The 288,358-nt window shown below is 38.7% G+C and overlaps 1 protein-coding gene and 1 non-coding gene across 8 annotated transcripts; one reads left to right on the top strand and one right to left on the bottom strand.

Annotated features, from left to right (window-relative positions):
* The first annotated feature begins 92,784 nt into the window (after positions 1-92,784).
* CCDC85A (coiled-coil domain containing 85A) lies at positions 92,785-268,560 on the top strand. Of its 7 annotated transcripts, none has more exons than XM_019753165.3 (7): positions 92,785-93,917; positions 101,407-102,364; positions 230,813-230,889; positions 255,176-255,310; positions 258,403-258,522; positions 262,306-262,404; positions 266,763-268,560. In XM_019753165.3, the coding sequence occupies exons 1-7, from the start codon at positions 93,651-93,653 to the stop codon at positions 266,850-266,852; spliced, it is 1,746 nt and encodes a 581-aa protein (XP_019608724.1). In that variant the 5' UTR covers positions 92,785-93,650; the 3' UTR covers positions 266,853-268,560. The 7 variants fall into 7 exon arrangements, with proteins under 7 accessions (XP_019608724.1, XP_074188103.1, XP_019608727.1 ...); XM_074332002.2 differs by lacking the exon at positions 266,763-268,560 and adding an exon at positions 263,548-266,756; XM_019753168.3 differs by lacking the exon at positions 255,176-255,310.
* Positions 181,534-181,635, bottom strand: LOC141571942 (U6 spliceosomal RNA). Its single transcript, XR_012496984.2, has one exon. It is a non-coding gene; the product is annotated as a U6 spliceosomal RNA (small nuclear RNA).
* Positions 268,561-288,358: the final 19,798 nt, after the last annotated feature.

Raw genomic sequence — 288,358 nt, 5'->3', positions numbered from 1 at the left:
TGGTAGTTTTGATTCATAGATTATAAACTTTTTTTATAAGCTCTTTGTTCCATTGGTCTAAAATATAGAATCTGAGCAGTTAGGGGTCATCTTAAACTCAGATCGATAGAATGTAAACATTGAAAGGGATTTTGGTATCATCTAGTTCTCCTCACCTGTGAATGGCAGCTCATGATAGGGGGCAAGAGTGCAGATGCTGGAAATAGATTGTGTCTAAATCGTGATACTAGTTACATGACTTTGGGCAAGACTATTTTAACCTCTCTGTGTTTCAGTTTCTTTATTTGTAAAGAGGGGATGCAAAATGCTTTCTATCTCCTCTAGCTCATAGAGTTGTTGTGAGGATTAAGTGGATACATATGTGTAGAGCCCTGGGAATCTGCACATAGTGCTGTAAGCACTGTTATGGCTTGTTCCACTGCCTCATTGTTCAGATGAGGAAACTGAGGTCTAGAGAAGTACAGTGACTTGCTCATGGCATGTATTCACTATGTGGCAGGGCCAGGCTTAGAACATGTTTGTGTGACCCTAGTTCAGTGTCTCTCTACTTACACTGTCCTCGGTTTATTCAGTATTTGCTTTTGACGACAATTTTAAAATGAAGAAAAATCTGCCAGAATCTTTCAGATATCTTCAAGGGGAAAAATAGTCATGTATCTTCAGGGAGAAGGAAAAGCCCTTCAGAAAGAACTGTGTAAAATCTGTTTTACACATAGGTTAACACTGCGTACATTCCCCGAGAGCCCATCACACTGAATCTCCTCTCTATGGCTGCATTTTCTTGTCCCCCTGAGGCACGTACATCACACCTGCTGATCTGGGTCTCTGGTATATTGAATGAGAATGACACAAGGTTCTCCCTGTGCTATTGGATGAAACAAATTACAGACTTTGCCTTAAGAGTAGTCTGTGTTTCTTCATACTTATATTCTAGACACCTAGCTCGGCATCTGATAGAGACTCAGTAAATGCCCACAGAATTGACGTGGAACAAAATAATATTCAGTGACACTGCAGAAAAGTTGTGCTCATCCGGGCTCATGGTTACCTCCCCAAGACAGTCATTTTATATTGTTTTTAGCCTGTCCTGGGACCCAAACAGGATGTAGTGAAGAACTCATTCTTGGGCCCCTGGGGAGTGCCTCTTGACCTCTTCGGGACCTTGATTTATGTATCCATGAAAGGAGAATAATAACATGCATAGCAAATTGCACATAAATGAGCATCTCTCTGCAAAATGCTTAACCAATAGAGATGAGACATGCTGGGAGGCACGGGAGATGTTGGGAAACAGTAGAAGAGCAGGAAAGCACCACCTGGCGGCCTGCACCTGTTTGGATAAGGAAGTCAGCCTCAGGGAGGAGGCTGCACAACTGCAGAGAAGAAGGGCTTCAACCCTTCTACTCCTTAGAGGCTCAGGAAAGGCAGGTGGCCAAGAGGTCCGGGACCTGGAAGTGGCATATCCCTGTCCTGCTTGCCTATGCCAAGGAACAGGCACATGACGAAGAGTCAGTTGTGACTGTGAAGCTTCCTCTATGTTCTACCATTTAGTACCACCTTTTCTACAAAATGAAAACAAGAGAACCCAATGGCTCTGTGTTTCAAGAGAAAAGAGCTTTAAGAAATAGTAAGAAGCTAAGGACAAGTGCTTGAATTTCTTGTCTAAAGAGGAAGAACGTTCATGTCAATTTGGAAATGAATGAAAGTATGTGACCTGTTGTGTTGCCAGAAGCTTTGACTTAATACATCTCAGGCACTTTGCTTTCGATTTGTTACTGGCCCGGAAAGCACTAAAGAGTGATCTGGCAGGAAGGTGATGCTTCTATTATCTCCCTCAGCCAAATCCAAAACGCCTGCAATGCCATCATTAGAAATGCATTGTTTATGACTTTTATTTAGGTATCTTTCTTAACAGATCTGGGGAAAATATGATTTATTGACGTTAAAGCTCCCGTGTGAGATAAGACTCTGAGGAGCTGGCGCATCTGGTGATGATGGGGAAGGAATCAGAAAAGGGAGAAATTGTGCAGAAAGGAAAAAAAGAATAACAGGAAATTTCCTACGGTTTACTTCGTGTGAAGCCATCACTCTCCGTAATGCTTCTTAAGCCCCAGCTAATCAGGTTAGAACCAGCTTTAGGAGTTGACAGTCCTGCTTTCATGAAATTTCTTTCTAACCAGAGAATACAATTGATCCTTTTGACTGTAGTCTATAGTTGAGGAAAGGGTAATTTTTTTTTTTTTTTTTTTACCATTGAGGGTCGCTGCTGTCAACCAGCTGTGTGGAAGATTTACCAATAAGCTCATGAGCAGAAAGATGACTCAATATGAAGAGTGTGAGGGAAGAAGGGCTGGAGAGGCAGTGAGGTCAGTGCTGTCAAGGGAGACAGAGGACTGGAGGTAAATATGGTATCTGGTTGCTTTAAGATCACATATGAGTGAATCTGAGAAATGGGCAGAAATGCGCCACCTCTCTCTCGGGGTAGGGATCAGGGGTCTACTCTCAGTTCTGCTTATGATCATCAAAGTAACTTGGACAAAGATGTTGAGACTCAGGGGGATGGTTCCCATTGGCTAATAAACTGCCAATGAGTCACGTGGCACTTTCAGATGATCTTAGCCCCTCCCCCAGAAGGGGCTCAGGCTCACTTCTGTGCACATGTTGAGATGAACCACCAAGCAAAACCATCGTGTCCAGGGAGCTGAAAGTCTCTTTGACTATTGGTAGAACAATGGCAAATGCGTCCGTCGGGCTGATGGCTGGCTCCATTTTTGGAGCCCATAACAATAGTGTTTTTTTTTTAATTCCAGATTGAAATAAAGAGCTGAAATCTCGAAGTGGCTCTTCAAATGAGGGGGCAAAGTGTTTTCATTGTGTAGTTTCAAAACATCTCTGCTCTCTCAAATTATTTTAGAATCTGCCTTTCTTTAAGAACAGAAGTAAAGGGAAGAAACTAATTTTAATCTGACTTAACTCTTAGTTTAGAGGGACAAGGCCACAGTTGGTGTTTGAAGGGGAAAAATTAGAGCTCCAGAGACTTCATGGAGCCAGGAGCCAGAAAAGCTTCCATTTTCTTCTCAGTCTTAAAGAACACACTCTCAAAAAAAAAAAAAAAAAAAAAAAATGATTGAAACCTGGGAAATTATGAATATTAGATGAACTGAATAAGAAAACCACTGAACAGCTACAATTTTCTGCCATTTTTTTTTCTATTTAAGGGATAGGAAATGTTTTATGCATTGGGTTTTCCAGTTGGTTCCAAGAGTATATTATGCTAATAGATAGTAGCTTTACAAAATAAAAGACATTTGGCTTTCTAGTCTGAATTTCAGGCATGGGGATGCATTGCCACTATTATATCATACTTATTTGCTCTGATGAAAGAAAAGAAGATTGAACATTAAAAGCTGAAGGTCATCCATACAGTTGTCCCAATAGCAATCTGTGTACCTTTAACCCTGTGGAGAAAAAGTAATTACCCTTTGGCTTCTGGTGACCTCAACTAACCTTTGTTGAAGGGCCAGAGAAAATAAAGGCTGACCATCAGCCTGCCCTGGCTGCCCTGGGCTTAACCTGCTGTGTGAATGAAGAACAACCCAACAATAGGATGAGAGGATGTTGCCATGGAAATAGCCTTGGACGAAGGAGCAAAAATCAGAAATTTATCACAATTAATTGTTTTATTAAGAACCTCCCATCTTTTGGATTATTCCCAGGGGAGAGGGGAAGATGTGCTCTCATTTAGATTTTATGAGAGAAAAAATCTGCTCAAATAAACGAAGCAGCCCATTCAGCAAAACCATCAAAGTTGTGGCTATAACTAGGCAGCTTTTGGAGAGATGAAAGGATCTATATCTCCATGTAATCTATAAAGATGCAAATACAAACAGCTAGGACAAGGGCCTAGAAACCTCATGCTACCAGGCGAGTCATTTAAGGTTCAGGTTTGGACATCTATCTTTTAATATTTTCAGTGGACTGTTGCCTGTGTTTCTGCGCTTTGGTAAGGTCTAGAAAGTACAGGGAATCACATTAGATAGTGTATCAATAAACAGAAATGCAATGTCACATTTTGTTGTCCTTATTTAACATTTCTGTTAAATAGAATCCAAGTCCTATGCGTTTTTAAGGTGAGCTCATTTAGATTAGAAAATAGAAACTTGCCATCCAATTATGATAAAATTAAACTACACTAACCTAAGGTGCTCTGACTGCTGCAGACTAGTTGAAGGAAAAATAAAGTGAGTGAGAAACAGTTCTTTTATGGAGAGCCTAAAAGAGCTCTCTTAGGTATAAACAGACTTATTTAGACGTAATATTTATTTTAACAGTACAATGTTTTCATTTATATTTATTTTAGTTTCCATTTTTATTTTATTTCCATGCAAGGATGAAACTGGACTTTAGGAAGTAAAAGTCTGGATGTTTTTGTTATTCTCTCATTTATTTTTATTAAGTGGATTAATGAGTTGTTAAGTAAATGAGAACCTTTTCTTTCTTTCTTTTTTTTGAAGGATGCTAGAATAGCAATGGAAACGCTCATTTGTTGTATTTCCTAAATAGTGAGTTATTTATGTTAATCAGTTTTCAAAATAATTTGAGGTACTAAAACAAAGCAGGCGGTTAAGCTCAGATATTGATTTTCTTTTTAATGGGTATTTCATCAGTGAAATTGTAAGCACTGATGGAAAAGAATAAACCATAGCAGGTGTTCTCTGAAGACCTTTTTTCCAATGCGAAGAGTTGCTTTTTTGTCACAGTGTAAGATGCCCGCATGAGGGTCATTTATGTGTTTTAACTTCAGATGTTTATAGGAAATTTATCTTATATTAGGGAGAAGGACTGTTCAGCTTTTGTTAGAACTTGGAAAGTTATGTTTAACAGACGTAAACTTTTGAAACAAAAAGATGCTGTTGGCACTCGTTCACTAACAATGAAATCCAGTTCTTGGGCTTCTTGTTTACCCACCTCCTGCCTGCAGTTAGTGTCTCTCTCATTTTGTGTGCCTCTCCTATTGTTAGGGCCAGGATTCTGTTTGCTAAAAACGCCAGGTACCTGTAGCCATAAAACCTTTCTCAAATAATATAATAGACGGCTAGACTCATTAAACACTCTCTGTGGCCTTTGGCAGGCTTTTAATCTTTTTCTCTGCTACAGATAACAGTTTTTCTTAAGTGGCAGCAACACATCTCTAAAAATAAACCTGCATCAAGGTCCAGCTTGTGCTTACCTTGTAGTTCAGGAGAACCTTGCCTGTGCTCATGCTTCTTCATTGCCACGTGCTTTAGTTTTTTGGTGAGCCCATACCTGCTTGTAAGATGCTAAGAACATTCCTTCCGGCTGAGGGGCCTGCAGCGTGGACCTTGGTCTTCAGGGTCCTCACTCTATTTGGACCATCTCCAGGTTTTCTGTGTTTTTAACACTCAGCTGGGCAGCTTTACTGAGGTAGCAGAACCAAAAGTGAAGGCGATAAGGGGTTTCTGTTGTTTTACCTGTTTCGGCAAATAGAAGAGTGAGAGGGAGAATGATAATCAAAACCTTAATGTGAAAAATAAGGCTCATCCATCCTTATGTGGAGGCAGCATATATCTACTTGGTTTTCCTATTCAAAATGATTATGCATAGTTTCTACTGCTTTTGGTTCAGCTCTATATTACAATTACTGAAAGATATTTCACTACGTATAGTTTACTTGTGGAGTGCATGTTTATTACTCTAATTTTGTTTAGAAAAAAGACATCATATTTATTTATTTAGTTTACACAGAAATCTTTCCAAAACAATTTTGTGAAGAACAAGGTAGATCAAATTTCTGAATGACTAAATATTTAAATTAAGACATGAGAGTATTTATGATTTATAGCTAATAGTGCTTCAACTTAACTGCTTTTCAATAACACCCATAAAATATGGTATTAAAGTATGAAGAGTCATTTAAAAAATGAGAACTACTGAGAATAGTGCTTTATATTTTTCTAGTTACCTACTCTTCTAATCGTTAATCCTATGTATGCACACTTAACTATGAAATAAACGTGCAAACTATGCAAGGTAGATGAGGAACTAAATACAATATGCCAGAAATTGGAAAGATAATTATGTACTAGATGAAAGAAAAAAAAAATAGTAAATACATAATGTGGAAAAATGCTAGAAATTACCATCCAGTACACTTTCAGTATATGTATTTAAAACCCAACATGGACTTTTGTTAAGAGAGTTTAAGATGATTTTTATAGGGTTAACATAGATATTTAAAAACAACATGGCATGTTGTCAACAGAGGTGAACACACTTTGTATAGGGTAAATGCACATTTTGAAAATAACATGGCATTTTAACAGGCGAGTTTACAATGTGGAGTTGAACGGATACTTTGAACTGAAGGGGGAAGAAAATGCTATTTTCCTAGCTTATGAGTGCTAACACTGCCACTTCCAATTTTAAACAGACATTAATAGTATGGTATTATTTTGCCACACTCAGGATTTAAAATACTTTTTTATGCATTATGTACAGTGTAATGAATCATGTAGAATACAGGATATTTTATGGGAACACCTAACTGTGACACTAACGCTGTGGCTGGGTTAAAGGATACAAACACATAAAAAATTACATGGTATCAGTGTTCTTCAGAAAAGGACAAAATTCAGTCTTCTTCAACAGACTGATGGAAATATAATGCTGCCAAACTTCCTCTAGTTTCAAGCACAATGTAGCAAGAAGGTAACTTATAATAATAAATTTAGATCTGGTTAAACACATCAAAAAGCAAAAATATTCAAAAGAAATTATCAAATTTGCCTTTTACGAGTCGACCACAGTTCACCTGACTTGAAACAGGGAGTAGGAAAATTTGCATTTAAACATTTATATCATGTGATCTTAAAGCAAATGATTAGCTTAATTTAAAGTCACAACTACCAGAATTCAATATACAACAGTAGCATATATCCAGCCGTGAAGTAGCTGGGTTTGGTGCTATTTGCATCTTCACACCACAGCACAAGACTACTTAATATCGAAGCTCTGAGCAAGAGTTATCAGCAACCCTAAAGTTACCTTTAGAATTAAATACCTTTAAATGCTGCAGCGTCCTGGATTTCCAGTTAACCAAACTACATTTCCAGCAGAAACTCCTGAGGCATAGAGTAGTTCTCATCTGTAAGCCCTTCTCCGCTGGTCTTCTTATGAAGCGGTGCTGGAACGTGTTTTTTTTTAATCCTGTTGATAATTTGACTCTCTGTCAACTAGTGCTAGTCGACCCATTACTAGCCTTTCTTAGGGTGGAGAAGACTGGATGGTTGAAGGACTGCAGGCCATACATCATTCTCTCCTTCTCAGTGTACCTTCATGTGAACATGGCATCATGACTCTGAGAAAAGGAGGGAGAGCTGAGCCATCATATATTCCACAAATTGCAGGCTTTCCCTGGGTCCTGCAGTGCTGGAGAAGGGGATTATTACTGCAGAAAAAGAAATCTGGCCACACTGTAAAAATTATCTCTGCAGTTCAGCTTGCCCCCCACCTCCCCCAGCCTCTCTCTCTCTTTCGCTGTCTCTCCCTCTCTCTTTCTCACTCTCTGTGCGAGTCCCCAGCTGATTCAGGCTGTATCCATCCATACATAAATCATTCCCCTTATTCTATTGGTTACATGGTACATGGCAAGTATTGATTTTTTTTTCCCATTGCCTCATTGCTGGAGAACACTTGGTTTTTGTGAGACAGAACAAGAAAAAAAAAACAACAACAAAAAAACCCACAAAAACCCTAAGCCACACAAAAATATGTTTCTCAGAGTTTTGTCTAGGTAAAATATAATCAAGTAGATTTGTACCATGTTACAGATAAGCATGTTCTAAAAAAAGCATACTTTTGGGAGGCCCTTTACTCTCTCGTAGTATATCCTGTCTCCAAACAAAAAAGAATTGTTACCAGGGTTCAGGAAGTAGGAATGATATACAGTGAGGGAGAAGCTCTCTAATTGTGCAGGGCAAGGGGACATTTAATTGATCACTGTTAACTCAAGAAAAAAAAGAAAGTTTAGTTTAAAACACAACTCACTCAAAACACAAGAATAAAGATGCAAAAATAATGCCTCATGGCCAAATAACATGTACAGGACAGAAAGAAAGAGATATTTATCTAGGTTTATTTTGTGTGGTGATAAAATGTGCAAGTGTGCCTTGTTTGCGTGAAGTATAAAGATAGCACATGCTTCAGCTGTCAAAATATTGTGTCTTTTAATACTCAGAGAAAGGACATAGCAAAAAAGTCAATGTCTTAGTTTGGGGTTCTGACATTTGAGTATGAGAGATAGAGTGCTCTTCAGAACCTAAGTTAAAATACACAGGAATCTTAATATCTGACTTGTCACAAAGACCAATTTGTTTTAAAGTGGTAGTGTTTCTTGGACTGTATCCAGGGGGTTTTATTCCTGAAATAGCAAATTACTTCTTTATAAGGTAATACAATCCAAAGGATTGTCCCACTATACAAGGAGACTGTCAGAAAAAGGAAATTGTTATAAGATGGTTATAGTGCAAATATAAGGCATGAAAAGACTATAAAAATCTCATTTTTAAATTTTGTAACCCTATGTGACAGTTGATTATCAATCTAACAAAGGGTGAAGTTTAGGAACAAAAGCAAGTCAGCCTGTTAAACAGGTGACAGGATATTTTGTTTTGGATTCCACTTAGAGCCATCAACTAACAAATTTACTATGCACAAATTGCAGATGAGAAGTTTGATGGCTTCTTTAACCTATTTTATGGCGAAAGAATTCCTTTTAGCCCAAAACATTTACTCTGTACATAAATAGAGTCTATTAAGTTAAACTGTCACCAACCTTAAAAGTCAGAGCAGGATTTCTCCTCTTTTGCCTCACAAAAGCTGTGCGGGAAATTTTTTCTGTCTTTTTTCCTTGTCACTTTACATTGTGGTCCCTGTTCCTTGGTTCACGTTAGTCTCCACGTTAGTGGAGGGGAGCTGCAAGGGGCATGTCTGCGTGATGCTGTGGCCACCCATCTGGGTGTTGGGCCCTTCTGTGCGCAGAGAAATACATCTCTCTCTTCTTATTGTTGAGATCCTTTTATTGAAAGATTCTGAGCATCTCTTTTTGCATAAAGTACTGGTTTATCTAACTTGCCATTTCAAGGGAAACTGTGAAGATGTGAAAAAAGGCCCTCATGGAATTTTGCCCAAATTAATGTTTTGATGTTTTGTTTTGTTTATGTGGTTGTTAGAGTTTGGGGCTCCAGTCCAGTTGCATGTTGTCTCAATCATCTCACATCCATGTAAGATGCCTCTCTACCCTACCCATGTCGTGAGAGTCCATAAAGGACTTGGAGCAGTTTAGATTTAAAAGGGAAATAGACAAGAAAACAAGGTAAATAGACAACAAACGTTGTCAGAAACCCTTTGAACCCAATCACTTCCTTTTCTTTGCTTTATCCTTCCTTGACTCAACAACTTCAGCAAATGTTTATTGACCCCTTACTCGGGGCTGGTGATTTCCTGGGGCGAGGGGCAGTTGCCAAGCCCAGTGCTGAGGCCATCTCCCAGCACACGGAACTCCTGGGCAAACACAGGTATGCAAGCTGCTGTCCAAGCACAGGAGTTTCACTGACATGAGAAGCTTCTGTGCTGCTCCTTCGTGCTCTCTACAGGTTCTCTAGTAAAATCGTATAGTTACATCACATCCCGAACACCCCAAGAGGTCTTTGTTTTAATGGTTTATCTTCATTAACTCTAGCAAGATTTTAAATGACCAGCACAGAACCTTGCATGCAGTTGCACACGCAACAGGCATTTGTTAACGTTAGTTTGAGACAATGTGGGCCCCAAAGGAGAGGTTTATAATCAAAGCTGATAATTATTATGTGGTGAGGGAGAGAGGTGTATTATTTTATGTAATTCTCACAACTCTGTTTTTAAGTACAGAATTGTATTTTTATGCTCATTTTAAAGATGAAGAAATTGAGGTGGGGAGAGGTCAAGTAACTTGTCCAAGGCTGTCCAGTTAATAAATGGGGGATTGGGGTTTCGGACTCTTATTGCTCTTAACCATTACCCAATGTGGAGTAGCAGTGGTGGAGGCCCTTTAGTTTCAGCTGGGATCCTTGAGAGAGGGCATCACCGTGGAAATGGCTTCTGTATTAGCCCTGAGGTATGTTGCATCCCATAATTTTTGTTCCCTCAGAGTATAGTTTAGTGCATTATGAAGAGAAAAAAAAAAAAGAACCATAATTTAAATCTACTAGTGGAAATTGCTATTGGAAGGAATTTGTTTGTGAACCTTTTAGATATGGGTATCACTTTTGGGAAAGAAAATATTTACCTATTAAGTGATCTGTTAGGATAGCTCTGGATATTCGTGAATGGGTTTACTTAAGGTGAGGCTCTCAGTAGAAGTGATAGTGACAGGCCCCAGGAAGTGGGAATCCCAGGCAGGATCCAAATACTGTCTTTGAGGACAAGTGACTTGCACAGCAAGTGGCGAGTACACTCAGTTGAATTCATAGTTGTTGTTTTTTTAAAATTAAATTTATTGAGATTACATTGGTTAATAATACTACATAAATTTCAGGTGTACAACATTATAATTCGGTATCTGTATACTCTATTGCAAGTTCACCATCAAAAGTCTGCTTTCCGTCTGTTACCACATATTTGACCCCTTTTACGCAATTCACACTCTTCCAAGACCCCTACCCCTCTCTTAACCACCATTCTGTTGGTCTGTATTTATGACTTTGTTCTTATTTTGTTAGTTCATTAATTTTTTGTTTTATATGCCGCATATGAGTGAAACCAAATGGTATTTGTCCTTTTTCATCTAACTTATTTCACTTAGCATGATACCCTCAAATTCAGAGGTATTTAAGGGAACCAAAACACTACTCTTTCTTACTTCTCTTCTGCTCAAGCACTGCCACGTGAGACAATAAAAACAGTGAGTGGAATTTACCTGAGATATTCACCTGTAACATTATTTCTTGACCTCAAAATGTTTGAGGTGGGAAGAAATATAGTTGTGGAGCAGGTTGATTACCTTGTTTGCAATCAACCTCTTAGAAGCAGAAGAAGGGACTGAAGTGAGATTTTCCTGCCTGTATCCCCTCCTTCTCAGGGTCTTCACTGATAAACAAACAAACAAACAAACCATTTATATACGTATTAAGGGCAAGAAGGTAATTTAAAATGTAGCAAATAATAATAATGAAATAACAACAAAAGAGTGGATGCATCATCAGGCATGCATTTTCCTTCCTTTCCATTAAATTTCTGTCATTGTTTTCAATCTTTTTTAGTGTCCATCTGACTGACATAGTGGCCAATCACAAAACTGAGATTTGTACCTTATGACAATGGCAACCTGTGAGCACACCCAAATTAACGCTGCTCCCAGCCATTTGCCTGCTCCCCAGCCTGCACGAAGCAGGAGACTTGTCCCAGCCAACAAAGGCTGTCCAAGTCATCAGCACTCATTTCATGGCCTGGGTGGTGTGGGCGGCTGGTGGGGGAGACCACCCAACCTATACACTGTGCTTTAAAACTGGACCTATAGGAACTAGGGAAAGGTTATTTTACCTGAATTTACTGTTTAGCAACAAAGACTTTACCTCCAGAGAATGCTATTCTATGGGTTACCAAGTAACTGGCTGTGACAATTACCAAACAGCTGGCCAACTAATTTACATACCCTTTAACCCCAGCCAGCTGAACAAGGAACCGTGGACAGCTCTCAAACAATAGGCATACATCTAATATTTTATTTAAGAGCTAACAGAAGCCACAGCTGTATGAGTCCTGCAGACACGTGGATTTAACTACTGTGTTTCCCTGAAAATAAGACCTAGCTGGACCATCAGAGCTAATGCATCTTTTGGAGCAAAAATTAATATAAGACCCGGTCTTATTTTACTATAAGACTGGGTATAATATAATATAATATAATATAATATAATATAATATATAATATAACATAATACCGGGTCTTATATTAATTTTTGCTCCAAAAGACGCATGAGAGCTGATTGTCCAGCTAGGTCTTATTTTTGGGGAAACACGGTGTGATAATTTGGACATCCAGCTCTCCAGGATCTGCAGCACTTGAGGGGTTGTTGAAGCAGTGGAGACACAAAAAATAATTTCTACCAGAAGGCTACCTTGTGGAGCTTTTGGGGAAAATGCTTCTTACAAGTGAACACAAAGTGTAAGGTTTTGTTAGAAATGAAGAACCTGTAAGACAGTCATTTAGAGAAAGGCAAAACAAAATCTGGTGCTTCCCAGTTTCGTATTGATAAATGCTGAGTTGGCCTGGCTATAGAAGTTACCACATGTACAATAGATTAGAACCTTCCAGCACTGTTAAATGTAGATAAGTATTTAGCACCATTAGGATTGGATTTAGATAATCTTTTTCTAAACGGCCCTATTATAAACCAGGATTACCTACTAAGTAATTTCTATTCTGGCCTCTGCAGGGAAAAGAAAATGAAAAACAACAAGCTCTATTTGTTTGTATATATTATTCACATACACGGGTTTAGGAGTTTTACTTACATCTGAAAATACTTTCCCCTGTATCTGTGAACCCCCAAAATGTCTAAATTTTAACTTGCAGTCCTAAATGTTTTCCACACACGAACAGCTGTAGAAGAAGAGCGTATTGGAATGTCGAGAATAATTTAGAGGAGGCCCCCCCAACCCTCCCCACACCTTCCACAAGACCTGCTGTAGGCACCTGAGAGAACCTATTTCTAGAAAGTGAAATCATGAAAGGCTGAAATCTGTCCTTGAAACACAAACATGCCGGAATCTCCACATCAAAGCCATGAGTGGCGATTTTTGAAAGCGTTGCTTCTATTTCAGTTGTGCTGCTATGATGTAAGACATCTTTGGAACTCTTCATAATCAGTTTATTATCACATAATAGATCCCATCATCTTAATTTATAGTCACATTTCATTTTGGACCAATCAGATCATCGAGCACCTAGAATGGTGTCTGGCACAGTCAACCTCAATACGTAACTTTGGAATGAAGGAGTTGATGAATCCAGCCTCATCCACCCATCTGATTAACCAGAAGCTCTAAGTGACTTTGGCTGATTCAAAAACTCAAAATCACATCCACTAGATGACGATTTGCCATTTTTGAGATTTTTTCCAGAGGAATCTAATGTTCCTAAGAAAGCACTTCATTCTTTTATTCATTGAACGAATGTTTATAAGCTGTCTTCTATGAGCAGGTAATATCCCAGGCCTTGGATGACAATGGTGAACTAGACAGAAGTACTCATGGCTTTCAGCAAGGGGAGACAGGAAATAAACAAATATATAATAAAGTTTCAAGTAGTAAAATATATCGTGGGGTACATAAAACCAAGAGGAGGAGGAGAGAGGGAAGGATGGAAGGACAAGTGTCTCTACGGAGGTGTCATTTGAGATGAGGGAGCAGGACATGTGAAATCTGGGAGAAGTCTTTAAGGGAAAGGAAGGGCAAATGCAAAGATCCCAAAGAGGGGAGTTATGTAACTATGACAATAAAACACGATTAACATAGGCAACTTAAAGTCTAGCATTTTGGGAGTAATTGCAGAGCCCCTACATGTATCTATTTTGTACCAGAAAGGTATTTACTGCATGCATATATTTCAGGAAGCATTTCTTGTAAAATCTTCTTAATCCAATCCTAGACCACTATGATTATTATTAAATAACTTCTCAGTAAGCATTCCGAAACTTTTTTCTTATAAGATAATCTTTGAGATGCTGAGTCCTTTGAAACCATGTAATACTTGCAGGGTGCTTAAGACATATGTGCTGTGACACGTATCCTGCATGGCGCGATGCTGGAGTTGTTTGTGAGTTTGTCATGCTTGCCCAGTAGAGTGGAAACTCCCAAGGGGCATAGACCCCATCTTCACCTTTGTATCCTGCCCACTACCCAGTGTGGAGTCTTCCACACAATACGTGCTCAATATATATGTGTTTAAAAAGTGCACAAATATAGTGAAACACAAAATATTTAGCACACAACCAAGCTGACTCCATGTCTTATTCATAGATTCCCACCCTAGTGCACCCACAGCAAATGCTGTGCTGTTTCCTTGAAACCATGATTTTGGGAAGATTCCATTTGATCCAAAACAGTGTTGTTTTTTGTTGTTTTTTATTAAGTATCTCTCTTCAGTACATCTTACTCCAGGCTGGGGGATGAATATCTCTGCCTTTGATGGCTTGTTCCTTTCTCTAGAGCGTTCTTATTGATAAGTAGTCATTTTTGTTTTGTATTGGCCACAGCTAACAAAAAAGGAAAAATCGGATGCCACTTACCAGAATAGTGCAGTAGCAGAATTTGACAACCTGAGGTTTGTTTAAAATAATGTGTTTTAATAGATCAATGGCTTCTCATCTGTAAAAGATTGTCTGAAATGGTGTGTTGAGTGCTAAAATTTGACCAGACAGCCCTAGTAAGTACTAATGTCTCTAGGATTTCACATAATTTGTTCAGACTTGTCCATTCTAAAGATACTAGCTTTTTTTTTTTAGATTTATAAATATACTGGTTACTTTTAGTGATAAAATTCCTTTTAACAAGTTTTGAAAAATAGTTCAAATATTATGTATTTTCCATTAGTACACAAATCTCTGGGTGTTGCCTACCTATTTCCTCATCAAGTTAATAACCCCAATATTAATAATAGCTGCCATTTATTAAACCCCTACTGTGTGCCAGCCACTTTATTTATTTCACCTTTATTTCTTAAGCCAACTGCGTGAAAGATGGTCACCCATATTTTAAAGATGTGGAAACTGAGGCTCAGAAAAACTTAATAATTTATTCAACTAGTGAGTAACATAGCTGGGATTCAAAAGCTGTCTGCTGGGGTCTGAAGCCCATGTTTTTTTTCCAGTACGTCACAAACATCTTATTCTTTTTCTTCATAAAAAGTGTTTTGGTATGAGAACAGTTTGAAGTCTCTAACCACCGCCCCCACCCCCACACACACACAAAGAAAGAATTCTTTGAATTTTCAACATTTATTCAGCAAAACATATCTTGAGAACCTACCCTTCCATATGTCCCATGGCTGCTGATGAAACAGCATTAATCACATAGAATATCTCCCTAAAAGGAATTGCAAGTGTAGTTGGGAGGACAGAGGCATATACAGCCAATGAAAACACACTTGGGATGAGGATTATAGTAGAGCTACAAATTCGGGGCTAAAAGACACAGGTGAGGAGTTTTGTTGGGACAATGGGAGTTGAGGAAGGCTGACTGTTTAATTCATGCCTTTGAGGGATGAGGAGCAGCCACTGGGCAGAGAAAGCCTGGAAGGATATTCTAGTCAATGTGACCACAAGAATGGCAGAGTGGAAGAATGTGGTGGGATTGAAAGTTGGGTCATGTCACAAGAAGTGACCTGAGAACTCAACCTAAACAGACTACTTGGAGATTAGTTTCCAACACTTTTGGTGTTTCTTTGATCTTTTACTTTCTTTCTTTCCTGATTACTAGAACTATGTATGTTTGTTATGGAAACTTTGGAAAATATAAACTAGAATAATACATCAGAAAAACAAAGTATCACCCTTGTCTAATATCGCTAATATAGCTGTGATTTTTTTCTTCACATATTGGAGATGATTTTGACCACAAAACTTTGCAGTAGGTTTTCTTGCTTCACTTGTGATTATGAACCTCCATGTTAATATCACAATACCATCAAATGTATATAGATGTATCTTTGGTGCCTGCCCATCCCCTGTCCCTATCTGTGGAGTTGCCTTGTACCTGGACCTACAGAGTAATAGGTAGGCCTCACCAGTTATATGTCTGAGAGACACCCTTTTGCCCAGGGCCATAGCTGGCTGGACCAGGTGTAGACACTCGACCCGAGTTGGGCCTATTATATCTTCTTCCCAGAAGTTTGAGACTAAGGCACTAAAAGACTGAATTAGTATTGTGGTAATGAGTTCTCAAACCTGACTTGGCACCGAGGCCAGTTAAAGCCACATGTGAACTGAAATTATAGAGGAAGAGTAGGCACAGTTTACTTCAGAAGAGAGAGTGGAGGAGGTGTACAGAAAAGAGACCATGTGGACAGAGAGAGATGGAGATGAAGAGCTGCCTAATCATTTTCCTAGTCCCATGAAATCCAGCCATACTTCCTGTACTTCATTTCAGTTAGATTCCCCAAGTTTTCCTGGCAATCGTTTGAATACATACCCATTCCTCTAAACCAAAACATTCTTAACTAGAGCAATTTATTTAACTATTTTTTAAATCTTTAGGTTGGTTTCTTTTTTTTATTTATTTTTACTTTTGGTGTTTTGAAAAAATATACATGTTTTAGAATTTTTGATAGTTCTATATTTGATCTCTTTTTTTATATAAATGTCTAACTATTACATTGTCTTGTGCACCTGAAACTAATAAAAAAAATATTTGATCTTTTCCTTTGTCATTACTTCCTTTGAATTTCAACTTAGATATTCTTTCCCTAATCAGAGGTCAGGTAAAAATTCACCTATTTTTTGTAGGTTTTTAAAAAATGATAAAACCTTTCACATTTAAATCGAATTGTGGGAAGTTAAGTTTGGTATATGTGTGAGATGAGGATCTAACTGAAAGATTTAAAAAATGCTAATAGCTAATTACCATGTTTCCCCGAAAATAAGACCTAACTGGACAATCAGCTCTAATGCGTCTTTTGGAGCAAAAATTAATATAAGACCTGGTATTATTTTACTATAATACAAGACCTGGTCTTATATGATAAGATATGATATGATATGATATGATATGATATGATATGATATGATATGATATGATACAATACCATACAATATCATATAAGACTGGGTCTTATATTAATTTTTGCTCTAAAAGATGCATTAGAGCTGATTGTCCGGCTAGGTCTTATTTTGAGGGAAACAAGGTAGTTTCCCTCAAAATTGGACAACTACCTTGTCCCAGAATCATCCATTTCTTTCTCATTGACTTGTGATATCTCCTTGATCGTGTATGTTGTTTATATATATTTCACATGGGTCTATTACTAGGCAATGCATTCTGTTTATTCAAAAGAAAATGTTTTAAAAAATAAAGAAAATATTTCTAGCCTATGGACACTAATAATCCCTAGAGAAATCAACTGGATTTAGAGAAAGATGGTATTAAGTTAGAGGATTTAAGTTACCAAGTCATCTGATTCCTTTGACTTTACCTTTCAGGACTCTGAATGACAAGTTGATATTTATATTGGAATACTTCCATCTTCTTCCTGGGGCAGCATGGATAACTGACAATTTTGGTAATTCCTGAAGACTCAGTATAGATTTTATATTATAGAATTTCAACTTATAAAATTGTGTTTTATTAAAAAAAACAAAAACATGAAACTATTCAGCATTTTAAAAAGTGCTAGTTTTGAGCACCTGACAGAGATGACAAGCTCATACTGTCATTTTCTCTTTTTGCTTCCGTAGGAAATATGATAATTGTTAGGGACTTTCTTACCACTGCACTTGGGGCATTAGTATTCTTAACACTGTGCTCCACGCAGCTACTATTACCAATTGGTACTACCTAGTAAAATGTAATCTATTTTCAGGTTAATTCTAGCAAGTAATATGAATTCCCAAGTTTAAAGTAAAATAGAGAAGCTACATTGTGGAAGTGGTTGGTGTACATTTAGGGCACTATTCTTATTTATTTATGTATTTATTTATTTGTTATTTTTTACCGCTTTCCATTTCCATAATAATGAAGACATTTTACATTTACATTTAGCCGTGTAAAGAGAAAAACAATTGGATTAAAAGATTGATGCATTTTAGGAAAAATATGTTTTATGCTAATGCTGTAACACTGGAATGAAAATTGGTTAGCCTTTTTAAAAAATACTTTTTATTCAGAAATAAATCACTCGGGTGTTTAACGTTCTCAGAGATTGGTATAATCAGATGGAATGATTTTTGTCCCTATCTTTTCGTGATTTATCTGAAGGGAAAAATCCACATTTTTATTTCCTTGAACTTAAGTAACCCCTTAAAGCTTAGAATAAACCTCAGTAGAAATTTGCCAATATGTAAAAAAAAAACTTTGTACCATCATCAATTTTCAGGTCAGGAAATACTCATTAAATTTGTGGTAGATTTATAGGTTTGAGGATTATCATCTCCCATTATGCCTAATCATTATTAGTTGAGAAAAAAATTCTGGGCTATAATCTAGTATTTGCAAATTGCGTGACTGTACCCAACTTATTTAACTTTCTAATTTGAAGTTCTACAATAGGTTTGTATTACTTAAAAATCTACGCACTTTTTAAAAACTATGCCGAACTTGAATGCCTATTCTTTTAAGAAATTTTGATAATTTGAGTTACAGTTTTCATTTTTTTCTTTTCTCAGTATTATATCATGTGTTCAACCAAATAAGATGAAGTGATGTTAAGACATATTAAACCAAGCAAAGCGAAGTGATGTTAGGGGGTCTGTTAAACCAAGCAAGGTCTAGTGAGGTTAGGGTTATGCTCAGAGGCTGGACAAAGATGGAGAGTGGAGGAAAAATATGGCAACCTGTCATCTGAAGCAGATTGCACAGTGTTACATTGTATCCTCTAGTTCTTTAGCATTTGGCTTTGGCATCTAAAGTGGGCAGAGGGAATATTTGTAGAATTTAACAACCATTTTTTCCCATCCTTATTAGGATCCAGAAATTTCTAAGAGTGCCCCAGAGGTATTATCAATTCCCTCTGCTAGAGCTCCAAGTTGAGATGTCTTATTGTCAGGATGTCAGTCTGGCAGCTTTTTCTTTTCTGGTAGTTCAAAAGTGAGAAACTCCTAGACTTAACCAGCACTCCTTATTAAAGAGGACTACTGAGAGATTTATGATGCTTGGTTGTAAGATAAGCTGATATCCATAGAAAAGTGGTGATGCTGGCAAGAAAAATAAACGGACAATTGGAGATAGTTCAGAAGTATCTGCTTCTACAGCCAAAAAGGTAATATATGCCAGACTTGGAGAGTTCCAGTGAGGTGGCTACTGACCTTAGGGTTGAAGACCATGGAAATTTGACCTGCTGTCAAGTTTTGGTCATTGTGTGAACTCATTGCCTCATTGGTTGAGGATTAGAAAGTTGAAATTATAGAGAACTAAGGGTGTTATATAATTCAGCATGTGAATGAGAATCTTAAAAGTACATGCTCATGGGAATAAAATTTTGATCAACGATAAGGGTGCCAAATAAAAAAATATGTCTCTTTCCATTAACGATAGACCTATTCCCAGAGGCCACCAGCCATGATATTTTCTGTTTTTAGCCCTTTCAGTGGTTATTATTATGATTCTAAATATCTATTTCATAGAACTTTACATATCTATTTCTTTGCTTATAAGTTCAAACTTGTCTTTTAAGTTCTTGCTGTAAAAAATAACTAGAATGATCATTTCAGCTCGCATCTACCACCCCTCTTCCTTTCTACCCTGTACCTTCTCCACCCCCCGTTTTTTGCATTTGTGTCTTCTATTGGTTGTACTTCTTGTGTCATCAGATATACTGAGGAACTACTCATGGTGTAAGATGTGGTGGAGTTGATCAATCACTCCTACATTCTCTCCCATCTCTTCCCCTCCTCTAACACCTGCTGTTAGTCAGTTCTACCATTATGTTTGCATTGCCAAAGTTTAAAAAGCATGTACATTCTGAATGGTAGCTTTAATTGTTTTATGATTTGTCTATATATTGATTCTGAAAACCAAAAAATAATCACGATCATTGATAATATTATGATATTGCTCAATATTATTCACTGCAGAACCAGATGTGACTATAGAGGCTATGTATTTTATGATCTTAAATCAAGGCTGCTTGAAGTAGAATATTTCAAGTTCCAAGTTCAAGATTTTCTTTCCATAAATTCCATAAATTTCTTATAATCATGCTTCATATTTTTGTCATGAATTCTTGTGCAGTGTTATATTTTTCCTGGAATTTCTAGCTTCCTGTCATTTTTCTTGTTGACATCAGAAGCATAAACCTTCTTCATTATGTACTACCTAAAAGCCGGCCCGCAGATGCTTCAGTTGGCTGTATTAGTGTCTGTTCCCTTCCAGGTCCCTAATTTCAGGTGTTTTTTTATGGAGTAACAGCTCCCACCTTCACTGTAGCTTCTCTTGTACTCTAAGTAGTGCCTTTTCCTCTTTTCTGTTTAGAGTAATCTCATATACCATTCATCTTCAAGAAAATTTTCCAAATATTTGACTTACTTATACCCTATCTTCCAATTCTTAGAACTTTTATGATTTTTATTCTTTTTGTGCAATTGTCATTGCAATGGGTTTGAGAAAGAAAGGGAGGTAAAATATTTTCAAGGTCCAATGTATTGAATTGAAGGCCGCCAATTTTTGATTTACTGGCAGACATTGATATCAAAAGGGAAAATCCACATCTAAAATTTCAAAGCTTCTCCCCAAATCTTAACTTAGAGAGGAAGCATTTACTCTTGTGTGCATGAAAGTTCTGTTTTAAATTTGGAGTATCCTTTCCATGTATTTGATCTCATAACTGACTTGGAATTAAGATGCTACCTGAAATTAACGGAGCTATACAAATTGCTGGTGTTGCATTGGCCCTACGCAGGTATCACATCCTAAGAACTCAGAATAGGACCTCGTAACATCATCAAAAAAAATTCAATGTCAACACCTTCAGAGTTGTCTGGGAACAGAGTACAGTTCTTGATAGGGACTTTAAATGCAACATGTTTGGATTCTAGAAACCACGAGAGAGGGCCAAGGAGTTTGGCTTTTCTCAAACAGGGATCTTTACTGGAAAAAGAGCATGTGTTGCAGCTGGCAGTTTCTAGGGGTTTCAAGCTATTGAGGAGTTTGTTTCCTCCACCTTCAAGTATGAAAATTGTGTCCTAAAAGAAACAATGTGGACATTATTTTGTAAAGTTAAGAGTCTAGAAGAAAGGTGATGGCTGTGGGCTTGTTATATATGGCCTGTATTGTGTTGAGGTGCATTCCTTCTGTACCCATTTTTTGAGACTTTATCATGAAGCGGTGCCCAAAAAATGCATACACATTTTAAGAAAGGAAAAAACTGTATTAAAATTGTAATACTCAATGTATACCGGTAACAAAAAATGAATATAAGTCACGTTTGACTTCTGCAATTACAAGAGGTGCTCTAAGTGGTTATCATCAGTGTTATTTTAATGCAGCTTTTCCTTTTCTTAAAATGTGTATACATTTTTTGGCAACCTCTGTGTGTGTGTGTGTGTGTGTGTGTGTGTGTGTGTGTGTGTATACTCATGTATACCAGGAGTCAATGATGATAGGTGTGTGTGTGTATATATCTGTATATATATACACACACACATACACATGTATATGTACATATACATGTATACATATCCATGTATATGTACATATACATATTCATGCATATATACATGTATATGTACATATATATATATATATATGTATCTCATCATTGACTCTTGGTATATACTTCCCACCTTTGGTTAAAAGTTATATTTATATTGGGCTGACAACAAGGTTAGTAACTGTGTTGGTTATAATACCACTATCAAGGAAGACAGAGGAATGTTCTTAAACAAAAGAGCCTATCAGTTGTGATTAACAGTATTATGTTTGCTCTGGGTTGAACATTTTACAGTTTGAAAATTTAAATATTTTTTATTTTTATTTTCGTGTATTAATAATTACTCAAGAAACATTTACTTTTCCTAGGTACAGCTCATAGTTAATGAGAGGCTCATAAGAGACAACAGACATAGTTTTATATAAACAGATTATGCAAAGAATAGGTATTAGTTCTTTCTGAGAACAGTTGAACATTTTGTTCTTTAAAATTAAAGCTTAATTTATCCTCTTTTCTAATTCTAATGAAATAGTTTTAGGAATAGTGACACGAATTCAGTTTAATTATTAATAGGTAACATACATAAGGTATCAAAGAATCTCTTTACGGTGCCTCCATCAAATGTCACTCTCTTACTGGCTTGGTGAGAAACGGTGATTTTGACTGTCATGCTGACTTCTTGGGAAGTCTGTGCTGTGATGCAGTTTGCCCAGACTTTAGCTTTCCCACAGACTCTGACATTTGTATGTTTTGTTTTCCTTGATCCTTTCCCATTCCTGACCAGTGCTCTCTGTTTGCTGAATGGAGCCGATACTGCAGATTTTAAGTGGGCCGAAGTGGGATAAAAGTGCATCTGAAGCAGTGGGTCTCAGACCTGACTGCGCATTAGAATCGTCTGAGGAGCTTTAAACACATGCTGATGGCCAGGCCCATCCCAGAGATTCTGACTTTTTAGTCTAGGGTAAGCCAGCTATTATTAGTTAACAAAATCTCCCCCACTGATTCTAAGGCACAGGCACTACAGGAAACCACTGTCACATTGGTCCTCAAATTTTGGAGTGTACCAGAATCAGCTGGAGAGCACAAGGAAAGGCAAGCTCTGAGGCCTCACTCCCAGAGACACTCAATCTAGAGCCGTGGGATGGGCCCATGCATTTGCTTTTAAATATATCTGACTAATTTTGACTCAGGTGATCTGGTGACCACACTTTGTGAAACACTGTTTTTAATAAAAACTTAGAAACAGCTAGTATCAATAGAGTAGTAGCCATGTGGGTACCACTTCATTACATGGATTACAGAGGCCATCAGCAAGACACAGTTTTCAATACTCGGGAATTTATTTTTATTTCATTCAGAACAGTGTCTCTAACACCTCTCAGTTCAAGGCACTGCGTTGGGGCTGCAGGGGACACAAAGGATTCATCAAACACAGATGCTATTCACTAAGTACCTATCGGCAGATGGTACTGAACATAAAATTCTAATTCATAGATTGCATAAAACTTTACTTCTGAAGTTGGTTTATAAAGGTGAAAATCATAACTAGTCACACTGCTAAAGAGGGCAACACTTTGGAGATCAATATATTGTCTTCAGTATACTCAGCACAGGTCATGTTCCTCCAACTTTGGGACAGAATGCTGCTTCTACAGTTGAGTCTCACATGTGGCTGGCTTGCATTTAGGGATAATGTCTGAGAAAAATATTAGGTTGGTACAAAAGTAATTGCGATTTTTGCAATTATTTTTAATCTTTTACATTGCAATTACTTTTGCAACAACCTAATATGTCTTTAAATACTGGAATCATATTCAGAGCATGGAACATGGCAAATTCAAAGCTCCTGACTGAGGCTCATTCAAGCGTGTGTTCCTTGGATGGGATGGAGTTGGGGGTGGTGTGTGTGTTGGGGTATTGCCTGCACTATTTAACTAGGGTTCCTTTCTCACTCATGCTGTCACTTTCTTCATCTTTTGTTTGTTTATCTAAATTTTCTTAATGTCTGGGGGTGTCTGATAATACGAGTATAAGGCCCTGTTCTATGAAGTGAAAGGTGATGAAGGCATGAAGGCAGAAACAGGCAGCTCTATGTCAATTAAGAGAAATTTTAGCCAACTTCAAAATAACTGTGTAAAACTTGCTAAAGAGAGAAAGTTTACTAGGCTTTAATAATGTCAATTTATGAGGAATAAGATACAATCTAAGAGAAAGGTTGTTTGGGGAGATTAACTGGAAAAGTCAAGAAACATACCAAAAGATTCACAAAAGGCAAAGAAAGAGTAAGACATTGCGAATGGAAGATTAATGCATTTCTCTCCAAGGGCTCTAAAATGAAAACTAAAAATAGAATAATTGTGTTTCACCATAGCCTTGCTGACACACTGCGATGAAACAGACCCACAGAAACCATCCCATTATGGGCAAGCAGGGAATTTCTAGGGCTCATCACCTTCAAGTCCCAGTACAATTAGGACATGGGAACTACTGCCAAGGCCTCTAAACCTGAAAATCCCTTCATTTTTGCATCCTTTGTACTTTATGTCACATAAACATAGATACAAACTACTTCCATCCACATACAGCAGTCTTCCCAGGAACACTTGGCAAAGCTCAATCAGTCTTTCTCTGATACTGGCTCCACGGACGATAACACTCAGTGTCCACGGACTTATGTGCCTATGAGGTTCCACCTGACACTGAGAGTATTAAAGAAAAAGAGCCCTGACTTCAAGAAAAGGGAAGAGGCTTATTTTCCTACATACCTTGTTGTCTTACTTTGTAGCTCAATTATTTTATGTTAACTTTGGGTGACTCATACAACTGGCCACCCCTTACATTTCAGCACTTGCGATGAGGGGAAAAATGGAGGCTCACAAACCATATGTCTACACACATAAAGGTTTTAAATCAAGCTAACAAACTGTTACATATATTCTTTCTTTCTACTTTGACAGATATACCTTCGTAACGACTAAATAGAAATAATGTGGGTGAAGCCATGGTTTTTACATAATAGAAAGTTGGCACCATGTTAAAAATGACTAAATTTAATTATTGTGCATGTTTTAGTATTCTATTATTGGCCAGTGATGTCTGAATGAATAAAATATATACAGATTTCATCAGTTATTCTACATTTATTCCGTAAGATAGATTTTTCTCTTTAGTTTAGCAAACTCACTAATTATGTTGTTATATTTAATATCTTTTATAATTTAAGTGCTATTTATAGAAATGAGCTAAAGTTTTAGAAATAAAATGTATTTATACTCAAAAGTATATAATTTCGTTATATTTTGGCAAAAATATCAATTAGAATAAATGTAAAGATAAAAAAATATTTATCATATATGTTTTAAAAGTTACATTTATACAAAAATTCAAAACTTATTAAAAGAAGTAAAAACAAATTATAATTAATGAGTATAACAAATTTTAAGTAAAGTTGGCATTTAAAATTTATTTTAAAACTTTGGCTATTTTTATAAATATAAAACTTCACAATTCTAATATTGAATGTTCTTCTGGTTGCCAATATAAAGAATTTGTAATATACTTCACACATAATTCAAAATAATTTGTATTATGTCCATATCTACGTAACGTAAATTTAAGAATAATAAGAAGTACTTAACATTGTGAAATATTCTTTAACTTCGGTCTGTGACTATTGTAAATATAAGTGCTAGTTGTACCTCCAGAATCAAAATTTGGCACCTGAAGAGAAGCAGTAACTCTTAGATACGTGAGAATCTATTGCATGTATTCTGAGAGGGAAAGTTTGATAAGGGAATTAATTTATCCTTTCTCTTGCCTAAGCATTTTTGCTGCTCAAATACTCTGCTCTGAAGCAGTGTCCATTTTGACCTTTGCAGAGGCACAATCCATAAATCTTTACAGCATCTGTATACAGTTGCCTTTTGTTTTGAGGAAGTAGGACAAGAGACACGGAGAAGCCTAACCAGTGTTAGTCATGAAACAGCAAGTTCAGAGTTCAGGGTGTAATTACTGAGTATCAAATCCTGAGTTGTGAAACAATCTCACGTGTCTTTAATACATTTAGTGTGTGTGTGTGTGAATGTGTGTGTCTGTGTGTGTGTCGTATACCAGGCCCTCTAAAGAGTCCTTGCTGGGGATTTCACAGACAGTGAGCACCCTGAAAGCAGGGAGAGATTTTGTTTAATTAATCTTTGTAGCCACAGTCCCAAGCTTCTTGCCTGGCATTTAGTACATGCTCAGTGGACATTTGGTGAGTTAAGGGATGATGCACTGTCTGGGGAAAGCTTCGGGAAGTGTTGCCTTCTCCTTTTTCCTAAGGTCATGTGATATTCACATTCTACGTCTATCTCGAGGACACAGATTCAGACCAGGGCAGGTGCAAATGTTCTATTCTGGAGCTCAGTTGCTGCAGAAGATCTAACCTGGGGACAGCCCATCTTGATCCTTGGTTATAAATCTGAAACGGCCCTAAAGGGCCTCCTTATATCTCCTCAGCTGTATGTTATATAGCTTTCCTTCATTTCTTCTCTTTCTTATTCCTTGCACTAAGCTTTTTGGCCAGGGTTTATACTTCTGGGAAGAAAAAAAAATAAAGCAGCTGGTAGATTGTCTGCCTCTTTCTGAATCCAGCTCAACTGCTAGTGCCTTCCCCAAACCTCTTCATGAGCCTCAGAGGTGAAACCTCAATCAGCTGCATCTAGACTATGGATGGTAATCCAAGCACTGGGCAAAGAGCAGGAAGGCTTGGATTCTATCCTTTCTCTGCCATTCACCAGCTGTATCACCTTGGCTTAACTTCTTGGGACTTCAGAATCCTCATCTGTGAAATTAAGGGATTTATACAAGATCTCTAAGGTCATAGCTGTGCAAAAATTATGTGTTTTTATTTTAATAGAATAATTAAGCAAAATATCTTCTAGATTTTGCATATAATGATGAACAAGGGCAAGGACCTTTTAGGACTATTAGGTGGGTAGACAGTGAGTTGAACATATACCTCTGATGTTTCTATGGCTCGTGGGCTCTGGCTAAGTGATTTTTGTTCATTGACTTATTGCGAAAAAGAAAATCTACCTGAAAATCATCCCTGTGAGATGAAGAAACCAGAGTGCCTGTTCGCAAGGGGCATGCAGATCCTTTCAGTAGAGTGTGATGATTGGTGTTACTGCGAGTTTTTCTAAGTGCAGAGAGAGGCACAAAGAACAAAGGGGTTTCTGCTGAGGAAAAGGGGTGAGAGTGATGTCCGGGAAGGCCCCCAGGTGAGGAGATCCTTGAGAGCAGTACTAGGCTTATTTTCATCTCTAAGCTCCCCAGTAGCGCAAAAGCTATTTGGCGCAAAAGCTTTTGATGAGTCTGCTCTTTTTTTTTTAGTAAACCCATATGACATCAGAGATTGGAATTGCTACAGAGGTTGACCAGTGAGTGTCAGACTTTGTTGTGGGCATTTGATTCATTTCCTTTTCTATGGCAGCGGATGGTTCAGATTTCAAATGGTGCATGTTTTCCTGCAGTGGGCCCAGGGGAGGACATACTGTTGAGCAGAGCCTTAGAGGTAGATTTACTGGCACATTGTTCAAGCTCTTAGATTGCTTGTCTCATTAGCAGTGGTGGGAATGGCTAGGGGTGGAGGCAGGAAGAGGCCAGAGATGCTTGGTATGCAAATGATTTCATAGTCATAGGCTCAGAGCTCTTCGAGGAAAAAAGTTCCCATGCCTGCTTATGGATCATTTCAGCCATAGAATTTAGTGGTGAATTTGCATCTATTTTCAAGAAATATTCTGTGAATCCATAATTACTTAATGCCTACTATGTAACAAAGACTGTTGTAGGCACTTAATAAATATTTGTGGAATAAATTAATTTCATGTAACTAATAAAATGCCAAAGAACAACCGAATAACTTAGTGAGCATTTGGTTGCTATGAAATAGATATGAAAAATTGATTAACCTCTAACCACACATTATACAAATGCATTCCTTCCTGAATATGTAGCCTACCAATGCCATCCAAGGGAACGATAACTTTTGTTTTTGTCAAATATTTACTTGTTAAGTTAAAAGAGGAAATCAAGAGATTTGTTTGGCTTTGCATCTCTACTGGGTACTCTACTTTTAGTGACATTTTCCTATGGTTTATCTCTTATATCAGACATACATATTTGGAACCACCTATGCAATACTGCAGAACTGGGGACTAAAAATTAACATTTTAAATAGATTAAAGGTAATAGAACCTCCTTTCCATATTTATGCTGTGTGTGTTGGGGGGGCGGAGATAGTGGTGGTTATAAACCAGGTAGACTTTCAAATAATTTTAGGACTATAAGAGGGCAAAAACAAACATGAAAATCTTTTCTTGTATTTGGAAGATTGGATAAGGAAGAAGAGACATAAAAAGGTCTGATGCATTGTTCATTTCTTAATTTTTTTATTATAAGGATATAATATTATTAGTAAATGACATTTGCAAACTGAAGTTTTCTATTATGAGTACTTTACTTTTTTTTGTCACAGAGTAACGAATTTATCAGCTCTAGTTTTTAGCCACCTAATGTACAATTGCATTTGAAAATCCAGTTAAGGCAAAAAAGTTCTATTTGTTGTATTAGAGAAAATTGTCTCCTCAGACATCACCTAGACCAAAATATCACAAATATGGGTCCAAGATCTCCAGATCAATCCAAACTCTACCTTTTGAACCAGCTATTTTTCTTTCAAAGCACTCATAGAAAATTTGGATAGGACCCAGTGGAACAACATTCCCTATCTGAAAATGGCCAAAGCAATTCTCAGAAATATATTGGACAAAGATAAGTGTTACCTAGAAAATGAGAAATGGAGGTAAGGAAACCTATTTAGGTCATAGTTACTTCAACCAACTTGTGCTTTTATGGGCATGGAGAAAAGCTGATTGGAATGGATTTTTAAGGAGCTAGTCTCATGTTTAGGTCAATTTACTGATGATGCTAATTCAGTAAACTGAGCGTACGGGCTACATCTGGACCCCAAATTCCTCAACTTTCTTTGACTTTTGTCTTATCCTTCCTCACTTTTCTGAATTAAAAATTTCCTCATCCTCTCTGAGTTCTGTTTTCATCACCACTTGCAACTGGCCTTTCCTTACCCATTGGGCATTAAAAAAAACAAAAAAACACTCCCAATGTTTACAGGTATTTCTGGCTGAAAAATGAGGCCACGAAATAGAAACAAAGTAGGGAAAGGTAGAGGGAAGGACACGACAATAAGTAAAACAGTCTTTACTGATTGGATTCTTAAAATCAGATGTTTGGAAGATAATAAATAAGCTTCTAAAATTATGCAATTTAAATTAGTTGTGTCATGGTGGTGGAGGTGCTAAGGTCAAAGGTAATTTGTTCACCTGGGATCCAACTAGAAATTAAACAACGGGCATTTAATTTCTTAAAAGAATTTATTTCTAACGAGTCTAACCTAATCTAAGCTAGGCTTTTATCTACAAAAGCCATGGTATGAGTTAGGCTTGGTATTGTAGTTTTAGGATCTATTCTTTTGTACATAAAAACCCCTAAGGGGGGAATAAAAACCTGTTCCCAGTGCCCTTTGCCCTGAATATAAACCTTTATAGTATTTCTCACTTGTGGGTTCCAGGGTCCCCCGAAGAGAATGCAGTACATAATTTGGTGTGGGGAAGAGGACTGTTAACTGGTGGTGTCAACTGAGGGAAAAATGGGGCATGCTTGGAGGAAGATCGAAAGCAGCACTTCTGCATCAGAACTACCTGGAGGGCCCCTTAAAACATACGTATTGCCGGGCCCTGTCTCCAGCGTTTCTGATTCAATGGGTCTGAGATAAGACCCAGGAATTCACATTTCTAATAAGTTTCCAGGAGAGACTGACACTGCAGGTCTGGGGAACCACTGAGAACCATTTCTCTACGGTTTAGGGAGATATGAAAAGGTGAAAGAGAGGAGTGGGCTGTCTGTAACAACAGAATGAGTAAGGTCCATTCATGTTGTGTGCCAGCATTTTAGTATCAATAAAATTTCCCTAGTTTTCTATTCTTAAGTCCTTTGTCTTAAGATGAAGATGGTTCCCTTTGACAATCAGGTGCACTGTGCCTTCTTGATGTTCCTCTTCTAGGAAAAGTTAAGTCTATTTGCTTTCAGGCTGCCTGTGCTCGTAAGTCCACAATATACCATCAGTGGGGGTCTCTGATAACTTGGACACAACAAAGCTAAGGACACTGGTACCCGACAAGGGGTCTGGAAGATTGACAGACCATCTTTTTTGTGTCCCTGTACCTTTAAGAAAGCATGGACTTTGTTTAAACAATTTTGTCTAATTTTGGAATTCTCCTTTGAAGCTCAGAATGAGTTGGTGAGATAAACTATGTGGGGGATAATTTGTAAAAGGTGTCTGACAATATAGGAGAGAAAAAAGAGCTACTAGTGTGAGAAAACTAAGGGGAGATGATAAATGTGTGCTCTGCCTTAGAGATGATGTGAAAGCATTGTGGCTTGAGGGGTTTGGTTTAGGGTGATAACGTCTGTAACATCAGAGAAAGACTGAGTTGGGGCAGCAGAAAAAGTCTATTTGAAGAAAAAATATAAAATGTGAAATTGAGTGTCCTCTCTCTCTTTGTGTGTGTGTGTGTGTGTGTGTGTGTGTGTGTGTGTGTAGAGACTGAGCAGTTCTTACTGTTATATCATAGTTGGAATGTCAGTACTATGTTTGTTTCACCAACTCAAGGCTGTGATCTTCTTTGAATTCTTTCGGATACCCAGAGATCTAAGCCAACTGTATGAGGGCCTCTTTCCAAGGTGTATAGTTTATCAGTTAGCCTCCCAGGCACCTGAAATACTTGAATTTCTCAGTGTGTTTAGAGGTTTGAAGTTCACGTGTATCAAACCATGAGAAATTCCTCACCGCCCTCCCCCCTCCCACCCCAGATGGTTAGACCACCTGGGCCTTAGGTTGCAGTTCCCAAGCCTGAAGTGGCACTGTCATCCCCTTTTTTAGCTGACCTTGGCAATGACCTAGGGAACTGGAATATTAAAAAGAAGACGTTATTTTTCCTAGAGGATTTGTGATTAGAAGAGTCACTGCACCTAGACTGGGAGGGAACTTCGCTAAGTCCGATGACCCATATTCTGTCCATTGGAGTCACTTGAGTGAATAAGTGCATCTTTTGAATATAAATATACATTGGGATATTTTGGGCTATTGCCAGTCATCTGTTTGCTTCAATCAGATCAATGCTTAGCTTAGTCCATTAGGACATGGAAGTTTTAAATTAGATTAAGAGAAGGAAGGAAAAAGAAGAGAAATGCACAACCTTTTGAAATTAGTCACATTTTAGGTCTTCCACTGCAAAACCTAATAAAAAACAAAACAATTAATATGCTTGCTCCCATGGATAGATTTTATTTCCTTTAGTTCTTTGGAAGGGATATTTGAATGTGGTTCGAGTTTGACACTCATCTTCAAATACTATCAGTATTCAAGTATATCATGATTTATTTTGTTTTACAATCTCTCTTTATAAAGTACAAACATTATATTTTATCTCTAATTTAAATGCCTTCAAACCCACAAAATCTGAGGCACACACACAAAAAAACAGCCCTCAAAATTCCAGTTACTTTGTTTTTTCCAGAAAGTGAAATTGTGATGCTCATTCAAAATATCAGAAATGGATCCAATTCCCTTAAAACACAGAAGGGCATTCCAAAAACATACTAGTTAGTAGACACAAATAAAATCTCAGTAATAAATTCCTGGGGAAAATACAGAAGGTAAAGTGTTTATATCAGTTGTTATTTATTGCAATCTAAACTTTTATTGAGAGAGAGAGAGAGAGAGAGAGAGAGAGAGAGAGAGAGAGAGAGAGAGACTGACTCATTTTTTACTTCCCTGCGTTTCTACCAGACCCAGCAATACCACTTTCTCTCCCTAAGAGGCCAATATTGGAATATCGGGAGGGAAACGTCTGTCCTCTCCTCACTCCACATCTGACTAGTGGATTTGGGAGGAGGATAGGAGCACTGAGACCTCCCTCTGTCTTATTTTCAGAACCACCTACCTGAGGAATGTATACGGTCTCCTTTTCGGCAATGTGTAGCAGCCTGCCCTGGATGGGGATCTGTCAGACGATTTTGTCTCTATTTGGACCAATTAATTAGTTACAAAATTTGGCCAAGATCCAACCTCATTTTTCACCCAGCCTTATCAGTTTATGACTGATATTGTATTTTGACTATTTGACTTTTGTGTCTTACTTCTCTTAATGGGTTCCAAATTCAGAGCAGATTTAGGGTGGTGAGGAGTCATTCCTCTAAAATTCCTCCATGAGACAGTACTGCTGAGATTCCCCAAAGAAAGTTATTTTAAGAATTTCCCTTTATAACAAGGCTTTGATTTTATTCCTATTCCTTAGCTGTGTCCATGAGTAGAGAGCAGAAGGGGTGTGAGAAGCTCATGTTTTGTTTACTCCTATTTCACCTTGTCCTCATGCCTGCCCCACGCCAGTTACTTAGATACAAACGGCCTCTCCAGCTCTGTCTTCCTTTCTCCACACTACCCGGTACTTTCTTTTTCACTGTCTTGCCCTTTTCTTAATTTATTTCCCTCTTAACCTATACAAATCTCCTGGCTCACAAGACCTTGCTTTGAGCTAAGTGTCATGATTTATACCCCTCAAATGGGATTTATCCAATAGTGCTTTTGCATAATTGCCTATGTTGGATTGTCTTTTGTGTTGTCTTATAACATTCTATTGTTATATAATACAGCCTGAAAACTCGTTGAGGGCAGGCTCAAAATGCTTTGCATGAGTTTTTTTTGTGTGTCTATGAGTTTTTGTTTCTCATTTGTTTGTCTTGTTCTTTTGTTGTTTTTGGTTTATATACCACGTATCAGTGACACAGACAATAGTTTAGTGGTTCCCAGAGGGTAAGGGGGTGGAGGGTGGGAGATGAGGGTAAAGGGGATCAAATATATGGTGATGGAAGGAGAACTGTCTCTGGGTGGTGAACAATCAATGGGATTTATAGATAATGTAATACAGAATTGTACACCTGAAATCTATGTAATTTCACTAACAATTGTCACCCCAATAAATTAAAAAGTAAATAAAAATAAATAAAAATGAAAAAAATGCTTTGCAAATGTTACGTGCTTCATAAATATTACTTGGCCAATTTACCTTCTGGAGAGTCTTTGTAGTGTCGTTTTTGGGTAAATATTGAAATGTGTCACTAGAAAAATAGGATCTCTGACAGGTAATTGATTAATTTCAGTCAATGGTTTTAAAATTTGCAAACACTTATTAGATATACTCTCAATAAGTTGCTAATGGGGGTTGACAGAAAGGAGTAGTTTCTTTTGTTTTGGCTTAATATGAATAATAGTGACATTCCTGAGCCACTGCAATATAGTAGTCATCAATCTAAGCATATTTTAGATATTATCTCATTTAATAATTACAAATATGATGCTGATGCTCATTATCCTTGTTTCACTAGAAAAGCTGAGGCTCCAATACATCACCTACTTGTAGGTGCCAGAGCTGGGATTTGAACTTGAGGCCTCTATACTCCAAAGCTCAAGCTTTTAGGCACAATGCCATGCTGCTATGTATAAAGTTTTCCCAAACTCATTCTTAAAAGGTATTTGGCCATTCAGCAGGTGTTTTGTGCTCTTCAGCTGTGGTGCTAACCAGAGGGAGTGTTAGGATGATAGTCTAGTGGTTGAGAATATTGCTTTGGAATCAGCTGCACCAGGGCTTGAATTTCATTCTCGACACATAAAAGCTGTGCAATCAGGACTGAGTTCCTTAACTTTTCTGATCCTCAATTCTATCATCTAAAATATGAAGATATTAATTCCAAGACATGAGATGATACAAACAAAACAAAATATCTAGCACAGCACCTGTAAGTACTCAAGAAATGTGAGCTATAATTATTACAATTACAATCCTGCTTCAAACTACCAAAGAGTGCATCAGTGAAGGTTAACGAGGAAATTAGCCACTAGAATCTGGTGTAAAAGAGATTCTTGGAAAGACTGACAGAACTGCAGTCTCTCCAGGGGCTTAGAAATATATTAGCACATCAGTATTTTCTAAAAATTTTACTATTTTCTTTAGATGTAAGAGTATTTCCATGACACCTACCAGTGAGTCTGAGGAGGCTGCAAGCAGATCAATTAAGTCATATACATGTGGATGTGAGATGATATGGGGAATGAAGTACTCATGAGCAAGTTAATGTGTGACTCACACAGCCTCCCCAGACACTATTTCACTTCCTCCTTATAGGCCTCTGGCTGAGCCTTGTGCACTGCGTGTGGAGAGCTCAGAGGCATTTGGATGGAATGCTGTCCACAGAGAAGAAGGAACAGCGCAGTCAGGACTAAGCTTTCACTATGTGGGACTGGGGAATTTTGAGGGGTTTTTTTGACACTTTTTTTGTGTGTGTTTCTTCAGGTTCTCTGCTTTGTTCATTTGCTAAATGAGTTTAGGGCTATGATGACTTTATATTTGAAAGACTCACACAAGAAATAGCATCATCATCTTCGGGGTAAGCAGGTCTGGCTTGGAATCCTTACTCTCCCCCTCACCAACCTCATGACCTTGGGGAAATCCCTGACTGGGCAGAGCCCCTGCCATCTGTAAAGTGAGGACCATAATGATGCCACTTCTCCTGAACTCTCAGGGTTGCCATGAGGGTAAAGAAAGGTACATGTGTGAAATCCTGAGCTACGCAAATATTTTACTGAAAGAGCCATCACACAGCTGCTTTGCTCCTTTGTTCCTCCCTAGATTCTCTCTTCTCTGCACACTAATGAACTTATGAAATATACTCTCTTGCTTCCTGTATTATCTCCTCCCCATCTTACCCCCACCTAAGTCTGTGAAAAAGAATAGGAAAGTTTCACGATTGACAAATCTAACCAACATGTTTGTGCTGTTGGCTTTTATCAGCCAAGTTGAGCATCTTGGTTCAGCTACAAACCTGCTACCCCCCTCTACCCACAATCCTTCTGGAGCTTCATTCTGTGGCTGGCTGGGAATGCAGCCTGACTGAGAATACTTAGTTCTGTTTCGTGCACCCCACTTCCAACCCAAGTGTCTTTTCAGGGTAATTTACTGAAGTGTTCTTATCAGGCAGGAGATAATGTGTTATAGATGAGACACAAGGCCTGGAAAAAGAAGTTACTAACCTGAGGATAAATGAGGAAGTAGGATACCAACCTTTTCATTATTACACCATGTTGTGTTTCCGTAAGTCCACTGAAAAAGGGAAGAACAGGAGTGAGCCACGGCCTGAAGAGAGGGGAAAGTTAGAGGGGTAGACATTAAATGAGAAATAGGAGTGGCTACTTATTTCCTTTTCCAGTTGTAAAAACATTTATACAAACATACATACATCTTATAATATGTGCGTGATAAAGTGTACAAATAGCTACACAAGTTCCTCAGCTGCTCAAGACAAATTCTTAAAGACTTACCTAAAATTAGAAATATCTGAGAAAAATTCTTATCAGATATCTCTGCTCCACCTCTAACTCTTGCTTTAATTTAATTTTTTTTGAAATTAAAAAAAAAATAACGGAAAAGAGCAAAGATGAAATTATAATAATCTCTATTTCCATTACTTCAAATGAACCATTGTTAATATCTTGGCATGTCTGCTTCTAGTCTTTTTAAAAATAAGAGTAGTTCATCATTATGTATATAAAATTATAAATGCTATTTTGAAATAAAAATTACTAAATTTAATGTTACTTGAATGTATAGAAGTAAGACTAGAGGAACCATTGAACTTCAAATACATATTTCCTCATCTCAAGAAATATTATTTGATAAAAGGGCTTTCTAAAGTGAAGAAAACATGAAAAATATTGATGTTGTAATCAAAGTATTTTAAAGTCACGTATTTTAATTTTGAACACTTTCAATTTACTCCCTGCTATGAAAGAATAGGGGAATAGTACTATCACACATTTTCACATTTTCTCCTTTACCTTTAATTTTTGTGTTTTATTATTATTTTTATGTTGTTTCAGTTTATGACATTGCATTTTATTCTGTAACCTCAATTTACATATATTTGGTGGATAACATTTAAGTGGATTGAATTCTGACCATTAGTCTTTTTTTTTTTTTTTTTAATCATATATTGTCTATTTCTGAGTTTCTAGTTTTCTCTAAAAATGAACTGGCAGGTTTTCATTGCCTAGTTCTTTTTCAGACAGGCTCATGGGTAGTACGCTCCCTGAGTCCTTTCACAACTCATAGTGCTTTTACACTTGATTGCCATCTTGGGTATAACATTATTGGGTCATGTTATTTTCACCTCGGAACAATTGTTCCATTGTCTTACAGCTTTCACTGATCAAAGGCAGCCTGATTTGAATCCCTTGTAGGTTATTTGCTTTTTCTGTTCAGATGCCTGAAATTGTTTTATTCCTAAAATTCAGGAGCTTAACTAGAATCTTTCTTGGCAAAGAGAATCCTGCATTATATTTTCTCAGAACACATGTTCTTTCCAATTATAGATAATTTTAACTTTTTTTCCTTCAACTCAGATAAATTTTCTTGTATTATATTTTGAACATATAACTATTCTATATATTAGGCTTTTTCAGGAATATCAGTTATTCTGCGTCTTTTTGTCATTGCTTTCATTTATCTGTTTAAATATGCATGTACACTAATTATCTCTAGCCTTTATTCTATGCTAGTAATTTGATTATCAGTGGTATTTTTTCAGCTCTTTGCTTTTTTTTTTTTTTTAATTTTATTAAATTTATTGGGGTGACAATTGTTAGTAAAATTACATAGATTTCAGGTGTACAATTCTGTATTACATCGTCTATAAATCCCATTGTGTGTTCATCACCCAGAGTCAGTTCTTCTTCCATCACCATATATTCGATCCCCCTTACCCTCATCTCCCACCCCCCACCAGCTCTTTGCTTTTCTAATTCATTTATTTCTTTAATTATATTGCTTTGGTTTTCCTATTTGTTTCCATAGGTCTTCAGTTTCCTTTTTCATAACACTCTTTTTTTTTTTTTTTTTTTTAAGATTTTATTGGGGAAAAGGAACAGAACTTTATTGGGGAACAGTGTGTACTTCCAGGACTTTTTTCCAAGTCAAGTTGTTGTCCTTTCAGTTTTAGTTGTGGAGGGCGCAGCTCAGCACCAGGTCCAGCTGCCATTGCTAGTGGCAGGGGGCGCAGCCCACCATCCCCTGCGGGAGTCAAACCAGCAACCTTGTGGTTGAGAGGACGCACGCCAACCAACTGAGCCATCCGGAGCTTAGATCAAGGTGCCATGTTCAATCTTAGTTGCAGGGGGCGCTGTCCACCATCCCTTGTGGGACTCGAGGAATTGAACTGGCAACCTTGTGGCTGAGAGCCCACTGGCCCATGTGGGAATCGAACCAGCAGCCTTCGGAGTTTGGAGCACAGAGCTCCAACCACCTGAGCCACTGGGCCGGCCCCTTTTCATAACACTCTTGTTTCATCATTTTGTCTTTGACCCAACATTGAATTGATATTCTTGTTAAGATGTTTTGTGTCAAGAAGCATTTGTGAGAAAAGTTCCTTGAGACATGTTTCTTATAAGATGTTTATTTTTGTTTTGCCTTTGGATGTTTTGGATAGTATGCTTCCTTCTTCTCAAAAAAAAAATAAAAAAAAATATATATATATTTATATATTCTCCCCTAATTGAATTGAAATAAAAAGCCCACAATTATGTTGAGACACCTGCATGTTTTGATTGTTACTTCCTAACCAAAATCTCAGATAGAAACCAGGAGAGCAGAAGGGATTTGTACATAACCAAGGTGAACACTAGCATCTACACAAAAAGCTGACACCAACTCATTAAGTGTTTTCTCATCATGGCTTGTTAGTATTCTATTTCCACTCTGTTCCACACCCAGATATCTGGTAACTTTTGTTCATGCTGAATTAACCCAGACTGACAAGAGCTATGACCTTCACAAAAGGGGATGGATGGTGGATCTTCCCTGGCCTTCACCTACAACAACTCCTGTCACCCAGGCCTCATGTGATGGCCTTTTATGACACTGTCATTTGTAAAATTGTCCAAATCTCTTAGATATTCATTCCCATTCATTTAGAGATCCTCCTTAGATTACCTCTCAATTAATGAGTGTCAAACATTTATTGTTCTAAAATCACTTCCCTGAAATATCAAAGGCAGCCTCCCCAGCCCAGTGTTTGGGGATTTGGCAACCAAACTGCATTTTCCTTTTGACTCATAATTTTATAGATTCTGCCCATGTCTTAGCTCAGTGTATCTTTATGCCACAGCCTTGTCTGCTTCACATCATTTTTTCATTCATTCATTTGTTCATTCAACAAACATTTATTTGGCTCCCTCAAAGTGCTGCTGCTAAGGGCAGGACCACAAGGGTGGTCCCTTTCCTCATAGTCATTACATACTAGCAGGCAAACACAGACAAGAAATAGGTAAACAAGGAAATAAATAAAATACTTCCAGTGTAATGAAGTATGAATAAGTGTAATGAAGAAAACAAACAGGAGGCTGAGATGGAGACCACTAGAGAGAAAGTTGTCCACATTAAGGAAGAGGTCCTCAGCTGGGAAAGACCTCAGAAGGAAACTGAAATATAACTTGGGTGGCTACAGACTAATGAGATTAAGGGAGAAAGGCAGGGCATGTGGGGGGTGAAGGGATGGGCTGGGGCCAGATCAGGAAGAGTTTTGGAGCCCATCAAAGGAATTCGAACTTTATGTTAAACTTGTTAAGAAGTTGTTGAAAGGTTTTACTCATGGCAGTAACATAATCTAACCTGTTTTGAAAGATTAGCTTTGCCGTCAAGTGGAACATGGGTTAGATTTGGAAGAATTTAAATTGTCACATGCTAGAAATCTTCTTATAGAGTAAGCAACTTACCACATCCAACAATACTTTTGGCATCAGAAGCTAAAATATATCTAATTGACTGAGATTAGGTGCCCAGAAATAAATGCAGAGTTAAACCTTCCTAAGGGAAACAGTAACATATTCATAGGGAAATACAAAGACTTAAGACTTCTATGGTATTTAAACTGTAATCAAGTAATATTGATAGCAAGATAATGAAATTAACCACCTTCATTTCTGAGAACTCAATTCATCACAATACCCAGTGTTCTTATAGTTTCTCCTCAATGCTCTCACAGTTAGGAGACAATCCATTTTCATTACATGTGTTAAATTTTGTGCTCTTCTGAAATGATACTCACTAATGGGCTGTTTCAGCAAATATAATCAAATTGTTTCACTTACTTAGCATGCAAATTCAAGCTCCGTAGTGCAGTTTTAAACAGAAAAAAAAAAAAAAAATTGCTGACTTGGCATATGCTGAGGGCTTTGCTTGACTCTCCTTAGACTGAAAGCAGGTAAAGAGTTTGCAAATAATTTTTGTAATTTTATATGGAAAATATTACAACAGCATGCAAAATGTTTAGTAGTATAGTGATTTTTGCTTAAAGTACATGTTCACCAGAATCTCCTTTATGACTTACTACCCTTTGGAAACATTTAAGAAAGTACAAAATTGAAATGTTGTGAAAGCTTGCCTTGGAGAAAATTCTATGTACATTAGAAGGGGAAAACAATCCAACTTTCCCTTAGTTGTTAAAATGGGAGAAATGTAAAAGCTAGAATAAACTACCGTGTTTCCCCGAAAATAAGACCAGGTCTTATATTAATTTTTGCTCCAAAAAACTCATTAGGGCTTATGCTCAGGGAATATCATCCTGAAAAATCATGCTAGGGCTTATTTTCTGGTTAGGTTTTATTTTTGGGGAAACATGGTAGATGCATGAATCATGTTTCTTCTCTGGTAGCTCATCATTCATGGATCCCCTCACTTAGAATTATTGTGGAAATCTAGGCCCTCCAGGGATGTACGCAGAGGATAAAAAATGCCCCAGTCTCTTTTCTTGCCCTTTTTTGTGCTTTTCAAATTTTGTATTTCTTTTCATTTGGTGTCATAGCCACATGCATATGTAATGCCTGAAGTATGTTGGTCTCAAAAAGCCAGGAATAATGGAAAGTAAATTTAATCGCCCAAAAGGATATGATATCAGTCAGAGTAAGAGGGTTTTACAAACAGAAGTGGTCATTTACCTCCACTTTCAAAACCAGAACAAATATTTGCTTGAGTACCTGTTGAGCTGGCCATTTTGCCAAATGGTACGTATAAGAACATTTGCAATGAGCCCTGAAGGAAAAGCAACCCCTTCCAGAACGATAGCAGTCAATGAGCAAAGCTCCTTAGAACTTAGTGAGAGGGTGTGTTCCATAGGAAATAGCAGTGCCTACTGCTTCTCTGGGTTTTTGTTTTCCTGGACTCCTTGTTAGACCTGGAAATCTGTGGGCCCAGCCCTGGTGGTTTTTAATAAATAGAATAGCACTGGATTGTATCTCCAGGAGAGGAACTAGAGTGTTTGGCAGGAGGGAGGTGAGCGGATGGCCCCCTGTGGATTATTAGGTTATCTTTATGCTATGACTTCCAAATTCATGTCTGATCAGGTTTATGAGCTCCTGGCTCACATATCCATCCACCATATTGACACATCACACCTGACAGACATCACAAAATTAATGTGTGTCTAAAAAAGGACATTTGATTCTGTACCCCCTGCTTTGTATCTTCCTTATCTCATTAATGACACCTTCATACATCCACCCAGTGACTCCACAGAGAAATTCAGGAACCATCCTTGATAATTCTTTCCCTCATCCTGCTGCCTCCTTGATAATTTTTTTCCCCTCATCTTATTTGCTTGGTGCCCTCCTATCAGCAAATCCTGTCAATTCTCTCCTCTAATTTGGAAATGTGGCTGGAAGCTATCTACTTTTTTCCACTGGTCCTGGCCACCATCATCTCTCATTTAGACTAAGGCAACAGCCTCCAAATTTTCAGTATGTTTGCTTCTTTCCAAATCTAACCCATGTTCCACTTGATAGTAAAACTAATCTTTCAAAATACACATCAAGTTATGTTACTGCCATGAGTAACCTTTCAACAACTTCTCAACAGGTTTAACATAAAGTTCAAATTCCTTTGGTGGGCTCCAAAGCTTTTCGTGATCTGACCCCAGCCTATCCCTTCACCCCCCACACTGCCTGCCCTTCCCCCTCAAGATCATTATGCTGTAAGGCGGGAGAGGGGTGGTACATGAGGGTAAAGGGGATCAAATATATGGCGATGGAAGGAGAATTGACTCTGGGTGGTGAACACACAATGGGATTTATAGATGATGTAATACAGAATTGTACACCTGAAATCTATGTAACTTTACTAACAATTGTCACCCCAATAAACTTTAATTAAAAACAAAAAAAATCACTAGGCTGTAGCCACCCAAGTTATACTTCAGTGTTTCAGAGTCTCCTTCTGAGCCCTTTCCCACCTAAGGACCTCTTCCTTAATGTGGACAACTTTCTCCCTAGTGGTCTCCATCTCAGCCTCCTATTTGTTTTTTTCATTACACATATTTATACTTCATTACACTGGAAGTATTTTATTTATTTCCTTGTTTACCTCTTTCTTGTCTGTGTTTGCCTGCTAATATGTAATGACTATGAGGAAAGGGACCACGCTTGTGGTCTTGCCCTTTGCAGCAGCACTTTGAGGGAGCCAAATAAATGTTTGTTGAATGAACAAATGAATGAATGAATGAATGATGTGAAGCAGACAAGGCTGTGGCATAAAGATAAACTGGGCTAAGACATGGGCAGAATCTATAAAATTATGAGTCAAAAGGAAAATGCAGTTTGGTCGCCAAATCCCCAAACACTGGGCTGGGGAGGCTGCCTTTGATATTTCAGGGAGGTGATTTTAGAACAATAAATGTGTGAGACTCATTAATTAAGAGGTAATCTAAGGAGGATCTCTAAATGAATGGGAATGAATATCTAAGAGATTTGGACAATTTTACAAATGACAGTGTCATAAAAGGCCATCACATGAGGCCTGGGTGACAGGAGTTGTTGTAGGTGAAGGCCAGGGAAGATCCACCATCCATCCCCTTTTGTGAAGGTCATAGCTCTTGTCAGTCGGGTTAATTCAATATGAACAAAAGCAGCCACCATGTTTTGTTTTGTTTTGTTTTAAACCGAGAGCTGTACTAAGTGCTTTATCCTCCCAACTCTATTTGGTGGACTCTCCCTTTATCCCGGTTAGGGGTTAGGGAGCAAAGACTTGAGAGGTTAAGTAACCTGCTGTAGGTCACATTAAATGAGGAAATGAGCTGGGGAATGAAAGCAGTACCATCACCAGCACCCTGCTCCTACCTTCTGTCCTGATTCTAATTAAAATTCAGCATTCCAAGCCCTAGGGAAAATGGCAAGAAAGAAACATTTGCCTTTAGCTTCTAATTCTCCATCCTTTACCCTTTTAAGTCGTCCTACCGAGCACCCTCATTTAGCAGGAATAAGAGCTTATAAGTCATTAACACGTTAGCGTGAATTAGCCAGTGACCTTACAGGAAAAACCACTGACCTTTGTGAGGTAAAAATATTTTGACCAGAGGCCTCTTGCTTCCCCTGAATCCCAGAATCAGAGCTGCTCCTCTTGGGTCCACGCTGGCTAATGAGTATGTGCAGGCAGAGGAGCTCAATAAAGACTGACTGATTTATTGATCAGCGGGAGCGAGGCCCAGCTTAATCTTCCCTTGCAGCTGCTCCTTTCCTTCCCTGTCTCGGGAGAACTGTGTTTGGCCCCAGCCAACATTCACACACATTGTGCACCCCACTCTTTGAACTGGGCTTAATGGGAGTTGGGTGAGAAACATCAGAGACCCCAAAGAGGAGGGGCCAAACCTGTAGCCCCAGTGCTGAGCACCTGGCAAGGCAGGAATCTCCATATCACACAAGGGGAAAGCTGGTCAAGGGCTTTCCCACTGCCAGAGGGGGGAAGGGGGAGCAACCTTCATCGCCCAGAGAAAGGACCCATCGAGGCAGCTCCAGATTCCCCGCATCTGTGTATGAAGACATGAAGGAGCTAGAAAGGGCTCACAGACCCTGGTATGTGAGAGGAGAGGTGGCACTGGCACTTCTGGCCCTTCTTGCATATGGGCTGAAAGAGAGAGATGCCAATATCAGGGTGACATGCCAGCTGGTTGGTGGAGAGTGCCTGGCATCTGGCTTGGAGGTGGGCATGCAGGGCCTCATCTGGATTGAAGGCTTCCTGCCACCAGGTATAGTGTGGCTGTGGCAAAAATGGCAGTGATGGTGAGGTTGCTCATCATCAGGAATATTTGTCTTCAAGGCCACACTGCACATTTTATGTTTAATTCTGGGGGCTGCACTTTGCAAAGGACCCATAACAACTAATACATACACATACCATAGTATGGAGATGGGGTTTCACACTCTGTCATATGAGCAACCATGGAAAAACTGGGGCTGTTTATGCTTGGCCCAAATGGGACCTAGAGAGTACCTGACAGCCAACTTCAAATACCGGTAGAATTGTCACACAGAAGGTGGTTTTGACTTGTTCTCTCCCCGGTGGTTGGCATTAGGACCAATAAAGAGAAGGTGGAGAGAAGAAGGATGAAATTCTAAAGGTGGCGTTTTCTTACGACCAAAGCCATATGAAAGTGGAGTGGGCATTCCCATGGGTGTTGAGCTGCTCATCTCTGGGGGCATTCAAGAAGAGGCTGAGGGATAGCATGTATAAGGTGCTCAGCATCTGATAGGAGATTAGGTTAGTCCACTGAGGGCTTCAGCAATGCTCAGGTGTGGTGTTCCAGGAAGACAGCATGGTAGCAGCATCTGTTTGTCTGGCAAGATCAGGATATTGAAGCTGAGAATCCACAGAACTCTCTACCTGTGCACGTCCTTGTCTGTTCTGTGGGAAAAGACCAGCATTGAAACTCAAAAATAGCCTTTCAGCATTGGGGTTAAAAGGTGATTTCAGAGTTCATTTCCAAATATCTCTAAACTCCAAGGCAAGGAAAGACAGTCTCAGCGAAAGGAACTTACCTTTACTGAATATTTATCATGTTTTACACCTATGCTGCCCCATATTGTAGCCCCTATCCATAAGCACTTGGCATGGGGCTAGTCCACACTGAGATGTATAAAAAACATATAAGATTTCAAAAAATTTATTACAACAAAAAGAATTTAAAGATATCTCATATGTATTATATTTTATATCGATGTTGTTTTGTCATGATCGTATTTTGTAATATAAGTAAAATTAAGTTCACTTGTGTCTTTTCTTTTTTTTTTAAAAAAAATGAAGCCACTAGAAAGTTTCTCAGGCTCTATCATATGTGGCTCACGTTATATATCTGTTGGGCAGTGCGGCTCTAAATCCAGGATATTTCTGTTTGTTATCTTATTTAATCCTCACGATGATTCCGTGAGTTGAGCACTGTTATCACCTCCATTTTATTCATGAAGATGCTGGGAGTTAGGGCGGTTGACTAACTCCCCCAAGGCCATACAACTAATAGTTGCTGACTTGGGATTTGAACCCAGGTCCTCCAGACTCTGTGACCATGCTCTCCTTCTGCTTTATGCTGTTATATTGACATTCTCTTTAGGGAATTGCTGCTATGTTGTAAAATGCTGAAGGAGGGAGCATGAGAAATGATTGTGGAAATGCTGACAGAGGCTAAACTACATGATTAAAAATGCAACAAGGCCTCTGAAGTGTGCGCCGTAAGGCCAGGAATGGACAGTGAATCTGGCTCTAAGTTCCACTGCAAAATCATGTTCTCAGAAAAGGGAAACTGCAAACCCAGAAGCCTAGAAATGCACATCACTCAGGGAATTTTAAAGTTTCAGAGAGGGAGCGGCATTCCAATGATAGAGGTTGCCCAGGTCTGAGCTCTGGGGGCTGGATTCAAGCTGAGGCAGGAACCCCTCCTGCCTCATGAAGAGCCTTAGTATGAAGCCTTTTGTGGTGTTGTTTCACCAAACAACCTGATGGAGCAGGGGGTGTCCTGGGGAGAATTTAAACAGCCCCCTCAATTCTGTCTCAACAGTACTCCCTCTCATAAGTGACCATCCTGTATTTGGAACTGCTTTACCTAATTCAAGAAGGCATTTTCTTTCTTTCTTTTTTTTCTTTCTAGTTAGTGTAGTGAGGGATATTTGAACCTGTGTGGAAGGGTTCTTCACATTTCTCAGTACCCATAAATCCTTCCCTCTTAAGGAGAAAGAGACTTGCTTCCTCTGGCCTTGTTATACCCCAGGGCGTCTCCAAGCCAGGCTGTGGTGAGCTGAAAGCTGCATTTGGGGGGACCCTCCAGGGCTGTGCCTCAGGAAACTTTCTTCCTGGGGATGTCTGCCCAGCACTCACACTTAGGAGAACGCCCTAGGCTGTGGAGGGCAGGGAAATCGATGACAGATAGGCCTTCTACCATTCTGAGTTAAATAAATAAGTATACCCCCAACTCCCCAAATAATATTCAGTTGTGAAGATTCATGAGACATGAGTCAAATGGCCTGTGCAAATGTCTGACTGAGGGGAGAAAGGAGCCAAGGTAATGATTTCACCTGCCCAAAGGGAAGAGGAACTGGTGTTGGAAGTGATTGAGTTATAATTACACTGACTGGGGACCCTGGGGTTGTGATCACAGAAAATTACTCAAATTTGCATAGCCCTGGAGCAGCAACGAAACCCCTAAAGCCCAAGACTCTGAAGCAAGTTGGCTACAGTCACCTCTGGGTCTCAGGAGGACGTGGGGCATGTGGAGGGGGCAGTGGGATGCTGGCTGGCCCGAGAGGTTCAGGGCAAAGTGGCATTTGGGATTGTTTTAGGGACCTAATCACCCAAGACCATGGAAGGAGGTGTGGGAGGCAGGAGATAAGTCAGAGGGAACATTTTTTCAAGCATGAGCCATAAAGAAAACTTGAGGGTCTCATCCTCCCAGCTCTCGGACTCTGGAATTGTATGGTGGGGCCCGGCAGATAGAGCAGATGAGTGAATGACCCTTAGCTCTGAGCCACAGTTCCTTCAGCTTTGCACTGTGGTCTGTGAGAGACATCTAGATGGAACTTGTGGGAGTGTAGCTCTTCTCCTTGATGACCTCAGAAGGTTGGGGCTGCACCTGCAGACATGCCCTAACAGACCTGCCTGCTAGAAATTTATCCAACCATTTTGGAACCCACTTTTATTTCTAGTGCATTTCCACTAGTAATATTGTTAGCAATCATGGCTTTACCAATTAGGGGTCAGAGCAGGATGGGGTCAATCCAGAAAGGCATCTTTTGGCCAAAGGTTGCTGTACTAGATGTCCCCTATCATCTGTGCCTCTGTTTCAGGGGCATGGGGAGAACAAGGCTCGTATACCTCTGAAGATAATTCCCAACTCCCATTAGCCCCAGAAATTCCATCAAACTTTTTACCAGAGACCTAAAGAAGAAGGTAAATTAATAAACTTGACTTTTTAGCCTGTGTATTTTCCCAGCCCACACAGTAAGTAGTTAATGCAAGTGGAAAAATATCTGAAAGATGTAAATGATGGCTTTGCAGTTATGGTTTTCAAGGACCATTCATTGTATTTCCTCTGAAACAGGCAGGCAGTGGTAAGAGAGACTTATTGAGCTCAGTGCTTAGCAGATGCTCCTGCTTCATTCAGATTTGTTCCCTTCTTGGCATCACTAGGGAAACATCCATTGAGTTATGTCAATTCAGCCAGAAAATACACAAGGCCCCCTTTTCTAATAAAGGGGGCACATTATTTTAGGCTGCGTAGATGAGGCTTCTAGAGTTCCAGACAGAGGCTGAGCGAAGCTTGTCGTTTGACCACAGCTCCAGTAAAAGAGCTGAAATAATAGCAATGCTTTGAAAGCCCAATGTGAGATGCCCAAATGGCATCTGGAATTCAAAAGGCCTTAGAAGTTAAAACTAGCTCATCATTCCTGCTCCCCCGCCCCCCCCACCTCACCTCTTACTCAGAACTGTATGGAAAGTAAAACCCCCACGTATCCAGCTCTGCCACACAGTGTTAGCAAGAAATGTGCGGAGCAGGTCACAGTATTTCTAATTCAGATGAATGACCCCATTCAGCCCTGTCTCCTTAGCAGGAAATTAGAAAGTGTAGGAAGGAGCAAATAGTGATTTATAATGTGTGACTCTGGTTATTGGCAGTTGTGCTCGTTAAAAGCTAAAATATTGTTTTGATATAAAAGAGTTGAGCTTGACTTATTTATGGGATAAAGTATTCTGCATAATGGGGGATCCCTTTTACAAAGCCAGCGGGTTATAGACCCATAAGCTTGAGGAACAGGAGAAATGACTTGTGCCCATTTTGTGCTTGCTGCAGCTCTGTCAGAAACAGTAATTTGGGGGTAACAGGCTGGTGGGGTGTTGCAGTTTTCCTGTACTCTGCTGTTGATTCCATATCTCTACTTCCTTCCCTGGTCATTTCTCCCTACTGGGTTTAGGTCTGGCCTTTCCTTCTCCACGTTTACTTCTTCAGGGTACATATTTAATTTGGGGGCTTCATTTGTCACCGACTTGTGTACAGCCATGACCCTTTTTCCAAGTCTCATTGTCTCCCCTAGTCCCCCAAATACACACACACACACACACACACACACACACACACACACACACGCTTCCGTTTGATTCACATAGACCTACGGGTAAATTCAGACTCATTGCTGTCTCCATGTGAATTCCATACCTTCTCTTAATCCTCATTCATAGCCATGCATATCCATTCTTTCCCTCCTTTGTATTCCATGTCTTTTCACTGCTCCTTAATCTTTGGATTCAGCCCCTTTCCTCCATTTTCACACTCAGTATATAAGGTGGCTCAAGCTCTTATTTAAGAGAGAGAAATAATTTTTCTGATTAAAAAATCATGCAAAGCTTAGTCCCTGGGCATGCCCAGTAAGCCTTACCGACGAGGGTGCATTTTTTGTTTCATGCTCCAGAGGTGTGTCTACATTCAGATTAGATACCAAAATAGTGTGGCTGAGAATTGAGAAAAGTTGAATGAGCTTTAGAAATATGCACATCTGAGAAGTCATTTCCAAACCTGGATGTGTATTAGAATCTCCTGGGGAGCTTTTTAAAAATGCCGAGTCCTATTAAATCTGAATCTCATCCACCACCCTCCCTCTTGCACACCCACCTGTACCACTACTCTTGCTTTTTTTTTAACTCACTGAGTACATTCTGCCTCAGGGCCTTTGTACTTCCTCTTTGGAACGCTCTTCACCTAGATATCCACGTTAGCAAAATAGAATCCTTCCAGCTGCCTACTTTTATTTATTTATTTTTTTATCTTTCTTTGGCTCTCTTCTTACATTACAGATTTATTGTTTCTGGTCGGTTTTCCCTCCTATGTACTCAGCTCTGAGGGCAGAGATTTTGTTTGGGTGACAGCTTAATCCTCTGAGCTAGAAAGAAGATTCACACATAACAGGCATTCCATTAATGTCTCCTAAATCAATGAATAAAGATGGATCAGAATCCAGGAAGCTTGTTCTAGAAGAGGGGTGTCCAAACTTTTTTCAACGTTTTTCACCAAGGGCCATATTCGGTAAAATACACAAACAGCCGGGCCACTCACTCGAGGTGAAGTACGTATTGCCTCACCTGGTTTATTTAAGTAAACTAAATATATTTTTGGAATTTGCCGCGGGCCAATAAAAAATGGATTGCGCAGTTGGCCCGCGGGGTGCAGTTTGGACACACCTGTTCTAGAACAATGGTACTTAAAGTGTGGTTCCTGGAATAGCAGCTTTAGAATCACTTGAGACATTGTTAGAAATACACATTTTTGGGCTTCACACCCCTCCTGGTAAATCAGAAACTGGGAGGCAGCCATGTGCATTTCAACAAGCCCTTCAGGTGACTGATGCTGGATAAAGATTTGAGAACCACTGCTTGAATAGACTGTTTGCATACCACATTATCTTTTGCACTTGCTACTATTTGTCAAGCCAAAAAAAGGAAAACTTTGCAATACTCATATTTGACATATACACTTATCTTAGACTCTTCCCTAATTGTTTCAAGTGCTTTGGTTCAAGAAGCTGGCTTGTCCTGTGGCCCTCAAGCATCTAGGAAGAACTCAGTACACATTTGTTGGCTGGTTTTTGTAGTATTCCTTGGGTATTCCTATTTTTGGCTCTAAGTGACAGAAGGAAAAAAGAAAGTTTAGACTCTTCCACTTAGAGTGAGTACAAGTATATCTTCTATTGGGATATAGGAAAGACATTGATTAAAAATACTTGTAGGTTGGTTAATTTTGACTCATGTCTTGTTATTTGTTAAAAGAGTATTCAAGTAGTGAAGACCATGAGTTTAGGAGTGAGATTTGGGCTGGATCAGGCCTTAATTGGTAAAATGGATGGTAATATCTGCCCCGGAGGATTAATAACATTGGCACATAGTTGGTACTCAAAGTAGCTATTATTAATAATAATAATAATGATAATAATAATAATGTTGATAGACATTTTATAACACAACATATAACATTTATTAGGCTGGTGTGTGTGTGTGTGTGTGTGTGTGTGCTTGTAATTATTAAGGCAGAAAGAAGACAGTGGAAATTATAGTTTAGAACAGTGATTTTTACACAGTGGTCCTAAGACCACCAGAAGCAGCACCACCGAGGAATTATTAGAAAAGCAAATTTCTGGGCTGTACCCAGATCTACTGAAACAGCTCTAATAGTTGGCCCAGCAATGTTTTAACAAGACTTCCAGGTGACTCTGATGCATGCTCAATTTTGGGAGCCCTGCTTTAAAATGACACACACACACACACACACACACACACACACACACACACTATGGTATGTCTCTTCTGGGAAACAATATATTAACACATAAAAGGACCATGGTAGCCAATAACTAGAGAATTCCTGCTAAGGGACAAGTCAATAGGGTCCGAGTCATTTGAATTTGGGAAACAGACCAAATTCCGATATCAAACCCATTCAGTGGACTAGCTATCTGACAGGCCTTTGAAAAATGAGGTCCCCAGTAACAGCCCTGTCTCCCTCAACTGCTTCCCTGCCTTGCAGCAATTAAACCGCAAGCAGGAAACTGGACCTGATGTCCTGTTAACCCTTTGTCAGCTAAAGCACAGAGGAAATTTGTCTTGTTGGAGAAATTTTCTTCTCAACTTCTTTCCCTCCCACCACACTGCAAAGGATAACTGTCTCCTAAAACATCTTGTCGCGCTTCCAGCTTCTGTGTCTGTGTGATTGAAACAGCTGGGTCAGAGATCAACAGAGGTGAAAGGTCCTTACACACTAAATGCAGCCGCTGAATCTCCTTCTGCTTCTCCTTGGTGTCATGAAGACAAATAGCATTAAAAAAAAAAAAAATTCTCCCAATGAAGCAGTTCTCATTTTCCTCACCCTCCAAGCATCTCTTAATGAACTACAGCTCAATCATCTATGAGCCTGATGGTTTTAAATCCTAGCATGGCCTAGCTAGAAACAATCAGAACTGAGTCGATTAAGGCAGCTGTCTCTGTGCCTTTGTCCTTGTGTTATTCACTTTGGGCTTCCACCACAGTCCAAATCCTCATTGCTACCATTTATGACAGCGTCAAACAGACATGTAGTGATGTCAAGCCAGGCCTTCGGGGGAAGGCAGGACTGAGACTCTGGACAGACACTTCCTGATTGTCGATAATTGTGGTATCTTTGTCTTTTACAAACATTCATTGCTTTTTATTATGCACATGTGCTTTATAGATTTTTCTCTGTGAATTTTGAATTATAGACCAGTATCTCCCACTCGGAGATTCCTCAGGGCACACAAGCTAATTTGAATATGAGCTTAAGCGAAAGGCAATTGGGATCATAATCTTATTTAAGCCACATTTGTTAGAACCCAGTAACTCTTTATTAAGGAAAGACAACCCTGCTTTGCTGTTCCTCAGTTTCTCAAGTTGAGAAGAGTTTTGAATTTGGAAAACAGAACAGGGGCCAACCAAAAGTATCCAAATGATTACCTCCTTAATGATGATAATCCCTATATTCAACCCAAGCTAATTTTTAATGAGGTCTGTATGGTCCTCAGCATAGTGCTTTGCTCACAGTAGATGCTTAACACCTTTTTATAATTCAGTATTGTTTACAAATGTGGGTTTTAGCCACAGAAAATATAAAAACCGGAGTGGAGCTATAAAAGATGGCGATACCTGATTTTACAGTAACATTTAGTAATCAAATTTGTGTTTCTACTCTGTTGGTGCAGATGATGAAAGAAGGATTTGGATTTCTGCTTTTAAATGAGAATATGTAGGTAACGTAGCTAATATAGATCCACTCCTATCACATAAGTGCTTGATGAACGTGACTTTCCTTCTCCTCTCCCTCTCATGTGGGTGATGGCCCATCTATATGCCAAGTGACAACCCTGCTAAAGGGTGGGCAGGAACCAAAACTGTGGTCAGTGGTTCCCCAGCGTGGCCTGTGAACCTCTGTAGGCAGGCATGATTGCAAGAGGGGTGGATGAAAGGTTTGCAGAGTTATCTACACAACACTTTAAATCTATATGTGCACTGAGCATTGCAGATAGACATACTAAACACTGTCTCTCACACAGAGTTCCTACTCTTTCTCAAATATTTATATATACACTATTGTGGTAAATACAACACATATTTAACTGTAATCATTACAAAATGAATTACAGTTCTTTTGCCATCCTGTGTTTTCTCAACTGCTATCAAATGATGTCTGAGAAATGTTTTGAGTAGAAGAGGTAGTCTCTGATTGAAAAATAGCTTGCCAGGCATGATCTAAGACCTCATCGCCTCTGTGTAAAGAGCAGATTGCCCAGCTCCATCCCTAACAGTCTGGATTAGAATCTCCCTGGCAAGGAACTGCAAATCTGCTTTTTAAATAAAATTCCTAATGCCAATTTCCCCGTGCCTTGAAGTTTGAGAACCATGGGCTTAAGGGAACTGGAAAATACCTTCACACAATCAGGAGTCAGCTTCAGAAAGTTAAAGCTTTGTTTTTTTAAGTTTTACCCAAAGATGGACTATTTCTTTCCTTTTTAAATCCTTGCATACTGTCCAGAAACTTGCTAGATTATCTATCAATCATGTCAGATAGTCCACTGTCAATTTTTAAACACAGTATTCCTGCTGGAACTATAAAACCAAAGAAAAATGCTTTGGGAACATCTGTGGATTTGGTTCACAACTATTTGCCTTTGTTGGTGTACACTGAAATACCACGCGAATTAAATGACAGTGAGCAGGGGAGCTGGACTACAGATCTGAAATCATTAGCAACTCCTGGGAGCATTCACCTGATTTGTGTGTATTTAAATATAATCTTCAATAAAATTAGGAAACCTTTACCACCATCTGTGTTGCCATAGCAAAGTGCAGGGGCAGCAAATATCTGGTCTCTGTTTTGATACCCCCTCTCTGTTTGCATGGCAGCTAGACATTTCTAATCAATTCCAGCAATCTTTCCCCTCAAGCCAGGATATTTATGCCTCAGAACCCTGTGGCCCAGACAGCTGTTAGCGGATGGGATGACGGGATAACAAAACCTATTTGCTATGTCTTGGGTGGTGAAGGGCATATGTTCTGCAGTCAAATGGGCTTAGCAGGTTCAAGTCCCAGTTTTGCCACTTTGAGGTTGTGAGACATAGAGCCAGGTACTTACGATATTTAGGGTTGTTGTGAAGGTAACAGAAAGAAGGCATGCAAATCTCTTCATATTTTAAACATATAGCGGGTACCTGATAACTTTTAGGTGTTGTTATTTTTAATACAGTTTGAAAGGATGTGGTGATGAGGACACGGAGGAGAAAAGGCCCCATTTTGAGGGACCACTTGAGTTCTATAAAGCAAGTGTGGAGGTTTCTATAGCACAGTGCATCCTTATTGCAGCCACCGTATCGAATTATGGCTTAGTTGGTCCGATTTATTGAGGGCTTAATAAATTCCAGAAAAAATATGTTGCAAGCACTTTATGAGGAGTAACTACTGTGTTTCCCCAAAAATAAGATCTAGCCAGACCATCAGCTCGGAATGCATCCTTTGGAGCAAAAATTAATCTATGACCTAGTATTATATTATATTAAGACTGGTCTTATATTAAAATAAGACTGGGTCTTATATTAATTTTTGCTCCAAAAGACGCATTAGAGCTGATGGTCTGGCTAGGTTTTATTTTTGGGGAAACACGGTAATTTAATCCTCACAAGAATCCTATCAGGGAGATGTTCTAATCCCCAATTTATAGATGAGACACCTGAGGCATAACGAGGTTAAATGACTCGAGCGGTGGAGTTAGACCAGCGCTATTCAAAACGAGGACCCTGCCAGCAACAGCAGCACTGAAACTTGTGATAAGTGCAGATTCTCAGGCCTCACCCCTGATCCCCTGAGTCAGAAACTCTGTGGGTGGACCTGGAAATTGTTGTTTTAACATGCCTTCCAGGTGATTCTGAGGCACAGTATACTTTCAGAACCACAAGCCGGAAGGCAAAGGAGATTTGCAGGACGAGGAGGGTAGGAGTGAGATTGTGACCCAGTGGAGAGCAGACTTGATGACATTAGAGAAGGCTGGTTCTCATTAAGGAAGGGTAAGTACCTGCCCATTCAGAAATTTTTTTTGATTCCTAGATGTATTTCTTCCAGTATCCATCCTGGAATTCTGTGTGTATTTTTTCCTGTTAATGAAGAAATTGGTTGATTTGGGCTACTGCTTTTTTTTTTTTTTTTTTTCACTTTGTGTTACAGGTTCCAAGAAAACAAATAAGAAACCCCTTCTCTCTCTGAATTATTTATAAGCTAGAGTGAAAGGCACCCAAGTCTTTTAAATCCATGCTACCTTTAATTTATACCGTAAATGTGAGTTCTTGCATGTCGCCTCTCACTCTTTTCATAGTCCTTCAATTCATTTCAATAACTTCTGAGTCAACTAGAAAGGTTTTGAGCTCTATTTGCTACATGAATATGAAAGGGCCTTGTTGGAGGCCTGCAGCATATAATAAAAATTACAAGAAAAACTTAAATGTATATGAAGCCCACTGCCAAGGACCAGTCGTTTCTTCATTGAATCTTTGTAATGATCTTAATGCGGCCAACACTGTCATGATCATCCCCAACAGAAATGGAAACACTTACAAACTCTTAGCTTTGAACGGGACTTAACTGGCCCAGTGTGTGAGCAGCAGGGCCAGGATCCAACCCCAGGTCTGTCTGTCAGCAAAGCCTATTCTCTTGGCTAAATGTTTTATGTGACAGAGGAGGAAGGGATGACTAGATTCCATCTGACTACTGTTTAGCTTTCAAAAAGAGAAAATCCATTTCCTTGTAAGAGGTTCTGCTGTTTCAAGGACGGTGGGAAGAGACTTAGCACTCGCTGACTTACAAAGAAGAATGCAAGTCCCAGTGCTCTTGTGTGACATCTGGGTGCTCATGAGCCTATGGTGTAGTTTGAGGATGAAGATGAACTATCCCAAAAGACTGTGTGTATTTCCCCAGTGACCTACAGTGTAACTTGTTCTTTTGAGGAGGAGGAAAATAGAAAGCAATTTTTTCGACCTGTGTCTGTTGCTTTTCTGTCACCTTTCCAACAGATTTGTTCTGCTCCTGAAAACATAAGCTAGTAATACATAAATACCTGGTCAGAACAAGTTAAAAAAGACAAACAAAATCCAGCCAGGTGTTGCCTTGTATCTCTAGAATTTAGCCAGACTTTCTCTCGCTTTGGCCATGTAGCCCTTCCATAGCTTGCTTTTTGTTTCTCCAACTCCAACTCCCTTATGACTGCATTTTAGCTTCTTATATTTATCCCAGACTTCCTTTTTCTAACAAACAATTTTGGACCGTCATCTCTAAGTGTCATTCTTGGCACCCTTTGGGCATGCTTATGAGATTTGCCTCGTGCCTATGCACATCTGTGGTAGGGAACGTCGCTGAGCTGTAGTACCATGTCAGAGGAATAAACAATCCTCACCAGAGGGAGGGGATCAAGTGCCTGAAATGGTAGAAATTTCCCAGCTCTCAAGATCTGGGCAGGGGTTCTGAAATTTCAGAACCATCTGGGGCCTTTTTTAAAATAGATGTCCTCAGGTTCTACTCTCCCCTAATTCACATTCAATACTTCTGAAGTGGAGCCCAGGAGTCTGCATTTAAAAGTACCTGGGTTGTCCATATGTCTCACGTTGAGAAACAGAAATGCGGTGGTGTTATTGTGGTGTTAGACCATGTCACATCCAGCCTTTGGATGGCAGAAGAGTTGTGGGGGGCACTACACTGATGCCCAAACTGGGACAGTCAGACAGTAGTTCAGGAGCCAGTAGGAACAAGACAGCAATCTACATTCTCACACTTTTCCTTCCTTTTCTGTCCTTTTCCTACTTCCACAACCCACCTGATCGTAGTAAAGGGTTTGGGATGATAAAAGATTAAGGTAGGCAAGTCAGAACTGACCTGGGATTTTTTATTGGAATTTTTGGGGATCCCTATCTGTAAGAATGAGATAAATCTAAAGCTTCTGGTAGTCCTCTTGGCCTTACATAGGGAGACAGTGCCTTAAAGTGAAGCCCGGACCAAAAGGAGAGAGAACATAGAAATAGCAAGGGATTTCAGAAGACATTGTCTAAACCTCGGGGCCTGTATTCCTGGAGTTAGTTTGCCCTTGAACTTCCTATCTATGTAAATTCCCTTGATGTTTTAAGTGTGAGCTGAGTTTCTGTCTCTTGAAGCTGAGAGTCACAGCTCGATCACTACATGATTCTTGCTAATGGATGTTCTGAGAAGGGTTATTGGGGAAAGAGAAAAGAATAGGGCCCTTCATAGGGAAGGAACCAACATTGAGATGGGCTGCAGAGTTGTGAGGGCAGTTGGAAGGCACTCGACACCTGACAGGGCTCAGGAGGGTAGAACATGGGAGAGGAGTGAGGTGAGATGAACACTGTTTCTCTTTGTTGCCCTGAGATGTGAATACCTGTCCTTTGAATTCTTCACTCGTGGGTATATAAGCCTTGGAGTCATTTTGCTTCCATTTCCATGCACATCACCAAAGACCCAGCTAACATGTTATCTGAAAAGCCTTGTGAGAGTCAGTGTTTGAAGCTGTGAGCAACAGCTTGGGTGGGAAGTAGAGAGAGGTGTGTTCTCAGGGCTATTCTGAGGAGCTGGAGAGTTGTCTGTACAGAGGGTGCTCTGTCAGTGTTACCTGGGGCAGGCCTGATGGCATAAGAGCAATAGAGCTGGGAGGAGATTGCAAATGGGAAAGTGGTGATACTATTTCTGGATCCATGAGAAACAACTTCCAGGGGCAGCAGAGGATCCAAAGAAGCAATGTCAAAAAAAGTCAGAAGTCTCTTAGCATTGTTATCCATGCCAGTCTTACAGATCTGGTGAGTTGATTAAACTATCCCTGTGATAAAACAGGCAAATACATAGTCACCAGAATTCAGCATTTAAGTATTATTGGTATTTCTAAAGCCTATAGATTGAGGTGTGTCGGTTCTAACTTGTGCACCCTGCGTATGTTAAAACAATTAAAAATCAGTTTCATCTTCCCTCTCCATCACCCCCCACCCCATTTTTCCCCACAAGGGCAATATTATAAACCTAGTTTGCAGTCCCAAGTGAGAGCATGGTAATCAGATTATGGGCAGGAAATGAGTTTCCTTTGTGAGTAGCCAGAATATTTCTGAGTTGCTGTTTGGGAGAGGGGGGCGGGGCTGGAGCATACGTCATCTGAACGTGGGCTGGGCTTGGCAGCGGGTTCTTTACTGAGGCTATCGCTTATTGCCATGGTTCCCAGTGGCAGCTTCAATAAGATCTCAGGGAAGGATAACTGGGAATGGAATAAATGCTGCAGCTGAAATAAATGCAAATAAAAATCTGCAGGATCACCTGCCCAGGAGCAGGGGTTGAAAGCAAAGATGGAAACTTGATGCATTTAGTTAACAGACAGGCTAGTTGTAGGAGGGTAATTCCTTTGTTAGACATTACCTATCATCACCCTCCTGAGACAGTAACAACTTTTTTTTAATTCCCTCTGAAGCTGGATATATGAGACCAAAAATATCCTTAGCATAAATCATTCCTTTTTCGGCATTGGACAGCCAGTGTTTCAAACTCAGTTAGTCATCGAGCACAAGGAAAGTGGAGACCACCACAGATTTACATGTGTTTAATGGATAAAGCAAAAGTGGGGACAGATTTCCTCTGTTTAATCTCTGCTGTTCAGGGTTCATTAGTAGATCATGTGGCTATTGAAAGAAATAGGCAGTGGAAGTTTTTTGGGGGCAGGGTTAAGCAGATGTGTTTTATTTAAAAAAGACGGAATGAATTTTATCCCAGAGAAATATAAGGGAGGCAGAGCAAATGAAAAGGGCACTGGAGGATATAAAAGGTGTTTAATCAGAAAGCTTGTCTCATTGCTTGCATGAGGACCCTTCCCACCAGGAAGTGTATTTCTGAACCTGGGGATTAGAGCACTGGTAAAAAAAAAAAAAGCCAGACATCGAGGGTACCAAAAGGCTGACTCAGATACTTCTGGAGAAAGTACTGAGCAAGAGACTTGGTTCCATTGATACTAGAAAGCTGGAATTGCCTAGATCATTTCTATTAATCCCGTTTAGCAATTTTCTAGGCAGTGATGTCTCCTACCTGTGTCTTCTCTCTTGGAGTGATAATAATGGTCATAACTTTATTATATCAAATGGGGTTTGTCGGAGCTTTCCAAATAGCATGCTGCTGATTGGTCCGAGGCTGGAGGTATGAATACAAATAAGTCTGGGAATCAGTTTTATAGTAACTTTCTTTCTAAGAATTCAAAGTATTTACTTAAACCTTCTAATCATTTTGCTTGTCTAGGTCAGCATTGTCTGTTTTTCTTTTAGAAGTTGGAAATCATGGGGCCTATTTTAAAACACAGTCAAGGGCAGTGTTATGTAGAAAGAGGTTCTTATGATCATAACTGTCTTCCTCATGGTTTTATAAACTTGTTCTCAGGAGTCCTAATACCCTAAGAGGTGGGCAGGGATTACTCCCATTTTAATCTGGAAATACTGAGGCCATGGGGTTGAACAGTTAGTACCAGATTTTAGATGACTTGAGTTTCAGTCCTGAGTCACTGTAGGAGAGGTGGACATTACCCAGCTAAGTAACTGGGGAGTGGATGAGGTTTTAAGGGGCTCAGGGTGAGGGCTGTGATTTCCTATCATTGCCCCTGCAGGACTCTAGGAACCCAAAGGACAAGCCAGACAAAGTGTGCACTTAAACTCTTGACAATGGAAGATGTTTAAACATCATGCCTACAGCGGCTAAAGGCTGGGACTAAACACAGAGTTCAGAGCCCAATGTCTCCCTTTGGGCTCTGTAGCTCCTGCAACAAGACCTGCCTGGGCCATTGTCATAAGCCTAATGACTCTTTATGGACTCAGCAGCTCATTTGATTCACAGACTTGTGTAGATGAAATCTGAGAGATGAATATTTGTTGTTCTCTTTGGTTTGTAGCATATGAGGTGGCGTATGGCAATCTTTTCTTCTAAAAAGTGGGGATAATAATCGTATCAATCCTATAGGGATGTTTTAAGAATTAAAAATGTTAATACAAGAAAAGTGCTTAGAACAAGAGAACGAGGATCAGCACATAGTAAATATCAGTAAATATTAGGAAAAAGAAAAACTTAAATATTACTTTAGGCTGTTGATAGAATTGTTGTCATCCTAGTTTGCCAGTTCCCATGGCAGAGTATTGTCAGGCTGTGGAGAAAACATATTGAAGGTTAAAATAAAAGTTATCCTGAGTCGGTGAGGGCTTGCCCAAGGAACCGTAACCTGGTAGCCAGATGGCATAGTTTCTCCACCACTTACCTGAAAGCTATGTTGTCATACCCTTAGTAGTTCCTATATAACATGCTGTGGCCATCAACCAGCAAAGTTTCTGAGCCCCTAATTTGTATAGTGGCCTGTGGGTGAGGCTTCCACCACCAGAGGGAGCTGAAAGAACAAGTCACAGAAAACCCAACTCAAAGTGGATTAAGCAACTAAGAAACTTAACTGTTCATAGAAATAGAAGTCTAGCAGATCATGCAACTTGCTGATCTCCGGAGTTAACACAGCCCAGTGGTTTTAGAGTATAATCCAAAATTCAGGGCTTCCCTTCCAGCAGGGGAAGAGGAAAGCATTCAAGGTAAGGATTGTTTCTAGTTCCAAAGGTATCAGGTAGCCAGTCCTGTCCCAGGCCCTGCATCTGGGCTCAGGGCAGCAAAATCAATCCTGACGAGACCTATATGGGTAAGACTAGGGTTCCTAATTGACTGCCAGGCTTAAAGCAGGGCCTGGTTCTTTATAACCTGAGTCTGGTGAGAACTTTGCTCACCTTCTTACTTTTGCCAGATGGTAAATTCAGATTTGTAAGGGCTCATGTTTTCCAATGCTAGAGGCCTTTCCCGTCTTATTTATTACTGGTTCTTTTGTTTGCTAGTATACCAAACCTGGGCCATGCTCTACACACCATGCTCTACACACCATGGCAAAAGCAACCAGCTGGGAGACAGAACACATAAGCTGAAAGTAAGTAATATGTCTTTGAGTTCTATTCTTTCCAAAACAATTAAAAGTGGATGGTCAAATTTCATTGAGTGTGGGATATTTGGAAATAGCCTTTCCAAATCGGGGGGACCCGCATACAACTATTGAATGTGAGGATTATCCAGGAAGTGGAAGCTGTTGGGGAAGGATTGTCGAAAAAGAGACACTGTTGTTTCTCTCATGTAGCCTAGAAACCAATCCTGGGAGTATTTTCCAGAAAATGATTTTCCAAATGGTTCCCCCCCCCCCCCTTCTTCCGCTTCCCACCCGCCCCACTCTGGTTCAAGCTGTTGTTTTTCAGTCTAGTTGTGTAGGACACAGCTCTCCCTGATTTCAGGGAGAGCTGTTGTTCACAATCTTAGCTGTAGAGGACGCAGCTCACTGGCCCACATGGGTATCGAACCGGGGACCTCAGAGGCGTTAAGAACACAGTGCTCCAAACACATGAGCCACTGGGCTGACCCTCCAAATGTTATTTTTTTGTTTGTTTGTTTGTTTTTTTAAATAGCAGTGTAGCAGCATCATTTGGATCAACCATAATCTCAACATTTCATCATTTTGAAGGGTAGCACTTAATTTTAACATACAACAGTCCGACATGTCTGTATCAAAACATTTGAATTATGACTTTACATGTAGAACCTAATTGTTTAAAATTTAGACAAATCAATTAATATTTTAGGTGTGTGCTTCCTATAAAGTTCCTCTTATTTATCTGTGTTTGATAAACAAATGCTTCCCACGTTGTCTTTGTTTATTTTCTGCACTTCATAGGCAGAAGGTAGTAATTGAAAGTTGTAATGGGGTGCCACCTACTGGGGAAATAAAACAATAGCTAAAAAACAGATGATGGGGTCTCACCGCAAAGGAATGATTACAGTACTTAGAAAAGGCGAGCTTGATGAATATGTGAAAGAAAAAGGAAACATGGAAAGAGATGGAAAGTTTACGTTTTGCTTAATACTGAAAAATTTTATTTGAGTTCTAATATACTTCTTTGACCTAATATTTATTTAAATATGAGATACTAGGAGAAACCCCCTCAGCCTATGCTTAAAATCCCAAAGATTCATGTAGATGAGAGCTTTGAGATCACCCATTCAATACCCTCATGTCATAGATGAGAAACGGGCTCAGAGAGGAGACGGGATTTATTCATGCTCACCAGTGAGGTAATGGCAGAGGACTTGTGTCCTCTCATCGCCAAGAGGTCTTGACTCAAGATGACATGGCTATTTGGACAAACACTATGATTTAAAGGATGCCAAGAGGTTCTCCAGGGCCCAATCCATCATCTCTCTTGCTGGCTAGATAAACTGGTAGAAAATCGCATCATTAGAGTTGCTTCTTTGAGTGGAAACCAGTGCTCATTTGTTTGCCCTCTAAGTCCCCATGATCTCCTTCACACAAATAGGGTTTATCTGATTGGCTGTTATTTCTTTGCTTATTTAAAAAGTAACCATTTGTCTTGTTGATGACAGCCATTCTAACTGGGGTGAGGTGATATCTCATTGTGATTTTTATTTACATTTCTCTGATGATTAGTGATGTTGAGCATTTTTGCATATGTTTATTTGCCATTTGTATATCCTCTTTGGAGAAATGTCTCTTCAGGTCCTCTGCCCATTTGTGGTATATATACACAATGGAATACTATTCAGAGGTAAGATAAGATGAAATAGGATCATTTGTGACAACATGGATGGATCTTGAGATTATAATGCTAAGTGAAACAAGTAAGACAGAAAAAGCAGAGAACCATATGATTTCTCTGATTTGTGGTATATGAACCAAAAACAACAAAAGAACAAGACAAACAAATGAGAAACAAAAACTCATAGACACAGACAATAGTGGTTACCAGAGGGTAAGGGGGGAAGAGGGGTGGTAGATGAGGGTAAAGGGGATCAAATATATGGTGATGGAAGGAGAACTGACTCTGGATGGTGAACACACAATGGGATTTATAGATGATGCAACACAGAATTGTACACCTGAAATCTATGTAACTTGACTAACAATTGTCACCCCAATGAACTTGAAGTAAAAAAAAAAAAAAAAAAAAAGTAACCAGCAGAATGGCTGTTTCAGATCTAATTCTAACCAAGAGAGGATGATGAGGAGTGAGAAGAACCTTGTGAGAAGTGACCATGGCACCCTGAGGCAGTGAGAACCGGGGAGGAAAACGGGGCCTGGTGAGGCACAGATCCGGGGCTCCAGAGTTCAGACAAAAGTAGGTTCTTGGAGAGAAGGCCACACAGGGGGATGGGGAGCTCTCAAAACCCTGGTGCTCTGACTGTGGACATGCAAATACACCCAATGAGGGGTAGTTATATGGGTGCTTAGGGACACCTGAGTGGCTAGCAGGAGCTCTCTGATGAGTTCTGATTTCAAAAGAACACTTGCAAAGCATCAGAATGAGTGCTTGGAGCCAGAGGTGAGAGGCAAGACCTCTGAGAGCAGTATTATGCAGGCTTTAATTCCTATAAGCTTGTAAGAAAAGCTCAGGGCAACAAAACCCACAGAATTATGTTCAGAGTAAGTCCCACAAGGAATGGGGTTGTTATTGGAATGATTCTCATGTGCCAACAAATAACACAAAATATCAAATCTCCTCCACCTCCATTCACCTTCATTTTTTGGCAACAAAGACTGAAAGAATGATCTTTGGGTTGAAAGCACGGAACAAATATTGATGAAAGTGAAACAGAAGTCCTGACTGGAGGGAACTCATGTCAGTGACACATTTGAATGCTTCCTGAATTCAGTGTTTCACCTGTATCATCTCATGTGTTTATACAATAACTCTATGGTTTTAGGTATTATTTTATTTAGATATTAGGACTCTTAAACTCAGGGAGCTCACGCTATTTAAGTTTCATGTAATTAGGCGAAGAGAAAAGGCACAGTTGATACACTGGTCCTCTAATCTGCAGCCTGAAAGCTAGCTGGGCTGCTCAATTACCACCCTCCAGAGCTGCTAAGGGAGGTCAGGTCTCCTGGTGCAGACACAATAACACCTCAGCTTCTGAGAGAGCTTGCAAATGGGTAATGTTGACCGTGATGAGCACCTGGAGATCCAAGGATGGGAAAACAGGTTTTCTGTTTTCAAACTTTTTTGTTGTTGCTGACAACAACAACAACAACAAAACTATAATAGATTCTACAAACTGCAAAGATGTGATTCTGGATAAAATTCTAAAATAGATTACTAAAGGGTTATTATAAACACCTTGGAAAGGAAGCAACCAATCCAAGTACCCAAAAATGGTTGTTAACCAAGACAATGACATTTAGAAAACACTGGGGTCCCACTCTGTGCCTGTTGCTTGCTGGGCGTCCTGATAAATAGAAGCCAACCCTCCCCTCAAGTAGTCATGACCAGTGGTGGGAAGACAGGGCCATGGATGATTGTGAGGGGTGGAAATATCAGGTCGGTACAAGTGCATCAGCACAGGTACAAGGAGGCCCAGGGAGGCATGCAAACTAGATTAGAGAGAAAGGGAGAGAAAGTTCCCTGGAGACTGCATTCCTTTCCCTTTCGTTAAAAAGATGTTTAAAATTAAATTTCTGTTAAAAGTTTAGGTTGAACCACATGAATATATGGAACTGACACATTTTTCTAGCCCATAAATTGTCAAATATTGACAAGTTTATACAATCCAACCTAACCCAAAGTCTGAAAAGTCCAACTGGAGCGCACGCGTACACACACACACACACACACCTTAATATAGAAAGGGCAGGAGTTCTCTGCTTTGTACCTCCCCACCCCAGATTTTTCTCCCCAAGTCTGCAACGTTCAACTCTCAGAGCTACTTTTAGCTATTTTGTTGGTTACTTATTGCCACATAATATGTTTAACTGTCATTTCTTGACTTTCCATTTTAACACTGTGTATTGAATTTCTGTTATGAGGATGGGATTTAGCTCTCTTCCGCCACCATCATAAATACCTGTATTTCCTGCTCCTTCTTATATTGCTCTATTATAATTTCTGATGAAATCACTCTTTGCACTGGCATTGTTAAGTCGAGAGGATAGCCTGTTCGAGCTCCTGATGTTTTCTTCCATGAGGTGGGATTTCCCTTGCTCATTTCTGTATAGCTTTGCCCTGTTACTCATTATTCATTTGCTTCTCTCTCTAGGGGAGGAGGAGCAGCTTAATCTGGGTGGTAAATTTGAGTCAACCATTTCTCCTCTGGCCAGCTGGAAACTCTGTTACCAAGGAGCAAACTTTCCCTGGAGTGCTGCCCTAACTGGGTGGGAAAATCTGCTTAATTCTGGGATTCAAAGCCCATTTGGTTCTCACAACTAAACTACATTAACCAATTAAGGGTTTATCACAAAGGGGGGAAAAGGTGATATTTTGATCTTCATCTGAATTCCTTGGTTTTATTTATCAAATTGTTCAAAACTTGGGTGGAGAAGAGGAAAATGATTTACTAAGTCGCTTAGAAGGACCCAGCAATTTTAATTATGTATTTCTTAATTTACCCTTCTTTTACTATAGAAACTTTTCTTTCCTCTAGAGCTAACTGGTTCTGTTTATTTGTTTACTTGCTTAGCTCATCTCTAAACTCCTGAAGGCTGAAAACTCTATAAGGTAAATAATCTCTTTCACACCCCTCCCTGCCCTTGAAATCTCTCCCAGTTTGGAGACATACATTTCCTAACTTTGAAAATGCTCTTACCCCTGTTCCCATTGTTATGGTGGCTGTCTAGGCCTGCTGCCCAGCTGGCACCCAGAGGCTCCCCTTTACCATCATCCTGGGAATTTTGCTTGTTCCTCTCTGGCGCTGAATCCCAATATTTTAGATTGTGCAGCTTCCCTTTTTTGGGGGGTCTACATTCTACCCTTGCACTTGACTTGATTTTGCTAAGTCTGTGTTGGACAGTTTTCATTAGAACTTTGAAGGAACTGCTCCACGGTCTTCCAGAATCCTAGGGTTATGAAAGTTCAGAATGACGGGCATTTTGCAGGCTACCTGGTAGGTCTTTTCAATTCAGAAACACTTTCTTTTAAAATCTGGGAAATTTTCTTGCATTATTTCTTTTATAGTTTTCTCTCCTCCATTTTCTCTGATGTTGTTTCCTACCCACCCATCCATGGAATTTCTGTTACTCTGATGTTTGACCATTTGGATTGATTCTTCAATTTTCTTGACTTCTTTTCTCTTGTTTCCCATCTCTTTGCCCTTTTGTTTTACTTTCTGTCAGATTCCTGCATTTTGTCTTTCAACACAGAGCATTTGAGATATATATATATATATATATATATATATATATATTAGTTTCTTATCAGTTATATGGTTTGCAAATATTTTCTTCTATTCCATGTGTTGTCTTTTAACTTTCTTGATGGTGTCCTTTGTAACAGAAAAGATGCCTAATTTATCTAGTTTTTCTTTGTTCTTTTGGTGTCATAGAATGAGTTGGGAAGTGTTCCCTTCTCTTCTATTCTTTGGAAGAGTTTGTGATGAGTTGGTACTAATTCTTTTTTAAATGTTTTGTAGAATTTACCAGTGGAAAAAATATTGGCTTAGACTTTTCTTTGTGGGAAGTTTTACAATTACTAATTCAATCTCCCAATTATAAGTCTATTCAGATTTTATATTTCTTTTTGAATCAATTTCAGTAGTTGGTGTTTTTCTAGCAAGTTTTACTTTTCATTTCCTCCATTCTTGTGTTTATTTTTGTCTTGGATACCAGGAGTAGAAAAATCACAGGTCAAGAAAATATGGTGATGTGTCTTGGCTTCAGGCCCCTGTATGAGATTGTACAGGGTACAGTCCATTTGAACCATGCTCCTCTGAGTTTTATGTTGCACAAGTTGTGATCAAACATGGTGGTCCTAAATAGAAGTGTTAAATGTGCCATCTTTGGAGACAGACCCTCTGGGTTTGAATCCCTACTCCAGCACTATCTAGAGGCTTTGGGCAAATTACTTAATCTTCTTAAACTTTTCTTTAAAAAGTTTATAACTGTATAGTTACCATGTTTCCCTGAAAATAAGACCTAGCCGGAAAATAAGACGCACCTCTAATGCGTCTTTTGGAGCAAAAATTAATGTAAGACCTGGTCTTATTTTACTATAATATAAGACCCGGTCTTAATATAATATAATATAATATAATATAATATAATATAATATAATATAATATCCGGTATAATATAATATCCGGTATAATATAATATAATACTGGTCTTATATTAATTTTTGCTCTAAAAGACGCATTAGAGCTGATTGTCTGGCTAGGTCTCATTTTCCAGGTAACACGGTATATATTTTATAGCTATATAACTTAAACTTTATAAACTTTTATAGTTTCCTTCTATATAGATGGTAGTACTTTCCTCAGGGATATGTGTGTGTGTGTGTGTGTGTGTGTGTGTGTGTGCGTGTGTGTATTAAATGATACAGTATATGTCAAGTGCTTAAATAGTGCCTGATTCAATAAATGCTATTTCTTATTAGATATCTTGGTAGCCTCACTATAAGTTTCATGAGGCTAGAAATGGGCTTTTTTTCTTTTAATTGCTGAAAGCTTAGCACCTAGTAAGATGCATGGTCCATAGTAGGAGTGCAATACTATTTGTTAATGTTTTCCTGTCAAAGAACTGGATTCTAGGGCTAACAGCTCGCTTGTTACTGAGTAGGGTACTGATTGATAAAGAATGCAGACTAGGAGACCCCAGAGATGTGCTGAAGCTGTCTTGGCCTTTGTTGGGTCTTACAGAGTCATAAATGGCTTGAATAAAGCATGGAGCCCATACCTATAAAATTTGCACTTGACAATAAACTGTGGGAGAATAAAATTATAGGTGTGTATGTATTTGTGTGTGTATGTCCTACACTTGGGTTCTAAAATAATGACTGCGTAAGTAAATAACAGAAGGATGTGGACTGGCAGCAACATAAAATATTCTGGGGGTTCTTGTCAATAATAAACTATTATGAGTAAACAGTTCAGAAACAATAGCAATCTGTAGCTACGTTCATTTTATGTGGAGCGAGGGAGGGAACAAGCACACATATAGCAGAGATGTGTTGTGGCCTCACGCCTTTTCGATTTGGTGGTGGTGGGGTTGCTATCTCTTCTAATAAACTGGATGTAGACCCTCAAGCAACAGGCAACACACACTGAAACATTCTCTTTTATTCCAGTGATAAGGTTTCATTAACGTGAACTAACAATGGTCTTAGTAGACAGGTTGCTGTATGTTAGGTACAGCACCTCTTTCTGATTGATGTAAGGATGGACTCTCTTATCACTGAATTGTCACTGAACAGGAGTTGGCCTCCTTTATATGCATGGGTCTTAGGATCCTTAGATCTCACACAAAGTTATCAATCCTATTCCCCCGTCTGTTTAACTGAAATATAGAATAAGGGTATTTGTCAGTACTTATTAGTACTCCATTGCTGTCAAAACTGGAGCTGAGAGAAAGACTATTAATGGAAAACAACAAACAACTGACAGCTATGTAATCCATCTCTCTGCACTCTAAAATTTGTCCCTGAATTAAGCCTATCAGAGAATTAGACTTGGAATACATCATAGCCTGGCTCACATAGAATTGCTTTTGTTGCATTGTACGTAGGCATGAGGGTATCAAACTATATAACAGATTCTTCTAGGAGACTTCCTTATGAAATATGTCCTTGGTTTTATATTATTCAAACTTTTTCATTATAACACAGTTTCCTAGACCAATTGTTTGAATTAAGCCTGGACGAGAAAGGTTTTCCTGGGCGAAAATGATAGAGGAAGTAGTGTTGGGGAGCAACAAGGAAGAATTTGAGGCGAAAGTGTGCAATGTGTGTAGGGGAAATGATGGTTATCTCAGTTTACCTACAGTGAGGCATACAACTAGGACTGAAAAATAAAATAGAGCCAGACTGTGCCAGGCCAAAGTAAAAATATTATTTGGGAAGAAGGGAAGACCATTTATTTGTAAGAATATGATTTGAGTGCTTACTATTTGGCAGGTGCTGGATGTGGAGTAATAAATAGAATGGACACGATGATTGGCCCCCTAGAGCTATTACGATAACAATCTAGAAAGCAAACAAATAAATGCCTAACCTCTCCCTATGGATGCAAAGAACAGAGTATGAGGAGAGAACAGCCCAAAGGGAATATTAGTTGCAAAGGCCCTACAGTGGGAAATGGGAAAAGCCACTGAGGAAGGAGTATGGTGAATGAGGAGGGAGGGAATGAAAAAAGTTGGAGAGGTAAGCCGTGCTCAGTCACACAGGACATAGTATGGGGAATTATTCTAAGTGCAACGAGAAGCTTTTTACAAGTTTTAAAATGGTGTGTGTGTGTGTGTGTGTGTGTGTGTGTGTGTGTGTATACGATCCATTGGTAATTTAGTAGAGGGCTTTAAAAAGTAGGGAGAATGCAAAAGAAATTAGAATTAGGGCTGGGCAGACCTGATGCAATATTATAGGGCAGGAGTTGGCAGACCTTTTCTGTAAAGGGCCTGATCATAAATAGTTCAGGCTTTCAGGGCCAAACAGTCTCTGTCTCAGCCTCTCAACCTTGCTCTTGTAGTGTGAAAGCACCCACAGATATGATACAGAAACGAATGAGTATAGCTGGGTTCCAGTAAAACTTTATTTACCAAAATAGGTGGTGGGCCAGAGTTGGCTCTCAGGCCACCGGCACTAAAGATGTGCAAGTGGGCATGAACACAAAGGATAGGCTAGGAAAGATGTAGGATGAAGAACCACTAGCCTTTGTGACTACATGCAGGGGCTGAGATAGAAGACATCTGGAGATGGGGGTTAAAGTTTGGGATACAGTGAGAAAGTTTTTTTGAGAATTTTACAGAAGTCAGGAAGAAAAACTGGTTTTAGAGGCAAATAATGCATTTGCTTTTAGTTTCTACACAGTTTATACCAAATATTCAATTAGATTTTGCCAGCGTGGAAACATCCAGAAGTCTGGCAGTTAGAAATGATATTCAAGGGTTCATATTGGTTGTAAGCAATCTGTGCATGGGATCCCTGTCTCTATTTGAAGATAGAGATGATTTATCGGATCTGGCCCACAAGACGGTGGGGAAATGGCTGCCCTCTTCCTCCTTTAATGAGCATCCTCCAAAAGCTAAAGAATCAGCTAAAAGAATGCTCTTTTCTCTAAAGGACTTTGAAAGTTTTATTCTCTCTGCAGGGATGCACTTGTGTTTGAGTGAAGGTGGTAAACCACTGCAGAGGCCGCAGAAAGTTCAGTCATGCCTCCAGGTCTATGCAGTGAGCAGCCAGATGCCACATGTGATTTTGGTGCCTGTCTCCCACCAAGAAAACTGTCTCCTGGAATGGACTTCCCATTTGCGGGTCACCCTTAGTTTTCAGCATACTTGTGTCCTAAAATATATTGTCATCCATCACACTGACACATTTTGCATTTGTTTACTATTAGAATCCTAGAAAATATATTTGTTTAATGAAAGATGCAAAGCATGCCTGAAAAATACCCTGAAGCTAATATAGGGAAGGATGGCAGACAGGGCGTGGCTTTGCTTTGGTTGGTAGCACGGTTCTTCCAGAGCGTTCAGTGCTCTGGTTTTTATGGGTGGGTTTGGCAAATTGGAGGCAATTGCCCTGCACTCTTCACGGTAACCTCAGGGTTATAAGACTGGAGTTGAGTAGGAGAAGGACATGGTCTGGCTAACATCAGGCCTCTTATAAATCTTGGGGTGATAGTCTGGCACAGTGAGACCTGGCACAGGGGATCCTTTTGCAAACTCTTCCCTCTCTTTTCCTTAAAAGTAAGTTCTAAGTATTCCCTGTGTCCTATATTCCAATTGGGGTGGCTGACTACAATGTCCCCCTAGTGGCCTTGTCTGAGCCAAGTTATATCTTCCTTTCTTTGTCCCCTTCTTTTGGGGGAAACTACTTTTCTCCTCCTAACCCTGGTCATGTGGTCTAAATGAGGACTGTCACCATTTTACATGTCCCCAGTTCCTTGGCCACAGGGATAGGTCCAGAGATGGCCCATGCGTTCTCCTTGGGAGTTCTTAAACAAGAGCTACCCCCTCTGGGGACGGAACCACAAGGGTGCAAGTTTGCAGCTGTGGTGCCACGTCCACAGCTGGGTGACAGAGCCTGACTGCAGACAGAGAGGATGAGGAGCTCCCCAGGGAGAACTGCACAAATTGGAGGCGTCGGGGGCATTCTAAGGAAAGCCCAGGTGTGTGCAAGTCTGCTTTCCTCTGAGATCTTGAGTGGGGTCTCCCCTGTCCTGCTCAGAGCTTTGGAGACAGCTTTTTCTTTGATTCTCCGAGCTACCCCAGAATCCTACCAGCACCCCCCCTGTTTGCTTAAGCTATTTAGAGTTGGGATTCTTTCATTTACCATTTTATAAGATTTTGGGGCGGGGATCAGAACAGAGAATCCTAATAGTATTCTTCTGAAATCACACCATCCAAACAGCAGTCTGCTTTGCTCCAAGTGGAGGGGTGCCGGCACCACTTTCAGGTGGTTCGTTGCGATAGCCTCATTTCTGCAGAATTTTAGACAGGCTGATCCTGAGGGCATAGATCATTAAGCACTTGGGAGGGGTCTTGTGTTAACAAATTTCTTTTTGTAGCTTTAACAGTAGCTAAGGAGGGAGAAAAGGGGAAAAAGATCTGAAGTTTGTCTCTCCAGAAAGAGGTTTTAGTTCTGACTTTGTGCTGGTAGAGAGAACTACTTGACTTTCTTAGTGCTCCTTTAAGAGGCCCCAGCTCGTGTATACATCTTTATTGTCCACTGCAGAGAAAATATGACTAATAAACCTTCCCCGAACATGGCTTCTGCTTTCTTGACTCTCTCAGAACTGAGTGCTCCTTCTCCCCTTGCTTTTCCACTTACTGAAATCCTACATTTATACTTCAAGGCGTTTTTGAAGATGCTACCTCCTCCATGAAGCCTACCTATGGGCCTCAGCTAAAAGGAATCTTTGCCTCCTTAATTTCCAGTAGGGATTTTATAGTTCTTTTAGTATCTATGCATTCATTCTTCCAGTAATCACAAGTACACTCATCTTATTTTCATGCTAGCTTGTAAAACATGAGGTCAGGAGGTTGTCCTATATAATTTCTAAACTCTCTTGCAGGAATTCTATAACTTCTATAATTCTATAACTAATATGAATTTTTCACACACTTAGGGTACAGAAAAGGAGCATCTTTTTATTTTTAAAATGACTATCTTAATATCTCTTATCCCTATGTTTTCCAGCTTTGTTTGACCTATAACATTGTGTAAGTTTAAGATGGACAACATGTTGATTTGATATGCTTACATATTACAAAAGGATTACCACCCTAGAGGTGTCTAACACATTCACCATCTCACAAACTAACTATATCTTTTTTTGTGGTGAGAACATTTAAGATTTACTGTCTTAGCAGTCTTTAAGATATAATGTCGTGTTGTTAACCATGGTCATTATGCTGTACATACGATCCCTATTGTCAAGAGTTTAGGATGTCTTTCTTACTTGAGATTTCCTGTCTTCCCGAACCACCCAATAATTCTAAGGAGGCATTGTCCAATAGAACTTTCTGCGCTGATCATATCATGTGGTTATTTATAGCTTGAAATGTGGCTAGTGCAAATAAAGAACTGAACTTGTAATTTTATTTCATTTTAATTAATTTAGATTCAAATTTAAACAACCACATGTGACTAGTGGCTGCCACACTAGATAGCACAGCTCTAGGAGCTTCCAGAGTCCAAAACATGGACTCCAACCTCTACACCCGACTAGAGCATCACTGGCTCCAGTGACCACCACAGCTGGCGCTTCCCATCACCAAGTGATGTTGCTTATAGAAGGTCAGCGCAGCACTCCCTGCTCACAATTGCTGGTCTCTTGCTGCTGGGGAGGTGATAGAGCCCTGATTTTCCTACTGTAAATCTTGGGGGAGAGTTATGATCCCACTCTCTTGGGTTAAGTTTGGCCACACTGCCCATGCTTAGACTCCAAGGCTGGAAGTCTTATTCATGTTTCCCTGAAAAACTACCATCAAGGACTCCTGCAGCCACCAAGTTAGGATCAGAGTGATTCTGTTGTTCATCATCTCACCGACCCAGAATCAGGGACCCTCTTCTCTGTCTAGGTATCCATAACAAGGAGTCAGCTGGCTTTTCCTTTGTATTCTCAAAAGCACAAAGGATTGCTTTTTAGATTCCTCCAAAAATAGACCCTTAGACTACGATTCAACTGTAGGTAGTTCATTTAAGAGGTGATTTAAGAAATATCAGTAAAGGAATTGAAACGTAAAATAGGGAGGTGAAGAAAGCTGGTAAAAGATAAAATATCAAACAGTTACCACTGGACAACTTAAGCTCAACCCTCCCGAGGAACTCTAGGATGCAATGTAGAACAGGCTTCAGAGGTATTCCAGCTGAGTGACAAGTAAGATGACATCTATCCACCAAACCCCCATATGTTGTTCTCCTGGAGGCATGAACTCTCCAGCACTCTCAGTGTGCTCCACGTGTGCTCCCACCACAAGAGGAAAGCCGTTGGCAGAGTTACTGGCATTTGCAGTTAGAAGTCCCTGGAGTGTAGAGGCACCAATACCTGCTCCATCACCCTGGACAGTGAAGTACTCATACTGCCCTTCAAAAGATTGGCTGTTGTAACTGAGTCTAGGGTGCTCACACCTCCCCTTCTAGGATCAGCACCTCCATAAGTTTCTCACAAGAGAAGTAGAATCTGCTACAATTGTAAAACCTGGGGCAGTGAGCATCACATGTAGTAAACTACCCCATTTCAAGTTGGTTTATCTGTTAGGTAATATACTGACCATCCAATGTACTAAGAACATCAAATAAAACTTTCATGTGGTCTGAAAAGCACAATAAAAGTTATATTGAAACTGCCTCCACCGGTTCTACTAGTAGCACCAGCTTCGTATAAAAGAAAGGGGTTTATAATTTGAAGATATCTTCACATTTCAGATGTTAAACGTATACATTTTTATCAGCTCTTGCCTTTCCCACTTTCAGCAGGAATGAGCAGTATTATGTTGGTAGAAAGTGAGTAGGATATATGAGGTCCCATGTGCATGAAGTGAAAAGTAACAGAATTAATCAATGGACTTTGTTCTTAAATACCGCAAGGTGGAATTTAGCGATGTGCGAGCTACTCTAGAGGTGAACTCAGTATTCTTTCATGGTAAAAGCATTTGGCTTGGTTTAAAATGCATTATTTTAGAAAGCTCATTGGTGACAACACCTCCTATCACTATTTCCTGAGGCCTGAAATAGAAGGAGGTTTTGACTTTACATGTAATTGCAAATTTAATTTGGTCTATATGCAAAGATTTACACTCTCTCCAGATATGCAGGGTATCAATAATAGAGGAGCTACGAGCAGTGTACTGCCTCTCATTGAATATTCAGTGTGTGATATGAAGATTTATCTTGTAAATATCACTGGTTATAGCCTTGTAAATTCAGAGATACATCATCTACAGTTCGGCTTTGAATATAGAATGAATGAACGAAGAATGGATTTTTTTAAATGAAAAGATACAAAAGTGTAATATTTCATAATCTTAATTAAACTTTTCCACTGCACATTGATTTTTAATGTTATTTGTGTTATAAAGTGTGATTATTGCTTTCATAGCCAAATCAGATAATCTGGTCACAAACTTAATTGTTAAAAGGTAATGTGAACACATCTTGTTTGGCTTGAGAAATTGGTCATTAAGTTCCTCGATTAGCTCTTTACTCTTTCTGGAGAAATTACATTATGTAAGTGAGTCAGATTGTAAACTTTCAGGTTATGAAGCAAGTTATTAAAATTATTAAGCATGTTGGGTTGGAGCCCACTGGTGAGAAATATATGCATTGCTGGGTTTTTGGGAAAAGAGAAACCCTGCACCAAGGAGCATGGAATATACCAAGTTTCCCAATGCATTAACAAGCATTGTAAATTTTAACAGATCAGTTAGCACAGTAGTTTGCTCAGTGCTTCTGTGTAAATAGATAAATCTTGAAGCCGGTCAGAATTACCTCTGCAAACTCACCTGCTGACCCAGTATAGGTGAGCCATATATACCAAACAGGGCTAGAGGGAATAGCCCAGAACCATCTAACCTTTGATCATGTCTCACTTTCTCTTTGGCTTCATCGTTCCATTCTGAAGCACTTGGCTCCATGACTCTGAACATTTACCCCTGATCTCTGGGATATCAACTCTCTTTTTTTCACCTTCTTGGCGCCAGTGATTCTCCCTGCTTCAGCCACAAATTCCCTGCTTTATTCTCTATTCTGGTGGTTTAGCTAATCTCTAGCAGGGTCAGGTGGAAGTAGGTTTTAGGGGAGAAAAGGGAAGAAGGGATCCCGATAATGGACTCCTGGGAGGTGACTAGAATTTCAAGCTCTACACTTGCTGCAGAGTGCTAGGATCAAAAAGGCAAAATAAGAGCCAGTCTGGGAGCCTTGGAGAGGTAGCCAAGAGCAAGAGACCCAGCACTAAGATACAGGCAGGGATTGAATTTTGTATAAGTTAGGATATGAACGATTATTCTGTAATAACAGCCAGCCCCAAATTAGTGTTTTAACACAATGAAAGCTTATGTCTTATACAAAGTATGCAGTGTGGTATGGTATGATGGGGCCAGGCAGTGTAGAAAGTATGCAGCTCTTTGGGGGAGTATCCAACTATCCTGAATAGCTAATCTGATAAGTCAACGGAAGCCCAGAGGGGAGTTTGTTATGAGAAAATAGAGGAAGGATAATTGAACTCTGCAGGAATTAGTTCATCTATCGAATTTCCTGTTAGTTTTAAAGAAAAATCTTCCCCTCTTTCCCCTGAACACGTATGCTCTTATTGGTAAAACCATTCACTTGGCAGTGGCACTTCTCATATTCTGTTTGTATCATGAGTGAAGTTTTCACATGAAGCAGTCTAATTTCTTAACTAGATGGGAGTTCCTCAAGGCAAGGGGCTGGGCTTCCCACTCCTCTGTGTACTTGTGTACTTGCATCTTCCATCTTTGAGCTTCATACATAATGATGCATTATTGTATTGAAGTATTGTTATGACTGTTATTATGACTCATATTCATACTTGATGAAAATTCAGTCAAAGTTAAAAGAACACATGATGGTGTCTTTCCCATGCGTTTGTGTAAAGTCAAGAAAAGTTTATCTTGACTCAAGCCCCAAAGCTCTTGTATAGGGAACTTTCTTTATAGAAGGTTTATACTCAGAAGGAAGTATGTTTAATTCAGTGTATATTTATTGAGTTTCTATTGTGTGAAGAGTTACAGTCTTTCAAAAGAAAGAAAATAGTATCCGTGCACTCAGTGAGTTTATAGTCCAATATGTGAATGACGAATAGATTTCAACTTAAATGTCTACATCTGTTAATTGATGGTGATAGCTTGGATAGCTAACAAGGATTATGAAATCAGGCCTAGATTCAGTAGGAAAGAATGCTATAATCAATTTCTAATATATTTAGCAATGGAGAATGGTAGCGTGAGTGCCACATATCCACAGTCCCCAATTTGCAGAATGAATTCAAAGTCCAGATAATAGAAGAAGTTTATATTTAGTAGAATTCAATCAATCCATACCTTAATCAAATTTGTTTGGTACAAAGTATACACCATATGTATAAGTTGTATGAAATAATTATATATTAGTCTGCTTGGACTGCCATAATAAAACAGACTGGGTGGCTTAAACAACATAAATTCATTTTCTCACAGTTCTGGAAGCCAGAAGTCCAAGATCAAGGTTCTGGCCATTTCAGTTCTTACGAAGGCTCTATTTCTGGCTTATAAACAACTGCCTTTTGTATACACATGACCTCTTTTTGTGGTCTGGAGAAGAGTGGAGAGAGAGTGATCAGGTCCTATGATATTAGAGCCACAGACTTATAACCTCATTTATCCTTAATTATTTCCTTTGAGGCACCATTTCCAAATACAGCCATCACACTAGAGATTAGGGCTTCAATATAGGAATTTTGGGAGGACACATTCAATCCATACATACAGTATGTGATATAAAATATAAATTTATGTCTTCTGTTTGGAGATGGGGATATCATAGGAGTTACAGATCTAGATAGGTTTATCATTTTTAAAAGAAGGAAAACATCAAAATCAATTTTAAATTAATGTTTCTTTACGTTATCTGCATTTATTAGTTTTAAACATAGGTGATCTAATAGGTTGTTCATTGTAACTCAAGTAATCTACATAATTCAATTTAAAAAATTGTATCAAAGAAGCCAATAGTTCAAAGTAACAGGTGGTAGATGGGTTTGCACATTTAACAACAACAACAAAAATCACATACTTTTCTAAATCTTAGTGATACCTGACAATAATAACTAACCATCAAAAAATACTGTCCTCCAAATGATATTAACTGCCACTTTTTGCCTTGGAATATGCCCCCCATTTCTCTCCTTACCAATATGCCTCATTTTTGTATTAGGGTCTGCTTAATAGACTGAAAATATCACATTTGTTTTTATGGCTATATCCAATAATACATTGGCAAATGTGATTTCTTAAGGTGACATTTGCTCTCACTGAAATTTAAATCTGGATCTGGGCTAGTTTTTGTTGTGTGTAGATTTTTTTATCTCCCCCCCCAAAAAAAAAATATTTATTGAAGAAGTAAGATACTAGAACTAGCTAGTACAGCTAGGAAAAATAGAAAGTATATCAGTGTTTTGATTTCAACCCCCTCCAGCTCTTGCTTATCTCTCCACCCCTCTAGGGATTTATATTTGAGAGTAAAATAAATTTAAATAACATTTATTCTTTATTATTAAAATAAAATCCAACCTGGGTTTTAATATAACTCTTAACTTCAAATGGGTCACAATGCCGTGTCATTTTTGTCCTGACACAACTGAACTTAGAACACCCACATTGATGACAAAATGGATTCCCTTGATTTCAATCATGAATAGAACCTTCGTAAAATGTTTAATGAATTCTTGGTTAAGGTCTAGAAAATTATAGGGAAAATTTTGTTTATGCATATTCCTATCTCAAAATAAATATCTCTTTAATTATTAAGATGGGAATAATGCAGAGGCTCAAGGTGACACAGTAAAGTGTAACTGAGCAATGACTGAAATGTACATGTGGAAAAAAAGATCTGAGAATTCTGTCAATAGAGAGGCATATCACTTTAAGAATTTAGCATGGAAATAATCTCTTTTTCATGCCATTGAGACATAAATAGTAGAATAGGTGAAATTATAATCTGATATATTCACTGATGTTTGTTATTATAGTATTTTTCTGATCAAAATACATATCCAATATAGATCAGAAAAAGAATATAAAGTCATGCATAGTTACACCACTCAATAAATATTCATTAAATTTATATATTAATGCAGAGATATGTACCATTAACATTTTATTTATATCCTTTCTGTTTTCAAGATTGGAATTACATGACATATTTTAGAATGCTATATTTGTTTATAATATATCATAAACATTATCTTATATCATTACATATTCATTAAATATAATTGTATCATATAGATATATCTCAATTTTTTTAACTAATCCCTATTGCTGAACATTTATGTTATTTGCAATTTTCTGTTATTTCAAGTTGTATTGCCTTAAACATCACCTTATATGAATATGGTTGTACATAAATTACTTTATTATGATAAGTTGCTAAAAGTGCAAGTCATGGATTAAAGGCTATAAATATTTTATGGCTCTCAATAAATATTGCTTTTCTGAAAGATATACCATTTTATGTTCCTATCAGTAATTTGAAAGTACCCCTTTTCCATACCTTTGCCATCACAGAGTATACAATTTTTTATGTTTGCCAATTTCAAAGACAAAAAATATGACTTATTACTGTTATCAGCTTAAAGACTTAACTCTGGGCTTAGATCAAAACATATAATAGAAGTATAGAAGGAAGCCTTATCAGTCTGTCTTACTGCTCTAAAGACTAATTTTAGATTGAATGCTATATTTTTTTTTTTAAGATTTTATTGGGGAAGGGGAATAGGACTTTATTGGGGAACAGTGTGTACTTCCAGGACTTTTTTCCAAGTCAAGTTGTTGTCCTTTCAATCTTAGTTGTGGAGGGCGCAGCTCAGCTCCAGGTCCAGTTGCCGTTTTCTAGTTGCAGGGGGCAGAGCCCACCATCCCTTGCGGGACTCGAGGAATTGAACTGGCAGCCTTGTGGTTGAGAGCCCACTGGTCCATGTGGGAATTGAACTGGCAGCCTTCGGAGTTAGGAGCATGGAGCTCTAACCGCCTGAGCCACTGGGCCGGCCCAGATTGAACGCTTTTCATTAATTCATTCAATAAATGTTTTCTGAGTGCCTCTTCAAAAACAGAAAACAATTTAGAATGTAAAATTTTATATTTGGCAAGTTAGTAATATTCTTCAGTTGATGGCATATTAGCACCACAATTTATTCCAGGATGCTCTCTTGTTTTATTTTATTTTATTGTTTCCTCAATTTCCACTCCTTTTCCCCTTTTTTCCATAGCAGCCATTCTAGTGTGGCTAACATATGTATTGGATATGCATGCTTTCTTGAAGAATATATAGTGTTTTGTGGTTTTTAGTTTAAGTGGTTTTAATTTACATAAATTTTATTCACAAAACTTGCATTGTCTTACACTTACTATTACTAAACACTACATTAAAAAAATTAAACTCTATCCTTCTTATGAGCATGTTAGATTTTTGCTTATAATTGCTGCAGAAAATTCCACGATATACACCTGAGGTCCAAACAAAGAGGAATAAATCTGTGCTCAATTCGTCAGTCTGGGATGATCAAATGAATATTTATGTGTTGTTATTTTGTGAATAAAGGAGATCATGATTAGTTATATGGTTACATATGTGTACAATGGATCTGTACATTTCTGAGAGAGTTGCAAGATCTTTCAGGAAATCTTACGTTGGTAATAGCAGCGCTTTAGAACGTCAACACTCTTGGGAAAAGTAAGACTGTTCTTTCCATCCTGCATATATATCCAGTGGGGCATGTGTGGTATGCCATTGACTTTGGGTGAGGGTAGTTGGTATCACATATTATGGTGTGCCTCTTGAACCCTGTCATAGGGTACTGTAGTCAGGAATACCACACTACCTCATGCCTTGTATCTTGAGCTTCATTCACAATGTCTAGCACCGAGGAGCCACTCAAAAAATAGATGTTGAATGAATGAATAAAAAGGAATCAATCAAAGATTAATCTTAGAGCAGTAAGACTGGGAGACAAGGATCCCTATTGCCCAAGCAGTGAGGGATTCCAAGGAAGCAACTTCTAGTTCAGGGTACAGGATTCACACATGTCTTGTTCTCCTTTCCTTCCTGAGCATTTAGAATATTACACTTCCTAGGTCTTTTGCAATGAGGTGAAACTAACTCGTTGAAGCTAATGAAATATGCATTAAATTGACATGTGCCATTTATATGTCCAGGTATGTAAGAGCCAGTGTGCCACCTCTGAGCTCTCTTTTTCTTTCTCTGGCAATCCAGGAGGTCACATGTTCCAGAATGTGCAGTTACAAGACAGCAAACATTAGATGTAGCCTTGGGACTATGTGGAGGGAGACCCCCCTCCCCCGCCCCATCCTGCCAATCCACATTGGGAGGGGTTTGGAAGTGTTGGAGAGGATGTTACATGTTTAGTAAAGTGGCCAGGGAAGCCCTTTGGAGGTGTTTCAGACCTGAGAGCCTGAAAGAAGTGAGGGAGTGAGGCACCTGAGACAGGAGTAATCTGAACAGAGGGCACAGCATGTGCAAAGGCCCTAAGGTGGGATTGAGTTTGGTGTGTTAAAGAAAGCAGGAAAAAGTCAGTGTGGCTGAAGCAGAGTTAATAAAGGGGAAAGTAATAGAGATAAGGCCAAACAGCTGGCGGCTGACTGGAGTTGGAGAAAAACAGATTGTACAAGGTCATTATAAGGACTTTGGCTTTCACTTTGAGTGACATTGGGGAGGGTGGGCATTGGAGAATTTTGCACACTGGAGGGATGTGATCTCATTTATATTTAACCTACATTGAGAACAGATGTAGGGTGGCAACAGGAAGAGGCAGGGTGTACAGTTAGGAAGCTACAGCCATAATCCAGGCAAGGGATGATGGTGACTTGGATTAGAGTGGTAACAGTAGAAGTGGTACAATGACCTCAAATTCTGGGTGTATTTTGAAGGCAGAGCCAATAGAGTTACAGATGATTAGATAGGAGTAGGAGAGAAAAAGCAAAAGGTGACTCCATGGTTTTTGACCTGTGTAACGGGGAGAATGGAGTTGCTATTTGCTGAGATGAGGAAGACTGCAAGAAGAGCAAGTTTGAGAGACTGTCAGGGGTTCAGGTTTGGACAGGGTAGGTTTGATATGCCCATTGGCATATCAATGCCCATTGGCCCATTTGATGAAGGGAGATTTCACCAGGCAACATTGGCAAGAGGATTGGACTGGTGAGAATGACAGGGATGATGACGCTCTTCACCTAGGAAATGGAGGCGGAGGTTCTCTAAGTGGAGACTCGAATACTAAGGGCATTTGGGAGCCAGTTCCATGGTTTCTGTTGGACAGGCTGGCCTGAAATTTGGTTTCCCAATTATGATTAAGCTGAGTTTCTAAAAGACTAGCTGTTGATCTAGCAGCAACTACATCTCCACACGAGAGCCATCCGTTTGGCAGTCAAAAGGCCAGAATTCCACATGCTGTGTGAAAAATCAACGAAAACCACTTCTCAAAACTTCTGCCTTCTTGGGTCTGGGAATCATTTTCAGATTTTCAGATCTCCGGGATAAACACTGAAAATATATTTTAAGGCAAGGCAATTTATGCTTATTCTTCCAGCATAAAAAAATTGCATTTCCACATCAGAGTCACGTTTGGTTCCTAATCTGTTACCATCGCAAGAACTATATTCCCCAGCTTTCCCTGGTTGCATTGTTTGTATTTCTTAGCCAACAACATTTAAACCACTTTTTTTTTTTACTCACTTGGAACTGTTTATTCCAACCCTTTGCTTCATGAAACATTTACATGTTGTATGCGTGAACCTTATATGGAAGAATTTTACATTCCCACACCCCTTTTTGGAGAAATGACTGATGTCAGCCCTACACCACTGTTCTCCAGGCGCCACACGTTCCACTCTTAATTGTTGCACATGTGTTGAACTTGACAGCACCCTATCCATGGCTGGTAAACAGTGATTCATTCTGTATGCTCCAGTTCTGCATAAGTGTCATTTCTAAGACTCAGAACTCACTGATGCTTTGTCAGTTATTATTTCTGTTTATCTCCCTGTTAGTTTACATGATTCCTTACTTTGTGGATTCATTTTGGTTTTTGACTTCTTCCTCCTGTTCTCCTTTTTAATATTCTCTGTTTTCTTAGAGGGGAAATTATATGTGTTGCACAAAACCCACCATGCCAGTCCAGGGGAAAGCTGTGCTGCTTCTTTCACTGAAAGGGATGGTTCAGCACTATACCCTTGACCTATGTAAGTCACGTAACTCAGATGCTTGTCTGGGTGGACCCAAGTAAAAAATTAAAAGGAGGCTTCATCTGAACAACCTGTAAGGTGAAATACCCTTTGCTGGGGTAGTATATGGAGCTGAAAGCCATTATCAGTCCAGAAACTATGGTGGGATTGAGGGAGCCACAAAGACAAGACTCGAGGTCCCTGATTCTAGAGAAGAGAAGAGGCCATTTCTTAGAGCAGTTAATATGGTGGGCAGGGCCACTGCATGTGCCTGTGTAGATTGTCAGGAGATGATAGGGGCTGGAATGCAGCTTGTGGGCCACCATGTACCCTACTTGTGATGGTTAATTTTATGTGTCAACTTGACGGGGCCGAGTGCCCAGATATTTGGCCACACATTATTCTGGGTGAGTCTGTGAGGGTATTTCTAGATGGGATTAACATTTGAATCAGTAGACTGAGCAAAAGGAGATTACCTTCCAGAATGTGGGTGGGCTTCATCCAATCAATTGAAGATCTGAATAGAATAAAAAAGCCAACCAAGAAATAATTTGCCCTCTGCCTGACTGGCTTTCAGCTGGACATTGGTCTTCTCCTGCCTTGGACTTGGACTGGAACTTATGTTATCCAGTGGTTCTCAGGCCTGGGACTCAGACTGGAGCTACACCATTGGCTCTCCAGCTTGTGGACTACATAATCTTGGGCCTGCTCAGTCTCCGTAACTGTGTGAGACAATTTCTTCAAGAGATACACTAACATACTACTTGAGATACCATGCAAGGAAGAAGTGCCTTCTGCTAATTCACCGTTTCCCTATTACTAACCAAGACTCTGACAGTGGACATGAAACGGGTGTGAAGAGGTAGGAAAGATGCTGATATATACAAATTGAAAAATTATGTCCCCCTCCACTCCCATGGAACTTAAAATTTGGCTGTGGTTTAAAACTCTTGGTCTCAGCATGAGTTGTATAATATGGGTGATTCTTACAACTCTGGAGGGATGGAAACAATTAAGGACTTTCGTTCCTCTGCTATGTTCATGGTGAACCCTGAGAATATCATTGCTGGTCAGAGAGAGACATAGTAAAATAGCGATGAGTGATACTCAAATTTTGTGTTTCGGTAGGTCCATGTGTACTTTTAAAAAAACTGTGGCCTTCACTGTTTTAATACAAAGAAGCACAACTGATGCTTGTTACCATTTTTATTTTAAAGGTGTGGAAACAGAACTGCAAAGGGGATACTTGGATGTCCCTGTCGCTGAGTGGTGGCTAGAGGTCAGGTGTCTTCTCTAGTTGAGCTGCTGTCTAGGCTCCTAGACTGTTTCCAGCCTTCCTCACAGGCCTGATGGAACACTCAGATATTAGCACACTCTTTCTATTATTTCATTTCTTAGAAAAAGTAGACTAGTATGATCAGGAGCATGCTTTCATTAAAGAACAAACATGGAGATGCTGGTGCAGATTTTTTTTTTTTTTCTGAGAAAATGGCCATGTTTATTTGGGCTATAATTAGATATGTCAATCTCATTCTTTACTCTCACTGTCCAAAGTCTCTCCTCTTTTAATTGTTGTAAAGACAAGCATACACACACACACACACAAGTGCATGTGCATGCACAGACTCACACTCTTCCACACATATATCTCAGGACTACTTTGTTCAGCTGTTTTCTAAAAAAAGTGCTCAGACTGTGCATACTCAGGAAACTGGTATCACACAAATCACTGCAATAGAGGGTAAATATGAGGTCATGTTTGCAGTACCTGACATATTGTCCTCAAAATATCAATTGTTGTTGGTGCTCATCCACAGTGAGGTGTTGAAAGAGGAGCAGTGATATTATAATGCAGTCAAGAGTTCTTTGTGCCCTAAGGAGAAGATGAAAGTCAATGAACCGGAGAACCAATGTTTTGTTTTCAGCTGCTACCCAAATTGGTTTCATAATTTCTTATACTTTTATGTAATCTTCCCTCTGGGGCATTTAATGCAAATTAAAGCAACACAATCAGTCACAGTTCCAACTCTGGAAAGACCACCTCTGAGGAATGGCACATTATATTTATGATTATTAATAACATTCTTAAACCATTTTCTAAAGTTTTGTGATCCTCATATTCACAAGTCGGCTGAAGTTCTAGGCCAAGAATGTTTAGGAGAAAATGGTAGAAGCAGATCTCAGTTAACCCTTCAGAATTATCTTAACTTGACATCATTACTTACCAACAGTCTAATTCTAGTTCACAAAGCTGCACCCTGTGAGGAGTTTAGTGAACTCGCTTGGCCCCATAGCTTGCATCCTCCATGAGGAGACAAGAAAGACATCCATGAATAAAGAGTGGTAAGCCCTGTTTCCACGGTCACACTACCCTTAGATATGATTGAGACTTGACTGAATCTATAGTAGAATTTCCTGTAAGTTAAGGAATTCCTAAATTTTAAGGAATTTCTTCTAGTTCACTAAGCCTCTATTTGTCATTGGTTTAGGTCAGCACTTCTCAAACTTTCTTAATAAATCACCTGGAGATCTTTTCAAAGGGCCGATTCCCACCCAGTAGTTCTGGAATGTGGACAGAGATCCTGAATTTTCGACGAGGTCTTTGGTGAAGTTAATGTTGTTGGTCCATGAACCACACTATGAATAGTAAATACCCAGAGTGAAGATAATGTCTCAGGTACTCGATTCCTTTCCTGCTCTTTCTTTTGATGCCACCACTGTGTGACTGTGGCCTCTACTTCCTATTGCTACCATTTCCAATTTCATTCCACCTATTGCTAAAAGATCCTTTAAGATTTGTCTCCTATTACTCAAGCCTGCTTAGAGTTCATTTGGCCCACTTTAAGTGGTCTAGCTTCTGGTTCTTTCACAAGCCCCCAGAGAGTATGTCACATTCAAGTTTCAAGGAACTTAGAATGAGTTTTCCAAAAAGTGGAATTCCTCAGCTGCCCTGAATATTCCCCCAAAAGCTGTGGTAGTCTTTGTCTCTCCTTCTTGCTGGAGAGTGTTAACTCGTGGTGTATAGGAGGTAACATTAGCTCTAGAATTTTATTCATGGCTTCTCACAGATAGACAAGTGGTGCATATGCAAACAGGTTTCATCAGGCTTTCCAAAGATCCAGAAATTAGTGTGTAAATTAGACTGTTGCCATGACTCTCACTGCAGAGAACAAATAAAAATTGTGTGAGGAAGGCAGGCACAGGGTCCCACATCAGAATCAGCGAGGATCAGCCTCCAAATACACTTTTATAGGGCCTCACCTCAGAACAACTGAATCAGCATCCCTGGGCGATATTTGTATTGTTATAAAGCACAGAGTGGCTAGGAGCTTGCCGTGTTGATGAGCAAATATTAAACACCTTCAATTTATCCAGTCACAAAGAGAGTTTCTGAATACCTACAACGGGTCAGGCATAACACAAACACAGCTCCTCCCTTCATGCCTTCCCCAGCTGAAAGTGGAAAGTAAACAAAATAGAAATAATTGCAAATGATAAGTATTATGAAGGAAACAGATAAGGTGATGAACTCACAGTGAAGGAGTAGGTCCTTTCATGATCTGATTAGTGATGGTCTCTCTGGGGCAGTGGTAATAAGGCTGTAACTTGACAGGGTGGGAATTATCCAGCAGCATGGTGGTGCTTAGGCAGAAGGCATCATATCTGAGTATCCCTGTGGGAAAGAACATGCTTTAGCTACTTCTGTAGATGCTACCAGACAAACCAAAGAAACAAGTTACAACGTCCTTCCATGCAAATTATTCTGAAATTAGAAATCCTTTCCCAGGTGGCAAAAGCATAAGGACTCCCTTTATGTCACCTTCAGAGCCTGTTCTTCTTTGTTTGCTCTACTGCCAATGCCCAAATCCTGGATCTCAATGAATACGCCACTAAAGATTTTGGGGCCACTCCTTGAAGGCTGTGTGGAACGTTAGGCCCTGCAGAGTCCTCAGACTCCTTCTGTCCCTTCTGGTGAAGGTGATCGTCAGAATGACACTCCAGTCCTCCATCTGGGACTGTCGTGGCCAGTGTCCACACAGCTAATGGTCTTCGGTGGGTAGGCGTGTGTAGAAGGGTCAGCACATGCCAAGGTTTAAGCTGAGGGGAAGGTGCCTGTGCAGGGTATTCACCGCGCTGGACCCCACCAAACAGCTGTCCCTGTACTCACCCATCCAGCCCTCAACATCCCTATTCAATGTCCAAGGACACTAAGCACAGAGAAGCTGAGAAACTCTCTTGAGCTCACGTGAGCCCAAGTGCCTGGGTTCAGGTACCTAGCCCGGGTGACACCCAAGAGGTACTGTGCTGTGCCGGGTCCTACAACTTTAGCCCTCATAGAGGGATCACTGTGGAGTTCCCCGTGTAATGGACACCTTCCATTCTTCCTGCAAAGTCCTTTCCAGAGCCCATAAGTACACTCTTATCTCTCTCATCATAAACAGAAAAAACAAAACAACCCTCTCTTGGCCAAAAAAAAAAAAAAAAAAAGAAAAAAGAATGATACTCCATGTTACCTGTGTGAGTCTGGCCTAAGTCGTGGACTCCTCGTCTTTACAATGGGTAAGAAGGCTTGTCCCATAATTGGTTTCAATAAGACCGTGTGCCTCATCCATGATAGTTCTTGTCCAGTCACAGTGTGACTGTGGTACCTTGAAAGGTCCTATTCTGAAAAGCAATGAGTGTACCTCAACTTTTGCTCTGTCATGTATCCTTTTTAATGATATGGGGGTATATTATAAGCCAACATCCCAGGTGATACTGTTTGTCTGAGCTGCCAGACACTGTCTGCCAAAGAGCAGTTCTTCCTAATCAAACTTGCACACCCTCAGGGCAGCTGATTTTTGTGCTAGGAGAGAAGTGATTATATTGAGCAAATGTGTGAAGAGGCATTTTCACTTGCGACACTCCTAACTATGTCTGTGTCAGGCAGCTTAGCAAAGGAACTGAGAACTTCCAGATCCTCTGGGGTGGATCTGCATGGGGCCAGGGGATGGGCCAGTTCCACCACACTTTGTTCATAGGTCAGATCTGTTAGGCAGTTCCTGCTTTTAGCACTTTTCTTCCTTTTCTCTACTCCTGGGGTTACAGCTTCTCAAAGATACTTCAAGCGACCAGGGCAGGCAGGCACTACAGCGGACTTCTGGGATGTTTGTGATCTGTTGCTTTCCCTTGTAGAGATCTCTTTAGGAAGCAGCCTTCCTTTCATGCTTTTCCTGAGTGCATACCAGAATCTGGGCACCCCAGAGGCTGAGCTTCAGATGCATCTGAACAACCTTTGCTGTGCTGCTACAACGAACATTTTACTTTCCATGTGTGTTGGAGGGTACACTGGTGAATAAGACAGGTCCCTGCTCTCCAAAAAGAAAAAAAATCAATAGGCATCCAAATAGTTATAAAAGAAGAAAGACTATGGTAACTACAACAATGCAGATAAAAAGGAAGCACTTTGTTATATAGTATTGCATTAGTTTCCTATCGTAGCCACAAATTTAGTGGCTTAAAACAGCACAAATTTATTTTTTCACAGGCCAGAAATCTGAAATGAGTCTTGTGGGACCAAAATCAAGGTGTTGAAAGGGCTGTGTTTCCTCCAAAGGATCTGAGGAAAACCTGTCCCTTGATTCCTCCAGGTTCTAGTGGCTGCCAGCATTCCTTTACTTGTGGCCTCAACATTCCAGTCCCTGCTGCTGTGGTTACGTCACCTTCTCCTCCTCTGTTTTGTGAAATCTCCCTCTGCCTCCCTCCTATAAGGATACATGTGATTGCAATTGAGGGCCCACTGGGATAAGCTAGGATGATTGCTCTATTTTGAGATTCTTAATGTAATCACATCTGTAAAGTCTTCCATTGTCATATAAAGTAACATTCACAGATTCCAGGGTTAGCACGTGGATATCGTCTGGGAAGATTATTCAGGTGCCACCTTCTTTCTTCCACTCCCTCCCCGCAACCAAATGGTCTACAACTGTGATGCCCAGTATGATAGCCACTCATCACATGTGGCCCTTGTGTGCTTGAAATGTGGCTTGCCTGATTTGAGATATTCTGTAAGTGTAAATTTTGAAAATTTACTACAAAAAAATGAAAAGCACCTCATGAATAATTTTTTATGTTGATTATCTGTTGAAATAATATTTTCACTATATTAGGTTAAATGAAATACATTAAAATTAGTACCACCTTTTTTTATTAGTTTCATGTGCACAAAACACTAATAGTTCAACATTTATCATTTATACCCCTCACAAAGTGATAGCCCTCCTCCCCCAATCTACTACCCCTCTGATATTGCATACAGCAGTTACATTTCCGCTCTCTCTACTCCTTATGCTGTACTCTATTTCTTATGATGATCTATCTATCTATCTATCTATCTATCTATCTATCTATCTATCTATCTATCATCTATCTATCTAATATCTATCTATCTATCTATCTATCTATCTATCTATATATTAAATTATAGTTGACATTCATTATTATTCAGCTTCAGCTTCAGGTGTACAGTGCTTTGGTCAGGCCTCTACAGCATCCCTGAAGTGGGCTCCCTAATATGACAAGTGTCCAACCATCTTTCTTTTTTTTTAAATTTTTAATTGCAACTACTAGAAAAATTAAAATTGCACCTCTGGTTTGCATTTGTGGTTTGTACTATATTTCTATTGGACAGTGTTCTACACCATAGTAATTCTCAAACTACTGCACAGCAGTCATGTGGAGAATTTTTACAAGCCCCAATGTGCACAATGCACTCCAGAGTTATTAAATCAGAAATCTCTAGGGAGAGGCCCAGGCATCAGCATGTTTTAAACCCCCCAGGTGATTCTCGTAGGCAGCCAAGGTTGAGAATCCTTGAAGTAGAGACTTGGAGGACGTTTAATAGTGGAAATAGCATTACCCACAGAGTGCAGCTGTGCATCTGGAAGTGGGCAAAGGGGCAGAACAGATGTTTCCATGAGCCAGAAGACACCTGGGATTGCAATACTCTGAGGCTGGCAGTACCTCTCTCCCTTGGGTGCTTCTGGTAGTTAGATCCTCCCTTTCCTGGCAGTTTCTGCCATAGTACTTGGTAGAACAGAGTACTATAAAGGCCAACAAGCTCCTAAATGTTGCATTTCGGGGGCAGGATCAAAGCAAAGCACTTCCACAGCTGCTTACAGTATATTTTGGAGGCATCCATTAATAATAGTTACCACCACCAGAGTTTCCTGCACCTACTGGGATTCCCAGCTATTTCCAGCTCCACACAATGGTCACGTTCTCTGGGTCTAGACTCAGAATTAGGTAACAAAGCTAAAATTCAATGTACCTCCCTTGAGTTTTGAAGTATTGCCCAGCAAATTGGTTCTTGGAGCAAGACAGGATGTTTCAGGAGCTGCTGTGTTACTTGACCCAACACACATACAACGAGATAAACTTCAGCCTTGTGTATGCAGTATGATTACTTATGTCTGCCATCATCAGTGAATAAAGCCATCATCTGAGTGCATTTTGCAGCAATTTGAGGCTAACTTATTAAAGGACCATATTATCCTACATTTAAACAATTTTGAAAATTTTTGAAAAAATTTCTAAACTGTACAGCACGCCTCTGACTTCCAAAACAGCATATACTAAACATTAATAAACATTTTAAGAAGAAAAAGGTCTTTGTAAAGTAAATATAATGTGAGTTACGTGCCCCTTTGTGCCTTCCACTTGTTGCGTCAGGGGAACACTCTGTCCGGGTGGTACCTGGACCTTGGTTCCCCCATGAGCAGGATTAAACTTAGGAACGCCTTGCCAGCCCCCCTGGCTGACCAATAGCTGACCCACTGGTGGAATGCAAGAATAGGATCACATAGGTTGCCCTATTGCCATAGTAACCTCATGTACACTGTGAAACGGCCGAAATTATGCACCCTGCCTTCTACCCTACACTATTATCCTGAAACTTGTGATTTATTGTCCCCATGCTTGCTGATTGTAATCGTTATGGCCTAGCATACTTTTTAGACTGGTAATCTATTGGGAAAAACTCCATAAAATTAGTTTCCTGGGGGACCCCTAATGGAATTCTCCGACGGGAATGCTCGCCGGACACACCCGAAGCCAAGACGCTGTCTCGGTTCCCCAGCGCCTTGGAAACACTCTTCTGGTGGTGAGAACTCGCTGTTACTCTTTGCCTTACTTTGCTTTATTCTGTCTATCTTACTTATTGCCTCACTTAATAAATAGCGTTTTGCTGCCTCAACTCCGTCTCAGTGTGCATGATGAATGCGTATTCCACACCCAAATTCTGTGGCCACTTAAAACGTAGCCCCTTGCTGCTAAAGTCTTTAATATGTGTTTTACGTGGCAAGGCATTCCAAACGAGGAGGGTGAAAAAAAAAAAAATCTGAACAAAAGCCTCTAGCAAACTTGTTCCCTCCACCTTCCCTCCTCTCTTTATTGAGTGTTAACTCTAGGTCAGGAAGTGGTCCTGGTCTCCGCAGAATGTAGAGGCTAAAAGAGGGAGAAGACGTCAAGGTAACTGAGAGAGAAAACACTATAGGGTCTGTGATTGGAGACAAGACCTCCCTTCCCCGTTAGCCCTTTCCTTCATTCTCTTTTCCGCCGTGTGTGTGTGTGTGTGTGTGTGTGTGTGTGTGTGTGTGTATACACACACACAACTGATTCTTGAACAACATGCATTTGAATGCATGGGTCCTCTTATATATGGGTTCTTTTCAACAATAAATACAGTACCATAAATTATTTTCTCTTCCTTTTTTAAAATAACATTTTAAAGTAACATTTTCTTTTTTCTAGCTTACTTTAAGACTACAATATATAACACATATAACAAACAAAATATATGTTAATTGACTGTTTATGTTATCAGTAAGGCTTCCAGTCAACAGTAGGCTATTAGTAAAGTTTTTGGGGAGTCAAGTTATACTTGGATCTTCGATTGTGATGTGGTAGTTGGTGTCCCTAACCCCCATGTCATTGTTTAAGGGTCAACTGTGTATATATATATACACACATATACATATATATGTATATAAACATATATGTACATGTGTAATATGTGTATATATATATACACACACATATATATATCAGGTAACTTACAAAGAACATACAGAGCAAGGTGAAAAAGAAGAAATTGGGAAATGGAAATTTGAAAGTAAGAAAATTATGGAAGTCAGATTAATCAACAAATTATATTTCTTAAGTCTTGTCTAAGTAGCCGAATGTTGGCCATAAGTGTACATCTGACTTCCTAGCAGCCAGTGCAAAGAGGAGTACACGATCAATTGCATAATTCATAGTGTCTATAAGATTAAAACTTGAATTACCAAGAAACTACATGGATTAGGGTGCAGTGTTATAAAAAGGCATTGTGGGATATACTTAGCAATGTCCTCAATAGCATCTCTCATTGTACCAAAAAGTTCTGGAGGGCATGACAGAAATTTATAGGGTTGGGGAAAACAGAAAATAGAGAATATTAAATTCTAGCTGCAGCTAAACATCCTGTCCCTGGGGTTGGGCTGGGTTAATCTGAGCCCCCACCTATAATTTCCATTAGTTCAATATTCTAAGTGCTGCGTTGGAGGTTATGGGAGTGGAGAGGGATACTCACCTCTGCCTGCACTGGGGAAGTGTGGACTGACGCCAGGGGCCAGGAAGAGATGATGCCCATGGAGGGATCCAGTGGGAACTACCCAAGCGAAAAGGCAGGGAAGGCATTCCATGCATGATATAATAGCATCAATGGGGCACAGAAGTATAGAGAGTGCTGATAGGAAACTATGGGCAATTTGGCACTGGAAAAATATGAAATAGGAGGCAAGGTATGATGGGAGGTGGAGCTGAAGATGTAGGCAAGGGCTAGACTGTACCCATCTTTTGTGCTTTGCTAAGAAATGTGGCTTTGCTCTGTGGGAAGATACTGATGTGCCACTGAAAGAGTTTAGGCAGGGGAGCTGTATTGGCTAACTATTGCACTATAATGTCCCCAAATAATAATGTGTCCCCATATAATAATTGTCCCCAAAACTCAGTGGCTTAAACAACAATCACATATTCTGATGCACATATCTGTGAGTCTTTGAGGGGAGGGAGATTATACTTCAGGGTGCACATCTTCAGGTTACATGGGGTGGACCTGTTTGGGGTCCAGACTGAAGGAATAGCAGCCACCCAAGGTTAGATTATCTCCCAGTGACATGTGGAAGTATAGGAGGGTGAGTGGACAGACAGATGTCTCTGGAAGCCTCATCAGAGAAGGGATACACCCTCATGTATACCTACATTCCATTAGCAAAGCAAGTCCCATGGCCAAGCACAGTGTCATCAGAGAGGGGAGATAAACTATCTCCTCAGTGGGAGCTATTGCAAAGTCACATGCCAGATAATGGTATGAATTATACAGGGAAGTTTGTTTTTTACGAACAAACCTGTGATGGAGTTAAAAAAATAAAATAAAATAAAAACCAGATGTAGAAATTCCTGTTTTCAGGTAAGGGGCTGCCCAAATGTAATATCAGTAATGATAAAGTCGCATTTCTACAGGTAACCTGATAAAGCACTTCATATACATTACCTCATTAACTGCTGGAGGTTAGATGATTTGTTTAAGGAGAGGAACTAACAAGTGACAAAGATGGGACTCAAATTTTTCTGACTTGTATTTTTCTGACTTATATTTTCCCTTTCTGTGCCAAAAGTACTCTTAGGAAGTGTGTTGAGGAGAGCCTTCTGTGTACCTGAGAGAAGGGGCGGTGTCAAAGAAATATTGCACGGGACATAGTTAAACAGGAAAGGAAGACTTTATTCCAGACTATTGCAATAGGAGAGAAAGAGAGAGACTGAACTCACCTCCACCGATATAAAAAGCAGGAGAGTTTTTAAGCCCTCAGAGGATCTACTGGGAAAGTACTGGAGGGCAGTGGGAATGGGAGGGGGAGTTGGTCAATATGTTTAGGGCCCTGTGTTTGCTGATCAGCAATCATTGAAGTTAGGCTTCCACTCTCCCAGACAGACTGGGATACAGGGGCCCTATCTTTGATGGTTCCATTTCAAACGGATGGCTTCCCAGTCCTTGAGAAACATTCCTGGGTAGTAAAATTGGTGAGAAGCTGGTAGATGATTTACATCTCAAGCAAGCAGAGAAATAATTCACAACGGCAAGTTTTCTAAAGTAAATGCTCTAAGAAAAGGATAGTCAAGGACCTATAGTCAAGGACCTGTCTCAAGTTTAGTCAAGCTGAGGGGAACTTTAAGGCCATCTAGGTCAGAGGGCAGCACCACCTTTTCTTACTCTCCAGGAAGCCAGGTCTCAGATAAAGCTGTCACCTAACAGGTGACAACTTTATCAGAGGACACATGCTAAGTAGCTGGTGGAGGGATTCTGATTTAGATCCTCATCCAGGTGAAGATGACTCCCTCTGCACCCTGATTTCCCTAGGTGGTAAATCCCTGCTGTTTTCTGGCCCTGTCTCCATCCTAGAGGAAAGCATTCACCTAAATGACATGCTTAGGACTAAATGCACCCGCTTCTTCAGGCAAAAACAAGTGTTTTCAGCTCAGAGACAATTCCATGCGACTTCACAAGAGGGCAGAATGGAGAAGGTGGAAGGGACTGTTGCAGCCTAAAGACAGAACCCAGGGACACAGAGTAACCCCTTCCAGAAATTACCATCATAAAAAGCCCAGCCAGTAAGTACCGGGCAACCTGCCTCATAGAGGAAAATGGAAATCTCCTTGGCTGGCAGTTCAGCTTGCCTAAGGGGCCCTGCATTGCTCAAAGGGGAGGTGATCTGACCTTAAAATCCAGGCCTCGGAAAGCAGGAGATGAAGGTATTTTATTTTTCCCTTAAGGCTTTGATGTTTTTCAAATAAAAATTTAAAAGATCCACTTCCTTTCCCTGAAGCTTCTTAGCAAAGCAGTGGATTTTTAGAAACGACTTAGGCCTGGGGGTAGGTGGTCCCTAAAGAGCAGAACCCTGAAGCCTCTCTTCCCCGTTCAGAGCATTAGGATTTTTTTGAAACGTTCCTTACCCAGCAACACCCCCTGCCCCCCTTTTTCCCCCACAGACATCTTCTTTCATTCTCCAAAGAACAAACAGTTACCCCTCAGGTCCTGCTACTCATCTTTCCTGAACCCCAATCCCTCCAAATACCAAGCTTTCCTCATTTCAGTCGGTAGCTGTTTCTCCTGCCTGGTGACTAACTTCGCGTGTGGCGGAGGAGGGAGCTGCTTTGGCCACACGATGGTGCGCGCGAGCCTCCAAAAGCCCGGCCGGCCACTGCTTCTCACACTTCTCCCCCTACCCGTCCCATCCGTGCCCCAGCGCTGAAGGAGCCGCGCCCCTGGCATTCCCCGGTGGGATAGCGGGGAGCGCGCCTCCGGAGCCTGGGAGGCGGTCGAGCGGCAGCTGCGATCGGCCCGCCCGGGAGGTGCGGCCGGCTGCGGGCGGCTCCGGCTCCAGGCTCCTCCTCCTGCGGGTCCAGCCTTTACCCCCGCATCAAGCCCCCACCCCTCTTTGGCTCGGCTCTGCAAATCCGAGGCTTCCCCGAACAGCCTAGGAGCGGCGGCGGGTGCAACGAAGGCGGTAGAAGGATCGCAGCCAGCCGGCCCCGCCGAGCCCTCGGGCGGCAGCGGCGGCGGCGCTGGAGCAGCCCCGCAGGCGCCGCGGAGTCCGACGTGCCCTTGCATGGCTAGGAGAGGAGGGAAGCCTCGGGAGGCTGCTGGGCAAGGAGGAGGAAAGTGTGCGTGTGTGTGCGCGCGAGACAGAGTGAGGGCGACAGTTTCTAATTAGGGCGTAGGAGAGGGCCGGGGAACCAGGGTGCGGCACCTCGGCGCCCCCCTCGGCGCCTCCACGGGTTCCCTAGGTTCTCCTGGGGCGGCGCCAGCTCCACTGCACCCTCACCATGGACTTGTGCAGAGTTGGGACGCGCCTCGGCAGTAGTGCGCCGGTGGATGCCCGGCCCTGGGGGTGCGCGGGCGCGCGCGCAGGGATGGCGAGGTAGGATGGCTGCCCAGCGCGACCCTTGTCGCCCCAACCCAGCGGCCCCTGGCCGGTGCCGTTGACTCGCCGGAGCGCACAGGGGTGTGGGCGGAGGCGGCCCCGCTGCGCCCGTGCCTTTGGGTGTCGCTTTCCCTCTTCCACCCACTCGCACCTGCCACCGCGCGGATATCATGTCGAAGGCCGCCGGAAGCACAGCGGCGGCGGCGGCGGAAAGTTGTCCCCCAGCCTCTGCTGGCCCATCCGCGGCCGCCGCCGCCGTGGAGGACCTGTCCAAAGTGTCGGACGAGGAGCTGCTGCAGTGGAGCAAGGAGGAGCTGATCCGCAGCCTACGGCGCGCCGAGGCCGAGAAGGTGAGCGCGATGCTGGACCACAGCAACCTCATCCGCGAGGTGAACCGCCGCCTGCAGCTGCACCTCGGCGAGATCCGCGGACTCAAGGTGAGCGCCGGCTGGAGCAGGGAGGCTGGGCTCTGCGGGGCAGGGAGCGGGGCGCTCCGGGGAGGTGGGGCCAGGCTAACTTTCCCTCCCTCCCTCTCTCCTTCAACAGGTGAATCTCCCCATTGTCCTGGTCAGCACCCCTTGCTCCCCATCCCCAGCTCTTTGGAAACTTTTCCAAACTTTGGATGCGTTTGGTTCCCTCCTCTTCCCCATATGGTGCGCGCCAGCGTCCAGTTCCCTCTTGGGATCCTCTGTGGCCGAAGGAGCGGGCGCCTAGGATGCTGAAAGGCTGGGGGGAGGTGATGGGTATGCGGAACCTTTAATTTCCTAGGGAGTCTGGAAAAATCAGTGCTTTGGGGAGCCGGGTGACAGCCTGGAAGGGGAAAAGGAAAGCGAGGGAGCGAGCGAGGCCAGGATATCTTCACCCTTGGGGTTCCGGAATACCATAGGGCTGCTCTGGTGCCACGTCTTTTCTGGAGGGCAGAGGGTGAGGACAGGGTGCTAATGCTGGGCAAAGGGACGCCCAGGAAGAAGCTGCAGGCGCCATCCTCGGAGCTGAAGTGTATCACCCGGTGCAGAAGAGCCTAAGCTCTGCCTTCACGTTTTCTACCTGCTCCTGTGCTTTTTTTCTCCCGAAATTCGGATGGCGTCATCTGGGGTTGCTTGTTCCCTCTGCTCCCAGTTTTCTCCCCAGATTGATTTTAATTCCATCTAGCATGGGGGAGGAGGAGCAAAGGGTTTGGGAGGCGCAGGGTTTTTAAAGGGTACCCCAAGTATCAGTCTGCGATGCTTGCTTTTTCAGCCAGCCCTCCCTCTTTGCTATTAGGAAAACGACAAGAAAAACAACAAAAAAACCGAATCCCCCCACCAACTTTCTTTTCTCCTTGGAGAGCTCTGAGTGTGCCAGCAGTGTGGCTGCCTGGCTGGCTGCGGCAGACCGGTGGCGGGGAACCGCCCTGCCGGCCTGCACCACAAAGTTCCTCTCTTCACCGCCTGTGCTGGTGCCTCCTGGTATTCCTTCCTCTCATTGTTCTGCTTTTGTTTATAGGAAGCCAGACACAAACGAAATCACTGCAGGGACCTTAGGGAGCAAATTCCCGCAGGCACATGCTGTTCTTATCCCCTTTCCACTCCCACCCACTTCTCAGGCAGTAGACACTCTCTTAATTGCCTCAGTGCTCCAGCTCTGGGACTCTGGGGCAAAGAGAAGGGGGAGGGGCAGAACGCTAAATGCTCACCTGGGTGCTGTGCCCACTCCAGGTGGAGGTCCCCCACTCCCCCAGATCCCAACTGACTGTCATATGGTCCCTAGAGTGGGTGCAATTAGGAAGGTCCCACAGTTAGAAAAACCCCAAGGCTTACTCTTTCTCTTGGTTTAATTCATTACTAATGGAGTATTTATTAAGTACCAGATTCTTGGGGGATTAGAAACAGGCTAGTGTAGCGGTAAGATCATCACAGAGGTGGGTTTGTATCTAGAATCCTCATTTACCAGGAGGGTGAGCTTAGGTATTTAATTTCTCAGAGCCTCATTTTATTCATCAATAAAATGCAAATGATAATAACCATCTCCTAGGGGGTTGTGATAATAAGCTATGATAAGGTATGGGAAGGTTTAACACTGGACTTGACTACAAAAAGTTGTAGTTATTCCCACCAGGAGAGGACATGTAATTGTATAGCTGTGTGTCTCCAGGATCTGGGTTTCTCAGGCAAAGTTGGAAAAAAGTATAGTTTATAACCCTCCAATTTAATCTCCCATGGTTTGAACTATAATGTGACTTGGAAGAGTTTTAAATTAATCAATTAATAGTATGGAGCATTGACATAATAGCTAAGAAATACTTGAAAATTCTTTCAGTTTGTGTGGATTGACTGTGCGCATGGGTCTACCATGTTTCCCCGAAAATAAGACCTAGCCGGACAATCAGCTCTAATGCATCTTTTGGAGCAAAAATTAATATAAGACCGGGTCTTATATTACATTATATAAGACCCAATATTATATTATAATATTATATTATATTATACTATATTATATAAGACCAGGTCTTATATTAAGTTTTGCTCCAAAAGATGCATTAGAGCTGATTGTCTGGCTAGGTCTTATTTTCAGGGAAACACGGTATGTGTGAGTGGTGAGGGGCCTGGTCTTCATTCCGCTAGCCTTATTTAGAAAAATACCTATTACATCAGTTAAGGGTGGTTACACCTCAAGTACGGGTGTCTCCTGGTTGTCTAGGTTTGTGACCGACATTAAAAGATTTTCCAGTCCACCTACTTACGAAGTTCAGAAATGATGGGGGAGGGTAACTTTCTGACATAGCCTCTATGACTACTTCCCATTGTCCAGAGCAGCTGCAAGGTGGTATGTCCAAGACCTCTAACCCACCTCTCAGAGGGCTGTGGTAAAGCCCCGCTGAGAGGCCAGGCTTCTCCCTTCTCTTCATCATTTCAACTCAGAGCTTCCCTGGACACCATAGTGATCTGTAAATATGGTTGACTGAATAATTCTGGAAGGAAGGGATTGTTTTTCTTTCTTTCTCTCTTCTTTCTCTCTCTCTCTCTCCTTTCTCTCTCTCTCTCTCTCTCTCTCTCTCTCTCTCTCTCTCTTCTCTCTCTCTCTCTCCTTCTCTCTCTCTCTCGCTCTCTCTCTCTCTCTCTGTCTCTCTGTGTGTGTGTCTGAGGGTTTGGGATTCTCAGTTGAGGACTGTAAATTTAGGGTATTAAGGCTATAACACTTTTTCTTTTTTATGCCCCTTTGTATGAACTGCCTTTGAAATTACATCTAAATACTTTCAAGGCTACTAGTTGGTACTGCAGCTGTAGATGTAGGAAATGAGAGCATCAGTTCTTTTCCTTTGAGGGACCTGTGATTCTGTCCAATCACTGGCAAACTTGTTTGTATTTAAACATTTAAAAGGTAGTGCAGTGTGGGACAGTGGAAAGACAAAGGATTTGGAGTCTGACAATTTTGGTAGCTTGGGCAAACTGTTAACGTCTTTAAGCCTCAGTTTCCTCATCTGCTAACTGGGGATATTAATTCCACATTGGGTTTGATGAGGATTAAATGATACATAGATAAAGAAACTCCAGTGAGGTTAAATAGTTTTCTCAAGGTCATACAGATATAAAATGCTCAAAATAGGCTGACTTTCTTTTGGCTAGTTGACATTCTCTGGTTCAAATGTGTGGCCCTGAAAGGGGTGGAGAAAGGAGATTAGAGTTCTGATGTTATAAAGAACTGGATCCTGAGAACCATATTTGTGCACTGCTGAGCATATATCAATACTTACGCTGCTCTCGCCTGGAATTTCAGGGAGCAGGCAGTAGTTTCGGGGAACTGGATCTCTGTATGTTTTTTATCTGCAGCACATTAATTTTCCTCCTTGCTCCCCAACACAGCAATTCCCTGCCCTGCAATGGTGAAAAATAACAAATTAAAACATTCTTCTTTAACCACAGATACAATACTTGAGAGTCCTATGAATGAAATTTTGGATGATATGCTATGAAGTGGGTTTAATCTTTTAAAAGTCCACTTTAGAAAGATAGATAACATCTGGTGGCCTGTGGCAATGTTAAAAAGGACCCTTGGTGTTTTGAAAAAGAAAGCCCGAGTCTTAATGTGGCAGATTCGAAGAAGCAGGCTCACAAGGTTATTATTAAGCTGGTTGCTTAGCTGTTCCTCAGAAGGCAAAGGAAATAGCTCAAAAAGTTGGAGAGTTAATAATATTCCCAAGAAAACTGAATATAGGAAGATGGAGCTGTGATAAAGAAAAATGAATGGGCCAATACCCACTCCTTTTTGCCCCGACTGGAATTTTGAGTAGCATATGTTTCACTCCATTTGAAAGTGCATTAACTCCTTGAAGCCCACAGCAGCACAAGTCCTGTTTACTTCCCAGTTCGGGAGAAATCAGGAGTAGTTATAGGATAGTCAAAAGGAAGTATTTTCAGATGGAAATTTAGTTAGATGAAGAACATGACTTGAACTTTTATGAAATGCCAGGATGAAGCTAAATGTGGAGCAATTTCTGAAGCTTAGAAAGATTAATTTTGTTTGAATATTATTTTCTCAAAATATCCACAGCTTCTCATTTCCCCTAAAGCATCCATGTCAAGGGATCATTTATTCTCTTATTACTGTGGACTCCAACATAGCAGGGGCTTGCTGAAAACAAGAAGTCCTTTCTCAGTAGCTAGAGCTGTATCCTGTTTTGACCACAGGCTTATGGATTGAAAGGGTTGGTCAGTCCATAAACATATATTAAGTATTCAGTGTATGCAAGGAACCATGCCAGGTGAGTTAACTGTGCATAGAGAGATATTGGAATGGACTCTGCTCTCCAGAAGCTAAGACATCTACATTAGAAAAGAAATAAAAATGATGCCCGATGCGTGCTCTAGCTAGTGTGTCTAACAGGCATTAAGCAGTGAATGGGAAAGTTCATTCATTCATTCATTCATTCATTTCATTTATGCCTGGCACTGCTGCATCCCAGGTGCCATTCTGGGGTTGGGGGTAGTCTTCTCAGAGGAATCTCTCCTTTTATATGTTCATACGCTGGAGAAGATAGTATTTTCTAGTTGGAAAGCTAGACAAAAATCAGGGTTCCTAATTAGCTGACATAGAGGGGCTAAAATTGGAAAGGCAGGAGAATGCCTTTATTTATTCATTTTCCCTGGCAAAGGGGAGGTGATGGAGGTTGATATGCAGGAGAGATGCATATGCAGAGAGTATTTTTGGAGATCAGCTGGCCAATGAGAGCCTGGCTTGGAGTGGGTGAGGGAATGGGGCAGACCAAGGCAGGGAGGCCAGGTGAGAGAGGCTTTTGGAAATGCCAGGCCTCAGGTCAGACAGTGGCAATGAGAAGTAAAAGGCATAGATAGGCATTAGAGCAAGGAAACAGAGTTGCTGGTAAAGTCAAGTGTTCTCATTGGAGTTGAACGCTAAGCTGCACAGAGCCTCTTCTTTCTCAGGCCTTGAACATCACTCCCACCTTCGGCCTCGTGCCTGTCAGGAGGTGCAGGACTTGGTTGGCAGATGTTTTCCAGTTTATTTTCTAGGCAATAGTGGGCAAAGTGTGGGAATTAATCTGAGTTTAAGAGAATTAAGTCCCCTCTCTGAGTACCTCTGGTTCTGGATTGGATGATGGAGTCAACAAGACCAGAGGTTTTCAGGCTTTGTACAGCAGGGGAAATCTTAGGTAGCTGCCCGTGTTTTACCCCCACCAAACCATGGTGCTTAAGAAACTGTTATCTCTTTTACTACATGTGTGAATGGAGAATCAATGGGGACTTCATAATTAATTAAAACATTTCTTGGTTGCAAGTATTAGGTTGGTGCAAAAGTAATTGTGCTTTTTGCAATTATTTTTAGCCTTTTAAACCACAATTACTTTTGCATCAACCTAATATCTATCGTAGGGGTGCAGTGTTCTGGATAAACAGAGGTGAACAGAGTATGTGGTTGGGGGTGGGGTCTCCATTGTCATGACTCTAGTGTGGTGAGATGGAGACATGAGTAATAGCCACATTCAACCATATGTCATCCAACCATATGTGATTACAAATTGTAATATGTACAATGGAGGGGAAGTCTAAGGGATATGGGTAGAGCATAGAAGGGAATTTCCTTTCGATTAAGGATAGTGGTCAGGAATGGTCTCTGTGGGGAAGTAACATGAATTGAGTTTGTGTAGAAGGCTGGGGTAAGGCAATGCAAGTGAAAAAGGGGGAAGGGCTTATCACTTGAGGCCCTGAAACAAAGCCAATGTTGGTGGGGCTCAGTGCATGATGGGAAGGGAATGTTTTCATCTTCTCCACTGCTACCATGTGTCCAAGGCACCATCATCTCCCTCTATCTGGACTAGCCTAGTAATCTCCTAGCCGGTCTCTGGGCTTCTACCTTATCCTGTCTCCCTGTCTTTTGTCCACCCTCCCACTCTCTCCCCTCCACCCCAAGCTAGTGTGTTTTTCACACAAAACTATGGTGATTCCTTACAAAATGAATCATATCATGCCACTCTATCCTTGGTCTGCCGACAGTCCAAAGTACTTCCCGTGGCTGACAAGGCCCTGTATTACCTGGTCTCTGACACCTCTCAGACCTCCCTTCCCAGCTCTGCCCTTCTTGCTCACCTCGCTTTTAGCATGCTGGCTTCACTGCAACTTGAGCCACATTTGTCTTGGGGCTTTTATACTTGCCTTTCTCTCTGCCTGGGATCATCTTCTCTCAAATGTTTGCTCCTTAATTTCACCCAGGTCTTTGCTCACATGTTTTCCTTCTCAGCAGAAGTGCCTTCCCTTAAAAAATAGTATACTTTAATCTGCTTTAGTTTTCTTCCCAGCACCATTCACTACATGGCCTCATGTTCTATTCCTGCTTTTTGCCAGTCTTTCCTACCGGAATGAAAGTCATATGATGTCAAGGTCTTTCCTGTGTCCACTGATGCATCACAGCATCTGAACTGGTACCTAGCGTATAACAGAGGCTTACTAAATGTTTGTGAATGAACCAGTGACTCACCATTCATGCTGGAGAAGTAGGCTGGGTCATAGGACTAGGGCCTTGCGAGGCTTGAAGGATTTTGCACTTTATCCTAAGGGCAGTGAGAAGCTATTAAGGGTTTTAAGACTGGGATTGATGAGATGAGATAAATGTTGGAAGTAGAGTTCAGAACACTTGTTTGGCTCGGAAGCGGAAGGCAAGGGAGAAGGAGACATCAGGCATAACTACAGGTTCTTATGCAGAGCAACAGGATGGGTGGAGGTGGCATTTGCTGAGAGGTGCAATTTGGGGAGAGGAGTCTGACTATCACTCAAGAGCTCAGCATTGCTTGTGTTGCTTGTGTGATGCCTGGGAAATGTGCAGGGGGTATAGCAAGTGGGGGTTAGCTGTGCAGGGCTGAAATGCCACTGGAGGGCAATTGTGCTGTTCCCTTATGGGGGGTTGGGGCTGCATATCCCAGTCATGGTCCGAAAACCTAAGCGGTGCTTGTTGTTTGTGCTGATCAAAGGCCTGGTGCTTCAGAGCTTTTCAGCATTTCACAAGTCTCAAGGAGCCATCTTTCTCCCTTGATGGTGAGACAGGGGTGAGACTTTTTTTTTTTTTTTTTACTGATTTCTTGTTAATTAACAGGCTGCTCCTTAAATACTGACAGGATGACCTTGCACAAGAGAGGCTTTGCTGAGGTCCACTTTTCTGTAAAACAACGATAATAATCATTACCCCTTAAGTGTTTTGGTGAAAAATAGATGCGATAGTACATGTACAGCATTAGTAATTAGGCAGGGAGCATAACCAATACCTATTATTTTTATGGATAGCTACAAACCTGAGGCTTCCTCTCACCCTCTCACCTCCTCTCCTAACATTACAGAGAATTCACTTACTCTAGGCTCCCTCGTTCCAGGGTGGGAAAGTCTAGGCCTGACAAATCTTCATATGGGTACCTTTCTTGAATGGTTGTATCTTTTTTTTCAGGATATCAACCAGAAGCTCCAGGAGGACAACCAGGAACTGAGGGACCTCTGCTGTTTCCTGGATGACGACCGGCAGAAAGGCAAGAGGGTGTCCCGGGAGTGGCAGAGACTGGGCCGCTTCACGGCAGGAGTGATGCACAAGGAAGTGGCCTTATACCTGCAGAAGCTGAAGGAGCTGGAGGTGAAGCAGGAGGAGGTGGTGAAGGAGAACATGGAGCTCAAGGAGCTCTGCGTGCTGCTGGATGAGGAGAAGGGCGCGGGCTGCGTGGGCAGCCGTTGCTCCATCGACAGCCAGGCCAGCCTGTGCCAGCTCGCCGCCTCCACAGCGCCCTACGTGCGGGATGTGGGCGACGGCAGCAGCACCTCCAGCACCGGCAGCACCGACAGCCCGGACCACCACAAGCACCATGCGAGCAGTGGCAGCCCCGAGCACCTGCAGAAGCCCCGCGCCGAGGGCAGCCCAGAGCACGCCAAGCACAGGAGCACCAGCCCCGACCATCTGCAGAAACCCAGGGCCTCCAGCACTTCAGATCACCCCAAAGCACTCAAAGGACCCAGCCCTGAGCACCACAAACCCTTGTGCAAGGGGAGCCCCGAACAGCAAAGGCACCCGCACCCAGGGAGCAGCCCCGAAACGCTGCCCAAGCATGTGCTGAGCGGGAGTCCCGAACACTTTCAGAAGCACAGGCCCGGGGGCAGCCCCGAACACGCCAGGCACAGCGGAGGGAGCCCTGAGCATCTTCAGAAACATGCCCTCGGTGGGAGCCTGGAGCATCTACCTAGAGCCAGGGGCACTAGCCCCGAGCACCTCAAACAGCATTATGGGGGGAGCCCTGATCACAAACATGTGGGCGGAGGAGGCGGAGGCAGCGGCGGAGGCAGCAGAGAGGGTACCCTCCGAAGGCAGGCGCAAGAGGAAGTGTCACCCCATCACCGGAACGTCTACAGTGGCATGAACGGTGGGTCAGTACGTGCTGGGGAAGTGCTTGGGCTGGGGCAGCTCTGAATTTGGCTGCATTGCTCTGAATGCTGAAGGGCTTTCCAGACATATTAGAAGGAGCAGGCTCTCGCTAGGGCGTGGGTTGAGGGAGGTGCAAACGTTTTTCCCTCAAATGTGTGTTTCTTCCCTTTGATTTGTTTTAGTTTATAGTTATCAGTCAAGTAAACTTGGAGAAGATTAGGAATGAAGGGTTATTGGAGGGAGAGGGTCAATAATTCCGTGGGACCTTGAGGAGTCAGGGTGAGATTTGTGGGTATTGTAGATAAAAACAGAACCTTTCGAAGGTTCTTCCATCTTGAACTTGAGCATTTTCCAAGTTGTGTGCAGTTTCCTACTGGGGCTCCCTTGTGGAACAGATGACTAAAAGATTTTTGAATCAATTTAACAGTTTATGTGTAGGAAGAAATGAATGTTTATTATGAAAAACAATAACATCATTAAAATGGAAATTTGCTGTCCCTAAACAGGCTTGCTGATTGTTGTCTGAATGCCTATAAATATGCCTTCCTCGACCTTGAAGATTTTTGTCATGGTGTTGAGGGCCTTAGTGTGAATTTGTGACTTTATTTTGCACCTAGAATGCATCAAATGATTCTCTTCCCTACTCACTCCGAACCCACCCAATTCTCCCTCTAACTCCCTGAAACGTATCCTGAAATGCATGCTCTTTTACATTACAAGAGACATCTTTTCTGGATGTTTAAATGTTCTTCTTTAAAATATACAGATGTGTTTGGACACTCCTTTGGTTTCCAAAGCATAACATCCGCTGCATTTGCTGATGTGGCTCTAAACCTGAGTTTTTCAACCTTTTGGAAGAGGCTTAGTTTTCTGCATCTTGGTTTTGAAACCACTTGAATAGAGAGGAAAAAAATACTTTAAAAACAAACAAAAAAACCCCTCACAGTCCTTTCATGTTACTTACAGTTGAGTTGGAACTAAAACGATTGGTTTTATACACTGTGGGGTTTTTTTCATTTAAAATATCTGAGGTTTTTCGCTTTATATGAAAGCTGCTCCAGAGTCGATGTGCAGTCAACTCTGAGCAGTGGCGGCTTCCAATTTTAGCAGTGACACAATGGGGTAAATTTTCAATATTGTCCTTGGGGATTTACCTGTTGGATTCCATTTCATCCTAATCCTTTTCTTGTAGTGCTGAAAATTGACTCCTGAATCTTGGCTTCTAATGCATCCAATGATCTTTTATGCGCCAGTGGAACTAGAAAGAAAGGGTGGGAGAGATAGGATGCTGCTTTCTTGCTTGTGTGTGCTGGAAAGTGAAGGCTGGGAGAAGCCAATTCACCTGTTGTGTTGAAGCCTCCTGGCTGGCTGGCTGGGGCTGTTATCAAGTTCATTGTTGCTTCATTCACTCTTTCCAGGTGAGGCAGAGATGCTGCCCCAATTGCTGTGGGCAGCCTTGGCTGCACAGCTCTCACAGGAGACGAACGTCATTTAAAAAGATATTTTGGTTGTGTTGCTATCATGAGATGGGTCATTGCCATGAAGCTTGTCTTCAGGGGGTAGGGGGTTAACAGGAAGGTAAAGTTAATGACTTCTCCATTTTTTGATTATTTTTTAATGAGCATGAGAAGTAAATGTGTGCACTATTTTAAGGAAACTTTGTATCTTGAACCAAAAAAAAAAAAATGACTTAGGAGCAGGAGGTTCACTCACTATAAACAATTCTTTACAAGAGGGCTTTTTAAAATAAGGAATTCATTTAGTTTAATCAACATGTAATTTAACTTAGAAGATTTTAGGTGCGACTTTTAAAGAATACCTGGCATAAAGTAAGGTATGTCGCTAGATAAGATGACATTATATCATGGCTTATTGTCTGGATTCAGATAAATTTAGTGGGTCAGGCAAATGTTTTTTAAAATTTAACAGTTTTAAGTTAAAAAGTTTGATGTTGCAAGGTGCATTATTAGAATGACACTCTAATGCTTGTGTTTACTTTTCTCAATCTTGAGTGACAAATCTGTTGACAGTTGATATCCTTACCAAAGTATATTTGTAAGTACATTTGCATTACGTTTTTATTTCAGTAATTAATTGGAAAATGAAGTGGCACAATGAAATATTTATGGATCATCAGTCTATAAACTTGGGCATTGGTAGCTTGTGTTTATGCTGCCATTACAAATTAATTTTTGATATGAATTGTAAGACATGATCTTTTATATTTATAAATCCCCACACACTTTGGTTGAATCATTGACTTGTAAACAAATAGGAATCAATAGCAAGGTTAATCTCAAATTGCAGATTTGCTGAGTTATTTACAGAGTCCTTCTGTTTGGAGTTGCTGTGAGATATGAGTGTTTTGGATGAGTACTTGCATGTGTGAGCAAAAAGCAGGTGAAAGCAAGTGGGAAATGTGTCAGCATTATGGTACAATGAAATAGAGATGGTGGGATATTGTCCTGCTTGTAAGGATATACATTCCCTCCAGAAAGACACACATATACTCACTGAGGAAACATCAGTGAGAACGATTGCTATTTTAGTTGACTGTGCCTTGGGCATCTTTAAATCTTGTGCCTTCAACTACAAACTCAGTGGAGGAAGTAGTTGATGAACTTGACCTCCAAGAATATCCTTTGGTTAAAACAGTTGGCTTAATTTCCAACTGGATGCAAAGATGAATTTTAGGTATTTTTCTTCTCTTAAAAATATCCAAGGCTGTATCTAGCCATTTTTAAATTAGTAGCTGATTAAGAAAACAATAAAAGCATTGACAAAACAAACAGAAAAAAAATCTCTAAATTGAACAAAATGCTCATGAATTCATTTACTTAGGTTAGAAGTTATTATTCAAGTATTTCTTTTCAATTTGTAGAAAGTTCCAGTTGCAAAGAGGAAGTAGATTCAACCCTTATCACATCTAGACATTAAGGCATTTGTCTATTCATTCAAGTTCTTGCTGTATTCCAGATTTGTAAATTAAGTAATTGAATCGCCACTTCTAGCTATAAATGTACAAAAAATGATAACCTTTTTGAGAATGGGGATTCATTTACCTGATTCCATTGAAATCTGAGGTTGGATTGAAATTTTTTAGATGAAAGTGTTCCCTTCCACAATGAGACCAAAGGGTTTTGCTTCCAGATATCAGCTGGCAGGTCTTTACTTTTTAACAGATAACTTTTTAGCCAAGGTCATGGATGCCGTGGATGATTCAGGTTCTTCCAGCAATAATGACTCTACTGTATTGTTAACCTTCCAGACAAAGATGAGTCTGATCATCAGGTCCTTACAAATAGTCCACCCATGGACCATTAAGAATCCAGAGGAAAAATAATAAAAATAGTTTTATTTTAATTCTAGAGGCACATATTTCTGGTTATCAGCAACTGAGCAGGAATAAATAGAAGAAACATTACTCTTTATTTTATTATCTTTTTTCTCCTAAAAACATTGCTTAATTATCTTTAATTTGACATTTTTGAGCATGTTCCAGTGAACAAATAGCTACAGGCCCTCGTTCAACATCATCTCAGTATACATGAGGAAATTATTCACTTGTGTTAGACAAGGTCCATTTAGAACTACATTTGGCCTTGCCAGATGGAGTGTCAGGGTTGTAAGTCTTCCTCCTGAAAGCTTCTTTCTGCTTCTTTTCTTCTTTTGTGAGAGTATCCCTAGAGATAGAAAGAGCAGGCTGTTTCTCCACCAGCTCTTTCTCTAGAGCAGGATTTCTCAGCAGCAGCACTATTCACACTTGGAACCACATAATTCTTTGTTGTGAGGGGGTTGTCTGTGTGTTTTAGGAGATTAAGCAGCACCCTTGGCTCTAGCTACAAGCCACCCCCAGTTGTGACTAATTAAAAATTTCTCCAGATCTTACCAAATGTTCCCAGGGCATAGGGAGTAGGCAAAATTGCCCCAATTCAAAACCACTGCTTTACAGCAGTGCTTTTCTATCTGGCTGCAGATTAAAATCACTGTGGTAGCTTGGAAAAAATACCAGTGCCTCAGCCCCGCACTCAGGGGCAAATTGAATTAGTCTGGCACTGGGCCCAGGCATGTGGCAAAAAGAGCTCCTCAGGTGATTCTAATGAGCAGACCCCGTGAAACCCACCACCCTAGGTGAGTGGTGGTTATATAAGATGGGTTTGTATGCGGGAAGCTCTCAAACACCCAAGCTTCCTGGGAACAAGGAAGTCAACTTTTTTCTTTGCTGAACTCTAAGACTTAGAAGGACTGACCCCAGAAGGTACTGTAACATGTTACCCTCTCAACCCCAGATTAAAGCTATCTGATAATGCACTTTGTGGAGGTATGCATTGAAAATTTGAGTTTTTGGCAGGTGGGATTGTTAGGTTAATTTGGGGAAACTCTGGCATATGAGTAGTTCAAGACTACTTTTTAAAGCCTTCACATCCAGATGGCAAAAGAAGAACATGGGTTTCAAGCCCATTTACAGTAGATGCCAATGGTGCATGTATATCATGCAATGCCTGCATTGCTAATGCATATTTCCCACAAGAGAATACTGCATGTCCAATCTCTCAGTTTATAGGTTTTACCCTGGGTTTTAAGACTGCTCCTTATTCTCTGTTGAAGTTATTAATGAGTGAACAAAAAATGCTGATAATACAAAATGGCCTTGTTTAAGGAGGGGTAAGAAGCTGTGTGTGGAAGAGCCCAGCAAGACTTCTCTGAAGCAAGGTTGTCTGTAAATTAAGTAATGGTGCACTATGGCATGAATAATTACTCTCATAAATCTTGTATTTTGCTTAGAAAAAGTCAGAACATCACTTATGAATGAATTTGGACAATAGAAATTGAATGTCTCTTGGGAGAAAATTTTCAACAGTTACAGTTTACTAGAACTGATTTTGATTGAGGACCTATGAGGATATTTTCTATTGTGTGAATTGACCCAGAGATGGTTAAAGAACTAGATAATAGTTTTTGGTCTTAACTTTATTGTGGTGATTTGGTAGCCTTATATCCATTTTGATAGGACGTCAATTTAAGAAGTTTTGAAAAACTTATACAATACTTGTGTGTGCAAATTGCGTTTATCATAATACATTAGAGTACTCTTATTTAATGACATACAAATTAATATTGAGAATATTTTGTAATTTCTTAAACTATATCTGTAAGGCAAACTGTTATTGGAAAGCCTGGATGGCATAAAAGGTGTTTTCTAATAGAATGTAAGTTTTTCAACTCCACTGGCAATAATAGTACAAAGCTGTAAGCATTCTTTAATTTAGGGGATTCTTTTCACCTTTCTCCAAATGAGATTTTCTATATAACCTATATGTTATATATATGTGTCTGTACATATATGTTTTAATAACTTTAGTATTACATCTGAACAATGCCAAGCATTAAGTTGACTGGTTCTGTTAAGTCAAACAAATGTTCAGATATATCCAGTCACATAAGCCAGTTGCTGCTATGAAGTCAACCCAAAATCCTATAGTTGTGTTATTTTGACCCAATTGAAATAAATGTTTGTATTTTTGGATTCATTGCAACTTTCCAAAAGATATAATAGAAAAAATATGATTATTGAATTAGTGATACATTTATCTTTTTAACTGAAATAATTTATAACGAAACATGGGGAAGTGAAAAGTTATGGCAAGTATTCCATTTCATTAGATAATTTTGCAATTGTCAAAAATGTCAAGTGAGTACAAATACAGTGATATATATGCATATATATATTAGGCTGGTGCACAGTTATCGTGCTTTAAAAGGTTAAAAATAAATTCAAAAACCGCAATTACTTTTACACCAACCTAATACATGTTTTAAAGGATAAGGTTTTACTTGTGTAGCACCACCATTGGGCCAGTGTATGCTTGATGAAGTAATTTTATCAGATTGAAATTTATGACCTTAAGCTCTAAAACTTCTCAAATTTTAGCCACTTCTAATGTTTAGAGACCCCAGGGACTCTTATGCTAGATGGAACTGTGAGTCCTTACATTAAATGGCCCCAGGTGGCTCCTCTTTTTTTTTTTTTTTTTTTAATATCTACTTTTAGAAAATAGATTTTCAGTTACTTCAAGTACCAGTGTGCTGTTAGGAGTATTCCTTGCTGCCTTCAGCTGGCCTGACTTTAACTCACCTTCTCACTGTTTCTAAATTCCATTCTGCTGTTGCTAATGGTTGGTCTGGAAAGTGAATAACTACCCTGAACTGAGCTGTTTAAAATAAAGAGTATATGGCCTTGAAATGTCCTTCTATGAATAAAGTGCATGACCTTTAGTGCATGGTCCATGTGTCTTGAGTCTAAGTATTCTTGCTTTCTAAGGTTCATCTTTGCTTATTTTTTGGGTCTTGAGTATGCTTAAGAGAACTTAAGTATTTCTATAAGAATGCAGAACTATTTGCTTCTTGGGTCCTTTGGCATAACCAATTTGCCTTTAATAATACTTTAATACATAATATCTAGGGCAAGCATTTGTGTACATTTGAGAAAATTAGTTTGAATTTGATTCTGGGAAATATTAAGAATAGTTTCAAGTTCTGAAATGGGCCAATTTTCAAGAATTCTGGGAAATTTGGGATTCAATATCGAGTAGACCATGGGACACCTGAGAATACAGATACGAAATCTCAGCTCTAATTTATAAAGTCTCTAATCGGCAAAGGGTGAGGTTCAAGTTACTGCTCCTCCTGACATAAATTGCCTCCTTTTCAGAGTGCTGTTCAGGAGTTTTCAATAGAAAGAGTGGCTGCTCTTTCGGAGTCAGAGGATCCTTAAGCCACAGAGAGGCAGAAGAGGTGTTTGAAAAGGGAAATGGCAGAGGAACAGCAGGTTGCATTATCGTCCTTAAAAAGGCAATACCGGTTTGTCCTCCCTGGGATAAAAGGTGATACCTGAGTTATTCACACATGGTTAAATCATTTACAATTTTCACATAACAAAGAGTTATGCGTTATAGAGCTTCTGTACTTGAATTTTTATGGAAGGGTATAGCAAGTCTGGGAACTTAGTCTTGGCTCTGGATTGAAACTAGGCATACATTCAATTACCAGAGAGAAAAATATTTATTAGGTTTTTTTTTTTCTTCTTCATGTCTTCAGTTATTTAAGCCTTCTGTAGGCTTTTCTATGAGCCAGAATATGTTAGGGATAAAGGCTGGGTGTGGGGGCAGAGTCCCGGAAAGCAGTTTCCAGGCTCTCGGCCTCACATAGACAGGTGCCTGGCTCAGGTAGTAAATGGCCATCAACTGTGATGGGATGGCCATCAGCTGTGGCTAGTTGGCTGTCAGCTGTAACCAGTGAGCCATTGGCCACTAATATAACTGCTGTGGCTATGCTAGCAGAGAGAGAGGAAGGAAGAATGGGGGCTAGCAAGAAGATGGCGGCTGGGCTGGCAAGCGTGGATGGTGGTTTGCAGATAGTGTGGATCCAGCCTCCAGTGAGAGTATAGTGCCGCCAGAGAGAATATAGTGGTATGACTCCCCCATCTATGGCTCCGTGGGTGTTCCTTTTTGGCCTCACCATATCCTGCGTTCTTATGTGGGGAGCGGGAGCAGAGACCCTGCAGGCCGCCCCGCATGACAAATGGAGCGAGCAGGGTCTCCCGCATGACACTGGGTTTGGTAATTGCTCAAAGATGATATTTCAATTGTTCATGTTCTCTCTCCACACACAGTATTTAGTGTTATTGTATGTATATTTAATTAATTGTATGTATATTTAAAATTAATTGAATTTGAAGATATTGAATGACTTTTTAAATACCTTTTTACTTTCATTTTCAGCTACGTAAAGAAATGTGAATCCTTACATTTTAAAATCTTGCAAACAATATTTGTAGCACCATGTATGCCTGCTGCTATGGTTGAAGGGTGAATGTTTTGGTTAACTTTTGATAACCAAGAAATCAAAGGTGCTCTCTAATGCTTCCTGAGTGAGCTGGCTTTTCTACTCAGGTGTATTTATCGTTGCTATAAACTCAGGATTTTGTCTTCTAGCCTTGATTATAAAGGAAACTAAAAGGTCTTCTTATCTTCTATTGTAGGGTCATTTGGATTTCAGGGGAAATTCCTGATCTGAGCTGTGTGTAGCTTTCTGAGTGTCCGTAATTGCTAGTTGGTTCAAAAATGATGAGAAGCATCAATTGCAGTTGGGGCAAGGTTTGTGTGTTCTTACCAGTAGGAAAAAAATAAACAATTAGCAGTGAATATTTACTTATATACACACATATACATGCATGTGTATAGGAGTGTATTAGTTCAGTTAATTGAAAATGGATTTTAATGCTAAAGCATAGAAAGAAATTAGGACATTATAGTTGTATTTAGTTTAAGAAGTCATGGAATCAGGGTGACTTAAATCTGTAAAGTACTGTACATTTTATCCAGTTCCAGTTTCCCATTTTCTGAATGAGAACATGGTCTTATTTTCAGTGAACTTCCCAAGACCAGTTGCCAAGTTAGTAGAGGACTAGAATCAAGATGACTATCAGGGGATGGAATCAGTTTTATAAAGAAGACATTTAATTTTCTAGACCTTGAGGTCACTTGAAGTAGGGGTAATGTTAATAATAAAGGCTAAATGGATTAGAGAACCATTCTTCCCCCTTTTCCTGTTGGAAAGTCCAGAAAACCAGAGACATGCCATGATAAGAATGAGACAAGAAGAAGTGTCGGTAGACTCTGGCCTGGTGATTTAGGAGGTGAGCTTGCATCTATTGCCTGGGAATCCCTTATTGGGCCAGATGGGGTGTAGAGTTCACAGCTGACGGACAACTACTGAAATGTGTTCTTAGTAGGAGGAATATTTGCGCTATTAGCTTGAGAGGCCAGCAGTCTCATTACCTGTTTTCCTCCCACACACTCTTTCTACTCGAAGACCACATTCCTTCCAGATAAACATTCTGTGAAGATGGACTGACCTTAGTTCCGTCCTCACACATCCACTTGTATTCATAGCCAGAATGCTGTGTGTTGGGAGAAGTGTCAGCTCTGGACTGCTAGAAACAGAAGGGAAAGAGACCAGGAGCAAAGGGATGGGCCAGATGGCAGCACCAACTGCTCTCAAGGAGTTGTGTTTTTTAATAACTCAGCTTATTGCAAACAAAACTAATTAAGCCAGTTATTCTGATTTATGCTACTATAGACAGACGTAAAGTATACATAACATTACACTTTTGATGGCATTTAAAAGGTCAGAAAATCTGAGTTGGCAGATTTCTCTGCAAAGCATGCTGGACTGTTGAACCACTCTTGAGAATTCAAATTAACCATGCTCATTAATTCAGCATCTCTTCTATTTCCCTAGACAGCAAGTGCCAATTCACCATTCACCCAAACAGAATAATAAGACCCTGAAAGGCGAGTCATTAGTCATATCTGTAGATGATGGATTAGACAGCACTAACAGGGAAGTGAGCTAAGAGTCAACTTAGAGTGGGAAAGAGAGAATGAAAATAGCAGACTAAGGCAGTGTGAGGGAGACAATGCCATGAAGAATTTCAAAGGATCTGTCTGTTTGGCAGTGCAGGCTAGGAATGGGCACCTGTCTTATGTTGAGTGGCAGGGCAGGCTTCTTCATTGTTACAGGAGCCAACCAGAAATGTCCTGGCTCTACAGCCAAGGAGGAAACTGGCCGAATTTAGCTGCTCATTTTACATATGAGGGCGCTTGGGTAAAGAACACAGTTAGGATCAATTAAAGGTCTAGATATAAATATTATCCAGGTGGTTTGTCATGAATCTCTTCCCCAGTATAGTGACTGTCATGAGAAACAGTTTGGAATCAAGTTTCTCAAAATTTGTAGAAGGATAGCCTTGAAAATTGCTTATTTTTACAGTGTTCCTATAGCACTTAAAATGGAAACCAGTACTTCAGTCCTCCTAACCCTAAAACTATGTGCCACATGGTTTTCACCCTTAATTTCTTTGGCTTTATCCTGTTGCAATTTCAGAATTGTCCACTTCGGGGTTTATTGGCCTACCACATAAATCTATCTTTGATGGAAACATTATCCTTGCCAGAGTCTGTACTGCCAAGTATATATACAATAGGCATTCATTTAAAAAAAGAGAACAAGGCTGGTACTATTGTATCTATTATAGAGCATATTTAGTTATTTTTCTATTTGTGGTATCTGGAATTTCACACATATATTAAAGTAATATATAGATAGCTATCTTTAAATTGGCATGTGGTATCCGATCTTTATTTATGGTTGTAAAGCAGTGAAACAATTTTATAAATCTCCTTCAGTCAAAATCCATTTTAGTTGTGAATAAAAGTGATATGTATCTTAAAATATTTAAAAACAATTTAAATTTTTCATGGAGTTAAATAGTGTAATGCACTAACTTTATTTTATTTTAATTTTTTAAATTTATGGGGGTAGCACTGGTTAATAACATCATAAAAAAATTTCGGGTGTACAACTTTATAATACGACATCTGTATAGTCCATCATGTGCCCACCACCTAAAGTCTAGTCGCCTTCCATCACCATGTATTTGACCCCCTTTACTCTTTATCCTCCCCCTACCTGCTTCCCCTCTGGTAACCACCATTTTGTTGTCTGTTTCTGAATTCGCTCTTTGTTTTGTTTGTTGCTTTTTGTTTTATATCCCCCATATGAGTGAAATTATATGATTCTTGTCCTTTTTCATCTGACTTGGCCTAATACTCTCAAGATCCATCCATATTGTTGGAAATGGCAATATTTCATTTTTTTTATGGCCGAGTAGTATTCCAGGGTATATAGGTACTACATTCTTTATCTAGTCATCTGTCAAAGGACACTTGGGTTGTTTCCATGTCTTGGCTGTTGTAAATAATGCTGCAGTGAACATAGGGGTACATGTAGCTTTCCAAGCAAGAGTTTTCAAATTTTGGGGTAGATACCCAGAAGAGAGATTGCTGGATCATATGGTAATTCTAGTCTTAATTTTTCAAGGAACCTCCGTACTGTTTTCCATAGGGGCTGCACTAATTTACATTCCCACCAACAGTGTATGAGGGTTCCCTTTTCTCCACATCCTCTCCAACATTTATGCCTTGTTTTATTGATTATAGCCATTCTAACAGGTGTGATGTGGTATGTGATTGTGGGTTTGATTTGCATTTCCTTTATAGCTAGTGATATTGAGCCTTTTTTCATATATCTGTTGGCCACTTGTATGTCTTCCTTGGAAAAATGTCTGTTTAGGTCTTCTACCCACTTTTAATCAGATTATTTGTTTTTTTTGTTGTTGAGTTGTATGGGTTCTTTATATATTTGGGATATTAGCCCCTAATTGGAGGTATCATTTGTAAATATCTTTCCCTATTTGATTGGTTGCCTTTTTATTTTGTTGGTGGTTTATATTGCTTTATGTTGCAGAAGTTTTTTATTTTAATGTAGTCCCATTCATTTATTTTTGCTTGCCTTTGGAATGAAGTTGGCATTAACTTCTTAAAAGTCATCATGGCACACTCTGCCCAGCTGGAGATTTGGATATAGAACTGGCTTTGCCTCTTTCTTGTTGTGAGACCTTTAGCACACCACCAACTTCTGTGGGCAAAACAGTGTAACGGGCTGGAAAAAGAGGTATTCTAAGTCAATAGTCCCAGAATTTGGATTTCACAGATATGTAAACCCTGAGAAAAAAACCTGGAATTGCCAACTTTTTTACATCTGTTAGGTATGGATAGCAAATTAATAAATTAATAAAAATTAATCTTTATCTACTAACACCATTCATAAAAGATCATTTGAATATTTAAAAACAGAAAAAATATATATATTTACTAAAGGTTAGTCTTTCCCCCCAAAGAAACAGCAACACTGGCAACATTTATCTCTATTAAACATTTTTTTAAAAAATAATAATGATTACCTGGGGTTCACGAAATGAGGTTTTGAGGCCTTATTTTGATCCCAGGCATTGTAGAAAATCTGGTTTCACACAGGATTATATGTTGATAAACAGAATCCTTGGTGTTAACTCAGTTTCACTTTGTCAGAGTCTGGGCGAACTGATGGAAGCTAGGAATCACAACCCATGTACTGCTACCAGCTTCTCTCTCCTCCTTTTACAGGACAGGATGAAAGGTGATTCATCCATCCTCTTTTGGGGTCTGACCACCCTATATTGCGAGCTCTTCTCCTTGTTTGCTACCCCACCCAATTTCCTCCAGAGGTTGTGCAGTTGGGCCTAGGCTCCTAACAGGAAGCAGTGCAGACATTATCCAAGAGGGATTCTGTGCTTAGGTGACAAGTTCAATGTGCATGGCTCGACCTGAGACCCATTGGGCTAACTCCTCTCTCTGCACCACTGTGCCTTGTAGGGAACTTGTCAGGGAGGGTTGCCAGTTCTAGCAACGTCAGAATGGACCCAAACCCTTTGAAGTGGCAAGTGAGTGGCAACTCCTCATCACTGAACAAGAAGCAAAAGAGGCTTTAGTGGAGGTGACTTGGGATTTGTAGAGTTCTAAAGTCCGTCTGATGTTAGGTTTCTTCTGCTTGGGCAGGTCTCAGAGGGCGGACAGCTAATGGGCTGGCTTTGTTTGAAACATGCAGTCTGTGTCTAGACTCATGTATTTTCCCATGTTGTTCAGTGGGGTAGATCTTTTGAAAATCAGAATGAAGGATTCCACTTTCTACTCTACTGTAGACTGGATATTCTTGAGTCTCCTTCCCATCCTGTATTTGATGGGCGAGTATGTCTGTCAACTAAAGTTTGGAAGACAGTAAGCCAATGACAAGGCAGTGGCACCAAGCTTTTCATGTGCTTTTGTTATATACCATCTAACCAGATTTTCATGGTCTTTTCCTTTGGGCAGAAGATAAGGCATTCTCTTCTTTCTTTGGCACTTCAATCCTATTACTTTGCAGCTAGTGTTTGAACTGGTGTGGAGTAAGGCTCTTCAGTGAAATTGCAAGTATAACATGAAGGGAAGGGCAAAATCTACAGCAATTTCCTTATAAATCATTGCCTTGACTCATTAGGCAGCCATGCATTTTAAGCAATGTCAGAAATAATAGAGATTTATTATAACAAATCAAAGGCTAATCAGTGTGTGTTCTGAGATAAAGAACATAGTAAAACAAACATAAATGTCAGTAAGGGGAAGAATGACCTGGTAGGAGACTAATGAGTGTGGGTGGTGGTAGAAAACAAAATTCTGCTTATATTTCACTTTATATAAATTTCTGCACTGTTCCTTGAGATGAGAGGTTGAGAATAATACATATGTAGACACACACTCATGTATTCAACAAATATTGTGTATTCTATGTGGGTGCAGCAAGGTGATAACACTATATGAGGTAGAGCAGAAGAATCAGTCACAGACTCTTCATAATAGGAGTTCATGATCTGACATATCCACGGAAGGAGATAAATAACAGTGAAGGTACACAATTAAGAACCAAATTAAAAAATAAAATGAAAAGAACCAAATGGACAGAATGAACTATTGGTGTCATGGGCCTTTGTGGACCTGGGAGGTGGGGGTCACAGGATCCCTGTCTGGGATGTCCTCTCAAAGGAGGTGTTGTGAAGTTAAGTCCTGGGGTGTGGTTGGACTTGGGTAGTCTGGCAAGGGAGGTGAGGATGTCTAGGAGAGGTGGACATGAGCAAATGGCGTTAAAGGAACGATGAGGACATGAGTCGGTCTGAAGTCTTTGTTAGGTTGTGCCAGATAATTTTGGAAAGTGGATGGAGGCTAGATTACATAGGGTGTGAAATGCTATCCATGCGTGTTTCCTAATAGCAACATTAGTTTTTCATATGGGGAGGAATGTAAACTGCTCTCCATTCTTTAGACCTTGTCATTAAGCTAAGTGGACCGGGAAAACTAGTTCCTTACCATTGGGGTGGGGTGTGGGGTGGGAAATCTCTTGTTGGGATTTTATAACTCAATTTAATTCTAATAGTTTTTCATTCCTTTTCTTAAGGCTTCCTGAACTAAGAGGTTTTACAATGGTTAGTGCTTGAGGGCTTGATGTATCCAGATTTATGCCCTCATTTAATCATCTATTTTATTTTTCTACCAAAGGTTATGCTGAATTACTATTCTTGTTTAGTGGGGAAGTTTTACAATGAAGGCCGTCAGTTAAGACAATCCATCTTCTAAGGTGAGGGGATTATGGAGTACAAATTGGTAGTTACGAAATATGTAATGTAAAGCATAGGGAATATAGTCAATAATATTGTAATAACTATGTATGGTGCCAGGTGGGTACTAGACTAGTCAGGGCATCACTTTGTAAATTATATAAAGGTCTAACCACTATGTTGTACACCTGAAACTAATATAAAATATTATTGAATGTCAAGTGTAATTGAAAAAGGGGGGAAGGTGAAAAGGAATGAGGTTCAAATTTCCAGATATAAAACAAATAAGTCATGGAGATGTAATGTACAGCATAGGGAATATAGTCAATAATATTGTGATAGTGGGGTAAGTGTCAGATGGTTGCTGGACTTATGGCGATCACTTCTTTAGGTGTATAAATGTTGAATAACTATGATCACCTGAAACTAATATGATATTATATGTTAACTATAATACAAATCTTTTTAGAAAAAAGAAATGAAGTACTGTTACATGGTAGAACATACTAAGTGAAAGAAGCCTATCACAAAAGACCACATATTTATATGAAAAGTTCAGAACAGGCAACTCTATGTAAACAGTGGTTACGTGTCATGGGGGATGGAATAGACTGTGACTGCTAATAGTACAGGGATGTTTTTGAGGGAAATGGAAATATTCTAAAATTAGGTTATGGTGATAGTTGCACAGCTCTGTAAATACACTAAAAACTGTTTAATTGTATACTTCAAATGAATGAATTTTATGGTATGTAAATTATATTCCACTTAAGTTGTTAAAAACAAAATAAAATAAAAAGACTACCTATCTTCTGACTAATACGTATCTCCTGAGTCGGTAATGAAGATGTTATAAGGTTTTAGGGAAAATATGGCCTGGTTGCCTGGCGAGCAGAAATATACTGCTAAGTGAAAATCCATGAACTAATTCTGTTAAAACAGTAAAGGGAGAAAAATATTCTTGGAACCCGTTGACTTTTTGGTTGGTTTAGTGTAGTAAAATTAACCTAATTTAGCCTTTACATGTCATCAGTTTTGATGTTTTTTCACTTTAGCATTTTGACCTCATTTTAGCCTGTGGTGTGTCATATTAATTCTCAGATGATTTTCAAGCTGTGCTCCATTGAGCCTTCAAGGGTTTGTGGAGCCTACTTGCGGGGAGTAGAGGGGGTGAAGAAGGGAAATAGGCAGGCTCTACTGCCCCCCGACCACAGGTGCCCTTCACCTGGGCAACTCTACAGTCATCTGAGTTGGTCACATTTCTGCTTAAGCTTTTACGTGAACAAAAGTGACTTTACAGAGTTTGAAAACCTCTGATCTAACCCAGAGACACCAAAAGAAGTAAACATTTTGGATGTATGAAATGGTTTTCTGCACCAATAAATGAATGGTCCCAAATAACACCATTTCTTGATTCTTCTTGTTAACTGAGCATGTGTAGTTATTCTCAGCTGTGATGACAGCCATGTTATGAAAACATACAATCAAGTTAATTTATAGGCATGGGAATTTTATTTTTCAGAGGTAGACATTTAAATTGGCACATCTTTGAAAACTTTCACCTTCAGTTTCTCCTATTTTGTTTCCACCATCTGTTCTTTATTTTGTGATGCCTTCTGGGGCTGGAGAGGAAACAAAATATAAATTCTTCAAAAGAAATCAAGGTTTTGCTAACCTCTACCTATAGCTGCTGAGGTGCTGGTATTTTTTTCATGGTTATTATAGGAAGTAACAAACTTTTCTAGAGAAATATAACTTAAATGTTTATCTTTTAATCTACCAACCCATCTCTTTTTCTTGTTTGAATCGCCCCGTTTCCTTTCTTTACTAAAGAACTGTTTAGGCAGAATTTGTGTTTTAATAGCTTAGATAAATGTGATCTTTACCATGATATCAGCGGGCTGTCATTTCCAAAAGAGTGAGTTTGAGTTTTAGGTGTCTTTAATTGACTTCCTCAATTCTGAGTTGTGATAGGAAGCTTTATTTATATAAGAGCTAACTTTTAATAGTATTTAGGATACTAAATTTTTTTAGCTCAGAAAAAAACTAAGTTAAATTGGTAATTTTATTTATAAAATGAAGTTTTGTTCTAGGTCTTGTCTGTCTCTCTCTCTCACCTACTCACAAACATGCTTAATCTTTTATCAATACCAACTTTAACTTACTGAAGATGTAGTTTCACTGTAGCAGAGTATTTTGAAGCAATGGCGTATGTTATCGCAACACAAGATCCTTTTCTTCCATGAAGTCATGGCCCCTGGGATCCTGGGTTAGTGTAAATCAAGAAAGGCCTGGATTGAAGAGTGGAACCTAAGATTTTATTGGCGCATGGTGAACCACTTGCCATGGGGCTCAAGCAATTGTCTTGAGCCCAGTGTGATTTCAAGAGAGAAATTTTTACAGTGATTGTGTAGACTTTAAAATGATAATACGTTCAAGCTTCCACGTTGTTCTCCTCTTTCAGGCTCATCTACTACATGACATAAGAGGAAGGTGGGAGAGAAGGGAACGTTAGAATTGGAGGCCTTGGCTCTTAGTCTCAGGATATTCCCTCCCATTTTCTTGTAAACTCCTGGCACTTCATGGTTTTCATCATCTACTCATAAATACTGACGAAACCAGAGTTTCCTGTGGCACCGCATACAAAATCTGAAAACCCCCGTTTATAATCCAGACAGGAGGCAGCAGGCATTCTCATTCGTCTCAAGGACTTTCTTGTGCATACAAGCCTGGGGTATAACTCAGGCAAAAGGAAAGGAAGGAATCTTTTGGCCATGGGATCAGTTTCTGACCATTTCGAGCCATCCTTTCCTGAAGGCCTGCTGAGCAGACTGCAGAATGGTGGCGGATTTGAATTTGCTCTCAGAGTTATATCCAGGTTGTCTTTAACATAATTATTTGTATCATCGCCTACTTCCATGGGTGGTTTCACAGTGATTTCACAGAAAGTAAATAGAATGTTAATGTGATAAATGGAACTTATTTGAAAGTGAATATTCTTGTGAACTCTTCATGTGACTTTTTTCTCTGTTCCTTATATAAAAAAATTAAGATAAGCAGACGAACAAAACCCTAGTCACTTACAAGAAGATTAATTTAGGCTTGGGTGATATTTGGTAAAAATTGTGGAGATGCAAATTGGAGTCTTTTGTTTTTGTTTTTTTCTTTCAGAACTAAATGTTGACTTGTATATAAAACTCCCTGATTAGTAGTTTAAATAAGAATGGCCTTTTTGGATTGTTGTTTGTTTAATGCTTTTATTTTTGGCAAAGGTTTTATTCTATAGTGTAATTAACTAGCGCTACTGGTTGGTCTCCATCAGATATAGAAACTTAGGAGAATTGGTCATTTCTGTTTTAGAGACTTAACAGTTTACATTAGTTTAAAACCTAGATTAGGTTGTGGTCTTCTTTGTGAAGATGCCAAAATACAGTGTAAAGGAATATCAGACAAATCATCTGTTGAGATGGTTATTTATCCATCCTCCCACTTAACATTTACCTTTTATTGATCTACTGTTATTTACTAGGCTTGATACTCACCTTTTATCCCACAACTGAGTTTCTGCTCTGCTTTGGCAGGTCATGGATCCCAGGCATGCCGCTTGAGCTCGTATCTGTGACTTTCAAACTTACCGGATCTTGACTTCTATTATCATCATGGCTTGGAAGTGTTAGAATATGGACCTTAAAATCTGTTGGAGATATAAAAATAAAGCAAATCCTAGAGTATTTTTATGAATACTTCATGGACATTTCTTAGCCTTAACTAAAGCTGACTCTTGTCTCATGTGGTCTAAGGAAAAGCAACTACACAAGCTGGTGTGGTGCAGAGTGGCGATGGCAAAGCTGTCTGAACCACTGACTCTGTGTTCTTTGAAAGTGACTGTCATCAAGGGCACGTCTCTTTGCCTCGAAGAACTCTGTATATCACATGAGGAGTTGTAAACTGGTGGTCCAAGGGCCGAATCCAGGCACAATCATGTTTTATTTGGCCCGTATAGTGTTCTGATAATTGGAAAAGTTACATACACATCTTAGTTTCTGGCTTCTGTTGATAAATGAGAGGGTCTTCTGACAGTGGACCTGCACCCCCACATGGCAACAGTCAGTGGGACAATGCAGTGGCTGCCTCTTTAGTGGAGGTGTTCTAGTTTTTTATCACTGTGTAACCATGTTGGCACTCAGTATTGGAAAACAACAACCCTTTCATTATGCTTATGGATTCTGTGGATCAGGAGTTTGGACAAGGCATAGTGGACAGGGTTGTTTTTACTCCACAGTGTCTGGGGCCTCAACTGGGGATTCTTAAATTCTGGGAGCCGGAATCATCTGGCAATGTTGTTATTCACGTATATGTGTTTGAGCTGGTATGGCTTAGAGCTCCTTGGGGCAAACCCTGAATCTATATGCAGCTCTCGTTCTCTCTGTGTGATCTTTCTATGTGTCTTCTGCAACATGGCTGCCTCAGGATAGTGTGGCTTCCTACGAGACAGCTCAGTGATCCAAGAGTAAACATTTCAGAAGAACAAGGAAAAAGCCACCTGGTCTTCTAGGATGTTAAATTCAGCTGAGTAAATTTGAAGATCTAATTGGCTTTATTAAGCAATTCATGAACCAGGGAACATTCTTTCTAAGGGTGCTCCCAGGGCTTGTATAAAATGGAAGGATTTTTTAGGAAAAAGGGTGGGACAAGGCAGCTATTAACAAAAAGAGATGATTATTTTTAGACTAGGACATATTTGGAGGGGAAGGGAATGGCAAGAGTTTTTATCGTGCAGATTGCCTCCGCTTCCTTGAGGTGGGGGGAATGGAGAGAGCCCACAGTGACAGATTACCTTACTACTACTTGACCAGAAAATTGCAGATTGGTTGATTAAAATTATATTTCTAAGAAAGGTTGAATCTGAAATTAGATCAGTTATTCAATCTAGGTTTCATATCATGGGCTTTTAGCACAAGTGGCGCCATTTTGGGCTTGTGATTTTCTATTTATTAAGGACCTGTCCCCGGGGGTTGTACTGTGTTACTTTTATTGTATTCTATTGGTTGAAGCGGTCTCAAGCCCATCAAGATGTACGGAGAAGGGCATAGACCCCACCTCTTCTTGAGCTAAGTATCAAGGAATTTGCAACGTTTTAAAACACCAAGGGGGGAGCTATGTTTCCATTTGCTGTAGTCTTCACCATGCCCTATTACATTGCATCCAGGCTACTTTATGGATTTCTAATATCTGATTGCCTCTAAGGGCATTTGAGTTAGGAATTAGTGTTTTTCCTCGGTATTTTCAAATTTAGATGAACCCTAAATTCTAGTTAGTTTACCTTTTGTCAACATTCATAATGATAAATCTGAGTGTTCCCTTTGGGGAAAAGAGTGGAAGTCAGTGTGGACTCACTGCAAACTCCTTCTGGAAAGCTGTGCACGATTTTTGGCTGAGAGAAATAAGCCACTGAGGTATGGTTTGTGCTCTTGTTGGCCATGACCTGTGTTATCTTCTTCATGTATTCATTTCCTTATTTCTTATTCTTGGGTACGTGCATTTCCTCCTGCATTTCCTTATTATGGGGAATATGGGCCAAGCTCCTTGTTTGATTATTTTCGAAATAGCCTGTGGGTGTTATCACTGTCCCTAAATAATGAAATCTTATTTAGTGGTGCTACACTACTAGGAATGTTACAAATAAAGCAATCACAGTTTTAAAAAATAATTAAGGAAAAGTATCTAAAACTAATATAATTTTCCTTTTCATTTTAACCAAATTGTCTTCTAGTGAAGGTATCACAGTTGCCTTGGTTGGAATATCGGGTGTCACTTGGTCTTTTCTTGCCCATCATCCTAGATGGTCAACAAATTTGACAATTAATTTATTCTCCTAAATATTGCTTCTATCTGTCCCCACTGTCACTTCCTTAGCTCAGGCTCTCATAATTGGGACTTCTGGTAGTAGGCCACCTATGTGGATATTCCCCTTCTCTCTAATATCTCCCCATTCCAAACCATGCTCTATTTTATAGTGATCTTCCTAAAATCTCCATCAGATCATGTCAATTCTCTGCTAACAAGCTGACAGTGCCATATCTATACACATGGATGAAACTGAGTCTCTTTTTGTCAATGGCATGGCATGTCCTATAGGATCTGGACCCAGCTTCGCTCTTCGACCTCATACCCAGTTGTTCTTGTCCTTTCCAGTACATTCACACCCTAGGTTGGTCTGGTCATAACTTGCTTCTGAGTACTTGCCAGGTAGGCCTGACCAAATCCTACAGTGGGAGCCTATGTTGATGTTCTGTCTCTCCCATCCTGTGCCAAATGCCTCACCGTTGGGTTTCTGGAACCTCCTAGAGCATGTATCCAGTATGATAATTTGTTTACCAACCAAATCAAATTCAGATTCTTGAGGGCAGCAACCATCTTTTGTGTCTGTGCATCAATGCCTGGCATAAGTAGGGCTCTTGGTAAGTGGACTGGCTGACTGACTGAAGCCCACCAGTGATTCCATTCCAAAATTACTCTTGCTGAACAGCAGTGTTCAGAGATTACTTCTAATGGAATAGAGGACCCTATTCCAGGTTCCTGTTTGATAGGGGGAGGCATCATTCTCTGTGCTCTCCACACGGAAAGGGAAAATATAAATATGCTTGAGGGGGGAACAAATGAAAGATCTTTTTCAGAATTCTGTGTCTCCTGATGATATACTTTATATATTATAAAAGTAGAAAAATCTTAAATCTAGCCCTCCCTGGTAAATGTCAAGGAAAACCTTCCTTTGTGTGTACCTGTGTTGTGACTCGTTTCTTAGTTCCCTCAGTGAGCAGCCCGAATTTTCACAAATTCTGCCCGAAGCATCCTGGTATAGTGGACGGGTCATGAGTTTGGAACCAGACACACACTGCAAATTCTGTTTCTAGTTTCTTCCTAAGTTGCATGTCCTTTGGGACGGCTTATTTCACTTCTCAGAGCCTCACATTATTTATAAATTGTAGACAGCATATAATAGTGGCAATTGACAATTGTTAGGTGCCTTCCTTCCTCCAGAGGAGAAATAATAGTGTACCTAATTTTATACCTGAGAGCTGGATAGCCGTCTCCTTCACCTCTTAGCTCCTTATTTTATCATTTTAGTCTCAGGAATTTAGAACCTAATAAGCCTCATATTGTAAGCTAATTGTCACTAACTATGTGACAATTAGACAAGAGGGTATACCATCACAGAATCAAGGGAGGGAGAGGTGAAGAGCTCTCAACTGACTCTGCAGCCTTGGGTTAGGGCTCTGCAATTTTATCAGCTGACAGCTTTCAAATGAATCACCTGGGTCACTATTGTTTATAGAAGAAGAAATAAGCACTTGAATGTGTTTTGAATGTATCCAAAGTGTCACAATTTTCAGCTCACTGCTTAGTCCTGGGTCCCTGTTGCCTGCTATTCCGGTAGTAGGCCAATATGTCACATGTACCTGTGTTTTCTCCCACCTTGTAGATATAAGCGTGGGATGGCTTGGGTGGCAAGGCAGTATAGTATGGTAGTAATTGGGACCCACAGTCTTGTTTTACAAAGAGTTTAAATTTGGCTGTAATTGGCAGCAGGGTCTATGTGTTGCCAAGAGCTGTAGCTAAAATTACCTATGTGTCAAACAAAAGGAGTTCTCTAGGAATTGCCTTTTTCTAGGAGGTTGGAGGAAGAGGAGAGATAGATGACTTGTCTGTATACCCACACTCTGGGATCTAGGCCAAACGGGGATTGAGCGGCCTCTTAAAATTTTTATTATCATGCACTCTAGGAACCTCTTGAAAAGAGACTAATGCACTTTTAATGACTGGATATTAAAGAGTATTTATTTCAAGTATAAAAACGTTGCTATTGAAGTGATTTTCTTTTCTCCCTAAAAGGAACAATGTCTAATAACGGAATATAGAAAAACCAAAAATAGTCTCGTCTCATAAATGCGACCCGATCATGGATGGCCCAGTTTGGGTAGGGCAACCCTTAATAGTGAATTGGAATTTTGGGGGAGAGGGTACACCATCAACAGCGGGATATGCCAGGTGGATGGAAGGCCAAGATGCAGCGCCACATGTGTCCAGGATAGATAGGCACTGGGGACTGTGCTGGGCTGATAGTAGGTGGTGGTCTTGAACACTCTACTTAGATAAGACTAGGGTAACTGTTGACACTAGTACATATTAGTACATGTAAAGAGTATGGGCTTTGGGGCCAGATAGGATTTTGAGTCTTGGCTTTTCCATTTGTTACATGTATGGCCTTTGAAAAGTTATATAACCCCTTTGGGCCTCAGTTTCTCATTTATAGGAAGAGAGTGGTAAAAATTTCTACCTTTTAGGGATTTTGTGACATTAAGGATCAATGTATTAATATGTAAAGCACATAGATTAATATCTGCCCATGGTACATGCTGCATTAATGTTTAAGATGAATTGTTAGGATTTCCCATCAATTGCCACACTCCTTGGAAAACTGTAGATGAGGATCAGTGGTAACATAGAAAGCTTTACCTGGTTGCCAATTACCTCGTAGGTGAATTTTTTTTTCATCTCACTGGGCAAATTCCTGTATTTATTTCCTACATCTTGGTATCCAAGATGAGCTGAAGATGGTACAACTAAAGGAAAAAAAAATGGGAAAGGAAGAGCATTTGTAAATAAATCATGGTTAACAGTTGAATTAATTGTACTGGTCCAGGGAAGACCTGAATTCAAACTCGGGTAGTTTGAGCATACATTCTGGACTTTTAGCCTCCGCAAAGTGAAAAGTGATATGCTTCCCCCCCTCCACCTCCCCTAAGAATAATGACTTTATTGTTTTTGTAAAAATGACACATGACCATAATAAAAATGTTAAGCAACCAAGAAATTAGAATGAATAAAGAAAAAAAACCAAAATTGTATCATCCAGAAATAAACACCGTTGGCATTTGTGAACCTTCTACACATCTCCCCATGCATAATACAGATGAAAGGTAGACAGATAGAAATTGCTTTACAAACTGAGATAAATGTATCCCTTTTTATTTTGACAGTTGCTGTGGAGAGCTATAAGGTCAATCTGACTTTTTCCTCCCCATGAATGTGACTTGCTTTTTCTGCCTAGAGAATTTTCCAATAAACTCCCCGGTGTATGTCTTCACATTGATGCTTCAGAATTGTTTTTGCTGGGGTGGAGTGGGCCCCAGGAAAAAAAGTGATGTAGTCACTTTTTAAATTTCAGGACATTATATTATCTTTTAAATATTTAACATTTTTACTGTAACATATCACATAGAGACAAATGGAAATAAACTGAATTGTGCAGTTCTAAGAATTGTGTGTAAAGCAAATCCCCAAGAAAAACACATCACCTGGGTAAAGACACAAATCATAACTGCCTCCCCCAAAACTGCCTATTATTCCTTCCCAGTCAAAACTCTTCTTTCCTTGGTGGTATCCTTATCCTGACTTTGAGAGTGACCATTTCCTTGCTTTTCTTTATAATTTTACCACTGGCATTCATTTCCTGAAATGATGCAGCATGAGTTCAAGTAGACTAAACTATATTCTCTAAACTAAACTGTATTCTCTAATTACAAGTGATGTTGAACATCTTTTATGTGTTGAACTGCCTCTTGTATATCTTCTTTGGTAAGATGTCTGTTCAGATCTTTCTCCCATGTAGAAATAGGGTAACTTTGAGTTTTGAAGAGTTCCTTGTATATTTTGGTTACAAGTCCTTTATCAAATATGTGTTTTGCAAATATTTTCTCCCAGTCTGTGGCTTGTCTTTTCATTCTCTTAACAGTGTCTTTAGCAGAGCAGAATATTTTAGATTTAATGAATTCTAATTTACCAATTTTTTCGTTCATGGATCGTGCTTTTGGTGGTGTGTATAAAAGTTCATGGTCAAATCCAAGGTCCCCCTAGATGTTCTCTTATGTTATCTTCTATAAATTTTTTACTTTTATGTTTGAGAGTTAGGTCTATGATACATTTTGAGTTAATTTTTTGTGAAAGGTGTCTATATGAAATACTTTATTTTATTTTATTTTTTATTTTTTTGCATATGGACATCATTTGTTGAAAGCACATTCTGTCTCTGTTTAATTACCTTTGCTTCTTTGTGAAAGATCAGTTGACCGTATCTATGTGGGCCTATTTCTGAGCTCTCCATTCTATTCCATGAAGGTGTGTGTCTATTCCTTTGCAAATTCTGCACTGTAGCTTTGTAATTGTAGAAATTGGGTTGTATGAGTCCATAAAGTTTGATTTTTAGTATTCTGTTGGCTATCCTGGGTCTTTAACTTTTCATATAAACTTTAGAATCAGTTTGTTGATATCCACAAAATAATTTTCTGGGATTTTGATTGGGAGTCTATAGAATCTATCAGGTGGAGAAAAAATGAAGTCTTAACAATACTAAATCTTCTAGTCCACAAACATAGACTCTCTCTCTCTCTCTTTATTATAATTAGTATTTTTTAAAATTTCAAATTCCAGTTCATTTCTGGATATAGGAAAGCAATAGACATTTATGTATTAACCTTGTATCCTGCGACCTTTTCTTTACTGGCTTAGTTCTAGGAGGTGTTTTTTCCCCTCCTTAGGTATTTTCTAAATAGACAGTCATATCATTTGCGAGCAAAGGGTCCAATATGATGTTAACTGCAGGCTTTTTGTAGATGTGTTTATCAAGTTGATGAAGTTTCCCTCTGTTCCTAGTTTATTAAGAGATTTACCAAGAATGGGTGTTGGATTTTGTTAAATGCTTTCTGTATATTGATATAATCATATGATTTTTATTCTTTAGTGTATGTTCTTTTTGAACTTGTTCATTTTTTAGAAACTCAGTCTTATGGTTGAAGATTCATCAATTGGCTATGATCTTGTGCTTTCTACACGTTAATTCTGTATAGCACGGTTTGGTAAATTCTGGCCTGTCGGCCATGTCTAGCCTACTGCCTGTTTTTATGATTTGCAAGCTGAGAATGTGTTCTTATATTTTTCAATGATTGAAAAAAATTTAAAGAAAAATATTGTAAAACGTATGACATTCAGATTTTATTGTCCATAAATAATCAGCTGTAATACAGCCACACTCATTTATTTATGTGCTTTTGTGCTTCCATGGCGGAGTTGAGTAGTTGCAGCAGAGATCATAGGCTCTCAAAGTGGAAAATATTTACTCTGTGGCACTTTACAGGAAATTTGCTGACTCCTGCTGTTTAATCGTCTACTGCATGAATATTTCACAAAGTATGTACCTATTCTACTGATGGGCTTAAGGTGTTATGGTTTTTGGCAGTTTTGAGAAAAACCTGTCATGAGCATTTTTATACATGTGTACTGATGCATGTAAGCATGTGTACCATTGCTGGGTATATACTTGGGCATTGCTGAGTCATTGTACTGTGTCTATCTTCAGCTTTACTAGGTACTGCCATGTGTTCCAGAGTGGATATTTCTAATTATATTTTCACCAGCAGTAGATGAAGCTAGCTCCTTGTTGTTCCATATGCTCACCAATAATCACTATTTGTGTGACTTGAAGTTTGTCAGTTTGATAGGTGTAACCTAGTTTTTAATTTAGGTGTTATTCCTTTCTGACCACCAATGAGGCCTATATTTTGAGTATTTTTCTGCATTAATTTTTTTCCCAAATGGCAATTATACGTCCATTGTCTTTTCCCCATCCCCCTTTTTTTTGATGACTTACTCAATTCTGTCCACCTTGTTTTTGATTGGGATTTTAGATGAATTTATTCCATCTGTTTCATTCTCCCAGTGTGTTCATCTCAGTAATATTTTTTTTAAAAATCTGGACTCTGCCATCTTATTTTTTGAAGGATTTGCCTGAAAATTTCCTCTGCTTCATTGTGTTTTTATGTTCTTCATCTTTTGTTCGTGGGGCAAGGGGAATGTGAGCTGGGACATTCTGAAGTTTCAGTTTTGTTTTTTGTTTCAAAAGACCACTCACCAAATAGGTTATTTTCTTTGCCCTGTAAGTTTGTCTTTCCTTAGGTCTTTAGCCTTTAATAGGTGATGTGACTCACAGCAAAACCTCTGAAGTCAGGCTGTGTGTGTAATCTTCTGGCCTAGCTGCCTTTCCTCTGGCAATCTCCCTCCTCTAAGGTTAGGTCAGAGGTAATAGAAATGTGGATATAAAATAGGGTTTCTGTTTTAGCTATATCTCCCATGACATTCTGTGGCTTGTTCTGTATCTTTATTGTTTCCAGGTATATTTCCTATACACATCCCTGCGCATCTCCCCGCCACCCCCGCACCCCACCCCCACTCCCCTAGGCAGACCCCACTCCATCAGGTTGCCCCAGTCATTGTCTAGGCCTCTCTCGGGAGGCCTAGTCTGACTTGAGCTTTCAGGAAAACCTTTTCCACCAATGTATGAGGAGATATGGGTAGTAACATTTCCCCACATTGTTTAGGTATGTTTCATAGTGTGCATTTTGGGTTGTCACTGTGTCCTTATTCCAAAGAATTTTCTTCCATATTTAAGTTTTGGGTTGTTTTTGCAGGAAAAGAATTCCTTTGCTTAGCCGTTTTGATCTGGAAGTCATAACCTATCTTTCTGGTGCTGTAAAATACATGAATGTTTGGTGTTAGACAGATAAAGTAAGTAGATACTTATTTCACTTTTTTATGCACATGTGTTCTTGCTGTGTAAAGAGAGTCAGCATATGTATGGTGTTTTCTTCTCAAGGGCAAAAACATCTAGAATGGAAGGAAATATTTTTTTTTTCTATATGGAATAAAAGCAAAATACTCAAAATAATGATGTTCTTTCTACAAGCTTAATGTAGTGTATCTTAATTATTCAAGGATTAAAGCATACAGCATACAGTTATTACATTAATTGTACATGAAAATCATGGCAAACATCTGAATATACATCTCTGAACATGATTTGTCAATCTTTTTTGTTAGTCATAATTATCTCTTAATTAGGTTTGCCTGATTATTGGTTTCTTAAAATATGTGCATATTTTAAGGATCACAGGGAAGTCAATTTATGGAAAAGCATCATTAAATTTGTTTTACAGACTCTGAGTTGTTCCTGCTGAGGTTTGGGGACATATGGCATCTTGTCTGATACAACATCTTGTGTGAAAAATCTTACTCAGAAACCAAAACGAAAACAACAAAAAATTAGAATAAACTTCAGCATCGTAAAAGTTTTCTTAGTCAAAATGCTTTTAAGTAATTTAAAAAACAAACTTGAACATGGAAACTATCATCTTAATATAGTTATCTAAAATATTTTACAACAAAACTATACTTGAGAAAGAAGCAGCTAGGTAATTCCCTACTTTTTAAAATTAAAAATAACTTTTTATTATAATAGCAATAATGATACATTGTAGAAAATTAGAAAATATAAGAAAATGAAAACACCATTTTTCTACACCAGAGATTATCATTAACACATTGCTAACATTGTACATTTTTTATAGCTATTTCTGTGTACATGTTTTTTAATGAAAAAATCCACACAATACATGCTGTTTTATAATCTTTTTTCCCAGTTAATAATCACCAGCTTTTTGTGTCAGTAAATTTACATCTTACATGTTATGTGGTTGACATTCAAAATTTAGCAATTGTCTCCAAAATACCATTTAGAACTTGTTTGTCTAATCAGGATTCTATTTCAGTCCACTCTTGGCCTCTAGTTATTATGTCCCTTAAGTTTCTTTGATCTAGCATAGTCCCCAACTTTTTTTCCTATGACACTGACTTATTAAAGAGACTGGGCAAGAAGAAATGGGCAAATTGTCTTGGGGGTCATAGATTTTGAATATTAAACTTTTTGGAGATACTATTTAACTTCTTGAATCATTAAAAATCCACTTCTTACGAGGTTTAGGGAGGACCAGAAGCAAGAGAGGAGGTAAGGTAGACTTAAATATATTACTGAACTGCAAAAATCCTTTTATCTGCAAGGGTATGCTAGTTATTTGTTTAGTCTAGGAGATGTTATCTCCTGAATTGTGAGGCTCTTAATTCACCAAGCACTTCCTCTGTTTCTTACTCTATGAACTGGGCCGATGATGAGCATCAATATACTAAAGAGGCGGTTAGTAACACTGGGGTCCCTTTGTTGAATTTAGTTTAGACTGTGGTTCGTCTTCACACTGGCTTGTGTGCATGTATGCATGCATATGCACACACCCCCACCCCCGCAGTTTTATGTTTTTTGTGGGCCAGGAGGCCCACTTCTAAAAGCAATAGTATAGAGTATCTACAATGTGCTGTGCTTTGTTAGATGTTGTAGGAGGTACAGACAAATGAATGACACAAAGATGAATAACACAGTCTCTTCCCTCAGAGATCTCTACAGAATAATTATGGAGAAAAGATCTATCAAAATATCAAAACATAAATAAGTGCAATGTTAAAGGACACCCTTGGGACAGTAAACAAGATGGCATTAAAAACACTCCATGGTCTTGCATTTTAAAATTATCTGCATTGAGGCATTAATTATATACAGTAAAATGTACCCATTGTAAGTTTCTAGCCTCAGTTTTTGACCACTTCGTTCTTCATCCTGCTGCAATGACAAACTGCTTGTAAAGTCTTCCTGAAGTTCCACTTTCTCCACGCCTTTCCAAATATTCAGTTTTGTGGGGGGCCTTTGCTGCTTTCCTCTGTGTGAAATGGCCTTCACCTCACTTTATTTGCTTGATTCACTCCCCAAACTTTAGCTTCACATCGTGTTCTCAGAGGTCTGTGTGTATAACACCATTTACCAAAGGAAATATCTGCATAATATTCTTCTACAGTATCTTAACTATACATTTGCCTGCTATTAACAAAGCTTTTCCTTTTTCCTATTTCATCCATTTTGTAAATATTTTTTCAATATCCATTATATATCAGGCTTAATGATAGATCCTGGGGTAGATAGAATTTAGAGAGACTTTGGCCCTTTCTTCATAGGGCGGAATATAGTTGGGGTGACAGTCAGAAATGATAATGCAGTATGATAAATGTCATAAAGATAAGTGCGGTGATTTATGGGATCTAGAAGTAGGGAGCAGTCAACCATGTGGGGAAGAAGGAGTACTTCACTGAGGTTAATTCTAGATTTAAGGTGTCTGGGATTTGCTAGATAGAGAAGAAAAAAGCCATAAGAGTATAAGGAAAATTATTAATATTTATAAGAGCGTGGTGTTCTGAAGTCAAGACATATTCAGGGAATTCTGAGATGTTAGTCTTCTTGGAAGACCCTTTTTGCATATATTTGTATAAACACAGATATTCTCTTCTATAATCCCTTTGTATTCCATTTGTATTTAATCTTAAACTCCATTGCACACTATTACTATTTCTTTATGAGGCTGGTAAATCAAGTACTCTTAGTGTGCTAAATAAATATTTTAGGGATTGAAATTTTAAAAAAATATTTAATATATATAAAGACAAAATGCTAAACTATTGATATATCAGAGAATAATGTGGTTATTTGTAACAAGTCAGTAAGCTATCACTGAGTTTTTGAAAACAGATTACCTTTATAACAATGATTCTGAAGAAAGACAAATTAATTTCAAAGAAAAAACTAGGACAAAAAAAAAAATAAAAAGCCCATACACATAGAGGGAGTGGTGCTTTGTTTTCCAGAAATTCTATCACTTAATATTCTTTTCATTGCAGACAGATTAGCAGGTCAGACATTTCTGAGAAAGCAGCTTGTATTTCACCATTTTTCTTCTCAGTAGCTAAGTGGCATTTTGGAAGATCACTCTTCGGAAATGTCAGTATGTATAATGATAGGACAAACCACAAATGGATTTTCTGAAAGCTAAGTAAGGCTGGCTTTACCTAACAAAATAGCAATAAAGGTTGATCTTAGTTGATAACTTCTTTGTTTCCTGGCTACGAAAAATACCGTATAATAACTTTATCCATGAATCTAGAAGGAAAGAAATACGCAGGTGGCCAAGGAGGTAAGGTCTCTTGATTGGCTATTATGTGGCTTCACCACCTCTTTCCCCCATCCCCGTGACATTGGGCCTACTGGATAGGACCACATATCCCTCTCTTCAAAATAAATGCTCATTTTGTGAAAACATCTAGATTTAAGGTGCTGATTCTCTTGATGTTTTCTGTGGTTCTTTGCTTTTCTGACTCCATTTCCTGGCACACCAATAATAAGCACTAGCTTATGAATAAGAGATGAGCCACAGATCGTTTCATAGAAATGCCTTAGATGGGATTGGGCTCAATAGGTGGCCACTTAAGAATAGAATCGGGCTGTGTGTAAGGTTTCTCTTGGTATTTGAAACTATCAGCTGCCAAGGAATATATATCTCATCATGAAGTTGTATACTATGTACACATTTACTGTGTAGTATATGTGCACTTAAATAGCTTTCACTTAACCTACTTAACAGACTAGCTGATGGCTTGTCACTTGTTGTAAAATATACTGACTGATGCCCATAGTACTTGAGCCGGAAGTATACTTTTTGGTAAGCTTGTGCACTTCTCTCACTAGTTGAATTGTTTGCTTGTTAGGAATTATCTGTGTGTATTCCCAAACCTGTTTATGTCAGTTGTACTTGTTATTGTTACCTTGAAATTTAATGAAATTGCATAGATTGATGAACTATGACTATAAAATGAATTATTTTTTCTATGAAAAAATAAAATGCTGTGGAAAGATTCAGTAAAGGTAAGTTGTTTAATGAAAATTGCTGTTAAATTAGAGATGGGCAAGAAAATGGAATATATGGAAATAGTCATAAAAATTTAGATTTTTCTAGATTACAGATTTCTTACTCCAGTTTTAAATGTTTAAGTTAATTTCTCACTACACTTTAAAGAAGAAAGCAAAACTAGAAAATCTAAGTGATAAATTTTGCATTGGCTTTTGTGAGCCATATGGTATGGGCTCTGTGAAAAGAGCTTTCTCTATCATTTAAAAATGATCCCCAACCTTTGAAATTAATGGAATACCCGTTTTGCTGTATCTTAGGCAAAAGACTTGGGAAGCATCTGAAATACAGGAACCCCCGACCCCCTTTTATGTGCAATCATGCAAAGAGTATTCCCTATTAGAACCACTGGGCTGGAACACTTCTCTTTCATAGAAGAATGAATTTCTGGACATAGTCAGGGAAGGAGAGGTACAGACCTTCCGGCTATTAGAGAACCCATCAAGGATAATTGAACCACGGAGAGTTAATGTCTTTGTAAATCTGTTTTCCTGGCACATAATATTCAGGGGCATATCAGACAGATTTTCCCACCCGTTGATAATAAATGTATTCTTAGTCCCCAGTATGAGATGTGACTGGGAAGTAAAGAGACAGATTTAACCAATATACCAGAATTTACACATCCAAATGAGCTTTATTTTTTAAAATAATGACAGTAGGAGGTTCAACAGTTATCCCAAAGATGCTGTCTCTACTAAAAAATCATTTTTGGAACTTACTTGAAATTGCTTTTGAAGGCAATTTACATGTTTCATGGTAATGCTGAATTGTTTCAGAGTCACACCTGAATTTAAATCAATGATAGTTTTATCCATCTTGATTTGCCACCTTGGGTCCAAATAGATACCTACCTACTTATAAGTGCCAAGGTTTTCATTGCTCAGATATTAAAAAGCATGCGTTTCGGGTCTTAAAGACAGACCCCAGGAGAATTTCAATAAAGCTTTGAGCAACATGGCATCACTAAAATAAATATAAACTGTCTAATGAGGTGAATACTTTGAAGAGCATAGTGTTAACTTGGATGTATAAATTATTTGTTTAAAAAGTCGAATTAGTCATATTGCTCTGGAGCAGGAATCAGCAAACTTTTTCCATAGATAGTAAATAGCTTAGTCTTTGCAGGCCACAGGCTTTTGTCATCTATTCAACTGTGCACAAAAGCAGTCATGGACAATATGTAAATGAATGGTCATGGCTCTGTTCCAATAAAACTTTATTTACCAATTCAGGCAGCCGGTTGAATTTGGTCCATTGCTCTACAGAGTCCTGAAAAACAAATGGCCCTCAGTAGTACTGTCAGTCCCATCTCCTGAAAATATAGATTGGAATCTTTGTTCTCATCTTTGATAAGATAATCACCATTTTAAAGGATAGCTGCTTACATCAAATAATAACAAAATTCTGACCATGTGTAATTACATCTGGTATTCTTAGCCAGTAGCCTAAGGAAGAAGTATAAAGGGGAATTTACTTCTGTATCTAGTAATCAGCTGAAAGTGCTCGTTACCACTGTATTATCTGATCATCACTGTTGCTGCCCCAGAGTCTGGCCATACAGACGTCTGGAATGGCTATATCAGGGACTTAAGGAAGATGTGATGAGAAGGGTTTTCCCATTTCCCTGAATAATCTTCTAGAATACACTTCAGCTGTTTAGTGGCACTTTTATTCTCTCCTTCCCTCCTTTCTTCTCTCCCTCTCTCTCTGCCCTTTGCATTTACCCTTAATATCTTTCTTCTCTCTCCCTTTCATATCTTTAAGATATAAAAATATAATTCACGTATCATCAAATTCACCCACTTAAAGTATAGAGTTCAATTTTTTTTATATTCACAGTTGTACAACATCACGGCAAACAATTTTAGAACATTATCATCACTTCAAAAAGAATTCTTATTTAAACCATACCCTTTAGTAGTTAGTTGTCGTCTTCCCCACAACCCCAAAGAAGTTACTAGTTTACTTTCTGTCTCTATAGATTTGGCTATTGTGGATTTCATATAAATGGAATCATATAATATATGGTCTTTTGTGACTGGCTTCTTTAACATGTTTTTAAGGTTTACCCATTTTTTAGCATTATCAGTACCTCATTCCTTTTTATTGCTGAACAGTATAATATTGTAGGCATGTACCACATTTTTTTAATCCATTCATCAGTTGATGGACATTTTGATTTCCATATCTTGGCTATTAAAAATAATGCTGCTATAAACATTTATGTAAAAGTTTCATGTAAAAGTTTTTGTGTGGACATTGTCATATTTCTTGAATAAATAACTGGGAGCAGAATTGCTAGGTCATATGAAACCCATATGTTATATGTTTAACATTTTGAGGAACCGCCAGCTGTTTTCCAAAGGGATTGCACCATTTTACATTCCCACCAGCAATGTATAAGAGTTCTAATTCTTTGCATCCTTGCTAATACTTGCTATTGTTTGCTTTTTAAAATTATAACCATTCTAGTAAGTATGAAGTAGTATCTCATTGTGGTTTTGGTTTTTCTTTTTTATGTTTAATGATGATTAACATTTTTTCATGTTATTATTGATCATTGTATATCTTTGGAGAAATGTCTGCTCAAGGCTTTTGCCCATTTTTTCATTTGGTTTGTCTTCATTATCAAGCTGTAAATGGTCTATGTTCTAAATACAAGTCCTTTATCAGATATATAAATATTTCAGTTTTACAATTTTTCCCCATTCTGTAGATTGTCTTTACTTTTCTTGATAGTGTCCTTCATAGCACAAAAGTTAATTTTAGTGAACTCCAATTTATATTTTTTGTAGCTCATGATTTTAGTGTCATAGCTAAGAAACCACTGCTTAACCAAAGCTCATGAAAATTTACATTTATGTTTTTTTCTAAGAGTTTTATAGTTTTAGCTGTTACATTTAAATCTATGATCTATTTTGCATTTATTTTTGTATATGGTGTGAGGTAGGGGGTCCAAGTTCATTGCTTTGCATGTAGATATCCAGTTGCCCAGCACCATTTGTTGAAAAGACATTCCCCATTGAATGGATTTTTGACCTGTGTCAGAAATCATTGGCCATAAAACTAAGGGCTTATTTCTGACTCTCGATTCTCTTCTGTTGATCTATGTATCTGTCCTTATGCCACTACCATACTGTCTTGATTACTGTAGCTGTGTAGTAAGTTTTGAAATTGGGGAAATGTAAATCCTTCACATTTGTTCTTTTTCAAGATTATTTTGGCTACTCTGGGTCCCTTGAATTTCCATATGTATTTTAGTATTAGCTTGTCAATTTCATCAAGAATGGCAGTTGAGATTATGACGGGGCTTACATTGAATCTGTACATCAATTGGGGGCATATTGTCAGCTTAACGATAGCAAATCTCTGTTTCATTAACATAGAATGTCTTTCCATTTATTTAGATTTTTAATTTCTTCCAATAATGTTTTGTAGTGTTTAGTGTACAAGTCTTATGTTCTGTTGTTAAATTTCTTTATACATGTTTTGTTCTTTTAGAGGCCTTTGTAAATAGAATTGTTTCCTATCGTTTTTGCTAATGTATAGAATATAATTGATTTTTGTATATTGAGTTTATATTCTGTAAGCTTACTGATTCATTTATAAATTCTGATATTTTTAACAAATCCCTTAGAATTTTCTATATATGAGATCATATCATCTGCAAATTAGGTGTTTATTTTTAAGAATCTATTTTTTTGGACTCGGTTAGCATCCTTTTTCATTCCCTTCTGTATAACTGTTTCAGACTTGCATTACCGTAGTTGTCTCCTTCTCAGAAGCTGTACCCTCTGCTCTCAGCCAATGATCTTCTCCTAGGATGACAAAAGATAGAAAGACAAATCACACTGTATGTGTGGGAAACCTCAAGCAATTTTGCACTAACAGGACCTTAACTGCAAGTCAAGGAATGGCCAAAAATAAAAATAAACATTTTATCTTTCATAATTGGTTTGTAAAAATTTCCAAGGTCAGAATAGTAGTGGCAGCTTTTAAAAATAAATTATTATGATTTATTATTGGTGAGCTTTTTCTTTTGTGTTTGTCTGTTTGTTTTGAGCATAACCAGACAAGGTGATTGCTTATGTCATTTACTTGGAGCAGTGGGCCAATGAGATCAGGATCATTAATTTGATCACTGTGTTCAGCCAGTCTTATAAATAGGTACCAACATCTGTCATAAGATGGAGGTAAAAAGGTAAATTGAACTTGTGAGGCCTTGGGCACCAGTGGAGATGGAATTCAGTGTGTCTATTCTAACTGGAAGAGGGTCAGTCATGTTCTCTTGGTTTAGGAAGGACAGGCCTGGTTGGGACACATGGCTTGGCCAACTGTGTATTGAACAGCTCCAGGGAGTGCAGTTCACATAGACTGAAATGCACAGTTATGCTCTGTTGGTCCTGTAATAGCATTACACGTATTATTAGAATTGGAAGCCTTTCAGATTTGCTGGTAGAAAATTCAGAGTTTTGAATATTCATTTATGTTCATCAGCTCATCTTAGATTCCTGGTGCTTGGGTTGGCTTCAGCCCACTCCTTCCATTTCTTGGCGATTTTGTTGTTTGGGTTCTTTTTTCCCAGCAAGTGTTCAAGGGGTTTGTTAAAAATAAACTGGCATCTAATTGTGTAAGCTTTTTCCCTTTATGTACTCAACATGGTTTTAAAAGAAAATAATAAAAAGACTTTTTTCCTTCTGTATACAGAAATATGTCCAGTTACCTGAATTGGGTATGGTGTATGTGTCATAAAATAAAGTATATGAATATCATCTAGTAGGATAGGATGGGCTTTTAGAAAGTATTTGATCCAAGTTTAGCATATATATTATCCATATTGCCATCAGTGGTTTATTGGCCATTCTCCACTTGAGGAATCTTAGTTCCTGGGACCTTATTTTATGTTAAAGCCACCTATAATCAATTTTGGACAGATTTTGTATCAAACAGCTTTTTTTGTTTTGTTGAACTGAAATTTGCTCCCTTGCTGTCCTCCTCCCATTATATTCTCTCTTTGGTTCTACTCTTGTCTTAAGGTTTCATAGGGTAAATCTCATCCTTTTTCTACATAAAACTCGTTCTATTGTGTAAAAATGCTTATCACACGTACGCTTAGATCTCTCTCTTGGGTAAACAATCTGGAGAATATTCCTGGCATATTTTCCAGATATTCCATTATCCTGACTGACAAACTAGAAGGTATCTAGGAGAGCTCAGTGCCTCTTAAAATGAGTCACAGAGAATGGAATACAGATTTACAGGTGTGATATTATTGGAAGATACAGTGGAATCAATCACCTCCCAAGTCAGGGCATGTGTTATAAACTGCAGTTAGGACTCTAGGCTTTTGGGTCAAACAGACTTGAGTTAAAATTCCAGGTCTGCCAGTTTTTAGCTCTGTGGGGAAGTTCCTTGAATGTTCCTTAATTTCTTCATAAAATAAAGATAAGCATGAGAGCTCCTCTAGACTATGGTTTTCATGAGGGCAGGAACTGTATTGCTTTTGCCTACCATCAGTTACCCAGTTCTTAGAACAGTGCCTGTAGACCACAGTATGTGCTTATTAAATATGTGTGGAATGGATGAGTGAATGGATGCCTGTCACACAGAACTTGCTAAGATTGAAAGCACTTAGCATAGTGCCCAGAACTCAGCAAGCATTTAGTCATTTAAAAAATGCTTTTTAAGGAACTATGTCACAGTTTATCTTATACGTTGTTTTTCTTCTTTTTTCCAGTAACTCTTAAAGGGAGTTGTTAAAGATAGATTGACACCTAATTGAGTGAGCTTTTCTCCTTTATGTACTTAACATAATTTAAAAAGAAACTTAAAAACTTAAAAGTAGATGTTAAACTTCCATTCACCTAAAAGTCCATGATATTTCACTCATGAACTCGTTTAAAACTTATTTTCCCAATTTGGTCTTTTTAACCTCAATACACAAAGTTAACAAAGTTTGTTAATTTTGATATTATGAACTTCATGTCTTTTGTTCTATTGAATTCTTGCGTCTTCATTTTATCTCCCAAACGTATTAGTGACAGCCTTTCCCGGGTCTTCCCACTCTCCCCATTGGCTTTATAGGATTAATGAATTCAATGAATATGGTAGTCACACCTTTAAAATCTCTCTAAAATTCCTGCCCACAGTTTTGATATCGGACTTCCTAGCTCAAATAGAAGGTCGTTAAGATGGACTGGGTGTGCAGCTTTGGAGTTTTGTACTTAAATATTGGGGTTTTTGTTTGATGTATGAATACTTACTCGTGGGGATGCATCCTGAACAATTTCAACAGCCAAATTCTAATTGTCCAAGGTATCAAAACTAACAAAAACCATTCAGTAACTGAAAATACATGATTATAACTAATGTTGTAAGAGTGGTATTGTTATGTTTTCACACAGCCGCAGCAATCTGCGTAGCTGCATAGAATCCTCCTTTATTCTTAGCTCTGCACACTGAGTTTTCTGAAATTGAGAAATCCATGGCTTGCTGTTTCCAGTGTAGAAGTCAGATTTCATGAGTCCTATTTTGTTTTTCTCTTTTATTTAGTTTTAAAAACTTCATTCTGTAATCAAGATACCCTGTTTCTATATCCTTTCTATACAACTGAGAACGTTGATCGAGGTCTCAGATTGTATCATAGCAAAAATGTGTTGCTTGGCAACAGAAGGAAACATAATATTTTCAGATTTTAAAAATAATTCAGGGTTTTAGTAATCATCCTTTTATTAAAATGATTTCATTATTTGTGGAAAAATAGCCTGGAGGGAGAATAAAACAGAACATGGCATCAATATCTTTCTTGTATTTGTTTTCTGAGAAATGTTATAAGCCGGAATTGGTTTTTGTCCATTTGAGCTGTGTAGATACTCTGGTGAGAAGTCAAGCTCATGGACTGAAGATTTGCCCACTCTACCCATTCATTACGTGTGAGGAATATGCTTTTATTTTCTTTTCATTATTTCCTTCCAAAAAATTACAGCCCACATGTCCTCTTTCTCTAGGAAGCCTTCCTGGAATTACCCATGCCCGTCCATTGTCTGATACATCACCTGCTCCATCTTATCGGTGTGTTTTAGTAGTTGTAGATTCATGGTGACTGCATATTGGTCTAACCTCTCTCTCCTGTCAGAGTTCAAGGGCCTTGAAAGCCTTTTTTCAGGGACCCTACCCCAGGGGTTTGTACTGAGGTTTGTTGATGGCTGATCGCCCTTTTTGAGATATGCTCACCTTGATTTCAAGAATTGTGACTCAGTACTGGGGAAACTGGTGCTCTTCACACAGCACTTACCCTTTGTTGTGAGCTTTCCCTGTGACTTATAAGGTAGATCCACCTTATTTCAGCATCCTAGAAATGGCTGAGAGATTGAGATGGTTGTTTTTCAAGGACATTGCACAGCAGAGTTGAGGACTGAAGTTCCTCCATTGAGCACAAAGATAACTAGGTCACTAAGAATTTCTTTGTGAAGCCAGACAATCCAGTATTACTTCTGGCTCTGCTACTTGCAAATTCTGTGATATGAACAAAATGCTTAACTTCTCCGTGCTGCAGTTTACTTATCTGTAAACTGAGGGCAATGATAGTACCCACTTTATAAGATTGTTATCAGAATTAAATGAGACAACACACTGCCTGGCACACAGTTAGTGCACCATATGTTTGCTTTTATTACTTATGTTAGCATTTAAAGGCAATAACATAAAGGCTTATTCACTATCTTCCCCCTCCTCCTTTTATTCTTTAATTCCACTCTATTTGACCATATTAAGATTCAAAACAAATTGAGAGCTTTTACCTACCCTCTAAACTATGTATTCATTAGACAATAATATATTTAAATAATGAGTTTTCACGTTAACTGAATACCTAAAATGATTGCAAAGGCTTCTGAAAACCCTAAACTTTTTCCTGGTTCGGTGTCCCTCCCTCTCTGCCTCTCTGCCTCTCTGCCTCTCTGCCTCTCTGCCTCCCTGCCTCTCTGCCTCCCTGCCTCCCTGCCTCCCTGCCTCCCTGCCTCCCTGCCTCCCTGCCTCCCTGCCTCCCTGCCTCCCTGCCTCCCTGCCTCCCTGCCTCCCTGCCTCCCTGCCTCCCTGCCTCCCTCTCTCCCTCTCTCCCTCTCTCCTCTCTCCCTCTCTCCCTCTCTCCCTCTCTCCCTCTTTTAATGCAAAGCCAAGCTAAGGCTTTTCCTACCATAGTGCAGGATTGCTGTGACACAGGTACTTTTAAACAGCAAAATTAGGACCTATCCCCTCTGTTTGGAAATTTTTTTTTTTTTTTATGGATGTATTATATCTAAAATTTCATTTGTCATTTCATATCCAGTTTTTTTTTTAAAATTCTTCCAGTATTAGTTTATAAGGAGCTTAATCTTACATGATCAAGGCTCAGATTTACATCTGAATTTCAGTACTATTTTTCATCCATTTTTTTGCCTCCTTTTGATTGGCTGAGAATTTTGAACATGTGTAATTAATACATTAATGTGTAAGGTCCATTAATAGAGGACCTTAAGTATTTTTTTTTTTAGGTAAGATTATTAATTTTTTAGCTAGTAATGGTGGCAAAAGCTGTGGGGCAGTGACTGCTAGTCATTTTAGATCTTAGGTTTGCAAGGTTTTTTAAGACTTGGATATTGGTGGCAAGCTTGAAGTGTAGAGAAGAGGAGAGAAAAAGCGAGAGAGGAAAAGGAGAAGAGGGTAGGAAAAAGGAAAAGGAAGAGCATATTTGCTGGTATCATAGACCTCTGATTTTTGCTCGAGGTGACCATCAACTTTTTTTTTTTTTTTTTTTTTTTTTAAGAAGAACCATGTTGAAGCACAGTTACAGCCAAATCTATAAGTCTAGATTTTTTTTAAAAAGTGAAATATGAAAAGTGATTGATTTTTCAAAACAATATATGGTACATATTAGGCTTACAGAGCCTACTCTTTGTCTTTTATCTGAGGCAAAGATGAATCAGTCCCAACAAATGGGTTTTCACCAGGGGATCAATATAACTTTGACCTTGAGCTAACTTTGCTTTAGTAGCAAGATGTATCTGAATTTTGACTCTGCTATTACACTAAAAGAATTTGTTCATTGTAAGAGAATTTTGGTGATTTTGATACAGATATTAATGTTAGTAAAATTATGCTTAAATAAGTATTGCTGGGAAATTTTTTGTTTTTTAATACTGAACAGTATCATTATCAGAATCAGCCAGTGAAATTTATCAAGGTATTTGGCAACATCGAGCCTAGCGTATTCAAAATTCTGTTTTCTGTATCTCATGTTTAGTTTCATTTTCTGTGTTTCAAACATTTTCTTGAGGCTGGATGAAGTTTGCAGAATTACTTAGACTAATTAAACTAAACCCTTCTCTGCTTGCTTATTATATTAGTAACTCACGACTGATCATTAAGGACCATAACATTACTCTAAGAATAGATACCTGGGGCAGATGAAGTAATTCCTGGACACAGGTAGTAAAAGTACAGGAGTTGTTATTTTGTGGTGCTCTCTGATCTCATAATTAGTCACTGAAAGAGTCATAAAAGAAGTAATGACTCCTTCCTTTATATAGGCAATCCCAGGAATTCATATTTATTTCCTATTAGAAATGCTGCTGCTAAACTTCAAAGCCTAGATTATTTCCCAGTGGTTTTAAGTTTGGTGTTGGAAGCGAGATTTTAAAAACATAAATGAAGACTCTTTCTCAGCTGTTTCCATGGCTGGCACCTCCTTCTTCAGGTCTCAGATCATGTATTACGTCTTCTCAAAAGGTCCTCCTCTGAGCCCCCACCCAAGCTAGACAAGCCTCTCTGCTTTCGACTCTTTAATTTTTTGAAAGCAGTTGTTCCCATTTGAAAATGTCTCTTATGTTTGTTTATTTTTACTTGTTTATTGTCTTCGGTCTGCTACAATGTGAGCTCCATGAAGAGAGGGACCTTGACTGTCACTCAGCATTTGGTTCTTGGCCCCAGCCCTGGTACTGGCCTTCTGAAAGACCATGTAAGTGCTTGGTAGAAAATGCTGGAGGAAGTAAGAAAAGAACAAGAAGGAAGTGTTTCCGGTTCAGATACTCCTTTTGCTGTATGTTTTTGCTACTGAAAGTTTGCTGAGGTGCTTAAGTGAGTTACAAAGCATCCAGACAAGACCTGCTTCTCTGTTTCTTACATCTCAGGATTGCTGTAAAAAATTCAGTAAACTTGTCATACACAGGCTGGTATCTTTCCCTTATATGAAAAGGCAACATGTCGACTAAAGTGGAGATTTAGGAGCAAAGTAGAGATAAAAAAAATGAGTTCTTCCATTACAACTTTATCTTTTTCAGCCTCTGACTCTGTGGGGTCTGATGGTGGGGTACGTTAGCTGTTCACTCAGCATGACCCTAGAGTCTCTTCTGGAAGAATTTGGAAAATAACATCGCAACTACCTTCTGGGTAAAACACCATATGCTAATCATAGTCTTCCCAGCATGAGTTGGACTGAAGAGCAAGTTAAGTAACAGGGTAAGGCATTTGAGCCTGGAAACAGTCTCTTATGGGCCTTGGCACCTACGTGGCCAGCACTTCAGTTTAACAGCATCTCTTGGAGAAGTCAGTGAAACAGCTGGAGTCAGTCTGACTCAACTGCCCATAATTAAGCCTATGGGGTCTTTCTGAACCTGGGTGACTCCATTTTATGAGAAAGAGACACATTCTAAAGGGAAAGAGCTTCATGGGAAAGACAGGGGACCTCACAAATAATTGGAATGGTCTATGAACTCACAATTATTGGTTTCAGTTGGGTGAAAGAAGTTAGCCTTGGCAGTATGTTTACACTGTAGAGCAAGGTTTTTTAATGGGTGCTAGAACCTTAGGGGGTTCATGGCTTCAGGAAAGTCGGTCATGTAATCCCCCCTGATGTTTGATGCTCCATGTGTTAGTGTGCATTCTTTTTGGGTCTGGGACAAAGGTTCTTAGGTTCATCAGAGATATTTAACTAGTTTGTTCGCCTCCTCTCTTCACATTCTTGTCTTATCCCGCTCCAGTAATTCTTTAGTTCCCATCACTTCACTGAGATGGCTCCGTTAGAATCTCTCATCACCTCTATGTTGGTGATTGCAGAGGTCACTGTTCTGATCACTCAGCAGCATTGGACAGGAAAAGCCATTCTCTCCTTTGCTTGATCTCTTGGCTTTTGTGACATCATGTTCCCCTTGCCTACTTCTTTGGCTGTTCTTTCTTCTACACTTAATATCACTCCTCTGCTTGATATCTCAGTGTTGAAGGGCCCCAGGGCATTCTCTGGTATACCTCCCTTTTCTACGTGCACATTTAGGTAATTTCATCTGGTCCCATGGCTTTAAATATTAATTTAATACAGAGGATTCCCAGATCTTCGTATAGCCAGGACTTCTCTGCAGGACTTCATACTCTGATATCTAAATACCTATTCAGCATTATCACTCAGATGTCTAATTGGTATTTGATACTTGCCTAAAACCATACTCGACTTCTTCCCCATAGCTGCTTTTCCTATGGAATTACTGATCTTAGAAAATGGCACCAATTCCTCAAGCCAAAAATCTGCTTGCATTTGACTTCTTGCATTATCTCTCCTTCCACATCCAGTCCATTGACTTATTATATGTAATTATATATAATTAAGATATATATGAATGTATATGAGGATGCATGTTTGCATTTGTTGTCTATTTCCCCTGCAAAATGTCAGTTGTTAGCGCTGTGTCTCCATCATCAGCAATGTGCCTGACACACCATCAGAGCTCAATTATTTGTTAAATGAATGAATACATGATTATATGCAAAGGGTTCTGTGATTTGAAAAGGCAATAAGAATGGCTGATATCAGCAAAACAGTTGATTTATGGTTCAGGATTTGTCTTTTGTGCCATTCATAGTATGACCAATGCCTTTTGTGTTGTACAAATATGATGTCTCAGAAATGTGCATGTGAATGAAGAAAGACTTACATGTGAGCTAAGAAGATAAGGCCAAGAAATCACCAGCCTGTCCAGTTCCTGGTAGACCTAGGCTACTGACTGGTTGGTGGGATTGTAGTACTCTCCTGGACAGGCGAGGAAACTGAGGCTCTGACAAGTTAAATTAATCGGCCTATTGCATAGCTGAGGGGACAAGACTGGAACCTTGTCTTTCTGACTACAGAGCCTGTTCCATAACAAGGAGACTACACAGCTTTCTCGTGTCATCCTTTGAAAAATAGCAGAGGAAATGCATGCTAAACATTCGTGTTGAGAAACCCTGGCACTCTAAAGCAGAAGTCAGCCAACTTTTTCTGTAAACTAGATAGTAGGTATTTAGGCTGGGTTCTGGGCCAAAAGGTCTCTGTCATAACTACTCGACTCTACTGTTACAGTGCCAAGCAAAGCGTAGACAATATGTAAACAAATGGTTGTAACTGTGTTCCAATAAAACTTTATTATGGATACTGAAATTTGAGTTTTATATAATTTTCACATGTCACAAAATATATATTTTAAAAAATTCTGTTTAATCATTGAAAAACATAATACTCATTCTTAGCTTGTGGGCTGTACAAAAATAGGTAGTGGGCTAGATTTAGCCCAGGGGCAATAGTTTGCTGATGCCTGCTCTAAGGGATGTTATTGGAGTTTTCATAGACTATATTTGTGAATCTAAGAATGGCCCTCGTGACTCAGGTAAATGTGACTAATGCCTCAGTTGCATTAGTCCTGGAGGGAAGGCCTTGGTGATGTATTTCACACCACATTCTTTTACTGGTGCTTGCTTGAGTTGGCCCCATCTTGTTGAGTCCTGTTTTGCCGTCTGCATGGAAAAAGCACCCTCCCTACATTTTAGGTCCAAAAAGGGGGAAAGTCAGCTGAGGCATAATCAAGTTGGAAACGCACCAAGGGCTGAGTTGTTTTTCAAATATTATTTTCAAACTTCTGAGCCTTATAAGGTCTTGAGGGATAAAATGTAAAGGGTGTAGCATCATACCTGAAAAATGCTCTCTCCATCAAGAGGCTAGCTAGCACTTTCATTTGATAATACTGTTCTTCAGCATTTAAAATGGAGGCTATCTGTTCATATAGTTAACAGTATATGCACAGATAGTGCTTTTTCCGGTCCTCTTTTATTTCCAGATTCTTCCCAGCCTAACCCCATTAAAATGAGAAAGTCTCCTTTTTATTTATTCATACAGGGCTTTCTTGCATGTTTACTGAACTTTTTTTCCCTCCATGAATGAAAAGAGCCTGCATGCAAATGATGAGTCGCTTCTTTGACTAGAGAGCTTTCTCTTTTTCCTCATTATCTCTCTGTGCTTCTCTCCTGACAGTCATCTCAATCTGCCATCTATCTTGGTTTGTAGGTATAATGCTGGCTTTGTTTTCGTCATTTCACCGGGCTTCTGGAGGGTGAGGTTTTTCTTTTGTCTTTGTGGGCTCAGCAGCTCTTAGCATGGCATCTTGCCTTTAGTAGGACCTCAGTAAATAGGTGTTGAATTGAACCTGGCCCCACTCTGAGCTTGCTTAGCCTTTTATTTTTAGCTGTTGATCTTACCACTTCAAAATGTTTGGCTACAGTTATTTTTCCAATATTAAAAACAACAACAAAACAAAAAACCCTTCATGGATTTTCATTTTCTCTCATATTTCATGCTTATTCCCATCTTGGTTCATCTTGTTATTTCTCGGTCTTTTTCTCAAATTTGCCTGTTTTCATTTTAGTCATTCATTACTTATTATGCACATTTTTGTCTTCTCTGTGTTTCATTTCCCTTTCAAATATGCATGTTCTCTAGAGCCAGCTTAGACCTTTCTTAAAGATATCCAGAATTGATCTCGTCTTTCTAACCTTTTGGTTAGGTATTCATCTTCCTTCACTGGAGTGTTTACACATTCTTTTCTTGTCCTGTCTGTTTGCTGACTTAGGGAAGACACTCTCTCTGTTTTAATTGTTTGAATAATAATTGACACACATTATGGAAAGTTGAACAATTTTATCATCTCTGCTGATAAAACTTGTTTTGCAGATGTTCCCATATACCTGTAAGCCTGAGCATAAATGAGCTGATTTCAAGTTGTGAAAAACACTTTACTAAAATCTGAAACAAATCAAAACAGATGTAAGGTTTTGGTATCATTAATTTCCATTAAACTTCTGTGGAGACCTATGAAGAAGCTAAAAATATCTTCAGTGTATTATATGAAATGCCATCTTCCAGGGTGTGCAATGTAATAGGGGGAAAATAGGAAGCTAAATACTAATTTATGACTCCTAAAATACAAGCTTGTCTGAATGAAAATGTGGATAATCTTATTGCTTGGAATGGTTAGCATAGGCACAGGAAGTTTTCTGCATAGATTCCTTCCTTAATTGATTGTCAGGGTCCACTTACTATAGAACCAACTAGAGCCTTGATTAAATAACCATCATTAGATGTACTTAAAAAAATAATATAGTTATAGGAGGCTTATTCTGATATTGGTTTTTATACATGAAAGAAAAATGTAAATTAGGGAAATGACAAAACTAATCAATGAGGGAAGCAGAATGTATAAGACACTAAAAAGAGATGAAAATTTCTTCTCAAGGTTAGTATTTATCCATAAGTCATTCCTTGAGCAAACGTGTGTTGTGCATTTAATGCTGAGCACAGGCACCGATGTCATGATATTCAATCTCTGAAAAAAATGACAGTCCAGCAAAGGAGTTGGCGGGGGTGGGGGTACAAAATCAAATGGAAGTTCCATAAAGGTGGTACAAAACGTATCTGTAATATGTAAGAGAAAATATGATTTTTGACTAAGAGGTATGAGAAGTCCTTGCGGAGGAGGTGTGTTTGACATCAGCTTTAAAAAGTGGGTCCATGAGAAGTAGGAGAGCATCCCTCTTGGAGGGAAAGCCGTAGCAAGAACCAAAGGGGAAGAATGACAAGACTTGAGTAGGAAATGGTGAGTTCAGTTTGGTTGGTGTTTAAGGAATGATGCTGAGAATGTAGATGTGACCACATATGGAGTTTGAATAATTTTGGGGACAATAACAAAAATAACGAATAGCAACTTCCTTCTAGGGTTAGCATTGAGAATGATGAAGGAACCATCCTTGTGCGGTACCTGGTACCTACCAGTGTGCGCTCTGAGTTTGTATGCCTGGTGTTAGAGGGGCTGTAGGGTGCTGTTCTGTGTTTGAGCAGAGAAGTGATATTATCAAGTGCCTGATAGAATGGAGTTCAGAGACTTGGGGCAGCTGGGAGAGCAGGAGAGATGACAAGGTGTGATCTGAACCTGACCTCTGTTATCCATTTCTGGACTTGGCCTCTTTCTTGAATTGGAAATCAGGTTCAGATAATAGAGAGGAGGTGAGGAGAAGATTTACTGTAGATGGAAGAGGAGGAGAAACTAATGAAAGAGAGAGGAGGCCTGCGATCTCACACTTCTTAACCTTTTATGAGATGTTCATTTAAAATTTTTCTTGACTCTCCACCCCCATTTCACACATTCCGTTTCAGAATCTTAAAATGTCCTGCACTGTGTCAGGACAAGAGGTGGTGACTCAGGGCAGATAAGATAAAATAAGCATCCCATGTACCTAGTGGTGGGATAAAGAGTACCCAGGTCTCTTAAATGAGTCCTTTTCTCTCTGAAAACGGCTGCTTCAGCATTTTGGTCTCACATTGGTGCGGATTTATCAGGCCTCTTGTGTCCCAATCATTCTCCTTCCTGTTCTCATGCCTGAATGTGTGAAAGATGCGGAGTTACTCAAAAGGTACTAGATTTTCTTTCAGGCACGTAACAAAGTAGGGCCCCTCCCCTGCAAGAATGTTGATTTTATCATATTCTTTTGGTCTTGTCCAGATTGCCTATGAACTTATTTACATGGCTCATCAAAATGTGTTTAGTTAGTTGCTAATCCAGGCAAAATGCTGCTTTGATGCCAAGGGGTATTTCTAAATGGTGCTTATTTCAGCATTTCTGTGACATTGGGATTTTCACTGGGGATAGACCTGGAATCTGATTGCCTCGCTAAGAGGTCTGACCCTCAGTCCTTGCCGGGTGTGGAGAGCCACTTGCTCATATGTGGCTTGTATGTTTCGCCAAAGCTGGATGTCCTCTCCACATTCCTGGTACGACTTAAAGAGCACACGTAATCTACGATTAGTTCTTCAAGCTTATTCTTGTTACAGTTGTAATTCAAATAACAGGCAGGCCTAGCTCATTTGGCTGGGAAGGTTGGGTATAGGAGGAAGAAAGCAGGTGGTCTGCAGGTGTTTCTGTCATGATGTTGTTTTTGTGTACTGTGGTGGAGATTCAGCAGATTTATACCTAAAGGGATTCAATAGAAAAAAATCCATAAGAATCTTGAAAAATAATAACAGTAATCACTAATGTGTATCAAACACTGCATTAAGCAATTTACATGACTATCTCATCTCTATTTTAAAGGAAGCTGAGTTTGGGAGGTTCAGAAATTCAGTCCAAATTCACTCTACCAGCATGCGGTGGAGCTAAGGTTCAAACTCAAGTCTCATCATTGGTTTGCTGGAACTCTTAACTGTGATGCTATATTCACGCTAACCATTGAATACTACTAAAAAACTAACAAACAAACAAAAAAAAACACACCCAAATTTTGCTGTGGTAGAATGCTCAATAAAGTGTTACTATTCTAAGTGAAGAAAAATGTTGGTTAGGTCTCTACTACAGTTGGTCTAACGGATTGGGGGCTTGCTCTATGTGCCACATGCTGTGTTGTGCAGGGCATACTTATTTTCTTGTTGCATCCTCATGGCAACTTTAAAAGGTAGACATTGTCTCCATTTTAGTGTTGAAAGCTGAGGTTTGAAGAGGTAAAGTGACTTTTTCAAGTTTACCCACAGCCAGTTCGTGGCAGAGCTGGGGTTTGAACTCAGGTCTGCCTCACTGTCCTGTTCATTTTTGCTTTTTCCACTGTTCCATGCTGTCGTGAGGTAACAGGTTAATATAAAAGCAGTATTAGCATTCAACTGTTCAAAATGATAAGTGTACAAACATAATAGATGGTCTAGTCTTTTGTTAAAAATAGGGCTTATTGGGCGGCCGAATGGCTCAGTTGGTTAGAGGACGAGCTCTGAACAACAGGGTTGATGGTTTGATTCTGACATGGGTCACTGAGCTGTGCCCTGCACAACTAGATTGAAGACAATGAACTGCCGCTGAGCTTCTGGAGGGGCAGCAGGATGGCTCAGTTGTTTAGAGCGTGAGCTTTCAGTAACAAGCTTGCTGGTTCAATTCCTGCATGGGATGGTGGGCTGCATTCCCTGCAACTAAAGATTGAAAACAGCGACTGGACTTGGAGCTGAGCTGCACCCTCTACAACTAAACTGAAGGAAAACAACTTGAAGCTGATGGGTCCTGGAAAAACATACTGTTCCCCAATAAAAAAAAATTTAAAAATTGGGCTTATTATTTGTGACTGATTCCTGGCATAGTATGGGTAGTCCAGATGTAAATTTGCTAAGCATTGTACAAATAAGTACATTTGAAAATTATTTAGAGGTTTTGTGTTTATGGGGATGTTTGGTTAATTGGGGTGGCCAAATTGTGCAATTTGTTCACATAATCAGAGGTTTATTTTCCCTTCAAATAATCGATCATTTTCTTTATACTAGACCACTTACTGGGTACCATGCAAGAGTGATAAACTTGTACTATTTTGAATCATGGGTTCAGTCTACACAAAACCAACTCTTTTCATGGAAGATTGACTCATTTGATAGGCATCATGTACACATGTAAACTTGGTTGTATGGCTCTGACATGGGTGTTTGCTAAAGGTCATTTAACATCTCTCTTTTTTTAAAAAAATATTTTATTGGGGAAGGAGAACAGGACTTTATTGGGGAACAGTGTGCACTTCCAGGCCTTTTTTCCAAGTCAAGTTGTTGTCCTTTCAATCTCAGTTGTGGAGGGTGCCGTTCAGCTTCAAGTTGTCCTTTCAGTCTTAGTTGTGGAGGGCGCAGCTCAGCTCCAGGTCCAGTTGCCGTTGCTAGTTGCAAGGGGGCACAGCCCACCATCCCTTGTGGGAGTCGAGGAATCGAACTGGCAACCTTGTGGTTGAGAGGATGCACTCCAACCAACTGAGCCATCCGGGAGCTCAGAGGCAGCTCAGCTCAAGGTGCCCCATTCAATTTTTAGTTTCAGGGGGCGCTGCCCACCATCCCTTGTGGGACTCGAGGAATCAAACTGCAACCTTGTGGTTGAGAGCCCACTGGCCCATGTGGGAATCGAACCGGCAGCCTTCGGAGTTAGGAGCATGGAGCTCTAACCGCCTGAGCCACCCGGTCGGCCCTAACTTCTTTATTTCTTGCTTTTTATTTTATATTTTCCCTGGGAGATGGAATATCATGCTCAAATGTTTGGTACTCATCCAAGAGCAACATAGATCTTTTTACTTAAGATTTTCCTTGGCAGCTGAAAATAAATGCAAAGAAGCTTGAAAAGAGAGACAAGTTTCCTCTGAAAGTGCATTTACATTTAAAATGTTGAAGGGAGAAGAGTGCTGTTAGAGGTTCCCTGAGTAGATGTTTCTCTGTCTTTTTATTGAGCCAGATGTCAAGGTCACAATGTGACTGTGGAGTCTGCACAGACAGCCAAACAGGCTTGTTTGGGTAAGAAAAAGGGATTAATGTCCTCATATTCAAGGTACAGGTCCTGCTGTTTTCTTTGTTTAAAAGTGAGCAGGAGAGAGAAATCTCTGGATGATGAATCCCAAAAGAGAAATAGCATAAAGTGATCTATGCTTATGAGGCCAAGTTGACTAATGCCTTGTATTGGGTGACAAATTACTCTCTGTAGGTTTTATCTAGCTTGTTCCTGTTTCCTCTTCAAAATGCCTTTGTAGGAAACTACACGTTGCTGGGAGGTAGCCAAGAACATTTCAGTTCCCATGACTTGGTAGGTTAGGGTCTGGAGCCTTGAAAAAGAGCTCTGAAATATACTGAGGCACAGTACTCACGTGAGAAATAAATTTGAAAGTATTCATTTTCATGCTGAAGATTCATTAAGCAATAATTTTGGTGTGAATTTTTGCTTTACTAAGGACGTTCATCAACAGTTACTGAGTTTGATTCTTTCGACCAAGTTAAAGATTGTCTCCAGGTTTTGGATTTGGGAAAGGGCATAGTCTGGCCTCATTCTGCAAGCACATTGTCCTAACCATTCAGTGACAACGACTGGCGATATGATGTAATAATTTCTTGGAGAATTCCCTTGGAAGGCTTCCGGAATCATAATTTTAAGGACTGGAATCACACTTTAAGGACTGTCATAACTTGAGATTTTTTTTTTTTTTTTTATCAACTTGCCATTTTATATATTTCTGTTCCATGGTAAGTTTTTACTGGAATTCCTTGATATTTTTTTTTAAACAAAATTTGCCTGTTCTTAAAATCCACATACCAATAAAATTCATATATATATATATATATATATATATATATATATATATATATATATATATATATAAAATTGACATGCCATAAAATTCACTCTTTTAAAGTGTGCAATTCAATGGTTTTAGGTAAATTTACAGACTTGTGCAACCATCAACACTATCTAATCCCAGAATATTTTCATCCCTCCCATTAGCAGTTGCTCCCCATTTCCTCCTCTTACAATCCCTAGCAACCACTTACATACTATCTCTATGAATTTGCCTATTCTGGATATTTTTTACAAATGGAATATGTCACATTTTGTGTCTGTATCTTTAATATGTTTTCAAGGTTCATTCATGTAGCAGGTAGGTATCAGTACTTTAATCCTTTCTGAAGGCTGAATAAAAGTTCATTGTGTGGATGTACCACATTTTATTTATCCATTCATCAATTGATGGATACTTGAGTTGTTTCCATTTTTTGGCTTATGAATAATGCCAATGTGAATATTTGTGTACACGTGTTTGGACATATGTTTTGAATTTTCTTGGGACTGGAATTACTGCACCATACGGTGACTCCATACTTAACTTTTTGAAGAACTGCCAAACTGTTTTCCAACGTGGCTGCACCATTTTACATTCCCACTAGCAATATATGAGGGTTCTAATTGTGCCACATCTTTGCCAACACTTGTTATTGCATGTCTTTTGGATCATTGCCATCCTAGTAGGTGTAAATGATATCTCTTATAGTTTTGATTTGCATTTCCTTAATGACTGATAAATATCTTTTCATGTCTTATTGACCATTTGCATATATTACTGGATAAATTTCTATTCAGATTCCTTACCCATTTTTTATTGGGTTGTCTTTTTGTTTGAGTTATCGATTCTTTATATAATTTAGATATGAGTTTTTTGTATAATTTAGATACAAGTTGCTTATCAGATGTGTGTGTGTGTGTGTGTGTGTATATATATATATGTAATTTGCAAATACTTTTTCTCATTCTGTTGGTTGTCTTTTCACTTTCTTGATAGGGTCCTTCGAAGCACAACAAACTTTTAATTTTGATGAAATCATGTTTCTTTTCTTTGATTGCTGTGCTTTTGGTGTCATAGCCAAGAAACCACTATCTAATCCATAGTCGTGAAGAATTTATGCCTATGTTTTCTTCTAAGATTAGTAGTTTTGCCTCTTTTAGGCCTTTGACCCATTTGAGTTAATATTTATATGTGGTGTGAGGTAGAATTTCAACTTCATTCTTTTGCACGTGTATATCCAGTTGTCTCAGCACCATTTGTTGTTGAAAAGACTTCTTTCTCCATTGAAATGTTTTGGTACCCTGTTCTTTGTTGAAAATAAGTATGAGAGTTTATTTCTGGACTCTGTTTTATTCCATTGATTCATATGTCTAGTCTTATGACAGTGCTATACTGTCTTGATTACTGCAGCTTTTTAGTAAGTCTTCAAGTTGGGAAGTGAGAGTCCTCCAACTTCTATTTTTCAAGATTATTTTGGTTATTTTGGGTTCCTTGAATTTCTATCTGTATTTTAATATCAACTTACCAATTTCTACAAAAAAGCCACTGGGATTTTGAAAGGCATTATGTTGAATCTATCGGATAGTTTGGGGAGTATTGCCATGTTAACAATATTAAGTGTTGATTGATGAATGTAGATGTCTTTCCGTTTATTTAGGTCTTCTTTTATTTCTTTCAGCAATGTTTCATAGTTTTCAGTATACATATTTTGCAATTGTTTTGTTAAATTTATTTTAAATATTTTGTTATTTTCGATGCCTTTATAAATGGAATTGTTTTCTTAATTTCATTTTTGGATATTGTTCATTGCTAATATATAGAAATATAATTGGTTTTTGTATCCTGCAAACTTGCTGACCTCATTAGCTCTAATAATTTATTTCTGGATTCGTTGGGATTTTCTATATATGAAATCATGTCATTTGCCAAGAAAAATATTTTTACTTCTTTTCCAGTCCGTATGCTTTTTATTCTATTTTCTCACCCAGTTTCCCTGACTAAAATCTTCAGTACTGTGTTCAATAGCAGTAGTGAAAGGGGACATCTTTATTTTGTTCCTAATTTTAGAGGGAAAATATCAGACTTTAACTACTAAGTATGACGTTGGCACTGGGTTTTTCATAAATGCCCTTGATCAGGTTTGGAAATTTCCTAATTTCCTAAACTTTATTTCTAGTTTAAGTGTTTTTATTATGGAAGGTATTGGATTTTATCACATGTGTTTTTTTGGTTCTTCATTAGCAGGATTTATTACATTGATTTTTTTTTTTTTTTTCATATGTTGAACCAACCTTTTATTCCTGTGGTAAATCCCACTTGGTCATGATATATAATCCTTTTTATATTTAAATTCAACTTGATGTTCAGGCTGTCTTGAGAAGAAAAAAGTTTTACATTGGAATGTTTTGTACATTTTTTAACATAATGTAGTGAAAATTGGGCCGTGAGGAGAGATGATGGAAGTATGTGATATGAATTGGCAAATCTTAGCATCAACACTGGGTAGCCATTAGAGGATTATTGCTTCATTTGGTAAAGCCAGTCTATCCTGATAGTAGAGAGAAACTGCTGTTGCCCAGGAACTTTTTCCTAGTTTATGTGTTTTCGTCTTTCAGTCTTCATCTACCTTTGAAATCTTAAGTGAAGACATTTGGAGAAAACCAACTTCTTGGAAAGATGGTAGAGTCAGTGTAAGTTATGAAAGAAGGAGAACACATAAGAGGAAGAGGGGACTCAGAGAATGATAGGACAGTTAGCTCAGGTTTGAACATTGTACTTCCCATTGTACAGATAATTTCTTTCATTGAGATTAAAAAAATAAAAAGAAAATTTGTTGGATATGTTTCTGTCCTGTTCTTTTTTTTTGAAGGTTGATGGTTTTAAGACCTTTAGCTTTTTGAGAAAGAACAATTTATTCCAGTCATCTTACAGCCCAAATGTTTGTGATAGACTTGGAGTTGTGATTATAATTTTCAACAATGTTATTCTATGCAAATTCAGTGAAATCCTACTCTGTAATATTTTTATTGTGAGGATTTAGATATGCTGCATGCTAAATGGTGCCCTATCAAAACATGATTATGCCATAGTACGGGTTCTGTCCAGGGACCAAGACTTGCCTGGGTGTGAAGAGGGTGACTTTCTTATGTGGGAATAATTTGAAGGTGACCAGAACACAAAGGGTTTCCAGATTTTTCCTGTCTGTCATGGATCCCTTACTTGGGTTGGCACTGGGGTTCTCTGACATTGGGTTGCAATAAAAATACGTTGCTTGGGTAGAATGTCAACAACTCACTGATATCCAGTGATAGCTAGTACTGAGACATTTCAAATTTATTTTAATACTTTCTTGAAGAGTACAAACATAAAATATGACAGGTACATTTTTTTTTTTTTGTTCCTGGAAGGAAAAGAAAAGGAACTTGGAAGATAGATTTTGCGCCTGTAATTCTGCCTTGCATAGATCACACCTGGTATTATTAAAAGGGTATTTCTCTACAATCTTAAAGTAGTTGGAGTATTGTCCTGCCTTTTTTCATTGAGAGTATTGAGGCTTTTAATTCAGTAGGAGCCCACAGAGAGAAACGAGGTCCTTCCTCGAAGTTTCCATGTTTAAATTTGAAGTGTTTTGTTTGGGTATCTCCAAGCTATGACTTGTTTTGATAGCAACTGATAAGTGTCTCCTTTTGTGCTTTGATAAAAATATGAAATGAAAAAGACTTGGCCATTAAAAAATGGAAACCAAAAGACAGCATGAGGATATGAAGGACACTGCAGATAGAAGATATATTTTTCCTTCCAATACAGTTTTGTAAAATACATCTCTGTTTAATTCTCTTCTTTGAATCACAGGAAAAAAGAAGGAATGTACTGATTCAATAAATAAGTGGAAAATCTGGGGATATTGGAATCGGGACCAATGTTTTGCTGGTATCAGAAGCTTCTTAGAGAGGTACAACTCATTCAGAGAGGAAAGAGAGAGTGCTTCAGAAACTCTCATTCCACTCATTCGCAGGGGACTAGGGAGATATGTCAGGTGTATTCAAGCTTTACCAATTCAGCAGAAAGTTACAACAACTTTATCTTTCTCTCTCACACTAGATCATTTCAGAAAGCGACAGGGGACATAAGTGATATTACTCAGATGGCTGTTTCTAGATGTCTCAATTTCTGGAAGTCAGGATGTATCACTTTGATAAATGCTTTGGCTCTCTAAATATTCCACAGAAACGTCGGCTCTGATGGGAGAATGCCCTGCCACCTGGTAGGAAGGATGATGGATTTAGGGTAAAGGGCCTATTTAGGGCATAGCTGGCCCTACAAGCGGCTCCCTTGCTCAGATCTCTAGCCCTAGTGACTTCTGTTTGAGGGATAGCCCTGGCCTTTGATCAGGTGCTAGGATGGGGTGACATATGCAAAAGATTCACATGCTCGTTTGACTGGTATGGCTTGTCCTCAGGAAAGTGGGGAAGAAGACAATTTTCCCAGTTATTATCTATGTGATTTTGGATTAGTGATCTACCCTTGGTGCTATAGGGGAGGAAAAATTTAGGGTCCGTTAGACTGGTCTAATTATTAAATTGACATGAGACAGACAGTTCAAAGGAGAAAAACAATCACATTTCAGTTTGTATGTATGGGAATCCCAAATATATGAGGCTGAAAAAGTGACCAAATCAGGCAGCTTTTGTATCTTTTAGACAAACAATTGTGAACATTTGACAAAACAAAGAACATTTTGCTTAGGATAGCAGATTAATGAAAAAGTAACAAAATTTGTTTATACAACTCTCTCTGCCTTGAATTCCCCATCTCTGGCTATAAGGATATTTTTTATCCTCCTGGTTTAGGGAGATTTATTTCCTGCTTTCAGGGGAACAGAGGAGTCTCAGAGTGTTCTTGTATTGGCTGTTTATCAAGGAACTTTAATTTAGAATGATCAGTGTGCCACTTTGGCATATTTGGGGCAGTTTGTCTTGAGCCTGCACCTCCCTTCCGGTGCCAGCTTCTCTGCTTTGCAGCCAACTTGTGTCTCAGGCCTCAGTTTCCACTTAAAGGCCCTGGCATCCCAGGGCCCCCATTGTGACCATCCCCTCAGTCCTGGCTGTCGAGGCCCATGTGCTGGTCACTTCTGGGAAGATGCCTGCTTGGGGTGTTAGACAATCATAGATGTTGAATGTGTTGTCTACTTGAGGTATTTCTTTTTTTTTTTTTTAACAGACGTTATTTATTTATTTTTTTTTTAGAGCAGTTTAAATGAGATTTACAGGAAAATTGAACAGAAGATAAGAGATTTTCTGTATGCTCCCAAGGTGTTTTCTGTTTTAACAAGTGGCTTTTAGCAGTGAAGAGCCTCATCACCAAAGTGGGGACTGCAGGGAATAGCAGTGAGTGAGGGAAGAGCTGGGAAGTGATCACTGTAAATCATCGCGATGATAATAATGATGTTTATCAAGCACTTTTACATGGCAGGGTCAGAGCTACATGTCACAGACATTCCTTAAATGTCGTGACAACACTCTGAGCTGGGTTCCATTAGGAGCCCCTCGATGAGGAAGCGTGAAGAGGACAGACCACGAATCCAAAGTCATGTAGATAATAACTGGCAAATTTGCATCAGGGAGTCCGACATTAAAAGCCTCATTCGTAGCTTAGTTGTTGCCGGAAGACCATGTCGGGTAGGCAGCAGTATCACTTAGTATCAGTACCTCAGTACCTGATGTTTTGTTGTGTTGTATTTAAGTTACCCTAGAAGTGAATTTGAATGACTGAGTTGAACCAACATATCTTTCAGTGATAATTATATTAAAACCTTCTTTCTAATCATGCAAAAAAATAAATAAGAACAGGCGGCACTCTTTGCAAAGTTAATGGCAGGGTCTGTAACCTTCAGGCATGGGAAGAATGCACCAGCCTAAGGTGACACTGGACAGAGGAGTCAGGGCAGTAAAGGCCAGGTCCTCACTCTCTTCCTGTTGTCCAGGATCCAGCACATGCTGCTTCATAGTAGCCCTGGGGGAAGTCAGAGGCTGGGAGTACCCACTGCTGCAGTCCATGTAGATCAGGCTGGCAGCGGCAAGGGGACGAGGTGGCTGTCACCATGGGAGAGAGGCCAGCAAACAGGAACTCTGCCTTAGGTAGGGGCATGTACCTCCTGCCAAGCCACAGCCTGACAGGGAGAAAAGCCATTTTTCTTTACTACCGTCTCTTACCAGGGCCTTTCATTGGCTGAGCCCATTGAGAAGCTAGAGGGCAGGGGAGCCGGGGTGATGCAGCCTTCTGGGGCACAGAGCAGGATGGAGGAGGGTAGAGTGAATCTGGAGGGCCACAGCAAAAGCCTTGCTCACAGCCCATCTGTGAATCCTTCCCTGAAGACCACCCTCAGAAGACACAGTGTGGCAGCTTCGAGGTCACTGTGTCATTGGTCAGCAGTTACCTTTGTATATACAGCGTCTTTCACTTGACCTTGTTACTTAATCAGTTTTCTCTGAGCCTTCCAGAAGAAGCCTGCATCAATTTACTTTGCCTTCTGCATAAAAGCCAGCATGTTTGCAGAGGGCTGGTCTCCCCGCATCTGGATGTCTGTGTAGTTTGCAAATTCTTGACCTTGAGAAGGCCCTGGCATGTAGTTATCCCTCTGAGTGTACCCCAGGGCCCTCGGGTATTCGTGTCCTTCAGATGCCCCTTCCTCTGATACACTTTCCGAAGGTTCAGCATTTTCCTTGTCTCATTAAAATTTAATTTTCTGTAACATTGCCAAGGCCAGCCATAGCTATATTTAAATGGCTTTATTGCCTCATTCTTTGCGTTGCCTCTGCTTTTGAGGATTGTGAAGTGGTAAATGTCTTCAGTGAGCGTGCCAGCAGCCATGAAGGGCAGGCGGGGCTTTGCAGATGAGATCTGTGTGTGTACAGGTTTTGCTTCTCTGCAGTATTCATGGAAGGACTCAGGGGTTATTGTGAGATTGACGTGAATGCAAAGGGCTTTGTGGGACAGCAGGAAGCCTCTGGAAGCAAGTGTTAATTTATTTAAGGGCTTGGTACTTGTTTGATTTGGGGGAAACCCACTTAAGCTATAGTAAGATTTTAAGTCTGAATGATCTTTTGAGCATCAGCAATAGAAATGTTTCCTGGACCTATTTTGTAATTGACATAGAAACCACAGTGGATTTTTATAATTATTTTCATTTACCCAGGCAAGTGTAGATGCAATCTTTGGGAAATATTCTCACTTTGAAGTTAGTAAACAAAGGAAACTTTCTGTTGGGAACATGGTTGAGAAGGATATCGCAGTGTGTCTCAAGAATAAGATGATACACACTGACCAGGAAAAAGGAAGCACAAGCCCTTGTGGCTTTCTGGCATAGCAGTTGACATGGCAGGCAGCTGAATCAGGGAAGAACCAGGAGGGATGGGGAGAAAGTCCGAGAAGGTAGGAGGGGCTGGTCCAGGACATTCAAGCTGGGAATTGAGCCTCCAGGTCTCCTGAGAAGTGATCAGTAGAGATTTCTTCTCTAGGTTTTCAGAAGGGAATGTATTATATTAGGGAGAAGATTATACTGTGGTTCAAGTTTCTAATGTATGCTTCTTAAAAAAAAAAAAAAAGGAATCCAGGAAAATTGCAGCATTTGATTAATAAACCATTAGGTCTGTGTTCATTGAGTGACCAGTTGTCACTGTCAGAGATAGTATGTTGAACAAATAGAGAATATTAGAAGTGCATTTGAAGGATGTTAGATGCAGCGGTCTCTTACTGTAAATGTCATTTTTTTTCCCCTTTCTTTCATGCCAGGTTCCTAATATGTCTACCTGACCTCGCTTCTCAATCCTGTTTTGTTTTTCATTCTAATCGCTTTTTATTTGTTGTCTTTCCACTTTTAATTATTTGCCTTTTGTGGGTTTTTTTTTTCTTTTTCTTTTCTGTTTGGATGGTTTGGGTCTAACACTCTTCCTCACCTGGTATTATCTGTGCCATGCGTCTAATCAGTTTCTCCCCCCAAGTACCTCCCCTGACACCTGTAAGTATGCAATATTGTTGATAGATTCGGGGGACATGAGGCAGTTCTGCCTTGAGATGGTGCTCCTTCTTCCTGGCTGGTAGCAAATGAATTGTGAGTCCAGGTCTGCCTGGCACATAGTAGGTGCTCAGTGACTATTTATTAAACAAGTTGCTGTGTTCGCTAAAAACACTGGGCCGGTAGACGTGGAAAGTAAGGGTCGCTTTTGGGAACATGTTGTTGGGTTCCATTTGGATTTGCCTCTGGTGATGGTGACCTTGTGACTGCCTTTAGCCTCGGCACCATTTCTTTTGCAATTGCTTATTTTGGGTGGGTTCTGCCCTTTCTTTTTCCTTCTCTGTTTTTAATGTTGTTTACATCAAGTTGTGCGCTCCTCTTAGCTTAACCTCCCGTGGGCGATGCTGCCGCTGGCCGGCTCTGTGTGCTCCTTCCTTACTGGCTGTCTCATGGCCAGCTTCTTTCTTCCTCTTTGTGCTGCATCTTCTGCTGTTCTTATTGTTGAGATGCCTCTGCTTTCCTCCCTTCTTGCGTGCCTTTATCGATTCTTTCATTCTGCCTTCCTGAGCGACACAGGTCTTGGTCTTTCTAGGATAAGGAGCTTCTGCTTTGTCACACCAGATGAGCACTGAGGTGTGGGAGGGACCCCGAGAGAGTAGAATGTCCACAGCAGGAGAGAGAGAGAGAGAGAGACTATTATTTCTCCTGTCAGCGAGTCTCTGACACTCACTGTGACCTATTCTTTCATTTTTCCATGAAATTCATCTACTATTTCTTGAGGACTCACCTACGCCAGACATTATAGGGTGAATGGTCAGCAAACCCAGTCTGCTTCCAGGGAGGAATGTTGAGTTAGATGAATATGGAAGGAGGAAAACCTAGTTCCTGTTCACAGGTCATAAAGACGGCTTAGTGAACTGGCAGATGAGCCCTAACAGTCCCTTGGTGATGCTGTGCAGGTTGTATTGCTGCTATGTCCCTGTGCCTTGGGGGCGGGGGGTGGTAGCAGTGGTATCAGAGAAAAATGTTGACCCTTCCCTGAAACAATTGAATAGAGGTGACCAGACATTTATGCCAATGTCTGCTGTGTAGGAGAGTGCCATATTGATGAACTCATGCGTATTAGAAGCTAAGTATGATACCAGGCACTGGGTTAGACACTGTTGATACAAAGATGAGCAGCACCGATTGAGTTCACAAGTGCTTATTAATTTCTTCATGCTGTGCTGAATATTGGGTTTCATGGCGAATGAAAACAATGGTGGTGTCCCTGCTCTCATGGAGCTTATAGGCTAGTAGAAAAGGCATACATTGATTAAAGATTCAAAAAATAACAGTGATGTGCACCGTAGGGGAGGAATATACAGTGTTAGGGGAGCATATAAATCAGCATTGGAGCTATCCAGGAACATCAGAAAATGCTTCCCTGCAGAAGTGATGATTAAGTTGCAAGAACAATAGTATTATTGGGATAAGAGAGGCTGGTGAGAAAAGCATTCTATCTAACAGGGCAGTTTGAAGAGGCTAGGTTATGTGTGAGGAACACATTAATTCCTGGATTCCAGGGACTTAGCATTACAGAGGTTGGTTTCTTCCTTTCCCTACATGAGTGATGTAGCTTAGTGAGGAGATTCTATTCTTCATAAGTACTAAGGAACCCAAGCTGATGGGAGCTTCCCCTCTGGAGCATTGCAGGTCACTGTGTGAAGCACAAGGAGAGAATACATGCACTTCTCATGCCTTACTTTTCTCTGTTCCCATCCAGAAGTAACATACTTCTGCTCATGGGCCATTAGCTGGACTGACTGCATGACCTCAGCTAACTGCAAGGAACTTACAGGTGTAGTTTTCTACCTGAGGTGCTAATAATAATCACTGCGGTAATGATTTTGGTTACATCAAAGGAGTAAAGCATATCAATGACCATGCAAACAATGTCTCAGAATGATTTGGTGGCTGATAAATTGTGGGGGTGATGGAAGGGAAAGAGTCAAGGAGGAGGAGGTGGCTTTTAGCACTTGGGTGAATGTAGAATTAAGGTACAATTCATAAGGTTAAGCAAACAATGGTTAGAGGCTTTTCAGAGAGGAGATAAGTTTGGTTGAGGTTATGTTTAGTCTGGGGTGTTACTTAGAAGATATCGACAGTGTAGGACTAGAGCTTGCACAAGTGAGGGTTGGTGATGGCATTTTGAGAGAAGCACAAATAGGAGTGATAGGTGAATCTAAAGTACAGAAAGAAGATGGTAAGGATGGTACCCTGGGGTACACGTCCATGCAGCTGACACCAGGAGAAAAAAGTCATCCAAAGAATTGGATAGCACATGGAGTTAACAGTAGCCTGTAAGGGGCATTTCAAAAGGAAGTAGTGGCCTCCACTGTCAAATGCTATAGACATGAAAGAAGATGAATGAGACCAGGTCATTGGGTCAGGGAATGGAGGAGATCATTGATGATATTCTAGGAAGGAGAAAGGAATGGTGGAATCATGGGAGATTTTTAAAGTCATGGGTAGGGTTTTTGGTGGGGGAGAGGGGAAGAGAGTACATCCTAAACATGATGATAGGAATAGAATAGGGATTAAGCGGAGAGAGAAAAAACGAAAACACAGGAAGAATAGGATTTAGAGGAGACAAGAGCACACTGAGTACAGAGTTAGCTGAGACTCAGTTAGCCTTGGGAACGAAGAAGTGGCAATTTCATTCTTAGAGATAATAGCAGTAGATGGGAGGAGAATTGGAAAATACAGAGAAATAGTTGAGAATGAAGAAGGGGATGTTAGCAGAAATGAAACGATGTACATAGCCTATGTAGAATTCAAGATTAGAGTTTCCCCATTTGTAATCCTGAAATGTACAATAATTTACATCTAGGACTAAATATTCAGGTTAGCTCACAAAGATCAGAATTCATATATATCTTGATTGGGGGCCGCATATTGAGGACCCTGTGAAAGGGCTATTGTTGGAAAATTAAAAACAATAGTTTGCATTTTGAATAATTGTGCATTGATTATTGTGCTGTTTTTATGAGAACATAAACGAACCTGCTGGGTGGAATTGACTACAGATCTTTTAAAACAGAGTCAAGGTACCTTGTAGGACTATGTTTAAGAATTAATTAGTGAGAATATCTCTCAAATGTCAGGCACTTGCTTATTATTACTATTTTTGAAGTGGGCGCAGTGTGTCCTGGGTGCCCTATTGATCATTGTTATCAGTTTAAAACCTGTCAGTCAGCCTAGCTGTGAATTGCCTAAAGAAATTCAATTATAAAGTGGTTGACTAAAATAACTTATCCATAAGGAGGGAATGAATTATACCCATCAGAATTCATTTGCAATATTAAGTCAGATATTTTTTTAGAGGATTAGTTTTTCAGTGTTCACTTTAAATGTTGGGCAGACCATTTTTATCCTGATTTAAGAGCCAGACTTAGGTGTTGTTTGGCTGGATTCAACTGTCTTGGCCAGCCCTGCTGAATATAGACCTGCTGGCCCAATGCCTACGCTGTGTGAATGACTGCCCCATACGTTTAGAGTAAGCTCCGTGTGACTTCAGAAGTTGGGAAAAGAGTGAAAAGCCCTGCAGACTCATCTGAGAAGATTAAAAAAAAAAAAAAGTCAGGCACCAGTTGTAAAGTGTTGCTGGATGAATGCCATTTATTTTTCATTTGTGCTGGAGAGTTTTAAAAATAACTTTTGGTAATCTCAAACAGATTCACCTTGTCAAAAATTTTGGAAAGGAACAGGAGAGAGTTCACTCATAAGGGGAACATTCAACCGAAGTCCACATAGGCCTGCCTTTCTAATACCATGAATGTAGAATCACTCAAATTATGGTGGGATCGTGAACCATAATTTGGGGGTGAGGGTACAATGAAGAGCAGAGAGCAGGGGGAGGAAAACAGGAGGTGGGAAAAGGTGGGGTGTATGCAGTCATGTATTCTGGCAGAAGCAAGGGGTAGGGGTGGAGAAAGCATAGGAAGAAGCATCTGGGAGGAAGGTAGGTTTGGGCGTAATTAGGAGACTCTTCAATGCCTGAGTGAGAAGTTGGTACTTTTTTGAATGGAGGAGTGAGATACAACATATGTAAGTTTAATTAGGTATGTATTCAGGTGTATGTAAAATGGATTAGAGAGAAGAGATACTGGAGGCAGGGAGATGAATTAGGAAGGTGTTGTGATGATCTAAATGAGAAACTGTAAAGATGTAAGTAAGGAGAGTTGTTCTCTGACATGAAGGAAAAGATACAAAAGATGTGGTAGATGTCAACTTTTTTTTATATCAGCTACTGACAGGAAGAAAAGGGGATTGGAGATGGGGCTAAGATGTTGACATCCTTTCCATCAACAGAAGGAGTTAAATCAGGAGGAAGGACTACTTTTCATTTGGGATCAGCTAATGTAGCAAGTTCAGATATCTACTTCCTTCGTCATAGACGTGTTAGAGTTTATCAGAGGTGTTCTTCCTTGAGATGTCCACTTGGGAGCCATGGACATGACATTGATGGAGTGAATCAATTTTGGAGAAGGGAGTATGAGGGTGTAAAAGTAGAGAGCAGGGTTCAGCTGCATACCTACAGTTAAGAGGTGAGGGAGGGAGCGTGGCTGTGGGAAAAAGTAGAGGAGGATCATCCAGGGAGGGAGAAGAAAAATGAAGCCAAAGAAGGGCTAGAGAAGTCAAAAGGCGATGTAGAAGCCGATGGAAGAAGGAGTTGGCAGAAGGAGAGCACTGTGGATAATGAAGAATGAGAAAATATCTGTGGATGTGTCCACTAGGATCTCCCTGAAAGCCAGGATGCAAGAAATTCAGGGGTGAGTGTGTGATGGGAAGCTAGAGGAAGGCCGTGTGTTTAGTGCTCTCACTGCTGCTTCTCTTTCCGGTCGTACTCCACTGTTGGCTGTGGCCTGCCCTTGGCTTCAGTCCTTCTCCACAGAGAATTATGGATAGTCTCTACGAAACAGAGGTGGCCATGGGGTGAGACTGTTTGGCATCCCAGGACAGACTCTTCCATCCAGAATTTTGGTAGAATAAGGTTGTCATTTAAAAGGGAAAATGGGGTCAGGAGAGACCTGAATATAATTGTGACAGGATGAAATCAGAAAAAAATGAGATTGAATTACAAGAAAAAAGAACTAACTGGTAACATTACATCTTTGCAAAGTCAGGTGGGGAAGAGATCAAGTCTGGGTTTGGCTTGGCAAGGAAAGCCAAGAGACATGAGGGAGAAGGTAAATATACAGAGAGATTTTAAAAGCAGAATGGAAGGAATTTGGGGCACTTTAAGTTGGATTTCTTCAGCCTTCTTATTACAATTTGAAATAGTCTCCTGTGAGAATGAATGGGTGGTAAAATGCGGAACTAAGGCCTTTGAGAATGTTTAGAATAATTGATGAAGGTTAGGTGATTCAGAGTCGATGTGAGACAAATAACATAAGGATTGGACAACCCTGAGGGCCAGGTGAGGTTGGATGTCATATATTTGTAGTAACTTAGGTTATGGCTTTTTTCCTGCAGTGTTTGGCACCTGAGGGGCAATGCTGGGCTTACCAATACTGAGGATGGATAGAGCAGGAAACGTGGGGTGGGAGGGATACATTACTGATACTGGTTTTGGATGTGGCTCACTTTTTATGAACGGGATCATATGCACTGATTGTTTTATTCCTCCATACTCCTGGAAGCTGACATGTTGGAATTATTAATATCTTGAGATGGTAGACAACAAAGGAGACATGAGAGAAAGCTGTGGCTCTTCCCCAGTTCTTGTCTCCTAAGCTTCTTCTCCCATGAGGCTCACCCAATCCCTTACCACCCTGAGCAGGGCAGGGAATGTGCACACTGGGAGCTTCTAGTCCACTGGTGGGTGGAAGTGGAATTAGTTCTGTTCCGTACTCCCACGAGTGATACAGATGTGAATCCTGGCCTTTGGATGCCCATGGAGTTGTAGCCTTCACTTTATCCCCTTGGCTTTTACAGACTCCTTCTGGGAATCAGCTGCAGTTTCTGTGTAGTGCTCCCCCTGAGCTTGGGATTGCCTGAAACTCTGCTTGCATGGCTGGCCCTGTGTCACCTTCATGGGTCTTCTTAGAGCCTGTTCTTCAGGGACTAGAAGCCTAGACATTTGCTGAAGTCCTACTCTTAATAGAATAAAACCTACATAGCTCCTTTATCCCTCTTGTCAAATTGGGCCTCTTTAGATACTGACGATGGCACAGATCAGATCTGATTTCTCCTTGCCTCTTTGGACACTGAATGCTGAATTTCCCATGACTCATCTTGGGAGCCAGTCTGATAACGATAAGCTGGATCATCTCCACCCAAGTGGGCTGCTTCTTTACAAATCTGTGGTGCTGAGACCTCATTACTCCCTTGGCAAAACCTGTGCAGATGTTCATACTGAGTTGGCAAATTTAAGGTGGGGGTTTAGTAACCAAACTGGTATTTAAGACAAGAGAAGTATGGTATTTAAGACAAGAGAAATATGATATGAAGGAAACCAGAGGGTCAGAGAACAGTAAGACTGATGGGAAGTGGCGAAATATCAAAGTGAACATCAGCGTGCATCATGAAGTCTGGAAAGACAGCTTGGAACCAAAAAACAATAGGGAAAAATGGACAAGGCAACAGACAAAAGAAGGTGATTAGTAACTCATGTTCTCCCCCAAACACCATTGACCTCCTCGTGGAGAAGAGATTGTCTCAAGCTTGCCTTTCCTAGGGTGTTCAGCTAGAATCTAGGTCAGCGTAGGGGTAAAAAAAGTAAAGGTAAATCCTGATGAAGAATCACAGAATCTTTCCTTTGATAAATGCTTGTCAAGAAGATGTTTGTCACTGGTCATGTTGTGAGAAGTCATGCTTGAAATAAAACTTTAGTGGAACCAATTTGTTCAGTGCTGGGCTTACACAAACATGATAAATCGGTCCATTTTTTCTTAGGCTGCTTTAACGTGCTGTGGCTCTGTAGTTCAGCCTGATGAGTAGGGCATGGCTGTGTTGGTAATTATGTTGCTTTCATGACCTGAGTAATCCCTTCACTAGGTGCTGCTTCCAGGAAGCATCTTTCGGGGGTGAGGTTGCCTGGAGTTGGCCTAAACTCCGCTGGTTCTGGAAGTGTATGCACCATACCTGCCCAGGTTATTACTTCAGTAAAATGAAAGGGTCTTTTGGACATAGAAAAAAGTGTCATTTAGGAAACATTTCTAGTGGTTCAATTTGTTGCCTAAATATCTCATTTAGCCTGAATAGTCTCTGTATTGTTCTAAAATGTTTAACCTTTTATTATGAAACTTCTGTTTCTCATAGGTCTTGCCCTCACAAAAACATAACATAATTTTTGAAATGTACCTTGGTGTTACAAAACCAAAACCATCTTGTACAAATTTAATTTTGTTAGTTTGTTTTTTTTAGTGATGAAGTTGACATATCCCTGAATAAGCATCAGGACTCTGGGTTTGCTTCCTAGATCAGTCTTGTGGTGATCTGGGGAAATTTGCTAAGCCTCTGCTAATGGAGTTTTCTCATCTCTTAAATGAGAAGAATGAAAATTCCTTCATCAGGGAGATTGTGAAGAAACCTGTGGTAGCCCTTTGAAAACCACAGGGTTATACAAATATATGGTGCTATTCTTGGACTGAAACTGAAACCCTAAGGCTTGCACAGAGAAATAGAGCAGCAGAATTGGTAGTTTATAAGCTTGGGTGTTCTTATCTTCTTTCCTTCTTTTATGGATGTTTGCTTATCTTGCTGCATCCAAAGTGACTCCAGCACAGCCCTGCTGCCATTTTGAACATTCATACATCAGTTAACCAAATTCATATGCTAATATTTATCTAATTTAAGCCAATCTGAAATTCTACATGCATTGCACCCCCGTGGGATCACTTTGGTTGTCTTCACACAATCTGTGCCTTATTTTACTTAGTCCAAGTTACCCTTCGTTTACTGAGTGAACATCAAATCTATGTAAGGTAGGGAGTATGGCACGGCCCCTGTTCTCAAGGACTTCCCCTCTGGTGAAATGAAAATGAGCTAGCTGTAAATTTGCTGTATGAAAAGTAGAAACATCTAGTGACTTGAGGCAAACTGTGCTGTAGGGAAAATGAAGTTTGGAGCATTCTTCACATGCCCCATGATGATGTTCTTTACTCATGTACGGTGGCTCTCAATTGCCCAGAGGCCCAGTCTAAGCCATGGCTGGTCCTTCTCCCTTAATGCCTTTTTAACATCTACTGTCCTAGCTCCTCTGGCGACTAGGTAAGAGCTAATGAAATCAATCAACCATATATTCATTCAATATGTACTTCGTGAACATCTGCCATATGATGTATTGGGTTTTGAAATATTTTGAAGCTCAGAGGAGAAAACTGCATTAGCCGAGTTTTATGCTAATGGTGAAATTTCTCATGCCAGGAATAGGATTGTAGAGGGAATTTGAGAGGGTCAGTGGAGGTGTCAGCTAGTCTCCTATAGTTGTGTGATTACCCTTCTTACGTGTTAAACTGATTTTTAAGTCATTTTTTTGTTGTTATTGAACTTCACTAATTTATTGCAAATTTAGTGAGCTATGACATATGCTTAAAGCCAATGTAACTGTAGTTTTAATATTTTTGTCACTTTCTGATTTTTTCCATTTTTAAAATTGTATTATTGAGGTACAATTAGCATACAGCAGTATATTAGTTTCAGGTGTAAAACAATGATTTGATATTTGTATATATTGCTAAATGACCACCATAATAATTCTAGTTAATATCCAGCACCATACGTAGTTATATAATTTTTTTTCTTCTGAAGAGCAATTTTAAGATCTACTCTCTTAGCAACTTTCAAGTATGCAATATACAGTATTATTAACTATAGTCTCCATGCTGTACATTACATCCTCATAACTTGTTTTATAACTGGATGTTTATACCTTTTGATTCCCTTCACCCATTTTGCCCACTCCCACACCCCCCAGCCTCTAAGCAACCAGCAATCTGTTCTGTGAGCTTGTTTTGTTTGTTTGTTTTAGGTTCCACACATAATTGAGATCGTGCAGTATTTGTCTTTCTCGGTCTGACTTATTTTACTTAGTGTAATGCCATGTCCATCCATGTCACAGATGAGAGAAGATTTCATTCTTTTTTTTACCTAAGTCTTGATTGAGGTTTGGATAACTGAAGGGTGGGTTAGGCAGAACTAATTTAATGTTGATTTTGGATTTCTTAAAAAAAAAAAAATTATGAATAGGAGTGCATTAGATATTCTGGGGATTTATTTCAAACAGAAGAAGGTTTTCTCAGAAAGACTTGTTTTACTCTTTTCTATAACTAATTGTTGGAAATGTCTCAGTCAAATACAAAACTGGCTTTTACCCATTTTCCTTGGTTTCTAAGGGTTTTTCTGCATGAGAAAGCTAGGATTGGGTGATTAGGTACTGCTAGATAAACTGGTATAACTCAAATGCCCCCAGGTAGTCAAGAGTTGTTGTCACCTCACTGGGAGACACTCATTTCCGATGGCCACCGTCAATAAACAATCCACACATTGCTAAGGGTTCATTAAATTCTCTGTGGTATCTGGTAACTAGTGGCAGTTGTGTTTGTGAGAGACAGCAGCGAGGTCAGACCTCATGTGCAAAGTCAGGTAAAGGCAGAGCATTGCTATCTCTCACTCTCAGGATTATGCTTTCCCAGAGATTCATCGCAGGCAAGCTCCACGCACAGAGAATGTCCATATGATGCCAGCACAACAGCTCACAAATACAAAATTTAAGTACTCAGCCATGTGTCTCTAAACAGGGCATTTGGTGGGCCCTCTTCTCCCCTGAATGGATCATTCCATTGTTTTGGCAGGATATAACTACAGCTTCAATTACATTGCTTGGAAAATAAGAGGCGCCTCAGAGAACATTTTTTTTTCAAGGCCACTTAAAGCGTTGATTAACAAAGACACCAGCAGGGACCAAATGAATACTTAGTTCACAATAGCACTAGAAATATTGCAAGCAACACAAAGCAAGCCAAAGAAAGTACTTAATTAGAGTGTGTAAAACTTGACCTTTCCCGGGCACTATGACATCTTGTAGAAAGTATAATCCAGAGGCACAGAGTTCCTGTAGAGAGCTCAACACCCTTAGGTTTGCTGAAGTTCTCATGCATAAGGGGTGTTGATACCCTGGAGCGCTTTGTCTTGTACTTCTGCATACGTGTACAGAGAGCTTCTAGATTGTGTTAGTTTCTGTAAGTACTAAAATGTGATTAAGAAACAAATTCTTTAAAACTTGAATGAATGTTTGGAGACAAGTAGAATAATTTATTTTTTGGGTTTTGTCCCCTCTAGGAAACATTCAATGTAATTGAATCAAAACATGACCTTGAAGTTCACAGTGCATTTATTATTTGCCCCCGCACCCCCTTCACACTCTGCTTGCATTCTTAGGTGAAAGGAGTGATGCTCTGAGGTAGCATCCACAGAGCCCTAACCAGGGTAATTTCAAGTGTGTTCTCCTAAATTTGCACTCTAGCTGTAGACCAGGCTGGTCCTGTGGCTGTGCAACCTGGATGTGAGTGTGTGTTCTTGAGAATGAGAGAGACAATATATGTCTATGTGTATAAGAGGAATGTGCATTGGAATGAGAGACGCGTGGGACGTTGTAGACACTTGAGCAGCCTTCTTCCTGCTGTAGAGAGCATGGCTCTTGGGAACTGAGAACTGACTCACTCTCCTCTTACAATTGGGCAAGTAGGATAATTTATGAGAGATTCCTTCTCAGCCCCTTTTCCTGATTCATTTCATCTCTCCCAATTTACAAAGTAAGACATTGGACAGTCCAACGTTTCAGTCCTTGACCCTCTTCCCTTTTCTATTTCAACTAATTCCCTAGGTGATTTCAACCTTGCTGCAGAACTCCAGATTCTTATATATATTAATAATTGCGTATTTGATATTTCTTCTTGAATATCCAATAGGTTTTCTTACTTAACATGTCCAAAACCAAAAGTCTAATATCCCCATTCTCCCCAAACCTAGCTGTATGATCAGTCTTCATTGAGAGTAACGCCACCTTTTCTGTTTCTAGGCCAGGCACCGAGGAGTCACTGTTGACTTTCTCTGAAATTTCATATCCAAACTACCAGTGAATCTTATTGGCTCTGCTTTCAAAACATCCAGAATCCATCCACTTTCCCCACTTATCCTACTAGCACTCTGGGCAAGCCACCATCATTTCTCTCCTGGATTATTCTGATAGCTTCCAGACTGGTCTCCCTGCATGTACTCTTGCTCCTGAGTATTTATTCTTCACATAGCAACCAGAGTGATCGTGTCACTGTATCACTCTTCTATTTGCAATGCTCTTAATTGCTTCCCTTTTTACAGCCTGAAAGCAGAAGTCCTTACAGGACTGAATAGGTGGGCCCTCTGTGATCTGGCCCCTGCTTTCTCTCTGACCTCACCTCCCAACACACTTCACCTCACTTCCCGCTATGCCATCCTTGGTTTTGTCTCTTCAGTCACACCTAGTAGACTTCTGCCTCAGGGCCTTTGTGTGTGCTGTTCCCTATCTTTCACCTTCAGGTACTTTGTATGGTTTATGCCCTAATTCAGGTCTCTGGTAAAATGCTACCTCTTGGACTTAGCTGTATAAAATAACACAGTAATAGCCTCCTCATGCTACCATTACCTCAGTCCTTTATTTTTCTCCATAGTACAAACCACTGTGTATTATACAGCTTAATGAACCAGATTGTGGAGGGGAGCGGCAGACTTTGCTTATGGATGCTACTGGCACTCCCAAGTCTTACTCAAGAATGAGCAAGAGGGAAAAAGAGAAAGGAAGAGCCATTGGAAGGGGAAGTGCAAGCTATAGAAAGAAAGGAAAACCTGCCATTCAATGCCACTTTGTCAGCAGTGTCCAAGTTGCTTGTCTTGAACCAGTTTCCTAGAGGAATCTCTTCTGTGGAGAGCAATTCTATCAACACAGCTGCCAGTAAAGATGAGCCATAATATATATGAAATGAAGGAATTCTGGAAATTTATAATTTAAGGTTCAGGCCTTTGAGTTTTTCCTGCGAGTCTTACAGGGGTTAAGCACGTTCCTGATTCCTGTTATTCAAGCTTCTCTGTCCCTTTGCCTCTGTAGCTCCTGTTGTCACCTCCTTACTCATAACCCTACCCTAGTTATGTTCTCATTGAGAAAGACTATTAGCAAGTTGTACAAATGAAGGTGTTTAAAATACATTAACAGTTAATTAAGGCTTCTCTGCTGTTACATGTAGAGGAGGATAAAGACCATTAACACTAAAGTGGGGGCCGGAGTAATTTGCCTTAAATAAAAAGTGAGGAGCTAAGCACAAGATCTTTGACGATTTTTCTATTTGTGAATCTCCATGTGCTTGCACACATGAGGACAGCCTTATCTTTTTTTAATATGCAAGGTAGAGGTCGTGTAGTATGCAATTATGGACAATGAAATATGTTCATGGGCTTGGTTTGTGGTATTTCCAACTGAGAAGTAGAAGCTGTTCTAAAATGGAACAATTTTCGCCAGCTCTAAAAATAGAGATTAACTCCTCCTCCACCCCCCAGGCCCCACTTTCCTGCCAGTTCTCCAGTTCTCACCCGCCCTAGCCAAGGCTGTAGAACAGGAATCAAGCCAGCTCCCTGGGCAGATTTCTTTAACAACTAGTACTGCTATTTCTGATCTTTGTATCTTTTTTTTTTTAAAGCAAAAATTCATATCTGTGAAAAGATTAAACCTATTGGGAATGATAGTGTTTCAAGTGCTCATTGCCTTTTTACATAAATCATTTTAACTGTCCCCCCACCCCCCCCACCGTAGGTTTTGATTTTTCTTCAAAAATGCAATTGGTGTAGCCATCATAGTGCACAGACCCTCGTGCACAGTCCATTCTGACTGGGACCAGATAGGACAAATGTGAGACGCCAACATGACTTGGGCATGTTGGCACCCAGGGTGAGTGAGCTCAGGGGGCTTCTGAGCAGGTTTATCCACAGCCCTTACGGAGCATAAAACTGCCTATGTTTTACAGAGTTAGCCTCAGAAGACAATCAGATTGACCCATAATTCACTAGGAACATAGAAGGTGAGATTCAATGTAACTCAGGACTATTTTAAACATCCCTGTCCAACCCCCACCAGAATTTCAATCAGATTGACAATATTAGCTTAATTAGCCAAAATTGAACTACCAGATGTAGAAGTACCTGGAATTTCTCCTTGAACATAATTTAGAGACACAGGATAAATGGGTAGGGGTGTTAGAGCTGGTGATGTTTGGTGTGAAATTTGGTAGGCTCAGAAAGCCTATTTACAACAATTTTCCTAAAAATCAATTTCAAGGATAAATCTCATAGACTTTTTGTGTCGACTCTTATGTATGATATGAAATGATGCCCTTGAAGTGTCATATACAAAATTAAAGAAATCTTAGATCAAATTTATCTTAAAGATAAAAAGATATGTATTATCTTTTAATATATATCAGGTTAATGTATTCAATATTTTTGGAAGATTTCCATGAGCTATTCAGGTTAACACTGATTTAAGTTACTAAGTTTCTGGGGCTTTCACATATATGTGAGAAACGATATTTAATTATCCTATGGAATGTTGAAGACAAGGATCTAATATATAAAGGCAGATCCAGGTTTTGTGGGGCCTGAAACATAAAATTTGGAGGAACTTTTAAAGGAAAACAAAAGTTTAGGTACAAATGGAATATTTATAATGAGAAAAGCCATCACAATCAATTACAGATTAAAAAAATACTGATAAATACCACCATTATCATGTAATATCCAGAAAAATTATGTAACATTTTCATGGATTGCCTCCATTGTTCATTCTTTGCAAAACATTTTTGGCTGCATCGTCTTTGATCCCTTCAACAACAACAATTTTTGTGATATTTTTTACAGAGAGCTTAAAAAAATAATTACCTTCCCTCTGTCAAGGTTGATTGGACTTTGTTTTTTATTGCTAATTTAGGAACATTTTAGATTTTATTAGTAATGTCATATACTTTTCTTCTTTTTTTTTTTTTTTTTTTTTTTTAGCATTGCTGTTAAATTAGGGAAATTCAATCAAATTTCTTTCACTGTAACTTTCTATAAGATTTCAAACACTTTTCCATAGACTGATTTCTGGCTCTGAACATTTATTTCAAGCCTTGTTTTCTCCTTCCCCACCCCATTCCTTTTTGGTGTTGAGAAATGAAGGCCACATTTATTTTGCAATCTCTCCCTGCATCTTTGGGTCATGACGCAGGGGGAATTGGGACAGTGTGTGGTAAGAGCATTCATGGAAGCCATTTCTCTACTAGGACCCCTAGCAAGAACTAGCCTTACATGGAAGCACATAAATGTATCTGCCAAATCCTAACTAAATGTACTTACTCCCAACTCAGCTGCTGCTTAGCAGGGTTCCAAAATGCCCATAGATGTTACCACACCTCCTGGGAGGTGTATGTGTTTGACAGGGTGTGTGAAGGAGGAAAAATTGGAATTGAAGGAAGCAATCTTAATGGTAGTGGTAATAGATCTCACTTTTGCAGAATTTACAAAAAACGTAAGTCTGTCTGAACACATTGCTAGGGCTCCTCCCACGTCCTTGGAAGAGGCCCATGCAAGTGACAGTCCTAAAGCTTAAGCTTCATTATCATCACAGTAAATCTGCCCATTGCTAATATATATTAGCGATTCGTCAAATCCATCACCAAGAGTGCTCTCCAGAGTAAGAGTATGGCACTTTCCCTCACCAGCAACTCCAAACCCCCAGGGTCACATTCAGTTCTCATAATTTAAGCATGTGATTTAAAATCTTCTTGTATTTAATGATTCTGTCTATTACTCCTCCTATTAGCACCCTTGCCTTCATTAAAAAGTACTGAGAAAGAAAGTCTTTATTCTTTTTTTTGAGGCTATGCAAATGTTGGGCTGACTCTGGGCTTGAGATGGAGTTAACACCCATTCATTCCCTTGGATTAACTCAGATGAGCTATTAACCATAAACAGCACTATTATACTTTCCTTCCGCATTAGCTTTGCTGGTGATTTTAATTTAATACTCAATGTGGGATATGCATATCTATCAGTTGGACTGCTGTTAGGAGTCTTGTCTGCTAAATGCTTTCTTACAGTAATGGCATTGTCAGGCTGCGTGTCAGATTCATTTTGTGCAGAAATAGCCTGTCAAGTATACCTGACCTGTTTTCCTTCCACTGAAGGAATTAAGATCTTGACTGGTGAATGTATACACGTGTTTATGTCAGTCCAGATGGGTTGGCTTGCATCTGTTACACGTTACACTAATTAGTGGTAGAATCCAGAAGGTTTAATTGTTTATCTTCGTGATTGGAAATTGACATGTTAGGAATTGTGTAAGAATTAGCATAATTTTCTTAAGTATTATTCATATAATTTCATAATTTGATAGCAAAGTACAATATGTAAGAATTGGTTTATTCTCTTACTAAGTATCATGGAAGGGTAATGTTTTTCTTGAGATTTTTAATTACCTCCATCTAAATAATTTTCAGGTTTTTTTCAATTATAGTTGACATTCAATATTTTGTATTAGTTTCAGGTGTACAGCATAGTGATTAGACATTTGTATAATTTATGAAGTGATGCCCCTAATTAGTACCCGCCTGGCACTATATATACTTATTACAATATTATTGACTGTCTTCCCTATGCTGTACTCTGTATCCCCACAATCACCTCGCAACTAACAATTCGTACTTCCCAATCCCTGTGCCTTTTTCACCCCGCCCCTTAACCCCCTCCCATCTGGTAACCATCAGCTTGTTCATTGTATCTAGGAGACTGTTTCTGTTTTGTTTTTTTCCCTTAGATTCCACATATAAGTGAAATCACATGGTATTTTCTTTATTTCGCTTAGCACAACACCCTCTAGTTCCATCCATGTTGTCACAAATGGCAAGATGTCATTATTTTTTTTATTTTTATGGCTGAGTAACATTCAGTTGTATGTATGTACCACATATTCATTATCCAGTGGTCTGTTGACGGGCACTTAGGTTGCTTCCATATCTTGGCTATTGTAAATAGTGCTGCAGTGAACATAGGGGTGCATGTATCTTTCTGAATATGTTTTGGTTTTCTTTGGCTAAATACCCAGAAGTGGAGTTGCTGGGTCATAGAGTAGCTCTATTGTTAATTTGAGGAAACTTCATATTGTTTTCCATAGTGGCTGCACCAATTTACAACCCCACCAACAGTGCACAGGGGTTCCCTTTTCTCCACGTCCTCGCCAATACTGTTCTTTGTTGATTTATTAATAATAGCCATTCTGACAAGAGTTAGGTGGTTTCTCATTGTGACTTTAATTTGCATTTCTCTTGTGATTAATGATATTGAGCATCTTTTCATATGTCTGTTGGCCATCTACATGTCCTCTGGAGAAATGTCTATTCAGGTCCTCTGCCCATTTGTTAATTGGATTGTCTGTTTTTTTGGTGTTGAGTTGTATGAGTTCTTTATAAATTTTGGATATTAACCCCTTACCAGAAGTATCATTGGCAAATATCTTCTTCCATTCAGTAGGTTGTCTTTTCTTTCTTTTTTTGTTTTGTTTTATGGTTTCCTTTGCTGTGCAAACACTTTTTAGTTTGATGTAGTCACATTTGTTTATTTTTTTCTTTGGTTTCCCTTACCCGAGGAGATATGTCAGACAAAATATTACTAAGAACAGTCTAAGAGTTTACAGCCTGTGTTTTCTTCTAGGAGTTTTATGGTTTTGGATCTTATATTTAAGTCTTTAATCCACATCGAGTTTATTCTTGTATGTGAAATAAAAAGGTGGCCCATTTTCAGGTGTTTTTGTTTTTTTTAATTAAAGTTTATTGGGGTGACAATTGTTAGTAAGTTACATAGATTTCAGGTGTACAATTCTGTATTACATCATCTATAAATCCCATTGTGTGTTAACCACCCAGAGTCAGTTCTCCTTCCATCACCATATATTTGATCCCCTTTACCCTCATCTACCACCCCCTTCCCCCCTTACCCTCTGATAACCACTAAACTATTGTCTGTGTCTATGAGTTTTTTGTTTCTCATTTGTCTTGTTCTTTTGTTGTTTTTGGTTCATATACCACATATCAGTGAAATCATATGGTTCTCTGCTTTTTCAGTCTGACTTATTTCGCTTGGCATTATAATCTCAAGATCCATCCATGTTGTCACAAATGGTCCTATTTTATATCTTTTCTTACCGCTGAATAGTATTCCATTGTGTATATATACCACAATTTCTTTATCCATTCATCTATTGAAGGACATTTTGGTTGTTTCCATGTCTTGGCCACCGTAAATAAAGCTTCAATGAACATTGGAGCACACTTGTCTTTATGTATAGATGTTTTCAGGTTTTTTGGGTAGATACCCAGGAGAGGGATTGCTGGGTCATATGGTAATTCTATTCATAATTTTTTGAGGAAACTCCACGCTGTCTTCCATAGCGGCTGCACCAATCTGCATTCCTACCAACAGTGTATTTTATTTTTGTGTGGCATGTATCTGTCCAGTTATACCAATAATATTTATTGAATAGACTGTCTTTATCCCATTGTATATTCTTGCCTCCTTTGTCATAGATTAAATGACTGTATAGGCGTGAATTTGTTTCTGGGCTCTCTATTCTGTTCCATTGATCTATGTCTGTTTTTATGCCAGTACCGTGCTGTTTTGATTACTAAAGCCTTATACTGTAGTTTGATTTCAGGTAGCGTGATACGTCCAACTTTGTTCTTCTTTCTCAAGATTGCTGTGGCTACTGGGGGTCTTTTATGGTTCCATATAAAGTTTAGGATTATTTGTTATAGTTCTGTGAAAAATGCCATTGGTATTTTGATAGGGATTGCATTGAATCACTAGATAGCTTTGGGTAGTATGGATATTTTAACTATGTTTTTCTTCTATCCATGAGCACAGTGTATATTTTCATTTATTTGTATCTTCAGTTTTTTTCTTCAATGTCTTATAATTTTCTGAGTACAGGTCTTTTACCTCCTTGGTTAAATTTATCCATAGGTATTTTATTTATTTATTTTTGATGCAATTATAAATGGGATTGTTTCTTAATTTCTCTTTCTGATGGTTTGTTATTGGTGTATAAAAATGCAACCTATTTTTGAATATTAATTTTATATCCTACTTTACTGAATTTATCAATTCTAGTAGTTTTGTAATAGAATCTTTAGGGTTCTCTATAGTGTCATGTCATCTACACATAATGACAGTTTTACTTCTTCCTTTCCAATTTGAATGTCTTTTATTTCTTATCTGATTGCTGTGGCTGGGACTTCCAATATTATGTTAAATAATAGTGGTGAAAGTGGGCATCCTTGTCTTATTCCTGAGCTTAAGGAAAATGCTTTTAGCTTTCTCCCGTTGAGTATGATGTTAGCTGTGTGTTTGTCATATATGACCTGTATTATGTTGAAGTATATTCCCTCTATTTCCACCTTACTGAGAGTTTTTATCATAATTGGATGCTGGACGTGGTCAAACTCTTTTTCTGCATCTATTGATATGATCATATGATTTTATCTTTCATTTTATTTCTGTGGCATATCATGTTAATTGATTTGCAAATATTGAACCAACCTTGCATACCAGGAATAAATCCCACTTAATCATAGTGTATGATCTTTTAAATGTATTCCTGAATTCATTTGTTAATATGTTGTTGAGTGTTTTTGCATATGTGTTCATCATGGATATCAGCCTATAATTTTCTCTCTTTTTTTGTAATATCTTTGTCTGGCTTTGGGATCTAAATAATGGTGGCCTCATAGAAGGATCTTGGGAGGCTTCCCTTCTCTTGAATTTTTTGGAATGGTTTGAGAAGAATAGGTGTTAATTCTTTGAATGTTTGGTAAAATTCACCTGTGAAGCCATTCAGTCCAAGACTTTTGTTTGAGAGTCTTCTGATTACTGATTTGATTGTGTTAGTAGTAATTGGTTGGTTGGTTCAGATTTTCTGTTTCTTCTTGATTCAGTCTTGAAGATTGTATATTTCTAAAAAATTTATCTATTTCTTCCAGATTGTCCAAATTGTTGGCATATTATTGCTCATAGTATTTTCTTATAATCTTTTGTATTTCTGTGGTGCCCATTGTCACTTCTCTTGTTTCATATTTTATTAATTTGGATCCTTTTTTTTTTTTTTTCCCCTCAATGAGTCTGGTTAAAGGTTTATCAGTTTTATCTGTTCAAAGAACCAGGTCTGGTTTTACTGATTTTTTGGTATTTATTTTAAGACTCTATTTTGTTTCTTTCTGCTCTGATTTTTATTATTTCCTTCTTTTTACTCACTTGGGGCTTTGTTTGCTGTTATTTTTCTAGTTCCTTTTAGTGTAAGTTTAGATTGTTTTTTGGATATTTTTCTTGTTTCTTTAGATAGGCCTGCATTGCTATGAATTTCCCTCTTAGGATTTCTTTTGCTGTGTTCCATAGATTTTTGGGTCATTGTGTTTTCATTTTCATTTGTCTCAAGGTATCTTTTGATTTCTTCCTTGATCTCATTGTTAACCCATTCATTATTTAGTAGCATGTTAGCCTTTATGTGTTGCATTGTTTAGTAGCATTGTTTAGTTGCATGTTAACCTCTATGTGTCTTTGTGTTTTTTAGTTTTTTTCTTGTAATTGATTTCTAGCTTCATAACACTGTGGTCAGAGAAGTTGCTTGGTATGATTTCAGTCTTGTTAAATTCATTGAGATTTGTTTTGTGGCCTAAAATGTAGTCTGTCTTGGAAAATGTTCCATGTGCACTTGAATACAATGTATATTCTGCTACTTTGGGGTGAAATGCTCTAAAAATATTGATTAGATCCATCTACTCTAGTGTGTCATTTAAGGTCACTGTTTCCTTGTTGATTTTTCTGTCTGTAAGATCTGTCCATTGGTGTCAGTCAAGTGTTAATGTCCCCTACTATGACTGTATTACATCGATCTCTCCCTTTATGTCAGTCAATATTTGCTTTATATATTCAGTTGCTCCTGTGTTGGGTGCATTGATGTTTACTAGAGTTATGTTCTCTTGTTGGATTGATTCCTTTGTCATTATGTAATGTCCTTCTTTGTCTCTTATTGTAGTCTTTGATTTAGAGTCTATTTTGTGTGATATAAGTATTGCTACTCCAACTTTTTTTTGTTGTTGTTTCTATTTGCATGAAATATCTCTTTCCATCCTTTTCTTTCAGTCTACATGTCTTTCAATCTGAAGTGGGTCTCTTGGAGACAACATATGTATAGGTTGTTTTTTCTTATCCATTCAGCTACCCCATCTCTTTTGATTAGAGCATTTAACCCATTTACATTTAAAGTGATTATTGATAGGTACATAGTTACTCCATTTTGTTATTCATATTTATGTTATTTCCCCTACCCCTTCTCCTTAAAGAAGTTCCTTTAATGTTTCTTATAATACTGGCTTGGTGGTGATGAATTCCTTTAGCTTTTTCTTGTCTGGGAAGTTCTTTATCTCTCCTTCAATTTTAAATGGTAGTCTTGCTGGTATTCATCACCTTGAATATTTCATGCTAATCCTTTCTGGCCTACAAAGTTTCTGTTGAGAAATCAACTGACAGTCTTATGGGAGCTCCCTTGTAAGTAACTAGTTGCCTTTCTTTTACTACTTTTAGGATTCTCTCTTTGTCTTTAACCTTTGAAATTTTATTATGTGTCTTGGTGCTGGCCTCTTTAGGTTCATCTTGTTTGGGACTCTGCACTTCCTGGACCTGTATATCTATTTCCTTCACCATGTTAGGGAAGTTTTCTGTCATTATTTCTTCAAATATATTCTTGATCTCTTTCTTTCTCCTTCTGGTAATCCTATGATGCAAATGTTTTTATGCTTAAAAATGTGAAACACCTCATGAATTTGCATGTCATTGTTGCACAGGGGCCATGCTAATCTTTATTATTCCAATTTTAGTATATGTGCTGCTGAAGCGAGTACTAGAGGCTGATTTTTAAAAGGCCTGGACAATTGGGTAGACTGTTGTTACTATTCAGATTTCCAAAGAAAATGTGATTATAAAATACCAAAGAGCAAGAAAAGCTTTGAATGAAATACATTTCTACCATTTCCATTTAAATGCCTGGAGTTAAAAGTAGTAGACATTTTGTAAGTATCTTCAGTATATGCCAATCATTGTGTACCCCCAGACAGTTCATTCTCCATTTAAATCAAGAACTGTTAAAACTAGAAGAGTTACTTTATAGTTAATTTACATGTTGAAATTAACAACACATAGATGAAAAGATTACCACATCCTTACATTTGAGAGTCTCCAAGGCAACATGCCTAGCCCATACATTCCAGCCTTTCATAGAGCCTCAACTTTTAAATGCAGATATGCAGACATAGATCATAAGGCATTAGAGAAAAGCTTTCAACATGGAAGACACACTGACATGAATAAATTGAAAAAAAAAGGAAGTAAGGGAATGGAGACAAGAAAATTTCAAAAATAACCGTGTTTAATCTTAAAGAGATTTGGGATGGTATTGCATTCATGCATTAAGAAGAGGATGTTATAATAAAAGAGCAATTAAGAATAGACAAGAGGTCTTGCAGATAAAAACATACTTAGCTAAAATTAAGAAAAAACAAACAAAAGACGATTTGGAAGATAACTCTCCTAAAAAGTAAATAAAAAGAAAATGTGGAAAACAGAAGATGTTCTTCTTAATTCTGCAATAATACAGACTAACAACACCAGAGAACTTTAGATCTGAAAACATTTCTTTAGAGATAATTTTACCAGTCGCTCCATTTGACGCAGGAGACAAAGAAGCATAAAAACATTCACATGACTTGTTTAAAGTCATAGGGCAGTACTCAAAGTTTGACTTGCTATATGATGATTGCTTCATATATTATATTTTAGAATTTTCTGGAAGAAATCCACGACAGAATTCATATCATCATTGATTCACTCATTTATTCTTTCAGCTAACATTTTTTAAAAACACCTTCTATGTACAAGGCACTCTGCTCAGCATTGGAAATGCTAACCTGAATAAGATGAGGCTCTAGATTGTTGGATCAGAGTCTACTAAAGATCTGCCCCTAAATATTTTATTTTTAGGAATCACCATAATGACAGTAGCACTTACCTTTCTTAGGTTTCTAAGAGGTGGTGACTCCTGCTCTGAGTTTAGGAAGATGAGTTGGAGTAATTCAGACAAAGATATTAGGAAAGGACATATTGGACAGACAGAGTAGCATGTAGGGAAAGTAACTCAGGACAGGTCATGGTGTTCCGAGCAGCTTGGCATGGCTGGAATTAGGAAAGCCTGTGAGGACATGTGGGAGATAAGCAGAACCCGTGTCTTCACGGCACCAGGGAACTTTTGAAGGATGGAGAATAATACATAATTATATTTGCTTTTTAGAAGGATCAGTGTGACAGTAACATGGAGAATGACTCTCAGAGCAGAAACTAGGGGGCAAGGGATGTAGGGAAAGCAGTGGTCCAGGCATGAGCTGATGAAGGTTAAGGGCACTAGAGCTGCATGGTTGGATCAGCTGAGGTTATAGGAGGAGACAGTGAGGTGTGGGTAGGTGCTTATGATTTCAATCTTGAACTTGCTGATTGTGGGGAGCTTGAGACGTCCAATAGGCACTTGGATATGCTGGTCAGGAGCTCAGGGCATGAGTCCTGGCTAGAGGCACAGGTAGGTTATTATCAATGATCCAGCTGAATAATTCAAACTGATAATCTGGCCAGGGGCTCACCTCTTTCTCCTTTCCTTCTAAGTGTTGCCCAGTGTTCAATCTGAGGGGTGTGGCATGTTAGCAACATGATCTAGTTAGTCTCACTTCTTCCTCCTTTTTATGACTTACAATTTTTTGTGTGTGCGTTGGACATCTAGGGTAATCCTCATAGGGAATCTAGCTTATGTTGTCTTCCTTGAAGGAGATTGGATTTTCTTCTGGCCAGTAGTAAAATTGCTGGTGAATCCTTTGGACCCTGTCAGACTTGGTTTCATTCTACGTTAGGACAACCCTGTTTTAGGTTTTGTTCTTAGTCTGTGGGCATAACCCTTACTTAGGGAGTGGTGTTTTTGCGAAAGGTGTGGCCTCTCTGTGATCTTAGCTGAATGCTAAGGTGTTTAGTGAGGTGTCTTCACTCTGGATGCTGCAGAGCCCCAGTGTTTTTTAGCATAGTGTAACATCTGGTGTCTTTGCTCATCTGTCAGCCTTGCAACAGCTTCTCTCTGCTAGGCCTGACAGAGTCTCATTCCATACTTGTACAGCTCAGCCCTTAGTCAAGGACTTGTGGGAGACTGCCAAACTTCTGGGTTAACCCCCGGGGAGCTCCCTCCTGCCCAGTTCCCAACCCCCCAAAATGCAGTTGCTTCAGTGGCTGCAAGCTCCAAAGTCTATCTCCTCTGTTCAGGGACACAGTGCTATGCTTGGGTTCCACCTCTCAGTACCAGTTCTGGGAAGTGCTCCTGGCAGAAGACCAGGGCAAACATGGGCTTACCTTGTGTGCTTCTCTTTCAAAGATTACTGTTTTCTATTGCCTGTTGTCTAATGTCTGAGGACAGTTGTCAGTATCCCATTCAACTTTTTCGTTGTTTATGTCAGGAGAGCAAGTCCAGTTCCAATTATTTGTCATGACTAGAAGGAGAAGTAATAGCCTCTGTTGAATGCATGTTAGAGTTACATAACTGAAACTCTGTTAGCCTGTATTCTTTTTCTACCAGATCTCTGACAGGCTCAGCCTTTCAGACCCAGTGTTTATGTGGCTCTTCATTCTTGGTTCCAAGACTATTTTCCTTTATTTTCTCACTTTTACCCTTATTGAATTATTTCCCATTTCACCATTTGCCTGAATTTAAGAAATGGGACATTGTAGCACTTAACACCCAAAGTTCTGTGCATATAAATGTGAACTACTTTTGGGAGTGTGCAATTTCCTTCCCAATTTGGAGAGAAATTCAGGCTTCTTCAGTTTCTTCCCTGTTACCTTCAGATTTCCCCTCTTCCCTAGAGAGCTCCCCGTGAATCATGAAAGAGGCCCTCTGGGAAATCTTTGGGGTCTATCTCCTTCCTTTACAGAACCTGGTCAGTCTCACTTCTGAACACAATGCTTTTGGGGATGATTGAGAGTTTTACTCCCTATTGCTGAGAGGGAGCGGTAATATACCAGGGTGTTCATATTCATTGCAGAGGGATGGAGTGGACAGAGGGAGACAGAGGTCTTTACATTAGTGTGATGAATAGTTTTATATCTGGTCATAATCCCAGCATTTTTATTTAAAGCAAGCTCATCATGACTCACCAGGTTTTATCTTCACTTTCCCCCTCTCCACACTTAAACTTTCCTTTTGTTTTTTCTTCTCCTTTTAGCATCGAAACAATCAGATGTTTATATATTACCCAAAGCAGAAAACAGGAATAAATTAGAATGAAAATTACTGCCAGTTTTTAAGCTCTTGTAAAAACAAACTAGTTTAATGTTTTTGACTGACACTTTTCAATAAATAAATAATGAAATTATTAAGAAATAAGTTAGAATTAGTTATGTCTGTCTGCATATGTTAGCCTCAAAGAGTGCTTTACTGAAGTACTTTTAATGTGTTACACATAATTATGTTTACCTTTAATTTGGCATGAAAATGACATCTCCAGTACCAAGTTCAGTGGTGTATTTTAGAACATATCAGTAGAGGAATGTGTTTCATGTCTTGAGGATCTGTTTCTTTTTTCCCCATACCATTATTAAAGTCTCAAATCATATATATATATATATCTGACAAATCTGGTTGTGCCTAAATTTTAGACCCTAAAACCAGAGTACCACAATTAACACCATTTTCCTAGTCAATGAACCTTGCAGATTTGTAGTTTCGTGTCTGTACTAATAGTTCAAATGACATCTGATCTTTGAAGTGGAAAAGTGATAATTATTTCTAAAAGTCTGTGTGCAGAGAGCCTTGTGCCCATATATAGCGACCCTTTAGTTGCTGAGGGTTTTCCTAACATGGCGGTAAGTGTCTGAACAGTGTAAGCAGAGGTGGCATAAGAGTAGTGTTGGGAGAGAAGATTGTGGCCTGGGATACAGACAGGGGTTCCCGGGTATAGGCAGAGCTGCCTAAGCTGTGATTAGCATGTCAAATGCATATATATTCATAAGTCAGTAGGCATCAGGGCTATGATTTCTCATTACTGGCTGAACTCGGTTTCAGATTATCACTCTTTTGTCTCTCTTTTTGCATATGCGTTTTTTCATGTATTTAGTCACTCTTCCTATATTTATCAATCACTGTTTACTATTCACTGGGGCAGACATTGGGGATATAGGCCTGACAAATAAATTGTCAAGTAAATGGACCATACAACATAGTATAAATATTCTGATACAGTTACGTGAGCACGGGAAATGCAGTTAGACTGAGATGGAGGGGATCTTATGGAAGGCATCTGAGGCAAGTCTTGAAAGGTAAATAGGAGTTAGGTGAGCAATGAGGAGATGATGTGTATGGGAGAAAGGCATTCTAAACAGGGAACCTGAGAGAACAAGGCATGTTCGGGAAGCTATATAGTTTCATATGCTTGGACTGTAGAGTCCAAAACAGGGTAGAGGTAGAGGTGAGGTGGGGGACAGTGAGACATGGAGCTGGAGAGATGGACACACACCAGATTCTTGAACAGCCTTCACAGTTGTCACCTCTACCACCTTCTTCCCACCATTCACATACTCTCTGCAGAGTATGTAAACTTCAGCTCTGTTGACTGAATTGTCAAGAATTCTCATTTAGTGAAGCTTAATTTAATGTTTTTATTATTTTTGAGGGATACTGCTAAAGCCCACCAGGGCTTTCTGGTCATGTAAGACCATGTTGGTAATAAAATATAATCTTTGTCAGGTACTTTCTATTTGAATGTTTTGTAATTCAACTATAGATCTAAGTTGAAGAGATTATTCTGATACTAGGCTTGCAGACCATATTCCGGAAGACTAGGGGAAGTGATTGTCCTGGTTGTGACCCAGGTCCTTTTTGTTTTTGCTATTATCTGGTTCTCAGTCACTCTCCCACCTGCTTCTCTGCTCTGCACTGCTGTGGGCCACAACCTTGTACAGTTCCTTTGTCTTACCCTTGCATCAGTGCTGACATTTCAGTTGTAGTGAGTTCCCAGTCTCTCTGTCTATAATCACTCAAAGATCAGTCTTAGAATTAATCCATTATCTGTCTTGTCATTCTAGTTATTTTGGGTCTTAATTATTACCTATGTAATCCATTTAAATGCCAGGGGTGTAACTTTTGCCAATACTAACATGACATCTCTATTTTTTTCAGTGCTCCTTTTTTCTTGTTTTTGGTGGGAGGGTTCCTATGAAGATCCATCATTTGTGGGGGGAGGGGAGAAAGAAGAGCTTTTGCCATTTTTTTGTGTTATGATTAAATGTGCCTTACTCTTTGCCCTCTAACAATAGCAGATGAGGTCAAATGAATTCGGTTTGCACCCATGGTGAAATTTTGCTCTGTATCTCTCCCAGACTTACTCAGCTTTGGGTTGAACTCACAGTAACATCAATAATAAATGATGGTGATCATTTAATTATCCTGAATATAAACAGAAGAAGGAAATAGTGTCAATAATTTTGAAATTATATGTTAACCTCTGGTCTATAGATCATTGACTTTTAACTATCATTGTTAGTGTTTCAAATTATGTCACTAGCATATTTACTTTGAACCCAGCAAATGTCTGTTAAGAAAACTATATTTGACATTTTCTTACATATTTATCTGGAAAATTGTTTCCAAAATGTATCCTGTGAAAAACTAGTTCTTAGGAATGTTAATTGGTATTAGTATAAAAATTGGTTCTGTTGTCAAATTAAAATGGAAAATCTTGGGTTAAACAAAGTTAATCAGGCTTCTTTACTATAATTCTTTTGGCGTCTTTAATATGCTAATGTGCATTGTGAATCCCAGGAAAAAAAAAAAAATAATAATTGCAGTGTTTGACCGTGTAACTGTTTTGGCGGTATAATTTTCAGAACTAATATCGTGGGTTTTATGATAGTCACTATTAGCACCATTGATAGTAAATTGGGAAACTCTGATCTTGGAAAATTTAAATATACGGGTATAGCCCCCATTTTTGGAAAGTTCTCTTTACACCACTTCACTTTTACAGAAGATCTACATTAGTACCTCTGTTCACTAACTGCAATAATTCCAAAGTAGATTTTTTGCTTTTATGAAAAGGCAGAAAGCAAAAATAGCATGGTGTATCCTAAGGTAATCCCTTCTTCACTGTGCACCATTTCGGCTTACAAAAGGTTGCAATGGAACGTTCTACTTTCAGGTAGCAGAGAATAACTGTATTGCTTTCTCATTTAGAGACCAATATTAAAGAGTACAAATAGAATAGTAAGAGAATTAAGAAAATCTTGATGTCTTAATCTTTGAGTAGAGACTCAATAACAAAATATGCATAGATGGATCCAGCTATATTGTGGGTTCTCAATTCATTTATTAGTCATTCAGCAAGTATGGATGGAGTCCTCCACTATGAGACAGGCTATGCTGGGTTCTAGGGACACAACAGTGACCAAGATACCATTAATCAGTGCGATAAAGGTATAAAGGAATGGACACATCAATAGATAGTGGTGGTAAGTGCTATGAAGTAAATGAGAATGGCTGTGAGAGAGAATAACAGGGTGGGATCTACTCTGGCTAGAGTGGTCAGAGAAGGCCTCTCCCAGTAGGTGATGTTTAAGCTGAGACTTAAAGGATGAAAAGATGCTATCCCCTTGAAAATGGGGGAGAAGATTGGAAGAGTAGTGAGTACAAATACCCCGAAGAGGGAAAGAATGTTTAAGGGGCCATCAGAGCCTAGTGTGGTTGGAGCATTGCAGACTAATGGGTGCAGAGCATGAAATGAGGTCAGAAATGTAGATAGAATATGTAAGGCCACGTAGACTGAGTTATATGTCTAACTTTTATTCAAAGAAACATAGGAAGCCTTTTTAGAGTTTGAAGGAGGGAGATGTCATAACCTGATTTACATGTTGGGAAGGTCATTGACTCCTGAATAGAGGGAATTGTAGGGGAAGGAAGAGAAGTATGGAGGCCGGTTAGAGGCTGGTGCAGGCCCAGGTGAGAGATGGCAAAGGTTATTGTGAACTAGGGTGAATGTATGGAAATAGAGAGAATTAGGCAGATTTGAGACATACACGTCAGTAAAATCCATACCTCGATATAAACATTTATTGTAGCAAAGGCATATATTGAGTTGCCATATGATTCTAAACTTGAGAGAGGATACACCTTTTCTTTCATTTCCTTTTGGTCCAAACCTTTCCATTATGGCCTTCAGAGGGAGCTACAGACCCATCTACCTTCCATAATCCTCCCTTAGACCCCAGGGAAGGGGAGGGTTATATGAACAATCAATTGGATTTAAGGTAGGATGAGGGACAAAATGTTAGTCTGGCCTATTTTTAGGGTTGGAGGCCACTTGTACCTGCCTCAGATTTAATTAAAAATCAATCAATCAATCAATCAATAAATACTAAATAACAAATACTCCATGTGATCTGTTTTGGGTTACCAGGAGTCTGCACTGGTGTACAAGTGCCTTGGAGATACCCATTCTTACATGTATCTTCCAAAGGGGCCATGAAGGCATTGTAAGTATCATAGGGCAGGATTTCAGTGTTGTGGATTTTGGTTCCTGGCTAAGTATCATCCCATCCCATTATGGCTAACATTAATGAGGTCATCTATAAAAAGAAGTTGAAAATGAGGTAGTATGCAGACATATGGAGGTGCAACTTCCTCCAGATATTTAAAATAGAGGGGATAATCCTATGGAGTCAATTGGTTGCTCATTTGGAAGAGAGGAGGGCAGAATAGCACAGCATCCCAGCCTTCTCATGTCATGGCACACATAGAATATGATAGCATTTGTACAGCATGGTGGAGTGAGTGGGCCAGACCACTCACAGCTGGAGAAGACCAGAGTCAGGGTTTGGCCACCTTGGGCACTGCATGGCTGCTCCGATGGGACTAGCATATTAGTGACCCATTTCATTTGCTGCCCACCAGATGTACCAGTTGGAATGTTGTAGGCTGGAGGGTTTCATGAAGAGAAAAACTGAAGGTATATCAGAAATGGGACTTAAAAGTCAGTTTTCCAGGTGTTTGTTTTTAATTCTGTAGGAATGGTTACAGCCAGTGCTATCCAGTCACTGACATTCTTAGTTTGGGAGTGGCCTCTTGGAATTAGTTTATTTTCTTGCTCACCCCAACTAGATAACTCTGATGGGAATTAAGGATTCCAATCTGTGTTTTTTCTTCTTCTTTTTTTTTTTTTTTTTTTAGTCACTTACTCTATGATCATGTAGGGACTGCCTGACGATGACAGATAAAACACTTAAGCCCCATCAGAACCTGGTGCTGGGGATAAGAGTGTGAAAAGAGGGTAATGTTTCCAGGTTGCTGAGTTCGAGGAGAGACTTTCTGGAAAATCTCACATTTCAAACTCTAAGTCCACTATAAGACCCGCTGCTTTTTTAAAGAAGAGCTTTAGCTGTGAGGAAGTACATGGTGGTTCCTAAGGCCAATATCCCCAATTGCTAGGTACCTGAAATCCCCAGCTCGGGTTGGTGTTGTTAATAGTAATAATTACAGCACAGATTTCGGCAGTCCTAAGGACTAAGCACATGATAGCAGAAACTCGAGTCATTGAATTGTATGTATTCCCTGATGTGAATGTAGGTTTCAGGACATTGTATTTACAACCTCCTGATTGCTGAAGAAGTTGCTATGGTTTTTCTGCGCCAATTTTTTGAATTGACCAGTTGCTTTTTTTGAATAAATGAATGAATCAGACACCTTCCTAATTCCCCCCCCTCAAAAAAGAACATTTGCTTACAGCTTCAAAGAAAGAGTAGCATACTTATTTTGATTAGCGTACTTATTGAGTTATTATTTATTTTTTTCTCATACTTTTTTAAAGGTCATTAGATCATTGTTTCTGAACTTTATCCTAATTTTTTTTCTTTTGTGTAGTGAGACCTAAATCAAGGTTTCCTTTGTGTTTCTTAAACAGATCTTCCAGTTAGGTTGGTTTCTTTACAAAGGGCCAAATTTTGCATATGGGACATGGCATAAGTATAACTGATTAATAGAATGCTGATAGCTTTCACTCTTTGTGATGCAGAAACTCAGCCTACACATGGTTAATGGATAGGAGGTTGGCCTCAGAGGGCTGGCAATAGCTGTGGGTGGCAGGTGCGTGGCTGCAATAACGAGAACTGACCCTTCTCTCTTGGAGTGTGGGATTCTGCTGCCACTCACTCTGGTTCCAGATCATTTTTGTCTACATTAAGAAGGTGATGTCTGTGTAAGGTTTTCTTCCCATGAGCTTTAGCATCATTATCTACTGTGAGGAAAGTCTTTGGCGACAGAATAAGAGGAATCCCTCTCCCTCCCCACACCATACCAGCATTTCGCTTTGGGCAACAGTCCTGGTGAGAGGGTGAACAAAGGAAACCCGCCAGTGTCACCAGTGTCACCACCCAGGTGCCATGTGCCTGAGGATTTCTGTGTTGTTGATAGCAGATCAGAGTGTCTCCAACTCTGTTGTTCCAAATCTAGTTGACAGGGTTTTCTACTGCTTTCCAAGTAAGTCTGTAAAATGTTGACATCCTTTTTGCATATACAATAAGGAGAGGGGAGGCAGGCAGCCCTGAACATGGAAAAAAAAAAGTCAGTTTTTAAAATGTGAAATCTACAGTCAGTGATTTTCCTTTCCTCTATGTGAAAATATCAGGAACTTCAGCACAGGAACTTCAGCACACCCGCGGGCTCTCATGGGAGAGCTTTCATTGCCTCTCTTTATTCCCTCCTCAATATTTCCCACTAACTGGAAGCTTGCAAATGTATCTAATGGCCGTGTGTGCCTCTTTGGCTATCATCACAGCACCTTCGTAAAAGGTTTATCTCAAAGTGTCATTAATAGTTCAGAAAAGGATTTCTTTTTGCTGAACTGTGTCAGGATGTTATGAAATAACTTAAAAACTGTTTATAACGTATCTACTGAGCAGTCCCTGGAATACGATAGTTTTCCTCTTTCTCTTTTGCCTGAACAGCAAATGAAAATGAGAGAAGTCGAGACTGTTGAAGCTCCCCTGTCACCAGACACCCTGTCATTAGTCTATGGAGGTGTTTAGGTGATCCCCAACTAGTGTTTTTTCTTAAAGTAGGGTATTAGCTTGTAGAGGAGGGAAGGGGTTTGAGTGGATTTTGACATTGAATGAGCATTAAGCAGGCATTATACTGAATGCTTTTCATTGAGGTTGTTGCTTATTCTGTAAGAGTCATAGGACAGAGCACCTGAATTTTATACCTTAGACATGAGGGAGGAAACGGTTTATTTTGGAAGGGAATTTTCCATTTTCTTTGGGGAGGAATGAACCATTTCTAATTATGGAAAGGGGAAAGAGTTAGCAATTTAAACAATTTACACGGCAAATTAATAGCATAATAATGATCCATTTGCTTATTTAAAATGGGCCAGAAATGCGTACTTTTTTCATGCAGGACTATTTCACTGCACATACTAAAATTGAATAATACCATACAGAAAAGCAGTAAAAATGAAATAAGGCTTTTGAAAACCTATTAATATATAAAATATTGATTACAGAGGCTCGGAAGTGTTTGCATTGAATCATTTTTATTGTGTATCAGGGATTAGTCACTTCATTCTGAATTCTGAAAAATGAACATGAGATATTTTGCAAGCACAGCTTTTTCTGGAGTGCACTCGCAGTGAGATTTACTGAGTAAATACTTATTTGTTGAGAGGTGGGGCATGTAAGCACATTATAAATGCTTCCCACAGTGGCACTAAAATCTTCAGGGGAAATAAGAAGCAAACCAGGTGAGGTTGCTTCATTGAAATGGAAGTTTATCATCTGATTGGTATATTAAACGGAGTGTGGATGAGTCGGGGAAACTTACTCAGGACAGCAGAGGGGCGGTGCCTCTCTTCTAGCTCTGTAAGTAGAAAACCACATGCTTCTCTCAGATGTTTTTGGACATCAGTCTTTATACTAACCTGTGTTTCCCATTTTGTGGCCTTTATGTGGCATACATATATTTTTCTGGTTCCCAAACATGCATATATGATTGTTTGAGTTTCAAAGCCAAGAATTGGAGCATTTGTGACATAGCTACTTAATAAGCATCTCCAAGGACAAGGGTATGTTCTATTCTCTGTCAATTCCAAAAGAATGGGGTAGTGGGAAAAATACTTGCACGCTAAATTCAGATGACTGTCAGAGCTTTCTGTTTGAGATGATTTGGGGGTCTTGGATGCTAGTGCTTGGAACTGGGTCCAGAGTTTCTTTCTCCTTCAGCCATTTGGCCAAACTGGGTGACACTTGGCAGATGGTTATCTGGAGCTTGGCACCAACCACTGGCAGTGTTTAGGGTTGTTAAAAAAAACAAAAACTGAAATAGTAATACCTTCTAACCTGTTCCATGTTTGAGACACTCTGACCTGCTATCAACAACATATCCATCTCTGGGAAAGGTTTTAGCTGTGATTCTGAGACTGTGCCATCCCACACAGACTGCAGATTTACAGCGTCATGTCCCGGGTACCAAAGCCATCTTTCATAGCCATGGATAATTCCTGGGGTTTGTAGTATGTCCAGAAATGAGGCCTTGCTTGTGGATGCACTAGCTAAATGGCAACTTGTGCCAAGAAGGTATTTTCATGTCATTTGACGTTGAATAAGTAGTAGTGGTTGTGGAATGGCAGCAGGAGAAATGGCAGCAGGAAAGAGAATAGGCAAGACTGAAATGATACCCAGTGCTCTGAGTTTGCTACAGAGTTAATTGCAGAAGTGAGGGTTCTGGTGTATGAATAAGTCCCAGACAGACACCTGCATTGCCTAGGAGCATCATGGAGTTTTAGATCTGAAAGGGACCTAAATCCAGGAGAGTCCTCCTTTTAACCACATGATGGTCTGCATTATGGAGAAAAGATATCTCTTCCACATTTGATGAAAGGAACATATTACAATTATCATAAGTATTTACATCCTGAATTCTGTTTCAGGGCTCAGCTGAATTTTTCTTAATTCAGAAATTCTTAAGGAAAATCTTTCTAATATGTATAGTATCATTAATTCCTTGAGGATATGATGAAGTGACAGAATCTTTTAAGCCTACTATCCCTTTCCTAGTTTCAAACTCTTTCCAGGACAACTGGAGTCGAGGAGGTCTCTTGAATGGTTTGTGGTAACATCACTTATCTAAAAAGTAGAGAACAGTTGGAAATTAGAAGAGGCATCTAATTTAATTGCAAATAAGCTTTGCAAGGTTGGACATTTGGTGGTCTTACTAATAGAGCAAGTATTTAACCACACGCATCAGTTCTCTTGGTCTTTTGTGGCCTTGGGAATGCTGTGATTTTATTAGCTAGCCAAATTTCAAAGGTCTGGAAGGGAGAGACCTGGGACAGGATTGCAATGCAGAGTGGACAGAACAGCTGGAGAGAGGCGAAGGCCAGGATCAAAGGTACAGATCCTTCCTCAAGTCTGCTATTCTCATTACCATTTCGGACACACAGAGTAGCAAATCCAGTCACACTGTGGCAAATGCCAGGCTCAGGCATGCATTAGTGTGACAGGTCTGAATTAAGCTTTCCACACCTGTAGTTCCCATGCATTATTTATCGCTTGTACCCCCTCTCTTACTCCTCTTATAACTGCACTCAGTCTGAAAGAGTAAAGCGTACACAGGAAATCTTCAGCCCTTGGCCTGGTGCTCAGAGGATATTGCCTGCCAATTTTCTAACTGTGATAACTGCAGCAGTATTCTTGGGTAGCTTGTTTCCAGGGCATCTTTAATGGGAGGAGAGGCTATAAGGAGGCTATTAGCCTTGGCTGTGCTAAGTTCAGAGTGCTGTCACTGATCCACTGTACCGATGCCCCCTGCTGATTTCTTCCTTGATTAGGCTTTTCTAATATTCTTGCCTGGGTGCATCTGTGCTGCGATTGAGAATTAAAATTCATAATCTCTGTTTGGGATCCCGAGGCTGTTCTTGGTTCTGGAGCCCAGACATCCTTTGTTTCCTAGCTTTGCCACTGGAAACAAAAATTTCCTGACAAGTTGGCTGATTGTTGGATGAGTAGCATGAACCTGAGAAAGAAAATGCTGGGCATGGAGGATGGTCAGTTACAGTCTGTCTAACTCAGAAGAGGAGATTCCAGCTGCTGTGTAGATTAGAAAGGTCCATAGCCAGTGAATAATTGTGAGGAATCAAGAAACTGGGTCGGGTGAGGGATAGATCATGGTAAGCAAGAAGACTACATGAGATCCCTGAAGTAGGATTAGCTGTGATTCCCTGCCATTGTCCTCATGAAATCAGTTGATGCTTCCCTCCCCTCCCCCCATTGCTTTTTACAGCTGTGTTAGTCCGTTTGAGTTTGACATGGGACTGGGGAGTGAGTTTTTACTAACTAGGTCTTGAAGTGATTCGTTTGAAATATGCATACAAAGAGAACACATTTCTTCAAAGTCCCAGGTGCAGTAACTCAAAGGGCATAATGGAAACTAGAAGAGTTAACTCAACCAGGTTGGGAAAAACTAGAAGAGGTGAGCAGCTGGACAAGAGACGACTTTTGGCATGTTCAGTAGGCAAGGAAAGAAAGGAGTATAGTGTCTGGAGAGAATGGTGGCAGGTAAGAGGCACTGGGTTAGATAAAGGTATCGTGGTGGTGGTCTAAGGAGGGACCAGCATTGAGAAGCAGAGAGTCCACAAATATCCAGGCAGACCAGGCCCTGGTGACTGTGATTCAGAGAAAGGACCCATAGGTCCCAGCCTAGAGGAACTGGCTTGTTGGACAAGTTATCACGACATAGCATCAAATATTAGGGGAATAAGATAGGACATATCTCCTATGGGGAAGGGATGGGTGGAGTTTAACCATATATATATATATATATATATATATATATATATATATATATATATATAGAGAGAGAGAGAGAGAGAGAGAGAGAGAGAGAGAGAGAGAGTATTACTAAACACTAAATACTAAAAAGTCAATATTGAGTATTGACTTTTTATATATATTGAGTATTACAATTTTAATACATATTTTTTCTTAAAATGTGTATGCTTTTTTTTGGCACCCTTTGTAGATCATGAGACCCTTGAGGGGTATACAAAATAGGTTCTAAATAAATATTTGGTGAATAGATAAATTAATATGGAAAAAAAAACCACTATTTCTCAATGCTGAAAACAGATTCAGATGTAATCTATCAGCAAGTATAAGTTAATGATAATTTGTTAGTTAGTTGACTTAGATATTCCCAGTAATCCCCTTTACCCTTTTCCCCTACCATGAGACAGCTTTAGTTACCTGGGGGCAGGGCTGAGCTTAGTCGGGGAGAAGGGGGTTTATTAGAGGCTGACCAAGTGTTCTGAGGTGGGTGGAAGGGAAATACAGGGGCAGATAATGCAAATTACTCTAGCAGACCACTGCCTGATTTTTCAAGAATGGACTACCTTTAAGTTTGTAAACTCAATAAATTTATAATTTTTTGTTCCCCCAAAGGATTTAACGAAGCTATCCAAATAAGCTATCCAGTTATTTATAACCTGTTGTAATAAAAAACAGTTACAGTGTGGATGGGGGGCCCACTCTTGTCATCTCCCATTTGTGGGGTGTTCTTTTGTTTGTTTGTTTGTTTTTTAGTATGATTGTGTTTGTGATGTTTACCCTGGAAGGTTAGTGAATTAATCTTCTTTACAAATTTAAGTTTTGAGTCACATTAATCACATTAATTTTTTCTACAAACACAACCTTCAATCTACAGTACCATCTAAGTAATCTGGATTTTGAAACCCTGGTTTTATTTTATAAGCAGCACTAAATGAAAAGAGTAATATTTGACTCTCTCTAGTTTTTGTTTTTTAAATCTGTCGAAGCTGCAAATAAGTTAATTTTTTTGCACCAGAAATTTTGTAAAAGAAAATCCCTAGACTTTGGATGCTTTACTGAAATAATGAAAAGCTCTACCCTAAAATCTTTTCCCACTGAACATAGTATTTGTTTGTGTCGTACTAAGTATTTATGAGGCAAATCAAATTACTTGGTGGTCACTAAGTGTGTCCTGGGTTTGTGTGGGTGAATGTGAGTATTGTGTAGAGTGTGGTGTGTTGTGTGTGTGTGGTTGTGAATGTACACATATGAGTGTGCAGAGTTCTGTCAAGGATGAATTTACAACAGGACACTTTTCTCTGAGTATGACCTTCCTACCACCTGAGAGAGAATCACCTAGAGTACTAGTTAAAGTATAATTTATTTGGCCATACCTCCCCAGTCAGAATTCCTTGAGGTTAGAGTCTGGGAATCTCTATTTAAAAAAAGTACACCCCTGCCACCTGTGATTTTGTTACACGGGACATCAGGCAATATAATTTTGTGGGGCAATATGTGATTAACACCAAAAGCATAGGAAGTAAGAAAGAGAAAGGACACTGGAGATGGTGTTTGGAGGGTTGAGAAAAATCTTTATAGGTAATGTGGAATCTGAATTTTTGTAAGTGCTGAGGCAGGAGATAGACATTTTATACATAAAGAGTTCCTTAAAAGAAAAGGTGACATTGAAAAGAAAGTAAACAGATCTCCATCAGCTCGAAGGCTTTGTTTCGCTTAGGGCAGTAGAAAAAGATATTTGGATAGGTAAGAGGAGGCAAAATGAAGGGCTTCGGAGAGAAACTGACTGGTGTTGAGCTCAGAGGGTAGGAATGAGACTGAGTTGTAAGACCACTGAGAATAACATGCAATACTTTGGCCCACATAGGTTTCCTTCCTGTATCCTACCTGTCAGAAAATGAAATAGGCATGGCCTCCAGAATTTTGGACCGGAAAAACGAATCACATGATTACAGGACGAAAACTCCTTGGGAGAAATATATTTGGTTTTGTACTATTCGCTTAGTACAAAGAGATCTGGACAGAGATTAGTGTGTCCAGATACCATCTTTCCAGAACAATGACGTCTTTGTTTCTCATGTTTTCTGGTGTGAACCTAATCTTAGACTAATCTGGTAATTTCAACATAAAGCTCCTTTTGTAGCCATCTAAGTCACATTCACTGTGCTGCATGTGCATTGTGCTTATTTGTGAGTGTTAGGCTGGCTCTTCTAAGCCTTCCTTTTATCTACTTCTCTAGCGCCAGCCTAGTGTAAGAACTGAGAACAAGGTCTTAGGAGATTGCATTTCTTTTTCCTCTCATCTGATGATCATATGAACCCTTTGAGACAGATGAAACTGGCAGGCTTTGTTAGAGCATTTAAGCTGATAACCTGAATGGGGGAGAAGTTAGGCCATGGGCTCAGTGTCACGGGGTGTCATGCTGTCACACAGAGCTAAGTGAGGGAGGAGTCAGGCCAGGCTTCCTGACCAGTGACTGCTTTCCCTCTCTACAGGCCATGCCACCTTGGAAAGGACCTGCTGATTTCTTTTTGGGAACTCCAGGATATTTTGTCCTTGATGCAAGTGTAAAGCTTGTAGGCTGCTGGCAGTAATGTAGATTTGGTTTTTACAGAGATTTCTCACAAAATTCAGAGACTTAGTACATTCTCTGGACTTTTGTCATAGGATTACGTTCATCATTAAAAACAATCATAGGAAATATTGAACACTTATTGTGTTTTTCTAAACACTTTATGTAATACATATTGACTTATTTAATCTTATGTTAACCCTCTGAAATAAGAACTATTTCTATCCCCATTTTAGAGCAAAAGAAACAGGCTCAGAATTGGTAAGTAACTTGCTTAAGATTGTACAGGGCCAAAGAAGTAAGGAAAAACAAAGGAGATTGTTTGGAGCTGTCTAGGCTGGAATAAAATGTTGCTAATATGAGCATTGAATGGGCCTTTACTTCTCTTGCGTGACTCAGAAGTGTTCTGTTCGTCTCCTGAGATGCTGATTATAGTATCTAAATTGCAGGACATGCTGACATAGGACAGCTGACAGTTGCAAAGTGGATGAACTTTAGTGGGTTTAGAGATTTCTAACTGCATTTACTTCTAATAATTGCAGTGTCACAGAAATCTTTCATCTTTTTACTTAATAACTTCCATATATAAGGCATTTAGGGGCACACACAGGATTGTAAATTACAGGTCCCCAAAAGTTTACCATCACATTTCTAATGTATATGTTGTGGGGCTGAAAATAAGGAACGAGGTTTAAACTTTGCAGGGAGTAGTTTCTTTCCTATTTAAAATAAAGTTTCAACCATTTGGAAGTGATATTATTATTCACTATCTTATTAGTAAACTTGACTTTCCTCATTATTTTTATTTCACCATATCTTGGTTCTTTTGTTTTCTCTCTGGACTTAGCTCAAACCAGGTAAAACAAATGTTTTGCTGGTTTGTTTTCTTAAAAGCTCAGCTGGCTAAATGTCACTGATGCCCTCTCCCCTGTGCCGTGTACTGCAGTAGGTACGTGCGATTGATACCAAAAAAAGTTTGAAACATGGTGCTCGTCGTGAAGGAATGGCAAGTACTGATGGGAGTACAGGTCTCTCACATGCATCATCTTCCTGTCACCCCTCATATGGACTCTGTCCTCATTCCCATCAATTCTCTGCATATTTAATGTTCATTATCTCCCCATCAGCTTTTTATAGAATTATACTGTCCTCTTAACTATTGTACTAGTTTCTTGTTATATGGCATCCCTATCCTCGTGTGATGCAAATCTGGTCTAGACTTCTTCCATGTATTATTTTGCAGTGGCTCTCCGTTGCCCTAGCCAAAGGACAGGGTGAAAGTAGGTAGGGGTTCTTCATTACCTGGCCTCTACCCACCTTCCTGGCCTCTCTGCCTACCTCCCTGGCACTGCTTTTGCTCCCTTGTATCTCCGTGCCCTCGCTCTCACATCCAGATACAGTGTCCCCGCCTTGTCTATGTGCTACCACTGTGAAGGCATCTCCAGCCGTCTCCTCAACCCAGAAAGGATCTTGCTCTGTTTTTTTCGTAACACCTTATACTGATAACTTTTATAAACCTATCTCATTACATCATAATTCTTTGTTTACTTGTGTGTCTATCCCCTGTGCTAGACTCAGAGTAAGCTGCTTAATGCCGGGATTTAAGTCTTCTCTGTACTTTATACTCCCCTATCCCTGGCACAATCATGTAATGTTTAAATGAAAGACTGTGCATGATTTTGTGGTTCAAACTAAAAGCAGGACAAAGACCTAATACTGGACTATAGGAATTCCGAGGGTATCCACTGTTGTTTTCTTCTCTGTTGCACCCTCAGTTCTTAGCTCAAGACCTGGCATAGGGTATGTGCTTAATTAGTATTTGTTGGATGAAGAAATGGAGGAAGATCAGCAGGGACTCTCACAAGTAGGAAAGAACTTGATTTGAATACTGAACCTGGAAGGATAAGAAGTTGAAGGGCACCAAGGAGGAAAGGCATTCTAATGATGGTAATTGCTGTGAGCAAAAGACTTGGGAGAATGAGAAGTTTGTCTTTATGGGGAGCCGAATCATTGTTTTTTCTCCCTGAATGATTGCTGTATTTATAGTGCAGATGAGAAACTACCAGGCTTTTTTTTTTTTGGAGGGAAGAAAATTACTATATTCATAAACGTTTTTAAGTATCTTTGTTGCATGCAAGGAGCAATTAGTTGATAAGTATGGTTTAGACTGTTATGCCCTGGCATCATTAATGGACAAGCAATACGTTGGTTGACGTGAGTATCTCCTAATGAAGGTTGCTTAGAAGCTGTATCTGCAAGGACACTTTGGGGAACTGACACTATTTGAGGAAGTTTATCGTATCAAGTAAAGCCAGGAGAAGCTGTGAAAGAGATAAAGACTAGAACACAAAGAGGAAAGAGTGGAAGTTACATCTCTATGTCCTAGTGATTTTCATCAAATGAAAGCAGTTACCTAAGTCATTTCAATTAGGTAGCAATTGTGATGGCTCCTTGCATTGCCATGAACTAGGCTGTTGTAAGTGCATTCTAATTAGGAAATAGGATGTGTTATCTGAAATACCATCCCATTCCATAACCAGTGCCACTGACAATAAAGTTCACCTTTTATTCTGTAGTTCTATTTGAATATGGCACATGTTATCTGGGCTTTCTGAACTTAAGGAAAATTCACAGAACTGACATTTCAAATAAAGAATTGTCTTTGAAACACTCATGCTCACACTAAACAACGGCATTTAAGACTGGTGTTGAGTAGAATTTTCAATCACAGGAATATGCGATGCATGCACGTTTGACTTTTGTGCAGTGGCATTGATCGTTTCCTCTAGGACTGGTGCATTTATAGGAGAGTTCACCGAGCCACGTAGACTTAATTAGGAGGTAAAATAACACTCATTTTATTTGCATCTATGCTCGTGACAGAATAGGAAATTAAAATTGTGGGAGGAATTGTTAGGCCACCCACATTAATATTGTGATGAAAGTGAAACGCAGAAATGTTGAAATGGCAAACAGTTCTCAAATATTTTAAAGAAAATGTCTGGCTTCAATAAACATCCTTAAAATATGTTTATTTTTTAAATGTTTAAAATGTTTGTTTTGATAATTCATAGAAGATTGTCCTTATTAGGAGAATAAAAAAAAAATAAAGAGTAGTAATGGTTGTCATGAATATATTTAGGACATAATGCAAGTGTCACATTTTCACTTTAAGTGAATATATATGTTTATTAGTAATGGCTAACATTTACCAAACAATTACAATTTAGCAGGTGCTGTTTTAAGTGTTTCATAGTTATTAACTTACTTGATCTTCCAACAAGGTTGTGAGGTAGGTATTATTATTATCCCCATTTTATCGAAGCACAGAGAAGTAACCTACCCTAAGTCACACAGCTGGTAAGTAGTGGAGTTGGGATTTGAACTTGGACAGTCTCTAGTTCCTGTGTTTTTAAACACTAAAACATACTGCTCTTGTTTGCAGTTGGGGAAGTACTTTTTGTATTACACAACCTCTGCTGCCAGATTTATTCAAAAGGCAAGGGCACAGCCAGTAAATAATGACTCCAAGTGATTCTGTAATTTGTTTATCTGCCTCAAAGGCAGCAAGATCAGGCTTCTTAAAGTTTTGAAATAAGGAGGCCATTGGACTCTGGTGGCTCTGTTGCCTTGTTTGCCTGGGTAAGGTAACCAAAACCTAAGCCAAAGTCAAGCAGCGAATCACAAACAGCCAACTAGACTTTCCCAAATAAGACAATGGCTTAAGCTACAAGCAGTCAAATAATTTGCTTTGCTCCCACATCTTCACTATAAAAACCTTGCTGCTGTTAATGAAGCATGCCTAACCACTTTTGGTTTGGCGTTGCCCAATTTCAATCAATGTTTGCTCAAATCAACTTTTCAAAAATTGTATTCTGCCTCAGTTTACCTTTTAACAGTCTTCAACAATGACTCAAGTTTCATTACTTGCAGAATTCAGCAAATTGTTTCTCAACACTTAATGATGAAAGTCATGGTCTTGGTTTTAATTGATTGGCTAGTTTATATGCTTAAAATTCAATATTGATATTTACAAGCTGGCACACTTGCTTTGATTAATTGCTGAATTTAATTAAGTATAGAGTCCTTCTGATTTTGTATTCAGCATTGCTGATTTAATAATCAAGTACTCCTGTTTCCCAGATAATGACATTAATTACCAAAAATGACAATTTGAAGATTGACACATTTCTTTTCAGTGGAGCTATAACCTTGTTCCAAGAAGAGATTCCGTTCAGTCTTGTGCTATCTTCCTTCTTTCGATTCCTTCATAAAAGTTGTAGTGAAATACTTGCCAGGTCCTAGAGCTGTGTTAAATGACATGGCTACAATGATGAACATCAAGAAATTGGTGGCCTCTTGCCCTATGCTATAAGTTCTGTGAGACTTACAGAACAACTTCCAGAACAACAACAAGAACTTATTAATATGTCTTCCTAAACAGCCATTTTCAGTTTGATTGAAAATGTTTTATGGAAATGTTCAAATTTTAACTCATTTTATAACCACTTAGGCAATAATACATCCAATTTAATTAATTCAGAGGAGGTATAAGTTTAAGTTAGTGAAAAGTATGAATTAGAATGCTTTATTTACTGTATGTTTATTGCGTGTAGTAGCCACACGTTGTGATCTGTCTTAGCTCGGGCTACTATAACCAAAATATCATAGACTGGGTGGCTTAACAACGGAACTTTATTTCTTACCTTTCTGGAGACTGATAGTCTAAGATCAGGGTGTGAGCATGATCAGGTTCTGGGGAGTGCCCTCTTCCTGGTTGCTGGATTCTTACATGATATATATAGAGAGAGATCATCTCTCTAGTAATTTTTTCTTGTAAGGTCACTAATCTCACTCATGAGGGCCCCACCATCATGACTGAATTACCTCTCCAAGGCCCTACCTCCCAATACCATGACTTTGGGGGTTAGGGATTTGAGGGCACACAAGCATTGAGTCCACAGCACGGCCATACTGTTCCTGGCTGGAGATCTGCCCATTATACTAACACGTCAAGTAAGCATGTTCAGCACTTGGTCAGGCACTAGATATTTATTGAATACCCACTGTGGGCCATGCCCAGGCTGGGTGCTGCGTGACAGCAGTGAGCAAGATGCACTGCCTGTTCTGGAAAAAACTTTCTAGTAGGATACTGCCAAACTCCCTGAGATTATCATCCGAAGTGGGTTATGTTTTTCCTTTCACAGCTATTATTATGTTAGGAAGACATTTTGTCTAGTTCAGGTTGATGGACTGAAAATTCAGAATGAGTGGATTTACTAGATTCAGAATTTATGTGACCATCTTAATAACAGATTTTTTTTAAGCTGAAGATAAGGTTAAGCATTTAAAAAAATTCTAGAACTGCAGATCAAGCCAAAGAAATCTAAGGGGTTCACTTTATAATTTACTTCCTGTGCTTTGAGTAGATGAAATTTGAGTCTTTGTAAAATAAATAGTTTATTATAAATAATGTTTTGGAACTCATTTTTCTTCATTTTCTTGCATGCTTATCAGTTAAAGGGATGGCCTACTTTTAAGTATGCAAAGCAAGAAAAATGGTAGATAAAACAAATTTTACCAAGATGAAATACAGTAATTCTATAGTGCAGAAATGATTATCTGTGCTTAAAAAATAATTGGATTCCAGCCCAATTACTGGATTCCAGTTTTCAGTGGAGTCAAGCTCCCTGTGGGCCTCTCTCATTCCCAAGACTAACCATAGTACCTAATCCAGTGATAGGAGGTAGAAATTTAATGAACTAATATCTGTGGAATAAATAGCTGTTTTTCCTATATTGAGTGACACTTATACATGGAGACTTTGAGTTTTCTCTTCTTTATTGATGTATACATATGGAAATAATAATAATTAGTATAGCATTGATTGAAGGTTTATATTGTGCCAGTTTTATCCTTACAGAAATTCTACAAAGTATTTTTGTCCTCATTTTACAGGTGAGGAAACTGAGGCTCAGAGAGATTAAAGACTGCCTAAAGTAGTGTACCCAATAACTGGCAGCCCCAGGATTAAAACACGTCTCCATGACTTCAAAGCCCATATTTTGATCATGTGCTGTTTTATTTAGTGAGGCGAGATGGTGGGTCCAGTAACGGTTTAGGTTGGAAAACAGAATGCATACACAGCTAAAGGACATTCCAGCATTAGCCTGCAATGAAGTGAAGTTGACAGAATAGCCTGTAATGGTTGTTATTTTATTTTACTTCTAATGTCAAGATGTTCCTGCCTGTTCCTGGCATTGCTACAGAAGATGTAAGACCTATGACTAAAGCAAACCTGATATAAAATGATTTGACCTGTAGGAACTGATTTACACAGACCAAAAAAAAAAAAGCTTTTCCAAATATAGCTGTTACATGCAAACTAGTAGATATGGTTTACATTTAGGACTGACTTCTTGATGCTTTGAGCAGTGGCTATGGACAGGGAAGGTAAGCTCGGCTGTGCGTGATAATGCAGGAAAGAACTTTCTGAACACAGTCACGATGACATCATTGTCGGCAGCACACTCTTAATGTCTTTAGGAAGCACATTTTACGTGACTCACTCCCATTCTGAAGTTCCTTCACTCAGAGATCATCCTGTTTTTTACTCTCATAGCATGACTGGACATTTCAGTGACCTGGTGGTTTGATTGGAACCCAAATCATTTTGGGCAAATCTGGACATTTTCTTGAACTAGTCATGAGAAGACCCTGCAATTCACCATTTTCAGACATTTTTTAAAGTGAGACTTTTCTTTAAAGAGTCTCTCTCTCTCTCTCTCTCTCTCTTTTTTTTTTTGGAGAAGTTTTAGATTTATAACAAAATTGAGAAAAAGTTACAGAGATTTCCCATGTCCCTCTCCTGTCCCCACACATGCACATGGGTGAACCGATGTTGACCCATCATAATCACCAGAAGTCCATAGTTTGCTATGGTTCATTCTTGGTGTTGTGCGTTCCATGGGTTCGTACAAAAGTGATGACATATTATTTATCATTATAATATTCTACAGATTATTTTCACTGCTCTAAAAATCCTCTGTGCTGTCTGTCTGTTTGTCCTCTCCATTCCTAATAACACTGATCTTTTTACTGTCTCCATTGTTTTGCGTTAAATGTCATATAGTTGGAATCATATAACCTGTAGCCTTTTCAGATTGGCTTCTTTCTCTTAGCAATAATGCATTTAAGGTTCCTCCATCTCTTTTCATGGCTTGGTAGCTCATTTGATTTTAGCACTGAGTAATATTGCATTGTCTGAATGTGCCACAGTGTATTTGTCCATTCATCTCCTGAAGGATACCTTGGCTGTGTCCACAAGAGGGATATTTAATTGATGTTCATCAGAATGTGTCTGTTGTGAAGCCCACTCGGGCTATTTATTCCTCTGTAGAAAGAACTCTCCACTCCAAACTCTCAAAATGGAGGACAGTGTTGGGGGAGCTGTCATCACTAGATTTATCTAAGGGTTCTGGATTCAGCCACTATTGGTTTTAGGGAGTTGATTGTATTTAGAGAACTGTGGAACTGTGAAGATCTACTTAAGATGGCAGTTAGCAAGATTGAGCTTTCTTTTGGACTCAGGAAGACTTAGATTCAAATCCTGGGTGTGCTACCTTTTGCTGGAGAAACTTTAGTGAGAAGTAGGGGGGAGACTCAGTTTTTCTGAGCTTTAGTTTCCCAAACCTGGAAACTGGAACCTCATAAGATGTACCAGGAATGTTTTCTGTAAGTTTCTGACTTTGTTGATATTACCATTCACTGCAAACAAAGGGCGCTTCAGCCCAAATGGCATTTATTTGTGAGTGGGACCAAAGAGAATGTCCACTGAGCCCAGTGCATTGGCACATACTGTCTCATTTAATGTGTACACTCTGCTCTCGACAATCCAAAGCTACCTTCTTTGGCTTTGGAGTCACAGACACTTAAGATGGAATCCTAGCCTTGCAACTTAAAGGCTACTGCAGGGAGAGAGAGAAGGTTATGTTTGGGAAGTGAATGGAGTCTTCTTTGGAAACCAGAGCTCACTTTCATAAAGGTAGAAAGGAAAAGGGGGTTTCCCTAGCTTCCAAAGTTCCAGACTCAACTGGACCTTGAAACTGCTTCCTATAGAAATAACAGGAAAATATTAGTAATGTGATTGTACTGTGTTGAGAGTTAATAAGGTTTGGGCAGGTGTTCTTTCTTTGGGGGAAAAAAAACGGAAAAAAAAACCGTGAACTTAACAACTTTTTTCATAAGCAACTGCAGACAAAAATATTAGATTTTATTTCTTGTTCAAGGACTGTACAGAAAAAAGAAAATAAGTGGGTTATGACATGAGTCCCTGTAATGGTTAAATTTTTCTTTCTTGATATCAGACCCAGCTCTTAAATCCGATAGGTAGCTATGTGAATCATAGTTTTGTAAATGTTTTCTGAGACTCAGCTTGCAATAAGTGACACTGCCAGTTTAATTATTATAAAAACTTCACAGACCCTGGTTGGTATTATGAGCTCAGTTTCTAAAATATTTTATGGTACAGTGATAGCCTGTTTAATGCCACAATGTAAACTACTGCTCCGAAAGTAATGGTGACACTGATGTGAGAGGTGACAAGATAATGTGCAACAATGGTTAACAATAAAAGTGATTTTTAAAATAAAGTTTGTGACAGTTTGGTGAACTAGGGAGATGAGTTTATTTGTTAATGATTCATTTAGCAAACAGCTTTGGGAAGGATATGAAGAAATAAAGAAGGTGTCATATTATTCCAGTGTGGAAGTTTGTCCATGACTTTGACCATCATGCTCGCTGGGGGCCCAAAAGGATGTTAGCTGAAAAACTGAATGCTTCCGAGAATGTGCTAGGATTTTGGCAATGGGGTTTGAGGCTAGCTTCATCACAGCATGGTTGGCTGAATGTCAGCAATTTTATGATTGCTTCTTAAATTGTTACAACATTAAGTGCTCTATGTCTAGTAGAGAAACAACGATTGTTTTCCTTTCTCCTTCAGTTCTTGGCCCTTTATGCATATCCACAAGGCCCTGGAGGAGTGACACTGTTCACACCATCAGGTTTTTCCAGTTTGTCCCATATAATAAATGAAGAACCAGAGGCCTAAAGACATGACATACTCCAGATCCCATCCAACATGTGACAGGGTTAGAGACATTTGCCATCTCCAGTCACAGTTGCTATTTAACCTACACTTACAGTCTTGGGGCAGACAGTGACATTTCTTGGGTGTCATGACCGTGTTCATTGATGCAACTGATTGTCGAGCAGATCTTTGTTTATTTTGACAAGGAGAAGGGGGTCCAGAGAGGAGGGCTGCCTCTGAAAATAGGAAGCAGTTTCTGATAGACTGAGGACCAGCTGAGGGTGCTGAAGAGGTTAGCATGTATTCTCACTGAAATCTAGCTTTCTGTTACTCAGTCCTGTCAACTGCAGCTACGAGAAGCAACACGAAATCTCAGTGTTCATCTAGGATGCAGCAGAGATCTCAGAATAATTCTTTCTACACAAAATGGATTTCTTCTGTTCTAACTTATAACAGGGCCCTCGCAAAGTTAGACCCTGATGATGATTATATGTTAAGAACCAAATCAGTCCAACCAGACCAATCAAGCAAACAACCAAAATAATTGATCTACTTTAGCTTTACTTTATTGGATGGTCTGAGCACGTTCTTAATTGATTTCATGTCTCCTGGGCTTAGCATTACTGTGATTATTAGCAGAATTAAAAAGAAATAAATATGTGGCTACATCTGAGAATGCCCATTTAAGAAAGTACCCCAAAGGTGGAAAGAAAATAGGATTCCTATTGTTAGAGCTGTTCCCTTCACATGTAACTGTGTAAGAGCTATAGCACTTTTAACTATTGAAAAAAAGAAGTATCCAGGAATTCTTCCAGGAAGCACAATGAAAGCAAGGTTGTATGGTCAATGCTTCTCAGGAAAAGAGGATTAGTTGGTTTGATTTCCTACTTCAGGTTTACAGGTCTGAACAGACAGAGGACATGAAGACTGATGAATTCCTATTCCTCCCACAGCTTGAGCCATTTCTCTCTCTCTTGAATTCAGACCTTCAAGGAACTCTTGATCCTTGCAATGCTGATAACGTTTAGGGAGAAAAATGTCAAACACCCAAATTTCATGTAAGTGTCCTTAAACATTTCCATGGACATATTATTCTTACATGTTGGTGTTTTGACTTACAACATAGGAGGGAAAGAATTTTGATTAATATTTTTGGTCCAGTTTTAAAAATTCACCAGAATTCTTGGTAATCTCTGGTGATGAGGCTGAGGAGAAAAGAGAGAAAGAGAATATGAAATTTACTGTCTCAAACTAGAGTCAGATGTTTGGAGCAGTCTTCTGCTCTGCTCTCATTCACACTGCATTCATTCCCACCATTCCTCAGGAGTCTAAGCCTTTCTCCACTTGACAGTTTCCATCAATGCTCAAATATAGGATTTTGGCTTTTGCTGGATTTTATACTAGCAATTCTGGTAAGAGTTGTTTGAGACTGCTTCTAAAAGGTCAAGCTAATGATCTGTTAATCGTGGTGGTGGTTGTTTTTAATGACTTTGCAATAAAGGGAAGGTAACTAACATTTTATGAGAATCAAACTATGTGTGTCAGGTATTGTGCTAAGAGCTTTTGTGTGAGTTTAATTTGCCTTTACAATAATTCCAAATATCTAGCAATAGACTCTCCCTTTTGCAGATGGAAAACCAGCTCTGAAGGCTGTGTAACTTGCTCAGGGTCTCACAGCTGGTACAGAGCAGAGCAGGACACAAGCATCCATAGTGTTCTACTGCCTTCGTCTCAAGGGCTGTCCAGGGAGTAGCAACAAGAGTGCTAACAAAGCCCAGATCTCCTGAACCAAAACTATAGCTGAAGGCGATTCATAGGTGATGTGAATGCACAGTAATGTTTGAGAAGCACTGTTTGAGTCAGAATTTCAGACACACTGGAGACTGCAGTAGATACAGAGTCAGGGACCCTTGCTTCAGTGTGCCACTGTTTAGGTGTGTGATGTTGGGCATCTCCTTTTCCAGCTTTGATGAAGCTGGAGGTAGCAGAAATGACAAGGAGAAGCATGGCATTAATGGTGACCTACAGATTAATTTTTGAGGTGTAGAAACACCACCATCACTACCATTATCAATGGTACACATCTACCAGGCACCTTTTTCTTTAACAGTAGCTGTCAGTTGTTGAAATGATTTAGAATGCCCTTGTTTGTTATGAGACATTTATCAGGAGAAAATGGGAATCAATCAGAATTTCCTGGAGACAGTGCTAAAAAAATTAAAAAGCAAGAAAACCATTGTTGAATATTTAATATTTGTTATAGTTTTGACAGTAGTCTGAGTTGGAATTTATAATAGGGTTGTATTTGTGATATGGGTGCAATGTCTGATACAGTAGGGTGCTTTGTATAATCTGTGTGTGCCATACACGATGTCCACATTATGGGATTTGAAGACTAACTTTAGTACTTTCCATGATTATAAAGATTTATAATTATTTTCTTTTTGCTTTTATGGCATCGTAGATCATATTCGTGACAGCTGTAACACTGAATCCTAGGTCAGAAACAAACACCCAATTATAGTATAGTCTCAGTGGGAAAACATGATCTGCTTTATGAATGTCAACTTTATAAAGTCATTTTAAGGATTTCAACCTGACAAAAAGGAAATAGTATCTATACAGCACTTTCATGTAGACATTCCTTTATTTGACATTTACTGAGTGCCATCTATGTGCTAATTACATTCATCTCTAATTTTGGAAATATGACAATATTCACAAGTCCTGAAACTGATTTAATGTAATATTTCTGGAGTTTTATATAAAAAGGATAGTCTTGTTAGTCTAGGTTTTAATTCTGATACACAAAAGCATGATAACTAAGTTTGTAGAGCTCTTTATGCTTCCAGAATGCTTTATACATACCAACTTATTTAATCCTCACATGGGTTAGGTCTTAACATGCCTGTTTTATGGAAGGATGGATGAGTTGGGTGACGTTATTGCCCTCTGCATCTTAAAAGTCTTTTATTATATTCATAGATGAGGGATTGTCATTTTATTGCTCTGAACATTTGTGGCTGTTATTGTCTGTACAGTTTAGTTGGCAACTAATCATGTTCCTGCTTTTGATAACTGTCTTCTATTTTTATCTTAATAGTCATTTAAATCATATTTCTTATGTTTCACTTTGATTTTCCCAACTAGACTATGCAAATCTCATGTGTTATATTTCTTTATATTCCTAATATTACCTGACACGTCGTAGGACCACGATAAATCTAGTTGAATTTGAAGTGGGAATAAAGACTGATATCCTGATTTGCATCCTGCCCTCATATGTTTCTTTTCCTAGGTAGGGTTTCTTCTTGAGTCCAGTCAAGCCTTGAACCACTGCCTCTCCTTTCCAAGCTCTTGCTTTAAGCCATGTCTCTGCCCAGCAGACCGTGGTACAACAAAGAAGATTTGGAGCCCAATATATTCAGTTTTGCCAAATGTTCACTACTCTGTTAAATCATCTATTGGCTAAGCTAACTTGGGGGAATTATCTGTGGACTTTAATTCTATTATCCAGCTCCATCTGGTTGCCATGGATACTTGCTGTGGCAGAAGGTTGTCCTACTCACACTGGTACAAGATGTTGCCTGTGGCCTCAAACAGTTTGGTGGGCAGCAGAGGAACAGGGATGGGGCATGAGAACCAGATAATTATTATTCAAAGAGGGAGGGACTTTGGTTGGGCCCAGCAGAGGCGATGGGGTCATTCTATTCAGGTGGTCAAGGCTGGGCCTGTGGAGGGAGCATGTGGTGTCAGGAGATGGTGTTGCTGCAAGCAGTCATTAGCGTTGAAGAGGCCCATTAAGAGCAGCAGGTGTGTTTTGGGTGATGACCAGCCATGTTGTGAGGGATTCTGGTGGCAGGTAATCTGCAGAGATCCCCGTGAGCTGGCAATTGAGATTGAATTTTGTATTGAGTAGCGAAAATTAGGGATGGAGTCAAGGGCAGTCTTGAATAAGCCTGGGCATTCAGCCATGGAGGGAGGGGGAAGGCAGAGCCTTAGGATCCTGAGGGAGGTAGGTGGTGCTAGGGCACAGGTGCCTACCAGAATTGAACCTATAGTCAGAGCTGGAGTTAGAAGCTCTGTGGTGCTGTGGAAGAAAGAGTACTGACCTAAAGTGGGAAAACTCTTGAGTTCTAGTCCCTTCTCTCCCACATATTAACCCTGCTATCTCAAGGAATTATTTTGCCTCTCTAGGCTTCAGTTTTCTCATCTGTAAAATTCAAAGAATGGGCTGATGTTCATTTTCCAACGTATTACCTCTATAGTCTTGTCCTTTGCAAAAATAATTCTGTTTTAAAATAGTTTTGGGAATGCTGCATAGTATATCTTTCCCTACTATTGTCAAGATTTACAATGTTCATTATTATCTTAAAGTAGCCAGTGATGACCTGGGATTGATTCTATTTAGCCTAGTGGTTTGTAAACTGATTGACCATGAAATGTCTTTTCTCCAGAGCAGCTCTTCACTCGGTGAGGGAATCTAGAGTTTGCAAGCACACAGATTGAGAAAGACTGGGCTCAGTGATTTCTCAGATGCCTGCCATTTGAGCGTGCCCTCAAGTACGTCTACCATTCATTGCTGAGGCCGCTGGTACACAGATGGCCTGTGCAACTGGGGAGCCACAAGTGGTCCCTTCCCTTCAAGTTTAATTTGGTATTTCCTTTTCTCCTTCCTCTTGACAGTTATAGTGGAGACTGTACTGCTATTTGGAATTTCCTGTCCCCCAGCACTAGTGCATTGGACCCCAATTCCCAGATCACAATACACAAGAAAGGGTGTGGCGAGAACCTGTAATTGTTCTCCTTCCGCTCCCAGAGCCTTGGTGTTGGGGGTACAGTCATCCTTCTCAGATCTGCTTCTGTTCCCTTACTAGAGCTTCTCTTCCTCCTGGCCCCTTTCACTTCATCTGTTGCAGGCTTCTGGAAAACAACCCCCCACATAGAGCATTATTTCTGTCCCTGGGAAAGTGTTTCCTCTTTCCAAACAGCTGATTTACAAATAAACTTTTGGAATTCTGCCCATCCACCCCACCTCCCATGGGGTTGGCTGAGGTAATTCCTTAAATACAATCTGTTTACACATTTTGTAATCCAGAATGGTGAAAAAAAAAACAACTAATTATTTTATCAGACTTCATTTTGCATAAATACCTTAAGAACAGCTTGACTTTTTCCCTCAGCAGCCTTTTGGGAATGGGGAAATTTCATAAAATAAACTTAGTGGAAGTAAATGTGACTGTTTTTTAGTGATGCAATCTAGTTATGGTAATGACTTTAAGACAGAAAAATATTTACCCACGTAGCAAGTACTTATGTAGTTTACACCACATGTCTAAAACTGTGCCAGACACTGTGGGAGATCGACTAAGCTCCTGCCCTTAAGGAACATAAGCAAGTGGGGAGGTGAGGCCACGGTATGGATGCACTAGGATGGAATCCATGGTTAATATACATAGTATTTCATTGAGTTAAGGGAAAGTATGGTATGATTTCAGAGATGGGAGACCAGCAGAAGCTAACTTAGTCGAGGGATGCTCTGATGAGATGGAAGGACTTGAGGGCAGCTATTGAAAGATAGTTGGGATTTGTTGATTTTGTAAAGAAAAGGGACAATGTTTAGCTGGGCAAAAGCATAAGCAAATGAAATCTCACATAAACTATGTTTGGAACCCTGGTGTGGGGTAGGCAGGGCATTTTGTACCAGGATGATAAGGAGAACTCCCTCCTTGAGGGGGCAAGCGGATGAGTAGGACCAGAGAGAATGAGTGTGTGTAAGTAGGTTAGGTAACTACAGACTGAAAGAGTCCGGAATCCCAGCTTCCCTGCTGAGTTTTAAGTTGGAACTTTCCTACCTTGGTGGGAGTGTGCAGATCAGCTTGAAGAGTCAGCTCAATGGCGGGCTTGGTATTGGGAGCCCTCGGACCAGCTGGAGTAATGACAAGGAAACAACATTAACAGTAATAATAATATAGTACATTCCTGAGACATATTTGTTAAAAGAATTTAAGAGATTTTGATTAGTTGACAGCTAATGAGATTATAAATTTCAAATACAGTGTAGGTAAGTTTTCATTTGGAATCATCGTAAGAATTGCGTCAGTGCCAAAGTTGGTTTGGATAGCTTTTAACCATCAGTCTTTTCCAGGACACTTACATTGTTGTATGGACACTTATATGGTTCTCCTATAACCTGTTCTTGAATATCAGGGGCAAAATCGATTCCATCCCAGCTGGGATTTCATTTCTCTCACATATTTAGACAAAGCATCAGAATTTGAGTTCTGCTTTTGACATTTGGTCCATAAAGTCACAAAGGATCTTGGTCCCATTGAATGAATAGAAAGATCAGTCCAGTGATTCACCTAAGTTTTGATTTTGGCTTTGTTACTTACAAAAAATTGACAGGCTATTGATGAAGCTAACTGGTCAATTCTATTGAAGCCTTAAACTGTTTTGCAGGTGTAGACACAATCTTAGTGCTTGACTTGGAAATGTCACTAACCTTTGCTAGGTCCCATCCACATCCACCCTGTCTGTGGACTAGTGATGATACTTTTATGAGGATAAAACAAAAAGTGTCCAAAAGGCACACTATAAGAGGATTATAAGAGGATATTCTGTTAAATGTACCCGATTAGGATTTTTTTTTTGTTTTTTTTTGTTTGTACAGACACATGGTTGACTGCTTACACATTTTGTTGAATGAATGCATGATTAAAGATTCACACTTTGGTTTCAGGCAGTTACTCACAAAATGGCAAAATGTCACTTTTTTTTATTAAAATTTATTGGGGTGACAATGGTTAGTAAAGCTACATAGATTTCAAGTGTGCAATTCTGTAATGCAGCATCTGTATATCACATTGTGTGTTCACCACCCAGAGTCAGTTCTCCTTCCATCACCATATATTTGATCCCTTTTACCCTCATCTACCACCTCTTCCCCTCTTCCCCTCTGGTAACCACTAAACTATTGTCTGTGTTTATGAGTTTTTGTTTCTTTAAAAGGTCACTTTTCTATGGTCAATAGATGTCATTGACATTCAATAAATTAAAAGTATTAATGATAGTTGTCAAAGGTTTTTAAAATGTCATGTGTATGTGCATGCATGTCTGGGTGTCTTATTCATGCCCGGAAAAACATTCCTAAACCAAAGTCATAATTTTTCTTCTATTTTTGTGTTCAAGTGGACTTTCTACTCATAGAGCATATTTTAGCTTCCTATGTTGAAGAATTAACTCAGTCTATCTCATGTTATAAGAAATGCATATAGTAAATGGAAGATGGCAAAGTGGAAGATTTTTCTTTTCCTGTTATTAAAAGCCTGTATTTCCCATAGCTAAGCCAATTCAGCAAAGACTGGTAGGCACCGATTAAGATTTTCCTTATAAGCAGCAAACTTTAATTAAAATATATAGTTGCTATGGTTTCCGAGCCACCCATTTGAGCAATATAACTGAAAAGATATTTTCACAAAATAAATTCCACGTTAACTGGAGGTTTACGTTTGGTATTAAGGAGCACACCTACACCAGCCAGTATATAGCAGTCCAAAAAGCCTAAACTGGAATTGCTGCATGGAGCATTTTCCCCAAATCTTCTTTCCAAATGAAACATTATACCATTTTTCATAAATATTAATGTTTGAACTAAGGCTGTCTATCTTGTCTTGCAAAACTAAGTGGGAAATTAAATACTTAGCTGGGCAACCCAGTTCATCTGTCCCCAGACTCTTTCTTTCCTCATTAAGAGGAAATTTTACCTGAAATATTGGAGTTGTGTTCGTAATTGGAAACGAGTTTTTCAGAAAGGACTTGCAAAGGGTGGTTGTTTCAAAGTCCCCTGCAGAGTGTTTGACTGATGCTCTTGAACAGCCTTGGAATTTAAACTTTAAAATCTCCATCTCAGTTTTTAAAAAAGGAATTACAGTAATATTTTAAACTCCAAGTCATTCATGGATCTGCTTGCCTGTTGTTATGTAATCTCCAGTCCCCATGTCCATCCTCCAGTCTTCCAGTCCTTTCAATGTGAAGATGGGGTATTATCCATGACTACTCTTTCTTTGACTAACCTGATCACCACAAAGTTTCTAAAATTCAGTCCATCTTCTTTGTTCTTGTAGCGAAGGCTGATGACTGCCATGCATGTCATCTACGGAAACGCCTTCCTCTGGCATTTTTGTCTTAGTCAATGCAAACTGTTAGAGCCAGTGTAATCTGCCTTATCTGTGCTTATCGATACCTAACTTCCTATAGAAATTTATAGAATTTCAGAGCTGGAAGGGATTTCATAACCCTCATCACCAACTGGTTTGAAGCAGATACAGACTTGAGGTTTAACACTCTTTCTTATTGTACTCTCTACTAAAAAAATACAAAATACTGTGCTCATCTCCATCACGGGCCTTTGCATGTGCTGCTGCTTCTGTCTAGAAGGCTCGTCCTCTAACCAGGCTGGCTCTCACTCGGTCACTATTCATCAATGTACATGCCCGTTCCCCAGAGAGGGCCTCCCTGACCATCCAATCATTCCTTCATCCCCCTTCATACATTCGAAATGATTTCATTTGCTTATGTTCTTGTTTCTTATCTGTCGTTACATATTGTTTGTTCTCCTTTGCATTCCAGTATCTGGAACATTCAGATATTTGTTGTATCAGTAAATATATTGCTTATCTGTGACCTTTGTTTGGACCTCATCTCAATGTTTATTAATAGCCAGAGTGTAATTGGTTAACTAGCACTAGTCAAACAAATGTTGAGCACATTTAGTCATTTTGTCAGTGTTGCTCCAACACATAGGCATTCTCTGTCTTTTCAGTCTTCTTATACACTTGGATTCAGCTGGTTTTCACTTCCATTTCACGGAGTCCCTCTGCTGAGGTTCAGTGCTCCCTGCAGTAGGCAGGGTGCACTCCTTGAAAGCTGCTGTTACTTGGCCAGTGTTAGGGTGGAGGGCTGAGCCGAGCAGCCCATGAACATCTATGACAGGAAGCCAGGACCGAGACTCTGCGGGCTGCAGTGGGGTAGATGGTTGCACAAATGGTGAGCATAGTCCTATCTGCCATCATGGCACTGGAGTAGGAGGGCAGAGCAAAGCAAGCAATCTTCTACTCCACTGGCGAGGGCCAGAGACATGGTGGTGGGGGCATCCAAACCACATTTAGCACTAGAAGGGAGGCAAGTAATAATAATAGCCTTCCTATGTGCCAGGCACTCTCCTTGGTGCTTTACACATAGTAACTCACTTAATCCTCCGCTTGTGATGTAGGTATTGTTACTGTTCCATTTTACAAATGGGAAAACTGAGACCCAGGAGTGTAATAACTTGCAGAGTAGGGAAGAGAGAGCCAAGATGCAAACTCAGGCAGTCTGGCTGCAGCATCTGTGCTCATGACTACCGAGCTATACCGGATCCCCGATGAGCATCTTCAGGGAGCTGATGCTGAGCAGTATAAAGGGGACATCGCAGAGACAGAGCAGGGTCGGCTAACAGTTGGAACTGTCTGGAAGATTTGTAGTTGAAGTTAGTAGAAGCAAACGGACAGGAATGATGCCTAGTCCTAGAAGTCAGGCACAGGCCAGTCATCGCCCAGCTGAACTTGGTTCCTAAGGTGTCTCCTTTGACGGTCTAGTGTCTGCCTCCCTGCCTGGCCCTTGCTTTCCTTAAAGTGCAGTGTTCCACCATCTGGCCTGACTTTGGATTTGTGGTTTGATTCCAGGTCTAGATTGTCAGACCAGAATCTAGTTTGTCAGAGCAGATTAAAAGCATCCACAATGTGCAACTTCTCAAGAGCACAGTAGGTTGGGTTAAGTTTGTCTGTCTTCTGGCCCTAGACCATAACCCTTTTTCCAAGAAAGAATATCTTAAGACTTTGGATCTGACATGCTCCATTTTTCTGTAAAACCAATACATAATAATTTTCAATGCAGTAGCATAAACGAAAAGTTTTTTCAAACTTAGAAACCTTTAAGAGTAACTTTTAAGAGGCGAGACAAGTTTTTAAAAGAACACATTAACTCTTGGTAAATGTGGTTTTGAAATAAATATTACATGCACGTTGCAGGTGCTAGTAAAAGTAGAATACAATATGTGGAAAACAGTAGAATAAATGAACAAACCGTGGGCACAGCTGATGCCATTCTGATGCTGCAGTCATGAAAAGTCCTGGAGATTGGCTCGGGAATTCACTGGACCCCACACTCACAATGACTGAGCCGTGAGCACTGAGTTCAGGTGCTAAGAGACTGACCAGAGAACAGAACTTAGCTTCTGAAAGTGTAAGAAATGGAGGCCAAATCCAACCACTGTGCAGGAGAATCTGTGATGAACTTAACTCTGGAGCTACTGTACCATCTGCCTGATGTTTTGATCAGAGTGAACGGAAGATAGTAACAGGCAGTTCCTGACCTTGGGGGTTTGGGAAAATTCTATCTGATGCTCCCTTCCTGAGGTACAATCTTCTCTGACATGGTGTGAAGGACTTGTCTAAGCGTCTATTTTTTTTTCTTCCTATGTATCAAATATGCAATGATGGTAATGAGCACATACACAGCAAGTCCTTTTCTAGGCCTCTATAAAAAAAAAAAAAGGCTGATTTAATCTTACTTACACAGATTTGAGGAGCACTGCCTTCAGAATTTTAGTGTGTACTCCTTCCAGGTAATTCATTTTCATTTTATTCCCCATGTATATCAAGAGCTAAATTCTTAGTTTGATTGCCATGATAGGTAAAGAGAGATCCGTTGTCTCTTGATGAGAGATTGATTTCTCAGTCACTCCGGCATACACAGCAATAAGAAAATAAATTTCAAGGGTGGTGTTATTTAGACAGAGAAGATTTATCTATAGATGAGTTTGCTAACGTGGCCATTGTTGAAAGATATATATTTGTAAATGTAAGCAGTATCCATCATTTTCCATGGATTTGAATTTACATGGGCCATGGGCCTATTATTTCATTCTACCTTCATGTTCCTGGGTACTTCTTAAGGACAGACTAAAAAAAAAAAAAAAAAAAAAAAAAAGAAAGAAAGAAAAAGAAAAACAATCATCTGTCCTATTCCTGGGTCTAATATGGTTTAAGGAGCTCTTTCTCAGTACATCTGCTAAGCTAGTAGCCTCAAACGGAGGCCCAGTTGAGTTGCTGGTGCTAACACAGAAAGCTTAGCTGTCCACAGAGGAGAGAAGGATGGATATACATATAAGCAATTCTGTTGGCAGACCCTCCACTCTCTTGCATTGTTTTAAGTTCTTACATAACTTTGTTTATTCCCAGGGAGAAAATAGACTCATAATTCTCTTTACACAATGACGGTGTCCCCATAGCTGTGTACTCCCGGAGATGCCAGGGTTGAATAACATTGATTATTAATTGAAAGAATACACAGACGGAGGAGCTCCCTCTTTGCCCAGCTTCTCCCACCCAGAAGGCTGTGAGATATCTTACTAAAATAGAATTTTTGCCAAATATGTGAAGTCATCATTTATTATTTTTTAATTAGAATGCCTCAAGCCATTTGGGACCAGGTAGACTCTATTTTTATCATAATTTGTCCTACAGGGGAATGTTTTTATTGTTACCTTATTTGTACTTCTAGTTAGTGTATGCACAATTATAGCTCAAGTCAACTGCTTGCATTTTCTTTCAGCTCTCATAGACTTGAACTTTATAGAAACTTTTTTTTTTTTTTTTTTTTATAGAAACATTTTTAACTCTTAAATACTTGTGCTATTTTCATCCTGAAGAGGCATGCACCTTAGTTTGACAACTATTTGGGGTTTAATATAGTTGCCAAAGATAAATAAAATACAGTCCTTTTCTTAAGGGACATGGAGTTTACAGTCTACATTACGACTTCACAGTCTATTTTACTCCTTCTGTTACTTTTTGACTTATAAAGTTCTTATTTATAATTTAAGGTTTTCCCTAAACAGTTAGGATGACTATGCACTGACAAGAGGTAACTCAAATGAAAACGTAAAGATTTTCAATTTCATCTGCTCTGAAAGTTAAAGAAGCACTCTCGTACTTTGTCAGGGTGAATAAAAATCATTGATAAGAATACCATTTTATAATACATCACATATCTAGGGTAATACATAATTAATCTGCAAATTACTGTAAGCAGAACAGAATTTGATACATTCATTGTTTGGCCAAAATGAATATAAAGTATCCTTTTTATTGTTTGTATAATTTCAGGCCACATGTAGCTTGGGAAACCATTATTTGAAAGTTACCGTTACTTTAGGTGTAGAAATTAATTGGACCCACCTCAGTTTCTCATGTATCAGAAGTATTGATACATGCCTTCAGAGTCCATAGGATTTTGTAAAAACAGTAGTGTATTGAGATATTTGACTTCTCTCTAAATGCCTGTGATTACTTCTGTTGGGTGATATGCACCCAATTCTTTTATTATCACATTAAACAGAATGAACATTTAGCTTTGTTCCCCAGCTGTCCAGGAGAGAATCCAGGAGAGATTCAGGAAAGCAGCTGCTTTGAAAATGAAAATTAGGCATTTACAAGCCAGCAGAAACTGCCCTTTATCTTTGCTCATCATCTTCTTCTAAGCCTGTAGATTCCTGAGACTTGCGTTGTTAGACGTGTGTGCAATTTTCCAAAGATTGCATTGTGAATGGCATCTACATGACTTGGCACATCCATGCACCTAGCTTGGGGTAGTGTGGCTGTTGGTGACGGAAAGTTGCTCTCTTCACTTTGGCTGGCTCTTGTTCACTTGAAGGCACCACCATATGAACTGAAGAGGTGATGCACTTATTTGCATCTTAGGAAAAATACAGTTTGCATTTTGTCAGCAAATACATCAATTGAGTGATGGCATAGTGCTAAAGTCCAATGGTAAGGAAGAGCATTGAAATCAGTAAGACTATTGGTGCTGATCAAATGCTTTGATAATTGCTGAATTAGGGCCATCACCCTTGTCTCTCCACAGTCTTTGTCCTCTAGCAGTGAGAGAACTCATAATACTGCAAATGGTGGCCTTTGCTGGGGCAGACCTCTGGTTGGGTTCCAGAACTGAACTCAATTAGCTTTGTGACTTTGAGGAGTTATGCCTTCCGTCTTTCATCTCTAAGTTGGGGATAATAATACTTGCTTCTTAGTTTTGCAGTGAGGATTAAGTGCATTAATGCATGTGAAAAATGCATATGCCTTTTTAGCAGAGTGTCTGATACATGATAAATCATGTTACAGTTAGTGGCCATTTTTCGTGTCATCTGATTTACTTGCTTGACCAGATTGATTAGTCGGTTGCTGCCTAGTAACTGTTTGGCAAAGACAAAATGATTGAATACTTGTGAATCTAGACGGGCCCAAATAAACGTCGTGGTCAGCAGGAATTTTCCTGATCAGAAGGTGCTCTCCCTGTTGCACCATTATAAAGTACCCCCAAAATCAAAGGGCATGAAAAACAGGGTAAACGTGTCAAGGTGGCCCTGTGTTGGCTGTATTTATAGGACTTCTGAGATTTATTTCCTACATCGGTTTTACTAATGACAGGAAAAAAAATCTGGTGTCTTACATTTAGTTAGACTACCATTGTCAAGTAAAATGCTAAGATTAAGTAGTGCTTTTCCAGTTTTTTGACTTTGCTTTTTGTGAGCATTCAGTAATTTATTCTCAACAATGGCATCAACTAATATTCCTTTATACTGAGATTAAGATTTTTTTTTCTTAACCTGATAACTGTCTTTACTGGAAGGAGTTCTTTAGTATACAGAATTTAGGAGAGAAATCTGTAGCCATTCTCTTTGATTTCCTTTTTTCCTTAGCATCACACATCTATTCTACCTATCTGCTTTGTTGTCCCTCCCTTTAGGATACACACCGAATGGGGCTACATCTCTGTACCACGGCTGTGGCTCACTTACAACCCACAAGTCAGCCCATCTGCTACAGAGGCTCCCTCAATGATCACCCTCATTTCACAATCATTCCCTTTTTCTCTGTCCTCCACAGCAGCCAGGACGATCATTGGAAAGTATAAATGAGATGATGTCACTATCAGGTACCAATCCCCCGTTCTCAAATACCTCCCTACTCCAAACAGTATAAAATCCAAACTCCTTACATTGGTTACCTGACACTGTAGGCCCTGCCTCCTTCCTACTACTCCAACTGATTCCTCTCCCTTCTCCCCTCACTTTCTTCACCTTGCTTTGGCCACTGCAGCCTTCTTTCTTCTGTTCTTTGAGTGCCTCAGGCTTATTCCCATCTTGGGGACTTTGCAAATGTAGGGGAATTTGCTCTTAGAAAGCTCATTCCAGATCTTTACATTCAGGTTTCAACTTGGATGCCCCATAGCTTCTCTGATCTAGATCTCAGCTAAAGTGGTGAAGGGTGTACAGGAAAGTGGTGTACTTACTTATGTGTCTGTATGAGCATGCCAGTGTATATGTCTTCCCTACGAGAATGTTCCTTGAATGGAGGAGCCCTTTTTGATTGTTTTCAGGGGAGTGTCTGTGGAACATGAAAGAGTAAATAGCACATAGTAAGTACTCAATATGTTAACCGACTGTGATTACAAAGTACTAGTTGATCAATACACCAAAATAGCTAATGTACAAAAAAATGTTCCAAAGCATATCGTCTTTCCCATTTTGTTTATCGTAACTAACTAGAATCTATTATCAATCCACATTACTTTATATGTGGATAAGTAATGCTAAAACATTGGGAAATTTTGTTTTTCTTATGTAGGGGAACTGTTTCTTAATTGTTACACTGTGAGTTTGTTTTGCCAACTCTTGTTTCATAGCCAGTGAAGACATTATATTTAGCCTAAATTCAATGAAATTTTATGAATTCCCAGTTGATGGAGTCCAAATTAATGATGGTTTTCTATATAACTTGATAAAACTTTTGTTGAAAAATATGATAGTAAAAAATCAACTACATTTGGCTTTTATAAACACCTAAACATACATAAAAAATTCAAAGTAATATCCTAAGAAAAAAATAACATTTTTATAGGTTTACTATCTTTTGAAAATTTGTTTTTACAGATTTATTTCCTTGTGCATTCATTCACAATACTGACAGATGCACTTACAAGGGGGCCACATACATTTAAGAAAATTGTTACATTTATTAAAATTACATCAATTTTTATCTTCTGGCATTAAAAAAGGCAGTTATTTTTCTCTCAGAAAAGACAACAGCAGCAGCAACATAACAGCGGAAAGTAAGACATTTTAACCCTAAATAGCTGTTAAAATGGTACTCATGTTAAACAGCTCTTTAGAGTTTGAAATATTTTTCATATAGTTCTCAGTTCTTTAGCCCAATTTATTACTACTTACTTAGTACCTCCTTTATGGGGCTGATGCTTTCAAAGGAAATAGTAAAAGGGAAGGCAATTTTAGGGAACAGAAAGTTCCTGTAGGCCAGACTTCAGAGCACAGAACTCTGAGCAGCAGGTTGAGAAGTTGGGAAAAGAATGACAAGGCCATTCATTTATTTGTTCCTTCAACAATCTGTTATTGAACACTTTTTAGCATAGAGCTCTGTGCTAGTAAGAGCTCAGAAGAGAATTATAAGGCAAGGCTTTACCACACGGAGCCTGCAGCTTAGACAGAGAGAGAAATGGAAAAAATATAGCACTTACATGTTATTAGGAGAATAGCATCCATGATTTTTTTCTGTCAAAGCATTCTTGGAAAGTTATTCAGTAGTTCCAGTCTTCATTCTAATTAAAATAAACAGGATAGCACATTACTCTGTTCCCCCTCTGCCCCCCCCCAGAAATGAGATTTTTTTCCCCTCTTTACAAAGAAACAGCTTGTGTTGATACGGACCTGCCCGCCGCCCTCCTCAGGCTGCTCTCTCTGACAGCTCAGAGCCCCTCAGGGCCCAAATGACACCTGCCCAGTGCCCACAACTCTGCTTTCTCCTGGCCCTCAATGCGCCCCTCATAGGGAGTGGCTGGAGGAGGATGTCTAGGTGAAGTTTACGTTCCTTCTGGTGGGTATCTGTACCCAAAGGAAACCTTATTAAGCACATATCCAGCTGAAAGGCCTTTATATTATATTCCAAGACACTAGTGGTAGAACTGGTGGATATTTTGTACACCCCCCACAACATTTTCCTTCTTTCTTCCCTTTCTCGCTCTCTCCCTCCAGAACTCCCCTACACAAACACACACACACACACACACACACACTCACACACACACACTCACACACATTTTATGGAGCCTGGTGAAAAAACATTTCAGATTTTCTTTTGGAAATTACCCACCAATGATTATATCTGACATAATTTGAGAACCTCTCCAAGGTTTCCATCCAAAGTTTAATGTTCCATAGAATGTTTTTCAAATGGCACAACAGAATTGCTATTAGGCTCCATTTAAATACAAGTCCTGTCTTGACTAGAATGATTGACAAGACCTGTACTATGAAATGATTTCCTTTCAGGGCACTATCTACATAACTGACTTATTGATTCACTCATTCAATAAATTTGTATTGTGCCAGACTTATTCTGACATTATTCTAGGCAATGAGAGGACATACTTAATGCAAAAAAGATCCCTGCCTTGTGGAGTTTACATTTTGATGGGAGAGACAGCTCTTCTACAATAAACCTAACAAATCAACAAGTTAATTTATATAATAGAAGGTGATAAAGTATCTTGAAGAAAATAAAGAATAGCAGGCTAAAGGAGATCATGGGCTGGAGGTGGGGGGAGGTTATAGGATTAAATGAGATAGACTCAGGTGAGTCTTACTGAGAAGCTGAGCTTTGAACACTTATAGGAGGTGAGTTAGCCAAGCAGGCAATGGCAGAACATTCCAGAAAGCGGGGACAACTAAGCATGCTTGGGTGTTCAGGAACAGAAGGAGGCTGTGTGGCTGGAGCAGAGGGTGTGATATCATGATGAGGGAGGTGCCAGGTGGCTAGATCATGTACCAACACTGCTGGATTTTTTAAGGACCTTCAGCTCTTATGTGGTGCAAAATGTAGAGCCACTGCAGGGTTTTGAATGGAGAATGATGTTCAGACTCAGCATTCAGAAAGAAAACCCTGGCTGCTATTGGTTAAACTAGGCTTTGCACGAGAATACACCTGGGGGTGAAGGCAAGCATAGAAGCAAGACATCTGTTAGGAGACTACTGTGAGGTTGGATTCTTGCGATAATTTGGAGGTAAGGTCAATAGAATTTCCCAGTGGATGGGAGGTGGGGTGGGTGGGAGTGGAGCCAAACATAGGCTAAAGTTTTTGTCACTAGGAAAGACTAACAGAATCTAAGACTAGGTCTAAGTGTAAATAGAATGAGGACCATAAGGTTTTAAAACTTTGAGCAGTGGAAGAAGGTGACAAGACAAATAGATCCTTGTCTCAAGCTGCTGTCACTTGCTGTCACTTCATAGATTCCAGGATACAAGTCTTCCTAGCAGCACCTGTGCACTCACTTTGTCCTTTTGCCTGGAACTCTCTTCTCCAAGATTTTTGCATAGTTGGCCTATTTGCAGGTCTTAGTCCTCAGACAGCTCTTCCCAGGCCATGCTCCCCAATGTTACTGTACTTCCCCAGTTCTCTCTGGGCTAGTACTCTGTTTAGTTGTCTTTATGGCCCACAGTGCTTTCACAAGATACCCTATTTGCTTTTCATAGTCTGTCTTTTTCCCTACTGGAATGTGAAGTCTGTGACTGCACAGATCTTATTGTTCTTGCCTGCTACTGTATCCCCACTATCTAGAACAGCATCTGACACACAGCAGATAATCACTATAGGGTGAAGAAGTGTTGACATTAAGGTAAATCAAGTATGTGTTTTAAAAAAATAAAGAGAAATCACAAGGCACTCAATATATGATTTATTGGCAGATGAACTGAGAAGAAAGAAAGACATCCATGGAGTAGGAAGAATTTAAAATAGTAGAATTATTGAACTTCAGGTTAAAGGGACCAGCCCAACAGCATACACAGGTAGAAATCTTTGCAGAATCTCATTGATCATTCTCTGAACAACTCTAGTAACATGAAGCACATATTCGTCTTTTCCAATCTGCATATTCTAATTATTAGAAAGTTTTTTTTTTCATACCATGCATAGAAGAATAAGAAGTATTATTAGACTAGGTAGAGTAGATTGAGTATTTGGCCAGGAGAAGCTGTGGGCAGAAAACCAAAGCTAAAAGAAGTTGGGGCCAGGGAACATTTAGCTTCATAGATAATGTACTAGAGCAAGACCTGGCATCATTCTCTGTCAATAAGGCAGTCTGGGTTAAATACTCAGGCAAATCTGAAAATGCTGATTCCAACAAGATTTTTTTTTTTTTTTAAATCAGTGTCAAATTATAGTGAGAAATGTAATCACTTATACTTGTGGAGCTAATATAAATTTGAAGTAGGCTGACCTTTGCTTGCCTGAGGAAGGAAGAGAAAAACACTTTTAGTCAGAACAGTAATAATTTTTGAAATATAATTCTGAATGAATTTCCTTAAATGTGTTAAAGCCTGTGGATGGTGACATTTATTTTGAACTAATACAAATGATGTTTTTTGAGTTTGGCATTTATGAAAGAGATTGCCTCCAGGTTTGAAGTCATGCGGTCATTGGACTCTCTCAGGCTGGGGGAGACTAACTCTTAGAGAACCACGGAAAAGCTAACATCAGTAAACCTTTGGCTGCTATAGTCTCCAAATGATTTTCCTCTTTTACATTCTTGAAAAGGCTGTAATTTGTATTAGAACGGACCATTACCAGATTTTAATTGAAATTTGGAGACCAGACAGCATTTCGTCTAATCAAAACCATTAAGAAGTTTGACAAACCTTAGTTGCAACTACCAATGATAAACCTTTTATGTACAATAATAAGAGCCATTCATGGGTGACTTCAAGGATGGGTATTTCCCTAGGGAGAGAAACACTGCTTTAGAAACTGAGGGGAAAGAAGAAGGTTTAATGTTGTGATCAGCGTATTCTCAAAATAGCAAAGAACAACGGCTGAGTGCATTTCAGGTAAATTGAAGTGAAATCAAGTCCAGGATAATACCAAGTTATTGTAAAGGTAAAAATCTATCCAGAATATCTAAAATCAGGAAGCAAAAAGGAGAACTTAGAATTTAACGGTTTATGTAAGAATCTTGATACATTAGATCAAGGTGGGAATCACTGTGATGTACCAGCAGTGAAATGACATTGTTTGAATATATTTGACGAATCCCCAATGTAAGTTGGGCCATGATCACTACTTTCTGGGCTTTATTCTCTCAGTCGCCAAATGAGTTAGGGGATTGACAAGCTGAATTAGGAAATCTCTAAGGTGCATTCCAGGTCTAAATTGGGATTATTTAGAAGATGTGAATTTAGTGGAATTCTTATGACCATTTACACTTGTTTTATTGCAAGAGGTGGACTTTTACATGTAGGTTCAAAGTAAGGTGAGATACATGGAGACAAATGGTTTCTGCTTTGAAAATATGCCCACGATTTCCCCAGAGAACACCTGGAGAATCTCGTTGGATTTTCACATTGGTATTGTTTGCTTAATTTTGTTTTTCTGATATGTAGATGTCTGTAGGTTTCCCAGAGTGGAAAGAGAAATGAAATACCTTTGTGAGAGGTAAAAAGCAAATCACCACCTTCACAACTGTGTTTTGACATTGGGTTTTCAGGTCCGTGGTTGGGTGAAGAACTTGGCCTTTTATTCTGCTCCCCAGCAAGTTCCTTTCTCTTCCCTCCTTGTGCATCCTTTCTCTCTTCCCTGTTCACAACAGCATTATTCCTGGCTTCTGTCCCTTGTCCGCCCTGTGGCTCCACTTGCGTCTCTCTGGCCTGTCCAACTGCTGTTGACACATTAAGCTCGAGTTTCTTCTTGGTAAGAACTTTGGCCGATATCGGTCTCTTTCTGTACTGCTGTTTTACAAGATTTAGCACTGAATTTCATATCACCTTATTGTTTTCTTTATTTTTGCCTTCTCTACCCCCAACTGGTTATGTGCTTGTCAAAGATAAGGTCCTCCTTTAACACTGCATATCCACGTAGAGTATAGCATTGTATTTGGTGTTTTTGGAGGGAGCCTTGAGGCTCTTTTGGAGCCGCCTCCTCAGAGTTCTGAAAGCCTAAATGCCATCCTGAACTCTCAGTTTTAGCAACTGTCAGCCACTGGTATAAAATGATCAATTCAAATTATGGTACATTCTAATACAGTTGTGTGTGTGTGTGTGTGCAAGTGCACGCGTATCATTTTATAATAGAAAATGCCAGATTTTGTCAGGTATTTCTCCTAGGTCATTGCACCGCTGTACTCCACATTCCCTGGGTGTAATGGAAGACCAGCTTATTTTATAGTTGACACCACTCTGGAAGCCCCTTGATTAAGGAAGTTAAAGGAGGTAGCATCGTGGGAGAAGTGTTGTCGAAGACATGGCCAAATATATTCCAGAATGCAAGGGGCTACTTTTTTTCCTTAACACAAGATTTTATCAGTGTTTTTCTAATGATCACCTAGGACTGAAATGTGGATTATGATGTGAATATTTTAAAAGCATGGTGTTTCTTACACTTTATCTTATGTTTTATTTAAACATATTTACACATTTTCTATCCCATTATCGGTTATGTACTTATAGTTAGGCTTGGCTAGTTTATGGTGCAATAACAAACATTGCAATCCTAAGGGATTAACAAATTGGTTTTTCTCTCATTTCACAGTTGAAGGATTGGGTGGTTTCTTCAATGGCTCTTCATATAGGGATTTGAGAACCCAGTGGTGATCTTACAGTATATTCCAGAAAAATGTTTGCCGATTCCACTCCCATTAAAGGATTATGTAATCAGTTTCTTGATGAATAAAACAACTAGCAGCATGCGTTCTCTTATTTATGCATACAGATCAGCTATCCTTACTGCCCCCCAACCCCAGGAGATTTTTCATTTGTTCTATTCCTTCATTGTTAATAACTGTAACTGAGAGACTGAAGAACAACAGGAACTTCTGGAATGTAGCACATGGGCATATAAACCTAAAACAAAATTTGTGCTCTGAGGAATCTAAGACTTGCAGTAACTGGTCATCTTTTCCTCTCAGCCCTAGAACAATGCCCGACACAAATCAGTGGCACAATAAATATTTGTTGAATAAATGAACTCAAAACTCTCCTTAGCTTTGCCTTCATCATAAAGCTACTTTTTTTATTATTTTAAATGTCTAAAATATTCCCTCGCTTTTCCTGTCCCAGCTTATATTTGTAGTGAATGCTTTGAAATAAATATGTAAACTTCATCTATTGTAATTTGACATTAAAAATTGGAGAAAGGAATGTTGTCCAAATTTAGGAATTTACCCCTATTTTTTTGAACTGACATGATATGACTTGAAATATAAGAAGAGACTAAGTGAAACCGTCACATCAAATATATAAACTGCAAAGATTTTAAAAAAGAGAAATAGATTAAAGTGACTGAAGATAGTTACCGAATTAAAATCCAGCCAGCAGCATTTTTCAAATGTCACCTGAATAGTCACTCTGTATAGTAATCTCTGCTGCTTTAATTATTACAGGGATAGTGCAGTATAGGGACAATAAAGATAAGATGCAAATTGTGGACAAAGGAAAAAAAGAATTGCATTTGTTCGTGGTTTAAATAGAATATTTCTGAGCAACTTTTCCCTTCGATGGCCCTATGAAAGTGGTTGTTTTTCTAGAGTAAAGAGCGGGGCTTGCAAAAGTGTAAATCAGGCAATCTACATTCACATTTTGATGATCTGCAAATCACTTATTCATTTGCTAGAGTAAAGCAGATTCATGTAATCAATAAGTTTGTTATTCATTTATGCCTTATACTCCCCCCCCCCATTTGGAAAAGAGTCCATAAAGCAAACTCATAACAACATTTCATTGAGCTAAAAAATGAGTATGTTTTTAGCAAATGTCTTCAGTTTCCTTTACTTGTGTTTCTGTCTTGTATGAGGAATACTCAATACTGTCTTCTCCATTGGCGTGAGATCAGTAGGTGGTTATATGAATGTCAGTGATAGGGACTTGCTGCAAACGTTTGTGAACATAGGCATGCTGGGACCTGGTCAGGGAGGAGCTTAGTTGTTACATTTATGAAATAGCGCCTGAAGTTTCTTAGGTATTTTAAAATAATAAAGTGTTGCTTTGGAGGTCACAAAAATGGAATTGAGTTCATGCAATGAAATAAAATATAAACTTACAAAGTAGAGCTTCCATGATGAATTTCAGATCAGAGTATTAATTTGCATCAACATTCATCCTAACTTCAGATTGTCAGGCATCAAACACGCCTCTTAAATGCACTGCCATCTTGCCTCTTGCTCTTTGGTGTTTCTCAAGCTGAACATGCACAGAGGAAGATCTGCTGCTTTAATATTAACTATGGAAATGTTCCGGAAATATGCTCTATTGTCACGTACATTTCACTATACCTGAAATATGTTTGTTCTTGGGTAATGAAGGAATTGCAGCTATATAGATGTATGGTGTGCTTGAATGTTTTCACTTTAATGAAAAAGAGTTACTGTCAAATTATTCCTGAAAATAAAACTACACTTTTCTCTGTGTGTGGCCCCTTTCCTGATGTAAAGCTATAAACTTGAGTTTCACTAGGGACCAGAAATTAAGCATGATGCCGATTCTGACCTTTCAGCACACACCTAAGCTTGTGAAGAAATGAAAACAAGTCAATTTCAAGTCTGCCCCTGGTGTACCTAGAGATTTGGAGAAAACCTGGGTCTCTTGTCACAGGCAGCCAAAATGAAAGTAAAAATTCAGCATAACTAATTATTTAGCCCTTTCATAGCCGTTCTCTGAATTATATCTTAATATCTGTAGATTTGTGACAAGAACAAACATTGCTCTTAAACCTTGAAATATTTATTGGGAAAAATGGGCAGAGCTGGATAATTGAATTTTTTTTTTCTATTCTTAGTATGACCTTGTAATTTATTTTGGTCATAATTAACATTACAAAAAAGTCTTAATGTGTGGGACACTGATTAGAAGTTCAAAATGCACAACAAAATAAGTCGAAAAGAAGAAATACCATGTTTCCCTGAAAATCAGACGGGGTCTTATATTAAGTTTGCTCCAAAAGATGCGTTAGGGCTTATGTTCAGGGGATATCATCCTGAAAAACCATGCTAGGGCTTATTTTCAGGTTAGTCTTATTTTCGGGGAAACATGGTAACTATCTCCAAGATGTTTAATGCTCTGAACACTGCATGGTGTGCAAAAGCCTGCAATATTGCCGCCTGTAAATTTCTCTAATTTTCCTTAAAATTGTACACTTGTCCCAAGTGCTTGTAGTTTCAGTGGCTTCTGTTACTGTTATGCCGGGGAGAAATCTCCTTTTTTTTAATAATAGAATAAGTAGTCATTTGAATAAATCAAGCCAGAAATACCCTGACAGTGTACTGAACAAGACCTGTGTGTATAATGTGAGTTCTTTCTTTTTAATTTTAGAATCAACCTTGTCCTATGTTAGGCAGCTGGAGGCAAGAGTAAGACAGCTGGAGGAAGAGAATCGCATGCTGCCCCAGGTGGGTGACTTCAGAAGCTCACAGCTAGTCAGTGTCTTTTGAGCTGTAGCATTGTATTTGAAATTGAAAGTCTCAATTACATTTTCTCCTTTAAATGATAGAAATCATTTTGTAAATAGCCATTCATCAATGTGGAGTGTCATTACTTTCCATAATGACCATCCTATTATTCAGATTCTTAAGTGTGATACTAAAGGATGCAGATGTCTGAAATAAGAATGTAAAATAACTTGGGAAGGAAGAAGAAAGAGAAAAGAAGAAAAAAATACTTTGATAGTACCACGCGTATATGTCATGCATGTAGTTGGTGAATATAGAGAAGGGTCTTGTATTTAAATAGAAAAATTGGCTAATTTATGAACTAGGGAAAGCTGTAGGTAGTTTGAAGATTTCGTATTTTAATCAAATTAGTACTTTCTAAAATTCTTTGTGATATGATTGAATTCTTTCAGCACAAAAAAGTGGTGACAGTAATTGACAGTTTTTACTTTGGGGCTTCATTTCTTTTCCCTAGTGAATGTGAAGTGGCACTTTTTCTGGATTTAATGCTTTGCTATATATTTAACTTAACAAAATTATTGCCACGGGCTGATATCTTGGTGAAAATGATGTTGGTCCTTTAAGGTGGTGGTTCTTGGGAAATGTTTTGTAGCGGAGTTGAACAATTCTACAGTGTTTGGGTTGGTTTCCTTTCTAGACATGTAGACAATAATGTATTTTAATATTTTATAAAAAAGAGTTTTCTAAGTTTCTAATGTTCTATCTACATTTTGGTTATTTGTGTTTTGTAAGTGACCACGGGAAAATCAAACCTCAAACAGCTAGTAAACAGTAGTTTAAATGAAAGTATAAAGACTGGTTTTAATGCAGGAGAAGATATATAAATGTTAAAGCAAATATGCTTCAGAAAGACATTTTAGGTGTTTTTAATTTTGTTTTGTTTTTAAACTACTTTTGTTCATTAATGATGATTTGGGGTATCAGATAGTGTATGTAAGAATGCTTTTCTCTTTCTTCCACTGGCTGGCCAACTTTCTAGAAATCATGAGATTAAATGAAATGAATCTACTTATCTCCCTTCTCAAGCTATACATATCTTAAAATTCATGATGACAGAAGGGATTATTTGTATCATGAAATAAAGTACTACTGATAGAGTTTTTTTCTTTGCTTTCCTATACTTTTCATTTTTAAATTTTCATTGACATTTATGACTGTGCTAGGACCCTTGACTAAAAACGTCTAAGTCTTTATTCCCCCAAACTAAAAATTATCATTGCTTTATTATGAACATGATGTATAGTTATACCATCTCTAAGGCAACTAAGAAAGGAAAAGAAAGAGGAAAAAAAAGATATTTCTTAATTTTACTCTGAGTAGGAATTGAGGCTCTCATCAACATTGAAATTCTAGCATGTATCTATCTTAGTGAAACAGAGGCACAATGAATGTGAAAATGATTATAAGATTGATTTTTTTAAATTCTATAAAAGTGAGCATTAGAGATCTTACAGGGAAATCAGAAGAGTCCTCAACTATACTTGATGTGTGTGTATTTAAATACACAGAGCTTGCATAGTTAAGAGTAGAAGAAATTAAAAAAAAATTTTCAAGGAAAAGTGTTCAAGCATATGTTGTTAAATACACTGCTGTCTTCTATCAAAGAAGATTGTTTTGTTTTTTCTCCACAAGAAATGACTAGGAAAGGTCATGTTTTATTGAATCTATGAGTAAGATGTTATTGATGTGGGATGCCACATTACCCTATTTACTATTAAGAAAGAAAAAAAGATGTCAGTGATTCCATGTCAGACTCTTGTTGATTTCAGAGATGTTAAGATGAAAAATGTTTTAGAATTGAACAACTATGTATGTGTCCAAATTACTTTAATGCAAAGAAGAATCCATTGTTTGAAATATGCTGTTGAATATATGCAAAGGATACTAGATCTGTCTCACTTTAAAAACAATATCTGTTTTAAATTTCTGTATCTGAGGGTGATGCCTCCATTTACAGCTAAGATAGATATGATAGAAGCATCAGTTGCAACTACTTGTATAAACACAATGGAAGTGAACATAGACAGCAAGAATCACCCAAAGGGAATCCTTGTGGAAGGCTGAGATTTGGGCTGGATAACATAAAGTATTTGCAACTTCTTAGATGGTACTGGGACTATTACAAATAATCATGAGATTTCCCTACAGAAACGATTTCTGACTGCATGATGTTAGCTGATTTGCAAGGTCAGTTCAGTGCCACAAGCTGACTTCCCTGCATAAATTAATCTCAATATCTGAATATTTGGTTTTCAATTGTAAGAGCTAGCTCCCTGTACCTTGATTAGAAGGTATTCTTTTTTTACTGCCAAGTTTTTAAAAATATGTCCATTTGTCTTTGGATAAATAGGAATAAGAACATAGTTGGCAACTGGAATTCCATGTATATCAGATTATCTTTTGTGGCTATGACGAGGTTCTTTGCCCATAGATTAGTGTTTAGATTAATTATATAAAGCATTTTCCCGGAGGAAGAAATCTCCTTTAATGCTCTTTTTTATTCTTTATGTAAAATTGTGTACAATGAACAGAAAGTCACAACTTTGCCCTAGCAATACATCGTTAAAAATAAATAAGGTGATTATAATAAATGCTTGTGGATTTCTCTCTGGTTAGGCACAAAGGTTTCAATTTTTTAATTTGTAAATGACAAGGTTCCTCCGAGTTCTTAAATTTTGTAGGTCTAAGGGTAAATAAAGCTTGGGTCCAGTCTTATGCAAAGTTGTCAAGTCCCAGAATGAAGGGTTTTTTATTCAAGAACCGATACAAAAATGCAGTGAAGATTAAGTTGTTTTTATCCAGTGGTAGAAAGGAGCCCATAGGAAGTGTGAATGAAATATCACTATAGAGGCCACGGCAGGTCATCTCCCAGTGAGCACAAAGCTCTTTGCCGTGGTCTCGACAGTATCCTACAAGGATCACTGAGCTATGCTTTATATCCAGTTTGTGAATACAATAATCAAAGGTGTCCTAAAATCAGAACAGTCTCATTATTTTCAGAAAATGCAGTATTATTGCTTGGTACTATTTGAAAAGAGAATGCTTTTTTATTTTTTGGATAGGAAGCCAACATTAGATTGACCCTCTTAACAGAATCTGAAGTGTTTAATAGATTATTGTTATTGATAGGTAGGATGTTGTACATTAGATCTTGAGATCTCATTCATCTTGCATAACTGAAATTTCATACATCTTAATTATTAGCGCCCCACTTCCCTCTCCCCCCAACCTGTCAACCACTCTTCTATTCTTTGTTTCTATGAGTTTGACTATTTTAGATACTTCATATAAGTGGAATCATGTGGTATTTGTTCTTTGGTTACTGGCTTATTTCACTTGGCATAATATTACCGTATGCTCCAACAATCTTACTTCTGGATATTTATCCAATAAAATTGAAATCAGAATCTCAAAGAGATACCTGCACTCCCATGTTCACTGCAGCACTATTTGCAATAGCCAGAATGTGGAGGCAACCTAAGTGTCCATCAACAGATTAATGGATAAAGAAAATGTGGTATACATGCAATGAGAGCCTTAAAAAAGAAGGAAATCCTGCATATGCGACAACATGAATGAGACTTGAAAATACTTTTTTTTTTTGGAAGTTGGTACAAATGTACATTAAAGATCGCCTGCACTTAGGGCATTCTTTCTTGAACACATAAACTAACATGAACATTTTTACAGATTAGAGTATTTCAAAGTATTGCATCGAACCTCTAATAATACACATAATGCTAAAATTGCTCAGACAGGTCTGTCAGCTCCACTATGTATATATTTAATGTGATATGAACCCTAAATGAAGAATGTGTGTTACTTAACTAAATGTAGCTGGTATCTATGAAATTTACTACCTTTTAAATCCAATGAGGTAGAAGTCACTCACAATGACGTAGGTAGGCATTTATGAGCTAAAGGACACAATATGGTGTAAAATTTTATTGTAAGGAAGTTTGTGTCAAATTTCAACACCTGTTTCATGTGTACATTTACACATAAACATAAATTTTCTGTAGCTATAGAGTCAGAGTTTCAAAGTTGGATGATAGAACCTTACATATTATATTGGAGAACTCCCTCATTGATAAAGGTATATAAGGTTCACAGAGGTTAGCAGTGTTGTCCTGGCTAGACTGCGAATTAAGGGCAGACTCAGGCCAAGATGTAGGCCTACTCAGTGTTCTTTCTAGCATGCTCACAGTGCCTCCATTAATCACTTTCTACCATTAATGTAATTCGGTGAAATTAAGCTGCTAAATCTGTTTTTATCTTATTGTCAAATGCTAACATTTATCTTAAAAATCAAAACAGGGTCTGCTTAGCCATCTAAGGTTTCTTAGGCATTTATTCTATTTCTGCTTTAAGGGAAATACTCTATTTTTCTTAAAACCATGGTAGCCATCATAAATTTTAACAAATGCGTTTTATAGTATCTTCTCTTCTATGACACATTTTAAAATTACTTCAGAATCATAAAGTTTTATTGTACAAACACATATACTCACATCTGCATAAAGAATTCATACTTAACAGAATGTGTTCCTAGAGGGCCTTTCTGTTCAGAGTGAGCTGGAGGTAGAAGGGTAGGAGAACGGATAGTTACAGGAGTGTTTTCAAGGTATATGTACATACATACCCATGAAATTAGATATTTTAGTCTAAATTCAAAAAACTTACTTAGATCTCTCTACTCACTCCATTGTCCTTTTCTTGATAGTCACAAGGATTTTTAACTCAGACTTAACCAATATATTTATGTACTATATTTGCAATGAAGTCTATTCATCTAGAAAAGTGGATGATACAGAATGCCTATCTGATGATTTTATAGATAATACTGCCCTCTGAAGACCTCAGCCACTATTCAGACATAACCACGATGTAAAAACTGTTTAAAAGCTATTCTCATCGATTCTGTATTGAGTTTGGATTTGGCAGCATTAAGAGGGCCCGAGACATGAAACACGCAGTTTGCTGAGATGCCAAAGCCAATTAAGTGCATTTGTTAGATAGACGTCTTCCTGGGAAATCTGTTCCCTTTATCCAATGCTCTGGCACATGTGTGGAAAGCCCAGTATATATCCGTGTGCCCCAGAGACCCTCTCCAAAACCACCAATCTCTGGAGACCAACATTTTAGAGAAGTTTTCAGAATCAGCAAAAGTGCCCTGACCTTCCCAGTGTCCTACGCCTGCCCGCGTGCTGTGGGTTCAGCAAAGGGGCTTGAGAGCCAGGCACCTTGGAACACCATTGAGTAGGCTCCTTTTAGCAAGTGTTTCTATTTCAGTTGTGCTAGCACACAAATAAAAGCCTAATTTTAGGAATGGAAAGGAAAAATCTCCCTCTTGTGTCATTTGGTTACAGTGTGGCCTCACAATGCAGTCTTTCAGTGCAGTGGGAAAGAGGCAGGGCTGTTTCCAGAGCAGTTTCTGAACAAAGGACAAGAACCTGTCCCCATTGCCAGAAGTGCTGAGCAGGGTGCACAGGAGCTAAAGAAATCGAGTTTCTCACTTCCATGGCAACACGCCCCAGGTCCAGTATCACATCGCTGAACAGCTCCCTCATGTGCTTTACCTTCTGTGCCGTGGAGATCTTTATTATGGTTATTGCTCTTTCTCCTTTTCACATTTTCTGACTTCATATTTTACAAGTCATTTTTGTCTTATAGGTACGTAAATATATGGCTGTTAATAGGGTTTGAAAAATTATCAGTAACTATTGCACAAAAAGCAGGCACAGAGTAATGCTTTCCAGGATGCTTAAAGCAGGTGGTGGTATTCTTCAATTGTTATTTGCATGGAAATTACCCTTCTGGTACTCCTGAGGAGTAACTTGTGCAAAAAAAAAAAAAAAAAAAAAAAATCATGGATAACAACTCTGTTGCTCAGCCTGAGTAGATTCTGGATGCTACTGATAGGAAAAAAGTTAAACCCATGAAGGGTTGGTTGCTGCTAGGGTCATATTTGGGGGGGAAAATTTGACTCCACCAAAGGAATAGTGCTATGAATTATCACTTTCTCTAAATCACCATGATTTATATAATTAAAGAAAAAGGAAGAAAGCTTTCATGTATAGTTCAGTAGAGTTTTCAAAGGACAGATGGAAGCTACACAAGTGGTGTGGGTATATTGGAATAAAAGACAGATATGGAAAATAAATTTATGGGGGAAAAGTTATGCTGGAAAACCTACATAAATGGGGACTGGATTAAGGGAAAAACTAAAGACTAGAAGAGAAAATATTGAAGAGAGTAAAAGTCATAGAAAAAATTTGTAAGGCAACATGTAATGCTCTCAAAGTGAAGAGATTTTACAACATTCTGTGATCCCCTCAGACTTGAGGTTTCTTGTTTGAGAATCTCCGATAGACATTTCCATTCTAATGAGAGAAAATAGGTGAAATAGAAATGTAGCAGAAAATATAACTGTCACGTATTAAGTTTATTAATAGAATTATTGAATTTAAAAAGTACTCAATTATTAGGGACTATGGTATCACTAATTCATATTTAATTCATGTTGCCTTCTTATACATACACTGGCATGTTAATAATTCTATCTCTAGGGCTTCCTAAAAAATTTTTTTATCTGTAGTAGACATAAAAATAGTAGCATTTTTGTTACCTGTCCTGGGCAGAATTTGTCACAAGAAAATTATAGGACTCAGCATCAAGTTTTGTTGTGTAGTAATATCAACTAGAAAGATAGATACATATATGAGTGAGAAGCAATGTGGAGGAATATTTAGGAAAAATTTGAGATGCAACTATAAGAGAAATTAAAGTTGCCTTGTTGAAATAGTTTTCTACTCTTGTATTGCTTTTTTTTTAAACTCTAAGTCAAAAGTTAAAAAAAGATGAAACAGTCTTTCCTTTTCTAATAAGGTAAAGAAACAAGCTCATAGAAAGTGCAGGAAATACTGTGTAGTGTTTGATTTGGAAATTAAATTAATGTGAATTCTATTGAAATACGGATATCAAAACAGGAAATTATGAAAACTTGGCATAGTTGAAGCTTGTAAAGTTTGCTGAGGTTCCTGTTTGAGCAGTCTCATTTGATCTCCATTTCCTGCTGGAGGTCACTACCTCTGGGACTGATGTAAAAGGGGCATCTACACCACGCTGTCCTCGTCGTCTTCTGGTTCAGATCTTTCCTACAAGGGAGTTTATGCATATTTCATTTGAAAGTATTTGTAGTTTCTTTCTTTGCTGTAGCCTGAACATGCAATCTGAACATGCTTAGAACATAAAGTGAGAGTTGATGCCTCTTGATAATTGGTAGTTACCTATATCCTCTAAATATAAAGTAGACAAATATAAATGTAATACAGGCAGTGTTTGTATTGCCTAAATATAAATATACTATATATAATAAATGTAATAGAGACAAATAATTACATCCTTTGACAAAATAAGACAGTTTAAATATATTTTAAGTGATCTGAAGCTTTACTAAATTATATTTAAAAAGCTATCATTGTGTAAAAAATAAGCAAAATATAACGGAGTCATTCTTTGAAAGCTGAGACGTAGTCAGCAGTGACTTTGGACTCTGTGGGTAATCAAGGGATTAAAGGAGGCCCTGTGAGTGTGCTAGACCAAACACTAAACGGGGATAATGAGGACTAGGTGTTGGTCTCATTAGCTGCTGGACCAGGATGATGCGTCTGACCTCGGTGAGCCTTGTATGCCTTGACTGAAAAAGAGAACTGTCCTAGGTGATGTGGAATGTTCTACTAAGTTCTGCAAACCTATGGCTCTAGCTAGAGAAAGTTTGTGTTTATATGTAATGTACACACAAAGTAGGTGTGCCCCTTTTTATTTGGGTATAAAATTTCTTAAAACTACAACTTTATACCATACTGGGTCTTTTATTTACAGGTGTTGATTTACGTCACTGTGGGTTATTGGATTCTAAAGTTAATTAAATTCCATCAGATATTAAATTTATTTAAGTAACAGAGGTATGGGTATATATCTTTAAGACTCATATCACATCAAATATTAATATAGTGGGGCTCTCATACTAGTCTAAGCAATGTTAGCTGATGTGTATTTTCAAAGAGAATGTGCAAGCCCCTAAACGTTTGTTTGTTCATTATATAAAATTATGTGTAATGAACATAAGGACACTAGTTTTCCCTAACAGAATACTTAACTTAAAAATAAGATGAGTGGGATAAATCCTTTAGGTTTCTCTCTGGTCAGGTGTAAAGTCCTCCGTTCCTTTATTGGTTGGTGTGGTTTCTTCCAGCCCTGAACATCCTGAGTCCATGCAAAGTTATCAGGTCTCAGAATGAGGGTTCTTGACTGAAGAACAGATAGAGAAACTCGGAGAAGATTGAGTTGGTTGTGTCCAGTGGTAGACAGGAGCTCACAGGAAATGTGATGGAATGTCATCATTGCGAGCACAGCCCTCGCTCTTTGCTCTGCCATGGTTTCTGTGGTCTCCTGGAGCTGAACTTAAATCTAGTTTGTAAACACAATATTTGAAAGGGACCCCCAAAGTATGAAGTCTTAGTACTTTTAGAAAATACGGTGTTATTAGGTGCTATTATTTGAGAAGGAAATGCCTTTTTAGTGTTGGTACATATTCTAAAGATCACCTGGACTTAAGATGTTCTCTTCTGAGTACATAAACTAATGTAAACATTTTTATTAAAATCACATGTAAAAATATTTCAAAGCATTTCATGCAATATATGGAGACATGACATTTCACAGAGAGAATTTTAAAAATTATGATGAGAGGATCACAACATAGGAAATGTTAGAAAATTAGTTTTTATTTACCTTTAATTTATAGCAAAACAATGTGTATTTTTTATTTTAAAATATAACATATATTTTAGGATTTCCATTTTGAGATAAGTCAAAATAAATTACTGTGAAAAAAAGACATGAGATATCATATGTTAGTTTTATGCAGTGTGACTAGGCTGTGAATAACAAAAGAGTGCCTGTATATAAATCAAAGTCAGCTGAACAGAAGAAACAATGTCCAGAGAAAGAAATATTTTTCAAAGGATATCTGATTTATTGGATTCATTCTGTAGACTAAAACATCTGAAATAACAGCAAGAAACTGGACTAGGACTTTCTTTAGATGCTCTTGTTGACATAGAGAACGAAAGAGAAATTGTAGGAAGTATACTGTGAGACAGTGATCAGTGTCACTTTTAGACTTTATGTGGGGCTTTTATATAGTATCTTTTAAATTGCGTGCCATTGAGCATGTATAACCTGGTAGCATGTTAACACATGAAGCTAATTAAAGTATGTGTAGAGAAGCAGTCTGAAGAACATATGAAATAAGTTACAGACCTTGCCTTGTTTTGACTTAACAGCCTTTGGTGGCAGGGTAAATCATTCTTAGGAGAAGACTTAGGGTTTATTTTCGAGTATATTACAGAAATTCTACAAAGTAGTTTCTACATCAATAAGCAGTAGAATATTTTGAAAAACAGCCCATCCCCCTTTGTAACTTTGACATTACTGAAAGGGATAGGTTGTGCGCAGGCTGGTTTCACAGAGATGGAATCAGTTCTCTTATCCCCCATAAGCCTACCTGTGGGAGCTGCTCCCTCATAAAGTATACAGGTTTTCCTAAAGTGTGGTCCTGACTTGGGCTGTTAACTGGAGCTACAGTGATGTTTGTCATTCCTGATGGCTCCCAACATTCCCTGGGCTGAGAAAATCCCCACTCCTGGCTTTGGTTCTGCCTTGTTCCAGGCCCAAAGCCTATAGAAAAAGAACTCCTTACCCAAAGGGTTCTAGTATTAAGTCCAGAAATGGAGCTGTGAAGGAAGAGTTACTATTCGTAAAGGGACAATCCATTCAAAGATTGTGCCTTGAAAATACCCCATTATCCTTAATTCAAGTGTATCTACCTGAGCTAACATTTTCCTTTGGGAGAGCTTCTCATCCTCAAACTTCTCGGTACCTGAGATATTTGTGATTTCACGAGTGCTTAATCGAAGCACACAAATGATCAAACCTTCTTTCAGAAATTTTTATCCTCTTTGGAGGTTTTGGAACTTCCATAATACAGGGTAGTAGAGTAGAAGCAATTTTAAATTATTATTTTAAAAAAAGAGAAAAATAATAAGGCGGCAGCTAATCTGTTTGCTTAAAACTCTTGAACTAGTTATTATTTGAGTAGTTTTGTTCACCTAGTTATTACTCTTAGCAATTATATTAGGAAAGAGATTGAATACAGAAATGGAAGGATCAGAAGAAATGCAAATCTGGCTCAAATATAGTATAGCAAATAAAGTAATTTGGTAGTCCCCCCTCCTTTTTTTTCCCCACCTAAAATGCCTCTAATTTGCAACAGAACAACATGTGAGGCAGAAGTTCTAATGTTTGACAGATAACAAATAATAAACCCAGGACCAGATGGGAGCCATCCTGGACTTACATAAAAGCTGGCTCTAAGAAAGGAGGTTTTTTTCATAGCGAAGATATATTGGTTGTTTTGACACCCAAGGCAGGTGTGTCATAATGTCAAAAAGAGACAATTTTTTTATTTATATACTTTTATACGCCAGGAAATATAATATCCATAACTACAGAAATCTTATAAAAGAAAAATATAAAATACATGCTCAGAAATAAATCACAATTCCAGTAAACTTGATCACAAATAATTGTGTGGGAATGATGGGTCTTTATCCTTTTGGGTGCCAAGCTCGTCAAAAGTTAACAGAAGCTACAGTTAGAATTTGGATGACATCTTTCTCACAAAGAGTTTTTTTTTAAAAAATGGGGCTATAGCAACTTTGCATGTTGAATTTGCTTATTATTTTGTTTGGGACCAGCCTCATTCCCTTTCCATTCTCTGTTCCCACCCAGTGCTATTTGAATACGTGGTTCCTTAACCAGCTAAATCTGCATGCTTTTGTCCATATGGTAAGAGTTGGTGATGACAGCTTAGGTTCTTTGCCAACTTAAAAGGACTTTGGAGAGGTCTATTTAAGACTGGACCCTCTAAATGGTCACTTGTGGAGAAGGTGGCTCATGTGGCTGCTCATTTCTTTGAAGAGAATTCTTGTGGTTTGGGAAACCAGTTAACCTGAGCCTTTGGCCCTTAGAATGAGATCAAGATGGGCATGAGAGTAGGTAAGGGCAGCTGCCCCTCCAGTGTCTTTCCTGAGTACCCTGCACAGGATCTTGACGTTGACAAAGTTCTTCAGAATCAGTCATGTGAATGTGAGGAGACATCTCTCAATTCTGGGTGGTTTCTCAGGGCTATAAAGTGATAGAGTAATTTAGAAATAAGACTTTAATGGGTCTTTAAACCAGTAGAAAATGTTCAGTGTTATCATATTGATTTTTAATACTTTTTGCCTTATGAAATTATACTTTTCATTTTAGATGTGTCTTTTATGTTAATTCTGTTTGAAGGCATTAATCCTACTGGTCTTAAGTGCTCAGAATCTGAAGTCTTTAGGGCCCAAGGAGAGACACTATTGGTCATGAAAAGGATAGTTGTTGTCCAATTCTTTTTTTATATGCTCTTTTTTCTTTTAAATGATGGGGTTACAGCCTGTAATGGACCTTTCTCTCTGTGAGAAACATAGCTTGAGACCCAGAAAGATGGATGGTTTATAAGAATTTGTACCCCTTGCAGCTGGTCCTGCCTCCGGGTATAGACAGTGCACAGAGTGGAATAACTAAGTCACCCACTCCACCCTGGAAGTTTTAGTCACAAGCATTAGCTACAACCTGAGTATCAGCGGAGGTCTGGGACACTGGACCAACATGGAGTCCATCTTGATGCTAGTTCCCATTCTGACACTGAACCCTATGGTTATCTGTTTTGTAGGTGAGAGAATGTCCAGTAATGGGACGAGGCAAGGTTTGTGTCCAAATTTTCTGTTATCACTAGTCTTAGTGATTTTCTTCCCTCCTGAAACGTGTCATGACTTGTGTGTTTCTCGTGAAGCAAGATAGCTAAGAAAACACCATGACCACCACTGTCTCCACTACTCCTGTCCAAACCAAGCCTCTGGGATGGTACCATTAGGGTCTGCATTGGGACTTAGCCAAGAAACTAAAGCCAAGAGACACAGTTTAGTTTCTAGTCCATCTGTTTTGCTATTCACTGAGAGAGTGTATCATGCTGATAATGATTTTTTTCAGCATGGGAAGATCTCATGCTTTTTTATTCTTAAGGACATTCCTAGCCCCTAGATAAATGATTACATGGGAAAGAATATTTGTCTACCTATCACTTATCTTCTGGTTCCGTTATAGTTTCTCTTTAAGCTGCTTGTCTCCTTCTAGAGAACCTTCGCCGAGTATTCCAGGCTGCAATGACCTTTTCATCCTCTATAGCAGGGGTTGGTACTTTTTTAGTAAAGGTCCAGGTAGCAAATATTTTCAAATTTGTGAACCAAATAGTGTGTTGCAACTACTCATGTCAGCAATTGTAGCAACCAGACAGCTGAGAACAGCCACAGAGAATATCTAAGTGAATGGGTGTGTCAGTGTTCTAATAAAACTATTTCAAAACAGGTGAAGGGGGCTGGATTTAACTCTGGCAGTAGTTTACGCTTGCTCTACATGAAAATAATTTGTCCATGACTTGGGTTATCTTTTAATATATATTTGTTAATTGGTCTCATTGTTACATACATTTTCATTTGTACCTAAAGAATTTATTATACACAAATACTTTTCTCAATAAGTATTATTTTTGCATTGGTTTAAGTTTTTGTCCTAGCATCCCCAAACCTGCCCTAAGTTATCAGTATCTGGGGTTTGAAATGTGCTGTGATTGAAGCAGAGGAGTAGTTGAGCAAGAAGTCAAGGTATTTTTTTCCTATCAGACCACTTAGCTTTGGGATGAAAAGTTGTTGGAGATGAAGAAGCTTGCCCTTGATTTGAAAAGGCAAGTCCTCCCAATACAGGAAGGCCAGGTGTTGTGGTACTATCGGAGAGGACATTTATACTTTTCTGAGACACATATGTATGGTGACTGACGCTGTACTTTAGAGAGTGACTGATTATATTGCTTTTGTGTCCTGGCTATTTTTGCATGTCTTAGACAGATTACTGGGAAGATAACATGGGGCAGGCTTGTCTCTAAAATAGATACCACATGACTGGCAACTTGGAAAGAACATGAATTTCTATATAGTTCTTCCAAGACAAGTGAAATTCTAAATCCATATTTATCAGTGAATGAGGAAAACCATTTCTGGCTTAAGAGGAGGTCAGAAATTAATCATCCTTTCCCCTTAAATGAGGGCATTTTGTGAAAGAATGAGACATCAGGAGATCATTGGTAAGAATGAAGTGAATTCTGTGCGTTTCACGTCCTTCATGTTAATATTCTCCTCCCCGATGGTCTTTGTCAAATATGTGGTTTTTAATTATGTTGTATTTCCTTTCCGTGGAAAGGAAAGAAAATGAAGGAAATGCCTTCAACTGGCTGTTGATTCAGTGTCTCTTCATCAGGGACCTGCGAAGTGCTCTGGACAGACCAGAGGACAGCAAAGGCTCAGTGGTGTCTCCAGCACGTGTGTGTCCTGTGGATTAGGATGAGACCTGTAGGAAAGTGAGAAGGATCCTCACTTGTCCTTGTCACTAAGACTGATTGACTTCAGACGAGCCAAAGGGTAGCAGAGAGCTTCAAAAGAGCCAAATGCATTCAGTGCTTAGACGGTGACTGAAAGCAATCTGGCAATTATCAAGCCTCTCTATAGCACTTAATTTCTCAGAGAGCCTTGCAATCAGGTTTATTAGCCACTCTTCACAGCCACCACGTGAAGCTAATTGATAGACATTGAGGACAAGTGACTTGTCCTCATTTTAGCATTGAGGACAAGTGACTTGCTGAGGGTCAGGCAGTGAGCTCATTAGTCTGGGTTGTTTTTCTTGAGTAGGAAAAATACTTGTTATATGTGTTATTGTCTAAGACAGCTCTAGCCAGTGTTAGAAAACTTATTACTACTAATCTACCTGATTGTATTTCAGGATGATACTATTACTAAAAGTCTAATTTTAAAAAAGTTCCTTCTTAAAGTTTGCCTTTCCCAAAGCATTACAATATCTCTTTTCAGAATTTCTGTCAAGTTTTCAGAAAATTTTAGCTGTGCATTTTATAGTTTAGCCAGATCCTGTACTTGGTGAGATTCTCAGAATGTCTGCCCTTTATTACTCTTAATTCCTTCACCCAGAAACTTCAAGAAAATAAAAATGAACCAGGCAGACTTGGTTTGTGGCATTAGCTATGATCAAACTTATACAGAGGGATGAGGTAAAACTATTTTAAATTTCAGTTATTTATGCTTTTATCCCCAGAATCTAGGCTAGACAAAAGCAGTGATCTTGCTCTTTGGAAAGAAAAAGGTTGACATTTATCATTAGATTGGTACAGAGATATTCATTCAATGGGAAATGATTAGTAGGTTTTCACTGCTTTTCTTAGTATAACCAAAACAACCCTTAACACATATGGAATGGGATTTCTGTAGGTCATGGGAGGATAATGTCTTGGCCATTCACTCAGTATTTCACCCTTTGAATACTTTTTGTGTCTCTTAGATACTGATTTAGATATGAAATTTATGCAGCTTAAATTTTAGTAGGTGGATCTTTAAAAAAAAACACCATAAATATGTAATATCTGGGAGTGATAATCACTATGAAGAAAACAAAAGCAGGGCACAGAATTGGAGAATGACTGAGTGACAGGGTATTTTACATGGAGTTAGAAAAGACCCTTCTGAGGAAGGGACCTGAAGGAAAGAAAGGAATATGGCTGGAAAGACTATTACAGGAAGGAAGAACAGCGAGGACAAAGCTGTAGGTAGGAATGAACTAGTCATGTGTGAGGAAACAGGAGCAAGAAGGGCAGTGTGGCAGTGAGTGGGATGGGAAGTACCAGGAGATGAAGTCAGAGTGGCAGGCAGAGAATAGACCCAGTGGGCTTTGTTAACCAAGCTCAAGTATTTAGATTTGGGTTTGAGTTGATGAAAGCCACTGGAGGAACTGGGCAAGGGTGTGATATCATCTATTAAAATTTTCAAAAGGTCACTGTCATCATTGGTAGAGACCAGACTGAAGCAGGGAGAGGGGATGGACAGAGGTACACTCAATTAGGTAGATAGTTTGCTAGTCTAAGAGGGATGGTGGTAGCCTGAACTAAGTGGTACAGTGGAGACTGTGAGGAGAGTAGTTGGATTCACAAACATATTTTGAAGTAGAGCTGAGAATGCTCTGTGACAGATTGGATGTGGAATATAAGGGAAAGAGACCCATATGGCTTCACAGGTTGGGCACTGACAACCCCTGGAGGAACTGTTCACATAGATTGTGCAATGAATGGCAACCCAGGGTTGGTGTTCAGTGTGGTAGCCATGGGAAGAATCACGACGACTCCTTGGATTGTGATCTAAGCAGCTGTAGGATTGGTGGTGCTATTTACAGAGATGAGGTGATGAAGACTGGGGGGAACAGGTTAGGAGGTGCAGGGCAACTAACTTCTATTTGGGGCATGGTAAATGTGAGATGGACATCTCCGAGGAGATATCACATACACTTAGATATATACGAGCTGGAATACAGGGGAGAGGTCAAGGTTGGAGATAAAAATTTGGAAGAATACACGGCTATGGGAGTGAATTAGGACTTCCTGTGACTGCGTATTGAGAACAAAAGAGAGAGGCTGTGGACTGTGCCCTGGGACAGCCTAAGATTTAAAGATAGGGAAGGAGAAATGAGTGCAGTGCAGACCGAAAGGAGAGGCCCATTTAACATTTTTAATCTCCCAAAATGATAGATGATTTTTGAACTTATTTTGTTTACTAATTCTGCAAAGTTGTGTTATCTTTTATTTCAACTCTCTAATGGGTCCTAGACTTCCTTTTTGAATATTGTTTACTTAAATGAGCATATATAGCTTGAATCTAAAACTCGGTCTTATTTTCCATCATCAATTATTTATGTTAGGAGGTAGGGCCACAAATAAACATATTTTTAAATCACTTATTTTCTTTCTTCCTAGTAGGAGTTGTTTGTAGAAATAGAGCTCATGCTTTCACGATGCTTCCTTGTGTGCTCTGATGGTGTTCTCACTAATGGGAGATTTCTCCTGCTGCTGATTTTATTGCGACCACATATGCAGAGGCTACACTGCCTAGATTGTTTTGGCCACTTGTGTTTCTGTAAACCTTTCCGGGTGAGATCATTGGGAATACTCCAAGATAGATCTTCCACCAAATGGCATGGATGGAACTGTCTATCAAGCACCTGTACTTACTTATTCGTATTATTAATCCGCTTCCTAGAGAGGTCGCTGCTCTTGTATGAAGCCCACTCTTTCTGCCTCTGTTGACCTTTCTCTTATCTTGACCTTCCCATTTTGTGTGGGAGCTTTGTACCTTGAAGAACTGAAGACCTTTCCTTTTGCTAAAGCCAGGGCAGCAGAGACCACCTCACAGTGTAGTGTTTCTTAGTCAACTCAACAAGCTATTTATCTTAAATAGCTGTTTAGTCCCTGTGGCTCTAGCTCTGTGCACGTCTTCACTGGGCTCTGAGGGAGTCCTGAGGTATTTAATGCCATCATTAATAGGCTCTACTCTACAAACTGACTGCAGTGTGGATCAGCAGGACCTTTTGCTTTTGCATCTACACTGGCGATTCAGTTCCATGCCCTGACTCTCTGGTCTACTCATGTCCACTTCACCCCCTGGTTTATAAGCCCAAGACCTAAAAGTATTCAGATATGTTTCTCTCAGCAACAATGCGTTAACTTTTATTAGTGCATGTCAACCTGATTGGAAACTCATTTAGAGGTATCATTCTTCTTTGCTTCCAGAAATTTCAGTGTTTCTCACAGTGGTTAATAAAAGACAAGAATTAAGCACATCAGCTCATTACCTTGGAACAGAATGTATGTAAACGTAATTGTCCACATTTCCTACCTATTGTTTACCAGCTATTTCTTACCAGGCCCTCACTGTTACTCTGTCTGCTGTCACTGACTACAGATACAGGGTGTTTGCTGTCTTAGCCCTTTCAGGATAACAATTCTTTTCTTCCTTGGGTTTGCCCTCTCTAATTCTTATAAAAAGGCATCCTGCTACTCTCTGTAATTACTTTTATTTATTTTTCTGGGAACTATATTTATATATCTGCAATTTTTACCTGGAGTCACAGATATTTCAAAATTACTTTCCTTCCAAGAACGTTGTATCATTTGATCAGCCACTTTCATCATGGCTTGAAGTTAAAATAATTACAATTTGAATATTTTGCAAACTTTTACATGTCAGGAAAAAAAAAACATTTGTGTGGGTGGTGTGAGAAAGATGATTTTGGGCCTTTATTAGTTGTTAATCTTGATTTTAAATCTGATGAAGGAATTAGATATATTACTTTCCTGCCATTTCCTATCCTAGTTAATGGCATCACAATTTAGCTGGGCCTCCCAGAAGGCTGGGAGCCATCCTGGATCTCTCTTGCCTACATTCAAATACACATTAGGGCTAGTAGAGTCCGGTCTTTTAATCCATTAGTATCATCCTTTTCATTCCTTCTGCTATTGTCCAGTGTAGGCAATAAGTAAACATTGTCACTTGAACTTCTTTCTTAATATCCTAATTGGATGTCATCCCAGCTCGTCTTGTCCCACCCAAATCATTCTCCACATTGCAAGAGCAATCTATAAAACACAAATCAGGTCTGTCAAAGCTCATGCCTCAGAACAGAATAAAACTCAAATCCTTCATATGGTGTGGAAGGGTCTCGGTGATCTGATTCCTGCCTTTCATGACTGCCTCAGTTCTGCTACTCTGTCCCTCACATTCGAGGCTCATGTCCTTCTGTTTCCCTTAACAAGTCAACTGTCTAAAATTCAGCTTCTCTGAATTGAAGCTCCTTACCACCTCTACTGTCCTCTACTACAGACCTCAATCTTAGCTATTATTTGGCATAATAAGTGAAGAGTGAGTGAATAAATATTACCTTCTGGCTTCCTTAGCTGGGAACACTTCAATATTTATAGATTCGCCTACACTTAACACGTTGCGTATGGATCATGAGAATCTTCACGAGGGATTTAAACCCCGCCGTACGCAACGTGTTAATAAGGCTGAAAAGATCCCTTTTGATAATTTTTTATTTTACCACTTGATGTTTGGCATTACATAATGATTTTGATGGGAATTAGCATATACTTTGGATGCCCCATTAAGAAAGTCTATTTCTACTTTTGGTCTGCTAACTATCCCTAGTGATGCTTTCAGTTACTGTTTTAACATTCAAGATGTGATAGAAAATTATGGTCAATGTTTACATAAAAAAAATATTACACTAAAAGACACATTGCCATTAATCCCCCTCAGAATGCTTTCCCTCGCTTCAAACACACTTGCCCCATCGTTCTTGCCACTTTCTGAAGCAGTTCTGGAAGTCCTCTTTTGTATCTTTACTTCACCTTCCATCATGACAATGTTCCATGTCACACATCGCTTCTGGTACAGCAATTTCTGTCAAATAAAACCATTACAGTGTGTCCTCATCCACCTTATTCACCGGATCTGGCACCGTGTGACTTCTGGCTCTTCCCCAAAGTCAAAATGACCATGAAAGGTAAATGTTTTGAATCAATTCAGGACATCGAGGCAGCCAGGACAGCGCAACTAAAGACATGAAAGAAGACTTCGAGAACTGCTCTGGCAAGTGGCAAGAACGATGGGATAAGTGTGTTCGAAGTTGAGGGGGAGTATTTTGAGGGGGATTAATGGCAATATGTCTTTTACTGTAATAGATTTTTTTACTTAAACATTCACTGTATTGTTTGATCACACCTCATATTTAGCTGGAACCCTACTGTATTTCATTTTTAGCACGCCTCATATAGTATTCCAAAGTGAGCTGTCAGGAATTCTCAACACATTCCTTAGGCTACTTTGTAAAATGCCAAGTTTCAGAATCCTTGTGATATTATTATAGGTGCAGATTGTATGTAACTGTCACAACCATAGTTATGTGCCTGGAGTGGAGAAAATCAAATGAGCACAGAGCTGATGTTCAGCTGGTGTGCACCACTTCTGAATCAGTTATTAATGTTAACACACTTCTCTTCTGATCTTCCCGAGACCCCTGGGCCATTCCACCCCTCCTGATCCTTCCCAGGATCTCCTGGGTCTCCTTGTGGCCCAGGAATTACATGATCAGAACACAGAAGAGGAGACCTTGAGGGCCCAAACCAAAAAGAAAAACATCATTATGGAGTGTCAATTATTGAAAACAGCACCAGGCCAACCATTACTGTCTTAATAGGTATTAACATGTGATGGGAGCTCATATTAACTCGTCTTAATATATTATCTTCTAATTGGTGGCACTTAGGGAGAGCCCTAACACGTAACAGGAGCTTAGTAATTGAGTTATGACTAAGACAAGGCCTCAAGGAGTCTTCTATCTATAGAGGAGGCAAACATGTAAACAGACTATAACCCGTAGTCACGTGTGAAGGAGACAACGGTCGCTGTTCTGATCCAGGTTTCTTTCTGATTTCCCTCTGCATGTCACACATTGTTCTTATCTGCACTGGGATGTTGTTTTCATGTGTCAGAGCCCTCATTTCTATTTGCTGGCAATTTTATTCCTTCCGAATGTGAGTACTTAAAGTTAAGTGCGGGATTTTTACCTGTTGTGTTGCTAAGGAAGCTTTATTTTCTTCCATAATATGCACACAGCACCATCTGCCAATTTAATTCTCTGTGGAATTGGTGTCTTGATTTTCAAGGTGCCACAGTGTGCCATCTCTCTCCACTCTGAGAGCGCTTTGTTCTTTGGACCACTGCCCTGCCCATTTTTATAGCCTCATTCTGCTAGCATTGTTACAGTAGGATGTGTTGGGTATTTTTTAATTCTATTCCTTTTGTTAGAAAGAGTAATTTCCTACTTGAGGGTGGGAATATGGATGTCTTTATACTTAGACCACCCAAGGGCAGCAGCTTAGATTTTTCTTTAAAATCATCGCAAGCTCAGAATCATGTGGGTGACCTGTCCTCAAATGCAAAATCTGCTGCAGAGCTGTCACCATAAATTTTGCTTTGCCGTTTTCCAACATAGTTCTTTCTCTGAATTGGGGTTTCTCAACTTTCGCGCTACTGACATTTTGGGCTGGATAATTCTTTGCCGTGCAGAGTGTCCTGAGCATTGTCAGATGGTCCCCAGCATCCATGGACTCTACCCACTAAATGCCCATAGAAACAGACTAGTTTGGACAACTAAAAATGTCTGCAGACATTTTGCCAAATGTCCCCCCCCCCCGGAGGGCCAAATCACCCTGAGTTGAGTGCTGCTGCTCTAAATAATAAACATGGAGAAGTGGAATGACAAACAAGTTATAAAATGTGTTGACAAACAAAGCAAAAACATTCATGACGATGACAGCAAATACGTACAGAGCACTGAACATGGGCCAGGCACTGTTTTAAGAGCTCTGTTCATATAAAGAACCAAGCCCATCGAGTGAGGTATCATTGTACATTACTACCCACAATTTAAAGGTGAGGAAACTGAAGAACAGAGCGGTCATGCGTCTGCTAAGTGTCAGATCAAGAATCGGAACCTAGGTATTGTGACCCTAGAGTCACTGATTTAAATTTACTCTGCTTCTGTCTCAATACCAATTGGAGTAGATACTTGCCTGGCATAGCAGGGGATGTGATATTACTTCTGGTAGGTGCTCAGCAAATATCTGTTAAGCGAATAAATGACTCTAAATCCGGGAAATTGTCTTAAAACAGTATTGGATAGATTTCCTTAGTTAAATAAAAAAATATTTTTCTTTGAATGCAATCAACTAAATATTTCCTCAGCAAAGCAGAGGGTCTGTTAGCATGTCTAAGCCCATTCACAGGCATCTTTTGGGAAAAGTTTGTCAAGGTGACCTTGAAAATCTCTTCTAATCTGAGCTTCTGTTTTTATGCTAGTGCAGTTTTATATGTCAGAATGAAAACTGGTCAAATTGAACAAAAGATTATTTTTCTGATGAGATTAAGCAAAACATCTGCCATTGCCCTTAATAAGGAAAGACTGAATTAATCCTTCCTCCTTAACTAAGTTGGGTTCTGATGAGGGAGGATGCACTGTATGACAGTATGACCTAGCTTCAGGACTTATAAAAAATTAAACACCTTTAACTAACAGGAAACCACTTTAGCCGATCAATTTTCAGACTTCCATAGTTGGCTTTCTATAATAGATAAGAGGGCTGGGCTCTAAAGTTTCTTACAAATGCACTACATCTGATTTATATCTGAGCGGGAAGCCTGTATTTTACATAATAATATAAAAACAGTATTCTGTTATTCTTAAAGATTTTTTAAATGTATGCTTCTGTAGGGCAGAAAAATGGAAACTTCCAAAGTGTTAATTAAAATATTACTATGATAAAATATCAATAAATAAAATACAAGTATAAAATAGAAGATAACTTATTCAGAATAGCTTCATCTTGCCAGTTCCCTTAAAACTCAAATTATGAATGATAATTATTTCACTCAATGAGACTATAAATGATATATTTTCTTTTTGTTTAGATAATCTTTTAAAAAATTGAATGGCTTCATTTCTTAGTTCTGAAGATGTCATTTATTTTAAGGACAATATTAGGAAATGTCCCACATGTCAATTTTCATGCAAGAAGATCTTCCAGATATCATGTGATAAAAGGGATAGTATAACCAATATATTTTATCTTCTTCAATGATACGAAGGGATACTTTTGTTTCCTGATCTAGACTATTTGCTCACAGCATTAGAATTCAGGATTTCTATAGACAGAATTTACCACACGGTAAGTAATCTGTAATTTACCTCCCACACAGTCTTGTTGCAGAGCATTACTTTGCTATCAGCATTTAGGGTGGACTGACACCTGAAATAATTTGTGGATTACTCTACGTACCAATATATTAAGTGGCTAATGAGTACACAGATTTCTATTGGAATGGTAGGTTCATTCAGGTATTCCTTTTTATATACGTGGAATTTTGAAAAACTGCAGAAAATAAAACTAAGCAAAATAATTACTCAGAAAAGAAAAAGCGACTTTAGGTCGTTTGGAATTGTTCTCCCAACTGAGGGCCAGAATCTGTTTGCCCCATATTGAGCTGCACAGTTGCCAGAAAAAACTCAAAGCACCAACTTACTGGAGGCTTAGTATGTTTTATGAAGCTGTCTTCAGAAAATAGTGTGATTGACAATTGTAGGGCAAGCAAAGATCTAAGCCTTTATTAGCATATAAATCCCACTCAGATACAGTTTACTTAAAGGTCAAAAATGATGGCTGGTCCAGAACACACTTTTCCATGACCAGGATTACACAACAACAACATGTTTCTGACATGAGTAGAAAGTCAGTAATCCTGATTCTGGAAGAGTACCTTTCCTTTCAAATGGTTATATCATCAAGTAGTTTATTCTTCCACCAAAATCTGGTCCATGTATATTGCCCCCCTCTTATGAGATTAATAATACTATACAATCACATTTTATGTTTGAAAAGAACCTTTTACAATATCCTGAAAAGCATATCTATCATTTCATATATCTACTTTCTGAAAGTGGGAACATATGTACATTATTTACATAGCAACTAAATGGCTGCTCTTTCTAACTGGCTTCTAAATGGTTATAGATGTTACTTTCGATTCCATGGTTATGATAACGAACTTGGTTACAATGGACAGACATTGGGATTTAATTTCACCACACATTTTAAAGAAGAATGACAGTAGGGATTCTTATGTTTTACTCAGTTGTTGAATCTGAAAAACAAGATCTGAGAGATGTGTAAGTCATAGAGAGAACCTAATCCTGAAGATAGAATTCATTTGTAAAAAATTGCATTACTCATAATGATCTTCTCAGAAATAAAACTATGCAGATTGAGGTGAGAGGTGAATTTTAAGTCATCGGCCATATCATAAATTACTAGATATAATTCTTTTGATGGTGAAATAAATTAGACACTGACATGTGAAGTGATTGCTAAAAGCAATATTCAAATTAGTGTTGCTATGATGAAATGATCATTATGGTCCAAGTACAAATATATAATCCATTATATGTGAGGAATATGTGTGACTCATTTAATAGGTAATTGGTACTGATTTCATAGATTCAGAAAAGAGTTTTGTGAGTAGCAACTGCGATCATTATTGCTTCTCATTTTTCCCTCACTTAAGATCATGGTATATTTTCTTTATTGTTAAGTCTCCAAAAGTTAGAGGAGAGTGAAAATTAGACCAGTGCTATTCACAATACAGCACAGATTTCTAGGCAATGGGTCAATGAGAACTAAAAAATTATGTTTTCATTTTTTTGTCTCCTAAAATTAACTTAAATATTTAGACACTGGCATTTGGGGAATATTTTGTGAATTTTTCATATTACATTTTTAAATATTTTATTATTCCTTAGGACATAGCATTTTTAAAGATCTTAGTGAAAGCTGGCAGGGAGAATAAATTATGTTCATCTTGCTTCTGATCATTTTAACAGAATTACACAGTTTGGTCATGGAAAAAAACCTGAAATTTAGGAACTTTTTTTTGTATTTTCTTTTTCTTTTAGTTATGTGATATCTAGTTCCCACTAGGACAGAAATTTGGGAATCAATGATTAATGGAATCAATGATTAGAATCAATGATTAACAGAAATTTTGATAACTATGTATATGTCCCATGTGAAATAGTTATTGTAATGCAATAGTGTCCTCTTAGTTCATATACATATATATTTTTTCAATATGCAGAAATTTTGCTGAGAATTTGATGCAGGGTCAATTTTTTTATTAAATATACCTACCCAACTTGTATTTCTTAACAAAAGGGCACAGTTCTGAAGTTACACAGTTTTAAATCCTTGGAAGACTTATGGTAATTCTCTATTTCTCATAAGTAAAATCCACAAAATAAAGTTGTCTAAATAGCAGTATCTTCTACCACTTTTTGATAGCTTGAGAATGTTACACCTTTGCTAAAATCTTAAAAAGTCAGTATTAGTTCTAATTTTCAGGACTTCAGTTTGTTCTTATTTTAATGTTTTCCCTAGTTATAGGTGCATGCTTCAACTTGCCATTGTGGTCATTGTGGTTCGTTTCATTCAGCTTCTTGTTCTATCTGCTTTCTTGAGACTTGGGAAACAGTATTTTTCTGAGTGATTGTACTATATTGTTCCAAATATAAGGCCACCCAGAATAGAAGGCAACCTCCAACTAGAAACAGCTCAAATATGGAGAAAGGCTGGGGGCCCAGAGCCCGGCGGGTCTTGCAGTGGTGGCAAGGGTGCCGAGGAATAGGACGATGCCTGCCCACTCTCCCGGTGAGTGAAGATGAGTCAGCTGCTGCATTTGCTTGTGCATAACCAGATGACCTCTGTTGCTAGACGAAAAGTTATTCTGGGGAGGGGAGGTGGGATAGAGGACAAGTCTGTATACACAAAAGAAAGGTGCTGTGTGTCTAAATCTTGGGAGGGAAGTTGGGAGTAGAGTCTTTCCTCTCCTAAACAGTCATTCTTCAGTGTTTTGGTTTTTTTCCCCCTGAACCTGAGGGTGAAAGTTGAGCCACTCGAAACACTGGAGAAGAACAAAGGTACCCTGCACCTTTCCTGAAAGGGACTTTGAAAGGTCAGTGGCCATGGAGATGGATTGTTAGACACCACCAGGAGTCTCCAGACCAGCCCAGAAAATTGCCCTTTCCGTTTGACCGCTGACTCAAGGGACGGTGATGTGCTGTATGATCACGTGTAGTTTGAAATAATCCACCCTGAAGTTGGAAGTCACATTTCCAATTTTATTAAGATTTTCCTGTTTTTAAATTCCCTGTCTCCTGAGCCAGCCAAGTTACAATTTAAACAGACAGGCTTACTCTAATAGAAAGAAAGTCCAAGAGTAGAAATAGAAATAGAGTCCAAATGTTTAAAATCATTTGTTTCATTTCACTCAGCACATTAAAAAAAAAAAAAAACTTCAGTGAAACCGTATTAGTCAACTGAGAGTAGGTATTGATTGAACCTAGATAATTCTCCAAATATTGGTTTGATTCTACTGAGAACATAGAAATCTAACCTTTTATTTTATAGTAACTAAATCAGATGTGATTGAATGAGGTGCCTGATTCTGTTATAATCTAGAAAACTGTTTAACACCTGTTCATGCACAACTTAACCAGACATTTGGTTACTTTTGTGGCCTCACAAAAGTCACATAAAACATGAATCTTGATCTTTCTAGTAATTATTAGTCCATGGCTCACAAAGCACATTTGAAGTAGAACTTAAATCCCTAAATGGTAAGTTTTCCTCCATTGTGTAGTTCCTATTGTACCAATTATTTTATTACTATTATTATTATTAGCATTAGTATTACTGTTTTAAGGAAGCTTCTTTAATAAAAGAATGTTTGTTGTTTTCTGAACAGATAAGTGTAGAAAAGAACTGCCCTTAAGTTAAAACAATGCTAAATTGTCCAGGGATTTGGTTTCGGGAAGCTACCTATCATTGATTTCAGAAATTCCCTTAAACCAAAATACCCTGAAAAATAGAGGCCTGATGCCCAAGCAAAATCATGTTAGGATTGATACGCTTACCATTTTCCCAAGTCTGGGAAGGGAACCTTTGAAACAGAAGGGCTGGGCAGAGAAGGGTTTGAAAGAAAGAACTGGAAGGAGGGTGGCACAGAGCCGGAAATGAAATTACCAGCCAGAGGAAAGATGGCGCTGCAATGGTGGGTCCAAAATAAGAGGTTTGAAGTTAACTGTATAACCTCAGAAGCCTTTTCACAAGAGTTCAAAAGGGTGGTAAATAGTAGGGAAAGAAAGTAGTAGAGCACCAGAGCTATGCAGAGAAGAAGAGCTTCCTTTATAACTCCTTTGGTTTGGAAACACTTGATGTCTAATAGAGGAAAAGAAGTGTTCAAAATTTGGTGGTCGGTTTTAACCATCTTTAAACTTCAAATTGTTTTCCTTCTGTTATTTGTATCAGGTACTATTATGTCTGATTTACTGTGAATTACAAATACAGGAAAACAAATTTTATAAGTTTTTTCCTAGGGATAGTTGGGGCTATTATAATTGGTTGTCCTCCCTGCTATTAATTTAATCATTAGTAGCAATGATGGACAGAAGCTAGAGAGGTCACCTAAATGTCAGATTCTATGGCTGCTTCTCTCTGTTGGCTTCTGAGGTGGCAAGGATAGCCTTCAAAGACATAAGAAGTGACAGCAACAAGGGAAGGGAGAAGATATTCTAAATTACACAGTGTATACATGATAATTTTTATAAAAATCAATGGGAGTTGTCAATTTCTCTAAAAATAGCATGGTTTGCATAAAAGCCATACCTAAAACTATTGGGACACTCACCTTATCCTTCCCATCCCTAAAATGTACAACATAGAAGCTCTCCTATAGATGCAGGAAAATAAATGTCCCAAACTATAGTTGTTTCTTCCCTCTATGAATCTACACTTGACGCTCTTTCAGTGGTTCCTTCTCAGAGGATTAGATTCACAGGATCAGGATAAATGGAGCAGTTATTAATCTATTAGGCATGAAAAAAAAAATCTGTAGGCTTGTTGATGGACAGAAATTAAAATCTCTCAGGTCCTCTCTGTGTGTAAAGATCTCCATAAAAACAGGTTTGGAATAGTCCCATTAGACTGCCTTTTCTAGAGGGTAGATAACTGCTGTTCTGTTTCTTTCCTGATCCCTTAGTGTTTCTCTAAGCAATCCCTAGGAAAAGCCCAGTTTTCATTTTTTTCCAGTTACTGTACGGTTGACTGACTCTCACAGGTCAAATTAGCAATGCCTAGGTTCTGATTTCTCAGCAATTCAGTTTTAGAGTCGCTAAACTACAAATGTATAATTTCTGATCTATTTTGCTCTTCATTTTTAAAATGACCGCAAAATGCTAAATTTGGTTAAATCTCTTTTGAGTATGTTCCACTATAGGTCTTTCCCTCAAAGCGTTTTATAAGAGACACAGTTTCTCCAATGCAAGAATGTGATGTGTCTGCATTTTCTGAGACATATGGAATATGGCATTTGTCTTGCTGAATGAGCATGTTTAACTCAGCTGTGGAGTAACTCACAAGTTCCCTATTCTTGAGTATCTTTACGTTTCAAAAATCGCTCTTAAAATGTTCTTAATGGCCAATCCTCATGGGGCTCTGCTCACTTTGGTAAATCAGAAATGACACCTGGACATGCATAGTGATAGTTCTTGGTTGGCTTTTCTTACTGGTCAAGCAGCAAGTGTATTCCAAGTAACAGGTTGATAGTATCGTAGGACAGGCTCAAAAAAAATTTTAAAAAAATGGCTAATTCTCATTTGACAGTGAAATTGAGTATTGAATTACATCTATGCAGTTATAAACGACTTTTGTTTTAATAACAAAGTTGTTGATTTTCTACTAAGGGTTCTTTTAGGTTGTCATCAGGGGCTGATGGGAATAACAGTTCACCCAACTCTCCAGCTAGCTTCAGTGGACATACCACACCTTCTCAGCAGCCTGAACCGGTGGTACATTCTCTTAAGGTAACCAACTGTGTACAATCATTTATCCAGAAATTCAGTTGTGTTGTGGTTTGTTTGCTGTAGTATGGTAGTCCTCACAGTCTTGTGTTAACCATAGATACTTTGTTTTTTGAACCCTTGTGGTATATAACTTTATCTGATTTTTAAAGTATGATTTTAATTTTTTAAATTAACAATGGGTTTGAGTCCTTATGGTTGAATCTCTAGTGTTACCATTTTGTTTTGAGTAATGTGATTCATTATCTGCATCGAAGTTGAAATCTGATGTGCATGTCTATTCATATGTGTAAAATATTGTTATAAGTATTTTATGTGCAATGTTTGTAGCATGGATGTCTTCAAATATAGGGAGGTAATAGTCGGCCAGAGGAAGGAAGGTTACCATATTTTTTCTTTCCTTATGCAATTGATGTATACATTGTGCAACTTACTAAAATAAAATATTGAAATAAGCATAAACCCGCTCTATCCTCCACTAAGTAGAAATTAGGTCTTCAAACTCTAGTTAATGCTCATTTAGAGATTATTAGAAAATAGATATATGGTCTTGTTCATAAAGCTATTTTATTTTTGACTTTTACTTCAGATTCTGCCAATGACTTCAAAAAAAACTTGGCTGAAATTTAGCATTTAATTTTCTTTACCAATAATGAGCTTTCCAATAAATAATAAGTACCATACGTAAAATTAATGGTAAGTGACAAGCAAGCAATATAAATATCTAAGAGAAGAAACTGATGCAGGTAATAAAAATCATCTTAAAATTGAGATAGTTCCTTGAAGTTGTATCAGTTTCCAAGAATGAAACGTGTCCTTCATATTATCTATAATTCCTAACATGTAGCCTTAGTGAAACTTTGAGCCCTGAAGTAGGTCGAGTGCTTCAGTCCTGCCTTGCCACATGAGTTTCACAACTTTTCTAAAACTGTTCTCGTTTCAGAATGTTTTATTAACAGCCTGCAGATGCATTCTTTTGGAGTGGGCCACACTTTCCCTGGCATGCATTAAGCAAATTAGTAGCTGAGGACTTCAAAATATTTGATTTGAGTATGATTTGGTTGTAGCAGGAGATTTAGCTCCCTCATTATATTTTGCTGTAACTTCGATTAAATGAGTGTGCTTTTTCCAAGCATACACTGCTGATAAGGGAAGGCAGCAGAACCATGCTGGTGGCCAGGGGCAGTGCACTGGACTGGGATAACTCACAAAGTGGGCAATGGAGCGGAATCCTTGGGAAGGCACAGCGGAATGAGGGGCGCTGCCCTCCGTCTAGTGGGTGCCGGTTTATCCACTGATGAACATCTTGCTCTCTGCAGCAGCATTTGAATGCTGTTTAACACGAATGGCATGTTAAACATGCTGTTACTTTAGCATGAACTAGGTAGGCCCTAGCTGTCTGAAACACATTTTACAAATGAAAAATGAGAGCAATCCTATAGCATTAGTGTCTGTACATACTCCCAAAGCAACACATTGCCCTACTTTTCATACTGAAAGCTGATTTGGCCTGTTGCCTTGTTAAATGGCAAGTGCAGTTTGACTCAGAGCAGTATAGCGGGTCGCACTGCAAACTTGCCCCCATTTCTCAATGCAGCTGGGTTAGTATGGCCTAACAGGAAGGGAAGGGCAAGGAAGAGCTCTTTAATTTTCTCTGAATTCATTCTCCAATTTTCATATAAAATTTTATCTCAAGAGAGGAAGATATTATGTTATCATCAGGACACACAAGTGTCCTCAATTGGCAGATGGGTAATACTGAGCAACTGAAGTATCTTTATTGGATAACTGGAGGTTCTTGAATACAGAATATGTTTGCTTCCATGAGTTAACTGTGTCTGAAACAGAAATATGTGCAAACATAGCCTATAGGAAGAAACATAACCACTCAACATGTTTTGTTTTTGAAAGCCCAGTAATCTAGAGTTGATTTATGTAATAAGATTTTTCTGTTCTGAATGGAATAATTAGAGCCATGGCTCAGTTTCTCATCTTCTGCTATATATCCCAAAAATCTGTAGGGTTTAATAAACTGTGGTCATGGTTGAGGTGGGGGGGAAGGTGGGAAGTGTTGTAAATCACTGAGAAATTAGCTCACTTATAATAACACCACATTTTTCTTGCTTTAAAATTCATAATTGGAGCTTCACTTCATGTAGTAGTAATTAACTGACTTGAAGTACACTTCTCTGAGGTGCATTATAAATTGAATTTGTAGGTAAATGAGCTTGTTCCAAGAGTACTTTAAGTTTCCTATGAATATTCACTGAGCATAGTCAATGATTTCCCTTAAGAATATAAAGAATATAAACTGACTGTAATCTGAGTTAACCGGGTGAGGCTTTTATTCACTACCGTGTTTCCCCGAAAATAAGACCTAGCCGGACAATCAGCTCTAATGCGTCTTTTGGAGCAAAAATTAATATAAGACCCGGTCTTATATATTATATATTATATATTATATATTATATATTATATATTATATTATTATATTATGAGACCCGGTCTTATAGCAAAATAAGACTGGGTCTTATATTAATTTTTGCTCCAAAAGATGCATTAGAGCTGATTGTCCGGCTACGTCTTATTTTCGGGGAAACTCAGTACCGCCATAGCCTATGTTAAAGAAGTAGTATGTACATAGTAATAATAGCTAGAAGTTTTATGTTAACCAGAGAGTAGTTTGTGAATTAGAGTATTCATGACAGGATTGAACTCTGGTGAATATCAGTGTCATCTCTATCTGTGCACTTGACATGAAGGTCCTACTTCATGCTTAAGTCATTTATTTTGGCCTGTTCATTGGTGGTAATGCTCAGGTGCCACCTTTAGGTGTGGCCATGAGCATTGTCCATGAGGACAACAGAACAGGGAGTTTAGCAGTGTTGATTCTACAGGAGCTTTCAGGAAAAGGTTTTTTTTTTGTTGTTGTTGTTTAATGCTACGTTAAAAATGCTTTGATTATAAGCTGATACAGAGAAAAATAACAAACAGCACTCGAAGCCAAACTATTGTCCCCTTTTGTACTATAGAAAGTATTGACATGAAAACTTTACAGACATTTTTAAAGGAATATTATTTTCAGTCTATTTAGTGGTAACTTAGAGAAATGGGATCTAAATTTATTTAAAAGCATCTCATCCCCAGATACTTTGCTCTAATGAAAAATATTTAAAGTGCTCCCCAAATATTTTCACTATAAGGAGTCAGTGTTTTTTGTTGCTACAATCAAAGAGCCATCTGCATATTACGTTCCTAGCACTGAGAATGTCCAGGCAAGAACTATGAGGTCAGGAGTGTTAATGTTAACAAAAGTTCTTATGTACATATTCCTGGGTTCTGATCAGTTTCACTTGTCACTGTCATCTTTTCTACAGGCCATGTCTACATATCATTTGGACTGTTTGGTGTATAATTAATTATATTGCTCATCTTCACAATGGAGCAAGAATTATTGACTGTCTCCAAATGGTGGACACAGTCGGGTTACCTTAATGACCCAATTAACTAAATGCATCTAATTATTTTAGACATTAATGAATTGACTCTTAGTGATGCAATTTATTGCTGTTAATGGCCATCTGAAGATCAAGCAGAGTTGATTCCAAATAGTTTTCGCAACAATCAGCTATTTAAAAAGGTTTTGCCATATATGTATCCACTCTGATATGCAGACATGGAGAAAACTAAAGGTTTTACAAAGTGGAGCTCCTTGATGGTTTTATTCATAACTAACAAGTTTTTCTCCATGTGAAATTTGCTTTTTTTCCCCCCCAACAAATCCAGGTCTTGGATGTTCAGGAAACTATAGATCGTCAACAGGGTAAAGAGTATGAACATGACCTTAGTGAGACAGAAAAAGCTATAGTCAGAGAAATGTGCAATGTAAGTTTAATGTGCTTTGTTGTGTATTCTGTGTTGAAAGCCTCATTACAGCTTAGTTATTGCTTTATGAATACCTATTTTTAAAAATGCTGGTCAAATGCCTTTATATTTTTATTTGAAAAGAAAACCAACTCCCTTTGTTCTTATCTTTAGTATATCTTGTTGGAGTTTTAGTAACACAATAATCATGTTATAAAATATTCAGGTAAGCAATAATTACCAAATTCTATATTCCAAAATGAATTATGAAAGTTTCTAAATAATAAATTTATTGTCTAAAATGAGTTATTAGTTTTGATAAAATAAATGGGTTTCTATTTCATACTTTTAAGAAGTTCCTTAAAAATCACTGTTTAAAAACCTCTGATAAAGAAAACAGACTTCTTCCCATTTATTTGTAATTATACTTAGGGGAAAAAAATCTCTTAATAGGTAATACTCTTAGTTCTTCATGTATATGTGTGCTTTATGTCATGTGACCTAGTATCTTTACCTTTCAGTGGTTGACACAAGCTCAGAAAATAGTAAGAGGAGATAGATATGAACTTAAGAGATAGTTAGACACACAGAAATCTATCTATGAAGTCAGAGGAATTCAGTAAAAAAAACTGACATGCTGTTTTCATGATGCATATCCTACGTAATCATTAATGTGATTTGGATTTTATTAATCCCTGACTAAATTTTAATTTTTTGAGTAGTATGCTTAGATGTATCACTTAATCAAGAATATAGTGGTGAAGCTTATTGAAAAAGCTAAATAGAATGAACACATTTGTTAAAAGCAAAAATCATGGCAGATTATATTAAGGAATGGTTTTAATTGGCTTTATATTTTACTTTCTCCTCATATTCTTTGTCTACTAGGATATAAAAATTGCTTAGAAATCCCCTTAAGCTTTAGGCTATTAGTATCAGATATTCTCACTTAACGTACTTATCAACCTCTTTGAGGTCTTCCTGGAATCCAGTAAACGTTACATAGTAAGTCCCGTGGGCATTTTATATGCCGGGAAAAGAGTTTTAGTTTCCTGCTTGCTTGTGTTGTGACTGTTTGTTTGTTTTTTCGTTTTGTTTTTTTGCAACCCTTACCAAGTTTTTCTTTTTCATTTCTGCATATATGTTTTTGTCTGTTTTCAAAAGGTCATTTTAGATGGCATCATTTCCTAAATGCATCAATGTTCACCTTCTGTAGCTTTTCAATGTTAGTATTTCCTTCACATAAATTTAAAAATTTGAGCCACGCACCTAAGAATGCCTGCCTGTTTCTTCTCATCTGTTGACTATGGAATGAGAAAGTTTAGACATTAGGAACTATAGAACTAAAAGGGCTCATCCCCTAAAGGGTTGTATTTGGAGCTCCTCCTAATTCAGATGTCTGAGTTTTACCGTAGACTATGGGTGATTGTATAGGAACTACTACTGGGTAAGACCCCACACTCGCAGTTTATGTTTGATGAAAAGAAACCTTCTGAAATTAGTCAATGACTCAAATTACTTGTTCAAATTATTCTCTAATGAACAGTGAAGTTAGCAGGGGTATACTGAAATCTCTCATAAGGACTAGCTCTTTCCACTTTCTCAAGTGTGGTAAATCTGGGGACTTCCATACTCTTTCATGAAGAATGACAAGCTATGCATCTTATAGAGGGGATATTCTCCATTATGCCTAATGCCAGAATTTCTGTAAAGAAATGCCAGGATTGTTTCTTGTCTCATTTTTATAAATGATTTCTAGACATTAGAAAATCTTAATCACAGAGGAGACCTACTAATGGACTGACTCTTGGTTAGTTCATTTTGATCTTTTTGTTTGCCTGCATTTTCATGAAAACAAAAACTTGTCCTCCTTGTTTACCTTTAAAAGTTCTCTAGGACACCTTTTCTATGTGTCCACTTTTGCCTTTGATCCCCCAAATTTGAGAAAAAATACAAGCCAGCCCAAATATTATAATTAACACTCTTATATTTGGAAACTATCTAAAACCCAAGAGAAAAAACTGTTGAACTAAAATATTTGTCACCATTATGAATTATATGAACATTGAAAATAGTGAATACTGGAGAACAAATATTTTTATTTTCAAGACATTTTCATAGATAACTAATTTCTTACAATTTTAGCTAGTTTCTGAAACCTATTAGAGAAATTATGCTTTTATAATAGTCACAGAAATATAAAGGTTTCTCATAATGTGAGATCAGTTATAAGACTGAGCTAGAACGTAATAGAAGTTTTGCCTCAGTTCCTGGTATTGCTCCTGAAGAACGTTGTTGACATCTATCCAATGAAAAGACTGTTATTCACAGCAGTGTCATGTTGATTAATAAGCATGGAGTGCCTTTATTCTCTTCCCACACTGTGCCCAGACATATACTGTCCTCTAAGAAATAGTAAATCTTTTTGTAGTAATGGTTTTATCTTAGTCTGTTTCATTCTTATAAATTCCCTGAGAACAGGTGAAATACTTGACTGGTCATCTAGGCCACAATCTCAGACACCGACCTATTCTGCTCTTTTAGTTAATAGGTTACTACTCTGTTACTGTTCATGTTAGCATCACTGGCTGATTTCAGACTTCAGCCTTCTCTTGAATTTCCTTTCACCAGGGTGCGCTCAGGATTAAGGCTCACTGCCTTCTACATTTGAGTACTTGAAGAGGGTTGCACTTTTGAGTTGCAACCATCTCATGCTTTGTGTCTACGGGTATGATCCTTTGAGGTTTTCCTATCCTCTGCTCCTAAACCAGAAATTTAAAGTGTTCTGAGTAGATGTAATTGTATATATCTTGTTTCCCCGAAAATAAGATGTAGCTGGCCTATCAGCTCTAATGCGTCTTTTGGAGCAAAAATTACTATAAGACCTGGTCTTATGTTAAGATAAGACAGGGTCTTATGTAATATCGGACCGGGTCTTATATTATTAATTTTTGCTCCAAAAGACGCATTAGAGTTGATAGTCCAGCTACCTCTTATTTTCAGGGAAACACAGTATATCCCTTGGCTTCCTGATTAGGTGTTTGTACCTCTTCTCAGTCAAGAAATGAGACTCTCCTATCTCCCTTCTGTACAGTTTGAGCTATCCATTGCTATGTCATTCCTTTCCAAAGAGTTAAGGATTGTAACTACAACTCCCTTCCAATATGATAAGACATTTCTATAACATAGTAGTGTCTGCTAAAACAGAGATTAATAGTTACATTGACTTACGAATAAAGGTAGACAGAACTTTATATTCTTACTGGGTGTCCATGGAATATCTATTCTAAAGGAAAAACAAAAGAAACGGTCTATAAATAATTGATGAACCAACTGGTTTTGTGTTCATGTTAGAGCCATGTAAATGTTTGTGGAATTAATCAATCTGAACATAACCCTTATAGTGAAACACACTAGGAGGGTTATGACTGTTACTGTGTGTGTGTGTGTTTGTGCACAAGTATGGCTTCCAATTAATGTTAGTATATCATTGAATTCAGTTGTTTTACTTTACATTTATATTCTTAATGTAAGAATAAGTGTACAGTAAAACACCTGATTTTTTATATTGTAATATTATATATTATAGTATAGTATAGTATGGTATATTATGTTATATAACACCTTTGCTGTTGTCCCTCTAATATGGCTCAATTTTTAACATTGTATTTGTATCTATTTCAGTGATTCTTGATTTTATTCTTATCTTCTCCCTGCATTTGGATGCTTTCTGTTTTGGTAATCCGAGAGATCATATACTGTTTGGTATACTAAGACTTATGATGACGGAGGCCCTCACTCTGCAGGGAAAGCCAGGGAAATTTACTAGTGGCCCTAAAGCTATTAGCTCAGGACTTAAATAGCTCAAGATCAAAGACTTTTCTTAGTGGTTTAAACATTTTGATATCCCTGTTATAGATGTGTAATATAGGAACCAGGATGCTTTTGTTTAGGGATTCTGAATTCCAGCTACACATTAGAATCATACTGGGAGCTTTTAAAAAATACAGATGCCTGCGCTTTATCTCTTATCAATGCAGTCAATCTCCAAGGGTGGCAGTTACTATTTAAGGGTCCTCCAAGTGCACAGTGTTCAGCTATAGCTGAGTATCACTCATATAACTACAGTAAGTTGGCACATCACTCTTTAATTTTGACCCTGGTTGCTAACAAAGTCAAGTGGTCTCATCTACTGAGCAGTTCTGGTGAGTTAGAAGCTTGCATCACATTTTGTTTGTGTTTGAGCTCATTCATGTGGATATTTTGTCTCTTGTCTTCACATTCCTCTTTGCCCCTCTCATAGATTTCCCTTTCAAAAAACACACCCATCTTTTTTGTGGTAGAGGACAATTAAGTTTTGTTTTTTTTGTTTTTTTAAGGTTGTGTGGAGGAAACTTGGAGATGCTGCAGGTTCGTGTCCTGGAATTAGGCAGCATTTGTCTGGAAACCAGTACAAAGGACCAATGTGAGAAACTCTCTAAAACATGAGATCACCACTGCCAGAGAGGTAAAAGAAGAGTGGATTTCCACAAATCTGAACTCATGGAGTGATTGTACATTGCACATATTTTCCCTTTAGTGTAACTAAAGCTGTATTTTATGTCTCTCGCTTTGATGTCCACAACAGTCACTTTTGAACAAGGTAGCTTTGAAAATCACCATTTTGGTACCAATATTTTCATTAGAACTAAAATGTTTTTGACTCCTCAGATCTAAGATTATAATTGGGAAACATGCATCATTGGAAAAGTCCAGTAGAGCCTCCGTGGTTTTGATAGAGCTGACTTTAATGGTGGGAGTTTTTTTTTTTTTTTTTTTTTATCATGTTCTATTAAAGATGGGAAGCTGGAAGACACCTCTCCTTAAGTTTGAGAGTTGAGTACCTATTTTTTATATTTTAATCCACAAAATACTAGTTCCTGATACATAATTTAGATGCAAGATAAGATTAGGTTTCTGGGTTTTGTTTTGAGGTGCTAAAAATACCATATAAATTCTCCTTACCAGATGGGAGCAAGAATTTATAGAGTGCTTATCACAGTACCATTTCTTTCAAAGGATCAAAATATATCTTTTCTTTTAAGCTTATTCATGAAGACATCTTGGGGACATGTCAACCTTTATTCCTTCAGTGTATCCATTGATGTTAATATTAACAATTTCAATTAAAAAATAAGCAAAACAATTTTTCTAAGTGTTTTTGACTGTGAGATGTCTATTTCTACAATTTAGTTTCTAGACATGCTGTTATATTTAATAAACTTCATGTAAACTTTAAGATATTGCACTGCATTTATGAAAAAGCTTTCTTTGTCTACGCAGCTATCTAATGGTTTATGAAACTGACGCATGTCCTTCATTGAAGCTAAAATCTTTGTTCAGACTGAGGTTTGAAAAAGAGGTGTGCTAGCTTTGCTTAGTTTCATTTTTTTGGTATATATATATATATATATATATATATATATATATATATATATATTAGACTGTGTGTATTGGAAATGCTATGATAGGTATTTTGTGTTTATTCAAATGCAATGATAGTTCCTTGTATGAATGTGCAAGAGGCCTATGACAGAATGCTAAGTTTTTACTGTAGTTTATAAAAAGTAGGAATGCAACAATTCCTAGTTTTCAGATTTCTAAATTACTCAGATTTGATTCATAGCAGATACTCTGGTGGTGTTTTTAAATGGGCTCATTACATAGTGTATTAATTGCCATTGTGCAAGGAATTTTGTTATACTTTTAAAAATGTTATTGTGATGAAAAATCAGCCCTCTGCTTTCAGAAAATATTTATGAGTTAATTTACTATAGAATGATCTCTCTAATTATTGTAATTGGGTTACCATTTAAACCAATCTTTCTTTTAAAATGTTATATATTTTTAAAATATTACTACTCTGTAAAAGAAAATTGCTTGCTATATTTACACCTTCTCTTGTGAGAAAAGCTTTCATCCTTAAATTGTTGTATTCCTATACTCTGAAGACATTTAAAATAAGCTTTTGTGCCTGCAGTAGAGCCTGCAGAAGCTAATACAAGAAACACTGGTCTTTTGACAAAATACTTCTGTAAATTTTGATACTGTATTAAAACTATTTTTTTAAAGTTCGGCATAAAATTGAGTATCAAGTATATGTGTTCATCTTAGCAATGGTAATAAATAATTTAATCTGTGTTTTTTTCTTGATTTCTAATAGTCACTAAATATTAAGTATCATAATCCTGCTGTATGATAATGATCGTAACACAGATAATGAGCTGCACAGATGACTTATTATCTTAAATATAAAACAAAGGTATGTTTTAAATATGCTTATAAGGGATTTAATATTTAGAGATTCAATTCACACCATTCTCTATTATAATGTAGTCAAAATTTTAGAGTAAGAATATTTTAAAATTAGTTATACAATCTTCATTTGTTTTAATATTGTTTAACATTATTTTTGAATCATCAGAGGAAATTTACTATAGGGGAAATACTACAATGAAAAACAGCCTCAGTATTTAGAAGCTTATATAACTAAGTCATAAATTGGAAAACACATGCATGCTCGGAGAACACACATACTTCTTTGAAATTACTAATAAAGTGGTAGAATAAGGCTTCCTACACTTAGCATCAGCCCTAACATTTAATGACACAGTAGATGGACAGCCCAGAGACTGAATCTTGCTATCACCTACTATATTTATCAATAAAAATAAGTGGTACTGTTCTCTTATGTGAGTAGATTATTAGTTTATGATCTTATTTTCCGTAGAACAAAAATTAATTTATGCGAACATATCTTGGCAGAATATTGTTTCCAGCTTTGAAGCTGGTAGACATCAGAATCTAAGCTTTTAAAATGAATGTCTTAAGTTTCTAGCACATGCTTAAGGCACTGTAAAAATTTAGATCATCATATATGACATCTGGTAAAATGCTGACAGTTGATTGGAATGATTGTGCCTTAGTTCAGTGAACTTTTAATGAATGCCTACCACTACCAAATAAGTAAACACAGTTTTGATTGCTGACTGCTCTCAAGAAAAACATGGAAAAATAGTATCTTGGATGCCAGCTGGAGATTCCCTTATGCTTAGGATCTAGATACGATTGCCTCACACTTCCATTTTCATAATCTGAGGAAGTGGTGAGTTTCCTAATGACTTCTACTAATTTCCAGAGTTTTCACTCTGTGGTAAGCTTCCTGTTGCTTCATCGCCCCCTCCACCCAAAATGCAAACTAATTCTCCATTAGAAATCTTGTTATCAATGCCTGGAAAGCATCTGCCGACCTTAGAGTGGTTTATCAAGGTAGATTACCAACAAGGTGAAGGCACCTCTATGAAGAATTCATATATTGACTTCTAAAAGGTCCATCCTGGACATCAGCATCACAGAAAAGTGAGGAGACTTTCTTTCTCCCTGTAAATTTACAACAAGTTCAACAACTATAACTCAACAAAGGATCCTCTGCTTAACACACAAACATACCTGAAAGATCCATACATCAGAACATCTGAAGGTGGGCAGACTAAATGAGTAGGGGAGGCAGAACAGGGGTAGTAAGGACAGGGATATGCAATTTGGTGTCCAATGAGGTTCTATTGAGTGTAATAGGGGTAGAAGTTGGGCTACAGGTGCCACACTATGGCCTGGATTGTAAGAGGGGCAGTAGCAGTAGTTCCTAAGAAAAGACATCTTCCTCCCTGTTCCCATTGTAGCAGACCCTGGTAGAAGTGGCCAGGAAGCTTAAAACAACACAGCACTGCCAACAGCCATTACTCGACAGGAGGTGGCACTGCAGATTGAACACTTGCCTCTCTAGCATCACCCATCCCAGTAGAGCCTGGTAAAGAAGGTGACAAGCCCCAGCAGTGCAGGGGTGCTAATGGCCATTGCTGGCAGGGGAATGGAGTCACAAGATCACAAATTTGCCTCCTTTGCCCCACCCAAACTGACAAACCAGACAGAGAAAACTGAGATGCCTTAAACAGTATAGTGGAGCCACAAAATCATGAACTCGCCTCCCTGCCCCACCCATCCTGAAAGAGCCCAGTAGAAGTAGTGGAGAGACATCCAAAAACAGCAGGGCCAGGGACCATTAGTAAAAAAGGGGTAGCACTGGGAGCTTGCAAAACCAGTTCTCTGCCACCCTCCACATGCCCCCACCACAGTAGTGCCCTATAACTGAGGCAAGCTGGTCACAGAGGGGACACCCACCATCCCAGCTGGTACATAGCATTTTTCTTAACTGAAGTGGTGCCACTCCACTGCATTCCCAGAAGTGCAAATAGTGCAGGTAAGAGAAAACAAAAACTTCTGCTATAACACAATCTATTGGAAAACAAACAAAATGTACCCTGCCTATGAACCTGAATCACTGATAGCAAAACAGTATATAAACAAGAAAAGACCTCACCACCTCAAATGTGCAGGCAAACAAACAACCCATCAAATAACCATGAAAAACCAAGGTAACATGGGACCGCAGAAAGAAAATGAAGTCTCCAGAAACCAAACTCAAAGTCATGGAAGACTGAGACTTTAGTGACAGAGAATTTAATATTGCAGTTATGGAGAAGCTCAATGAGATCGAAGAGAACTCAGAAAGGCAGTTCAACGAGTCAGAAAGAAAATAAGCAAAAGAAGTACTTTACTACAGAGCTTGAAACTATAAAAAAAGAACCAAAGAAATTCTGAAGCTGAAGAACTCAGTAAATGAGATGAGGAATGCATTAGAGAGCACAGGAAACAGCGGACCAGATGGAAGAGAGAATTATCGAGCTCTAAGACAGAAACCTAGAAATGACTGAGAAGAAGAGAACTAAGAACTTTTTAAAAATGAAAGAACTCTATGAGAACTGTCTGACTCCATTAGAAAGAGCAACATAAGTATAATGGGTATGCCAGAAGGAGAAGAGATGGAAAAGGAAGCAAAGAGCCAACTCAAAGAAATAATTGATGAGAATTTCCCAAATCTAGGAAAGATGTGGACTCTGGAATAGAGGAAGCTAACAGAACACTTAATTATATCACTGTAAAAAGACCTCCAAGACACATTTTATTCAAACTGTCAAAAATTAATGACAAAGAATTCTCAAGGCAGGCAGGTAAAAAGAAACTGTAACCTACAAAGGAAACCCCATTAGATTATAATCAGATTTGTCAGCAGAAATATTACAAGCCAGGTGAGAGTGAAAGGAAATATTCAAAATACTGAAAGATGAGAACCATGAGTCAAGGATAATATAGCCAGCAGTTTACCGTTAGATTTGACGGAAAAATAAAGGCTTCTCTAAATAAAAGCTGAGAGAATTTACCACCACAAGACCTGCACATATGAAGTGTTGAAAGGAGCACTTTACTGGAAACAAAAAGACAAAAATAGACAAAACTAAACTTTGACTTAAAATGACTAACAGATAGACAGAAGCAGGAAATTGCAACTCTACTTCAGAACAGGATATTAAACACTTAAATGTAACATAAAGGTTAAAGGGGAAAAAGTGAGCATTAAAAATAAGTACAATTTGGTAATGAATGCACAATATAAAAAGAGATAATCTGTGAAAACAAAATCATAAAAGGGGAGGAGGAAAAGGACTGAACGTGTATAGTTAAATGACGATGAGAGGCAATAAGAAAAAGGGCTATTGTGTGTATGAGACATTTTATACAAAACTAATGTTAACCACAAAACAAAAATGCATTGTTGAGAGATAAAACATAGAAGAGGAAATGGAGGGAAAAATCATAGAAAACTACAAACTAAAATAGAATCACAAGGGAAAAGAAACAATGGACCTACAGAGCAACTAGAAAACAAAAGAAAATGCTGTAGTAAGTCCACATATAGCAATAATCACTATAAATGTAAATGTACTAAATGCACCAATCAAAAGGCGCAGAGTAGTGGGAAGGATTAAAAAACAAGATCCAATTATGTGTTTCCTGCAGGAGACTCATCTCAGCTTCAAATACAAACATGGACTCCAAGTAAAGGTGTAGAAGATGATAGTCCAAGCAAATGGTACCCGGAGAGAAGTGAATGTAGCAGTACTTACATCAGACAAAATAGATGTCAATATAAAATATGTGACAAAGGATAAAAATGGATATTATATAATAAAGGGGACAATTCACCAAGAAATGACACATTAATATATATGCACCCAATCTGGGAACACCAAAATATATAAAGCAAACAGACATAAATGGAGAAACTAACACATACAATTATAGTAGGGGACCTAAATATCACACTCATAGCAATGGATAGTTCATCCAGACAGAAAGTCAATAAGAAAATATTAGCCTTAAATGACACATTATACCAAATGAACTTAATTGATACTTATAGGACTTTCCATCCCCAAAGGACAGAATACACATTCTTAAGTGCACAAAGAACATTTTCAAGGATACACCATATGTTAGGGGACAATGAATTTAATAAGACTGAAATCATATCAAGCATATTTTCCAACCACTATGGTATAAAAATGGATATTAACTACAAGAAGAAAGCTAGAAAACCCACAAATATGTGGTGATTGAACAATATGCTACTGAACAACTAACAAGTCAAAGAATAAATAAGAGCTCAAAAGATAAGGACAAGTGAAAATGAAAACATGGCATACCAAAATTTTTTGAATGCAGCAAAAGCACTACTAAGTGGCAAGTTTATACCTTGCAGACTTACTGCAAAAAAACAAGAAAAATCCCAAATAATATAATATTACACCTTAAAGAACTAGAAAAAGAACAAACAAAGCTCAAAGTCAGTAGAAAGAAATAATAAAAAATCAGAGTGGAAATAAATAGAGAACAAAAAAAAAAATAGAAAAAACAATGAAACAAAGCTTGTTCTTTGAAAGGATCAAATTTACAGACCTCTGGCTAGACTGACTAAGGACAAAAGAGAGACTACTCAAATGAGTAAAATCAGTTTTGAAAGGGGAGAAGTTACAATGGATACATTACAAATAATTGGATACGTTACAAATAATACAAAGGATATTATGAAGTGCTATACACCTAGAAGAAGTTGACAAATGCGTACAAGTATACAACCTTCCTAGTCTGAATCATGAAGTGGAAAATCTAAGTAGACCAATCACTAGTAAGGAAATTAAAACAGTAATCAAAAACCTCCAAAAAACAAAAGTTCAGGACCACATAGCTTCACTGGTGAATTCTACAAAACATTCAAAGAAGATTTAATACCAATCCTCAAACTGTTCCAAAAAGTTGAAAAAGAGAGAATACTTCCTAGCTCATTTTACAAGGCTAATTTTACCCTGATACCAAAACTAGGCAAGAACATACACACAAAACGAAAATTACAGGCCAATATTTCTGATGAACACAAATGCAAAAATCCTAAACAAATCACTAGCAAATCAAATAGAACAATATAGTAAAAGGATCATACATCACAATCAAGTGGGGTTCTTTCCAGGGGTGCAAGGATGGTTTAACATCCTCAATCAATGTGATACCACATTTACAAAATAAAAGATAAAAATCATGTTCATATCAACAGATGCAGAAAAAACAGTTGACAAGATATAACATGCATTTATGATAAAAAAATACTTGATACAATGGGGATAGAAGGAAGGACCCTCAACATAGTAAGAGCCACATATGACAAACCCTTGGCTAATATTATACTCAATGGTGAAAAACAAAGCTTTTCCTCTAAGATCAGGAACAAGATAAGGACGCCTACTCTCACCACTGCTATTTAACATCACACTGGAAGCCCTAGCCAGAACAATTAGTCAAGATAAAGAAATAAAAGGTATCCACACTGGCAATGAAGAAGTAAAACTATTACTATTTGCAGATAACATGATTTTATATATAGAAAACCCTAAAGACTCCCACCAAAAATAGATAATAAAACTATTAGGTACAATAATACAGAAAAGTTGCAGGGTACAAAATCAAAGATCTATTGCATTCTTATATACTAACAACAAAAGATCAAAAAAAGTCCCATTTATACTCACAACAAAAAGAATAAAATACCTAGGAATTAACTTAACAAAAGAGGTGAAGGACCTGTACAATGCAAACTACAAGACATTCTTGAAAGAGATTGAAGAAATAAAGAAATGGAAATACATTTTATGTTTATGGAATTAAGAATTAACATTGTTAAAATTGCCATATTACCTAAAACAATATATAGATTGAACGCAATACCTATCAAAATACAAATGATATTTCTCACAGAAATAGAACAAAAAAATTCCTCAAATTTGTATGGAACCACAGAAGACCCCAATAGCCAAAACGATCCTGAGAAATAAGAAAAAAGATGGAAGTGTCACATTCCCTGACTTCAAACGTTACATTAACACAATACAGTATGGTAGATGAGGGCAAAGGGGATCAAGTATATGGTGATGGAAAGAGAACAGACTGGGTGGTGAACACACTATATATATGATGTATTACAGAATTATACACCTTAAATCTATGTAACATTGCTAACAGTTGTCACCCCAATAAACTTTAATTAAAAAAACAACAACAACCTAGTATGGTATTAGCAGAAAAACAGACATAGACACCAATGAAATAAGAGCATAGAAATAAATCCATACATATATCAGCACCTAATTTTCAATAAAGGAGACAAGAATATGTACTAGAGAAAGGAAAACCTCTTCAATAAATAGTGCTGGGAAAATTGGAAAGTACATGCAAATGAATGAAACTAGACTGCTATATAACCATATACAACTATTAACTCAAAAGTGGATTAAAGACTTGAACATAAGACCAGAAACAAGATACACTGAAAAAAACACAGGCTCTAAACTTATGGACATTGGTCTCAGTGGTGTCTTTGTGAACTTGACCCCAAAGGCAAGGGAATTAAAGACAAAAATAAATAAATGGTACTTAATCAAACTAAAAAGCTTCTGTACAGCAAAAGAAACCATCAACAAAACAAAAAATTAACCAACACAATGGGAGAAGGTATTTGCAAACGATGCCTCTGATAAGTGGCTAATATCCAAAATATATAAAGAACTCAACAACAATGAAACAAACAACCCAATTAAAAAATAAGCAAAGGACTTTTCCAAGGAAGAATATAGATATCTAATAGATATGAAAAAAATGTTCAACATCACTAGCTATAAGGAAATTGCAAATCAAAACCACAATGAGATACCATATCACACCTGTTAGAATAGCTATTATCAACAAGACAAGAAATAAGTGTTGGAGAAGATATGGAGAAAAGGGAACCCTTATACATTCCTAGTGGGAATGTAAATTGGTACAACCACTATTGGAAACAGTATGAAGGTTCCTCACAAAACTAAGAATACAACTACAATATGACCCAGCAATGCCTCTTCTGGGTATCCACCTGAAAAATTTGAAAACACTTTTTCGTAACGACATACATACACCTGTGTTTATTGCAACATTATTTATAATAGCCCAGACAAGGAAAGAACCCAAGTGTCCTTTGACAGATGATTGCATAAAGAGATGTTGTACATACACCCAATGAAATGTTACTTGGCCATGAAAAGATGAAATATTGCCATTTGTTACAACATGGTTGGATCTTGAGATTATTATGCTAAGTGAAATAAGTCAGACCGAAAAGGACAAGAACCATATGATTTCACTCAAATGTGGGCTATAAAACAAAAAATAACAAACGGATAAATAAAACAAAAACACAAACTCATAGATACAGACAGCAGAATGGTGGTTACCAGAAGGGAAGGGTACGGGACGGAGGGCAAAGAGGGTAAGAGGGGTCAAATACAACATGACAGAAGGTGATTAGACTTCAAGTGGTGAACACACAATAGAGCATGGAATACATAATTGTCGTATTATAAAGTTGTACAACTGAAATTTATATAATGTTATTAACCAATTTTACCAAATAAATTTAATTTAAAAAATGTCTATACCATTACACAATTAAAGGACAATATATTCAATTGAACTATATGAAATTTCCAATATTTAACTATTTTGGACTATAAAACAACAATTTCATATGGTGCAACTTCATATGATGAATAGACTTTTTTGGTTGGAATTAGAGAGTAAATACAATAGAAGTTAGAGAAGAGAGTATCATTACCTAGAGCTGAAGCCAATGTAGAATATGCCGTACTAAGTGCAGCATTGAATAAAGGCTGCCTGACTTAGGCAGATTGTGGGCCAGCAAGGTCCACATTTGATTCTATAATTAGCTCTGTGAGTTTGAACAATTTAACCTCACTGAGCCTCAGTTTCCTGACATGCCAAATGGAGACACATCTATCTTGCTGAATTGTCATACGGTTCTTTATAGCCTCCCTAGTTCCAAAGTTCAAAGGTCTTGATAGTCCTCAATGAATGATGGTAAGTCCTCTAAGACATAGGAGCCTAGACCCATGGTCTGTGCAATTTATACTGTCAGGCTGGGGGAGGGAACCACATCAACATTGAAGGGTCTATTAGCTGCCATGTAAAGAGATTGTAGCTGCACAGTTACATACTTTCAAGCTCTGTTCTTTATAAATTATTCAGCCTACCATAGGCCTTGGCATGGCCAATCACAGATGGTGACTGTGGGAATAGAGGAAAAAAGGGACACTGGTTTGATTCTCACATAGGAATAGTATGTTTGGAAACAATTTCCAAAATTATTTTTTTTACGTCACAGTGAAAACATTTGAGAATAAAGACTTTCATTTCAAAATGGCAGAATGAGTACTTGCTGCAGCTTCCTCCTCTTGCCTCAAACCCTAAAAATATATTTTAATAAATAAATTCCTATTTATCTTAAATAAGCAGGGAATAGTGTATCCTATGGACCAGAAATTATGACAATTCTTGAAAGATCAGAGACAGTGGCTGATTGAAGAATGGACGCACAATTCCAAGTACATGATGGAGAGTATTGTTGAAAAAGTGAGAATGACTGCAAAAATGAGAATGACTGCAAAAATGAGAATGGCTGCAAGAGTACTCCAAATAAGCAAAGTTTGATACATGCATTGCATGGGATTCTGAGGTAACTGACAATAACCAGGCATTTTGACCCCTGCACATAAACTTTTCCTTCTTGGTACAACCACTATTAACGTTGTTTGTTCTCTCCCAGATCTTCTTGGATCTGGGAGAGAACAAAAGAGACAATTTCCCCAGGCCAGAGCAGAGAGAAAGGATATTTAAATTGGAGACACAGGGCAAAGTCTTCAGGTTAGTAACACCCAAAGGAAATGGGGCTCTGTGCCCAGATCATTAGGCAGACATAACCTATCTAAAAGTTGTCCCACCACCTCCTTTATATACTTAATATAGAAAGCGGTCCTACTACCTACTTAATATAGGAAGGCTGCAGTACCGTGTTTCCCTGAAAATAAGACTGGGTCTTACGTTAATTTTTGCTTCAAAAGATGCATTAGGGCTTATGTTCAGGGCATGTCATCCTGAAAAATCATACTAGGGCTTATTTTCCGGTTAGGTCTTATTTTCGGGGAAACACAGTATCTCCCACACACAGTGTGCTGCCTTGCGTCTCCTAAAACCAAGTTGTAAAATAAACACAACAAGCTAATAAGGAAATTTCAATCCTAAAGTGAGTATACAATCGAATATCACCCAACATTGGAGGGAAGCCACAACTATGAATCAAAAGCACAAAACTCAACAAAGAATATATACCAAGGAAAAAAATTAAGACTTCATAAGTACAACCAATATTCTCAGAAAGATGGTAAATATTGCATTCATTAAAAATACTTTTACATCTTGGGAATAAAAAAGCTCAGTACATTGGCTATATAGCAGAAAGGACACCACTGAGAGCAATTTAGTGAGATTGAGGCCAAAAAACTTTACCAGATTTTAGAAGATTTTTAAAAGTCTAAAAGAGAAATGGAAGCTCTGTCCCAGCATTGCCAGTGTTTTCTTTCTTCCTGTCTGCCATTTCCCTTAATCCTTCCCTCCTCCTCGTTCCTAGTTGTTTCTTAATTACCCTATTTTATATGAGTGTCAATGTCAAAGACTATCTCAGAACCCTTTGAAAGTAAGGATAAATCATAAATGAAGTATAGTCTCATTTCATTGAGATTTAATAATGTCCCTTTAAAACAGATACTCTCATTTTGCAATAGAATTTCTCATAGTTATGATGTCCAAGTTTTCAATTCCATTTGGTCTTATTACCAAGAAGGTTTTTGTTTCCTATCCCAGGACTTTTATTTTTCTAGATCCTGTTCTAAAGTGGTAGCATATAATATACAACATCATAATTGCCATGGCAACATATTCATATGCTAAGCAGGAATGCAGTTTTATAGAAGCACAAAGGGTCTGAGTTTGGCCTTTGATTCTAAGAACCATTGTTCGGTATGGGCCAAGCTGCATGAGCTTAATATAGCATTTCAGAAAGACTTATATAACGGAAATCTCTGTTTTCCCTCTGCAAAAATCTGGTTTGATAGGGATGGGTCTCTGACAGGCCAGATAAGATAAATCTATGGTATTCTTTTTATTTTTTTTCCAATACCATCACCATTGCCTAGGCTCAGTGTAGCCCTTCCATTCAATAGTGAACACATTGACTGGCTACCCAGGATTCATTTTTCTCTTCCTTTCTAAGTGAGCCTTTTTTTTTTTTTTTTCTTTGCTTTGGAAACACACCCCTCTTCCACATTGTCCAAGAGAATCAGGAGAAACTATTTCCAATTCCAGAGCTGAATCTTGATTAGTCTAAAGCGTAGACTCAAAGCCTATTTTGGTTGTCTCATCTTACTTGTTAATAATTGGTTCCTGAAGCCAATCTTAAGACAGTGAGCACCTGGCATCCTATTGTTCAATGGTGGCAATATGACCTAACAAGGCTCAGTTAAGCTCTTAGGGAAGAAATTTTCTGTTATGAGTAGGGGAGAAGTTTTCTTCTCTCTCTTGTCAGATGTGCTAAAGAAGAGCTATCTGTTACCTCTGAGGAAAAAGCATACACACAGGAAAGGGTAGAGAGAACCAAGAGAATAGTGGAGGAACTGAGCTGAAACATTGAATATACCTTGTCTAGAATCTATTCTGCTTCTGGATTTTCAAATAGGTAGATTAATTTTTTTCTTATTATTTTAAACTAGTCTGAGTTGGGAATTTATTACTGACCACCCCAAATTCTACTCAATAAAACTGTACACTTTAAACGTTACGATTTGGATATATGTTCTCCTAATATAGCAAATTAGAGGATAAATATTCTACATGATGATGGATTAGTTTTAAGTGTGTTTTAGAGAGTGTTTAAACAACTGATTCAACTACTCTCAGGAAAGAGAGGTTCTATATTATCTTTATGTAATGGAATAAAAAGAAATAAGCAAGTGGGACTTCATGGTTTTCCTTATTCCTTCTGCTTGTTTATTTTGATCTACTTTGCCATTCCTCTTATGACTCCTGTATCCTCTAAACCATTTGGGAGAAAAGGTAAGAAATAGTGCTGAGGCAGAATCTCAACAGCAAAGGAAGACTGCTTATGGCAATGCAAGGCAGAGAGTTAGGAGCAAATACCTTAGACAAAATTATGCTGGAGGCTGAGAATAAGGGGGAGGTGAAGATGGAGGGACCAGGATGGTGGGCCCAGGCTGATTCGGATGAGAGACTGCCACTGGGGAGAAAGTAAAGGCATCCTAGGAATTTTAGAGTTTCAAAGACTAAAAGTATACCGAAGATGTTAATAGGACTCTGGATTTGGAGTTTCCCAATTTTCCCAAATTATAAAATGTTTCAGACATAGTGAAGATAAAATTTTAACAAATGCTGACATTTTGCTATATGTGATTAGATTTTAACAAAAAATATTTTTTTAAGTCCTTTTTGAACCCCCTTCCTTATTCATCTCCTTCTTACCATCTTAGAGGCAAAATCTGTTCTAAAGTTGGCATGTATCCTTTCCATTCATAATTTTATAACATAAATATCTACATGCAAACATAGAAAATTGTTCATGGATAGAGGTCCAAAATGGCAGCGGCGTAGGAGGATGGTGAACTCGCCCCAACCATGAGCCAACTCAAATATACATATATAGAGAGAGCAATTACTTTTACAAGATAGCAGAGGCTAAGTGAACAGTTTCTGAACAACAAACAAGAGAGACAGAATCGAGAAGGCTGAGAAAACTGAGGGAGGCCTCTGAGCTCTCTGAACAAGAGGAGGCAGTGAGTGCCATTGTTTACATTCCCTTCTACTTCAATAGGGTGGGTGTGAGCTCTATTCTGGTGCTGTGACCTGTCTGGAAGATCACTGCATCACTGTCCCAGCCACACTGCCCAGACCCTTTACCTCTGAAAAAAGAGAGCAAGCAAGAACAAGAGGATGCCACACGCACCTGGCCCCGCAAGTCAGTGTCCCAGGCACCTTAAGTACTTTTCTGGCTCCAACCAGTTTCCCAAAACTACCTGCCTACAATAAAGCCTACACAGAGGTTACAACTACACAAGACCACTTTCTCTACAACAAATAAGAGACTGTAGAGAGAAGGCTGGGGAGCTGCAGGAGCTTTCCAGAGACTGCAGGAATTATCTGGGGTCAGAGGTGCCAGTGAGCACCAATAGTTATGTCCCCCTCCACTTCCATATGGTAGCCAAGGGCTCTATCCCAGGGGCTCTGGCCTAACTACAAGGTCTGCAGCACACTCCCAGACACATTGTTAGAGTCCGTATTGGTCCTTAACAAAGGGACCAACCAGCAAGAGCATTACTACATGTACCTGGCCTCCCCACCCAGAGCTGCTCCAGCTCAGTAGGCCAGTGCCCCAGACGTATTAGACACCTATGGGCCTGTTAGTACCACCAGGCACACACAGCCTACAAAGAAGCCTCATATAAGACTATTTTTTGAAGACTAGAAGAGACAGCTATTTTGTCTAATTCATATAAACAAACATAGAAAGTAAAATGAACAAAAAGAAGAATATATCTAAAAAGAAAAAAAAAAGAAAAAAAAAGAAAAATCCCCAGGGGAGAAAAAAACAAAGGAAACTGAAATAATTAATTTGCCTAATAGAGAAGTCAAAGGATACTCTCAAAACTTGAGAGTAGCATAGGAGAACTTAGGGAGAACTTCAACAAGGAATTCAAGTATAATAAAGAACCAACCAGACCTGAAGAGTAAAATAGCTGAAATGAAAAATAACACTAGAAGGAATCAATAGCAGATTAACTAACATAGAAAATTGGATCAGCAATCTGAAAGACAGACTAGTGGAAATCAACCGATCAGAAGAGCAAAAAGTAAAAAGAATTAAAAAAAATGAGGACAGTTTAAGGAATCTCTTGAATAACATCAAATGCTCAAAAACATACATTATAGGGATCCCAGAAGGAGAAGAAAGAAAAAGGAACAGAAACTTTATTTAAAGAAATAATGGTTGAGAATTTTCCTAACCTGGGAAAGGAAACAGATATCCTGGTCCAGGAAGACTGCAACAAAAGACTGCAACAAGACAAAACAGTATGAACCCAAAGACACCCGCACTAACACATAGTGTAATTAAAATGGCAAAAGTTAGAGACAATCTTGAAGTGGCGAGAGGAAATCAAGGAGTTATATACAAAGGAAACCCCATAAGGCTATCAGCTGATTTCTCAGCACCAACTTTATAGGCCAGAAGTGAGAAGCAGAACACCTTCAATGTACTGAAAGAAAGGAACCTACAACGTAGAATTATTTACACCCAGCAACTGGAGAAATAAAGAGTTTCCTGGACGAGTAAAAAGCAAAGGAGTTCATCACCATTAAACCCGCTTTACAAGAAATGTTAAAAGGCTTTCTTTAAACAGAAAAAGGCCGTAAGTAGAACTATATATGAGGTCTGACAGTTAGGTTGACAAACTTGCCACTGTGCGCTTACATTAGCAGTACTGTACAAATAGCTCAGTAAGTTTCATAACCCTAGTATATCAGTGTCTCATAGCTGTGTTCGTGTCAATGTGTCACAATGTCTTGCTTAGTGGCGTTCATTATTGTTGTGTGTTTTTGTGTGCTGTTGCGAGAATGTCTGAACTTGAATTACAGCAACAAACAAACATTAAATTTCTTGTTACACTTGGCAAGAGTGGAAGTGAAATCAGGGACATGTTAGTCCAAGTTTATGGGGATAACGCCATGAAGAAAATGGCAGTGTATAAATGGATTAAATGTTTTTCTGAGGGGAGAGAGTACATCACTGATAAGAGAGGTCAGGGCTGCCGGTAATGAGCAGAACTGATGAAAACATTGCAAAATTCATTGAATTGTGCATCAAAATCGTCAGCTGACTGTGAGAAGCACAGCAGACCAAGTAAACATTGATAGAGACACAGTTAGGAAAACCTTAACTGAAAGCACTGTCTGTGAGGAAGTTTTTAGCCAGTAAACAAATAACTGTATTGGAACACCCTCCTTACTCCACTGATCTGGCCCCCAATGACTTCTTTCTTTACCTGAAGATAAAGGAAATATTGAAAGGAAGACATTTTGATGACATTCAGGACATCAAGGGTAATACGATCACAGCTCTGATGGCCATTCCAGAAAAAGAGTTCCAAAATTGCTTTCAAGGGTGGTCTAGGCACTGGTGTCAGTGCAGAGCTTCCCAAGGGGAGTACTTCAAAGGTGACTATAGTGATATTCAGCAATGAGGTATGTAGCACTTTTTCTAGGATAAGTACACAAACCTAATTGTCAGAACTTTGTGTGTGTGTGTGTGTGTGTGTGTGTGTGTACACATATATATGAAAGGAAAAAGTCTCATTGGTAAAGACAAATATTTAATAAATATAACAAATGAGACATTTAAAAAGCTACTACGAGGGTCAAAAGGAATAAATACCAAACTCCAAACTACAATAAATAGTTAGGGGATGCACAACCCAACCAGATCTAAAACATAACATCAATAACACAAAGTGTGGAGAGGAGTAAAAATGTAGTCTTTATAGAATATATTCAAATGTAAATGCCTGTCAGCTTGAAATAGAATTGACTCCTATATAGATTGCCATATATGAACCTCATGGCAACCACAAACCAAAACCTACAAAAGATATTAAAACAATACAGAGAAAGAATCACAAATACTAAAGAAAACCAGCAAACCACAATGGAAGAAATCGAGAGAAGAAAGGAACAGAGAACTATAAAGGCAACCAAAAAATTTAACAAAATGGCATTAAGTACATCATAATCATAATAATAATAATTACTGTAAAGGTAAATGAACCAATGCTCTAATAAAAAACATAAGGTGGCTGAATGGATTAAAAAACATGGTCCATCTATATGCTGCTTACAAGAGACTCATTTCAAATTGAAAGACACAGACTGAAAATGAAGTGATAGAATAAAGACACAACAAAAATAGAAACAACAAAAACAAAAAACCTTGGGTAGCAATATCACATCAGACAAAATAGACTTTAGACAAATGAAAACTACAACAACAAAGAAGGACATTACATAATTATAAAAAAGTCAATTTAAGAAGAAGATATAATACTTGTAAATATCTATACACCCAACATAAGAACACCTAAATATATAAAGCAATAATTAACGGACATAAAAGAAGAAATCCACCGTAACACAGCAATAGTAGGGGATTTTAATACCCCACTAACATCAATGGATAGATCATCCAGACAGAAAATAAATAATAAGTGAATAGAGGCCTGAAATGTCACATTAGAGCAGATTGATTTTAAATAGACATTTACAGAACACATCATCCAAAAACTGTAGAATACACTTTTATTTTTCCCCAAGTACACAAGGAATATTCTCTAGGCTAGATCACATATTAGGCCACAAAATAAGCCGCAGTAAATACCAGGATGGAAAAAAAACTACATTACTATGCTATCCTAACACTAGTCAAAAGCAAGCTGGCGTAATTATATTAACTTCAGACAAAGCAAGAATGAATATAGGCATTACATAATAACAAAGGAGTCAATTCTCCAAGAAGACATATCAATTATAAACATGTATGTACCTTACAAAACAATGTCAAAATATATGAAGCAAACGCTGATAAAACCACAAGGATAAATAGATGAATCCACTACTTGGGTTGGAGGTTTCAACATATCTTTGTCAGTAATTGATAGATCAAGTAGGCAGAAAATCAGTAAGAATATATATGACTTGAATAGTACTATCAATCAATTTGATATAGTTGAAATTTATAGAATACTCTATCTAACCATACTCATTCTTTTTAAGGTTATATGTAATTTTCACTAAGACAGAACATATTCTGGGCCATAAAACACCCGTTGGCAGATTTTAAATAGAAAAAAGTATATTCTCAGTCCTCAGGAGAATTAAACAATACCAGAAAGGTAGCTGGGAAATCACCAAATATTTGGAAACTAAACAATATTCTTTAAGCAACCTATGGGTCAATGAAGAAGATTTGAGAGAAAATTTTAAATGTCTGAAATGGCATGACAAGTGCATTGAACTCTAGTGTAATTTGCTACATGGAAGTGACAGAAAGCAAGACTGGAAAATGGACAGGGTTCAGAATATAAAAGGCCTTCCAGATCATACTGAGAAATTTAGTCTTTAGTCTATAAGTGAAACTGTTCCACTGACATCACTGAGATCATATATGTGTTTTAGAACAATCTCTACCAGAAGTATAGACTAACCATTGCATAGGCTATAACAATAGGGTAGGCCAAATATTCCAAACTAAGGCTGAGGCAGCATGATGGGAAAGGAAGAATGCCAAATGGTACCCAGAAGATGAAAGGTGAAATCAATAAAAGCTTCTGCTTTACTACAGATTGAGGTAAAGAAAGTGGAAGATGACCTTCAAGTATTTGGTTTGGGCAACTAGATTGATGGCTATTTATTGAGAGAGGAAGTGAAAACATTTATTCGAAGTATATGTATATTAATTTTTAATTTAAGTACAAATGGCTATTTGTTATTTACCAGCTGGTAATCAACTTATTCTCGTAGTAAGGATTCTAAAAGCCTTATTTGGAAACTCTCATTTCTATTATTTGATAAACTCCTAGAGAGTAAAACTATCTTTTTTATAAGTATTATTTTCCTTTTTACAAATACGTTTATTGAGATATAATTCACATATGAGTACCATAAAATTTACCCTACTAAAGTTTACAGTTCAATAGTTTATAGTATATTCAGAGAGTTGTACAACCATCACTACTGTCTAATTTTAGAACCTTTTCAGCACTCCAAAAGAAACCATATATTCATTAGCAGTCACTCCCCACTCCTCTCTCCCTAACCCTAGGCAATTGGCAATCACTCATCTTTTCTATCTCTATTTGATTTGCCTATTCTAGCCATTTCATATAAATTTAATTATATCATATGTGGTCTTAAGTATTAAGATTATTCACTTAGTATTTTTACAGTTCATCCATGTTATAGCATGCATCAGTATGTCATTCGTTTTTATTGCCAAATAGTTTTTGATTGTATAGATATACCACAGTTCATGTACTCCTCAGTTGATGGACATTTGGATTGTTTCCATTTTTAGCTATTATGGATAATGCAAATATAAGCATTCCTGTGCCAAATTTTGTGTGTGCATATGTTTTCATTTCTCCTGGGAGAGGAATGACCTAATTTAAAAACGGGCAAAGGATTTGAATAGAAGATATATAAATGGCCAAAAAGCTGAAATGACCTGAAAAAATACTTCTTGACCTGAAAAAAAAGGTACTTACAACATAAATATTATCAGGTATTAGGGAAATGTAAAACACAATGCGATACTTCTCACATCATAAATATATATATATATATATATATATATATATATATATATATATATTTATATTTATATTTATGTTTATATATTTACATATATATTTACATATATATGTAAATATATATATGTACATATAAATTTGTGATGTGAGAAGTACCTCTATATCTATACTAGATATCTATAGAGAAGTAACTCTATATCTATATATATATGGTGGATCTGTAGATATGTAGCTCTCTACATTATCACTAATGTTACTAACATGACAATTCTTTCCTATATGAATGCTCACTATAGCAAGTTTTTATCACTTGAAATTACATTGAACATCTAGCATAACAAAATAATACTCAATTCTTCCACACTGGCTTTACTATAGCAAGAACATTTTTGTTCCTACCTGTCAAAAACCTCTACTTAAACACGTAAAAACATGATTTCACTTTTTAACATTTTATGTTTTTGTAAATGAACACTGCTAAAGGTATCTTTTGAATATAAATCTCAAAAAGTGCACCTATAAAAGTACAAAGGAATCTGATGCAAATAAACACTTGGATCATATAATTCCCATGTACCCAATGGTACTTGTGATGTACACAGTGAGTTTCCAAATGCCAGAGGCCAGAAGATACCAAGAACCATTAAAACCTTTGAAACTTCTATACAAAATTTTTGGCTATGGATAAAAGATTATTTTAGCCCCTTTTATCCTCAATTTCTAAGTTATATAATTATATAACCATAAAATATAATTCTGAAGTTCATATAGAAAGATGATATGCTGGAAAACCAATACCACTAGACCAGAAATTAGTAATTCCTTTTTATTATGCCTACTTCGCCTCTTCCTAGATGAGAGACTTTGGGTAAGTCATTTAACCTGCATTTCAGTGTCCTTATAAGAAAAATAAAGGCATTGTGCAGAATTAACCATAAAAATCACTGTCTATTCTAGATAATATGATTCCATCTATAGTCTTATTTTTGAACATTGAAAAAATTATAAATATTCATGCATCGAAATAAAGAAAAAAAATTCTTGTTTTAAGGAGTATTTTCCATAAGATTTAGAGTACTAGTTTTTATTTTAGATGATTCTTTTGGAAATAGGTACTGGGAGGAAAGACAAGCAGAATAAGAGTAATGAAAATTTGTATCATGCGTCAGTACACTTGGTTTTTATTACAATTCTATTCATTATTATTACTTTATTTCACAAACCTGAAAATTTAACTAATGATAGAAGCTTTCTAATTTACTTAATTGGACAATGCACAATTTTATGTCAGATAACTTTTAGGATCAGCACAGATATGACAAGCTACAACCAGCTTACTTCTGATAAGCAGAGTAGAATCTTAATTTGTGCAAGCTGCTGGAAAGCTGAAATATGCCAATTAATAAATCACCTCGATGTAGTAGCTGCACAATAGATTAAATACATGCCACTTGGCATCATATGAGAGCATCAGTGAATAATAAAGCCTTGGAATATCTTAAGATGGGAAGATGTTTACTAAGGTAAGGACTATTCTTTATGAATTTAAGCAACGAACCACACAAGAAAATATAAAACAAAGTGACAACAGAATGAAGTGGTTTAAGCCAAATCTTAATAATTAACCCCGTGTCTTATAAAGCAGAGCATTTTATAAATGCAAAGCACTAGTAATGGATCATGTCAAGTCAGAGGAAAGCATTAAACTAATTCAAATCCCTGGCATTTGGCCCTCTTAATTGAACATTTTATTTATTCATATACCAATTAAGTGCCTTTAACTACCTCTCTGGGTATTATTCATCCTTTAATAATGATACTAGAATAGCGGAGTAAAGCAAGTTCTTAGAAATGAGCATAAACATGCGTGGTGTCTTTCACTAATGAAAGCCAGCATTAATGCTTGTTACTGATAATAGGGTCCACAGTTAATGCTGATTTACATTAAGTTTCATTTTAGTCGAGGATTTACCAAAAGTCCCTGAAGTGCCTACTCCTTTCGAGTAGAAATCGTTTTTTCATTCACACTACTATTTCATTAACTTGCACAGGAAAGTGATCTATGTTTTCATGCTGCTTCAGAGTCAGAACGCAGAAGGTAGTCCTATGACAGAATGATGCTTCTGTAAAAAGAGGTTCCTGTCTCATGATTTTTTTTGGATAATCCCCAAACATGT

Source organism: Rhinolophus sinicus, chromosome 2 (assembly GCF_057876585.1).
Source record: "Rhinolophus sinicus isolate RSI-liver-muscle chromosome 2, RSI-T2T, whole genome shotgun sequence".
In the NCBI taxonomy this organism is placed as follows: Eukaryota; Metazoa; Chordata; class Mammalia; order Chiroptera; family Rhinolophidae; genus Rhinolophus; species Rhinolophus sinicus.
Note: the sequence above shows the minus strand (reverse complement) of the source record. Positions and strands in the feature narration are given on the sequence as shown.

Coding starts and splice junctions, on each gene's coding strand:
- CCDC85A (XM_019753165.3), top strand. CDS start 93,651: ATGTCGAAGGCCGCCGGAAGCACAGCGGCGGCGGCGGCGGAAAGTTGT. Junction 93,918..101,406: donor GCGAGATCCGCGGACTCAAG/GTGAGCGCCGGC, acceptor CTTTTTTTTCAG/GATATCAACCAGAAGCTCCA. Junction 102,365..230,812: donor CGTCTACAGTGGCATGAACG/GTGGGTCAGTAC, acceptor TTTTAATTTTAG/AATCAACCTTGTCCTATGTT.